Source organism: Aythya fuligula, chromosome 4, assembly GCF_009819795.1.
Source record: "Aythya fuligula isolate bAytFul2 chromosome 4, bAytFul2.pri, whole genome shotgun sequence".
NCBI classification, from domain to species: domain Eukaryota; kingdom Metazoa; phylum Chordata; class Aves; order Anseriformes; family Anatidae; genus Aythya; species Aythya fuligula.
The window spans coordinates 24,084,961-24,373,318 of NC_045562.1; the positions used below are offsets into that span (position 1 = coordinate 24,084,961).

At 36.0% G+C, this 288,358-nt stretch overlaps 2 protein-coding genes across 3 annotated transcripts; both read left to right on the forward strand.

The window, feature by feature from the left end:
• Positions 1-92,229: 92,229 nt before the first annotated feature.
• Positions 92,230-178,457, forward strand: GLRA3 (glycine receptor alpha 3). 2 transcript variants are annotated; one of them, XM_032186703.1, is made up of 9 exons: positions 92,230-92,395; positions 115,708-115,835; positions 120,845-120,912; positions 138,393-138,616; positions 141,168-141,250; positions 154,831-154,968; positions 166,387-166,601; positions 168,230-168,376; positions 177,914-178,457. In XM_032186703.1, the coding sequence occupies exons 1-9, from the start codon at positions 92,301-92,303 to the stop codon at positions 178,184-178,186; spliced, it is 1,371 nt and encodes a 456-aa protein (XP_032042594.1). In that variant the 5' UTR covers positions 92,230-92,300; the 3' UTR covers positions 178,187-178,457. The 2 variants fall into 2 exon arrangements, with proteins under 2 accessions (XP_032042594.1, XP_032042595.1); XM_032186704.1 differs by lacking the exon at positions 92,230-92,395 and adding an exon at positions 109,670-109,724.
• Positions 178,458-247,215: 68,758 nt separating this feature from the next.
• HPGD (15-hydroxyprostaglandin dehydrogenase) lies at positions 247,216-274,464 on the forward strand. The gene is made up of 7 exons (XM_032187296.1): positions 247,216-247,344; positions 247,451-247,574; positions 252,355-252,461; positions 262,637-262,733; positions 270,702-270,778; positions 272,606-272,769; positions 273,848-274,464. Exons 1-7 carry the CDS (start codon positions 247,252-247,254, stop codon positions 273,984-273,986), a joined length of 801 nt encoding a protein of 266 aa, XP_032043187.1. The 5' UTR covers positions 247,216-247,251; the 3' UTR covers positions 273,987-274,464.
• Positions 274,465-288,358: the final 13,894 nt, after the last annotated feature.

Here is a 288,358-nt window from a genome sequence, read left to right on the forward strand (position 1 = left end):
GGGGAAAAAAGAAAAGACTGAGAAGAATACTTTTTTTTACATCAAAAAATGAAACTAATAAAGTTAGGAGATAATCATGTTAGGAGAACCAGAAATTGAAAGAAGATTCCTGGAAGGAGGGAGGAGGAGGAATGAAAATGGGGGGGGGGGTGTGGGGGGGAAGACATAATGGGTGGAAAAAAGTCAAAGATAGGAACAAAAAATAGTAATGATAAAGAATCACTGAAGAAAGCTACAATCTAGGTAATACTGTGGTCTTATTAGGAAGTTCACAATAGCTGAAATACATATATACCCTTTTCTGTAGAAATTTGTAAACTTTGCATCTTCCCCTCAGCACTTTCTAAATCTACTCCCTCCTTAACATGTACCTTTATATACAATAATGTGAAGATGTTGTAAGAGGAGAGCTTGGTAAAGCACAGGTGTTGCAGGTTTCTTACCTACTCTAACCCTGAATGACTGAAATCATAAAGGCAGGGCTGTGCTGATGGCAGAGATGAAGCTTTGCTTATATAAAGCCATCTGCCATACCCCTGTCTGCAGAGCCATCCCAGGTGGTGCACAACCTGGTTAATCCAGGCTCTGTACAGTTGGATACACAGCTGAGATATTTATGCTAGGAGGGCTTTTCAAGCTTCTTTGCAGCCAATGATGTAGCTGGCACTCTGTCTCTGCTGTTGGAGCAGAGATCAGGGCTGCAGCAGAGCCTTTGTCTTCCCAGTGACTGCTCAAGGCTGTATTCAAAGGTTCTTTATCATTGATTCAGTTTCAGCCTGCAAGAAGAATCTACATTTTGTAATTAAGAAGGGCCAAAATGACTGCGTTCATCTTCCCTCAAGAAGTAGAAAAGTTGTAGCACAACCATTCTACAGTTAAAAAATAAAAATAAATAAACAAGAAAGCCCCAAGATATATCGTTGAATATCATTCTAGATATTCAAACAATCAGATTTCTGATTGAAAGGTTAAGTGGGAGAGAGGAATGAAAGAGGGAAATCTTCCACAATAAAGGAGCTGAAACATGGGACATGGCTTTTATGCACTGGACTACTCAGCTACTATAATAAATATTGTTGTCTCAGTGAAAAGTGTAGCTTTCTAACAGGGCATGATTTGTGGTAGCTCCATAAGAGTGTGCTGTACTAGGAGGTCCAGTACAATGAATACATAACGAGGATAAATTTTAGACCACTGTGAATTTTTGTGATTATATTGTACTGGCATAAAAGTTGATGTATTCTTAAAATAATAAATGCAGAATGCTAACCAATAAGTAAAAACAACAAAGGATATGAAATAAACAGGAAAGAAGTCAAAAGAGAAGCCTGTAGAAATCAGAAGGCAGAGGGAAAACAAGAACAAACACACAAAACACTCTTTTCCCCAAGTAACAAGTCTCAGCTTAGATTTTGCCAAATAATCTTTTAGACCAGCACTGCTTATTTTATTGCATACTGTGATAGTACATGTGTGAATAAAATATCAGATAACAGTAGGCACTTAAAAATGCTTACATGAGTAATAATAATAATTCAATAATGGATTAGTTTTGCAAAAAGTGATTAAAGGCTTTGGATTTGATTCTCTGCTTTGAATAACAAGTACTAGCTTAACTTTGAAAGGCAGAACTGTTTATGGTAAATGTCAACTCCTTTTTCAGAAAATAAAACAAATGGGTTGAAAACAGGTTCTAGCCCCTTTGGCCCTTCCCTCCAAAGCAACAGAAACTTTTGTGAGACAAGAAACTGTAGCCCATCTCTTGGATCATTGAGTATTGCTATTGTTATGCATAGTAAGGGAACCATCTATTTTTTTTTAATTTAAGTCAGAATTATAGAATTGTCTACCAAGTTTTTATATTTTTTATATTAAGTATAAAATTTAAATATATTGTTATTCTCTTTCAAGTGATTTATAAGACTTCTGGAGTGAGAATCTGGTGCTAGACTAATTTCCTTTCTCATTCTCATCAAGTCCATGTTAATTGTGAAGACTAACTGTAAGTAAACATAAACTGCAAATAACACAAATCATGAAAATTCTCAGAAAACATGTCACATAAAACAAATTTTGAGATCATTGAAGGCCACAACTTCAAATGGAAGTTTGCCTGCAAGGCAAACCTGTTAAGATTTAGGGTACCAAAATACACTATTAAGCAATTTGTGTTACTTCTAGTATCATTGTAGCATTGCTAACTGCCAAAGAGTCTAAAGAAAACTACAAGTATTATGCAAGAAAAGCTAGGCAAGGATATATATTTTTTTCAGATACCAGAATAAACTTAAATTTTAAGAATGAATTTCTATAACAATTGTTTACTAACTAAAACAGTGCCTTTATGAACTATTTACAAGATCATTGATGTCTTGTTTTTCATGAATTCTTTCATGAATTTCATGAAACACATTGGACGTAACTCTGCCAGATGTATCAAACAGACTGTAATTTAACATGCTTAGGTGTGCAGAAATTCAAAGCATCCAAAATAGCCAGCACCAGTATATATATATATATATTTATATATTTTAATGTAAGAGACTAAGAATAATACCCAAATCTATTTTGATACCTTGACATGTATTCTATATAAAAATTTTACAAAAATTTCAAGAAGCTGTTGTATAACCCATGAAAAGCTGAATACAAGCATTTATGTAAAAATAGAATTCTGAAATTTGTAATAGGTGGAGGCAAGGGTCACAATTTTGCCAGCAAACAACAACCTCCAACAAACAAATGACACAAGTTTGCACTTCAGTATCCCTTACCTGATTTATTTTTATTTATTTATTTATTTTTAATTTTTATCCTCCCCCACACCCTACCACATGGAAACATGCAGGTTCAGGAAATATATAACAAAACTGGACCCATATCCTGAATAAAAAATAATTAAAAAAAACACACCAGTGCCAACATAATAGGTAGGATACCATTTGCTCTGCTGCAATTTTCAGACTGAAGTTGGAGTTTCTGCTGTAGTCATGAGAGAGAACAACTGAACCAACAACTTTGCAATGAGGCATTGATTAGTTTCCTAATGATGGAGACATACAGGAGTATGTCCTGCAAAAAGTCATGAAGTTGATTAAGCAACTGAAATGCCTTTCAAATGAGGAGGGACAGAGAGCTGGTATTGTTCTGTCTAGAGAAGAAATGTTCAGTGAGAATCTCATCAGTGTGTATAAATACTTAGTGGAGGGCGGTAAACAGATGGAGCCAGACTATTCTCAGTGCTGCGCAGTGATAGAACAACTGAAACTCAGGAAATTCCGTGTAAACATCAGATTTTTTTTTTTCTTGCAAGGATGGTCAAACACTAGCACATATTGCCTAGAGAATTTGTGGAGTCTCCAACTTTGGACATACAGAGAAAATATATGGACATATATATGTCCATATATATATTGCCCTCAGCAAACTGTACTACATCCCAGTTTTGGGCACAGGCGTTGAACTGGGCAGTCTCCAGAGGTCCCTTCCTACCATAGCTATTCTGAGATTCTGTGATATTTACATGAGAAAGATAACCACAGAATGAAACTTGAATACTAGTGTTATAAACAATCAGATCTAGGTAAGAATCAGTTTCACCTATTTCTGTGTTGTTCAACATCATCTGTAGTCAGATGTAGTTTGTATATCTGAGTGGATGTAACAGGAAGACATGTCTGTGCTCTTTAAAAAACGCATGAAAGTGTCCTAGTCATGAATGTTATGTCAAGGACTTATAAAATGAAACAAACAAACAAACAAGGCAAAAAAAAAGACATGTTAATACTGTGCTTTTTAGGATCACTAAATGGTTATTGTTTAGGAAAAGTACATGGAATCTGATCTGCAGCAACATAAACCAGTGAGATTACATTTAAAAAAATATTATTACTGTTCTACCTACAGGTAAAATAATTTTAAATTGAAATGAACATACTTCTAAAATCAAACAGTTCTGAATATTTCTTTCCTCTCTGGAGCTCTTACAGTTATTTTAGAAAAAGTTTAGGGAGTTTCTAGATTCAGATGCAATTATGCCTTGATAAGAATAAACACAGCTAAATCAGTGTTCTTTATCTGCTGCTATTTCCTTTTTGCCCCTGCCACATTTTCCTTTCTATCACACAAATACTCATATAGCTATTTATTTTTAACAACATCTTATTATAGGATGCAATACAACAGCTATACTCCACTATCTAATTCTATCTGTGGTAGAGATAAAGTAGTTTCTATTTCAAACTGTGCAGGTCACCCTGTGCACCACTAACTGTCTTATGGCAGGGTGTCTGCAATTATCCAGACTTTCTCTGCAGTTGGAGAGAACAGCAGTTTTCATAGGAAGATTCATTTCTATCTTAAAATGAGTGTCCAGAGTAGGTCAAATTAACCACTTTTCAAAGGTGTTTCTTTTTTGATTGCCTAGGAAAGGAATGTGAAAACTAGTTTGAAATTGACCATTTAAACCTTCTAGTCCAAATGGGGACTAGATAAGGTGAATCTGTCTTTACTGTCCATGGTAATATACATAAATATATATTTATATATATATAAATATAGTTAAATTACTTCAAAAAACAAAGAGTATTTCAAATTAATACTCATTATATTAAATGTTTAACCTTTCAGGTTAAAGTGACATAGGAATCTTTGCAGAAATATGAAAAGGTGTATTTAAGAACTGTCAAGGTCTATAAGTGTATGACTGTATCCAACAAGCTACAAATATCTGGAAAACAACTTCTGGAAAAAAAAAAAAAAAAAGTGAATACAAATACATGGGAACAAGTGTAAGTTGAATGAACTTCAAATGATGACAATTTTATAAGCACAAGATTTTAGCCTCTGTACAGTTGGAACGGTTAAATAATTACATGTCACCATGACAAAGATCGGGTATAGAAACCTGAAAATAACACCAACCTACATTAACCAATATCAAGATGGATTCCATCTGACTCAATTCCCTTTGAAGCCACTAAGCTCTGTTGAAAAAAATGTTACTGTACTAATTCTGAGCTAAGTTTACAATGAAGTAAAACAAACTCAAGAAAGATCAATGAAGATTTCAAAAAAGCATTTGACATTCACACACACCAAAAAAAAAAGTAAATTGGGGCACTGCATAATAACAAAGTATATGTGCTTGCATCATTTTATGAATGTCTTTTATAAACAGCGTAGACATCTACAATTGAACTTTTTGCATAAAGTAAAATTCTTTTCTGAAGTAGGTATACATTCCTTATGAAAACTATTCAGTGAAATATAATATTTATAGACGATGTCAGAATCAAAACAAAGGGTTTTAGTATGATTTATTAGCAAACTATGGTGTCAAAAAAAGGATTTTAATATACCTTAAGAAAGTTATTTATTTTCATGGCATAGTAGATGGATGTTTGTTATAGGAGTTATTAGATTTTGTGGAAGGGATAGTAATTCATGAAAAACAAATTACACTGCCTAGAGAATAAACAAAGATGCATTTATTGACTTAAATATAACAGCATACTAAGAATCTTACATGGCATTTAAAGAGATTTTGAGGCATAACCATAAAAATTAGTACCCTTCTTGTGCAAAATCTGATTAGTAAAATCTTCAAGTCAAATACAGAAGGAGACTATTTATAGATTTAATTTTGGCAATACTGTCAGAAGTTCACTTTGTCCATAAAAACTTTTTTTTCAGGTTTTATTTTTTACTCATGAATCTCAGAACCAAACCAGCCTAAACATTCATTCTGGAACACTAACAAGCTATTAGACATTCTGTTTAAAATAGGCTAGCAGTAAGGAATTGACACAATAAGTCTAAGCCCCTAAAAATTCTATAATTCTATGAAATATTTAACATATTCACACACCAATCTATTTCATGGCTGTATATCCACCAAAGGATGCAACAGTCAGGTAAGATGTTTCACAAAAATAAATAATAAAAATGAACAGAAATAATTACTTTTTCCTAAGCTTAAAATAAGAATTAATAAAAAGATTTTCTTTGCTATTCAGAGGTTAAAAATAGTTAAAAAATATATAAAAATTTAATTCCACGCATAAGTATCTCAGATCGTGTTAGAATATGCCCTTTTCATTGTTTATTATTCCTAAAATAATAATTTTTGCCGAGGCGATCGGCTCCAGGGCAGACGCGTTCTGCAGCGGAGCGGGGGATCGGGCCAGGCAGGGCTAATTTTACCGGCATCGAGCTTACTTGAGGGAGCCGCCAGGACCCGGCAGCCCTCGTGAGGGAGGTGAACGAGGCAAGAACGAGGCGTAGGCGGAGCCAGCAGCGCCCCCTCCCCGGCCGTTCAAAAGCTGCCCCTAGGGAGCGTGAGCGACCAGGACGGGCAAACAGGGCGTGGCGCATCAGAAGGGAGAGGCGCGGCAGTTCGCGCGGCAGTTCGCGCGGCAGTTCGCGCAGGCAGGGCGAGCAGGAAGGGCAGAGCGCTCCCCCCCCCCCGCCCATACGAACACCTCCTTAACGACAGCCGTTAGCTAGGCGATAATGGTCTCCACTAGGCACGGTGTGCTCTCCAGGAAGTCGATACACACCCAGACCGACTACCCGTTAAAAAATGCAGCAGTTCAAGTCACCGGATGCAAGGAGTGTCTGAGCCTGTTGCTGCCATTGGCGGGAGGCAGAGAAACTGCGTGCATGAGGTGCGAGCAGGTGGATGACCTGGTCCGCATGGTGGCGGAGCTCAAGGAGGAGGTGGAGAGGTTGGGGGATATCAGGGAATGTGAGCGGGAGATAGACTGGTGGAGTAACTCCCTGCAGGGCCTCAAGGAGGTATTGAGGTGAGACACCCCAAATGGGTCGCCATCGGGCAGAGGGAGGGGATCTGGGAGTTGAGGAGGAATGGAAACAGGTCCCTGCTCGACATCACAGGCGACGCCCTCCCCTTCCGGCCCCACCTTCCCAGGTGCCCTTACACAACAGGTTTGAGGCCCTGGAGCTCGACAGACCAGCAGCTGAGGAAGAGGTAGCAAATGTTCCCAGGAGGATGCCTAGTGTGAGGAGGTCGACTCCACGCCTCAGGACTGCCTCCATCAAGAATGACAGAAGGGTTATTGTTGTGGGTGACTCCCTTCTCAGGGGAACAGAGGGCCCTATTTGTCGGCTTGACCCTACCCGTAGGGAAGTCTGCTGCCTACCTGGGGCCAGGGTCAGGGACGTTGCCAAGAAGCTTCCCAACCTGGTACGCCCCTCTGATTATTATCCTCTTTTGATAGTCCAGGCAGGTAGTGACAACATTGAAGAGAGAAGCCTGAAGGCTATCAAACGAGACTTTAGGGGGCTGGGACGGTTAGTGGATGGAGAGGGAGTGTAGGTGGTGTTTTCATCCATCCGTACGGTGGCAGGCAGGGGAACAGAGAGAACACGGAAAGCCCACCTGTTAAACATGTGGCTCAGGGGCTGGTGCCAACGCAGAAATCTTGGGTTTTTCGACCATGGGGCACTTTACTCGGCACCTGGACTGATGGCTGCAGACGGGTCCTTATCTTTTAGGGGAAAAAGGATCCTGGGCCAGGAGCTGGCAGGGCTCATTGAGAGGGCTTTAAACTAGGTAAGAAGGGGGATGGGGCTGAAGCAAGGATTGTTGGAGCTGTGCCAGGGGGAACAATAGCAAGGCTGGGGGATAAGGCAATGGCCCAGCTGAAGTGCATCTACACCAATGCACGCAGCATGAGTAACAAACAGGAGGAGCTGGAAGCCATCGTGCAGCAGGCAGGCTACGACTTGGTTGCCATCACGGAGACATGGTGGGACCAGTCTCATGACTGGAGTGCTGCAATGACTGGCTATAAGCTCTTTAGAAGGGACAGGCAGCACAGAAGGGGTGGTGGTGTGGCTCTCTATATTAGAGAGTCTTTCGATGTTATAGAACTCGAGGCTGGGAATGACAAGGTTGAGTCTCTTTGGGTTAGGATCGGCAGGGACAACAAGGCTAGTGTCCTGGTCGACCACCGAACCAGGATGAGGAGATGGATGAGGAGTTCTACAGGCAACTGACAGAAGTTGCGAAATCTTCAGCGCTTGTACTCGTGGGGGACTTCAACTTCCCTGACATATCCTGGAACCACAACGCAGCCAAGAGAAAGCAGTCTAGGAGGTTTCTGGAGAGCGTGGAAGATAGCTTCCTGACGCAGCTGGTTAGTGAACCTACCAGGGGTGGCGCCCCGCTAGACCTTCTCTTCACAAACAGAGAAGGACTGGTGGAGGATGTGATTGTTGGGAGCTGTCTTGGGCAGAGTGACCACGAAATGGTAGAGTTCACTATTCTTGGCGAGGCCAGGAAGGGGACCAGTAAAACCGCTGTATTGGACTTCCGGAGGGCTGACTTTGAACTGTTCAGGACACTGGTTGGTAGAGTCCCTTGAGAGGCGGTTCTGAAGGGCAGAGGGGTCCAGGAAGGCTGGGTGCTCTTCAAGAGGGAAATCTTAATGGCGCAGGAACGGTCTGTCCCCACGTGCTCAAAGACGAGCTGGCGGGGAAGAAGACTGGCCTGGCTGAACAGAGAATTGTGGCTTTAGCTTAGTAGAAAAAAGAGGGTTTATAATCTTTGGAAAAGAGGGCAGGCCACTAGGGAGGACTATAAGGATGTTGCGAGGCTGTACAGGGACAAAATTAAGAAGGCCAAAGCTCATCTGGAGCTCAATCTGGCTACTGCCATTAAAGATAACAAAAAAGGTTTTTATAAATACATCAACACAAAAAAGGGGACTAAGGAGAATCTCCATCCTTTACTGGATGCGAGGGGAAACTTAGTTACAAGAGATGAGGAAAAGGTGGAGGTGCTTAATTCCTTCTTCGCCTCAGTCTTTAGCGGCAATACCAGTTGTTCTCTGGATACCCAGTACCCTGAGCTGGTGGAAGCGGATGGGGAGCAGGATGTGGCCCTCACTATCCATGAAGAACTGGTTGGTGACCTGGTACGGCACTTAGATGTGCACAAGTCGATGGGGCCGGATGGGATCCACCCAAGGGTACTGAGAGAACTGGCAGAGGAGCTGGCCAAGCCACTATCCGTCATTTATCAGCAGTCCTGGCTATCGGGGGAGGTCCCAGTTGACTGACGGCTAGCAAACATGACGCCCATCTACAAGAAGGGCCAGAGGGCAGACCCGGGAAATCACAGGCCTGTCAGTTTGACCTCAGTGCCAGGGAAGCTCATGGAGCATATCCTCTTGAGAGTCATCACGCAGCACTTGCAGGGCAAGCAGGTGATCAGGCCCAGCCAGCATGGGTTTAGGAAAGGCAGATCCTGCTTGATGAACCTGATCTCCTTCTATGACAAAGTGACGCACTGGGTGGATGAGGGAAGGGCTGTGGATGTGGTCTACCTTGACTTCAGCAAGGCTTTTGACACCGTCTCCCACAGCATTCTCCTCAAGAAACTGGCTGCTCTTGACTTGGACTGGCGCACGCTTCATTGGGTTAGAAACTGGCTGGATAGCTGGGCCCAAAGAGTCGTGGTAAATGGAGTCAAGTCCAGTTGGAGGCCGGTCACTAGTGGCGTTCCCCAGGGCTCGGTGCTGGGGCCGGTCCTCTTTAATATCTTCATCAACGATCTGGACAAGGGCATTGAGTGCACCCTCAGTAAGTTTGCAGATGACACCAAGCTATGCGCGTGTGTCGATCTGCTTGAGGGTAGGAAGGCTCTGCCAGAGGATCTGGATAGGCTGCACCGATGGGCTGAGGTCAACTGTATGAAGTTCAACAAGGCCAAGTGGAGATTCCTCCACCTGGGGCGCAATAATCCCAAGCAGAGCTACAGGCTGGGAGATGAGTGGTTGGAGAGCTGCCAGGCAGAGAAGGACCTGGGAGTGATGGTTGATAGTCAGCTGAATATGAGCCAGCAGTGTGCTCAGGTGGCCAAGAAGGCCAACAGCATCCTGGCTTGCATAAGAAACAGTGTGACCAGCAGGGCTAGGGAGGTGATTGTCCCCCTGTACTCGGCTCTGGTGGGGCCGCACCTGGAGTACTGTGTTCAGTTTTGGGCCCCTCACTACAAGAAGGACATCGAGGTGCTTGAGCAGGTCCAGAGAAGGGCGACGAAGCTGGTGAGGGGCCTGGAGAACAAGTCCTACGAGGAGCGGCTGAGGGAGCTGGGCTTGTTCAGCCTGGAGAAAAGGAGGCTCAGGGGTGATCTTATTGCTCTTTACAGATACCTTAAAGGAGGCTGTAGCGAGGTGGGGGTTGGTCAATTCTCCCACATGCCTGGTGACAGGATGAGGGGGAATGGGCTTAAGTTGTGCCAGGGGAGTTTTAGGCTGGATATTAGGAAGAACTTCTTTACCGAAAGGGTTGTTAGGCATTGGAACAGGCTGCCCAGGGAAGTGGTGGAGTCACCATCCCTGGAGGTCTTTAAAAGACGTTTAGATGTAGAGCTTAGGGATATGGTTTAGTGGGAACTGTTAGTGTTAGGTCAGAGGTTGGACTCGATGATCTTGAGGTCTCTTCCAACCTAGAAATTCTGTGATTTTTTGATTCTAAAACAGCAAACTCTGTATGTGTCCAGATTAAGATTTCAATTAGTTATTTGGCTGATTTGTCAGTTGACTAATACCACAGCATATCATCTTCAAATTTCCTCCAGAAAGTGTAGTCCCCTCAGAAATTTAGAATCACACTTTGCTAAAGAATTTAGAAGAAAACATTCTGGGCTCAAACAAAAATTCCTTAGAAATAAATGTACTGAAATAAAATTAAACAACAAAACCCAACAACAAAGCAACAATGACAACAGCAGCAACAATGGAGATTTATTTCATTTAGGTCGAAGAATGCAAACAAACTTGTGTATCTGATTTCCAGAGCAATACTCAAAAATCATCAATAAGGATATATCTCATTGCCTGCATGAGTTTGTACTGATATTCAAACACTTTTTAAATTTCCAAGTGGTTTATACACATGCGTACAGATCGCTTACCTTCTTAATAAAATACAGATAGATAGACATACATTGTCTGTTTAAAGAACTGTCTATGTAAAAATAAGGCTTCCCTTAAAGGCAAATGACCCAGTACTAAAGCTGTATTCACATATTGTGCCTGTATGCACAGCCCTAAATGGTGTGCTGGACCTCCTTTAAAGTCTTGTACTTTGTTCTTTACACACATGGAGACTTTCCACTGCATGCAGGGTGAGTCCATTTCCAGTATGCCACATAAGATACAAACTGAGTTTTCTTTCCAATACATGCAGATAGCTTTGAGATGCAGAATCATCGATAAAATGATGCCATCATAAGTTCCAAAATCTTATAAAAAGAGGGTTTATAAGCTTTGGAAAAGTGGGCAGGCCACTAAGGAGGACTTTAAAGAAGTAGCGAGGCTGTGCAGGGACAAAATTAGGAAGGCCAAAGCTCATCTGGAGCTCAATCTGGCTACTGCCGTTAAAGATAACAAAAAACGTTTCTATAAATACATCAACACAAAAAGGAGGACTAAGGAGAATCTCCATCCTTTACTGGATGCGGGGGGAAACTTAGTTACAAGAGATGAGGAAAAGGCGGAGGTGCTCAATGCCTTCTTTGCCTCAGTCTTTAGCGGCAATACCGGATGTTCTCTGGATACCCAGTACCCTGAGCTGGTGGAAGGGGATGGGGAGCAGGATGTGGCCCTCATTATCCATGAAGAACTGGTTGGTGACCTACTACGGCACTTAGATGTGCACAAGTCGATGGGGCCGGATGGGATCCACCCAAGGGTACTGAGGGAACTGGCAGAGGAGCTGGCCAAGCCACTGTCCATCATTTATCAACAGTCCTGGCTATCGGGGGAGGTCCCAATCGACTGGCGGCTAGCAAACGTGACGCCCATCTACAAGAAGGGCCGGAGGGCTGACCCAGGAAACTACAGGCCTGTCAGTTTGACCTCAGTGCCAGGAAAGCTCATGGAGCAGATCCTCCTGAGAGTCATCATGCAGCACTTGAAGGGGAAGCAGGCGATCAGGCCCAGTCAGCATGGCTTTATGAAAGGCAGGTCATGCCTGACGAACCTGATCTCCTTCTATGACAGAGTGACGCGCTGGGTGGATGAGGGAAAGGCTGTGGATGTGGTCTACCTTGACTTCAGCAAGGCTTTTGACACCGTCTCCCACAGCATTCTCCTCAAGAAACTGGCTGCTCTTGGCTTGGACTGGCGCACGCTTCGTTGGGTTAGAAACTGGCTGGATAGCCGGGCCCAAAGAGTCGTGGTGAATGGAGCCAAGTCCAGTTGGAGGCCAGTCACTAGTGGCGTCCCCCAGGGCTCGGTGCTGGGGCCGGTCCTCTTTAATATCTTCATCGATGATCTGGACGAGGGCATCGAGTGCACCCTCAGTAAGTTCGCAGATGACACCAAGTTAGGTGCGTGTGTCGATCTGCTTGAGGGTAGGAAAGCTCTGCAGGAGGACCTGGATAGGCTGCACCGATGGGCTGAGGTCAACTGCATAAAGTTTAACAAGGCCAAGTGCCGGGTCCTGCACCTGGGGCGCAATAACCCCAAGCAGAGCTACAGGCTGGGAGAGGAATGGTTGGGAAGCTGCCAGGCAGAGAAGGACCTGGGAGTGATGGTGGACAGTCGGCTGAATATGAGCCAGCAGTGTGCTCAGGTGGCCAAGAAGGCCAACGGCATCCTGGCTTGTATTAGGAACAGCGTGACCAGCAGGGCTAGGGAGGTGATCGTCCCCCTGTACTCAGCTCTGGTGAGGCCGCACCTCGAGTACTGTGTTCAGTTTTGGGCCCCTCACTACAAGAAGGACATCGAGGTGCTTGAGCGGGTGCAGAGAAGGGCGACGAAGCTGGTGAGGGGCCTGGAGAACAAGTCCTACGAGGAGCGGCTGAGGGAGCTGGGCTTGTTCAGCCTGGAGAAGAGGAGGCTCAGGGGCGACCTTATCGCTCTTTTTAGGTACCTCAAGGGAGGCTGTAGCGAGGTGGGGGTTGGCCTGTTCTCCCACGTGCCTGGTGACAGGACGAGGGGGAATGGGTTTAAGTTGAGCCAGGGGAGTTTTAGGCTAGATGTTAGGAAGAACTTCTTCACTGAAAGGGTTGTGAGGCATTGGAACAGGCTGCCCAGGGAAGTGGTGGAGTCACCATCCTTGGAAGTCTTCAAAAGACGTTTAGATGTAGAGCTTAGGGATATGGTTTAGTGGAGGGCTGTTAGCGTTAGGTTGGAGGTTGGACTCGATGACCTTGAGGTCTCTTCCAACCTAGAAAATTCTCTGTGAAATTTATTCTATGCCCTCACCTAAGCATGATTCTTTCTGGTGTTCAAGCATTGTCTTCTTCTCAGACATCTTCAAGATGTGATGGAGCAGTCAATTAAATACACAGCACTTCAAAAAATGCATAATAAAAGTTGTTTGTTTAAAAAATAAAAGTAAAAGAGGAAAATCATGTTGAGATCACATGTTTTTACATAGCTTGCAAAAACCATCTTCATCTGACATTTTTTTCATCTTTCATCTGTTCAGTTCTCCGAATTCTATTTACAGTTGCTTGAAACAATTCTATTCTGACAGGCAGCTGAAAGGAAGTGTAAGTTAGCCACCCAAAGATGCACAGCAAATTCATCAGTAATAAAATTGCTAACAGACACCATTGTAGGAAATTACAATTCCATGGAAACTCTCCAGGAGGTGATTTATGAAGTGATTTCTCTCAGCAAGCACCACCTTAACAGTTAACCTGGGTGATTCAGAACTTGAGCTCTGAATATGTCAATGGGTTGGCTGATGTACTTAGATTTGTCTATACCATTACAAGACAAAGTGACTGCAATAATTGCTACTGATTTACACTATGAAGTCTACCTAACAATTGTATAAATACCACGTTTGGCATACCACATCTTCAGTATGTCACACAGACATTTTATAGAAGTAGATACTTTATAGCCTTTGAAATACGAGTCAGCTGCATATGTAAGCTTTGTGATGAAGATAAATCTGGTGAAATACAGATTCCAACAGAATCATGCATTAGAAAATGTTCTATAATGAAAGCAAAAGAGGAGACTGGAAGAGACTACTTTCTCAGTTTCAGGAGTCAGTCTTCATAAAAATAATTCATCTCCTATGTTACAATAACTCTTCCGGCTTATCCTGTTATGAAAATAATTATTCATTTTATACTTTATTAACCCCAAGAAATCTGTCATGCTCAGCAGCTGGGATGTACTGGATGGTTTAATAATGCAATGTGATAAGGAAACTGCATGCTGAAAAGCCAAACAATTCTCTCAGAAGATGCTCCATGCATAAAAGTAAGTTTTCCTTGCCTATAAAAATGCTAGGATATTAGATTGGGAATGTTGCTTTCCTAACAAATAATTTAATGTTTCCCTTAATTATCTACGCATTTTTAATGTTTTCCATGTCTGATAACAATTACCATTATAATCTAAAGAGCACAATTAAATATTCATCTACTTAATTATTGCCACACAAACAATACACTCAAAGTAATTTTCACTCTTATGCTGATATTTGAAGGTGAATCTTCACACAGGTATATTCAGTTCTAATCACATTCTAGGGGGACCAAACAAATTCTTCTTATACCTGCAACAAGTAAAATTACTTAGTCATCTTTCCTATCTAAATTCTATGCAACCTAAGTAAGGTTTAGCCTAATTCAGTACATACAGAGCCTACTAAACAAGAGAAATATCCTGCACTTCCTCATCCTTCTGTACCTTTTTCCTCCCCGTTTCTTTGTACCCTGTATTCAGCACTTACACCCCTCACTTTAACTTCCTCAAGTCCCCTTTTCTTCACCTAGTGCTTTCTTTGCCCATCCATTGTTTTTCCCAGTTTCACATACCACTTCATCCACAGCCCCACCATAATATTTTCCAAAGTTTGTAATTGGCCTTGTAGCCCATCACACCAATCCAGCTCTACAATCCATTTCGCTGAGACTTGCTACTGATTGTCAATGTAATACTGTCCATCACAAGAATATAAGTATGCCTGCCAGCCCAATAATTTGGGCACCCTGCTAGGCAGGAGAAGTGCATATTTTCATAAGCCTGTCTATCCCATGCTGTGAAAAAGTGTAGTGACATTGGCAGAGGAATTTCAGTAGCCCAAAAGCACTGCTAAGCAGTTTGAATATCATTAGTAGTTTCAAGGATAATAGTGTTTTAAAGAGCAGTAAATATTTCTAATAGTCCTGTGCTGTCTCCTACTGTAATCAGTGTCAAAGTTTCCAGAATAAAGCAGCCTATTAAAATCATTGACTAGTACAACTCTGCTTGTTTGTGCGAAGCTAACTTTTTTTATTTTCCTTTTTTTTCCTCCTTATCTCAAAAATATTTATTTGAAGAAAAAAGAATCAGAGATTGCTTTTAAAATAATCTATAAAAATATATTCCACAAAATCGCAAAGATTTTTTCTTTTAAGTGTTAATAATAAAAACTAGTTCTGTGTACATAAGGCATCACGTTGTTTTACATGATATGACATTATCTCCTTGTCCTGACCTATCCTTTCCTTCATTTTTATGTTATAACTTTTAACAAGCTTTAAGAACATTTTCTTTTTTCAAGAAAATTAAATTCCTCTGTGCCCATGTTTAAGAAAAAAAAAAAAGACTACAAGACATCCAAAAGTGCCGTAAATTGGATAAAAATTCTATTTAGCTCAGTATGTTTGCTCTTATAACATAAAAAAAATAGATGTTTAGGATAAATAATGGGATAACCTAACTCTGAGTACATTCATTCTTCATCTTTCTGGTTGACATTATTTGGATGTGCCTAGCATGAGTGAGTGCATTTTCAGAGTAACTATTCAGCCTCCAAGTGAAGCTCATGCAAAATCTTGTCTTCAATAAACATGAACAAGAAAATTTCACAGTTGTGATCTGTTGCATGAAAAATGACTTTATTACTTCTTTTGAACCTGTCTCCTACTACCTATTTTAATTCCTTGAGATCTTCATTTTGAGCAGAAGAGATAATAGTTTTTCCTATCCATCATTCTCCAGACCAGTTTTGGTTTCCTTGACCTTTATTTTCCTTTTTTTTTTTTTTTTTTTTTTTTTCTAATTTTTAAGACTGAAATAATGAAAGTTGTTTTCCGTATGAAGGTGGTTCCAAAGCATTTTGTTCATCCTTGCTGTACCACTTCTCTGAACCTTTTATTACCTAGTACATCTGTTTTGAGAGGAAGGGTGGAAAGTGTACAGAGGTCAAAGTGACTTTTTTTTTTTTTGTGAGGGAACTGTCTGGGTTTCTGCAAGCAGCATATTAACAAACTAAATATACATCACCCACTTGTGAAAACATGTTATGAGATGTTAACAAACAGCCAGAAACAGGAGAAAAAGCACATGATCCCATGACTAAAAAAAATTATTTCTATTCCGATGCACAAAAAGAAGTTATTCATTTGGCAACTGACTATTCTCCCATGGGTTTCAAAGCACTTGAAGCGCCTCCATGACTCTGCAAGAAAGATGTGAATATACAATATAAATCTGCTGAACAAGTTGATACATAGTTTCAGTTGAGATTATGGATCATCCAATGTGCTGAAACAAATGTCTTGTGTGAGTGCATCTGAATGTGAGGACAAAAAAATAAAAAAATAATCCATCAATAGAGTGTATTCAGTAAGACCAGTAAAGTAATTGAAATTATTTTTCTATATTTTTTTTTCTTAGACCTCTGGTTTAAGAACTGGAGAGATCTAATATCTTGGTAAATTGTTCGATGAAGAGTTTGCTTTTGTATGCATTTCATTCAAAAACACATTTTAGCTCTGTGAATATTTAGCCAATCACTAAATGGCCATAAACCTGTCAAACATCTGACACATGTGCATCTCTTCATGCAAATACATGCTATAACTTTCAGTAATAAACACTCACGCAAGAAAAAGAGTGTAAGATTCTAGGACTGTTCTCTGTTCCTGTCTAGGAATCAGAGGAAGGAAAATAAGAGAGAAAAACGTGTCTGAAATCATTACAGTGTCAAAAAGTACATGAAAATCATTAAGCCATACTTCTGAAGATCGTGAAAAGTGATTGGAGGTCTCAAAATTTTTCATTTCTTTATCATTATCTGGCACTTTAAAATTGTGAAAAATTATATGAGTTAGCTCACAGCTTCATTTTTAAGAATAAAATTGCAGTATAACTATTATACACTATATAGTATGCATAATACAAAATTAAAGCCAAAGCTAGTGAAAGCTGGAAATTGACAAGCTCAAACTAATGTCAAATTAAAATATTTTCATGCACAATTTAAACAAGATAGAAAACTTCCCAAAATGGTTGATTTTTTTTTGATTTTTTTTTTTAAGTTTTTGATTTGGACCTCCAGATTCATACAGTTACATTCTGATAAAAATAAAAATATTTCAAGTGTTTTTGAATATTTTAATTAGCAAATTCATCATACTAAGCAATTATGAGAAATCATTCAATTCCTTCTATACAACAGGAGTCCTCATAGACTTGAAGAAACAATATACATTTAGAAAGTATTTTTCATCAGCAAGATAACCTTCAATAACTTTTGAACTATGTTGGCCCTTTTTTTTATACATCATGACAGGGTGAGATATATATATCACAGGATGATATATATATATATATATATATATATATATGTCATGACTGGGTGATATATAGCTATATCTATTATTAAGCACACATTTTAGTTTGAATAGGTCAGGAAAAAAAATTGCTTTCAGGGACTCTTCAAAACCTTGACTTATTTTCTGAAATAGTCTTTTTTTGTATTTTTCTTTTTTCCCCTATATTAAAACAACAACAACAACAAAAAACAACAATTCATGTTATTGAAGGAATAAGTTCTGGACATGATATCAAATACAAGTAATAGATGAAAGTTACCTTTTTTCCAAAAATATTTTACATAAAGTACATACTTTTAAAATATGACAGCATCATGGTTTTAATGTCATAAACTATTAAAAAGATCTGGCACGATTTCAAATTCACAACTCAAATCTTCCTGCTTTATGCTGTAAATATTAACAAGAATATGTATCACCAAAATCTTCAGGTCTGAGTAAGACCATTGACTACTGTCCAGAGATGGTCTATACCACAAGTGGCAAAATAAGGCTGTCAGTGGTAATCAGCTAAGGAAAGCTACAACAAAGTCAAGTTGCCATTGTATTTTCCCTTTGACAACTTTTGCTGAAAAGACATTCAGGACAAAAATGAGATGGAAGAAAAGTGGATGGAGTACTGACCAAGATTAAATTCAGATTCCGATGTCTGAATTAATTCACCTTGCTTTTTTTTAATCATCTTGTCTGCCTTGAGAAAAGTACATACTGTTCTTTCCCACTGAGGTCAGTAGGAGTTTTACATATAATACTTGTCCCTCAGAGATCATTGCTTAATTAAGGTACAAAATAAAAGTTCTACGATGGTGTTCATTAATCCAAGGGCTAGGAGTAGGTCAGTGTTTAAACTAATAAAGTAATAACAATGGATTTTGTATTCATGTCAGTACTGCTTATTTAATCCTCAGGGAAGAACTGTCATGGCCTACTTGTCCAACTGTGAAAGGTGGCCTCCTCGAGCTATGTTTTGAAAAACTGTCATAGAGGAGAAAAAGCTTCTTCTTCAGAGTCTCAAGGTCCCAGACTGTTTAGTCTATCATGATGGTAAAAACTCTGAGGAGGTATTTCAAGTGAAACACGTATTTAAAATGATGCCAATGTGATTTTGCATAAATATAATTCCATTTTTATCTTTGTGTCAGCAAAACTTATTGCTGAATCACATATTTCAAACAACTTCAGCTATATGTAGGGTAAAATTTGCAGGGTGTGACCTGCAAGTCAATAATATTTGCATTTAATATTAATGCTACATGTAACTTAATATATTACATATAAATCATTTATATATAAAATAGTCTTTTTATATCAAACCATCTGTAAAGGATTTATCATCTCCAGTAAAGGAAATAAGAATTAGAATAATATTCCATTATATAACAAGGTTTAGATCAAATATTTGTTTCAAGGCCAGAGTTTTAGTCCACTATGTAAATTGAAATACATATTTTTATGATAGAGTGAAATTTACTTTTCTACATGTAAGAGCCATCCTTCCTCCCCCCCTCCCCCAAACGTATTCTTTTTATGAATACAATAAGATTTTAAACAATAAATCCAGAGGCAAGCTCTGAAACTCTTCCTTAGCCTCTCAGCAGTTTTTCTTGCAAACAGCATCAGAACTGCCTCCTCATGAATCAAGCCAGTGGCTCCTCTTCTGGCTTATCCACATTTCTGTTCTTTAGAAAACAATCTGGCAGAGATAGAAGGACCTGAAAAGGTTCAGATAAAATACCTAGCACACATTCCTTGATGGAACCATATTTTGGTGACTTTTGAAAGCTGAGAATTGAGCTAAACAAATGATAAGTGTCAAATACAGGATATATTACCATAGTATGCACCAATCCCTTTCTATTTCTTGAAGAGTATTTGACTCCTCTTTCCCTTAGTAGGCTGTTGACGCATACTAATGATATAGGTTGAGATTCCCAACTCAGGTAGAGATTTTTCAACCATTCCCACACTGAGCTTGGTCTAATTTAGCTGCTCTGAAAAAAAAAATAAAAATACACCGAGGGTTTACCCTTTACTCCATTTACCCCCTTTCTGTTTATAAGACATGAAAATCTTTCATGTTCATTAAAATACTTCTCAGTTCAGGGTAATATAGTAATGAAATTTTCAAAGACACATAAGCGATCTCAAATGAGATCTGCAGTAAAGCAGAGGGGACAGTTCCCACTCTTAGCACTATGTCTATACCAATAAAAAAAACTGTCTAAGATTCCTTTCTTAACATGCCACATTGCCATAGAAACATCTGGATTGTTTCCATTCAAAGCCATTAATTGCTATCACCTGGAACATTTTTTCTACTGCTTGAAACATAACTCTGCAAAACAAATGTGTTTTTCAGTCTCAAAACATTCCATTGCTGCCACTACAGCTGACTTTTAACCTTAAAGTGTCATCTTGAGCTTGTAAACTAGACTATTTTAAATGGAAGATGTTAATTATCTTTGTCATGAGTACCCACATTTAGCAAGGATATCTATATATAGTTGTGGAGAAAGCTTTTCAAATTAACATTTCAGTTGTTTCAAACACCAAAACACTCGAATGATATTTTGCACAAAAACGTTAATTTAAAGAACAGATTAAGCTGTTGGCAGGCTAGTTATTTTTCTTTTCTGTGACTGATGATTAATAACCACAAATTTATCTCAATAAGTATTTTTTTTCCTTCTTCATAACTGAATATTTTCCGATGATCTGATTTATTCCAGTCTCTGATTGCAGGCCTGTCAAAATGGTAATGCACAGATTAGCCTTATTGAGAGGAATTTATTTTATAGAGGCTCTGTTGCACCTAGCTTTTCATTTATCTTTTCTAGTTTCACACTATTTTGGTGATTCTGTTTCCAATGGCATCTGCCAACATATTGCCTATAAATATCTTCAGGCCTCGAACCATCCTTCAACATTCCATCATATCTAAGCCTAGAGATGCATGTGACCAGCTTGCATGTCTTTTTGAAGAACTATTCTACTTAATATTCTACTTAATTACAAAATTTAATTGCTAAAATAAAAAAAAAAAAAAGAGAGAGAGAGAAAGAGAAATGCACAGAGATAGATTTGTACACGCAAATGAAATTTTACAGTCAATGACTGACACTACATGTAATACATATGCACACATGCTCAGTTGAAAACACAAATTTTATCTAGTTATATATATTTTGCAGAATATAAACATCCTTCCTCTGCACATTATAACAAAATTTGCAAACTGACTTTTCCATCCTATGTCTGCCTCAGCACACGAGGTCTTCTGAGTCTGGAGTTTTAGTCTACCTAAATCCAGTAGTACAGAAACTATTATTATACTCAACATATAGGAGAAAACCACCACTTTGTTCACATTCTCTCCAAGTTTTCAAAGGGAAAGAAAAGGTGTTCATGAAAGTACATGTTACTCACGGATACAGGACTAGTGGTCTACCATGGTAAAATACTTTAATTCTATAAAAATACAGCTAAAAGCTGTAATCTAATCTCAACTGTCATTGAATTTACACAAAAACGTACCCAGAAGCAGAGTAACAACAGTAAAAATGCTAGTCTCACCAGTATGAATTTACATGCACGCACACTTCTTTCACAGTAACAGTGCTACGTCCACTTCCAGGACAGGAAGCCACTGCAATCACCTGCAGCTCACAATTACAACTAAGCATGGATTTGTTGGAAGCTGTAAGCAGCCACAGCTGGAAACAATTGTGAGCAACTATTCACAGTCAGAACCAGCCTTCCTTCCCACTCTGTGTTCAAGTGCAGTCATATAAATAAAACAAGGTAGAAGAAAAACAAACATTTGAATCCTAGTTCCATGCTGCCTGCCTTGAATGTTACTGTACTTCTCAGTGAAAGAAAAGCGGTATTGGGAGCAAAGCCTTCGATATTGAAATAAATGAAATTGCTAAGCATATAGGTTTCAAGACTTCAGTTTCTCTAGACAGCTATTAAGATCTTTCCAGAGACACAGTCATTGACCAAGGTATGAATCGCAACTATTCAAATTGTGCTGGACATGGCTGAGGCTTGTTAGGAAGGACCGAGACTTGTCAGAGGAGTAACAGTTGTGCCACTGTGGATGACCTTACTAAATAGCCAGGTGAAGCTTGAAAATATACTGCATGTAAATAACATGGGTCAGAAAGTATGATAAGCAAATGGAAAATAATTGAAACTAAGAAATAAGTAATCTTTAAATTAATATATATATAAGTCATGAACTAATGAGCAACCATGCAAGTAAACAAAGGACTCTATCAAAGACTAGAGGTCAAAAAAAGATCATTATTTTCCATTTGCATTGTCTAATAGTAATCTGAATTGAATCTGTTCTAAATAACTCACTGAGCATGTGGGATGCTTAGAAAAATGAAAGTGGTAAGTTCTGTGACAGAGAAAAGCTCAATAGCTAACAGTGGTCAGAAACGAAAGCTAAAAAGATGTCAGATGGAAAAAGCAGGCAACTTACTGCACTCCTTGCTAATAACTATGGATCTCTTACGTGGAAAGAGCTCTAGAATTTGCTACTTATATTTGCAATGTAGAATAAGATAGAAGAGTCAGCAAAATTTTAGATTACTGTCATGGTTTTAGCTGAGATAGAGTTAATTTTCTTTATAGAGGTTGGTGTGATGCTGTGGCTTGGACTTTTGATGAAATTGGTGGTGATAACACACTGATATTTTCACATCTTGCAGAGCAGTGCTTGCACAGAGACAAGGCCTTTCCATTTCCTCATGCTGGCCTGCCAGCAAGAGGGCTGGGGGTGCACCAGGAGCTGGGAGGGGACACAGCCAGGGCAGCTGACCCAAAGCGACCGAAGGGCTGTCCCACACCATGTGGTGTAATACTCAGCAATAACAGATGGGGCAAAGAAGAAAGAAGGTGGGTAGGGTGGAGCTTGGAGTAACAGTTTTCCAAGCCATTATGCATGAGGACACCTGCGTTCCTGGAAATGGCTGAACACTTGCCTGCCCATGGGAAGTAGTAAATGCATTCCTTGTTTTGCTTTGCTTGTGTGTGCAATTTCTGCTTTAGTTAGTAAACTGTCTTTATCTCAATCCACAAGCACTCACACTTCTTATCTTTCCAATTCTCTTCCCTATCCCACCTGGGGAGAGTAAGCTAGCAGCTGTATGGTGCTGAGCTGCCCACTGGGATTAAACCACAAGTACACATATGCACATGGAGACTCAGAAAGCTCACTTAACAGTAATTAAGAAAAGTGGAATTTTAAATAAAAACATTGACCTCCTCTTAGTCTAAAATTCAAATCTGTAGACTGTTTCACTCTTACTTTATTAGTTCCTTTCACTGGATGATCTGAAACTATAAGAAATGAAATATTACAGGTAAAATAGACAACACTTTCATCATTTACAAAAGCACTCAGGAAACAAACTGAAACAATCTAAAGACTCGAGAGATCTAGAACTTTGAAATCATCTTATATTCAGAAATGAACTTTTGAAGCAGTTTTCCTTTGGATACTTCCTCAAGTCTATATTTTTTATTCATTGAAGAAAAAAAATAAAGAAAATAAGTAAGCTTTTTTTTTTTTTTTTTTTTTTTTTTTGAGCTTCTTTACTTTAAGCACTTTATATTATGACTAGGTAGAATACTTTACATTGTACTAAGTAAAATAGAACGAGGTGTATGAATTTTACAATTTGTGTTAGGCAGCATATCCAAACAAAAAGTGTTTAGGAATACAAACTCAAGAATATACTAATTGTATAATATATGTATCTAAAATTGTTATCAATTTTAAAAAGGATCCTTCAGAACAAAACTAATCCTGAAACGTGATGATTCAACAATGCCATGGTGCATGGCGTCTACCCTAACCTTCCCCCTCCTTTTAGATGGAAAAGAAGAAAGTCTAGAGAGACAAGAAGAGGAAAAGCCTGGAGACTGTCCCATTGATCTGAGTTTGTTATATGATTTTTTTTTTTTTTTAATAATAATTTTTCAGCTTCAAATGTCTTTTTACTTCACGTTTCTTTTGACAGCTTATCAGTATAACACAAATCTCAAGAAACTGCGGGATACAGCAAGAATTTACCTTATCCCAAAACTAGGAGAAGACTTATTTTAGAACTCAAACTGTGAAATCAAAACCACAGAGAATTACTGACACTTCATTCAGCTAGTCCTATTGTATCCTGGTTGTTAAACTAGTGTCTGTCCAACAGATTTCTGATTATATAAAAAATGTACTTCTATGCCTTTCCCCATGTCAAGCTGCAAACAGACGTGAGGAGCTTCAGGTGGCAGGTACAAAGATTCATTTGTATGGTACCAAGTCACTAAATTTCCTTTGCTGATAGGCAGAATTACCTCCCTGATGTAGTTACATTACCTCCCTGATGTAGTTACATTAGTTTAAACTGGCTTGTGTGTAATTTGGTCAGAGTATCTGCAAAGCTCATCAACACCTGTTTTCAATCTAGTGAATATTATATTAAATTATATTAAATGCTTAATATATTAATATAAATTATTATTATAATTATTATAATAATCCATTATATATATTATATATAATATATATTATTATAAATTATTAATATAAATTAATATTTTAAACATTTATACTGTTTTTCATATTTCTTGCACATGTCCCTAAGGGTGCACGTGAGCCAGATTTTAATCAGGAGTAAAATTTATTTTCCTGTTGTTTAACTGAGGGTTAACAACCGTAACCCTCTACACTGTAAATAATTACAGGGGTGTAATTATTTAAGAGAGACTGTATTGACCTACATTGCATTGACTACTGTATTGACTGCTTTGACCCTGAACTTTTTTGAAAAGAGTAATTTAAAGATCGCAAACATCCATCCTCCGCTCCCTTCCCCTCACCAGCCCTCCAAAAAGTTGTCTTTCAGGGAAACAGCAGTTTTTTTTCCCTCTCTGTTGTTATTATTCTGTCAACATCTATCAACATCTTTTTTAGCATACTTCTAATCCAGTTTGTTCAAAGCTCAGATATGCATACAGATTTTTGTTTTATTTGAAAGCAACATAAATTTGAGTGATACAATGTATAAAGTCAGTTTAATGCAAGACCATAACCTTTTGAAACAAAAGCAGCAGTATGGTGTGTGGTCTACAGATATTTAATATTCACTTACAAGAGTGCAACACCATCAAAGAAGACTTTACACTTTATAATAATTTTTCATTTATTGTTAGTGAAAATGCATTCTGTCATTATGAATTTTGAATGTATAAAGGTAAAAGTAAAAACATTCTAGCAAACAATAAATAAAGTCAGATTTTTGGCAAAAGGAAAGCAGCAGGGTTAGATGGAAATTATTAAGTTTTAATAAACTTCTAAGTAAGTTTTGTAAGGCTAAAATATTACTTAGACTTGTGGAAAACAAATTAAATGATTTCTATACAGCTACAATAAATATTATTCAGTACAAAGAGAACAAATAGTAGAAAATAAAAGGATTCGGAATTCAGTTTCTTACCAGTATTAACCAAGTGCAAGTATGCAAAGAAAAATCAATGTAACAGATTGTAACTGAAGAAAGGTAATCATATATTGCTGAGCCATTTATAAATGATATGTCAACCTATTACTTCAGACAACTAGACCTGCAGAACAACATACCAAAAAACTGAGGAAAAAAAGGAAAGAAAAAAAAATAAATGAATCACAGAAACAACTTATTGTCCAATAATCTTCTCTTCTGCACACATGCATAGATTTTCTGTATACTGCATATCATGCTTAAACAAAATATATGTTTAAACAAACACTTCTGAATTAAAAGATCATAGCGTGATAAATGAATAAGTAGAATAGTGATGTATAGGGGGATTGTTTCCAGCACTCTGGAAAAAATATTTTTATTCTCTTTCTCCTCAAGCACTTCTTAGTGGCCAAAAAGTCTCTTTATCTACCTCATCATAGTAAAGACACTTCAGAAAGAGACAAATAGTAAATGCATCAGAAAAGGTGTTTTTTTTTTGTTTGTTTGTTTTTCTTTCAAGAATCTGTTATGTTTGTTACAAGGAACCTAAATCTATGTCGAACTATTGTCGAGCTATTTACATGCTAGTACTACCCTAGATTTAATCTCAAATAATATATTCTTGCTGCTTTGCAAAGGTGGGAAAATATGCATGATATCCACTGCAGAAAGTTCTTCATCTGAACATTGCTTAAGCTTACTGTGGTGCAGAAGCTTTCTTTGAAAATTTCATTGATCTTGAAAACTAGTGATAAGTGGAGCATGTGAAACACAAACAACAGAAAAAAAAGTTTGTTATTGTTTTTTTTTTTTTTTTCAGTAGTGGTGAAGAAACTGATCTCAAGATGAATCTTTATGATGTATGTGCAAATTTTCTAAGAGAAAAAAAAAGGAAGTTCAGATTGCAGCTGAGTGAAACAGGATTCATTTGCATAACTTCAATCCATGCTGTTCTAACTCATGGACAGTTTATTTTCAGGGCAATTGTGTCAATAATTTAAAATTAAGACATAGCAAAGACAATGGAAATTACAAAAAAAAACATGACGATGTTATCTAGCATACATTTTTTCTCTGTGACATTGACTACTAGAAGATCAAATCCTGATCTCAATTTTGCCTTATTTTTTACCAAGTTCAGAACATACGTTATTTGATTTTGTTCACTAATTTCCAAACTTCTAACCAAGAAAGTAGATAAAAACAATGTGGCCACATCCAGTATAAATTTTGGAAGTATGAACATTAAAGCAAAGCAGGGGGTGGAGATGATGATATCAAGGCAGGATTAGAGTTGGGAGAGAGACTTCAGTGGTGGGATAGTAGAGATCAGGGTCATAAACCCCAAAAAGACACAAAACATTTCTCACTCTCATATGTGTAGGCCTTGGAATTTAAGTACCATTGGCACCACCAGTATTGGGTCATGCAGTTTAGAAATTTTATGTTATTTGAACAACACGTTGTATGACAAATAGTGCAGCCAATCTAGTGCTGTCTACACGGTAGTACAATTGGCACGTAAATAATGCCTTTACCATTTTTTTTCAGAAAGCAAAGTCATAGTGGCATGAGTATATCTAGTAAAGAATATTTTGACTTGATTGTGTTCTTATGACATTCCCACAAAATGTTGCTTGAGGGATGAAAGTGTACTGTCACAGAAGACTATTACTGACATTAAACTGCTTAAGTCAATCATGGAAGTATCAACTAATGGACTCCACAATGAATAACTGTGTTATAACTACACTGAATGTTACAGACACTATGTAGTCCATTTAAACATATAGACAGACAAAAATAGGTTGGTGCCCAAAATGAGAAAAAAAGTAGCTGGAAAGGTCATATTGAATAAAAACATATTTCTGTCATATAGTATCAAAATCATAACAGAACCAGGAAATGTCAAGTCAAATCATGTCACAAGGTGACATCTTTGTGAGATCCTGTGTCCAATTGTACTTGGTGTTGGACATTTCAGAAGGTTTTCAAGGAGTTTTCTACAGACTTGCATGATATACTCACAGAGGGACTTTGTTAATCCCTACACAACCATCCTGTAACCACTTGCTACTTTATATGTCCTATATTCTACATCAATCATTCAAACTTATAGTAAATTCAGCTTCAAGTAATAGCATAGCTTCGTGTCGTATTCTGTGGATCAGGGAAAATTTTGAAAGGACAAAGATTCCTTTCTCTTGAATTGCTTTCAACTATGCCATTCTTTGCTGGAAGACACCCATTTCAATTGAGTCCCCTCAAGTGAGCAGAAAATCACATTAACTATCTGTTGCTACTGAACTTTTATATCATTTAAGTTTAACTATTTAAAAATGGTGTTCCTACTGTAAGTTAGTCAAATAGTGGGAAAATATGAAATCTTTCACAGCCTAATGTTGTTCTTTATGGTAAATTAACCTACTAAGGATGTTCCTCCCTTCCACAATTATAGAAGACCTAAAGCAAAACTTTGATAAAAGGCTTATACACTACTCATAGCAACTTTCCACACCAATATTTTTGAGTGGAAAAAATAGAAAAATCAGATTACATAGATGTTTGGAGCAACAGTGGATGTGTAGAAGTAGTTCTAGGATAATAAACTCATTTAAATTTACTAATTCACTTTTCCTAGTAAACCTCCCTAAATGGAGATATTTGTTAGTAAACTTATTTTCAGTGTTGAATATTGGATGTAGAGTGCATATGTCATTTCCAGCAACTTTGTTTCAAAAGGTGATTATAGGAAATCAGCCCAAAGAAAGACCACATACACAGACGAGAGCACGATATGCACTCCTGAACAGTCTGTACTTATCAGCAAGGTCGTGCTGAATCCAATGCCTCAGGGCAACATGTTTCTGCAAATTTTTGTGATGGGTTACCACAATGTTATGGTATAAAACTGTGTGGCACACATCAAATGCTTTGGAAAATATGTTCACTCCTAAACTAGTATTTAAAGTTGATGTAGTATGTCTTCATATTATTTTCAATGAAAAGATGCAGTCTGCCTTTCAGCAGAATATGCATAGGTTTTGTCATTAACACTGGACTTTTCATTTCAGTGCTAGTACATAGAGTATTTCAGAGCAGTTGCTTGTTGGGTGGCTGGCCTTAACTCCTGCCCATCACTGTTAATAAGCCTGTGTGGGATGAGGTCATGGTCTCAGCATATCTGATACGACATGAAAGTATTTTGTTCCCTTGTGCAATTGGCAGATGCAGCATCTATTCTCATCTTGAGATAACCTAGCAACAGCAGCATGTGCCCACATGACCAAAACATGCAATTAACTCCCACTTCACAAGGTTTACAGCTCAGCAGCTTCACTACCCGCGGCTTATTTCAAATGCCACAGCATGCTTTCCAAGTGATTTGAGCAACTGATTTGCTATGCACAGCTACACAATTTATATATATATATAAATACATATATAGAAAATCACTACAATAATCAGCTACTGCTGTATTGTATGAGTAGTTAGTTTATGTGAATTTTATTTATTTATTTATTTTTAATGAGTAGGCAGATCAATTATTTTAAGAGTCTTACCTATCTCAGGTTTATCAGTATTTTTAGGCCCCATTTTAAGTGCAAAATCACACCCATCCTCACAGGTAAAACTACTGATTATCTACTCTGTTTGCAAGTTTTTGCATTCTCTGAGCGTGACAAAGGCAAATAAGCCACAGAATGGCAAAATTTAAACTGGCCAAGCTTATCTCACAGAAAATATAAATACAGACTTCTTGCATCATCAGCCATACAGAGCCAGGCTTCTCATTCTGCTCCCCAAATTGTATCTGCCAAATGTAATCCCATGTGTCCTTGAAGCAAAGTAGTCTTCAGCTGTGTCCACAGATCTGTGCTATTCCTAGCCAGATTACTCATGTCCCCTACCAGAGGGCAAAGACTACAGTTGAACTCCTCATGACTCATAGCAAAAAAGGAATGACTTTTAGTATGATAAATGCATCCTGGCAGAAGAAAACTATGCAAAGATGAAGTGTTTCTCAATTTCTAGAGCAAAAGGGAAGCTAAAGAACCAGAATAGGTTCAGGTCCCTCAATTGTAACGAAGGGAGGAAGGCTATACTAACAAAATGATTGAGAATTACCAACAGCACACAGGAATGAAACACTTCTTTACCTATTATAATGCAATAAGTGGATAAATATTTTTATGTTTCTGAGCACTTACTGAGATTTTCCAATAGAAATTCTGAAATAATAAAATGGGTGCGAGAGTAAAAGAGCAAAATACTAGATAGTGAACACTAATCATGAGCAAGAGAAAAGCATTTTACATTCAAATTAATATTTAGAAGTAACAAGCCTTATTGAAAAACTATTACTTCTAAACTGATAAAGCACATTACAGTATGCAGATGCTTTCCAGCTGTGCTAAGACAAAGATATGAATGACAAACTCGTAATTCCCATTTCAAATGAAGTGGAAGCCATTTGTCCATAGTGTGAAATAAGTATGCAATATCAATATGTGGAATTTAAGTATACAGGATTTGATTTGGTCTTAGAACTACCAAGACACTGTTTGGTTTTGCTTCTAAGTCTATGTAAAAGCCAGAAAATTATTTTCTTCTTATTTTATAGTTAATAAATGTTTTATGTAAAAGACATGTCCTTTTATTGATTATAATGAGTCATATCTGCAAAACAATGTAGACAGCTTTCTGTATTTTAAGAGCACATGCTGTATCTTTTGTGTGTGTGTGTGTGTGTGTGATTGTTTTGTTGTTGTTTAGTTTTATTCTGCTCATAGAAGTGAGTGTCCATGCCAGAATTCTGTATTTGGTCTTCTATTTTATCCTCTGGAAGAAAAAAAAATAAAAAAAATAATTGTAAAATTGTTGAAACAGGCAAGGGAAATATCCTGAGTTATTTTTTCTTCAGTCTTCCATTACTGACAGAACCATCACTGGTTCCAGAGGAAATAATGACTGATGTTCATACTTGAGAAAACTGCAGTGATACTAAGAATCCATGCATTCCACAATACTCTCCAGAGGATTTTAGCATAGCTATGATGTCTTTATTACATGCAATTGCCTACAATATTAAGTCATCTGGGGACATTTGCCATTTTATTATTTATTAAAGCCTAAAAGCAGATGCACAACTCATCTTTAGTCATTCCTCATTTTTGTCAGCATTTTGATGGGTCTACTCTAGTGCAGTAATAACTTTCATGGCACTATCCTTTTCTCCTTACCTCTTTGTACAAGTCATCAGAATACTGACAGAAACCCCCTCATCTCTAGTGGGACTAATCAGTAACAAGTAGCTGTAACCACTTGTCCACGAAGCCTGTTGTCAACACATGCCCCTTAAATCATGGCCCATCCATCACTGCTGGCTACTTGCAGAGATGAGCAGGTGCTCAGTCTCCTGACTGCCACTGGTATGACCACTTGTGGCTGCTAATATTAGTCTACAACTTTTACTCAAATAAAAGAAATTAAAATAGCAGGTGTTCTTCAAATGGTTATTTTTAGATTTGATCTAAGACTGTCCAAGACATCTTGGGGGGGGGGGGGGGGGGGGGGTGGGAATTGGATCACTGAGGCATGCATTTTGAAAATTTTCTGCATAAAAAAGAATTATTGACACTCTATATGACACATCAAAAATGCCACTAAAGTGGTGGCTGGAAGAGAGAGATTCTGGTAGATTCTGGTCTGGCATAAGCACAGTAGAATTTGCACAAGTGCTGTCATATTTCCCCCAGGTACCCTGCTTTTCAGGCTACTGTCTGTCCCTGATATGGGCATCTAGGATAACAGCTCTTTTCATCCCTTTGCTAGATAAAATAAGTTCTGGAGCGTCAAAACAAACAAACAAACAAACAACAACAACGACAACAAAAAAAGGAAGAAAAATTATTCCAAGTTTTAAACTATCACCCTAATTTTATGAAAATTCAATGATATTTTAATTATGATCTCTTTTAGATTTATAATATTTCAAACAATTTATAGGGTGTTGCACAAATGACTGCTGAATTTCATAGCCAGGGAGCTATAATCCTACCTCAGCTGCATTTAACCTCTCTTCTCTTGTATTTTTTTCCAGATGTATATCATATTCTCATGGGACACTAAATAGTAATTTTCCTCTTCAGTTATTCTCACCCTTTCCCCTTCACACCTGTTGCACAAGGCTACTTTTTTTTTCTCCCGATAATAATAATAATAATAAAAAAAAAGTATACCAAACAAAAGCTTAAACATGAGGTCTGTTTATGGGCCATGGATGTAAGGGGAGAAGTGCAACTAAATGGAACTAATTTGAAAGACAGAATCATTACCCACACCCAGTGAGAAAAAAAAAAAAAAGGCAGTAGAAAGGTTACAGGTAATCAATACTCTGTTTCTGCTGCCTTGGTTCATTGAACTGCATTCCTTTTGGAAATACAGAATTTCACAAGGTAGAAACTTTAAAAAGCTTCTTGGATAGCAAGGACATGCACTAATAGCTGGGCTTCAGCTTAACAGCAGCAGCAACACCCTGTGCACCCTGGGTCCACAGCTGAAATTCACAGGTGAATTCTTATACAGGGTTAAAACCTCATTTGAGCCTTGCACCAAAAAGAGTGCTTCCAGGTTGCAGGAGAACAGGAATTCGAACCAGAAAACAAACCTGGGAATAATAGTGTGGAGCAAAATGAGGAAGCTCAGTTAGGAGCAAAGCAAGTGACTGGAGAAAGAACATAGAAGGGAGAAAAGAGGAAATTGAAACGTGATCTAAAGAAAGATCTAAGGCTTCTGATATTTGCTCAGGTTAGGCTTTTCTTTAGCCAAGGCTTTTCCAATTCTGTCTCTAAAGCAATGAATTTTGTTAGACTTCATCTGCCTACTAGAATCACAAATATTAGGAGCCACTCCAGCCTTCCTGCACATCTAATAAAACCAGGCAGAGATTTAGGAGGCTATGTTTTTGTTTTGCTTTGTTTGTTTTGTTTTGTTTTTGTTTTTCCTCATTTTTACATTTGTTCTCTCTCTAGAAAGAAAGGACATGCACATCAATATGGAGATATAATATTTATCCTTGTTTTTCATACTCTTTATTTTTTCAGTATGATTTTGCCATCATGTCATAATTACATCATTTTAACAAAAGCATGACAGAAAAGGTATCAATGCCTTTCACTTTTAAGCCAGAACTACTTTTTACAGTGCTAGTATTGTATAGACTTCTGTTTACATGAAGTGATATTTCCATATAAACAATAAATTGGATGCTCAATAATGAGCTGCTGCCTGTTTGCTCCTGATCGATGGACCTCATGGTATGGACCCATATCTGGAGCAGTTCTTGAAGACCCCACACTGGAGCAGAAGAGAGTAACCATAAGGAATGTCAGAGGGCAAAGTGCTATGGATTGACTGCAACCCTTGTTCTCCTGTGCCACTCAGGGATAGGAGGGTGGATGGCTAGGGAAGTGATCGCCCCACTGTACTCGGCTCTGGTGAGGCTGCACCTCGAGTACTGTGTTCAGTTTTGGGCCCCTCGCTACAAGAAGGACATCGAGGTGCTTGAGCAAGTCCAGAGAAGGGCGACGAAACTGGTGAGGGGCCTGGAGAACAAGTCCTACGAGGAGCAGCTGAGGGAGCTGGGCTTGTTCAGCCTGGAGAAAAGGAGGCCCAGGGGCGACCTTATCACTCTCTACAGGTACCTTAAAGGAGGCTGTAGCGAGGGGGGTGTTGGTTTGTTCTCCCACGTGCCTGGTGACAGGATGAGGGGGAATGGGCTAAAGTTGCGCCAGGGGAGTTTTAGGTTGGATATTAGGAAGAACTTCTTTACCGAAAGGGTTGTTAGGCATTGGAACAGGCTGCCCAGGGAAGTGGTGGAGTCACCATCCCTGGAGGTCTTTAAAAGACGTTTAGATGTAGAGCTTAGGGATATGGTTTAGTGGGGACTGTTAGTGTTAGGTCAGAGGTTGGACTCGATGATCTTGAGGTCTTTTCCAACCTGTGATTCTGTGATTCTGTGTGATTCTGTGATGGGGGGAAAGTGTTTTTGATTTGTTTCCTTTGTTTCTCACTTCTCTACCTTGTTAGTAATAGGCAATAAATTTCTTTAATCTCCCTAGTTTTTTTTTTTTTTTTGCCTGTGACAATAGTTATTGAGTGATCTCCTTGACTGTATTTCAACCCTTGAGCCCTTTTCATCATATTTTCTTCCCTTTTCTTTGAGGAGGTGGAGTGAAAGAGCAGTTGTGGTGGTCAGGGGGAGCAGCCCACCTGACTAAAACCACTTTATGAGCAAAGATCAATTTATTCTAAAACTTTTTGTTTTAGAAATAGATGTAAGATGTAGCTTAAGAAAATATTTTGGGAATGACAGGAGAATGATATAATTCACATCCATCACTGGAGACTTCTGCACAAAATAAACCCTATTAGTTTAGTTTATAATTACTGTCAAAGCTCATAAACTAACTATAAAACTAAGTTATGGGCTAAAGGGCTAAAGTTTCTGCAAAAGCAGTGTCAAATCACTACAAAGATATTTAAGTTATCCCAAGCACTCTTGCAAGAAACCTGTAAATTTAATAATGACTGAACAGTCAAGTAGCTGAACTGGACAATCCCTGAAATGGGGACTGTAGAGAGCAAAATCAACCAAAACAGAAGTAATCAAACTAGTAAGACAATAAATATAATTCCTACACATTTTTATCTTTTAGCAACTTCTCTATCCTGCTAGCTCTGATAGAAAAGCTCATAAAAACAAAGAAAAAACCACACAATTAATTTAATCCCAAAGTGAATGTGTGTCTATAACCAAAACACCACTAAAAAGGTTTCAGACTTAAAAATTCTGCTACTATGAAAGAAATCTCCCTTCTTGAATCACAATTTTATTCACTAAAGCTGAAAAATCCCAATTCTATTCCTGTCCTCACATCAGTGTTCCTTCAGTGCAATTAATTTGGAATACTAATGCATTTTATACCAGACTTGTCATTGATTTATTTATTTTTAATCAGGAGTGTTTTTATCTAAAAATTCGAAGCTTCTTAAAAAATAGAAAATTGGTAGATACTTAATATTGTTACCTGTGTTTAAAGTGAATTTACAGCAGAGATCTAATGTCTGGTATGATGGTGACACCACTGTGTCCTTGACAACTGCTCATCTTTTATTATTCTTCAACTTTCTCCAGCCATACAAAAAATGTAACCTAGATACTATGATACTAAATATTACAATTCATTTTTAAATAGCTCTATTCCACCATGAACTTATTTTTTATCAGCCACGTTATTAGAGCATAAATTTTACTCTAGTGAAAATGTGTCATTTTAGGTATATGACAACAATTGAAAATGGTAAAAATAACTTCAATCATGCTCTTATCATCAGCCACCTGAAGAGAAAAATGAATATGCAACTGGTATTTAGTTGTCCAAACAAAATATGTTACACTTCACAGCAACAAAAGCTACTGAAGACTGAAAATTACTCTGTGTTAAGACAGGAAGCCTAAACCCAACAATATTTCACTTTCACACATACAGTATGGAGGCATCTTGCATTGACTTCATCAGAATTAATAAAATCACATTAAGTGACTTACAATTTTAGGGCAGTTCTCTTTAAAGTTTTCATAAATGACTTGGATGTAGGATTCAAATATATGCTAAATAACTCTGCAGATGACACTAAATTTGTAGAAGCTGTTGAATCCCTAAAGGGTAGAGAGATCTTGACAAATTAGAGGGCTGAGCTTTATGAATTTAACAAAAGCAAGCACCACATTCTGAACCTGAGAAGGGGCGACCCTTGATATATTTACAATCTGAGTGATGAGAGGCTGGAAAGCAGCCCCTGGAAAGGGATGTGGGGGTTCTGTTTGACAGCAAGATGAATACAAGTCAACAGTATGCCTTGGTGGCCAAAAGGACTGACCATATCCCAGGGAGCGTCAGGCACAGCATTGCTAGTTCGTCACGGGAAGGCATTGTTCCAGTCTGCTCTGTGCTGGTGCAACCTCACTTCAAATACTGTGAGCAGCTGAGGTCACTCAGTTTGTCCAGTCTAGTGAAAAGGAGACTGAGGTAAGAGCTCATGGTCTTACAGCTTTCTCACTAGGGGGAGCAGAGCAGCAGACACAGATTTCCCCTCTCTTGTAACCAGTGATAGGACTAGACATTTTTCCCCCATAAAAGACATTTCAAAGAGATAAAATATGTCAGCAGCCACAAAGAACTCCAGTCAGTAGCAGCTTTTCAATATTGTTCTTGGTAATCAACTATAGGTTTTTTTTGGAATGAAAGAGAATCTGAAATAATGTTTAGAATTTTTGAATACAAATAAATAAAGGCAACTCAACTTGTGTGTTAGTATGTTTTTGGGTGCTGGAAAGTAACCTATAGATTTCCTGATAACTCTTGGCACAAGTGCAGAAATGACAAACATTCATACTATCCCACAATTACTTTTATGATTGTATTTCCTTTGGGCAGTGGAAAACAAGACAATCAGATGTTAGAGTGGAGCCGAACAGACAGTAACTGAGCTGGAAATCAGCAGCATTATTAAACCTGTGCTTCCAAACAATTGCTCCAGAAACACTTCTGATTTTGAAGATAAAGGTTGTAATTTGATCAGGCTATTAATACAGTAAAGAGTGTTCATGCCACTCGAGATTTACATGGATTCTCTTTTGTACAGCACCAGACACTTGTTAGAAGTCAACAGTCTTAATTAGTAGACAAAATATGTTTTAGTTCACATTCAACAGCTTATAAGCTTTACATCTTATGTACATGGTATTCTCTCCCTCTGCCCACCCCAAAAGGAAAATGGAACACCTCCACCACCCAAAAACAAACAAACAAACAAACAAACAAAAACAAACAAACAGAGGCAGCTACATACAGAGAATAAGCAGCTACATACTGAAAAGCAGCTACATACAAAGAGAATAGAATAAGGTAAGGGACTGATTAGGTGTATCACACAAGGTATATCCCAACCTCATTCAATCTGAGAGCAAGCCTTCTGCAACCATGTAACTGTAGGTAAAAAGCCCCAGTATTTGAATAAATATTACAGTGCAGAAGGGACAAAATAGGCCCAGAAAGAATTTCTGTCTGTAAGAAGTTCTTCTGAACTGATGTAGTTGTAGAACACAAACACAGCTCTATATCTGCCCCTTGAGCCAATAATGAATGCCTATGGCCAGAGAAACCCATCCCTTTTCACATTCTTTCTGAATGTCCCTCTTTACCCCCAGGAAGCATACCCAACCAGCAGAAGTCCATAAACATGGAATTAATTGCATGTACACAGAGTGAACAGGCAGTCATCAAGAATGATTTCACTATCATTCTAGAAATGCCTGAGTGTCTGTGGGTCATGTGATCCCAATTTATAACTCTACTGTTACTATTAAAACACATTATATGATTTCTTTGCAGGATTTATCAGGTTCAATTGTGAAATATCACTCTCTAATTTAAAGACAATTCAAAATCTTCATGGCTAGACACCATTTTCTAAGTGCTTTCATGAAGAAACTATTTAATTTTAGATCACTATTTCCTTCAAAAATATTTTTAAAACATTTTAAATTATTTTTTCAAATTATTATCAGAGGGCAAAAAAAAGGAAGAAAACATTGCAAGTGGGTAAAAAAATAATTAAAAAAACCCTCCACATAGCTATTCCTTTTTACTAGTTTAAGATAAACCAAGATTTTAAAATCTCTTCTGACACTCCTTTTCATCCACATCAATGTTTCCATCTTGTCATATTTCTTTATATTACATTTAGTCCAGTGTTGTTTTTTTGTTTTGTTTGTTTGTTTTGTTTGTTTGTTTTTGTCTCTTTTTTTTTTTTTTTTTGGGGGGGGGGGGGTAGTGGTGGTATTGTCTGTTTCTTTTTAACTCTTAATTTTTCCTCAATTATGTTAAAGAGGGGATGAGGAAAACTTGGTTACAGAACAGTCCTAATGAATCAAGAAAGATTATTTCAAACATTCAAGTTTGACCTGTAACCATGGCATTCCTGAAGTAGTCCAATTATTACTATTCACTGTGTACAGCAGTTTTTATAACTGAATAAGGTCAAAGTCAGCCTTCATAAAAGCCTTGCCTGCTACTGAAATATGTAAGATGCCTCACCAGAAATGATTAAAGCTCTCTAAAAAGCTTCAATTTCCATAGAAAACAGTTACAAAACTGGGAACACAATATTATTACAGGAGGAACTTGCATTTGCTTTCCCTCACCTAGAAGCCAACCACAATTGTCTCTCAATTCTATCCACAGAAACAATTGCAGTAAGTTTAAGGAAAAAAATCATCTTATACAGAAACACACTTGCCTTTTAATTTAGTTTTTAATGAATGTGTACCAGTGCCAAATGCAACTGCAGAATAGACACCTAGACAAAGTACAAATGTAGCGTATAGAGAGGTTTTTCTGTTTTTCTCTCCTCGGTGGTAACATGTATAGCTGCCAGTTCAGCATAACTGCATTTGAGGAAAGGTCTATCATCTTCATAGACACCAGATTGCAAAAACATGTTCATTTCAACTCTTATAAATAAAATACAAAGGCTACTACTGACTTTCTTACTGTACACATAGCTGATATATATTATATATTTTGTTGTTGTTTGTTGTTGTTGTTTTTACATTATATTTGAGAAAACAAAAATTGTATTTGACCTGATTGACTTTGTTAACAGGAACTTCAAGTATATTAAGAAGATTGTAGTCACTTCTCTGGGATGAAATTCAAAGGTAGAAATATTAGATAAGTACCTATGGGAAGTTACTGCCACAGATGGAATGAAGGCATAACTCAAAGGCTGGGATGTAAACAGTTTTGTGCTTTTCATATAGAGAAGAGGTATCTTCCCCTTGCTGTTATGGCAGAAAGTTAGGATTCTGATAACATGGGAGAGGACGTACAGCATGCAAGAATTGCACCAAGTATTTTGATAATGTTTGTACTCTTGTAAAATCGATCTTTGTGTTGGTAGATCATCTATGTCCTCTCCATATGACAACATTGTATCTGTACCTTTTTTCCAGCCAACCAGCTAGTCTACAGAAGCAAATGTAAATTTGGGATAGGGGAATAATATCAGTAAAAGGCAACTATGTTAGCGATTTTACTGCAGACATATTCAAAGGATGTCACTGCTACTCATCCTGAACCCCGGCATGGAAGTACAGCTAGCAACCAATATCTACCAATTCTAATCTTTAAAATAATTACCCAAAGAAAATATTAATTCTTAAAACAGTCATCTTTAGCATTTGGCAGTTGCTATAGTTTTAACAGTGAGGAATTTTGTTAAACACATACACTAATATAAATGTAGCTAGTAGCTACAGCAATTATATCTAGCAACAGTACAAAAAAATGTAGATAAAAGTACTTTTAGGTATTCTAACAGCCTTCTCAAACCCAACTGGCTCAAGTTATTCACACTGGCCATCAATGTTAGGGTGAAGATGTGTATTTCTCCTATATTATATTCTATGCATCTGATCATGAGTTATATGATTTAAATATAACATAGAAATTTCATAATTGCCTAAAGCACCTCTTATTTTGCTAATATAGTTAAAAAAAAAAAAAAACAACAAACAAACAAAAAACACTTTTTCAAGCTTAACGGCAAAATTTAAAATACTGGTATAAATGTTTATTACCTACTTAAAGTCAATTTCTAAAATGAAGTATGTAGGTATTTATTCTATTGAAGGAGATCATATGTAATGAAAATTTGAAGGAAAAAAAAAAAAAAAAAAAAAAACATAAATGTTTTAACTGCTACTTCACTTTATATGCTACCCTAGTCTATAAGATATGACCTGTCATTGTTTTTCTGGGGCTACCTGGCAAAAGTAAAGATAACTGTCCAAGGTCATAGAGTATCTAAAGATCCATCTATAATGCCTAGTTTGTTAATGTATTCATTTTCAGAAAAAAAAAAAAAAAAAAAAATCTTCACTCTAGAAGTTTGAGCCAGAGCATGCAAAATGAAAATAGAAGCTTACAGATCTTTATTTGCATGGCTACCTTTAATCCACTTGTGATCTTTAGCATTTTTTTCTCTTGAAGACCAGTTTCTCAACCCAAATAAATGGACCAACAGTACTTATTTTGCTTTAATACACTTCTTGATGTCTATGGAAATCACCTAAAATCTGCTACAGTCCTCAGAAAGTATTGTGACCATTATGTTAATATGTTATCACCAGAGACAAAGCAATGGCTGAAAGCACCCCATGCACAGCTTATGATTTACTATCAGTTAATTATAAATCCTTTTTTACAAATACCTTCTTCCCGAGAAAAAGCAGGGTCATTAGGTCTTCTGTCTCATCTCAACCACTTGCAGTCTATTATCATGTTAAAAATAAATTAGAAAAGATAAAACTACCGAATAAACCATAGAAATTTTTAAGCTTGTGAACTTAAATGGAAATATATTTATTGTAATGGAAATTATTTTTCATATAACAGAGCACTGGAATCAGAATAACTTATCTCAAATGATTAAAAAAAAGAGAGAATAGCCTGTGATACAATACATATTTCTGATTACATTTCCTTTAGCCTATTCTTCATTGTACTATTTATAGTCTGATCACTGATTTTGTGTTAATTCAAAGAACAATATTATTGATTCTTTTTCCCTCTTCAGATTCTCTCAGTATTCTCATGGACTTTTTACTGGTCTAGAAATTCTAATACTTGAATTTGGACAAGGATGATGGCAGTTACGGATTACTTTGTGCAAAGATTATAGCTTTTTATTATCATTCCAAATGATTTTCCATTTCTTACCACTGTTGCTAGTAAACACATGAATATTCTTTTTGTACAAGGCAGTCTAACTTCAGCAAAAAGCTTTTTTTTTTTTTTTTTTTTTTTTTTTTTTTTTTTTTTTAATCAAACCCAGAGACATTTTATATTCAAATTAGGTTTGTATTTAAGACATAACACATTTATAACATAATCTTTTACAGACTTAAGTAGAGTCTGTTTAAACAATCTACAGTCCACAACTAATTCTGATGAAATGTTTTTTAGATCACAGAAAACTGTTATACACATATTTATATATACATGCACACACTTATATATATGAAAAATCAATCTGATTTAAGGTATATAAAATAATCAGTCTTCATACTTTATTTGATAATGCCTGCAACTGCAAAAAGCAAAAGAATTATTTTATTTCTTAAACCCTGTGTGTATAACCTGCAACTAATGTACAGCAATATAGCACAAATAATCTTTCATGTTTGATTTTCACATTTTAAAGTTTGTGTTGAGTTATAGTATCAATAGACATTTACTTCTAAAGAACTTGAAGTGCTTGCTCAAATTAAAGATTTTCAGTAATACCAATGAACTACTATTAAAAGTTTCCTTATGAGAACTTTTGGAATATTCTCCTAAATTACAGAACAAAAGCAGCACAATATAACTGAAAATGCAAAATGTGTCTTAAAAGCTGTAGCATTTTCAGTTTCCATAAGTTCAAGTAATAGGATAAGTAGTAATCATAAAGTTTTGTCACCTTCATGAAACAGAAAGTGGATGCAACAGATTTATCTTTGTTTGCCAAATAAGGTGGGAAGATACAAAGGGTTTATATTTTGGAATCTTGAACTATGAACATTGTTTTCCATAAGAGCCAGTCTGTATATCCTTTATCTGTATTTCTTCTTTCTGGCTTCATTTCCACACACACTGTTGCAATTCTTTATTGCAAACTCTTCTGTGATACCAAACAAGCAAAGTCAAATTCTGAATCCTACCCACCCCCAACATTTTATCTACAACTCTACAACAGAACTATAGGGGATTTAACCAAATAGCTTAAGTTGTTGTTGTTGACGTGACTGTCAAATAAGAGGTTGCTTAATCAGTGAAGGAAGCTGACTTTGCCAAAAGCAAAAGCAAAGAACAGACATCAGAAAGGGGTTCATTATTTATTTAGAAAAATAAAAACAAACAAAAAAAATTACATTGCTGCTTATAAGGATAGATTCTTGATAGCATCATTATTTTATAAAATATTTAATTAAAAGCAAAATATTACCCTATCATACAATATAGAATCCAGTTCAAATACTGCAGGGTCTTCAAAAAAGAGGCAAGGTGGGAAATACATGTTCAGGTTCCAATCCATTTCTTTTTATTTGTTGCATGATATACAAAAGAAGAAGATGGATTAAAAATCATAAGCCATAGAAACTAGTATGTTATACTACGGTATACTAAGTAAGTCTGTGGATAACACTGGTCTAGGGGGAAGCATTGTCTCCCTTAAGGGTAGAGAAGACCTGCAGAGAGATCTTGACAAATTAGAGGGCTGGGCAAATCACCAACTGTATGAATTTAACAAGAGTAAATGCCACATTCTGCATCTGGGAAGGAGCAACCTGAAAAGGGATCTGGGGTTCTGTTTGATAGCAAGATGAATCTGGAGCTGATGCTACTTTTCTAATACAGGCTACTACCAGTGCTTAGAACCTTTGAGAAGATGACAATGGAGAGCTCACACTGCTATGGATTTTATTTATATGTAGAACAAGTTGATTTCTGTAAAGCTATATTCTTTGCCAGTTATGAAGCTTAGCATTGTTTAGTGTCATCTCCAGCTGTAAAGGAAGAAATACAAAGACAACAGTTCTTACTAACCACGTTTTTTCTGAGCAGTAGCCTCCTCCCTTGCAACCCCCCAACTGAATGATGGTTCTAATCTCTTCAACATTGATAGACAAAAAATGAGTATTCTGTTTATGGATCAGTAATACAGAAATAAATGCTTACTAAGAAAATTACATCTATTATGCACACTTTAGTTTTGATATTAAAAAAAATAATCATATTTTACAGAACATTTTAAAGTTTACTTTTTTAGAACGTCATTTTTTTTCTTTAAATACACATAACATTTTTTTAAAAAGTGTTTTAAAGAAGCAAGTTGAATTTCATCTTCAAATGACATCTCCAAAAGCTTTTTCTTGTGTTTTTTTTTTTTTTTTAGGCTGTGAAGGTGACACTTTGCTTTAAAGCCTGCAAAGAAAATTCTCTAATAACAACCCCTAGAGCCTCATTTATAAGTGTTGGTGACAGTAGGTCTAGAAGGAATTATCAGGGTGCATTTCCCAAACAGATTTTAATAGTTTCAGAGACTTAAGCACCAAGAGAAGTGATGAGACAGAGCAAGAGTCAGCTAATTGAAATGAGGGAGAGAAAACAGGGTACTCATGAATTGGGAGATACACTCTTAAAACTAAAAATTGGCTTAGAAGATCAACAATACCTACATTTTCCACAGAGGAACTCCTGAAAATAAAAATAAAAAGCCAACTGCTAAAATCATGTTAATGTTGCATTGAAAATTTAGCTCTTATGCTTGTACTGTGTTACAATCTGTAAAGTTGTTCTTGCAGTCTACTCAGAAAAAGAGTGCCATGGACTCTGATACTAACTTTAAATAATTAAGTACTGTAAGACCAAGTTCCTGAAGAGTAAACAAATTTTCTTTTGTCAGACAGCATTAGATTTTCTTCAAGCACTAAGTACCATTATATGTATTACTGACCTGTCTCCCTGCCCTTTCTCCTTAAGCTGTTGCTGTTCTTTCTCCTCCTCTTCTTCTTCATCCTCTTCCTCTTCATCATCCTCCTCTTCCCCCACATCATCACTCAAAGATACCAGCACAGCTGCCATAAGCCTTTAAGGATCTCCTGCAGTTGCTCACATCCCTCTTCTCCCAGGCAGTTACCATTGAGATCCAACTTCTCCAGCTCTGCCTTATCTTCAATAGCTTCAGCAACAGCCAGAGCAACATCTCATTTGATCTCACAGAAGGACAAATTCATTTCCTTTAATTTATGAATCCCTTCTTTATCTGCAATAGCAACAGCACGCTCCTCATCACTTGTTTTTTAATTGCTAGATATTAAGAACTCTACTCAGCCTACTCAGTCAGTTGCTTGCTTAAATAACTTAGAGAGGAATTTTTTTTTTAATGAAAATTTCTATTCTACAATCATATTTTTCCATATCACAGCAATAAAATACTTTTAATATTTTGAAATTTTCCCTCATGATCCAATATACAAAAGGTAGTAAATAATATTCCAGTGTTTATTTCTAGGATCTAATAATATAATTAAATAGAACTAATGCTTAAGCACCAAAAATCTGTAAATTAAACAAAAGGGTTAACAAATCTTTTTTTTTTTTTTTTTTTTTTTTTTAGGATAAAAGGTCTTTTCACATTGTATGTAAAGTTTAATAGAGCTTTAAAAAAGTCCTTGCAGAAAAAAAAAAAAAAAAAAAAAAAAAAAAGATGTGGAACATAAACCAAAAACAGCTAGCAAAATAGATCCTTTGGACCAAAACTTAGATGAAGAAAGAGGTCTTCAACTGCATAAAAATATACAAAAAGCTGAGTGTTTTGAAAGACCATAAAAACTCAATAAAAACAAAAGCTCTAGAATGTGAACATAAAGATTTCCTGTGCAATAAATTAGCTTCCCATATATCCAGAGTCTTCAAAATAGTTACCTGAATAAGTTAAACTAGATAGCTGGACTAGACAAGATAATGAAACCAGATATGTGATACAGTAATGGAAAATGCAACTTTTCCTAGTGTAACCTAAATAAAAATGCACTAGAAGCAAGACAGCATTAATTTTCACTATCATGGAAATATTTGAAATGCAACCAAGTATTCTCATCTATTGAACTAATCAGTTGACAGAACTATTTGATCACAAAACTGATGTAAGCAAACTAGTGGAGATACTACCAAATAAATAAGTGTTAAACTTATAACAGCAGTAAGGACTGAGTCTGCAGAATGAAAAATGAGTGAAAGAACTAATGCTTTTGCTGCACCAAGCTTACTAAAAGAACATCAGTGGACAATGAAAATTAGGAATTCAACTCACACATAGAGTGGAAGTGCATATTAAAGGCATGGTGTGTTTCTTCCAGTTTTGAATTGCAATCAATTTAAGTTTGCAAAACTGCACCCTTTTAACCCCTTTGATTTTGAAAAGAGTGGTCTAAGGAGAAGAGTCAGTTTAAGCACCCAAGGAAAAAAAAAAAAAAAAACACTTTTGCCATCTGTGTAGGAAGTTCTTGTAACAGCACAAGGTTAATCTGCTTTAGCGTGTTCCCCCACTCCCCAGTCCCCTTCTCTTTCTAGAGAGTATTTCAACTGCAAAGGTATACAAAGTGCTCACTTTGTATAAATCTCACTGTGATTCTTAAACAACTTTATCTTCTTCAGCCACAGTCTGTAAACAACTTGGTTGGACACAGCCATTAATTTCAGGGTTTGTCTCAGGCAACAATTTCCTACTATATTTGTATCCTAATATATACGTATACTACAGCAAACCTGGAATATCAAATGGCAAGACTCAAGTTTTAGCTTGAAGATCAGCTAAATCAGCTAAAAATTTCCTACTTGGAGCTACATAGAAAAGTTCAAAAGATATTGTTTAGTTGCCAATGCAGAAATACCCAAGCCAGCATGAGATTTCCAGTGCTGGAAATTCAAACATTAAGGAGCATACAAGAAAAGAAGTAAACAAAACACTTTTTTTCTTTTCTTAAACATTAGACTATTTTGCATTTTCTGTATTAATTGCCTTCCCCTCTCATACCACATCTAGCATATACTGTGTTGCTAGCTACTAATGAGAAGGTGAGAAAGCAAGCTATTGCAAGAGCTCTCTGGCAGAAAGAAGCTTCTCTAAGAGCTCCACCATGAAACCTGCATTTGTCTCATTAATTACACTAACTTATCATTAGTATCAGATATTAAAAATATTCTTCCATGAGTTCTGTTGCTGTCATTCAACTAGTCACATTACAGGATTTTCTACCCTTTTTCCAATTTTTCCATAAATACTTCCCCACATCAGGAGTTTCAGCTTATTCTACCACCAAGCTTAAAAAAATAGCTAAAAGCTATAGTGATCTTAAGAAACACATTGAAAATCTGAGGTCATAATTTATATAACTTAACTTTATATAACTTAACTATAACTTAAAGTAAATATTTTCTTTGCTGCTAATCTTAACCTGAATCATATTTTACAGGCAATCAGTTTACAGGCAATCAGTTTACAGTGAATCAGTTTTACAGGCAATGTTAATAAAAGTTGTAATATGTGAATATATGATATAATAAGTTTAGGGTAAAAGATGGCACCTATACCATAGCTGTCTCAAACCTAAGCATCTAAGCACAAACTAACAAACCAGCTAATGTAAAGCTTAAATTATTCACCTAAATTTCACTGAATGTAATTGCATCTCATTTGAAGAGACAGATTTCAGATATCAAATGTCCTTAGGTTATCAACTTAATTCTGTAAGTATCTACATTTGTGCCATCGAAAGCATTTCCATGTAGTAATTATTACTTACTCCCCCCACCCATCTTAAGCATTCCACTTTGCAAAGCATAAAAATAGGAACTCAACCCTTGTAATGATGAAATGGATTGATTTGAGCCTCTTTACAAATACACAGAAAAAAATCAACATCTTCATCCAATACGTAAAAATTATACTAACATGTTCTAGACTGTATTGTTGTCCTCAAAATTTTACTTAATACAAAGTAGGAGATAAGTCAAAATGCAATTATGAGCAGTGATATTTAAAATCAATTGTTGTTTCATCATAATTTACATCTTTCCCAAAGTTAGACATGCTTTAGTATTTTGCTAGTTTCACACCTGGCAGTTAGCTGAGTGTTAGTTCACAAGTACAATATCTGATATTGAGAACATATGTTTTAGAACTGTCAGATCTAAAAAGACATACATTTGAGAGATGAGAACAGAAGTGTTTATTATATCCTTAATTTTAAAAAGTTTTAGTTATTGCCCTCACTACTATGGCTGTTTTCACATTTTTTTTCCCTGCTGGAAAATGTTATTAGCTTCACAGGTCAGCCATCAGATTGTGTAGAGTTATGACCTGCATATAAAAACCCATTAAACCTCATTTTACCCTGTGTTGAATACAGTGACTTGTATTTGTCTAATTCTTTCTTTTCGTACATTAACCCTGTTTCCTGAAAACAAGAGATCAAGAATCCACAACTTTGCTTTGTATATTTTACTGTACTAGTGATCTCTATAGAGGCAAGATTTATATCAAATCTACTCACTGATGGTAATAGAAAAGGTATGCCATAAGATTTTTTATTTTTATCTTTTTTTATCTCTTTTTTTTTTTTTTTTTTTTTTTTGAAACAAAGAAACAAAAAACATCAATGAAGTACATAAGTGAAGAGGAAAGTAAAAACCAAAAGCTGTATCATCAGTGAAGCAAAGAGTCATTAAGTACAGGAGTGGATATTTGTTCCACTAAAAAAGCATCTCTAAGTGAATGAAACAATGCTTTTAAAAGAAAAGAGTTTAAGGTAAGGAAAAAAGTTTTAGATGCTACTTTAAAAGGGAAAAGTCTATGAAACTTATGTTAGAGACTTCTTAGTGGAGTAGATTAAGTAACATGATGCAAGAAGCATGAAGGAAGAGGGCATCTGCTGAGGCTTCATCAGGGAAAACATACAGGAAGTTACCTTGATTTAAGAGAAGCCTCTGTGATTTAGCCTTGGTTTAAATATATTCAGTAGCTTTTATTTTAATTTTGGTTTATGTCATCTCTGTATATTGCTAACTGTTCTACTCCAATTCAATGTTTTGCATAACTGGAGTAGTCCCACATACCCTACTGAGCTCTCCTTTTATAAGGTAGGAAGGATACCACCTACTGTGCTCTAAGTATCTTAGCTAGTACAGCTGAAAAGCACACTACCTTCTTCAGTGGAATTTAAGAATTAGTTAAATGTTAATATTATGGAACATAGTAACTATCCTCCTCTTTCTGAGCTCATTCCTTCCCCTTTATAAAAGCTCTATTGATTTATGGGCTAACATCCTGTACAAGGTGCACCTTTTGTCAAAGATGTTAACTGCTTGATGTCAACATAATCTGTACTTTTGAACAGAAGAGCAACTGCTAATTTCTATAGACAATTTATAGGTCAGTTCTCCCCCTCCATCATACATAAACATGCTGAAAACAAAAAAATAGGCCATATTTTCATGAGACTCTTAGATACCCTCGAGCTGGACTTGATGATTCTTGTGGGTCCCTTCCAACTCAGATATTCTAAGATACTGTTTCTAAGATATTGTTTCTTTACAGATTAGAAAATCTATGTCTTAACAGTTTCATAAAAGAAAAATGTTCTATGAATAAAATGAGACTTCCCCAAAGCTAGCTGAAGTATCTGCTGTCTCTTTTACAGAGAATATGATTTAAATGTATTGTAGTTAGATGTTGAAACAACAATGGAGTGAAAATCAACAATGGAGTAAAAATGTCTTTTAGTGCAGACTTCATCCTTATGATTCGTCCAAACTTTTTCTTCACAAAAATGTTTTCACTAGGGCATCTACATACTAAAAAAAAATTAAAAATTAAAAATGAAGTTTCAGAAAAAAAGTCAGTATTTGTCTACAGATGTAGCTAAGCCAACCAGTATATATTCTGAAATAATCACTGAGCCATTAAATTAATAATTGATCCAGTACTTTGGACATTTTATCTTCCTAATTTCAAGGTGTTTTTTGTTTGCTTGTTTGTTTGTTTGTTTGTTTTTTAATAAAGCTTCATCAATGGAACAATCCATATCATCAGAGAAAGGAGATCAAAATTTGACATCTTTCAAAAGTAGTCATTACCAAGAAAAAAATAATGTTAGATTTCTTTTATCTGAGCAGCAATTGGCTCTGTTACAATTTCCATGTGGGAGTTTAAAAAGAGAAACCTTTCTGGTGATGACAGAACTTCTGTTAACAACACAACACCATTTAAACTTCAAGAATTTTTCTGAACTATGTGAAAGGAATAGACGAAAAAATGAAAAAAAAAAAAAAAAAAAAAAAAAAAAAGCTACTCAGCAGTACTTTTGTATGTTTTAAGGAAGAATAAAGTGAGTACAGTTGTTAATTACAACCATGTATCTATTTTGTTTAGACAAACAACATTTTTAGCATGATAGTATGTTCACAGTAGGCACACTATCATAAAAAAAATCTGTTGTTGCAATTCTCCTACACAACTGGAGAGAGATATAAAAAAAATGAATCATTATAGAACTCTGCTTAACTACAGCCTCAAACATAACTAAATCGATGCCTCAAGCTTTGTCCAAATAGTGGGACTGACTTTATAACACAGAGGAGCTGGCAACTAGCTGAAACCTGTCCAGATAGTTGCCAGCACCTCCAGATAAAATTTCAGCTCCTATGTAAAACATGATCTTATCAGTTTTGCACTATGCAAAAGCACACGGCATAGCTGCACTTGTGTTTTAATCATTTTGCTTCCTGTGTCTTATGCATCAGAAGCTTGTGTGTGTGTAGATTCTCTCCTTAAAACACTTGAATATTTATTAGACCTTTTGTGCCTGTAAGGTATCTTTCATCCAGCCACACTAGAAATTACAAGTGTACTGTTTACAACTCACCAGAGCTTGCCCTGACTGGTATTCTGTTAGTCCTGCTTATAGCTACAATTTGTCATTAGTGTGTGTGTGTATTTGGGGGGAAGGAGTGAATGTGTGCACAGAGGTGAACACAAAGATCCTGCCCTTTAACTGCCAATGGTTCTAATGCTGATGTAAGAAAACTCTTCTCTCATCTCATTTTCAAATAAGAAAAACAAAACAAACAAACAAACAAATTTTTTTTCCTCCAGCTGCTGTTGTAATACATCTCCTTTGTTAATGTGTTTGTTAATGACTAAATATCCAACTTTTAATTGTGGTAAGCAGTAAAAACATTGTATTTATTAGCTTACAAAGGCAAACCTACATAAGATGAGCTATTTTAGTCTGACCTCTTCCACACCTAAACAAGAGATCTCATTATCAGAGTTCAGGTTAGGGCTATGTACATCAGGGTAACCTCATTTTCACTAAGAGTTTGTGGGATTGTTAGAGCAGTAGCATGATGGTGCTTGGCAGATCCATTACAACAAAAGGCTCAGTTATATATGTTATATAACAACATTCCTTTAATAGTTGCTGTCATATGATAGGAAACTCTCCCTTTATCACATCAGTCTATTTTAAGACATTGTTTCCACTTGAAATGATATTGAGAAAGACTATACTTGCCTAAGGTAATATGAATATATTATCTCACAGTAGCATGAAATGTATGGCACCTTTGAGAGAAATACTCCTCTGTAACTAGATGGTATAAATAAAGGATGAAAAGCCAATGAGCTGCAGAATTCTAAGAGAACAGTGTGTAAAAATTCAAAGAGCCAAATAGGTTAGGTTTGAAGCGGGGTGGGGGAGAGAGTCAGGAAGACCAAAGGAGGAAGGGTGTACAAGTAGTAAGGTACTTCAAAGAGAGTAGAGCTCAGTAAATCCAGAATAAAAGCAGTCTCCAATAATAAAGTTTTTATTAAAAAAGATATATGGCCTGCAAAATTAATACCAAATAGAGAAAGGAACAAGGATCTTTTGTTTTTCAGAAACTATAACAGAAGATCTCCCTATTTTGCACAGGTATCTTTATTTCATGTGAAGAAAAATGCCACACATTTTAGAAAATAAGGAATAACAGTATGCAGTCATTCTCTCTTCACATTTCTCCAATTTTACAGAATTTACTGAAGATTACAACAGGATTAAGGAGGGGAAAAAAAGACTGGGAGAGGTTAGACTCAGAATAGTTGACAGCTTAATTAGGACATTTCCTTGGGTATTTGAAAAACATAAACCCAAGAGAAAAGAGACAAGAATTTGAAACACATCCTGAGTGCTTAACAACTAGTAAAGAAATTAGTAAAGAAATTAGTAAATTCACAATTAGTAAAATCACAATTAGTAAAGAAAACTGGCCAGTATTTTATGTATTTTATTACTGGCATGTATTTTATTTTTGATCTTCATATGATACATTTTTGGGGAAAGTGTTGCTTCATTTTACTCCCTCAAAATCTGCAGTAAAAGTTTTTGCCAGCTTTGGCTGATGTTTTTGATTCTTTAGATGTTGAACTTAAACAATTATAAAGCCTTCTTCTTTGTCTAAGCTTCCTGAAGTAATTGAATTAACCATGATTTTAGTTCAAAACAAACAAACTACAGCACGGAAAAGGGATATCTAGTCCCCAATTCATATTTTCCCCCCAAAATAGAACACAGATTTTTCTAAAATGAAATTAAAAAATAAAAACCTAGAAAACAAACAAATATTTACTTAGAGTCTCAGTGGAAATTAAACAAGAACAGGCAGTTTGACTCATAAGTCTGAACTTAATTCTAACATGTATATGAGCAATTTTCTACTGCAATGTGATCTTTTCAACTCTAGTCTTTAATCTGTGGTCATCTCTGAAATGCATCCTTTGAGACAATCTAAGGAAATACCTCAGAAAAGGATTGAATAGTATCACCCTGATTTAAATAACAACTAATACCAATTTCACTGCAGGCCAACAATACTAATAATATGTCTATATCATTGATGGGCATATAGAATATATAGTCATAGTATCTTTACAAAGATTTCTTTCTTCATCCATTTTTTTACCTTTTGCAACCTCACAGGTAGTGCTCATAGGTAGACACAAATTAATGTCATTTGAATAATACTAGGGAAAATCCCCACAATCTTCACTTTGCGTTAGTAAAAGCTCATATCAATTATTATTCATAAGATTATCTACAGAAAGGTTCTGCTTTTAATCTGTTTTGCAGATCAGATCAGATCAGCTTGGATCTCCTGCAGGATGGGAACTACTGAATCTCAGCTACAAGTATTTGGGAGTGGTCTCTTCACTTGTAATTGTGGTTAAATCAGAAGTTATGATCTGGGAGGAAAAAAACAAAACAAAACACTTTTTAGGTCATGTCTATTGCTGTGTGAGAGAGAGAGAGAGCGCTTTTGTTTTTATATACAAACTGGAAATGTCTAATTTCAACATATCTGTTTTATCTTCTGATAAAATAAATATGTTTCTGTTATAAACTTTCTAAGGGCTTCCTGAGGAAGCCTGAGTTTAGCGGGCATGCTATGATGAGAACATCACAGTCCAAAAATCCAGGAACAATCCAGTGAATCAACGTGACAATTCGTAACTGCTGACTGATGGAAAGCAGGAAATCATCTTAGCTCATGTATTGCATATTTTAAAATAAGTGAGTTCTCGAGAAGGGTACATGCAGGTTTATGACTTCTGAAGAGTTCTATGCTGTTATAGACAGAGAAGGACTGAAAATTCAAGTTAAAACATACTTCAAACAATCACCTCATCTGTTGGAAGGCAGAAATTCTTGGACACCAATATTAAGATAAGGAAACAAAGGCTGAGGTAACAGCTATCCTACTCAAGCTATTTGCATATAGCATGGATCTGATCTAAGGCCACATTCAAACACTGATTAGAGGAAAAAAATATTGGACTTGAGGTTCATCTACAAATTTCACAGATCATCATGAAGTAACAGCAGTATTTAAATTGACCACACAATGTAAATTTAGTTCTGAACTATTTATGAAAGATGAATGAAAATAGTTAAAGTGTAATGAAGCAATTGTTCCAACTTGAATGTCACTTTCTAAAAAGATATCAGAGAGCTACCACAAAAAATACAAAACAAAGAAAAAAAAATCACACAAAAATGCATAGTAGACTACAACTTTCTTTCATCAATGATGTCAGACATCCACAAACTATTTCATGTGATTCTATGGTCTTCCACTTAAACATCAGAAAAAAGCCACAAGTACAAAAGAATGTTGCTAAGCTCAAGAAATTACATATTCCAAGAAAATATAACAAGGGTTGGTTTTCAGATTTTAAGAACATTCCAACCAGTGCATTCATGATATTTTAAAAATGAACGTTTTGTAAAGATGTCAAACTACTTTCTTTCTAAATGTTATTAAATAAATTAGAATAAAATGTTGTATACTAAGATTTTCATATTTGTCTTTACTACGTCATCTTTTCAGTCACAATCTAGTTAAAAAAGTAGCCTTCTACATTATTAAAGAATTTTATATTCCCTATTCAATATATCCAGATTCTATTCAAGAAGACTCAAATGAAAAAGCAGCTACTGAACTACTGTTACACTACTGTTGTACCATTTTTATTTAGCAGACTCATGTTACAAGTTTTTTTTGTTTGTTTTAAATAAAACCTAGAAAAAAAGAAATCTATGCTTTTTCTGCTTCTGGAAGCTGCATAAACAAGTCACATAATGAGATGGTTTCTGTAGATATTATGTGGATGTTGTAATCCAAAAAGAAAGCTAACAGCACCTTATTATTCTGCCACTGTATTATTCCAGAGTCTGTGGTATTATTTTGTGGGTGTAATTTAGAGTTAAATACTTAAGTCAATAATTTACTGCCTTTTTCTAAAAATTTCTAAGGACACTGACCAAAAAATTAAATATATTGGATTAACTCATCTATGAAGTATTATGAATGTAGATAGTTCTCTAGCCACAGAACTTATGAAGTGTAATTCTCGCATATTAGTACCTATAATGTTTCCAAAAATATAGTGAAACAGGCCAAGACTTACTGAAATTAATTTCTCTCTAATCAATGTGGCATTGCTCACACTGTATTCAGAACACTACAAACCTGAATCAAATCATTTGCAAAGACTTACTGTGTTGGCTGTTTGCCTTAAAAATCATAGGCCTTCCTCGGTAAACAAAAAAGTAAATGTCTTGATGTCTGTATGACAGGTCAAGTTGCTTATAGGAAATACCCATTCACAGTATTATTTGGTTTTCATTCTTCCACTTGTTTGTAGAGCTGTCCCAGACAAGTCACAAATAGCTTGGCTCCTTGTGTTTTCAGTGCCCTTGAGCTTCTCAGGCTTCTGCTGTTACCCCTGCAGCATCTTCTGTCAACATCCTCTGGGTGCTCCAGCTGTCATCTATTGCCAGCAGCCACATATTTCATCATCACTTCTTTCCTTTCTGGTCCCACTCAAGATCCTTCTAGGTTACCCTACCTCCCATAACCTCAGAATCTTTCAGCTCTTTTTGCTGATGTTCTCTAGGTTTAACTTCATAATAACCTGAGGCCTACAGCTGCTCCTCATTAATATCCTCATACTCATTCCCCCTTTCCATTTCCTGTCATCATTCCTACTCATTTTCAGAAAGGGAAAAAATGTGACATTGTTCATTGTTCCAGCAGTTCCTTTGAGAAATGCATAGAGAAATATATCTCAAAATCCCTGAATCAGACTTTGAATTCTGCAGAAACACTGTAAAAAAAAAATTTTGCTAAGAACTTACAGGTTTAACTTGAGTAGAACCCTTTTATCTTTGCTACACTCTTCTAGAGGGCTTACTCCACATCATAGTACCTCTTACATGCAGGATAGAAAGGTACCATATCTAATGATTTGTTCACTAATTTTACTGATGTTTTTCCAAATTCCTTGTATTCTCACACTGAAAAAATAATTTACCATTTTGTATCCACTTGCCGAGGTGATCGGCTCCAGGGCAGACGCATTCTGCAGGGAAGCAGGGGATCGTACAGGCAAGACTAATTTTTCTGGCACCGAGCCCACTAGAGGGAGCCGCCAGGACCCGGCAGCCCTCACGAGGGAGGTGAACGAGGAAAGAACGAGGCGTAGGTGGAGCCAGCAGTGCCCCCTCCCCGGCCGTTCATAAACTGCCCCTAGGGAGCGCGAGCGACCAGGAGCATGGCGACCAGGACTGGCAAACAGGGCGTGGCACGTCAGAAGAAAGAGGTGCGGCAGTTAGCGCGGCAGTTCGCGCAGGCAGGGCGAGCAGGAAGAACAGAGCGCTGCCCCCCCCCGCCCATACGAACACCTCCTCTAACGGCGGTCTACCGCTAGCTCAGCTGCAGTGGTGTACACCAGGCACAGTGTGCTCTCCAGGAAGTCTGTACACACCCAGACCGACTGCCTGCTCAAAACTGTGGCAGTTCAGGTCTCTGGGTGCAGAGAGTGCCTGAGCCTGTTGCTACCACTTGCGGGGGGCAATGAGACTGTGTGCGTGAGGTGCAAGCAGGTGGATGACCTGGTCCGCCTCGTGGCAGAACTCAAGGAGGAAGTTGAGAGGTTGAGGGATATCAGAGAGTGTGAGCATGAGATAGACTTGTGGAGCAACTCCCTGCGCGGCCTGAAGGACAGGCCCCAGGGTGAGACACCCCAAATGGGGGTGGACCCCCTGCCCTGTTGCTGTCAAGCAGAGGCAGGGGACCTAGGAGTTGAGGAGGAATGGAAACAGGTCCCTGCTCGACATCACAGGCGATGTCCTCCCCCACCAGCCCCACCTTCACAGGTGCCCTTACGCAACAGGTTTGAGGCCCTGGAGCTTGAGAAGACCAGTAGCTGAGGAAGAGGTAGAAAATCTTCCCAGGAGGATGTCTAGGGCGAGGAAGTCAACTCCATGCCTCAGGACTGCCTCCACCAGGACAGAAAGAAGCGTGATTGTTGTGGGCAACTCCCTTCTCAGGGGAACAGAGGGACCTATTTGTTGGCCTGATCCTACCCATAGGGAAGTCTGCTGCTTCCCTGGGGCCAGGGGCAGGGACATTGCCAGAAAGCTTCCCAACCTGGTTTGCCCCTCTGACTATTATCCTCTTTTAATAGTCCAGGCTGGCAGTAATGACATTGAAGAGAGAAGCCTGAAGACCATCAAACAGGACTTCAGGGGACTGGGACGGTTAGTGGATGGAGCAGGAGTACAGGTCGTGTTTTCGTCCATCCCTATGGTGGCAGGGAGGGGTACAGAGAGGACACGGAAAGCCCACCTGATAAAGATGTGGCTCAGAGGCTGGTGCCAGCACAGAAATTTTGTTTTATTTATTTATTTATTTATTTTTTACAATGGGATGCTTTACTCAAGAGTCATGGTGAATGGAGTCAAATCCAGCTGGAGGCTGGTCACTAGTGGCGTTCCCCAGGGCTCGGTACTGGGGCCAGTCCTCTTTAATATCTTTATCGATGATCTGGATGAGGGGATCGAGTGCACCCTCAGTAAGTTTGCAGTTGACACCAAGTTAGGTGCGTGTGTCGACCTGCTCGAGGGTAGGAAGGCTCTGCAGGAAGATCTGGGTAGGCTGGACGGATGGGCTGAGGTCAACTGTATGAAGTTCAACAAGGCCAAGTGCTGGGTCCTGCACCTGGGGTGCAATAACCCCAAGCAGAGCTACAGGCTGGGAGATGAGTGGTTGGAAAGCTGCCAGCCGGAGAAGGGCCTGGGAGTATTCGTGGATAGTTGGCTGACTATGAGCCAGCAGTGTGCTCAGGTGGCCAAGAAGGCCAACGGCATCCTAGCTTGCATAAGAAGCAGTGTGGCCAGCAGAGCCAACAGGCTCTGGTGAGGCTGCACCTCAAGTATTGTGTTCAGTTTTGGGCCCCTCGCTACAAGAAGGACACTGAGGTGCTCGAAAGAGTCCATAGAAGGGCAACGAAGCTGGTGAGGGGTCTGGAGAACAAGTCCTACAATGAGCAGCTGAGGGAGCTGGGTTTGTTCAGCCTGGAGGAAAGGAGGCTCAGGGGCAACCTTATTGCTCTTTATAAGTACATTAGAGGCTGGGGGTTGGTCTATAAGTACATAGAGAGGTGGGGGTTGGTCTATTCTCCCACGTGCCTGGTGACAGGATGAGGGGGAATGGGCTAAAGTTGCACCAGGGGTGTTTTAGGTTGGATATTAGGAAGAACTTCTTTACTGAGAGGGTTGTGAGGCATTGGAATGGGCTGCCCAGGGAAGTGGTGGTCACCATCCCTGGAGGTCTTTAAAAGACGTTTAGATGTTGAACTTAGTGATATGGTTTAGTGGAGGATTTTTTAGTGTTAGGTCAGAGGTTGGACACGATGATTTTGAGGTCTCTTCCAACCTAGACAATTCTGTGATTCTCTATCAATAATTTCAAAGAATAAAAAGTATACAAAAAAAAAAGCAGAATTTAACCCACTCAAACTTTCATTCTAGGTTGACATAAAAACAAAATCCAACAGAATTTATGCTTCTAAGTATTTCACAGGAAAAGAAGAGAAAGATTTAGCTTTTCTTTTTTATTGTTAAACTGCAGCCTCCCAACCCAGACTACTTAACAACAAGATAAGACAGGCTTTTCTCTTGGGACATCGTTGTTGCATACATGTTCCAGATAAGGCAAGAGAACAAGTTGTTTGGAAGTCTACTGCTTCCAAAAACACTATAAAACAGCCTAGAAAAAGGGATACTGAAATTTTTACCCTTAAATGTTCTTAGTTTTCATTTAAGATATGCATAGTCAGGATTAATGCAACAAGATTGGTTTCAAAGCCTCAAAAGTATTAAACATTCAAGCATCCAAAAAGTTTTGCATTTCTAAATTACTCATATATATGCTTTTCTGAGCCAGAAGTAAACAGCTTCACTCTGTGTTTTTGAATATAGTATTTTAATCTTCTCCATCATGCATACAAACAAAAATCCCTAAAGCTTTTAGATTGTTGCACTAATGCTTCACACCAATACTTCCCATTAGGTTCTACTGAGAGAGACTATGACAACTGAAGTTTCAAATAAGAAGGCAAATAAAATCTGTTACCATCCAAAGGGAAAAAATAGCTAAGATGAGCAGCCTTAAAGCTCAAGAGAAAGAAGGAATTATTCTCTTCTTAAACTGGCAAACATACATCACTGTAGTGTCTATCTAATCTCCTTCAGAAGTCTATTTAGTTATTTGTTCAGTTACAGCCAGCACATGTAAAATTTATATTACTTAAAAAACTTTTAAGACATTTTTCTATTTCTAAGTTTACAGACCTGATATTCATTATCCAACAAGATTAAGAAGAAGCAGCTCACTAAATCACCACAGAAAAAGAAGAGTAGAAACATTCATTTCAAAAGGTCTGAGAGTTTTAGAAAAATCATAGCTAGTACTCACTGACACTACCCTCGTGAGCTCACCCTCAGCTCATAAGACTCAGATCCTAAGTAAATGGAAATCAGATCAATTTTCCAAATTCAGAGAGATGAACTTCAGAAATAAATGCAAAGACTTCAGTTAAACTTCAAAAAGTTTAACTTGTAACAGTAAACTTCAAAAATACATGTATTTTGTTCCTAGTATTCACCATGAACTAAGGTTAAAATTTTATCTTTGTAAGACTGTGTGCAAGTACCAGAACACCCACTCATTGCATCACCGTGCACATGCTGCCAGGGTATATGCATATAATTTGTAGTATAACCGACTACAGTAAAGTCAAGCCACTTTACTTTTGTGTCCTTGTCCTCCTACTAGCTTCTGAAATTGTAGACAAACGCAGTATTAAATTTTTAAACTAGTCTCATCATTTCAATACTGTATATTAAACTTGGCTCATAATCTACCACATATGTAATAGAACTCATAGTAGTTTTTAATTCTTCTATTTTTAATATAAGGTGTCAAATTTTGGCATCATTCTACAACAAATAACACATTACATTGTTGAAATTTCAACTTTTGCATGTAAGGCTCTGATAACTTACAAAATAGTTCATAATGCAAATTTCTAGTCAGTGAAAAATGCTTTAAGTTAATTGTTTCTGGGTATAGGATCCTTACTTAAATCTCCATGCCTTTACTTTCTAACTACATTTTCCAAAAAAATGTGCTGGCAGCTTTGCAGTTGATTGTGTTTAACTAGCTTGTGAGTAATACATGAACATAACTAAGACATAAGAGCTATGTAATTAGGTTGCATCAATCTTTTTCAGCAGAACTGTAAAATACCTACGGCCAGCTGAAAACAATTTTAATTAGGATGGCACATGCATCACAATGCCATAAAATGACAGAACTGTTGTTTTACTTGAGCAAGTTCAATTAAAAACAAAACAAATACATACATAGCTGTTACCTCTCTCATACACCAAACAGCAGACACTGAAATCTAGCTTGTATTCCCTCAAGGAACTTACTCATTCAACTTGTTTAATGCCACTGAGGCCATAAGCATTTTCAATTTAAGTAACATAGCATATCAGTTCTAGAAGTTACTTGAAGTTTGAGTCATCCCAACTCAAATTCCTGAATTATGCTGTGTCTAATTCAAAGCCAGTAATGTGCTACAAGTGTCTGTCCACAGGTGTTTTTGCCCACAATGATTGTTAAATTACAGTTGGAAATCATAAAAGATATCAGGTTAGAGAGATCTTGTGTTAGATATGTATGCACAGGAGTAAGAAAGTATTAATCTCACAAATGGAAAAGCTGGTCCAAGCATTTCCACAGAACAAAACTTAAGGAATAAAGTTAAAGATGAACACACTTGGTGTGGAGTTGATAGAAGGGTAAAGGGGAGAGAGATCAGATGTTAGTGGCAAATCAAGAGAAACTTACATGACACTGGGGAAGCAGCTCTCCATTGCTTTTCCAGGTGGTCCTGGGCTTGTTTACTGATTGTCTTTTTAAAAAGTTATTCCAACCACTTCTTAGAATAGAAAAAAAAAAAAAAAAAAAAAAAAAAAAAAAAAACTTTTTCTTCTAATAATCCCTACCAGTAGTAATTTAATAAAATTCAAAGCCATGTCAGGGCTGAACAGCCATTAAATGCAAGGAAAATGGCAGATTTCTAGTAGACCTTACATCATATTAGAAAGCAGTGTTAAGGGCAGCAAAAATGCATATACGTGTTCAAAACATAGATCATACTATAAATAAATACAAGAGGAAAGAAAAATATTATAAGAATTCAGGAATGTAGAAAAGAAATATAGGTAAAAATAAAAGCATAAGGATATAATGCCCTTCATCTTACTAAACCATGGAGCAACACAGCGAAAGGAAGTTAAGGTCTTCTCACTTTATCCTTTTTTCCCTTACATTTCTTCTGCCAAAGAGCATTATGTGGCTGTAAGATGTATTCCCCCATTAGATACTTTGCAGAACAGAGGTACAGAAAAAGATTTAGGCCATCACTGCATTTCACTTTCTTGTGTCCTGATGGTTTTTGTTTTTGTTGTTTTAATAAAGAGGAAGCTTGTTTCCCATTACAAATACAAGCCCATCAGAATTTCTCTCTTTGTAACCCAATATGCAACAGATCTACTGTTTTCATATTAATTTATTTATGCAAGTAAAGAGAAATTGGGTGTCAGAAGACTTTTTCTATTTCCCCTGCCTGACAGTAGCCTTCTAGTTCCTACTTGTCTAATAAATCCAATGGGGATTACAAATAGAACTGAGAAAATCTAGGTTCCGCATGTAAATTTGAGCACCTAATATTTACCTTAGTCTTGTCATACTAGCTTCTATTAGTCTTGCACTAGATTAAGCTACTGATAGCAAAAAATAAAGTTGGAAGCAAACAATGAAAAGATAGAACTGAACTAAAACTAGTTTTCCATTTCCCAAGTGACCTTCCTAACTGTGGGGAGGATTGGAGGAAACTTCACTCATTGAAAAAAAAAAAAAAAAGCTCTGGAATGATTGTGCTGAATTTATCTATGCTTGGCAAGATGATTTATGATTTTATATCATTATAAATCATTCAAAATTTGAATACATTTGTGCTGGAGAAAATTAAAACTTCTGAGTTTTAGTAGTGTAAACAAAATTGAATGATGGTTTAGCAGTTTCTAATGTACCAGATAGGATTACCTGAAATATGGGGAAATATTTTTATTTTCAAGTATATCCTAAGAACACAATCAGAGTATCAATTATGAATCAATACATCTGGCCTCCTATAAATTCTTAGTATCAGGATAACTGCTTTCTGAAAACATTCTGGTAAAATACTTCCAGAATGCCTATCTTCTGTGTTCCCTCCTGTCCTTTTCTCACTAGTTCCCCAAGGTTTAGCAGTCTGATAGTGTGTATGCATAATAAAAGATGTCATCCCTTCCTTAAAGGAGACATCTGTGAGCCAGGTATGTAAGTCTGTGTGCCCAATATATTGCTGTCCCAGACATTCCAACCTTCAACTCCCAGAGGTGTCTAGAAAGCTGAATACTCATCTGTCAATTTTATCACAAATTAATATGGTATTAGACTGAATAAAAGTAAATGCAAATACACTGTCGTGGTTTAACCCGGCTGGCAGCTAAACACCACGCAGCCGTTCGCTCACCCTCCCCCCTCCCTCTCTGGGACGGGGGAGAGAAATGGAAAGTGAAGCCCGTGAGTTGAGATAAAGACAGTTTAATAAGACAGGAAAATAATAATAATAATAATAATAATGATGATACAATGGTGATAATACGAAAGTAATAATAGTATGTACAAACAAGTGATGCACAATGCAATTGCTCACCACCCGCTGACCGATGCCCAGCCTAACCCCGAGCAGTCCGGCCCCCTCCCCCCGGCTAGCCACCCCTATATATTGTTTAGCATGACGTCAGATGGTATGGAATACCCCTTTGGCTAGTTTGGGTCACCTGTCCTGGGTCTGTCCCCTCCCAGCTCTTACTGCACCCCCCAGCCTGCCCGTTGGCAGGACAGAGCAAAGGCTGAGATGTCCTTGGCTTAGTATAAGCACTGCTCTGCAACAATTAAAGCATCGGGGTGTTATCAGCACTCTTCTCATTCTAAGCCAAAACACAGCATTCCACCAGCTACTAGGAAGAAAATTAATTCTGTGCTAACTGAAACCAGGACATCTATCCACCCCTTATTCCATACCATTTATGTCATGCTCAGGTTACACTCTTTTCCATACATTCTAATTAGTCACCTATAGTAATCATGGTAGTGATAATATACAGTATAATATACTATTTAACATGGTGCAATTCAGTTCATGGGCTATTCTCACCCAGTATTAAATCTCCTTGAGGTACACACCGGACCTCTCCGTTCTTTTGCATTACCCACCAAGTATATCCAGGTCCCTGAGCGAAAACAATTCCACGAATAGGTTTGCCTTTTCCTGAGGCAGGAGTAGCCCAGACTGTTTTACCCAGCATATTTTTTACATGCACTACAGGAACTTTATCCCCATCTACAGTACGTAACAGGTTTGATTGGGCAGGTCCAGCTCGGTTGGTAGATCCCCTAGTATTGACTAACCAGGTGGCCTTTGCCAAATGCGTATCCCAGTTTTTGAACGTCCCAGCGCCCATTGCTTTCAAGGTAGTCTTTAACAGGCCATTGTATCGTTCAACTTTCCCGGAGGCTGGTGCATGATAGGGGATGTGATACACCCATTCAATACCATGTTCTTTGGCCCAAGTGTCTATAAGGTTGTTTCGGAAGTGAGTCCCATTGTCTGATTCTATTCTTTCTGGGGTGCCATGTCGCCATAGGACTTGCTTTTCAAGGCCCAGGATGGTGTTCCGGGCGGTAGCATGAGGCACAGGATATGTTTCCAGCCATCCGGTGGTTGCTTCCACCATTGTAAGTACGTGGCGCTTGCCATTGCGAGTTTGAGGGAGTGTGATGTAATCAATCTGCCAGGCCTCTCCATATTTATATTTCAGCCATCGTCCTCCATACCAAAGAGGCTTTGACCGTTTGGCTTGCTTGATTGCAGCACATGTTTCACAGTCATGAATAACCTGTGCTATAGCGTCCATAGTCAAGTCCACCCCTCGATCACGAGCCCATCTGTATGTTGCATCTCTACCTTGATGGCCTGAGGTGTCATGGGCCCATCGGGCTATAAATAATTCACCTTTATGCTGCCAATCCAGGTCCACCTGAGCTACTTCAATCTTAGCAGCCTGATCCACCTGCTGGTTGTTTTGATGTTCTTCAGTAGCCCGATTCTTGGGCACATGAGCATCTACGTGGCGTACTTTCACAGCCAGGTTCTCTACCCGAGCAGCAATATCTTGCCACAATGCAGCAGCCCAGATAGGTTTGCCCCTACGCTGCCAGTTGTTTTGCTTCCATTGCTGTAACCATCCCCACAGGGCATTTGCTACCATCCATGAATCGGTGTAGAGATAGAGAACTGGCCATTTTTCTCGTTCAGCAATGTCTAAAGCCAGCTGAATGGCTTTCACTTCTGCAAACTGACTCGATTCACCTTCTCCCTCAGCAGCTTCTGCAACTCGTCGCGTAGGACTCCATACAGCAGCCTTCCATCTCCGATGCTTCCCCACAATACGACAGGACCCATCAGTGAACAGGGCATATTTCTTTTCATTCTCTGGCAACTGGTTGTACAGTGGGGCTTCTTCAGCACGACCCACCTCCTCCTCTGATGATATCCCAAAGTATTTGCCTTCTGGCCAGTCCATGATCACTTCCAATATTCCTGGGCGACTGGGGTTTCCTATTCGAGCCCGCTGAGTAATCAGTGCAACCCACTTGCTCCATGTAGCATCAGTTGCATGATGCGTAGAGGGGACCCTTCCCTTGAACATCCAGCCTAGTACCGGTAATCGGGGTGCTAGGAGGAGCTGCGCTTCAGTACCGACCACCTCCGAAGCAGATCGAACTCCTTCATATGCTGCCAATATCTCCTTTTCAGTTGGAGTATAGCGGGCCTCAGATCCTCTGTATCCCCGACTCCAAAACCCCAGAGGCCGACCTCGAGTTTCCCCAGGTTCTTTCTGCCAGAGGCTCCAGGTGGGGCCGTTCTCCCCGGCTGCAGTGTAGAGCACATTCTTTACATCTGGTCCTGTTCGAACTGGCCCAAGGGCTACTGCATGGACTATTTCCTGCTTGATTTGTTCAAAGGCTTGTCGTTGTTCAGGGCCCCATTCAAACTCATTCTTCTTACGAGTTACTTGGTAGAGTGGGTTTACAATCAGACTGTAATTTGGGATGTGCATTCTCCAAAACCCCACAACACCTAGGAAAGTCTGTGTTTCTTTTTTGTTAGTTGGTGGAGACATAGCTGTTATTTTGTTGATCACATCCATTGGGATTTGACGACGTCCATCTTGCCATTTTATTCCTAAAAACTGGATCTCCCGTGCAGGTCCTTTGACTTTATTTTGTTTTATGGCAAAACCGGCTTTCAGAAGGATTTGGACTATTTTCTTCCCTTTCTCGAAAACTTCCTCTGCTGTGTCACCCCACACAATAATGTCATCGATGTACTGCAGGTGTTCAGGAGCTTCCCCCTGCTCTAGTGCAGACTGGATCAGCCCATGGCAAATGGTAGGGCTGTGTTTCCACCCCTGGGGCAGCCTATTCCAGGTATATTGGACTCCCCTCCAAGTGAAGGCAAATTGTGGCCTGCACTCTGCTGCTAGAGGGATGGAGAAAAATGCATTAGCGATATCAATTGTGGCGTACCACTTGGCTGCCTTCGATTCAAGTTCATACTGAAGTTCCAGCATGTCCGGCACTGCAGCACTCAGTGGTGGCGTGACTTCGTTCAGGCCGCGATAGTCCACTGTTAGTCTCCACTCGCCATTAGACTTTCGCACTGGCCATATGGGACTATTGAAAGGTGAATGAGTCTTGCTGATCACTCCTTGGCTCTCCAATTGACGAATTAGCTTATGGATGGGAATCAGGGAGTCTCGGTTGGTGCGATATTGCCGCCGGTGCACAGTTGTGGTAGCAATTGGCACTTGCTGTTCTTCGACCCTCAGCAACCCCACAACAGAGGGGTCCTCTGAGAGACCAGGCAAGGTAGATAATTGTTTAATGCCCTCTGTCTCTAAGGCAGCAATACCAAAAGCCCACCGGAACCCTTTTGGGTCCTTGCAGTATCCTCTTCTAAGATAGTCTATGCCAAGGATACATGGAGCATCCGGACCAGTCACAATGCGGTGCTTTTCCCACTCATTCCCAGTCAGACTCACTTCAGCCTCCAATACAGTCAACTGCTGAGATCCCCCTGTCACTCCACAAATATAGATGGGCTCTGGTCCTTTATAGCTCGATGGCATTATAGTACATTGTGCACCGGTGTCTACTAAAGCCTTATACTTCTGTGCGCGTGATGTGCCAGGCCATCGAATCCACACAGTCCAATAAACTCGATTGTCCCTTTCCTCCCCCTGGCTGGAGGCAGGGCCCCCCTAATCCTGGTCAGAATCTTCCTCGTTTCTGTGTTTGAAGGACTGTCTGCTGGAAGTTGGAGCAGCAAACTTTTCGGAGAATCCCTTTTTCCTGATTGTTTTCTTTTGCAACTCACGTACCCGTGCCTCTAGGGTCGCGGTAGATTTTCCATCCCACTTTCTCATGTCCTCTCCATGGTCTCGTAAGTAAAACCACAGGGTGGCACGGGGTGAGTACCCACCATATCGTCTTCCTTGTGTGGATGAACGCCTACCCCTGACAGCTGAGACACTGCTTTGTACAGGTGCGAAGGAGAATAATCTCTCTTCAAGTTGGTGAACCTTTTCAGAAAGTTTCTCCCAAGTGTTCTCCTTTGGTCGGTGGGCACTGGTTGGTTCAGGTGGGGAGGACAATAGATTCTCTTCAAGTTGGTGAACCTTTTCAGAAAGTTTCTCCACAGCTGAGACGCAGGCCTGTAAGGAAGAGGAGAGACTTTCTTCGTACTGCCGGAGTTGTTTAGCCGCTTCACCCACTGAGGGTTCCTCATCCTCTTTCCAGGCCATTATTGCCAATGAGCTGGCATATGATGATGGTGCACTCCGTACAAACTTCCGCCACATGGGTCGTGTACACTTGACTTCATCTGGATCTGTGGATGTTTGTTTGAGGTCTGGATCCTCATAAATCACTTCCCGTACGGCTAATTCCCTCAGGTACTGGATTCCCTTCTCCATAGTGGTCCACTTGCCTGGTAGACATAAAATATCTTCCTTGAAGGGATACCTTTCCCTCACAGCTGAGAGGAGACGCCTCCAGAGGCTGGTGGGTCGTGCTCCATCTGCAATTGCTTTGTCAATGCCGGCGTCTCGAGCAAGGGATCCCAGCCGCTTGGCTTCCCTGCCGTCTAATTCCACACAATTGGCTCCAGAGTCCCAGCACCGGAGCAGCCAGGTGACAAGCTGCTCACCTATACAGCGACCAAAATCTTTTCGCACATCTCGTAGCTCGCGCTCGTTTAGGCTTCGGGTAGTTACTGTTGCTCTTTCGGCATCCTCATCTTCCTCCTCCTGAATCCTTGACGGCCCAGCGTCGTCATCATCTTCGTCATCTCTATACTTAGTTTTGGCAGAAGCCTTACCTGGATTGGCAGAAGACTCTCTGCGTTCTAAACGACTTGAATTTCTATACCATATTTTCACCTTCTCTACAGGGGCAGCTTGCACTGCTACTGCTCGTTTCTCTGACTTTGTTACAGGGTCTGCCACAGGGGTTGGAATGCCCTCTGCAGGGTCAACTTGCACTGCTACAGCTCGTTTCTCTGACACGGCCACAGGAGCTGGAGCGGCTACAGGAGCTGGAGCAGTTGCAGGAACCGGAGCTGTAGCGGCTACAGGAGCTGGAGTTGGAGCTGGAGCAGTTGCAGGAGCTGGGACTGGAGCAGCAGTAGGAGCTGGAGCTGGAGCGGCTTCAGGAGCTGGAGCTGGAGCGACTTCAGGAGCTGGGACTGGAGCAGTTGCAGGAACTGGGACTGGAGTAGCGGCCGGAGCTGGAACTGGAGCGACTGCAGGAACTGGGACTGGAGCAGCTGCAGGAGCTGGAGCTGGAGCGGCTTCAGGAGCTGGAGCTGGAGCAGCTTCAGGAGCTGGGACTGGAGCAGTTGCAGGAGCTGGGACTGGAGCAGTTGCAGGAACTGGGACTGGAGTAGCGGCCGGAGCTGGAACTGGAGCGACTGCAGGAACTGGGACTGGGGCGGCTTCAGGAGCTGGGACTGGGGCGGCTTCAGGAACTGGGACTGGAGCGGCTGCAGGAGCTGGGACTGGAGCGGCTGCAGGAGCTGGGACTGGAGCATCTGCAGAAGCTGGGACTGGAGCGGCTGCAGAGTCCACCGTAGGGGTCACAGTGGCCGTTGGATCTGTCACGGGACTTGGAGTGGCCGCAGGGTCTGTCACTAAGTTGATAGCAGTATCCATGGCAGCTCGATAGGCGTAAGCCAGGCCCCAGCATGTTACAATGATTTGTGTTACTTTGGAACTTCCCGAATCGCGACACCTTTTATTCAAGCATTCTGCCAGTTTTTGAGGATTTTGCACTTGTTCAGGGGTGAATTTCCAAAACACTGGGGGTGCCAACTGGTCTAGATGCCTGCCCATATCCTCCCATACTCCCTGCCACCCACAACTATACTGCCTCCGGGCAGATCTCCGGATGAGCTTCCTAAGTAGTTGTTTAACTTTAAGCAGAACCTGAAGTGCATTCAGGAGGCAGAACAACAGGACTATGCTGGTCTGAGTATCCCAAGGATATTCAATATCTTGGAGAGCTATTGTAATAAACTCGGAGGATAAGAGGGTGGTGAAGGAGGAAGGGAGAGTGATCAAGGAGGGTACAGGGGTGGTGAAGGAGAAAGGGAGAGTGATCAAGTAAGAAAAATTATCTTCCCCTTTCCCCTCCACAGATTGACTCCCTAATGAAAAAAGGCAACAGATACAATTGCTAATAGTTTCCAAAATACAGTTTCCAAAGTATAGAATCGAAGATGTTACTGAGTACAAATACCAGGTTAGAGTCATGGCCAGATATTTCATCATCTCATAAGCCACTGATACAACACACAGTACCATAATGGTCTGAAACCAGGGCCCGGAGAGGATAAACAACATGACAGAGAGCACATACGGAAAATAACGTGCTATAATACTCAATTTGGAAAACAGGCGCAGCACAGTTGAGATTAAAGCAATCAGCATTATGACAAGTGACTATTAAGCAGGTCTAATACTTATACCAATTTTAGTTTAACACACTCTGGTCAGATCTGCCGTTATCTCAACCTTTCGTGCCCCACGTTGGGCGCCAAAAAGACTGTCGTGGTTTAACCCGGCTGGCAGCTAAACACCACGCAGCCGTTCGCTCACCCTCCCCCCTCCCTCTCTGGGACGGGGGAGAGAAATGGAAAGTGAAGCCCGTGAGTTGAGATAAAGACAGTTTAATAAGACAGGAAAATAATAATAATAATAATAATAATGATGATACAATGGTGATAATACGAAAGTAATAATAGTATGTACAAACAAGTGATGCACAATGCAATTGCTCACCACCCGCTGACCGATGCCCAGCCTAACCCCGAGCAGTCCGGCCCCCTCCCCCCGGCTAGCCACCCCTATATATTGTTTAGCATGACGTCAGATGGTATGGAATACCCCTTTGGCTAGTTTGGGTCACCTGTCCTGGGTCTGTCCCCTCCCAGCTCTTACTGCACCCCCCAGCCTGCCCGTTGGCAGGACAGAGCAAAGGCTGAGATGTCCTTGGCTTAGTATAAGCACTGCTCTGCAACAATTAAAGCATCGGGGTGTTATCAGCACTCTTCTCATTCTAAGCCAAAACACAGCATTCCACCAGCTACTAGGAAGAAAATTAATTCTGTGCTAACTGAAACCAGGACAGCTTTCCCATTTACTATAGCACAACTTATTGCATCCATAGGAAATATGTATACTAGCCAGAAAGGTCAGGTTGGAGTTGGTAAAAAAACAATTCTCTTGGCTTCACAAGAGTATGGTAGGCACAAGAGTAGAATTTATATGAGCACTGCTATAAGCAATGACAGCATGAAGGGTTACAGCATGAATAAAGTTGCTTGTATAAATCCCATGGCAAAACAAACTTTCCTTTCAGGAATTAGCACCCTGAACTTATTGATTTGTTTAGAATTATGTTCTGTTTAATTCAAAGTAATAGTTCTATTAACCGTACACAAAATAGGTATCATTCTCTTTTCAACTCTTTTCACAGTTTCTTTCTGTGCTCCATTAAAGTAACATGAAATATGAGATATTCCATAAAAATTTATAAACATATCTGTAAGACACTTATGGTTTACTTCTTGTCTGTTTCTAGAATAACTTCTGCTTATGTCTTTAGGTCATCTCATCAATGTCTCAGTAATGCCATGTATATCCTAAACACCATCACACTGCTGAGAACAAGGAACATCCTCTTGCAGATCTCCATCCCTTTTGATGGAGCACACTAATCAGCGCATTACAAACGTAATATAACACAAGTAAAATTCCTATTTAAAATGAGTGTGCTTAAAAAGAAACAATCAAGATAACCATTTATTGTTTTGTGTTTTATTTAAAGGAAAAAAAATAGGTTTTATTTTGTGTGGAAGATAACTGGTATATTAGCAATAATCACTTAATGATTGGTCTGACAATTTCATATCAACTTAACAGTAAAAACAAACATCCCATTCAAACTACAGTATTGATATCGCAATGCTGTTATCCAAGGTACTTAGCAAAAAAATATTCCCCATCAAAATATAACCATCAAGATTAGAAAGCAGAGATCTCATTCCTCATCTTACTGCAGGAAGTGTGCTGCCATTGCTCTAGCTCATTGCTTTTTGCTATTCGCTTCCTTTTCTAGATGCAAAATCAAGAGATTTAATCAAAGGCCATTAGGTCAGATATCTCTTAGAATCATAGAATAATGTGAGTTGGAAGGGACCCACAAGGATCATTGAATCCAACACTTGAGTTCACACAAGACCACACAAAAATCAGACCACAGCTCTGTACTTTGCTTTTTTCCCTCTATCCTTAAGCGCTGTTGGTGGTTTTGTTAGGTTTAAATTACTAGGTCAGTATTCAAAACAGAAGATATTTATAAAGTGGAACAATGTTCTCTCCCAAATTCTAATCTAATGCAGCCAGTGTACACACCATTTTCTCCTGTCCCCCTTCTAAAGGGACATGTGACTACCACTTAGAGCAAGCCATGAATATTTGTTTCTCTTCCGATACAGAAGCCATAACAGAGAAGCATTGCTAAAATTATGACAGAATATCAAATATCCTTTAATATCCTATTGCCAAGGGAGACGTGCACAGGACACAACATAAATAGCACTGACTCCCTTAGGGAAATGGAAAGGCTATCCTATAATTGAAATACCTGTCAATTTCTAATTATGTTTCCCTGCTTATTGGATCTTTTGGGATTTCAGTTTTTGATACCATCTCTCACAGTGTACTTCTGGACAAAGTATACAGCATACAAGTAGACAAGTACATAATAATGATGGGTGAGCAACTGGATGACAGATTGCACTCAAAGGGTTATAGTAAATGAGGTTATATCAGATTCTGCTTTTTTGAAAATAATTAAAAAATAATAATTTCAGCTAGCCTGCATAACAGGGCAGCACTGCCCTGCTTTTTCTGCACAAGTTTCAATTATCAGGGGAAGACTGAGTATCTGAAATGAAGATGCAGTTCAGTTCACCAAGTTTGCTGTTATAGACCTCATTCTACCACTATTTTGTAAAATAGACTAATAGCAACACATCAAAAATGTTTTTGATTTTTTTTTCCAATTATTACATGCAAAGAACAGTTCCAGCAACTAGACTACCTTAACTCTGGCACCTTCTAAAATATTAACATGTTAAGCATTTAAGTAGAGGAAAAACATTTATTAAATTAGCATTTCCACCTGTTTAAGTAAGGATAAAAATCTGTTCTTCTGTGTTGTTCACACATGTAAATGTTAGAACAAGTGGGAGTTTTGGTCATTACAGCTCAAGTCCAAAACTAGCCATGGACTGCATAGTAGTTGGCAGTATAATCTGTAAAGCAGCCTGCGGCTGAAGATCCTTATTTCAGCAAAAAGGCCACCTTAGGTTAAGGTCATTTGCAAAGCTTTATGAAGAGTTGCATATATAAAAAACTGCCTGTGGGTTTAAAAACAAACAAACAAGAAACCATGCAAATAAACGTGTATCATATCAGATTCTGTGTAGTAGAAATACTAAAAAAAATAAATATTTCCCCATTTACTATCCCACAGGCTAAAGCCTGATTTCAGGTTGGCCCTGATTGCATTAATTATTTCCAAAAAATGGCAGTAGTTGAAGGCTAGTACATATTAGCCTGAACAGGGAGCAAGTTCTGTTGTCAAAGCAAATGGGAAACAAATACAGACAGAAGCAAAACCAAACAAAAATTCCATCCACTTCTTTCTTTCTTTACTGTGGGCTTTGAAATTCCCTCTTCTTTCTTCCCTGCTTTCTCTTGGTTTGATCTTTGAGGCTGTGAACAAAGCTTAACCTTAAAATGAAAGTGCAGTTTTCTTCTTTAATTAAATAAGACTTCCTTCAGTTACCAAACAGCATTGCAAACTTCTACAAAGAAAGAATGTTGCAATAAAACCTTTCAGTTGTACTAAAAGCAAACAAAAACCCCACACTAGTAAAACATTCATGCATCTTTCAGTAAGGCTTTAAAATGCTCCTAAACTAATCTCATTAGCAACTTTCCAATGAAAACACTGTTCATTTGTTAGAATATCATCTCCTGGGGGAGAGATAGGAAAAAAGAAAAGCTTTAATGAAAAAAAAAAAAAAAAAAGAAAAGATAACAAAACCATGATCACACGGAGCATTTCCACTGGCTATGAAAGAAGCTCCAAAATGATCTGTCTGATCATGAAATGAAATCTCTTTGAAATTCATTAAGTCAGACACTATCAGCCCAATATGGCAAATCTGACTCAGGCAAAACTGTCACTGACGTCAGTGAAAGCTTTGCCCTCATGAAAAAGTGAGAACGGATTTCACAACTGGAACCTAGTTGTGTTTCATTTCATTACCATCCTATTTCACAAGGAAAAAAAGCCATTAAAATCAAAATGATATTTTGTTCTGAAAGGAAAACTGCACATCCACAGAACAAGCAGGGTATGAACCGCAGAAGAATTTTATTGTGGCCTTTATTTTAACTTTCCGTTAGATGTCAGAATGGTGCAGAAATCAACATATATTTTCTTTATGAGTGTTGGCTTCTCTCAAACTGATTTATGAAAACAAATCTGCTACTAGAAGTGCTGTAGGGTAGACAGAAGGTTTTAGGGAAAACACCAACACACTGAAAAGGCTAAGAAAAATAGGCAAGAACAACAGAGAACAAAGCAGTGTATGTTTTGTGAATGCTCAAGCATTCAAGAATTTCTAAAAATCTTACAAACACAGAAGAAGCTATCCCATTCACACTTGGGGTGGGTGTAGAATAAATAAATGTATATTAGGTATTGAATTCTGGAAAAAAAGTATTTTTGGTTCAACTAATAGTTGGCATTAGAGTCCTTTGTCTGTCTCTTGATTTCCAGGAATTCAGTCTTATATTTTCTCTTAACTAGTAGTTAAGCTTAATTATTTCAAAATTAACAGCTTTACAGGGATGCAATAGCACACTGTATGATAGTTTTTAAGACCTTTTTATTAAGATTTTGCAAACCCATTTTTGGTGAAAAATAGGTATTAATATCTTTATTTTTGGAACTTAAGAGTTTCTGAAAGATTTATCTTAGAATTTGAAACTACTAACTATTTAAGTTGAAACCATTTAATTTTCTCTGTTGTCTTTTACCAAAAACCTGTCTCTTGATAAGAGCTCATAATGCAAGAATATTCACATGAAAGTTCAGAATTAGATCAGATTTGAGTTTAGAATTACAAATTCCTCAAAACATGAGCAAAGAAATCATAGCAACATTAATGAAACCAAGTTTAGAAAAAAGATCTTGAAATTATTTTGATCTGTTTTCCTTGTGGGGCAGGGGGTGGGGGCAAACCTCTAAACCCGGTACCTCAGTAGCATCTACCTCTAATATAATAGCTAGTTGCTCCTTAAAGCAATTTACTGTACTTCTGCTGAAAGAATTGAATTGTTCAGTTGGAAGGGACCTTCAAACATCATCTAATCCAACTGCCTGAGCACTTCAGGGCTAACCAAAAGTTAAAGCATGTTATTGACAGCATTTTCAGTCTCTTCAACTCTGACAGGCATAGGGCATTAACCACTTCTCTAGGAAGCTTGTTGCAGTGTTTGACCACCCTTAAGGTAAAGAAATGTTTCCTTATATGTGGTTTGAACATCAACTGACACAGCTTTGTGCAATTCCCAACTGTCCTGTTATCGCTTCCCAGGGAGAGGAGACCGGCATCTCCCTCTGCTTCTCCTCTTCAAGAAGAGGTAGGGAGCAATGAGGTTACCTCTCAGCCTCCTTTTCTGCAAACTAAACAACTTGAATATCCTCAGCATAGGACATGCTCTCCAGCCCTTTTACCAGCTTTGTTGCCCTTCTTTGGATGCATTTAGGGACCTTAATATTTTTATTTTTTTTTTTTTTTAATTTATTGTTGAGAGCAGAATTGCATGCAAAACATACATACATAAAAGCATATGGGTGTAAATGAAGTTATATTTTCATTATTTTTCTGTTGCTTTTTCACACTATCCAGTCTTTTTCCCATCCCAGATACAGTTTTTCAGGGATTTCAAGGTGGAAGATCCACTCAATCCATCATAAGCTGTAATGCCATCACACCTGTGTGACCAACATATGATCACTAATTCTTGAAGTCACACATTGCTATAAACTAGCTCATTTTTTTCACTGCAGTCACTAAACTGTAATGAGTAGATCCTCTTCCAGTAATCCTGAACACAGCTAAATCGGTTTTATTATGATCCACATCTCTGGGAATTATATGGATTTTACCCGAGACTGTACTTCAGCTCTCCCATTCTGGATACAGGAAAGCAGAGATTTCAGTTATCCAGCTCAGAACTTGTTTCATTTCTGTTACAACTTCAGAGCTGGAAACTGTCATAACACCTGCAATATGTGAAGATCTGTCAGTTTTGTTTATTTTACAAGTCTGATCCCATTTGCCATTATGGTGGGAGGTGGTGTCTTCATGCACACACATTACTACAAAGATAGTTTCTGCTTACCATAGATGATGTTTAGCCACCACCTTTGACCAGACATCCTGCTGAACACATTGGAAAAATCATGTCAGATAACATCCCATCCATGTAAAGAGATTTTACAAATTTGTAGCACATTAACAGTTTTCCCGGTTACAATACTACTTCAAAATTGGCAGTTAGGCAACATGGTGTCAGCAATCTCAAGTGCAACACCATATGTCAGAACTCTGTTAGAATTAACAATAACAACAGATAAATGCTTGCAATCTCTAACATGCACAGGCTCCTGAGTGCACAGGGAGTCACTCTGCATGAATTCTTACAGGCTTTAAAGAATTCTGTCCAAGGCCTTTGTGAAAATTTGCATTAAGAAACATTTACACCATCCTGGAGGAGAAAACAAAACAAAACAAAACAAAACACAGTGAAGGCATTTGGGTGTTTGCTTGCCTTTTTTTCCCCCTCTACATCTCAGTTGAGAAGCTAATGTAATTGTATGGGAATTATCTTCAGAAATATCATAAGCCATTAAAAATTGCAGCAGTTTCTTCTTTGTGTAAGGATGTTTTGTGAAGATGTCTTGGTAATGTCAAGTCTTATCTGATAAAAAGATAAGATCTTATCAAAAACAAACTCAGTCCATCAAAAAGCAGTTTTCATGGTTTAAATATTTTAAAAGTGTATTCAGCAGCTTGACATTGCTCTTTATTTTTTTCATTACATTTTTCCTACTTACCATCCAGCAGACAATAGTGCTAAGAAGAGAATTAGCCTATCACTATGCAAAGTAAATTCATGTCTCTTTCTTCTAAATTTTAATTAGAAACATGTACATATACTTGTAAGTTTCCAACAGGCTGTCTTTATGTTTTACAAAAATAAAAGATATGTTGCCAACACAAAAAGCTGAAAGGAATAGTCATTATTTGGCTGCTTTCTATTAGAGGAAAGGTAACACCTCCAAGGTGGGGAAATATGGAAAAAACTATTATCCTGGTTCACTTTGGCAAAAGCAGGTTCATGTGCTTCATGATAACTTAGTGTCCTCAGTAGTTTCGTGCATAAATCAAGAGTTACAGTATCATCTGGAAATTTATCTGGCATTATTTGTAGGCTGGAGAGAGGTCTAGTTTTAAGCTTAGTGTTAAATATCAGTGTTTAATACAATGCTCATATTAAATATTTCACTATCTTACATTTGTAAAATCAGATATTTTAGAGATCTTACAGACATCCTCTTTATTATATTGTGTTTCTTAAATTCAAGATAGAGAGATACAAAGCAGTTTGGCAGGACTACTGAGTTTGGAGCAACTGCCATCTGTTTCAGGAAAAGATTTTACCCCCAGAACTAACAAATTTTGGTGTTTGAACGGGAAAAAACAAACAAACAAACAAACAAACAAACAAACAAAACAGAAAAAAACAACTAGTTCGTGCTAAGTTTAAAACTTACAATATTTGTTTAAAAAGTTCGTGTTAAGAAAGCTTTTAATATTTTAATTATTATGCAAGAGAAAAATAATCAGAGGAAACGTGTTGGAAGAGAACGAATTCAAGGGTCTCTTCATATTCATTCATGTACAACAAATGAATAATGCTTTAATCTTCAAAAAGTTAATACACCAAAAATGGTTGACAATTTTTTACTAGATTGAGGGACTTTAAAATATGTAAAGCTACCTCTGTGACTGCTCTTATCTGTCCATTGCTGAAAAATCATGTAATTTATACAAATATAAAAAGCCTCACGTAAGATTTTGAGGGTATTGAATTATCAATTCTAATTATTGAATTATCTTATGAGTATTATAGTACATAATTGAGAGACAACTGGCAATTTGTAGTTTGTTTCACTGTCTGGGAAGTGAGTAATCTCATGTGAGGTATTTTAATCACTACCGGTCATAAATTAGAGTTGACTTTTACAAGTAGCCATGAAAACAAAACAAAACAAGAGTTCAAAACTTCTCCTAAGACAAAGTCCATTAGCCTCAGCTGCATTCCAATAAACACAAATCATTCAGAAGTCACTGACAAGAAGTATCATCACCTGAAAATAGTTAGCATGTGTCCTAGCACAACAAAATTATTGCAAAGGCTATATATTTTATGCTAGGATATTCACAATATGCTGAAATTCCTCTTATTTAACTTTTTTTTTTTTTTTTTTTTTTTAACACAATTGCAAAAGAATAATAATTTATAATAAATTAAAATGACATTTACACAGCTTAACACATTTGCATACAATAACTAGATCTTAAAAATTTGAACACTGCTAAAAAAAGGAGGGATGACACAGCCTTGACTGCAGTCTCACTTATCACTGCTCCTGGAGACTAAGTTATTTTTAGATAAATATTTCAAAGATATGACTTTTGCCTGATTTACAGCTGGAAAAATCTGGTTCACTGCAATGAACCCCAAGAAATCTGTTTACAAATTTTGTAAGGATCCACACATCTCATAGAGTTGTTTGACCCCGCCCCAGCTTCACAAGATGTCCACACTGTATTTAACTTCAGTTAAATTCACTTAACTTTAACTTTAACTGTATTTAACTTGTCATTTACTCATGTACCATTTCCATATAAGGATTTTATTGCCAATAGTCATCAAATAGCTTTGTTATCAGTTCTAATAGCCCAATACTTCGAGGAAGGGTAACACCTCCAAGGGGGGTAAATATGGAAAAAAAAAACTATTATCCTGGTCTGTTCACTATGGCAAAAGCAGGTTCATGTGCTTCATGATAATATAATGTCCTCAGTAGTTTGGTGCTAAAACATAAGTTAAATTGACTTCCATAAATCAAAAAAGACCTAAAGGCCTTTGTTTATTCAAAGCAGGCTCCCAGAGGTGTATAGGAATGCATAATAATTAGAAAACATTTTTTTCTGCAGTAATAAGCCAAAATGAATAAGCCTTTAAGAAAGAGCACTGTAAAGCAAAGGTAGCATGCTGGTTATTTTGAATTGAAGTTCTTTTCAAAGCACACTGCATGCACATGCATCCTTTCATCAATTTTAAATACAATAATTTAAATAGTACATAATAGTAAAATCATAAATGCCAGGTTGTCTAAATATATTTCTGAAGTCTTTGTCCTTTCTCTGCACCAGTTACAACATAACAACAGAAAAATCTTTGCATAATGTTTTAACATTGGAAGAAAAATACCCATCATAGTTGAAGACTGTGTTCTTCACAGGTATTTGTTTAGATGCTTTGAACAGTGGAAGTGCTTTGTATCTGATTTTTAAGCACTGTTTGAGGTATACATGCTTTAATAGTAGAGTTTACTCCAGTCACTGCTAATACTTGCCAGATACTGAAATAGACTGCAAAACAAAGAAACAATTTAGTAATGCCTGAGGAAGTATAAAAGTGTGATGTTTTTAAGAAGACATGGTAAGTAGCATTGAATATTATTTTATACATAATATGTATTAACACTTCTTTATTAATACAACACTTATCCTTGTTTTCTCCGATTGTTCAAGCAGTGCTCCTGAACAGTATGAAAAATTTGTCTGTTGTTACTGCTGCAGAGCACTGCTCAAACTTAGCAGAGGTAACAGCTGCCTACTCCTTAAATGAATTTTGTAAACCTTGTTCCAACAAGGTTTTCTTAATGGATTTTGTAATTTATTTATTTTTTCTAAATAATTTTTTTCTAAATGGATTTTGTAACTATTGCTAGAAAATTTCAATACAGCAAAAGTATTTTAGACCTTTCTCTAGCAAAAGGATCTTGATATTTAAGAAAAAATGATTAATATTTCCAGCTTGTCGTGTCCACCAGGGAGTCCTATATATTACAAATGTGATTTCTTCTCTACATCCATCATTAGGGCTCTCAGCAAGCTGGACTGCTGTCACATGTATATTCAGCCATTCAGTAGTGCCAAGAAAGTGTTTAAAATAGAATAAAATCAAATAATAATGCCATATAACAAATTTTGAAAATATAATATACATTTTCCAAAATAGATAGAATTGATATATCCAAAGGATTTGTAAACACTTTCAAGGAATAAAATCCATCTCATTTGCTGACTTTTGTATTCCATCTATTTCCTTAAAAGTGGCAGGCAGCACTGCCAAAGAAAAGAACCATTGACACTATGGGTTGCAATCTGTATTCCTGAAGACTCTATTCTAACCCTACTGAGACCAAGGAAATGCACAGCAGTTTAATTTATTTTTGCTATTACTGCCCCTCTGTTCCCTTGGTAATAGGTCTTATATTGCTAGTAATCCTAATTGGAGAACTGACATGCTACATTTGTAATGCAAGGTTACTGACACTGCAATTTTTCATCCAACTCCTCTTATTCCAAGGAATAGGTCATAGAGACTATTTAGCTCTGTGCATTCACATATCCAAAATATGAATCACTCTTCAATATCACTTCTGCATATAGACAAATTATTAAGAGATTTGAACTTGCTCCATCTGGGTCTCATTGGTTCCAAGACCTTACACCCAGGAGAACTACAGGCATCTTTCTCATTTGTCTCTCATTTGCAGGGCACGGGAGTTTTTGATGAAAACATCAGCAAGAAATAGCTTTACTGAGAAAGAAGAGTAGAAATACCAAAAATGTACTTTTGTCTTCAACCCTAAGTACATTTTTCTTGTTCTAATGCGTACCCACTTGGTCCTTACCATCTTTCAAGTTAGTGTCTTGTGACCTCCTCTCACAGACTGTTAGCATGTGAAGACGGAACAGTAGGATTTGTAGCTACTTGCACCACTTCTTTTGCAAAAACCATAAATAGTTGAAGTAGTGATAATAAGATCTTATTAATTCTGATGCTTGTGGAGTTGTACAAGGTGATTAAGTATTCAAAAGAGCTTCCCCTAAGAATCACCTGGGGAGACAGTTTTCTCACAGAAAAGTAGTGACTGAAGTGATGCTGACTACATAACAGGTAAATAAAATGATAAAATGCACTTTTTAACTTCTTACAGAAAAAAATGTGCAAGGTTTGAACATCCCAGATGGGAAACAATCAAATACAGCTTCATTAGAGTCAAGACTTGAGAATTCTTAAGTGTTGCAATCCTTTGTTTCAAAATTAAATCCCTGAGGTGTGTGGTCATGCAAAATATATCTTTATTGGGGGTAGATATATAGAAAATACATCCTTCCCATTTATAATGAAATCAAATAGTGTTTTACACACCAAAATTTTAGAACTGCTGTACATTAGCCATCTGGAGATTACACATTTAGTTTTCCTTATTGATGCAAATACTCTATTCTATAATCAGCCCTATAGCAGCAAAATATGACAACCAATTTAACTCTTTTTTTGTGCATTTTTTTTTTTAAACCCACAGTAAACTCTGTTTGCAGTAAAATACATTCCTTTCCACAACATAGCTCCTAAATGGAAACAATAACTATTTTGTTCCCCCTTAACTGCAAAGATGGAAGTAATAATAAATTTCCATATTTTTGCAGTGCATCTGTGAAGGTGTAGTGGGTTTACGGGGCAAAGTTTTGGTAGTGGGGTCTGCATGGGGTGGCCTCTGTGGGTACCATGGGAGAGCAGGTGACCTGGTAGGAACTGCTTACAGCGGGGGACCCATGTTGGAGCAGTTTGCTCCTGACAGATGGACCCTGTGGTACAGACACATGTTTGTAGCAGTTCTTGAAGAGCTGCTGCCTGTGGATAGCCCCTGCAAGATCAATTCACAAAGGATGGCATCCCGTGGGAGGAAACCCCTGTTGGAACAGGGGAAGAGAGTGACCGAGAAGGAGTGGCGGAGGCAAAGTGCTATAGACTGATTGCAACCTCCATTCACCTTTGCCACTCAGGGGGAGGAGGTAGAAGAGAGTGTATAGGGGGAACATGGTTTTGGTTTCTTTCCTTTGTTTCTCACTTCTATACCCTGTTAGTAATAGGCAATAAATTTTACTAATCTCCTTACACTGAGTCCATTTTGCCTGTTGAGTGATCTCCCTGCCCTTATCTCAACCCTTGAGCCCTTTGCTTGGTATTTTCACCCCTCTCTTCCTTTGAGGAAGGGGAATGAAAGAATGGTTGTGGTGGGTCTCTGCTGCCCACCTGAGTAAAAGCATCACAGAAGGTCACTGAAAATAATATGTAAGGTAGGTAATGATTTCCCATTTCTCAGGCACCTCAGTGGAAGCTCACATGTATCATTTCCAGACTTAATAATAAAACTATGAGATGGTATGGGTACTTGCCAGAGTGACCTCCTGCCAACAGGAATGGAACTCCCTTTTCCATGTTTTTTGTTTGTTTGTTTGTTTGTTTTTTGTTTTGTAAATGTAGAAGATAGGTTAGATGAATATTTTCACCCTGAAGTAGCATTTTGATGCTATAAGAACTCCAAAACAAACAGGTAAAATTATGGATTTCTAACATTCCCCTTCCCCACTTTTTTTCAATCTCAGATTATTCTCAGGGATGTTATAGTCCACAATCTTACAGAAATTAGGAACTGTAAGAAGATAACTTGTTTATTAGCTGAACTATTTAAGTTACAGGAAAAGACAGCCTGTGCAGTGTCAAGGTTGTAACCATACCACATAAAAACATCTTTTGAAAAATCACTCTGAAGATATAGAGCACAGCACCATTCCCTCACCTCAGGGCAGTACCACAGGATACCTGTGCTTCACAGGTGTCAAATGAACAGTCTGTTTTTTTATGAAAATAATTACCCATGTTAGCTCATATGCTTATTTTGTTAATAAATGTCTCAAGATCTACATCAACTGTGCACAGAATAACTGAAGTAAAATTAATGTTACCATTAATTGTTATCATAATTGAAATGAAGATGCAGACAAAGATGGTAATTTTAATATGCAAAAGATATACCATTCTGGAAGACAATGTATTCTTATGGTTCGTTGTCATTTTCTGGTTCTGAAAAATCTTTGAATTATTATGACTACAACAACAACAAAGCAAATTTGAAATTCTGTCCACTCAGTGATATCACAGAACCGAGATGGTAGAAAATAAACATTTGAAACTATATTATGGATATGATCAACCATTAATTAATTCAGAATCAAGTGTTTTGCGTGTTTTTAACCCATACATGTATTTCAGGAAGCACTTAACACTACATATATGCATGTTTAAATACTATCTGTACTCAAGAAGGTGCCTTCAAAACAAATACACATTTCTGGTTCAGGGCATATAAATGCTAATAAAACAGAAAAGAAACTAAACATTATAGTTAAGTAGCATATGTCTGTTATACCTACAATCCAAAGCAGCACATTCATTCCCAACTCCTACAGATGAGTATCTGGTGGTCACAGTAACCTCCTACTATTGAAGCATCTGGGAGCACAGAGTTCAGAAATTCTATAAGTGGATTATCCAGGAACAAAACAACTGCAGTACAGGGTCAGAGGAGAGGTACTGAAGATAAACCAAAGTGAAAGTCAAATTTTTATTCATGTAAATTCTAAGAGTCAATTCAATGAAGTTCAGCTTCTATACGCTTTAAAGGTGAGGGAGGTACATCCCACACGCAATATATATAAGTAGCAAATACTGACTGTTGATGAGAGGCTTTAAAAAAATACTATACCGTTAGAGAATAAAATTATCTGTTTTGTTTAACAGTGAATGACACTCTGGAAAGGAGATGAGTACCTTAGAGCAAGTCTTCAATTACAGTGCATTTCGAGGGGAAAAACAGTTTCTTTCCTCTTGCACTTGGTATACAAATTATAAAGCATCAGTTAGCCTTTAAGTCTGTGTTTTTTATTATTATTATTACTATTATTTAAAAAGTTATCTTGCTAATGACTTCATCTATAACCCATGACTCCTACCAGAAGGAATATTTATGAAGTTACGTCTAAAAGGATGGAGCAATACACAAAGAACAAGACTTACATTGCAGCTGAAATGTGATAGACTGCCATTTCTGAAAAACAGCAACAACAAAACAAAATCACTTTGGCACTTAATAAATTGTCTTTAAAAAAAAATATATATATATATAGAGAGAGAGAGAGAAAAAAAAATTCAGGTTCATAAACTTTTAGCCCTTCATTGCAAGACAATCATAATGTGCTAAATGAGCAGGTACAAGATTTTTCCTCTGTCTTTCCTGTTTAAAGAATTATATAAAAAATGGTGAGAGCCATGACTGACAGAGCAAAAGATTACTTATTGGATACTTGGAGACAGCATAGCCCAGATATCAGAATCAGTGATAGAAAGATAAGAAAGAAAGGACAGAAATATATCATTACAGCTCTATGAAGACACCTATTGATTTCAAATTATAACCAGCTGTTTTCTTAACAATAGATAAGAGGACTTAGAATTCCATAAATAAACAAAAATGATCACTTGGATACTGCAATGAACTTTAAAACTCCACTTTTGCAAAATATTGTTTTAAAACAAGTGCTCAACAAATTTAAAGAATTATTTGTAATCTAATATTTAATATTCTCAAGACTATGTATTATATGCATTTCTGTTCTTAGTACCAAAGAACTATATCATCACTTTAATGTGCTAGCCCTTAGAGAAGTGAGCATGAACAAACTTGTTCTGTAACACATGTAAAATAAATCATCTGAAGCAGGTGGATCTCATTTGTTCCCATTTTCTAAAATTAAGTACTCCTTGCACAATAAGTCCTTTACGTAGCTTTATTACCTGAAAGCTTAAGCTCCCATAATTCTGTAATATTTTGAAGTTATATACCTTTAAGATATAAGTGCACTTTCATTCACCTTCCTCCAAGAGAGAATGAGGCTAGGGAAAGGCTTATTAGAAGGACTACCAAATAGATGCATCTACAAAATACCTGAACCAGTCCCCTAACACTCAAAATTTGAATGAAGTTTTCTAAGTTTCAAGGCATCCCTGGATTTTTTCAGAGAAGCATATAAGAAAGAAGCAAGAAGTCAACCTTATAAGGCTTCCCACATTAAAAGTCATTGCTATGTATGGCAGGTCCCTGTACTACAACAGTAGTCATAAGACAAAAATAAAAGTTACAGGCATGATATGAGTTTTCAAGAGCGAACTAATTAGAACACTCATTGAGAGGTCTGATATTTTACTCTTTGACTACTCAGAGTTTTCAATCATTTGAAATAAAACATAAAGATCTGTTCATTAATCTTTAAGTAACTAGAACATTAAAGGTGGAAGGTTGTTACATAGCAACCGCCTTCACTGCAATTTGAAAAGTCATTGAAAGAAACAGAATCCATCTTTCTTTGCATACTGACCCCCACTGTCACTCTGCCAACAACTTTATCAAACCATAGCTGCATCGCTACATCTACTCGAACTTGGGCTGTTTTCAGTAGACCAAAACAGCAACTATAGGCTAAAGCAATGTAAGAGTGCATCTGCCAGATCTACATTAAGCATGTTTTTCCTGCTATGATTGCAGGTAGATCAGGGATAGGCAAAAGAGCTTTGGCTGTCTTTTTTTATTTAAGAAGAGCCTGCATTCTAATACTTGGTAGAGGAGTTATATTTGACACTAAAACTGTAATTAAAGTGAATAGGATAGCTACACCACACCAAGAAATCTAGCCCTAGAGTTTTATGCAGAGGCATCATCATTTACTGATCACTACAGAACATAAATTGTTTTAAAAGCCATTGAACCTGGTAGATTTAATGAGCTCTAAAGAACATAAATGAAGGACCAAGACAAGCATGACACATAAAGTAAAATCTAACAATATGGTCCAAAACTTAGGAATGGGGATATTTATGTTTGTTTTATTTTATTTGGTTCCAAATGAATACTGCATGTATCCCAGATATTTTCTTGTCATTTCCCTATATATTGGGATTTTGTTTTATTTTATTTTATTTTATTGAAAAATACTAGAGTCTTTACATAAAGTCCTGAACTGGCCTTATTCAGAATACTTCATTTTGTTCTTATCCTTTAGTACTGAGAAAGAAAAAGTCAAACTGGAAAAAAGGTGTGAAAAGCTACTCAGGAGACTGAAAAAGCTCAGTTGACTTGATAAATGCACTTCCTGGGGTAAACACAAAGTAGAACAATAATTTTGTTAAGAAAGAACAAAAACCAACCAATCAAATAGAAAACTATGTGAATGTCAACTTTCCAAGAATAAATCAGAGTTGGAAACTAGAAAAAAAAAAAAAACACAAAACTTAATGTCAAAGCAATGAGATACTATCCCCTCTTAGAGCAGCAACAGAAAAAGGGTTAGAAAATTTTACAATAGAACTTATATTTGTCTAACTGTGGATCACTTCACATGGTGTGATTGCCCAAAACAGCTGTGGACTAAGCATAATGTTTCAGAAGTGAACTTCCAGACCTACATTCAGGTTCACAGTACACACAGGATCTCATTAAGTAGAGGAATTAGCACTGTGCAAGCAGGTGTATATCCTGCTCCCTTCCCACTACCTTCCCACATGATTAATTAGGTCAGGGCAGAGCACTGCAATGGTATGTTGTTCTTGCCAAATTATTTGAAGCTGGCTCAAGTAACAATGCGTCATGTAGAATCATATCAAAATCTTCTTTTGGCTTATTTCTGCTTGGACCGTTTTGACTGCAGGCTTCATAGGGAAATTCTCCTCTCTGTCCCAGTGGCTTCCCATTCAAAGTCAAGCCTATTCAAATTCAAAAGCCCAATTCCCATTCAAAGAAAGCATTCTGTATGAAAATAGTTGAGTGGAAGCTAGGATAAACATGAAGTAAGATAAAATAGGATAAGATAGCCATGGTTTATCATTGACATTTCAATGCTGTGTTACTTTTCCAGCACTTTGAATGTATTTATCACATTAAGTAATAATAAAATTAATAAATAATAATAATATATAACAACAAATTCCAACAGTGAATTATAAGACTACTAAAACCACAGCTACAAAGAAAGCTGCTAACTGTAAAACATTTATTTCATAATGACAAAATTGTAATCTTTTGTTAATACTGTTACAATCCTTTATCTTCAACACCCAAGGTTTGGTGAGAATGTTTTATGCAAAGTTACTTATTATTACTTTTGTAGTTTTGAAATATCATGCACAATTGGCTTTGATTCTTTAAATCCTTCTCCTTAACAACTGCAGATTCACATCAAGTACAACTGTTGCCTTTCTATAAAAACTAGATTTTGCTGACATGTATTGATTTTGTTCCTTCTGAGTTGCACCTTTTCCTCTGAACATTGTTGAGGTGCACTTTCATCTCTGAATCATTCCATCAGCCAACTGGAACAAGTCCCAACATAAGGAATTATTAATCATTGTTTTAAAAATAGCAGACTATATCTTTTTTGTTTGTTTGTATGTTTTTTTCTGACATTGAGTAACATTGGAAACACAAATCTTTGTACAATAATAGAGATTATGAAGTTTAAAGTCCAGATGATAGTTTACTTTAGAAAAAAAAAAAAAAAAAAAAAATTATTAAGGATCACTAAACTGAAAGTATTTATCTCTGACTTAAAACTTGAACATACTCAAAATCCTGTCAGCTATGATGTATTTTATGGTTTATGACAATCTAATGAATTATGGGATTAAAGGCTAGCTTTACAAAGGTTGAGGAACTTACAAGGTGAAACTGGGTCTTAAGCCCAGTTTTCTTTCAGGTACTTTTTTCCATGTTCATTCTATAGCAATTTTGAGGGACATGCATTGATGAGATGCATGACCTGAAAAAGATCTCAGTGGTACTCCAAAGTTCCTTAGTAAAAAAAAAAAAACAGTAATTTTAATGGAGATACAGTTCACGGTTTACCTCAAAAAGATGAACACATTTTCCAAAGTTCTAAGGTATTAAGGCACTTACTGTAGAAAGTGCCTTAGGATGTGTTGTAGCAATATATATGGCGATGTGTTAGTACATTAGGATGTGTTATAGCAATACATTCTCTGCATAAAGCATCACTTTACATACTAAGACCATTTTTCCAAATTATTATAACTCACATTCTGTCCAAGTGGAAATGGCTAATAGATCAGTTATTGCAGAGTACCATAAGGTACAATTCTATTTTCTTCTGTTATTCTGTTTCTTTAGGTTCAGTAATAATGTTTATTTTTTTGTAATTCTTGAATGATCTTCCAAGTGCAGGATTCTTGGGTAGGTTGGAAAGAGGTATGGTCAGAGAGATGGAAAATTACACTTCAGTACAAATGATCCTGTGGTCCAAGCTGATATAAACAAGTCAAAACATATTGTCAACAACTCATTCCATACAAAAATTAATATAAATACAAACAATATTATATTTAATAATATAACATTACTTATTTCAATAAAAGTGTATTTTCCAGCAAATCAATTAGCGAAAATAGGCCAGTAGGTGTTAAAACGTGTTTGGGACTAGCTACTCGAGAAAAAGTAGACAAAAGTTGTTTTCAGTCAAAACTCTGAAAAAGTTTTGAACAGCAGTGTTTATAAAATAACATCTTATTACCAAACTAAGCTATCTGTGGTCTTATATGTTGGAATCAATTAATATATTGGATCATCATAATTAATTAATCTGCAAATTATTTAAGTCATACAGGAATTCAATGAGTTGTTGACAGCATGTATAATTCATAATTTTCTTAATAGATTTATGAAATGTCTCTGCCCATCTGCTAGATGTTGCAGATACAGTCAGTAGAAAAACTGGAGCTAAGCACATCACAGATCCAAGAGAGAGCAAACAGGTAGTGGAAGATTTTCCACTTTGGACTATGTCTTTAGGATACACTCTCTCCCTAACTGTGTTTGCTAGTTTCCAGAACATGCTGCAAAATCTGCATACTCTCCAAGATGAATGAGAAAACTGTTATAAAGTATGGCAGATGAGAAAATCTGGGGTCCCAGGTTTGATTCCTGTAATTTCACATATGACTTTGCTGTCATATGTGGGCACTGAGGCATGCTTATTTGGAGAGTTTTTTTTCAAACTTCAATTTAAAATACTCCGATAGAGACAAAGATAGTCTAAGACCAGTAGATTTTGAAAATGTCATATCTAATCCATGCTTTTAAGCACAAAAATCAATACAGCCTCAGTTATAAAGCACTAAGGTGTTGTGGTGATAATTTTGCTCATTCTGAGACCCACAGACATTTTCAGCTGTATTATTAAGATGCACCCAAGACACACTCTTGCACATGCGAGCAATCATATATGTAGTATCAAAATTAATTCGAATTAATTTATACAGTGCAATTTGCAAAAAATTTACAGCACTCAAAAATGGAAGAAACTGGGACACAATTCCTTTTTCACTCTGGGAAAATGCCAGGCCCATATCCCTGGATATTTAAGCATCATCCTGCTATGATCACAAGGAGTAAATTACCTAGAAGAAAAGGAGCACTCACTACCTAGCAGGAACTGTCTCCCCTGAGGCTTGAGCCACCAAAATACTCATAAGGCCGCTGATTAAAGCAGAACAGCTCACTTGCTTTGAGCTAAACACTGTGTTTAATGGAATGAAGCCTTAATTAATAAATGGGGCTAATAACAGAGTATGAAATTAGTTTGAAAATCATCCTGATTTTGACAGGACTCTGGGCACAAGGGTTCACAGACATTTCTGCCTCTTGTACAGGTTACTGTTTATTTTATTTTATTTTTTTCTATATATATATATTTTTTTTTAATAAAGAGAAAATACTAAGTTTTGATTGACTCTCATAATCTAACAGAAATTCTGTGTTTATAAGCACATAAGGAAAAGAGCAGATTTTGCTCCAAGGCAGTCAAGACACTATGGCAAATATAAATATATCAGCTGCACCTCAATATTTCTTTTCAGTGGTGCCTACTAATGGAGTACAAATTCACATTCTATTTATATCCTTGCTTAGTTGTCTTCATATACAGCGAGTACCTATGCACACGTTGTAATCATGACTAATATTCAATAATAATGTATTTAGCTATTAGACAATTTCAGAGTAGTATTTTTATATATATACACGCTATTTATAAGACCAGTTTTTGCTTGCAGCTCCCAATCTGTTCTCCCCATGTTAATTTTCCAAATTCTGCTGTATATATACTTGATATATACATGTGATACATTATTACCCTAAAATATACCACTTATTCATAGTGGATGAGCTCTAGCAGTGAGATTAAAATAAAATTGATCTACATTTTGATTTCTGTTACTACTGTAATCCCCCTCGAGATTAGATTCTCTTATCTCATATCTTTCTGTTTATCACAGATCTGAAGAGCATGATGGACAGAAGAACATCAGTTGCTACTGGGACCAGGGAACTCCACCTGCACCAGAGAATTAAGGTTTAGGCAGAAGGTGCTTAAGAAAAAATATCTGAATTTAGCTTTATTTACTTAGTTTATTTAATATAATTATTTAATTAACCATGAGGTAACAAAAATTACTTTGTACATATCCTGAAGTTAAATGCAACAGCCAACAGTTAGTCAAACTAGACTAAAAAAATCTATCTTCTCGTAACTAAAATGTTACCCCAAGACTGGCTTTTGAGCTAATACATTTTGAAGAGTGTTATGTTCCAACCTTGTGGTAAGCACAAGCAAATTTCTTGCAGAGAAAACTGGCAAATGCACCTATTCAGACTCTTTATTTCATTTTCAGATACTAGAATATGTTGCTATGTCTTCTCTTGCTTGTACACCAAACAACTACATTTTTTCTTATTTTTAGTGACTGTTATTCTGAAAGTTTAAAGCTGGCCTTTCTATTTTAGGATTCTGCTAAGCAGAAAACAAACAAATAAATAAATAATTAACAACAACAACAACAACAAACTATTCTATTTGTAGTTTTGTGTTTAATAATAGGTCAAAGCCTCTAGGGTTTCACACTTGAATGAGTTACATCCCAGGGAATCCTGTGTACTGAGAAAACCAGATTAATTAACATAATCAAACATGTCTCAGTAAAACCAGGATCTAAAACTACAGTGATGTCATATCCCATTATAACACCCTCTTAAAATGCTGGAATGTACAAACTGGCAATACAAATGTGGTAAAGGCTACATACATAAGATTTTACTCCTTTTTACATTTCAATGTTGCCAGGTTGGAAGCTGGTACAGTGTTTGTAAAGTCAGTGTATTGCTTTCATAAGAACTTAAATACCTTTAAATTTGTAGTTCAATATATCGTGACAAGACATTTTGATTTTATAAATTCATGTTTTAAAACTTGGACCATCATTTGGGTTGAACTTCTGAATCACAACGCTCATCAAATATTACCCAGTGGCTTCTGGATCAAACCCAGAACTTATGGTTGACCTACATTAAAAGATTTTAAATGGTGACCAGTTCTGCTTCCTTTTTAGTTGTCTCAATCTTTTCATTCCTCCAAGGTAGTATTAAAAAAATAATAATAATCTGAATTTATCTTGTATCAGGTTCCAGCCTTGCTAACTTTTTTCATTTAAAGAATTACCTTCACCTCACAATCTTTTTCCATCATGTAGGTGTAAAAAGATGCTTCTAAATGTGTCTGGCTTTAACAGGGTAAACTGCTTTAATCTTACTTGAGAAATATATTCCAAAATGTAATGTTCTTTTAGCTCTTTTCAGAAAACTTTCAAATTTGTCAGCAGCCTCCTTATAAAATGATTATTTAAATATATCAAATCTTAACATGTTCCAGGAACGGGCACACTAACATAATAATAATAATTTCTGATGACTAGTGCTACTATTATTTTGTCTTAATATTCCACAAGGACTCTGTCACACCAAAAAAAGTACATTCTGTAAAAAATGAAAAAATACTGAAATACTGAACCCCAATGTGCAGTCTATAGCTGCACATTGGCTTCTCTGTATGATTAATGTTGAGTAGCTGCATGATCTTGCATTCAGTTGAATGTTATTAGAGTGAGAGATTCTACAAAGCTCTGTGTTTATGTCTTGCTAACTGCAAATACACAAAGTTTTTCAAGTATTCCCATCTCTGGGGAAAATAAAATAATAATAATAAACAACAACAGCAATACAAGCCTACTGGTACGATCCACATCAGGATCATTTCTATCCAGCAACCTTAAAGCATCTCTGACTTCCAGGGTATCCTTTCTGAATATACCTCAAGTTTATAAATATAAATGGTTTACTTTAAAATGTACCTAAATACAGAGAAAGAATAGTTATATATCTTGCTGTCTGTAAGGAGAATTAGAGGTCATCATAAACTAACACATTTTGGTGAAAACTTTTTATTTTGACATACTAGTGTTTTCCATTTGTAAGGAACGTATTTTGATTAACTTCTAGTACTACCAAACATAAATTACATAATTACATAATACATAAATAATTACATAAATACATAAATAATTACATAGTATATAAACACATACCAGCTATCATGTTGTGAACTAAGAGCAATATCTTAAAATGTTTTTATCCAGGTATATAAGGTATATGATATATACCTAACAGAAGTATCAAGAGATACCTTAAAAGTCTTCTAAATATTGGACATAGCCATTTTTTCAGTTTTACCTACTGTTAGTAAGTAAAGTAGGTAAGTAAGTAGGTAAATTTTTCCAGTAGTAATATGGCAACGATAAAGAGATGGTAATTAAAACAACAGTGAGTTAAAATACTTAAAGCAATTAGAGAATATTTTATCAAAGCTTGTGATTAAATACTAAGTACACTTCTATGCTTCTAATCTCATTAAAGTCAATAGTGCTTTGTTGAACTGGAACTCTCATGGAGAACTGTTTGAATTCATATAGAAGAGTATTTTAGTATTCGTCACTACTTATGTCATAATTTTCAAAAGCTTGAAAACAGTATTTGTATTTATCAGAACAAAATGATTCAACAGAGTAGTTGCTATGTAAAGCACAAGCAAGCGTATGTCTTTTTTCCCACAGAGATTTCAGGAAGTTTGAACTCAGCATATCCAAAGTACAGCGTATATTTATAATTAAAAATAATAAAAAAAAATCTTGTTGGTGAACTGGAGAATCCATGCTAGTGGTACTACTAACATTGTAAGAAAATCTCTCTTGCTTTAATGCAAATGATTGAAATGCAAGACCAAATCACTGTTGAAGTACACAATACACAACAGTGCCTTCAGAAGCAGTCCCATGAAATGCTTATTAAAGGAGAAAGATAAGAATCAACAGTTCTGAACATACAAAGGAAGTACTCTACACTAATTCAGTAGAGCACTTGCTTTGACAGACTGTCCTTGAGCAAATAGAGGCATTCTTAGGTTTGTTCCCTACTGTGTTTTCAGTTAAGGGTGCGAACAGGTTCTTTTCATGCTTATTGTTGTCATCCCAGGTAAGGGTAAGAACAAGAAGAAAAAGATAATTTTTTTTTTTTTGCAAAATGGGCAGAGAAACTTAAGAGTACTGAATGCAAAGAGTATGGAATCGTTACCTAAAAACAAAACAAAACAAAACAAAACTCAGGGAACAGAGGAAATAGATTAGTGATGTTCTAGAATATTCTTTAGCCATACGTTTGGTAGGTATCAACAAAGAAAGCGAAACCGGATCTAAAAGGAGGTAAGAGTTATTTAGTGATGGATGCCTGCTGGAACAACCTTGAAGAAGAGACTTGAAAAATAATGATATAGGGAAAATAGAAAATATAAATTAAGACAGACAAAGAACACAGACAAAAGCTACAGGTGGGATTTTTTTGAAGGGGGAAAAAAAAAAAAAAAAAAAAAAGGCAATATTCCAGGAGGTGGAGCTTGCAATTCCCTATTTCTAGCACACAGTCTTCTTAGAAATAAAGAAAAAAACCTCAACCACCTGTTTCTTATGCTTTATTTCATCTCGTCTACAAGGTGACCTTCTTTTTAGATATATATTCTGTGTTAAATTTTTTTTTCTACACTTCACCCTGTCTTTCTATCTTCTGAAATGAGTTTATTGTACTTCTAGCTTGTACTTCTGTCAAATTTCAGTTTATTTTATTCCGCTTCTTCTTCTTGATGAACTTTAGCTTTTGTTTGTTTGTTTTTCCCCACATTCTCCCTCTTTCTTCAGCCCCTGAGCTTCCTGTGGTTTTTAATAGTTTAAATAAGACTCTGGCCTGAGATAGTAATATGGTCACCTATGAATCTGTGCAAGTAGTGGGGCTGCAGGACATCAGCTGCTGTCTAATACCAATCAGTGACTACAGGAAAAAGCAAGCCAGTATATTATACTTAGGCAAACAGAGAGGAGGATATGCCCAGGCAGATACATTTCACACATGCAGAGAGCCATCCCTAAACTGTTCCGAGATTTCTCCTTCCATTGATTCTCCCAGACATGCTGTTCAAAGGCTCCTCATTAAAAAACATTGTCTTTCAGGCTCAGAGAGAGTGTTCCCATTCCACAGTCTCAGGCATATTTTCCTCATCTGTCCCAGTTCAGATATAACTCTTCTTCACACATCTTTCATCTTCTTTTCTGGACAGATTTTCTCACACAGAAGTTCTCAATACCAGCTCATAAATCCTTACCCTTTTCTAACGCAAGCACCTCCTTACTTCAGTGAACTTTTCTTTTTGGTTTCTCTAACAATAACTGTAACCACTTCACTTTCCACCTGTATTTGTAAACTTACTCATGCTATGGTCCTCCCCCTTTTTCCCTAGGATTAACTTTCCTGTCCCCCTCTTGCAACGTTCTTTCCCCCATTCCCTCCCAGATCCCTTCCACTCTCCTCTCCAGTGGGATGTTCAGACTTTCTCGGTTTGGGTGTGCCTGTTGGTCTGTTTTATGTTACTAGATCATCTCCCTTTTCTAACGTAACAAGTAGAATAGAACAGGATACTCTTCCCGCGTCCATCGGCACCGTACTTGCAAAAAGAGACTGAAACAGAGATCCTTCGTCCCCTCCCTTTCCTCAGAAGACGCACGCCACCACCCAGCCCCGAACCTCCAGAGCCCTCCACCTCTTTGGGTTCCCCCTGGCTCTCTCTCCCGCGGCGGGGCCATCTGCCCCAGCGGGGGCAGCCCCCTGCCCGCCGCCATCCCCCCCTGCTCCCGCTGCGGGGAGCTGCGTCGCTCTGCAGAGAGGGGGCGAGGGCCGCCCCCCGCCCTGCCCTCCGCACCCGCCCCCCCGCCGCCGGCACCACCACCGCCGCCGCCGCCGCAGGATCCGTGGCGCCCCCCGCGCCCGGGATGCGGCCGGCGGCGGGGTGCCGGCTGCTGGCAGGAGCCGGGGGCAGGCGGGTGGGGAGGTGGGCTCCGGCCGCCGCCCGCCGCCGCGGCGGGGATTAGGCTCCGTCCCGCCCGGCTGCCATGAGGGGCGGCGGGGCCCGGCGGGCGGTAGGCGGGCGGCGGGCGCGGAGCCGCCGGAGCTCTCCAGGGTGCTGAGCCGATGCCGAGCGCCTCCTCCGGCAGCATGATCCGGGCGCGGTACCTCCGCGCGGTCGTCTCTGGGTTTTACCTGTGGGAAGCCGCGGTTCTGCTCAGGTGAGGTGGTTTTCCGAGGGCAGGGCGCCGTGCCTGCCCGCCGTCCGTTCTCCTCGCGCGGGGAATGAGCCGCCGCGGTCGCTGCCGTCCCTCGGCAGCAGGGCTCTGGGCACAGACACCACACGCGTGCGGTCCGCGCCTCGCGAATGACTTCGTAACACTGCATCGCCTTGAATCTGGGGTCGCGTCCGGGGAATGGAGGGCTAGATGATACCTGCTCACCTGCTTTTTGATCTGGGAATGTTATCACCTGTGCACCTTACGGGTGCTCACAGGTTCAAAGCAAATCTTTTATTTCTTTTTGAAGTTAGATTAATGATCTGTTTTGTATCTACATGTGTAATGTAAACAGTTTCTAATATGTTTTTATTGTAATTGTGCCAAAAGATAGAGATTTTAAGAATCTAGGTCACATGGTATGAGATTAATCAACTTCGTGTGGAAAGAGTAAATGCATGTACATGACAGTTTAAATTCTCCAATTCCACCAAATATTTTATGTTAAGTGTAGATGACCAAACCCTTGTGTAGTGTATGCAAGATGAGCAATAATGTGATATTATAGCTTTATTTTAATGTACTTATAGCATATATTTCTCTTTGGTATATTATTTAAATCCCATCCATCCCATCCTACTATTGAATGATTAATCTTTAATCCTAAAAATCCTTAATTGTTCGGTTAATAATAAAAGCTTTCTTTTCTTTTCTTTTCTTTTCTTTTCTTTTCTTTTCTTTTCTTTTCTTTTCTTTTCTTTTCTTTTCTTTTCTTTTCTTTTCTTTTCTTTTCTTTTCTTTTCTTTTCTTTTCTTTTCTTTTCTTTTCTTTTCTTCTCTTTTCTTTTCTTTTCTTCTCTTCTCTTCTCTTCTCTTCTCTTCTCTTCTCTTCTCTTCTCTTCTCTTCTCTTTTCTTTTCTTTTCTTTTTTTTTTTTTTTTTTTTTCAAGGGAAAAAAAGTGTTAAAGTTTTAGAAGGTATACAGGTATTTCACCTCAGATAATTCTGGACTAACATTTGTTTCAAAATGTATACAAGCATCTTATTTTGCATAAATTCAAATTTTGTTCAATGTTGATAAAACCTGTTGTACTATGATAACCTGCTGCTCTTCAGTTATCATTTTCTCAAAATGACCATGGTTACTCTGTGCAAAGCTGTAGAACTATCTTGCATATAGTGTCTGAGAAAGACCTCAGAAAGCTGCTTGGAATATATCACAATATAGAGACTGCTGGTGGTCTGAAGGACAACCCAAGAAAGCTGAGTGAGTTCATTGAGACCCATAGGAGTATCTTCCATGCCCAAGACAGCTTGCTTTGAAATGGAAAAAGTGTACAAAAAAAAAAAAAGAAAATCATTAAGCATTAAAAGCTGCAGGATTCCCAAGCTTCTTGGAGCCATTATTTCCAGTTCTCTTCCAACTTAAGCCTTGTGATTTACATCAGAGTAAAGGGGACAGGGAACAGTAGGACACTGATTCCACTCCCTGTAAGACACAAGCTCCCAGCCTTAGCACCTATTTAATATCCTCAGTGAAAAGACGAACATGCCAGCAATTTCTGGAAACAACCTGGTCTTAAGTTTTTAACTTGTTTAAACACTGTAGAAAAAATCAAAACAAAACAATATATCTTCTCTAATACTGTGCAACATTGAAACTTCCCTCCCCTTCATTAACAAGCACTCAAAGCTGTGTAAGAAGACTGATAAAACCTTAGAGGAAAAACTTTCTTGTCCAACAGCCATGAGGCTGACTAAAGTGATTGTCTAAATACTATGCCTGTGAGCATAAACAACTATAGTTGTTTAGTTTTATTTTCAGTATAGGTCAAATGAAAACAAAAAGGTTTCTTATCAATATAGGTTACAAAATTAAGGGCATTCTATTTAGTGAGCAAGGTTTTACATGCTTCACAAGAGAAAACTGCAATTGATTTTCCTTTTTTTTTTTTTTTTTTTTTTTTTTTAAATAATTAATTTCCATCCCATATTTAAAGGTTTTTCAAATTGAAATGACTGAAACAAAATGTATACTGGCCATTGTAAGATCTAGTCATTAATTTGATTTCTGAAAGACATTGAAGAGAAAACATCACTAATAATATTTCATAATATTGTCTTAGATTAATAAAATATTTATTGATAATACAATAATATATTTTGCACAGGAAAAACAAGCATTTAAGGACATAGTAGTCCGTTATGTTTTCAGTGTTGTATTTGAGAACTGGGAGAACTTGTTGTATTGAGAACTGGTCATCAGACCTCAAATTAAAAAATATTATATATTAATGACTGCGACTATAATATATATATATGCTACATATATATACTATACAATATACTACTGTATAAATATACGACATTTATATATAGTGTATATATATACACACTATAATATATATTATATATTAATGACTGCCACTGACTATATTAATGAGTGCTATGTTAAGAAGTGGGGTAAAAACCTGGGGGGGGGGGGGAGTGAGCCTGAAAAATAACTAATTCACTACCAAACAAGAAAAAAAAAAAAAAAAGAAAGAAAAAAAAACATTTCCAAGCTAGAGTTTGATGTCATCATTATCTCAAAGACAGAATATTCCTCTGAGTTTTCTTTAAAGTAATATGCTGGTAACGTAAATTCCTCTCTATTTGCTTGGATTCCAAGAGGTCATGCCAAAAGCAAGATCATGTTTGTAGATTTACAGAAGGATAGTATTTGTGAATCATTTATGATAAAGATCATATCTGTGAGTCAAACAATTTTATGACAGCTCTCAAACTTGCATGGGAACCAATACAGCTCTCTTAGAATTACTTTGTCAGGGATTTGCCAGAGAATTTGTTTTCTACTTAAAGAGAATAGTGTATGCATTTTGTTATATAGACCTATGTTTGGGGAAAGCACATAGGAAAGGTCCATAGCACTATGGAAATGCAGAATAGATTGTCTCTTTAGGATATTTTTAGGTAACAATGTTAACAAAGACCAAGAATCATCCTATGATTAAATTATTGCCTCTTTCCTTGTTCTGTTCGTTGCCCCATTGGCCTTATATTGGAAGAAAGCAGACAGCTAATTGTACTTAGATGCCATATTCTTGTGGGGACAAAAAAAAAAAAAATAAGAAATCTCCATTCTCTAACTCTGGGGTATGTCTGCACTCACAACACAGTTAACTGATTTTGAAATTATTTTTGCATTGCATTACAAATCGATTTCAGATTAGTAGCTTTAAGATCCAAAAGTCAATTTCTGTTAAGCCAGCATCAGTTCCTCCGATACAAGTAATGAAAGAGAAAGAAACAACAGCTAAAAATCATTAAATTTGTGTTGTCATAACAAACATATTTGAAAATAAAGTTTTCCAGGTGTTCTGATGAGACTTCAGCGGCTTATTAAGATGTCAAGGATTATATCTACAATACTATTCAAGAAATAAAAGTCTTTGATAAAAACAGGATGTCAATAAAATAGTGGGTGAACAAAAATGTAGTAATTCAAGCCAAGGGCACTGAGGCACAATATTTTCCTTAGCAGCCCTGAATCAATTTGAAAAGTTTCTGTGGGATGAATCAGTAAACAGACTCCAGATCCTAATGAGAAAGACCTGATGTGTGTCAGGGAGCAGACAGAGAAAGGGAAAGTGATCTGGGAATTCAGACTCACTAGAAGGCAGGCAGGAGTAGAATTCTACTAACAAGGCTTGCAGTCCCACACAACCTAGAACTAGAAGAGAGTAAATCCTGTCCAAAAAAAAGTTCAGATTGCTGAGCCAAGTCCATAATAATGTGGTAGGTTTGAGGTCAAGGCAGAAAGTCAGGTCACTAGATCAGGTTAAGGACCAGAATTAGGAAGGTACAAGGCTGGGTGCAGATGCACCTGCACTGTAGCTCAGGCAGAGACAACAGCTACTCTCCAGCATTCCAGATGGGGAAAAAAGGAAAGGGAAAAAAAAAAAAAAAAAAAAAAATGGGTGTGAGAGAAAGGAAAAGGAAAAGGAAAAGGAAAAGGAAAAGAAGGGGGGAAAGACGAAGGGGAAGGACAAGAAGGAGAAGGAGAAGGAGAAGGAGAAGGAGAAGGAGAAGGAGAAGGAGAAGGAGAAGGAGAAGGAGAAGGAGAAGGAGAAGGAGAAGGAGAAGGAGAAGGAGAAGGAGAAGGAGAAGGAGAAGGAGGAGAGAAATAAACAGCTTCTGAGAGAAGGGGGTGAACCCCTGCTGAGATTTTGCACAGCTTTTGTCAAACAGCTCTGCTTCAAAACTGGGCTGCTGCACTATTAGAGCTGGCACTGAGCCCAGCCAGGCCCCTGGGATCAAGGAAATGTGCTCAGGGCCCTTATAAAATGTCAGGAAGAGAACACTGGGGTTCCCTTGAAAGATGTACCCATAACCAGGCACTGTACTTTCCAAAAAATAGGACAAAAAAAAAAAAGGGGCTTTTTTGAGGGGGAGCAAGACTACAGAAATCAAATTCTCTCATATTTCAAATATACCAGTGAAAACACTGAAATCTCTTTGAACCAAATATGAGTTTTATTACTAGTATGAATTTGATCAGCAGTTTTACTATCTATTCTTTATTTCTATAAGAAAACAATTATTTTCCTAAATGACTACCATGTTAATAACATTGAGAAAGAAATAATGCACAGAGCTTTGAGTTATAATACAATAAGCTATAAGAAAATAAAATTGAATAACAAAGCAGTTTCAATTAAGAACGAGTCTTTCAATTCTTATTGTACTAGTGACATTTTCTTACTTTTCAGCCTCTCCTAGTTCATTGCTAGCCAAATGATGCTAACAACAACTGAAAGACAGAAATATTTTGAGATGACTGTTGTGCTTCTCTGTGATGAAAACTGTAATAGCTCCTCCATCAAATTAGTCTTGTCCAGCTATCCTAGTGTGACAATTAGATAAAATGAAATTTTTTATAAGATTAGAGCTTCTTATTTTAACAGATTTAGAATACAAGCTTCAAATTACCTTACTGACTGTTATGTAATAATACCTATAGGGAATGATTCCAGTAAATCAGCTTTTCTCAAGTAACGAGCAACGAAGAACCCTTCTGTGTGGTATTGCATCTTCTTTTTGCATCTGCTTTTCCTACAGATCTTTATGATGTTTATTGGAAGAATCAGTAAAAACAGACAGAAACTAAAGTCTTTTTACTGTCACTGATATATAGGTATTGTGAACAGATTGAGTAAAAGGCACCTTCTTGAGGACAAGTATCAGCTAACAGCAAAAAGGGATCATCTCAAGAAACATGAAAAGACACAGACAGAAACTGTGTAACAAGAATGCAGTACCAAAGCATGAAAATGAGAAGAACATTAGGAAGAAGAGTCTTCAATAACATGAAGAGAAAAGAAGGCAAAAATATTTGAGACTGTACTTTTTTTTTTTTTTTTTTCCCCAGCAGTGAATATATCCTATTACTCTTTGTGGCTTCAGAAGCATTAGGATCCTTCCTAACTGATGTCTTCAGGTGCTGTGTCAATATAAATGCTAAATAGTGATAGTAGAAAGAAGAAAGGAAAAAAGTACAAAAATAGCACGTGGTTATAAAAGAATAAAAGGATATATTTTGTTGTCACTCTTCCAGTCAGCTCTTTCATAAGTTGCTCCAACATTATTCAAGAGAAATACTTGGTCCACTTCAATGAACTTCCAGTTTTGTTAGCAACATATCTGCTGGCTAAGGGTGTCCTACTAGATGAGTAAAAACAAATGTCACAAAGTGGAAACTTGCCGGCGATAGTAGGTTGTTGTTTTTTAAAAGGTTTTGAGGGCAAAAATAAAAATTATGAAATCATTTGTGACTTACCATGCTTCTTTGAAGCAAAACTATTTTAACTGCCTTTTAGGAAAGAAAAAAACAAACAAACAAACAAACAAAAAAACACTTGTTTTGTGAGCTCTCCTTATCTAGCTATATGAATAGATACTTATACAAAGCAAATCTCTATATAACATATGCTATATACAACATATAAAAAACAAGTAACATATAATATAATACCTCTATAACTTCAGATCCTAGAAAGACTGCCCATAAAAAATCCCATCCTAATCCACCAGTATTACATGAGAATACGCTGGCATCATGTAAAGCCATAGAACCAACATGAAAGCTCTTTGACAACCTTCTAATCACTGAATACTGATTTAAGGAAGGTAGATAGAACACTGTAATAGTGTCCCAAGAGTAGTGCTACCCTCAGTGTATTAGCCCAACAGGGTACTCTTTGGGCTGCATCGCTGTGTTAGCCCGTTGCACAGTTTTTACAAGATCAGGGTGCGCAGTGGTTCACTTCAACAGTAGTCATGTAAAGTAAAGCACAGACTTTGCACAGCTAAATTATTAGTAACTGCAGTATTTTAAGATATATGTTAATTCTGTGTCTAAGTATTTATATAATGCCTCCACGAAGAGACGTGGTTCTGAGCAATGTTTTCCCTGGTGCTATCAGGGCAGATGCATTTAGCAATTTTAGAACTAAAATCAAAGTAAGTAAATTTCAACATCCCATCTCGATTACATCCCATAAAACATAAAAGACTTAAAAGAAAAAGACTTAAAAGACTTTTTTGTTTGTTTGTTTGTTTGTTTTTGTGGGGAGTGGAGAGGAACAGTTAGTGGGGTGAAGTCTATGTTTTTTGGTTTTATTTCATTGCTTCACCTGGAAGAGAGAATGCTTTACGCAAACTCAAACTTTTTTTTTAACTTTTTTTTTTTAAGTGCATATTGATCAGAAGTTCTGTTTATGTTCAGCTCTTACACATTGAAGACAGATTCTCTGTTGTTTTGAAAATGATATTACATATTTTTACTACACAAAATGAATACAAAATGCACCCACTTGAGACAGTAATATATGATTACAAAAGGTACAGTACAACAGAGAAGTGGAATTAAAGGAGCTATTTACACCCAGTTTCTCAATATATGGGTTAAAATTTTACCTTTAAAACTTATCCAAAAAATTCTATCACTGTGCAAATGTATTTTAAAAACTTACCTAGGTTTTCAATTATTTTTGCTGTTCCTGCACAGAGGTGAATGCAAGGGTACTCGAATTCTCATCTATAATCAACATGAACACAAGTGTATTTTAAGTAATGGCCTTTTTCATCCTTTTCAACAGTGGTTATTCTTTCAAGAAATGAAGTGTCTTGCACATAATAAAAACCAAAGCATATCTGGTCATTATTTTATCTTTATCCAGAATATTTCAATTTGTTTAAATGAAGCTAGGAAAATTGACATGACAATAAAGGGGGTGCTGGATACATGGCATAAACAATACTAGTATAGCAAAGACAAATCATGTATGTAAGGGGAATTTAAAACAGCACTTTCTGTGTAAGAAAATGCATGTATCGGCTCCGGGGCAGACGCGTTCTGCAGCGGAGCGGGGTATCGGACAGGCAGCGCTAATTTTTCCGGCTCGAGCCCACTCGAGGGAGCCGCCAGGACCCGGCAACCCTCGTGAGAGGGGTGAACGAGGCGAGAACGAGGCATAGCCAGCAGCGCCCCCTCCCCGGCCGTTCATAAACTGCCCCTAGGGAGCACGAGCGACCAGGACGGGCAACAGGGCGTGGCGCGGCAGAAGGCAGAGGCGCGGCAGTCAGCGCGGCAGTTCGCGCAGGCAGGGCGAGCAGAAAGGGCAGAGCGCTCCCCCCCGCCCATACGAACACCTCCTCTAACGGCGGTCTACCGCTAGCTCAGCTGCAATGGTGTACACCAGGCACAGTGTGCTCTCCAGGAAATCTGTACACACCCAGACCAACTGCCTGCTCAAAACTGTTGCAGTTCAGGTCTCTGGGTACAGGGAGTGCCTGAGCCTGTTGCTACCACCTGCGGGGGGCAAAGAGACTGTGTGCGTGAGGTGTGAGCAGTTGGATGACCTGGTCCGCCTCGTGGCAGAACTCAAGGAGGAAGTTGAGAGGTTGAGGGATATCAGAGAGTGTGAGCACGAGAAAGACTGGTGGAGCAACTACCTGTGCGGCCTGAAGGACAGGCCCCGGGGTGAGACACCCCAAATGGGGGTGGACCCCCTGCCCTGTTGCTGTCGGGCAGAGGCAGGGGACCTAGGAGTTGAGGAGGAATGGAAACAGGTCCCTGCTCGACATCACAGGCAATGTCCTCCCCCACCAGCCCCACCTTCCCAGGCCCTTGAGCTTGAGTGACAGGTAGCTGAGGAAGAGGTAGAAAGTCTTCCCAGGAGGATGCCTAGGGCGAGGAAGTCAACTCCACACCTCAGGACTGCCTCCACCAGGACAGAAAGAAGCGTGATTGTTGTGGGCGACTCCCTTCTCAGGGGAACAGAGGGACCTATTTGTCAGCCTGAGGCTACCCATAGGGAAGTCTGCTGCCTCCCTGGGGCCACGGTCAGGGACATTGCCAGAAAGCTTCCCAACCTGGTTTGCTCCTCTGACTATTATCCTCTTTTAATAGTCCAGGCTGGCAGTAATGACATTGAAGAGAGAAGCCTGAAGACCATCAAATGGGACTTTAGGGGACTGGGACGGTTAGTGGATGGAGCAGGAGCACAGGTGGTGTTTTCATTCATCCCTATGGTGGCAGAGAGGGGTACAGAGAGGACACGGAAAGCCCACCTGATAAAGATGTGGCTCAGAGGCTGGTGCCAGCACAGATTTTTTTTATTACTATTATTATTTTTTTATTTTTATTTTTATTTTTATTTTTTTGACAATGGGGCACTTTACTCGGCACCCAGCCTGATGGCCGCAGACAGGTCCCCATCTCTAAGGGGAAAATGGATCCTGGGCCAGGAGCTGGTGGGGCTCATTGAGAGGGCTTTAAACTAGGTGACAAGGGGGACAGGGCTGAAACAAGGCTTGTTAGAGCTGTGCCGGGGCAGGTAACAATGGCAAGGCTGGGAGAGAAGGCAATGACCCAACTGAAGTGCATCTACACTAATGCACGCAGCATGGGTAACAAACAGGAGGAGCTGGAAGCCATCGTGAGGCAGGCAGGCTACGACTTGGTTGCCCTCATGGAAAATTGGTGGGACCACTCTCATGACTGGAGTGCTGCAATGTCAAGCTATAGGCTCTTCAAAAGGGACAGGCAGCATGGAAGGGGTGGTGGTGTGGTTCTCTATATCAGAGAGAGTTTCAATTTCACGGAACTTGAGGCTGGGAATGATAAGGTTGAGTCCCTATGGGTTAGGATCAGCAGGAAGGCCAACAAGGCAAGCATCCTGGTGGGGGTCTGCCAAACCAGGATGAGGAGACTGATGAGTTCTACAGGCAGCTGACAAAAGTTGTGAAATTGTCAGTGCTTGTTCTCATGGGGGACTTCAACTTCCCAGATATACCCTGGAAGCACAACACAGCCCAGAGAAAGCAGTCTAGGAGGTTTCTGGAGAGCGTGGAAGATCGCTTCCTGACGCAGCTGGTTAGTGAGCCTACCAGGGGAGGTGCTCCTCTAGACTTTCTCTTCACAAACAGAGAAGGACTGGTGGGAGATGTGGTGGCTGGAAACTGTCTTGGGCAGAGTGACCATGAAATGATAGAGTTCCCCATTCTTGGAGAAACCAGGAAGGGGACCAGGAAAACCGGGGTATTGGACTTCCGGAGGGCAGACTGAACTGTTCAGGACACTGGTTGGTAGAGTCCCTTGGGAGGCGGTTCTGAAGGGCAGAGGAGTCCAGGAAGGCTGGGCGCTGTTCAAGAAGGAAATCTTAATGGTGCAGGAGCGGTCTGTCCCCACGTGCCCAAAGACGAGCCGGAGGGGAAGAAGACTGGCCTGTCCGAACAGAGAGTTGTGGCTTGAGCTTAGCAGGAAAAAGAGGGTTTGCAATCTTTGGAAAAGAGGGCGGGCCACTCAGGAGAACAAGGATCTTGTGAGGAAATGCAGGGACAAAATTAGAAAGGCCAAAGCTCATCTGGAGCTCAATCTGGCGACTGCCGTCAAAGACAACAAAAAATGTTTTTACAAATACATTAATGCAAAACGGAGGACTAAGGAGAATCTCCAGACTTTACTGGATGTGGGGGGGAACTTAGATACGAAAGATGAGGAGAAGGTGGAGGTGCTTAATGCCTTCTTTGCCTCAGTCTTTAGCAGCAAAACCAGTTGCTCTCTGGGTACCCATTACCCTGAACTGGTGGAAGGGGATGGGGAGCAGAATGTGGCCCTCACTATCCATGAAGAAATGTTTGGCGACCTGCTATGGCACTTGGATGTACGCAAGTCGATGGGGCCGGATGGGATCCACCCAAGGGTACTGAGAGAACTGGCAGAGGAGCTGGCCAAGCTGCTTACTATCATTTATCAACGGTCCTGGCTGTCAGGGGAGGTCCCAGTTGACTGGAGGCTAGCAAACGTGACGCCCATCTACAAGAAGGTCCGGAGGGCAGACCCGGGAAACTATAGGCCTGTCAATTTGACCTCAGTGCCAGGGAAACTCATGGAGCAGCTTATTTTAAGTGTCATCACATGGCACTTGCAGGGCAACCAGGTGATCAGGCCCAGTCAGAATGGGTTTAGGAAAGGCGGGTCCTGCTTTATGAACCTGATCTCCTTCTATGACAAAGTGATGTGCTTGGTGGGTGAGGGAGAGGCTGTGGATGTGGTCTACCTTGACTTCAGCAAGGTTTTGACACCGTCTCCCACAGCATTCTCCTCAAGAAACTGTGTGCTTGTGGCTTGGACTGGCATATGCTTCGTTGGGTTAAAAACTGGCTGGATAGCTGGGCCCAAAGAGTCATGGTGAATGGAGTCAAATCTAGCTGGAGGCCGGTCACTAGTGGCATTCCCCAGGGCTCGGTACTGGGGCCGGTCCTCTTTAATATCTTCATCGATGATCTGGATAAGGGGATTGATTGCACCCTCAGTAAGTTCTCAGACGACACCAAGTTGGGTGCATGTGTCGACCTGCTTGAGGGTAGGAAGGCTCTGTAGGAGGATATGGATAGGCTGCACCGATGGGCTGAGGTCAACTGTATGAAGTTCAACAAGGCCAAGTGCTGGGTCCTGCACCTGGGGCGCAATAACCCCAAGCAGAGCTACAGGCTGGGAGATGAGTGGTTGGAAAGCTGCCTGGCAGAGAAAGACCTGGGAGTATTGGTGGATAGTCGACTGACTATGAGTCCGGAGTGTGCTCAGGTGGCCAAGAAGGCCAACGGCATCCTAGCTTGCATAAGAAGCAGTGTGACCAGCAGGTCTAGGGAAGTGATTGTCCCCCTCTACTCGGCTCTGGTGAGGCCGCACCTCGAGTACTGTGTTCAGTTTTGGGCTCCTCGCTACAAGAAGGACATCAAGGTGCTCGAAAGAGTTCAGAGAATGGCAACGAAGCTGGTGAGGGGCCTGGAGAACAAGTCCTACGATGAGCAGCTGAGGGAGCTGGGTTTGTTCAGCCTGGAGAAAAGGAGGCTCAGGGGCAACCTTACCGCTCTTTGTAAGTACATTAGAGGCTGTAGAGAGGTGGGGGTTGGTCTATTCTCCCATGTGCCTGGGGACAGGACGAGGGGGAACGGGCTAAAATTGCACCAGGGGTGTTTTAGGTTGGATATTAGGAAGAACTTCTTTACTGAGAGGGTTGTGAGGCATTGGAATGGGCTGCCCAGGGAAGTGGTGGAGTCACCATCCCTGGAGGACTTTAAAAGACATTTAGATGTTGAACTTAGTGATATGGTTTAGTGGAGGACTTGTTAGTGTTATGTCAGAGGTTGGACTCGATGATCTTGAGGTCTCTTCCAACCTAGACAATTCTGTGATTCTGTATGTGTAGTAGACCAGGAAAATTTTGGTGAAAACATGAAAGGTTAGTAGCACTGTTTTTTAACCTTCACATTATTTTCTCTGACTTACTCAGTAAGGAATATGCTTCAGCACATCCTTTAGAAACACTGGGTTCTGTCATTACATGGCATGAATGCTGCCACTCTCAACATCACCCTGAAGCTCAACTCTGTTGTTGCCTTAAAGAAAGTCTTACATTTAGTTGTTATAGTGTTGATCTGGATAGAATTAACAAAAGGGAAAAAATTACTTAATTCATGTATCTCATGTAAATTAATACAGCTGGTTGAATTTTGCCATTCCCTTCTCACAGAAATTTCCAAAATTCTGAAAAGATTTTATTCAGAAAATTATTCAGTTAATATAAAAACTAGTGAGATAGTAATGCAAGTTCAGACTACCATAGATTGGAGACTTACAAGTTCTGTATTCAGATATATTCCATCTCTTCAAAAAAAGAATCAACCAACCAAATAAACACACAAAAAGTACCAGTTAGTTGCATTTTGGAAGGATCTATGTTTAATTCAAAGTTAACACAATCAGAAAATTGACTCATACAATGGGTCTCCAGAAGAGTCAGATATATGTCAGCATCTGCTCCTTGTGCAGATGCTTGAGTGAGGTTTTTTCCCAGAAATGAATGTTGAAATAAATTAAGAAACAGGTAGAAATTAAGACCTGAATTTAAAGCACTGATGAAAATAAGATGTACATAACATATGAGACTACTTAGGAAAAAGGTGTTTCTGGCAAAATTAGGAACAAATATTTAGATTAGAACCAGAATTCATAAAATGTCTTAAGAAAAATCACATGCCTCATGGCTGAAGTTGGCAACAATAAAACAACAAAGCAAACTAAACAACAAAGGAAAATTAGAGAGAATCTGTAGTTTATTGAATCCATTTCACAGAATCACAGAATTACAGAATTTTCTAGGTTGGAAGAGACCTCAAGGTCATCGAGTCCAACCTCCAACCTAACGCTAACAGCCCTCCACTAAACCATATCCCTAAGCTCTACATCTAAGCGTCTTTTGAAGACTTCCAGGGATGGTGACTCCACCACTTCCCTGGGCAGCCTGTTCCAATGCCTCACAACCCTTTCAGTGAAGAAGTTCTTCCTAACATCTAACCTAAAACTCCCCTGGCTCAACTTAAGCCCATTCCCCCTCGTCCTGTCACCAGGCACGTGGGAGAACAGGCCAACCCCCACCTCGCTACAGCCTCCCTTGAGGTACCTATAAAGAGCGATAAGGTCACCCCTGAGCCTCCTCTTCTCCAGGCTGAACAAGCCCAGCTCCCTCAGCCGCTCCTCGTAGGACTTGTTCTCCAGGCCCCTCACCAGCTTTGTCGCCCTTCTCTGCACCCGCTCAAGCACCTCGATGTCCTTCTTGTATCGAGGAGCCCAAAACTGAACACAGTACTTGAGGTGCGGCCTCACCAGAGCTGAGTACAGGGGGACGATCACCTCCCTAGCCCTGCTGGTCACACTGTTCCTGATACAAGCCAGGATGCCGTTGGCCTTCTTGGCCACCTGAGCACACTGCTGGCTCATATTCAGCCGACTATCCACCATCACTCCCAGGTCCTTCTCTGCCTGGCAGCTTTCCAACCATTCCTCTCCCAGCCTGTAGCTCTGCTTGGGGTTATTGCGCCCCAGGTGCAGGACCCGGCACTTGGCCTTGTTAAACTTCATGCAGTTGACCTCAGCCCATCGGTGCAGCCTATCCAGATCCTCCTGCAGAGCTTTCCTACCCTCAAGCAGATCGACACACGCACCTAACTTGGTGTCATCTGCGAACTTACTGAGGGTGCACTCGATGCCCTCGTCCAGATCATCGATGAAGATATTAAAGAGGACCGGCCCCAGCACCGAGCCCTGGGGGACGCCACTAGTGACTGGCCTCCAACTGGACTTGGCTCCATTCACCACGACTCTTTGGGCCCAGCTATCCAGCCAGTTTCTAACCCAATGAAGCGTGCGCCAGTCCAAGCCAAGAGCAGCCAGTTTCTTGAGGAGAATGCTGTGGGAGACGGTGTCAAAAGCCTTGCTGAAGTCAAGGTAGACCACATCCACAGCCTCTCCCTCATCCACCCAGCGCGTCACTCTGTCATAGAAGGAGATCAGGTTCGTCAGGCATGACCTGCCTTTCATAAAGCCATGCTGACTGGGCCTGATCGCCTGCTTCCCCTGCAAGTGCTTCATGATGACTCTCAGGAGGATCTGCTCCATGAGCTTTCCTGGCACTGAGGTCAAACTGACAGGCCTGTAGTTTCCTGGGTCTGCCCTCCGGCCCTTCTTGTAGATGGGCGTCACATTTGCTAGCCGCCAGTCGATTGGGACCTCCCCTGACAGCCAGGACTGTTGATAAATGACGGATAGTGGCTTGGCCAGCTCCTCTGCCAGTTCTCTCAGTACCCTTGGGTGGATCCCATCCGGCTTAATTTCTTAATTAAGCTGGAAAGCCATGTTCATAGGATTATGAAGAATGCTGACAAAACATTTTTTTTTCCTTTACTATAAGAGTAAATGGTTTTCCAAAGAGGGTGAGGTAGAGGAAGAGGGGGAGCAAGATTTGTGTTTTAATATTTGTGTGGAGTCACAAACAAAAACAAACGTACCCAAATTTAGTCTCATCTAGACTGTAAAGATCTTTGACCTGAATGAAAATCACTTCGTGACTAAAAAAAAAAAAAAAAAAAAAATCTCTATTTTTTCTGTCTGTTAGGAAAGGATGAAGCACACTACAGCAATCCAAAGCTTTTTAAAACCATAGCATGTAAAGCAAATAAGCTATAACATTATAGCAATTTACTTCCACGATAAACAGGGCTGGAGGAAGATGGAAGGGCTGGAGGAAGGTGGAAGGGCTGGAGGAATTCTCAGCTGCATTGACAAAGGGGGAAAATAATTACAGTGTAAAGGTATCAGAAACATCATAACAAAATGCTTGTAACTGTTGCCTAGCTCATAAAATGCATTAAAATGCAACATTACTTCAGTCACTGAAACAGAAAAAATAATATTTTCCAATATTTTTAAGACATTTTTGATAGTTGCATTGAAATACAATCCCATATATTTTTATGTAGTTTTCCTTCCTAACCATGGAAATAATAAAGAATGGATAATGTTATTTTCAAATGGATATTAATTCTTTGCTACATGCAAAAATTGTTACTTTGGCTGAAAATATGTTCAATGATCTCTGATGTAACTTTACTTATATCCACACATTATATCTAAAAAATAAGCTGACCTTTAGAATGTATTCAAAGTAAGAGGATAAGACTACAACTAGAAAAATCTAAGTGTGAAAAATCAATAGGAAAATCTAATCTGTCACAGAATATGTTTAAAGTTTTCCTGAGAGTTTGTTTAAGAAATCATCTCTTTAAAATCTTGGTGAGACAATGCTTCTGCTCCTGTTATTGGAACTGACAGTCATTTCTTCATCACACATGAGTTGAGTTCCATGTTCCAATCTGAGCTAATAAAATCACTAAACATTCTGCAATCTAAAACATTGCAGAATATGAAAATCTGCATTTTCATTGCATTAGGAACTAATGATTTCATGAACTACAACCTACAACAAATAAATGAATTTTCATATTCAATTAGCAAGCAATACATTGTTGTCAGTTTTAACAGAACTTGTCGGAAATACAAATGGAATCTCTCTTTTTTGACTCATGTCAAATTTAATTTTCTCCTTCATTTGCAATCTTTGAGTTTAGTACATGTCACTCTCTTCCTTCATATACTTTCACCAGTGGAAACATGCTTTTCATTTTTCTTGGTCCATCAGGATGAAATTCTCTCATTCACCAATAAAGCTCAAGTATTTTAGTGATGGAATAATAAGGAGGAAATGGAAAAAGGTGATTCCCTTGTGTGAACCTTGAACTGTAGAAGAGGATAATGTTACCTAATTCAGGTATCCATATTTCTTTGGGTTCACAGTGTAGGTAATGTAAAGTAAGACTGAGTCTTCCAAAGGATAATTTATAGCAGGAGCCTGATTTTGAGTCTTGTTTCACATCTCAGAAGAAACTTTTTGTGTAAGCTAGAAAGCTAGAAGGGGACAGCAGTGACAGTGGATTCTTTTAGGACTGGATCCATGCATCTGAAATCCTCAGACTCTTCTCTTAGCTTTCCAAAATGGCCCTGACTTTTTGTGAATTAATATTGTTGAAGAATGGCCTCCAATAAGAGAAGTCTATGTATTTTTATTTATTTATTTATTTATTTATTTTCTGTGAGGGGTTTTAATTTCCAGTAGAGTGAAGAGATTGCTTTAAAATTTTATTGCAATTTAAAAAAAATATTTGCTTTAAACATATTTATCCTCCTTCTGAGCTCCTGTTCCACAATATTTGCCTCATCTGCAAAGTTTCTGAAGTTTAAATTGTTTATTGAAATCAAAAACAGTGAAATGTGTTTCTCTTCTGACACAACTATCTTAGGTTTAAACACACTACAACTCAGTAGAACATCTGTGTCATGATACTTGACTGAACAAATTCATTTTAATGAAAAACTAAGCAAAAACTATAAAAAGTTTAGGAAACAGCTTTATCCACAAAAAAAACAAATAAATTAGTATTGTTTAAGCTTTATATTGATTTTTTTTTTTCTCTGAAATTGAACACCATTTTTACCTTTCTGAAATAATAGAATTTCTTATTTTTGTTCAAACAAGGAAACAGTTTTAATTTTGATTGGCTTGATTCCTTCAGAGGTCATTCTCGTTAACATTTGTTGTATTTTTTTGTTTAAAGCTGTCACATGCAGGAGTATTTTCCTGTCAAAAATGCCTTTTTTTCTCAGGTACATGTTGGAATAATGTGCAATTTTTACATACTATAAACTCTGACCTTTTTATTTCTTTACCTACTTCAATGAATAGATCTTTCTATTGTAGATTGTCAGGTGATGAGGTGCAGATACTGTGCAGTACTGACTGAGATTAATTTACTGATATGCTTTTGTTGCTGTTTGTGAGATGCAGCTGAGTGCATAATGGCTGGATGCAGTTTTTGCTTTCCTTTATGAGTGTTTAATTAATTCCTTGAGATTCTCTTAAGAGCTTTTTAATGTAAAGTGCATTAAAAATATTCAAACATCAGCTGGAGAGAATTGACCACAATCACAAGATTGGATTGCTCTAGGGGTTTGGCCACACTTGCTGTCTCAGAGAATTGTTACTGGACCACCATAATGCATTCAAAGCACAGAGCATCATATAACATCTCTGTAGTATGTATTGTAAGATGAAAAAAAAATCTAACATAGTGAATGACTAAGATGTTCTGTATTTCAGATGAAAGAAATAATTTATTATTGGATAAGAAAATCAAAAAAGCAAATATGGCAGTAACTTGGTGTTAAGATAGGATCTTCAAGATAAAATATGGAAGTAGTTTAATTATGGAAGGAAGAAATTGAATGTACCATCTAAGTCAAAGGTAATTTATATCAATTGTATTCAACATGAAGTTAGGAAGAGTCTGGAGACTAACCTCAGAATAACTTGGGTAAGTCAGAGGACTTCTCTAACTTGGATTCGTTAACTCTTCTCTGCTAAGTTTCTAATTGAAGGTATCATTACATCACACAATAGGTTTTATTCATCTTTGTCATCGACATATAACAGTAAATGGATAGCAATAAATGGGAAGAGAATATATACCTCTTAAAATAAAGCATATATATAAGGTATTTTCATTTTTACATTCCTTTCCTTTACCTGTGCTTTAGCAAAAATATCCACAAGTTTGGGGAAGATAGAAAAGAGATGGCTTGTGAATAGGAATACAGTGATTCTTCAAAAAATACCTCCTTCAGAAGCTTTAAAGTAGGAGACATTTTTGGAGATTGTGAACCCTTTGAAGAGTTTTTCTCAGTCATTTTGTTTTGGAAGAAGGGAAGAGATGGTGAGCTTTCCTCTAACAAAAAATACTTTAAATAGAAATGTCAGGAGCACTGATTCATGACCCATGTTGCTCTTGTGTGCTAAATTGTCAGCTGCTAGATGAGGTCTCCTATTTAAATTCTGTAGATGGTGGTGTTCTTGCTGCATAGCTATGCTTTTTTTTTTTTTTTTTAATGAATTCTATAATAGCAATTATTTTGATAATTTAAAAGAATCAATAATAATGCAAACATATCCTTAGCAGGGGAGTTAGAAAAGAACTGAATCCCATCACCTGCAATCACAGTCATATGTGTCATAACAACCTAATACCCTTATCAAGCTCCATCTTAAAACACACAGGGCTTTTGTATCTCTGTTCAAAGTGCTGGACTATTTCTGAACTGAAGTGTTTCATTGGTTGAAAGAGTTTTAATTTACAATCTAAATTTATCCCTGGCCACTTCATATTTATTTGCTTTCATGCCAATGATATTATCTACCTTAAAATTCCTTTTTCTCTGCAGGTGCACATCACAAATAGAACAGTAGCACATTTTTTCCTAGCAGTGGTCAATCTCCGATTTTTAAGGTGGCTGTAGTTTATGAGCAGCTTAAGTTCATTTTCCTTTCTGGGGCTTAATTCTAAACTGAACAGGGAGGTGGTGTCATACAACTGCTGGGTAAGTCAAATCAGCTGTGAAAGGAAATTTAGAAAATGGGCCAGCATTACTCCATGTAACCTACACCCCAGATTACAGGTTACAGTACCAGCACCTGCTAGCCTGCAACCCAGTGCCAGGGTAGAAGGATCCTGAGAAGACGCTATTTTCTACTTTGAACTATTCCCATTGCTTGCTTTCCTTAATCTCTTCAAGTCCATAATGTATCTTTTGGCAATCTAAAGGTTGCCTTTTCTGCATGAGACTTGTAATGTCAACTCTGAATTTAGCCTGCTCTTCTATATATTCCTTTTCATTCATTTTCACTAACCTACCTATATATGAAAAGCAGTAATTTTGCTAAATTGCTTCTTTCAGAAAGTCATACTGTACTGGTATGTTACAGCTTCATCTACTGTTGCCTTTATTATTCAAACTGTGTACCTAAATTCCCATTTGAATTTGCCTGTCTCTCATTGATTATTCTGCCTTTCCTCTTTAGATTAAATGTCCAACATTTTCTGTCCCTTGGAGGTATCTGAACACTTTAGTCATGTTACTTTTCAATCCTCTTTTTGATAAACTAAACAGATTGAACTCCTAACATCTCTTACTGTAAGGAAATTTCCCTAACTCTCAGATCATGGTTTAGTGGCTTTGTTGAGTACCTTTCCTAACGCTTTAATATCCTCTTAAAACTTGGACACTGAATCCAGTGCAATGTCCCAGAACTGGTCTCATTAATATCATATGAAGTAATAATTGACCTTCATGTTCCTACTCATTCTTTCATTTTTTCCACGCTGTTGGATAGCACAGTAGTGCAGTGAGAACTTTACCATGACAGTACTGAATTGTTCAACGTGAATTGTGAATCCTTCAGATGTACTGCTTTGTCCACATTCTGTCCACATTCTAAATTCATATACATGCAAATGTCCTCCTTTTCTATTTTAAACTGCTCTACTTAAATGGTCTGAACTTAAGAAATCATTTTATTTCCTTGCACTCATCATTATTTAACTCCATCATTTTGCATGTGTGTGTGATTCTTAGTTTTAAACTATCAATGATTTTCTGTTTTATTTCTAGATCATTGATGGCAATGCTGAACATAATTCTTACTACAATTCTCTACAGTAGCCATTTGTCTAGTATTTTGGATATGGGTGCTGATACAGAGATGTCTTGGCTGAGCGAGAATATTTTTTACTACCTGAGTAACACTTTTGTCCCAAATGTACACAGCTTGACCTAACAGTTTCTGGCCCAAATATGGCTCGTGTGCTTGTCACAGACCTGTGAAAAGAATACTGGATGTTTTCTTATTTCTGTCTATGAATTTCCAACTTGACAATCTTCAAGGCACAATGCAAAACTCATCTCTCTTCAGATTGGAGATGAACACTGATTTAAGGGGCTCAATAGACCAAAGATGGGAGTAATTATAGTCCTGGTGGTTCCAATTTTCTGTTAATTCCTGGTTTTGTAGAGCAGCTTATCTGGAGCTAATATTCTTACCCTAACATTTGATGGTCTTAATTCAGTTGGTCACAAATTATTTTTCAAATACATTGTTTGACATTTTATATTTTTCTTTATATTTGTTCACTAGTTTAACTATCAATTTTCTTTGTAATTGTTTAGCCCAGTTTAGTTTACAAAGTAAACTAAAACCGCAAGTCTATACGAGCTTAGTTCTGAATGCACCACATGATGAAAGTTTTGCTTACTAAATTCTTATAATTCTGCCTCTTGGAAAACACACGCACAAAATTCTTTTTTATAAAATGCAACAGGTCAGTGTAAATTCCCTCTGGATGTGCCAGTATTTTGACACAAAGGCCTTCCTAAAAATCCACTGCCTTACTCAAGCTTCACTCTATTACCTATATTACATGACTCTTTTTAACTGTGTTAAAAGAGTGTTCCACAATGCATCTCAGATAGATGTATTATATTATCTGAAGATGTAGTATTATCTTTCCAACAGCATTCTTGAAATACAGTTTTTCTATTAAAGGGACTTTGAACAAGGCAGAATTCTGCAGTGCTCAACCAGTTTTTTGTCAATAGCACACTGGGCTGAGAAAAACATAAAATACTTGAAGAAATATTTAATTAAAAATTACAGCTAATTTCTAGACTAAAACTTGCTTCTACAGTATTTATTAATTATGCTGAATATATTGCTTTCAGAAGCAGGCAATAAAATTATTCCAGATACTGTGAGGCTTTTAACTGACTAATTCTAACAAAAATTAGTGATGCTGCCATAAGACACAAAAGTAAATGCTACTTTGAAAAAATCTGTAGTCATAGCAATTACTATTTTTCCTATTCAGCATTAGTTACCTTAATTTACCTTAATTTCAAAGTACTCTATTCCATGGTAGACTTTAAAAGCAACATCAGAATGATTTATAAAAAAAAAAAAAAAAAAAAAAAAAAACAGAGAAGAGGAAAAGAACAAACAAACAGATCTCCAATCAGAGAAAGTGACTAATATTAAAGGTAACAACAGACCTTTCTACATTCATGTTCTGGAGAATATATCTCCAGAATAGAAATATCATGCCCATTCCAAGGTTGGAATTAGATGATCATTAAGGTCCTTTCCAACCCAAGACAATCTATGATTCTATCACTTAAATAGATATATATGTGTGTGCTCATGTATAGAAATACAGCTTTCTTATGCAAGAGCATAAGACACAAATCCAGGTATATCTATATATGATTTATATATATACACACAGTTTCTTGATTCTCCACTGCCTTGTAAAAAGATACAATCCAGCAAAGTAGGTGTAGTTAGGGTTTCATGTTTTATTTGCTTTATAAACACCTACATGTATAAACTTTAAAGAAATATGAATGACTACAAGTTGCCATACTATGATAAACTAGATCCATTCAGAATATTTGTTAGTGAAAATGATGTCAGAGGCCAAGAACAGAACATGAAACAGTAATTTCAAATTACACTAGAATAGGAATAGTTAAGTATTTCCTTGATTAGAAAGGGGATACATTCTTTGGCTACATGAAGAAATAAAGAATGAGGATAGCTACTAAAGGAGACTATAGAAGCATTTTTACTGAAAGATATAACATTTTTACTGAAGAGATAACAAAGTACTCAGAAAAATTTAGAAATGCATAACAAATGAGAAATTTATAAAGTAGAAGTATGCAAATCAATTTACACATAGAGCAGATTCCGCACTAGATTTAGAGTTCACTAGAAGCAGAGAAATTTTTATTTTATTTAAATAATTTTAGTTAAATCACAATTAAAAGACTTAATTGCAATTTTGAATTAAAACATAAGTAAACCACAGAACTCTAGAGGTTTCTATGTACGTGTTCTGTGAGCATCCAAATTTGTCATACTTAATAAGAAAGAATTTTAGATTTATGATATTAAATGCAAATATCTAATTTCAAGACAGATTTTTTGGTAGCCCCTCTAGAAAGAAATTGCCATAAAAATGGTAAATTCCCAAGTCCAAAGTAATGTAATTTTTGGAGATGTTTTTTGGTACTGTTTTTTACCAAAACATTTGGTAATTTTTTATTTATTTTTTTTTTTTTTGAAAAAAAAAAAAAATGGCATTCCCAGTCTGCCCTTACCATGACAACTACATGCACACATAACTGTGTGGGGTTTATACCATTTTGGAACTCCATACATTGTTAACAAGAAAAAATCCACATAATTTTTTCATAACTCTAGAAAATTCGTAAAGGTTTTATATTATTTCCTGTGTCCGTCTCTAAACAAAGGCATATTTAAACACTTCTAGATGAATGAATTGGCATTATTAGAAGACAATGACTGGTTTAAATAGAATAGATTCACATCCTTTTGCAACAGAGTTTTGACTGGAAATCAGCACAATTATCAGAATTTCTTTTTTTTTTTTTTTTTTTTAGACTCCAAACACATTTTCCAAGGAATGATTTTAGTTGCACTGTGTATCACAATGTTAATTACAAATTTATTCGTATGTATATTTACTGACTGTGTTGTTTTTATAATGTGTCGGCCAGCAGTTGAGTAAGAGTTCCACAACAATAAAGACCTTTTTTTCAGGTCCACATGGCTGATCACAGTGCTGATATTCTTCTCTCTTGACACGTGCAGAACACACTTTAGAATGTCAGTGGGAGTTCTGCATACATATGGAGAGGAGGCTATAGGAGATGACATTTTCCATGTGGCCCTAAGATGAACATTTTGCCCTAAGATAGTTCCTTCAGTATTTTTTCAGCAGTCATGTTTGTTTTAATAGAATATGAACCTCTAAGACAATGTTAAAAAATACCATTTGCCAAGGGACTGTTTGATATGTTATTTTATGTACAAATATATGTACATTCTCTGAAGAACAAATGGTGGTGGTAGTACTCTTCTACGAAAGATCTTTACAATATTTTTTTCTCATCTAGGCTCATATTACATTACTCCCAGTTAAACAGACCAATCTTAGGGTAGGCTCCAAACTATGACATTCCACATGCATGCATTTTTTTTTAACTCTGTGATAATGTATCAATAACTATTGACTGTTATTAATTTCCTAATAAATATTAATTTCCTAAATTTTTCCTAATAAAGTGTTATTAATTTCCAGAAGTTCTGAGGAGGGGTATACAGAGTATGCAGTTTATTAAAATAAAATTTGCATATAAAATGACAGATACAAAGAGAACTTACTGTTTCCTTTCTTTGCTACTACTAATTTTGGAGCTTAAACTAGCATGAAAGGCAATCTTAGATTTGCTGTTTTCTTGTTCATACAATAATAAGCAAAGTGATTGGCTCTGCAAAATGAAAATTTTTCTAACAAAATCTCTTACAAAATATTTTGTTGTTTTGTGTGTGTGTGTGTGTTGTCGTTGTTATTTGCTTTGTTTGTCCTTTGTTTTGGTTCTTAGCTTGGTAGCCACAAAAGAAACGGACAGTGCAAGATCTCGTAGCATGCCAATGTCGCCATCTGATTTCCTGGATAAGCTAATGGGCAGGATGTCAGGCTACGATGCAAGGATAAGACCAAATTTCAAAGGTAATTTCAAACCTATACTTCTAAGTAATTCAGTATTTCTTGTCACAAAACCGAAGTTTCTGGAATAAATATGAAGCCAAGAAATATACTCTAATTGGAAAAGAAAAAAAAAAAAAAAAAAAAAAAAAAGCTCATTTCTTTGCTTTTCTTTCCTATGATGGTTTATTTCAGTATTAATATGCTCTATTAGCATGCAAACTGCAGTTTATCCTAACAGTAACACTGTGCAGAGCAAAATAAGACTCCAGGCAAAGTCTACGCACAGCAGTTTTTTATCTCCCTTTAAGTCTCCTGAAGTCCTAAAAACAAATGCTTAAAAATGAGGAATTTACAGCTTAGTAGTAAATGGCGATCAGATTTTGGAGTTTATCATGGTCACAATGCAGTCACAATCTTCTGACGGGGCTACAGTGAAGAACAGGCAGATGGTTTAGGGAACAGTGAATTCTACGCAATATTCTTGAATGTATAATTCAAAAGACTTAGAGCATTGTTTTATAACTACTGAAATTTAAAGAGACAAAACCTAATATGACATTGTTCTTTTTCAAAATGTTAAGATTCTAAATCTTCTAGACAGCTATACAGTTTGAACAAATCTGCCCACAATGATTCAGATCTATCACTAAGAATAAGTATCTCCTTAAGTGACTTTGCCACTTTCTGGTTAGTTTTATTAGTCCTAGAACAAATACTGGAACTTTTTGCTTTGTTGAATTTTTAATTTGGCAACTGTTTTAAAGAAACAGACCTAATAAGAGATTTCAGACAATCATTTGTGCTGTCAATAAAAATTCTATTTAGAGAAGATTTTTAACATCTTTTGTCATGATTAAACTTGGTCAATAACACAAAATTATACCTTTTGTCTGAGTGCCATACTTCTGAATAAGGAATTTTGCAATTCACTTTCATTTAGGTGTGAAATAAAACAGAAATGAAAAGCTCTTGTAAAATGTTTGTTCCAGTTTCAAAGTAGCTTTATTTGTAGTAAATCAAAACTATAGCTAGATGTTTATCCTACATTTTTTTTTTTTTTTAAATAGGATAGTATAAAGTGTTCCTTGCCTTGATATTGCCAAACAGTATTCAGCAATCGTTAATTTAGGAACTACTTAAGTCAGGACATACTTTTGGCCTTTTCCATATTTTATGGCAATAAAATTGTGATGTTTTGCAATTATGCAAATTAACTTTTTTTTTTTTTTCTTTGAATTTGGTGACTATTTTATTTTGTTGCCATGTGACTTATTCAGAAATGGAGGAAATTCACATCTTTTTGATCTTTACAGATTTTTGTACTTATATATCGCTCCCTACTATATTCCTTTTTCAATGCTAGGAGTGCTGTCTTGTTTATGCTGGTTTTGTGTGGCAGCAGCTCATAGAGTTTGACATCCTACATTGCCTTCTTGACACCTTTTTTCTCCCTTTGAGGTGGAAAAATATTTTGAAGTGTTTAAGATGGAAGTTCATTTATATGGCAGTCCATTTTTTTTTGACATATTTATTTGCATTTTCCTATCTTTAATGATATCTGAAGAGAATACTTTCAGAGAACCATCCATAATGAATCTATACTCTCTTTCCTGCATGGAAATCATTAATTTGCATCCCATCAGTACAAATACACAGTAAAGATTGGTTTCCATTTGATTGACACTGAATTTCATCAAACATTTATACCTTGATAGCTCTTTATTGTGACCTTTCTGCAATTCCTTGCATTCAGCTTTACATACAACTACACAAAATACCAGAATTATAGTGCCTTTCTATTCTAGGTCATTAATACTGAAATTAAATGATACAGTTCAGATCTATAGGATAACTCATTAACAATCACCTCATAATTTTAAAAATAGCTTTCTAATCCTACCATTAAAATATTTTAAAACAAAAGATCTATAAGAGGACCTCATTTCTCTCATTTTGCCAAGACTAATATCCTTAAAAAGCCTTTGACAAAAGATCTAGTTAAGAAGTACTTGAAAATCTGAATAAACTATTTCAATTAATTTAAGCTATAACTAAATATTTCATTAATTAGATTGCCTTTGGTCACATGCTTACCAGCTCTTTCAGAGATCTTCAATAGATCTGAGAGATGGTATTTCAGCTAAAATAATATTAATATTTTATTAATTAGTAGAATAATTCGAGTAATAGAATTACTAGAAATAATCCAGTAACCTTTTAATTATAACATTTATCATAATTTCACTTTGGCTGGTATAGAGTTAAGGTTTACAGGGATAATGCTTATTGTTAATGTCATCCACCATCATCCTCAGAAACCTTTTTTCTTCTTTAATTCAAATTATAGACAGAAGTGATACACACTACTTTCTATAACAAAATTTACACAGGTGATAGCTGACTAACAGTAATTACTATTTCAGCTTTCAACTTACAATGTTGCAACAATTTTTACAATGTCTGGTTTAATATCACCACAGGCTGTCAGTTTGTTCCAGTTCTTTTGTTCTCCAATGTTAAAATATAAAAATCATTGAATCATAGAATGGCGTGGATTGGAAGGGACTTTAAAGGCCCTTCCAACCTCCCTACCACAGGCAGGGACACCACCCACTAAATCAGGTTGCTCAGGGCCTCATCTAACCTGGTCTTGAACATCTCCAGGGATGGGGCATCCACAGCCTCTCTGGACAACCTGTTCCACTGCCTCACCACCCTCTATGTATTTCTTCCCAGTGCCTAATCTAAATATCCCCTCTTTTAGTTTAAAACTGTCCTGTCATTATCTGATTGAGCAAAGAGTTGATCTCCATCTTTTTTGTAAGTCCCCTTTAAGTACTGAAAAGCTGCAATGAGGTCAACCTGGAGCCTTCTCCTTAGGCTGAAAAGCCCAGCTCTCTCAAACCATTTTTTGTAGGAAATCCTACAGTCCTCATACAAAATCTTCCATCAGAATGGCTTAGTCTTTGACAAGGCTAGCAACAGAATACAAATGCTACTCCAAAGACTTAATTTAGTTTTTCTGCTCTGATCTTCTCTATTTTCATGGATACCTCTGTATCTTAATCATCTCCTCAACTTCACCTTCCAGTCTTGGCAGTATTCTATTTTTAATGCCTTAAAGAAAGTTATCACTTTTAGCTTTTCTGTCTCTACTAAGATTCAGTTCTACAGCTTCAGGTTTAACAGCTTCATTTATACTTCTATTTGACCATGTTTTAGGAGGTACATTTTTACTCTGAGTGCAGTGTCTTTAAGTAATGTTTAAACCACTTCCAAGCTGCTTATAGCTTCTTTTTATCCCCTTTTTAACTAGCTATTACCTGTCTTTTTGTAAGACTGCTTTTGAAATTAAGCATCAGTGTTGTATCAATTTATTTATTTATTTTTCTTTATAAAAGCAATTATGAATATTGATGAAGCAAATTTACAATTTAATGTGTTAGTAAAGTGCAATATTAGTGTACTAGTAGTTCTATTGTACTACTTTAAACAAGATAATGTCATATCAAATTTGAAAGAAATGACAAGTACTACAACATGGAAGTGTTAGAAAGTAAAGCATTGCAAACAATTAATCTGACACTACCAGGAAATACAATTTTCTCCCTGATAGTTTTTAGTGCCTCTCCCTTAGTTCATCTCTCCTTTTTTATTTTTTTTTTTTATTTTTTTTTTCATTTCTCTCAATCTTTTTCAGGAGTTTTTCCATAGAAAGCTTTCACTGAATTCTAAATATTGGATTTGCCCAACTGTTTTGAATAATTAACCAAGTATCAAAATGACTGTAGTGCCAAAGCGCCAAAGTGACTGCAAATGCAGTACAAGTACATGCAATGATGTTTTATTGTAATTCCCATACAGTACTTCAAAACAGTTATTGCCTTGAAGAAAGACAGCCGGACGTTCAAAGTTTTGTCCTGTTGGCAGAATTTTTAATGAATGTTTTTATTCTTCAAATATTTAATATCAAGTTCATTGGTCACATTAAATTTTTCTAGTTGTAAAGCACAAATGGTGGCAGAGCTGCCTATTACTTCAGTGACTAAAAAATAAATATTACATGAGTGTTTGCAATACCAGTCTTCAAATTCCAGGTATGGATCTTTCATTATTAATGGTTGCTTATAACTAGAAAGCTAAACTAACATCTCCAATGCTGAACTGGATTGTTGATATAAGAATATCAAGGTGCAGAAGGGTGACAGAAGAATGGTATGATGGAAAGACCTTGTTTCCATTGCACATAAACTGATAAGAAATAATGGAGAAATTAGCATGCTATAGTGCAATGCTATTTTCACAGAGACTTGCAGGGAAGTAATTTAAAACCTTTTCCATGAAGAGACTGTTTATTGTTCAGTTATCATAATGACTACTCTGCCACTACTGATGTTTCACAAATGAAAGATAAGGCAGAACAACAGTTGGCTGAAGATCCATGGTAACAGAAAATTCAGCTTAAATGGATTCTTAACCATTCTGTGGATTTCAGAGAAATGAGAATAGAATCTAAGTTATTCTTTCTTATCCACATTTGTTCCTGTCAATAGTAGAGATAAGAGCAGCAATAATGTATTTCTGTTTCCAGTGATGACAGATAATGTTAAAAGTAACAGCTGCCTTGAGTGGAAAAGGTGACTTTTCACTCTAATTTTTGTGAGAAGTAGCATACATTTTTCACTGAAAAAACACATAAAAATACTTCTGGCTATACATCTCAAATTAAATGTTCTTTTAAATATTCTCTCTCTCTATATATATATTTTTTTGGTATAGAATCCTTCATGCAAATTCATAATGAAATGGCTAGTCAAGTAGTATACCTTTGAGAAGAACTGAAAGGGAAAATCTATTACTTACTAGAAACCATTCAAATTTTTGCATTATATTAGTTTTGAATATAGCATTATTTTCTCCTAAGTCAACAAACATTGTTTCATAATCATTTAGTATGTTAATATATTTTACAGTCACTCAAAAAGGATTGATTCTGAAACATTGTCTGGTGTTTTATTTTCCTTCTGCAGGTCCTCCAGTTAATGTCACATGCAACATATTTATAAACAGCTTTGGATCCATTGCAGAGACAACCATGGTAAGACATTTTACCTCAAACAATGTTTAAAGTTTAAGTTAAAGATATTTAATGAAGTTAAAAGCAAGCTAAGACTTCTCTTCAAATGGAAAATAAATAAAGAAGGAAATCCTCTTCTGCAAACAGAAACTGAGAACATTTAACTTAGCCATTGATTTTTTTGTAACAGAAAATCCATTATCATACTATTAAACACACATTAAAAAAAAAAAAAAACAATGTTTTTATTTTTAGTTATCCATAGGTCTTATTTAATAGTTGTAGTGAATTCATTATTTTCAATTAGACAGATATTAGTTTCTATAGTGTTCCACCTTTCTAACCTCAAAAAGATCCATTCATTAAGTTATTTTGTTAATTATATTTTTACAGTTCTTTACATACAGTACATATGGGGATGTATACTTAAAAACAAGTTCTTTTATAGAACTAGTGCACAGAGATAATACAATAACTAAAATGATTAACTGATATATAAAATTTAATTATGAATTCTATGAGTGGGGTAAATATAAGTGGACTGCAGAACTTTTGTAAATATACTTAAAATATTTCTATTAAAGAAAGGCAAATGATAGAGTATAAAAAGACTGGAGATTTGAAGGACATAATGAGACTGAGAAGTCAAAGTCTAAAGACAGCAAAACTAAATATTGAGCTATGAACTGACAAGAACAACTTGGACAATTCTATCTAGCAGGTGAAACATATCTGTTAATAACTTGGATCACAGATTTACCCATTAAAAGTTGGTGAGAGAGAAGTTATATAGGTTCTTTCTCCATACAAGTGCCTCACATATTTTAAGGAAAGGCAAATAAACATATTTGAAAATATTTATAAAGTGATTTGGGGTCAAAACGGGGTCAGACATGATGGAAGAACTGTGGGAGTCTGTAAGATCCAAATACAGCAAATGCTCTGAAATCTCAACAATTTCAATTTCAGGGATCAGGATATATACTTGGAATGACAGAACACAGGCCAAAAAAAGATTGGTCTAGCCAAGAATATTAATAAATAAATAAATAAATAAAAGATAAAATAAAAATATTAACCAAAAGCCATTCTTCTGATTTACCAGTAAGAGCAAAAATGAAAAGTTTAAATGTAACCAAGGAGCCTTATATAGGAATTTAATCCTATATTATATTATATTAATCCTATATTATTATTATATTAATCCTATATTATATATAATTTCAATTCTGATATTGAAATATATAGGTCTTCTCTATCCAAAGTGATACCCAGAGTGATATCTTTACATGCCATACAATATAGTGGTAGATGATACTGAAAGAGGAAGGCAATTTTTTTTCCACGTAGAAAATTACTTTAATTTGTATTTCAGTATTTCAGCTTGGGTCCCTTGCCAGGCTGCAAATCCCAGATTGACATGGTGTCCAAGGAGATTTATTCAGGTTCGATCAGAGGATTAAGCAATGCCCACATGATTAGAATAGCATTCCACAGCTACTTTTTAATGGCTCGAGCATGGGGTCAGCAAAGTACAAAGATCCAGCAAAAAAAATCACTCTAAAAAGGATATTTTGAATATTGAAGTTGTTACCATTAAAAAAATTGTCCTGAATTTAAGATGAAGATATTTCAGGTCACATCTCAAGTGCATTTTCTCTAAATAAATAAATAAATAAACAAACAAACATTTCTTTTCAGTACCACTTAGTATAAAGAAATTAATAAATAGCATAAATAGTTTTAATAAATTAAAACCAACTTGCATTATTTTAAAAATTGGATCTCTGCATTCTTGAACAAATATCAATTCACTGATTTTTTTTTTTTTTTAATGTTATTATTTTTTTTATACAAACTATAAAGAAAAGAGCTTAAATAAGTAAGAAGTGCAAAACATGACCTGGCCAGTAAGTGGTACCTTGAAGTCTCTACGGTATTTAAAACTAGCAGCAGAATAATGGGATATGCATATAGTGTACATGTATTAGTTTTAAAGAACAGAGAGTACATCAGCCCCTGCCCTTCGCTGTTTACATAATTGTTCTTTGCAGTGTAATTTCACTTTGTTTTACTCACTGATGACCAAAATCTCTGAGCTCCCTCTGCTGCCTTAGTTATGCATAACATAGTGTTGGTTGTTTTTTTTTTAAAAAAAAAAAAAGATTGTCAGTGTGCAATGCGATCTTACAGTGTGCAGCATGAACCAGCTTTACTTCGAGAATTCTCTTGAATCCATCCACATCCATTTACTGAAGAAGCTTAATGTGACTTACACCTTTAAATTGGTTATTTCTTTATTTCTTTTTGTTTCACAGCTATTTCAGCTTCTTAAAGTCTAAGTTATGGTTATAACTCTTATAACTATAGAATCATAGCACCATCTAGGTTGGAAAAGATCTTCAAGATCACCAAGTCCAACCATCAACTGAATCCCATCACTAAACCATGTCCCTAAATGCCCCATCCACATCTCTTAAATACTTCCAGGAATGGTGTCTCCACCACTTCGCTGGGCAGCCTGTTCCAATGCTTGACCACTCTCTCAGTGAAGAAATACTTCCTAATGTCCAATCTAAGCCTCCTCTGGCTTAACTTGAGGCCATTTCTTCTCTCCCTATTGCTCCTGCAACCTTTCTTCACAAAGCTGTAGAGAGCAATGAGGTTTCCCCTCAGCCTCCTCTTCTCCAGACTAAACAACCCCAGTGCCTTCAGACACTCCTCATAACACTTGTTTTCTAGTCCCTTCACCAGCTTCATTGCTTTTCTGTTGAGCACACGCTCAACAACTCAATATCATTATAGTGAGCAGCCCAAAACTGAACATAGTATTTGAGGTGTGATCTCACCAGTGCTACATACAAGGGTCCAGCCTTGCCAATTTGTCTATGTTACTGAGCCAAATGATAGTATGTATATTTATATGTCTGTTTCAATGATATTCACAAAGGGAAAATTTTGCACTCATTCTCTAGCCAAATGAATTTTTACTCTTTTGCACATATAAATGAATAGGTCCAGTCCATTTTTCACTTGTTGGTACTATTGTTCTTTTCACCTACAGATTTAGAAATCTTAAAGATTCGCAGAATATTAACAACATGTGGAAACCTAGAATAAGATGACCTTTTTTGCATGATAGCACTAAATTAGTAGCTGAAGTTTTTAATTTAAGATGAATGATGAAATATCTAAGCATACATATAGATGAAATATGTAAGCTTACAACTTTAAAAATCTGAGAAAATCAGATTTTGAAAATCTTTAAAAATCAGTTAGTTTGTTCATGTAAAATTAGATATATATTGGCAATATGGAAACCAAATCCTACAAGAAACCATATAATTCGCTTATTAGTTCACTGGAATTTAAATTTCAGCTTTTATCACAACACCCTCAAAAGTGCCTTACAGAGTTTCTCTTAGCAGCTCAAGCTGTGCTCCATTTCACTTTGCACTGTATAGTCTAATGCAAAGAGATTTCCTAATTGGTAAAAGCAGTGTTAATATATACTGCTGGCAGTTACCAGTGGAAAATAGAAGATATTGTTCAGTCTTATAGGATGAGAATAATTTCAATGGCAATATTTCAATGGCAACATTTTAAGCTACAAATGTTCAGAGACAAAATACTGAATACATGAAGCAATGACTAAAGAACACTTAGTGAGGCTTTGGGACAGATAGTAGCACATAAAAAAAGCCTACTTTGATTCTAGTAAATATGACTGACCAAATTCCTTAAGATTTTCTAAGGTTTAAAGTCAGCAACACATTGATCCTAATGCAGCAGTACAGCAATATTTACTAAGTATGTGTTAATATGCTTAGTACGAGGCATGTTCTAAAATTGAATTGAAAGAGACACACTAAGACACCTAATGGCAAATGACATCAGTGCAGACAATTAGTATGTTAAAAAGCATATGTTTGTTATCTGTTTCTGCCACATTTCTGCTGATGGGTATTCTTGACTCAGCCTGAAAAGACGTGTTATCCTGAATGTTGTCAAGAAGCAGGTGACATATCTTTCTGTTCTCCAAGTAATAATGAGATTATTTTACATCTACAAATAAAGCATACCTTCAACTAAAATTAACCTATTTTTAAGCCATTATGATCACTCCCTTCATGAGTCACAGCTCTTGAATTTCTTAAATCTTTCATCAAGTGAGCATTTCTCTTTATATTCTATTGTACCTGTTCTAGGTCATCTTTAAACAGAATACTTGAAACATGTTCACTTGGATACACTGCAAAGCTTAATGATGATGTTTTACCAAATACTTTTTCTAAAATAAATAACTTAGTTTATTATCTCAAATATGTTGAAATATATGCCTTCCTTTGGTGAAAATACATTGAAAGTTTCTGCGTAATGGATATAGTAATGTGTTAATACTGAAGTGATTGGCAGAAGAATCTACTTTGTACAATTTTTATTGCAGATGAGTGAACATGTAATAAAAATTACCTCACACTTTTGAAAAACAAACACAACAACAAAAACAAAAACTTATTTTTCACCATATTTGATGGTTAACTCCCTTCTATCAAGGCAATGATTGTTGACTTGAATCAAGATTGTTCTTGTATGGACTGAAGGTGAGTTACTTAGCATTCTTCCTTTTATCATGAACTTTCTTCTAGAATTCTGAGCCTAGGTCATGGAGTCAGGAGAACCTGACATCTTTCAAGTTCTGCCAGGTCTGCAGCTTTCCAGTTTATTACATGACCAGACTAATGCATGCAAATCCCCTTGCTGAACCTGCATTCCAACCAGATGGCATCATATCTGCTGTCCCTGGATGCAGCAAACATTTTCCATAATCTATGGAAATTCTATAAAATGTAACTATAGTATTGTGTCGTAAAGAGGGGTTGAATTTGCTACTTATCCCACAGGCTTCTTGGCTACAAAACATTTGAAGTTCCAGGAACTAAATTAAACAAAACAAATAAACAAAAACCAACAACAAGAGCAATAAAAAAGGCATACTTTGCAACCCTGGATGTGCTTCCTAACTCGCAGTGTAGGGCAAAAAGTTGGGTTGAGGCTTATCTATTAGATTATGATATCAAGGGTGCATGGTGACTGAAAATGGAAAAACAGTATGCAGTGGTACAGGACTAGTTTATTAATAACAAGACCAGTTGGAGCTGTGTGTACAAATATGAGGGTCCAGTATCTGATTTACTTATATAAACTGACATAGATGGTGCAGCAGTAGGATGGGTTGGTAACAGCTACACAAAAAGGGCCAGTACAGATGATACAGCACACACATGTTATCAGGTACCAATAGGTGAAATTCCAAATCTGGAAAAATCTGGTTCCTTACAAATACTGAAAATCATCCTTACCCAAACTTTGGGAAATGAGGAGAAATAGTTGTACTGTGTTTTATTTCCTGACCTCTGGGAAGGTTATGAGAATGATTGTTCTATTCCATACCTTTTCCTAATGTTTTCTTGCTCTGTTATGAAATAACTATACTCCTGTATATACTCCTCTACTCCTGGCATCTGTAATTTTTTTCCTCAGAAAATAACTCCAGCCTTTTCAGCTCCTTTTATGACTGAAAAAATAAAGGAAATGTCAATTTTTTACTTTTTTCTTCCTTTGAAGATTTATAAATGATTCAGTAGAAAAATAATAGACAGAATTTGTGTTGGATCATTCCAGAACTAAATTCCAGGAATCTGAGCAGCAGATGGTCTTTTCTCTGAAGAAAATATCATTGATTGTTTGGTTTGGTATATGTTTGGACTAGCAAAAATGGTTGATTAAATTGATTTCTAAAAAGGGCCAGAAGCTTTGTTTTTGCTAGAATTTATGGTCTTTGCAGAAGTTGGTGGCAGACTTCTTTCCCTAAACCCTCAAGCCAATGGCTTTTAAACTGTTTTCAAAAGAAAATTTTCAGGGAGTTATTAGGGAGAAGAAGTGTTCATTCCTTGGCGAGTAGAGTGCAAACATGTTATTTGAAAAACAGGTTAAGTTACAGAGATGATTTCCACATATTTCACATTTTTTGAAAACCAGTCTATTCAACATGGATGTACAGGAAAACAGAAATGTAAACTATGAAGAGACATGTCAGTAAAAAATAAATATATAATCTTGCCTTTATAGAGATCAACTGTCAGTTAAGTTGTTTGTCACCATACAACAGCAGCAAACCAACCCAAGTCCAAGTGATGGGTTTATTTCAGATAGCATCCTGAGGCCACATTCTGCTGAATGCTCTGGAGATAAATTGCAATTGTATCTAACAGCATAGTTCATTTCTCTTAGAAAATAGTGGAAAACAGCAAGGCCTTGTTTTCAGGTCTCAAAACCTGCCCTTTCTCAATAATCTTTCAGTGGTTTATGAGGAAGTGAAATTTCTTTAAGAAACAAAGTAATTTCATGAACTTAGCATCTCTATAGTGACTGTGAATTTACAGTTTAGAATAAATGATACTGTAAAGTAGATTGAAAATGCCATGTACATTTTTGATGGCTTTAGATGAACGTACTACCATAGAGGACCCAATTCAGTTGCTAATGTGCATCTTCAGTACTAATGGAAATTTACAAATGATGCAAGAACTGAAAACAATTATATTCTGTGCATGAATAAGCCATAGCTGTGAAAATATCATAAAAAAGTATCTGCAATGAAGCATAAGTTCAAACAAGTATTTGGACTGACAGCAGTCATGTAATGGGCACAAGGAGAATAAAGGAATGGTACTTCAGTGAAAACAGATACCTTAGAAACAGAATTTAGAAGCATAATATACCAGAAGGTTTCCACAATTAAATATTAAGATTGCCATTTTAGTTGTTTTGATTTGATTAAGCTGTATTCATTTTTATGGTAGTGACCCACATACAATTTGTTTTTACATTATCCTGGAAGAAGATGAATTGGAGTAGGTTTTGTATTTATCCCAAGGATTGGCGGCTGAGACCAGCCAAGTTCTGTAATGTTTTGTGGAACTTGGAATTGAAATTCAATGGGATCTTAATGAAAAATAGAGAATAAATATGAATCAGAAATAAATACTGCTGGTTTCATTTAACTTTCCCTACTGATATAAACAGATCATCTGAATCTTAATACCCATTCATAAGAGTGAATTATAACCAATTTCAGACCTGTGTGGTATGGTCAAGGATTCCAGACAGAACTGTATTAATGTCAACAAAGAGGTAATATTTCATGTTTCCCAACATGCAAGAACTGTGTTTCTACAGACTCTGATATATGTAGAAGACAGGCACTCTGAGCACATGTATTGAAGCTGCAGGTGGAGACTTACAAAAGGTTTTCTCATTTCAAAGCAGACTGCTCTTTGTTGATCCTATTTTTATGGTGCCTGAATTTGTAGTTCCACACACATAAGTGAAATTACTTTAAGAAAACTGCATCATAAAGATTTTTTAAAAAGTAAGCACTGACAAGCAGGTTTTTTTCATTCAGTTTGACATAAGACTAAAACATGATACTTGAACATTGGCATTCTTTGCCGATACATAAATCAAAAAACAAATGTTTACATTAATTAACAACAGCACCAACAGAATGTTGAACACTGAATAAAATCCCCAAGATTCTTCATGAAAAACAACTAGTATTTTATAGTCCTAGTTGTCACACAAAACCTCAAAAATAATCCACTACCTCTAGCTAGTGCTGAAAACCGAGCATTTGTATCCACTCATTTGAGTTCAGCATCCACAAAATTCACATCTCTCATCAGCTACGACCAGATGCACACAATATCTACCGCTTTGACATCTTAGTCCTTGGAGAAATTCAAATTGTGTGTACAACCATCTATACCAACTTCATGCACCAGATCTCTAAATGTGTTAGAATGAGTCAGCCACAGTTTGTTTCACATGTGTAGGGAATTGGCAGCAGTGATAGCCTTACACTTGTACACTGAGCCATGTTTTCTTAAGTCCTTGTTTACAATAAGGAAAACTAGCTTCACCTATTTTTACTTCACTTGCAGAAGAGACTGAACCTAGGCCTGCAGTGGCCTTCGTACTCCAAGCATAGGAAAATCATGTTCCGGGTCTCCAAATCTCTCCTGTAATTGGTCTGTTTTATCTAAAATAAATATTTACCAAGATAGGTATTATAATCAGCTCTTCAGACATACCACAGAAATACATTGCTCATTCTCTCTGATCCATTTGAACAAATGTTCAATTTTACAGAACACTTTGTATAATGCAGAAAGATCAAATTTTCTGTTTCCCTATAGACACGTACTGCAGTTAGTAGGAACAACGGACTGGAAAGGATCACTTGGATCAGCAGTGCAGGCCCTTGCTTCTGCAGACAATTTAGCTTTATAATCCCATTCATCTGTTCAAATGCTGTCTAAAAGCCAAAAGGCTTTTTCATATGCCAACCGTCATGAAAGGTTCCTCCAGAATCTCTATCTCCTCACGTCAAGGGAGACTTAGCCTTTAGCCTGTTTTTGTTTTTTTTTAGATCCCATGTTTACCTGAATCCGTATGATCTTGTTCTAGAAATGCTGGAGAAAAGTTCACACCTCCTGTTACCTCTTAACCTATGCTTGCTTCCTCTTAGTCTCTTTTCTCTGATTGCTCTTTTCACTTAAAGGAAAAACTATGACTTTAGCAGCACTACTGCACTGTGAAAGCATTACTCCATCCCCTCCAATATTTTCTTCCTTACTTTTATATTTCTATAATTGTCATTTCAATCTGTTTGAATAGTAGCTGTTAGGCTAGCTGCTGCAAAAAGTCCATATCCTGCATATAGTAATTACATTATCCAGACAAAGCTGTGAAGACAACTAATCTCAGTCACTGCTGTGGAAAATCTCAGGACCTGTGAAAATAAGATTAAGGCATCCCTACATAGCTCCACTCATGCTGGATGAGGTAAGCTGTTTATAAAGTTTCTTATTTTGTTGCAATAGTACAAGACAATCCATTCAACCAAGGTTATGTTTGTTTAACACTCATGACATTTGTTTGATTTCTAAGGACACATAAAAATGTAAAGACTACTACAAAAAACAAACAAACAAACAAAAAAGGTAGTGAGAGACCAGGCCAAAATAAAACATTTTTCAAGCATCTTGACTATAAATGACTCGATGCCTCACAATGTGTATTTTGGTAATGGAAATCAATCTTATGATATATGGGGATTTCGCCTTTACCTCCCATTAACTCTAATAGGAGTTAAGTCCATAAATCCCTTTTACTATCCTAATAAAATACTAATACTATCCTAATAAAAGCTTCTCCCTCATTTTTTGCATGAGCCTGCAATTTACTAACACTTAGTTTACAGAAACAAAAGCTATATTAACTTTAAAATTACTTTAAAATGAACTTAAAGAAAATAAGGGATTTTCAAATTGCCATATTTTCCTAATTTCTATTCTTAAGTAGTATGTGTGTGCTGGAAAAGCTCTCCAGTGTAAACACTTTACATGAAGCATATCTTTGAAATTCTTTTCCATGAATAAGTTTGAATTATTCTGGCATCATTTAAAAATTCAGTTCCATTCTCACATATTCATTTGATTTTGAATACTTGGCACTTCATTCACTCTGGGTGTGAATTTTGAATTACAATAGCCAAAATAATCACTCAGCATGAAAAAGCTGTGCACTCAGATTTTTTTAAATATATCATACCCACCCTGCAAAAACATAGCCTAAATAATATCCCAAAAAGTTCAAACCGTTTTATAATACTTTACAGTTCAACAGTAAAGTAATACAACATATTCAACAAACTTGTAGGAATGTTTTCTACATAGTCTTTATGACTTTTCTTCTTTTCCAAATAGTGTGCTACCACATGTCGTTGTCATTAACAGTTGGCAGAACAAGAGGTGCTATAAAAATGTGATCCAGACCAATTTTCTCTAAGTGCCAATATGATCACAGCAAGATTTGGGCTGATATGCATATTTTACTGACATGCCCCTCCCTGTGTCGTTATTGGCATTGCAACCATGGTGCTAGATTTTTATTTTTTTTTTTTAATTCTCCTAAATTCTATTGCCAATTTATGCAATACTAAACTCAGCCTCTCTGAGACAGTTTGGTTTACTTAACAGTGTAAAATAATCCTTATGACTTCAGAATCTGTGTCGCTTATCATGTAGTCCTAGCAGTCCCATTCACCTCATACAGCACAGATATTGGGGTTTATATCTTCTCTTGTTCCCAAAATAGTTTCCATTGTCCCTTCATCTAGTTAACTATTTTACACAGGAAGGGCCACCTTCCATCTGGATTCATAAGATGTGTGTCTCTGGATAGGAATCTAGGGATTCCCAGCTTACTCCATCTCTCCAGACTGCAGCTAATCCTACCTCACAGTCTTTGTTCCTCTGCCTCTACTGCTCCAGCTTGCAGACGATTCACTTTTTTCAACTCCTTCATACAATGCTTTCAACACATGGAAGCCAACAGGATTTAGCTCTCCACAGCTGTAGCCTTCTTCACAGTTTATAAAGTTCCTAACTGGCAAGCACCGACAAAATGTTATCAAACCCTAAGGGCAAATTTAATCCCAATCTTCCCCCCAACAACAAAAAAAATAAATAAAAAATAGCTGACTGCCTCCTCAGGGCAATTTCTGTGAGAGACTGTGAGCCGGTGTGAACAGATATTGATCAAATACTTTATCACAATCAAGAAGATATTGAAGGTGAATTAAAAACAAATGTACTGAATACACATCACTTGGAAAAAGTGTGTATTCACCATTATTTCTTTACCTTTTTAAATGACAGAACACTAACGCTCAAAAGCACTTCTAGCAAATCTCAGTTTATTCCCTTGCTTAAGAAAACAAGCATTTACATTGTCTGATCTTCTAGTGAGCAAATTTATTTTTATTAGATTTCCAAAAGTAATCTTATAGAAACATATGAAAGCTAATTTATTGGCATAACAGGCTTAGTTAAAGAAGAAGATTTCTAGAATGCTTTCAATTATAAACATTGCATGCTAAAATATGTGGGATCTCTCACAATCTCCTTTTCAGTTGCTCTATTTCTATTTAGAGATTTAAATTGAATGAGGATTTAGCTACTTGACTTAGTAGGATTGAGGGGATAGAATACCAAAATTTTCAAATTTCTAGGCAGTACAATGTTATGAAGTTCAGCTTCATAAAACTAAACACATAAATTTAGGTTAGCAAAACAGAAGAAAAATGTTTCAGATTTTTGTCGGTGACTGTTCTGGTATGACTGTTTGTATTTGAGGGTATTTGAGATCTATGAAAACATGATTAGGATCGGCTTGTCAATGGTTCTCCTCCACTTCCTTCCCCTTCAATGGGCCTAGTGGAAGCCTGTGAACTTGACATGCCTCATCAGCAATGTGTCTACTCTTTCAATATCATCCTTCTCCCTTGCTACTTATCTAGACCCACACACACTTTTTTTGCAAAGGTAATTTCTTCATTAAAGGAGCAGATTAGTAAATGGATACTGATTGCAGTTCGTGTCTTTTCATGTTCTATTTAGTGGCCTAAGTGCATTTAGTGATTTTTTATATGGCCTTAATAATCCCTGTAAATCCCTAGGACAGGTGGACATGCCATAGGATTACAGAAGACATGCATCTTTCTGAACCAGCAGATAAAAAGGGAAATATCTTAGGGGTTTTCAAATGCTATTAGATGTCTTTGTGTAGACAAACAGATTGTTCCCTTTCTCTTCAGTACTAGTACAACTAGTTCAACTCCACATTAACATTTATGTGTTGCTACAACATCATTGTAGAACCTCTAAAACAACATGATTTTCCTGACAGAATTCTTGGTGCACATCATGCCTATCAATACATTTAAAGATGACACATATCTAACAAATTTTGTTTAAAGTTAGAGATATGTATCTGTAGTTAAACTTCTGGACTTAAGCTAGTTCAGCTTTACCTTTTATTTTGCCCTATTTACCTTACTCTAGACAATGCCATATTTAGCTCCCAACAGTTGGAAGACTGAGGGGAAATTTAGTATGGAATTCCCAAATTACTCTTTGGTCCTTTTTATTTCCCTGGGGAGGTTAAAACCAGGATGATTATAAATACATATTTTCAGTGAAGATTTCTACTTTTATTCATTCAGCCATTGAAACCAGTCATATTCTAAGTGCTAATGTATAATATAAATTAATAATAACACAGAATATGTAGCACCAAAAAGTCATCGGCAAATGAATCAGCTCAGTAAAACTCAACTTTTCACATGGAAATAAAATACCTTCTGGTGATGAAGCAAAAGCATCCTCAGGGACACATCATTTGCAGAAGAAAAAATATATATATATATATTTAATATATATATATTTTAAACCGCGAACATGGCAAAGCTCAACAGAGTTTTAGACCATGATGTTTATTCATGTAATTGGCATGTCCATTTTCATCTAACCCCTTATACAGCTGCTTGAAAATGTAAACATTTTAAAAACCCCTGAGCTGAAGCTTAAAACCCCAGTTACACTGAAAATTTGCAAAATGTGGTTTTAGTGTAATGCATTAGGAGTTGGGAACACACAACTTCCATTAAGAGTTGAAGACACAATAGGAGGTCTGACCAAGATTATTACATAGCAGTTTAGTACTGTATTAGATTTTTTTTTTTTTTAAAGTAAACAACCTAGATGTTTTGACTTTTGATATGACAATTATTTATGAGAATATAAGCTTAAATCTGTCCGTTGCTACTGATAATAAACCAAAACAAACAAACAAACAAACAAAAACAAACAAGCAAACAAAGTTAACTAAAGCTGTCCATTTTGTAATGTTTCCATCCTAAAACCTATGGAAAATAAGTAGATTTTGTGGAACACTGTTGAATTCAATAGATTTTGAATGTTTTATAGTACATAGAAGGAAGTTAAATGCTAACAATCAAGGATTCCTTACAGAAACTACTTCTTTTTAAGCTGTGGATTGAATGACAAAGATTGAAAGCTCTATTAATAATCATGCTGTAAATGACCCATACTTTCAGTAAGGAAAAGACTGAACTAAAGTACTGACAGAACAGTTCTTATACTCCAAACCAAGAGCCATGATGATGAATGAGATATTCAACCCAGCAGAAAAGCAAGCAAGCTACATTCATCTGTCCCATGCATTAGCTGAACGCATATCACTTCAGAATCTAAGACTGTGAAAGCAGGTGACAAACCTAGAAAGAGCATTTGGTACACTAGTAGTGTACATACTTATTCACTGAAGTCTAAACTTTATTTTTGAAGGGGAATCTGAGAGCTCTGATACTATAGGTAGTAATTTCAAAGTCATAGTTTCATTTAGTTCTTTAGCAAATGAGTTTTAGTTCTATTGACTTAATTAGAGTGCTGCTGGGCCATTATTGGAGGCAAATTTTGCAAATAAATTAGACCAAATTAAAAAAACTTTAAGAAAATGATTCACAGGACACCCCCACTTAGTTTTGAGTGTAAGAAAAGAAAACCCAGTAAGAGTATAACACTTCTTTTAAAATAAAATTTTTTAAAGAACATCTTAAAATCTGCTTTTATACACCCATGGATGGAGATAGAGATAGCTCTTCATCCAAAATCCACCAACAATCTTCTTTGAATAGCTCAAATAATTTCCTAAAGCTTCCTGAAATCAGAGGCAAGTTAGCCCTCACCCAAATCCCCAAACCATCTGGCCTGTCCTACTTAATGGAGGGGGTAAGAGCACCCACCATTTTCAAACAACCATAGGATTAGAGAGTTTTTATCCAAGAACAGATAGGCCTTACTGCTCATCCTCAGCCTGCAAGGACTCAAATTGCCAACAAATTGCTTAACCATCATTGGGGGAGGACTAGACAGAAAAGCTCTGCATCTCTTTGCATAAGGAGTTGCATATTTCTCCTTATATAGCAAAATCAGAAGAGTCACAGGCTTAGAAAGAAAAACTGCAAGAGGAAGACTTCCTTCTAAGGCCCATTGATGAAGATATTTCATTCTGAGGGAGAAATCCTACAGTGCTGGAAATTTCACCAAGCTGCTTCTTATTAAGAAAGTGAGGAAGTACCCCAGTACTCCCAGACTGACTCTGGGTTCTCTGTGGTAAAAGCAGTAACATCACGCTTTGTTTTATCCAATCCCAAATTCAATTCTGGAAAAAGAGCTTCTACCATGGAATTATTCCAGGACCAATCATCAAGAAGATTCAGTGAGTCAGACAAACCCTTTATCATAATCAACAGCATATCTACATTGCTTCTTTTAATGAATGCCCTGCAGCTATTCAGTACAGAAAAGCATGTTATCAGGGATGTTTGGCATTAGTCAGATCTTGTTGCTCTGACACAGATTTGACATGTCAATTAAAGTTAAGTACTCAGCGATCAATTTAAATCACAGTTAATTTCTCTTTAGCTGCTATAGTAAATCTCTGACAGATTAATGGGTTACAGTTAGTGGTGAAGCATGGAGTCTGTTGCATTTTTTTTCACTCACTAATTGAACTGCCATACAGCCATAGATTGTTACTAGCCTTGCTGCAGTTCACACCTGTAATAATGGAAAGACCTAAGAAACATAAGGAAGGTTATTTGCAATAATAAATCATGTCAGTGAAAAGATCAACAAGGTTTATTAGCATGATAAAATAAAGTGTGAGCCATTTCAGTCCATGTATTTATTGTAAAGGATGTTCTTGCCCTTATATTCAAACTGATTTCTCCCTCTAGTATTTACTCTTCAATATATTTATGTATGTCAAGTGATTCCTCTGTTTGTCTTTACATTGCCAGGTTAAAGAAATCAAACTTTCCTGTCTCCTCTCAATGAACTGGCTATCCAGTCCAGTCTTATTTCATTATTCTCTTAACATTCTCTTACTTTCTCTTACTTTTTTTTTTTTTTTTTTTTTTAACATGACTACAGATGAGGCTGCACCATAAATAATCTTGTTAGTCACAGAATTTCAACTATTAAGCAGGAGAAAAGACAGGGAGATCCTTCAGATTTAATACATGCTATATTTACATTTCTCAGATGTCAGTGAGAGACATCTTCTCCGATTTTGCAGTGAAAGTGGTAACCTACATGCAAAATAACATACTGATTTGATAGGTTTACTTAAATTTAAATGCTTGAGTTTCTGTACTTGAGAAATTTCATCAAAGACATATTGAAATCATTACCTGAATAGGCTTTTGGTTCAGTCTGAAATTTTCAGGTATGCAAAGGAAAATGAGGAAACTCTAACAATTTACCCAAAGTAATTAGGTAACCTAAGGTGCAGCCACAGTGCTTGTGGCTGGTTAACAAATTTAAAATGGAAAGATGCTATTACCACATAGTCCTAATACACCACAGGGCACCCTGTCTAATTCTACTAATCAAAGCAACAATAAAATGCATGACAAATTGCATGCATTTCAGAAACTAATATAGCAACTTTACAAAATCTCACCAGTAAGAATTAAAACAGCTAACGTATCCTGTAATATACTAGCTTGCCATGTACATTAGTAGGAAGGAGAGAGTAAGCTTAAGAGAGAAAACAAGTATAACAAAAAACCTGTATCCATCAGATCCCCATATTGTACCACCTTCGTATCAGTATAACAAAAAGCAAAATTGTCCTTCAAGCCAGGAGACCATACATTACACAAGAAAAGCTCATATTAGAAACTGCAAAATAAAAAACGTAATATGTTTTCACTCTCGTGAAAAATATTAAAACGTAATATTAAAACATATATAAAACGTGCATATTAAAACGTAATATGTTTTCACTCTCCCATGGTGGCGACAAGTTCAGTACTGTACTGAAGAGAGTAGCACTCCTGTTTCAGAAAATAACCAATTTTCTGCTTTGTTTTGCATTTTATATGCAAGTGGTGGAATTAATCTGGCCTCTCTCTCTCTCTCTTTATTTTTATTTTATTTTATTTTTTTTTTTACCATGATATTACATCAAGAACAGAATCATAGATGGAAAATTTGCTAAGGGCTTGTAATTAGCCTGTTGCAAACACACACACAACCATTTGACCAAACAGTCTCATTCCCTGTGGGGTGATCCACAAATCCAATTAAAAAAAAAAAATAGCATGCTATGGTTACAAAATTATGCTTCCTTTAAGTTTTCTTCAAAACATTTTTAGGCAAAGATTCCCCTGGGTCTTATTTTTCATGATATTGATTCTTCTCCCTTGTAACATCTATTTAAATCATTTAACTCATTCCTGCTCCCCCATGCCTTTAGCAGTTCCTTTGCATTCTGCCCTCCTTTGACTGCAAGTGAACAGCTCTGCCTGTTATATTTGTCATAATTTTGGTATTGAAGATGAAATTCAGCACTTAGTGTAACAAGTAAATTCCAAAGCACTCCATCCTGTGCAAAAATCTCTTCCAGCATTATGTAAAATGGAACTGATAGCAACAGACGTAGAAACCTAGAAAGGGAGAAATCTAACCATTGAGGGCTATCACTCTGCTCATGTGTATAACCTACAAATATGTGTCCTTGTTCATGGTTGATTTTCAAACACATACAATACAAGTTAATAAACTTCCCCTCTGCATCTAACAAGGTCTTAGTTTATATTTTATTTTCATCTATTTTCACTAATGCAGTAGTGCAAAGGAGGAAAATCATAGTATGACCATTAAAGCATAGGCTCTATGATCTTATGCACAGCATCTCAATTCTGTCCATTCTTGACGTAAATTAATTTTATGATAATATTCATTTTCTCCAAAACAAATATTTTCATCTTTTGGAATGGTAAATTTTTAATAATGTGTCCAGACAGAAATACTTCATCTCTGACAGAGAGTGTATACAACTCCCTGTGATTTCCAGAAGTTTAAAGCACTCTGCTCATCTTTTCAATAAAACACCCTTAATTAAAATAGGATTGACTGTGGCAATAGAGGTGACTACTCTTCTACCTAAGCTAAGTATCAGAAGCAGTTACAAAATCTGTACCACATTTGAACAGAGGAGGAACAAGTGTGTCCTTCTCATACAGCTGTATGGCAAAAGAAAGAATTTTTCAATAGGGAACTGAAGCACAAAAAGACTAAGTGGTATGTCTAAAATATGTAAGAATTAGAGAGAGAAGAAATAAGTGAACTGAGGTTCCCTTACAGTAGGACAGACTTTCACTGCCTCAGAGAGGGAAGTAGAGCAGAAAAAGGTAACGCCATAAAACTCTGTATGTTTCTCTAATTTCTATCTCAAGACCATGCTACTGTAGGAATAGAGTTATATGGAGCTATATGTACTGTATGCAGAGGTTGGATTTCCTTATCTTGGGATTTTTTCAATTGCCCTGAAATTATTCTTATACATTGTGTCCTCACTAATACAAATAGGTATCATGCTGACATTCAGCTAAGTAATTCTTTTGTCATACACAGATGGACAGGGGATTACATGGCTAAGAAATGAAATAAAAGCTAAATCCCTATGCTTGATAAAGCTTTGCGTGTTTTCTCTTTCAGGATTACCGAGTGAACATCTTTCTCCGCCAGAACTGGAATGATCCACGACTTGCATACAGTGAATATCCAGATGACTCTTTAGACTTAGATCCATCCATGTTGGATTCAATTTGGAAACCTGATTTGTTCTTTGCTAATGAAAAAGGTGCCAATTTTCATGAAGTTACAACAGATAATAAGTTGCTGAGAATTTTCAAAAATGGAAATGTACTTTATTCTATCAGGTGAGTCTCTATGAGTCTCTAATCAAGTGTTTTGTGTTTTTGTTTTGTTTTGTTTTGTTTTGTTTTTTCAGGTAGAAGCTCAGAAGTGTATCTTAGAATTGTTAACAGATATTTTCAGTTTCTAGGCACACAGAATTATTACTAAAGTAAATGTGAATTTTGAATACTGAATTTCATCATCATTACTAATTATTTTAAATGCCAAGGTGATCCCTCATTAGGTATGTACATAGTAAAATAAGAATAAAATAAGAAAAATTATCATATAAATAAGAAAATTATCGATAAATAAGAAAATTATAATTCCCATTTTAAAGTACACAGATACAGAACTTGGACACTTGCACAGAGCAAATATACCTAGAGTATAATAATTGACCTGGCCTGTGGTTCATATGCTGTACCTTTGAATGTCATAAGAATACAATTCATTTTTCACCTTTTTGGATATTGCAATTGCACACTAACATGGAAACATGACCTGTTTGAGGAAGTATGAGATTTAAATAATAGACCACTTGCTTCTGGAGATAGAAAGGAAAGTGAAAAGTTTTAAGAAGCTGTAAGCAGCAATCACATCTAAGTATTGACACAAAAAAAAAAAACAGTTGTTCTAATCCTTTTCTTTCCACTTTCTTTTTATTAATATAGATATCAGTAGGCTGTAACAGTTTTAACATCATTCTTACAAATAACTTCAAAAATATAATCTAATGAGAGATGCATTCAATATAGGTATACTAATGCCTATAGTCATGATACAGATTTTGCATTAATACAGTGACCAACTTGAACAAAACATTACAATTTTTGAAATAAATATCTCTCTCTTCCACTTAGCATTTTGTTATGATTTATGATACTGCAGCAATGAGTAACTGAACTTTTTTGAAGAGACATCAAGAGTCTGCAAAACAATTTGTACAACAGGACAAAAAAATGTTTGTGACTTGCATAAATTTATCAGTGGCAAGGCTTTTCCTCTTTGTCCTACTCCTTACAGACACAAGCACTCAACTGAAGCAAGTTTGGATAGCAACTTCAATAGAATTCTGATCAAGTTCACAGTCTCATGAAATGGGAACAAAACCATTATAATATTACAATTATAAAAGCAATCATTGACTGTGAGGCTAGCAGATGCCAGATTCTTGTGGAGACAGAATGTTTATATTGCTATGATTTAATTAAGAACTATTGCAGTTCCTGAAGCAGGTGTTATACAAAATTATTCCAGAATTATACAATCCACATCTAGTTGAGTTGTTATACGAATTTGAGCAAATTAAGCTTTTGATTAGGGGAGACATGATAATTCTTAAAGAGCTGATATTGAAAGAAAAGAAAACTAAAGATTCCTATTTATTTATTTATTTATTTATTTATTTATTTTCTTGTACAGAGCCGAGGTTCCTCTTCTCTGAAATGGCTTGCTGTGTCAGTAGCTTACCTGTCTGATTTTATATTTGTAACTTTTTTTAACAGCATGAAAATAAGGTCAGGGTTTGAGTTCCCTCCTCTGACTCTCCCCCTCTAGCTCTGTCACTGGCAGGATGAACAAAAGTTATAGCAATAAAGAAACAGAAAAAGCTTCAGAGAAGGAAAAAATCGCAGTGAGAGAGAAATGTACAGCTATACTTGCCACCTAATGCCCACTTCCATCTAGATCTCAATGCCAAAATCAGGCCATTCAGGTTTAAGAGAAAAGAATTAGAACATTGCCATCAAGTCCCCCAGGGAGTATACTGATAAATGAATGTGGGGCAAAATTTTCCTGCAAGCCATTCTCTGGCTAGAAGAAAGGTACAGTCATGACCCTGAATGGCTACTTAGATGTGCCCAGTGAGGCACATGACTTTACCTCACATGTTCTTCTTTCACATTCCTCTGAGAATTACCACTCTAAAAATAATTTATTTTGTTGATATAATATGTAAAAATACATATTTTTTTCGATAGGTTGTAAAGTATTTCACAGAAAATGTCATGGCTAACATGAAACAGCTATGTTTCAAAATTAAAGGCATATTTCGGTCTACCACCAGTATCATAAAATGTTATCTTAAGCCTTTGTGTTGACAATTTAAGCACCTTATTTTGGGACAATAACATATAAATTATTTACTAGCATGATTTGTAGCTGACATCTGTTATAAAATTCTTGTAAATCTGGGTAAATTTTATGCAAAGGATTTGAAATACTGTAACAATACAATAATTCTATGGTAGCATCAAAAAAGCATGCTGCATGTTGCATTCCTCTAGACCTAAGTTAGGCAACCCTACTAGATAGCGCTTTTCTGAAGGCCTGTAACAAGTTCTGTCTTTCTGTTTTCTTCTGCTTTGTTGTCATGCTAGATTGAGAGAGTAAAATTTGTTCAGCTAATATAAATACCTTTTGAGAGCTTTCTAATGAAAAACTGTTTTCTTCTATTTCTAATGACTTCCCATGTTTTGCTGCACTGATGCAGTCTTCCTGTGCAATTCTATGGCATCTTTGTGGTATATTTTTAATATATTTTTGGTTGTTTTCTTTTTCCTTTTTTTTCAGATTGACTTTAATACTGTCCTGTCCAATGGATCTCAAAAATTTTCCAATGGATGTGCAAACATGTATAATGCAGCTGGAAAGCTGTAAGTTTGAGTAATGTACTGTCCTATAAATACTTTTCTAGAGCTTACTACAACTATGCAGGGGGTAGAAAGACTCCTTGTAGTGGTGAAAGGAGAACAACCTTTCAAAACTGAATCACCTGTTTTAATCTGTGATATATGGATAACTTCCAAGAAAAGAGATCCTTTCATCCTTACTTCTATTAACAATTGTAAGTTTCACGTAAATTTAATGGTACTAATAAAGTACGCAGTGCCAGAATTTACATTTATGCAACATTTATACATATTGTGATTCACCATGAAGTCTCCCTTGTGTTCACACACACACACAGACAGTAATATGGGAAAGCATAAAGAAAACATGAGAGTAATTTAAGGAAGTGTTTCATGTGATTTACGTGAATATCCTGAAATTCATAATAACTTGGTGTAGTTAAAAAGTGTAAACAATAATTTACATTGAGTCCCTGCTCTTTAGATTCCTACCCCACTTCTTCAACATGTCTACATACTATAGCTAGGTAATTTTTACCTGATCAACCTAGAAGGGATTAGGGAATTTACTGCAAGGGAGAACTATAGAACACCATATGTACACTTTTTACAGTTTTATATAAATATACATGCAATGGGTATATATATATGCATATATATATACCCTTATATATATGGGTATACACCTTCATAGGGTATGCCACTTACACAGCCTTCAACCCCTCAATTGGAGCAGCAACTTAGATCAGTGGAAGATCTTGGGAAGGGCTGCAGTGCCCTTGGGATAAGAGGAAGAATAAGTCCATACTTATTCTTATTCCACCTAGGGATCAAAAATGAGCATGGTATCACCACCAGCCATAGAACTGGAAAAAATCCTAGAAGCTTCAGAAGACTTCTGGGACTTAAAGTGGTATATAGTAGCACAGTTAGGTTAACAGTGAAAATACCAAACAAAACACAGAAGTCTTAGTGGTCTTCTAGCACATGGAAGGACTGAACCAGGTGGTACACTAGAATTTCAAGGAAAAAAAAAAAAAAAAGAAATATATATAACTCCATGTGTTTTAAACAATCTCTTCATAAAGCCCTGTTTTGCGTTATATACAAATATCCTGAGGAGACCAAAGGGAAGGTAAAACAAACAGATTAGAGAAGACCGGTTTTGCAGAATTATCTTACAATTGATAATGACACTTTTTATGTGAAACAAAATTAGTATTTGATAATTCAGTCCCTCATATATTTTACTTATAACTTACTTATTTCCCTTAGAAAAGAAAACAGGATGAAAAGTGTACAGCAGCTATGCCATTTCAAGTCACACATGCACAGAAAAAAGACAAAGTCAAATGTTCTGGCTGATGCTAGGATCTGAGCTAAAAGGAAGTATAAGGAGGAAGGTACAGATATGCATTAACTTTTTATTTTCCTTGTGATATGAAATGCTTTTACCCTAAAATGACAGGAGTTTTGAAGAGGTTCCTAGCAGAATGATCCTCCCAATGGTGTAAAGAACAAAAAATAACATAACATAACATAACATAACATAGCATTCTTTGAAATATTCTATCAATCTGGAGTTTGTGAAAATAAATGACAGGAGGAAGAACAGGTAAATATTAAGGACCCATTGTAATGTGAGATCTAGTTTTATAGTTTTAGGGCCAATAAGTAAAGTATTTTGGAAAAGAATTTTCTGCATATGGAAAGAACATACTGGATTATTTGGAATACATTATAACCTTTATTGTTATATAGAGAGAGAACAAAACCACAACATACATAATTTGATTAAAGTATGTCTTGCTTTTTTCTTTTTTTTTTTTTTTTTCTTTTTTTTATTTGGAACACAGTAGTATCTAAATGAAGTGGGAAGTAATTATTTGTCAGTTTATCAGTCAATATGTCAGAACTGTTTGCTGTATGGGTAATAGTATGCTTTTACAAAAAATTGCAGGGTGGGTATGAGAGTCAGCTCTCTCTTTCATTACAATAGACAGATGGTAATATTACAAAGCAGGCTTTCAATATGAGGACAATGGCTGATCTGACTGCAGAAATTTTCTTGACAACAATTGAGCAATGGTTATTTGCTGCAGATGTCTAGGAACTTTGGGCAATATTATATATTCCGCTTTTAAGCAAAACTCTGCAGTCTATCCAAGCTGCTAATTCTGATACTAATAATGTGACTAAATAAGAGGTCAATATGAGGTGGTTGTATCAGAGTACACAGAAATGACAGGTATGTTCACTCCATATAATTATGCTTTAAACAGAAGGTATCACAGTATTTGAAGAAGAAATATATATATATATTTAAAATGTGTTTAAAAAATTGTTACTTTAACAACTTTATAAAACTCAGCTGTACTCCCTTCTTTCAGTCCATGTGAATACAGGTTGTATAACAACTGAGCATTCTTGATCAAACAGGCATTTGTTTTCCTTTATAGAAATGTTGCAAGAGCTCATAATTCCCACAAACTGTAACACAGGGAAGCAATACTGATTAGTTGAATAACACTGTAGATGTTCTATGGTGTTTTCCAGGAGAACATTTTTTACCAAAGTCTTGTTTTTCATCATCTAGTTCAGTGAGAGTAAATTCCCTGCTGCACATTCAGATAGTGCAGAAAGGCAGTGTATGCAAAAGAAAGGCTGAACAAAACATGGATATATGCTTCATTTTGAGATATTCCAAATCTTCCAGTTTCAGAGAAAGCTCAAATATGATATCAAAAGGAAGTTGTAAGTAATAAAATTTCCTTCATATCACCTTGTCCTGTTACCTGTAACTCTAGACATTGAACAATAGGGACTATGACCAAATTAACTAGCCTGTTGCAGAAAAATTTGCAGTATGTGGGAGCTCTGGCTATACCTATGTGTCTGCTAGCAGAATAACCTGTTAGGATTGCAAGAACAAGACAACAGTTCCCTGAAACTGAGAGAAATAGCTCTGGGACAGATCCAAAGAAAGCAGATACAATGACACATCTTCCAAGCTCCAAGACCTTTAAGAGCAGGAAGTCATCTACCCACAGATGGTTTCCCTGTATAGGAAGTACAGGAAGGGAACCAAATACCTTGGAGGAGTTACAAAAAATATCTTCATGCTGGGCAGGAGAGTAGCTAGGTTAAAAAATACTAAACTTGAATCTGAACTCTGACTAATTTCCAAAACTTATAAAAGGACGAAATGAACACCCACATTCCAGAGCACTTGGCTAAGAACAAGCATCCAATCCTCTTTAAAAGAGTAAGAAGAAGTTGGGAAGATGGGTGCGTATAGCAATTTCTCATGCTTCATATCAAATCTCCTGAGGAAAGAACTGAAATAACACTGATTGTGTAAAGCCATCCAAAAATCTCTCATTCTAGATTTCTAGACTTCTCTCCTTTCTAGATTTCACAGTGGCATACTCTCCTGTGGCTCTCTCCTACATTCTTTGGTGCAGAGTGAGACAACTTAAACAGGAAGATGAAACAAATGCCCTGGCTAATGCCCTGTCCAGGGAAGTAGAAGATGTGGGTTTCAAAACCGAGAACACACTTCTCTTGTCTGGAGTGAATGATCTGATCATCAAGCTGTTTTGCAAAAACTAGAATAGTAGCAGGAGCAAAACAGTCATGCTTCCAGATGTTATAAATGGCTCAGGATTCAAATTAGGATTAAATAAAAAAATAGGATTTATTAAAAGAATATAAAGGAATAGAGGTAAGCAAACAGCGCTGGGTGCACCGGGAGTCTCCGCTCCACCAGGACACACACCAGTTACATCAAGCAGCTGATTTTTATGTTCCTAGACTAATACATATTCATTACTACTTCTAAAAAAATTGATTATTATAATTAGCTTCCGGGGTCCAATCCCTCCTACTGGAGCATGCGCATCAGTCTCTTCTGGGGGTCTCTAGGGGTCTTTCATGCTGAAGGCTCGTAGTCTTCCTCTAACCTTTGTACTCACTTGGCACCATACCAAGTTTATAGAACATTTTCTGCAGGTCTTGTCTCCCAGCCGTCCTTCAGCTTCTTTTTCCTTCCTCTTAATCTCTCGGTCTCCTAGCCAGATACCAAAGATCCACATAGTATCCCATAACAGTCACTAGTTGTTATCAGTTGTTCTGAAACTCCCAGACATCAAACACAAACAGCTTTCTTATTTGACACTTCACGAGTAATTAAAACATTCTTCCCCAGCCATTCACAGACACATCTATAGCAGTGTTAAATTAATCTCGAAGAAGACAGGAAAAAAGGCTGTAACTGTTAGAAATAGAAGTCCAGAATAACAAAAGCAAACAGGTTCATAAATTTAAGGAGTGTTTTCTGAAGACGTGATAAATTGACTAGAATGAGGGCGAGACTGGGACACACTGCATCTGTGGTTCAAGAATTAAATTGCCAGTGCAGGGCCCAGAGACAGACAGGATTCAAACAGAATTGTTCTTTATGGACACGAATTGTTAAAACATTCCTCACACAGATGTTTCTTTTGAAAGTGAACATTGTTACTGTATTTTCCAATGTGTGCCACACTGGGCAGGATTTATGAATTTATAATGCCTATTACATGTAATTTCAGAGTTTCTTTAAACTGTCTGGTCTTACAAGTCATGCTCCTGCATGTGACATAAAGCAAATTGGAGTGTTTCTAACAAATCACTTACCTTTACTTTGTCATCTTACCACCATTCAAGGTTGCAAAGAAAGGCTGATCACTACTTGTAAATGACAAATTTTTACTTCTGCTATAGGTTTTACTTCTGCTATAAAATAGTAATTTTGTTCAGTACTAGATACTTTCCATCAATACTGATACTGTTGCTCCAGCACAGAAAGCCCTAAGTGGAAAATTCAAGTATAGCTTTTTTCTACAAATGATATTTTTAATTTTAACTAGCTCTCATAATGGTTTTTCCAAGGTCAATATTTGCAGCTGTATTTGCCCCTTCATTTACATCATGAAGTGGATGAACAGTATTTAAGTGGAAATGTCTTCTATTTCAGTAGGATTTATTTTACCAAATGATTTCTGAGAAACTGGAATGATCTGCTTTTGTATCTTTGAAAAGAAGCAAATGAAAATGCAGATATGAAATAATCCCCTCTACATTTCTGTGGTTTATGCTGGGGCAGCCTATAGGCGTGTGAGATAATTTTAGTTTTATTCTGCTTGAATAAGATACAAAGAAATGTCAACTAGATACATATTTATTTCTGTGACCTATCTCCTAGGAAAGAAATGATTTTCTTTCATGTGCTAGAGCTTGTTCTCTCTCCCTTTTTAGGTTTTGTTTTTATCTTATAGCATTCATTTATTCATTTATTCATATATTACAATTATATATTGTAATATATTACAATTATATATTGTATTACAATTACAACTTTATCTGAAATTCAATATTCCTAAATTTTCAAACAATAGTACTATTAAAAGACTAAATCAATCACAAAGGAAGAAAAATACTATGAAAAGCAGCAGCATACGTAAGGGAAAAAGCTCCTGATTACTTCATCATTTTGTTTGGATGCTTTGTCTCTTTAATACATAACAGAATGGTCTTTCCCCCCCCCCCAAACTCCTGGTGTTTTTTTGTTTGTTTGTTTGTTTGTTTGTTTTTGTTGCTGTTGTTGTTGTTTGTTTGTTTGTTTTTTGTTTGTTTGTTTTTTGTTTGTTTGTTTTTGATTTATGGTGGCTTTTTAGTCTTTCTAAGCAATTATCTCCCAGTCTTTTGGATTTTAGAGGAAATTCACTCTGTACTACATAATGCTATTACCTGAACAGTACAGTTTCTTTTCTCCCAGTCTCTAAATTGGAGGGACAGAGATTGTTGAAATGAAAAGATCTGTAGTCAGGCAACTGGCAGATCTGCATCATGGGAAATGATGCACATATTGTTCTCTTCCCACAAGAGCACAGAAGATGGGTAACAGACCTGGACTGTATTTCTCATCTGCCAGGGAACCTAGGGTGTGTACCTGAGTTAGAGTAATTATGGACACATTAGGTCAATGCTTGCCTATATCTGAGTGTAGAAACCATATCGCTTCTCTCCTTCCCATTTCAGTAGCAATAAAGCTGTCAACAACTCATCCTTTAGTTTCTACTCTACAGAAGGGTGACTCAAGCACTTGACTTAACTGAAGTAAGACCTCACACACAAATACAAAGGAATGTACTCCTCAGTTCCCAACTGACATAGGATGAAAGGGCAGTAACAACTGTACAACTGATGCTGAACCCAGGGAAATTAATATAAAAGTGACACCTGAAAATCTATAGGCACCAGCATATGTTAGATTTGAGGGAGGTAGGAGGGGTCTGGACCCGAAACGCTGCTCTTCTCCAAAAGGCTAAGGATAAACCCGTCACTCTAAAGGGAGAGATCCATCAGAGTGATTTAGAAACACAGAAACAGAAACACAAGGTTGGAAAGGACCTACAAGATTATCTAGCTCAACCGTCCTCCTATTACCAATACTACCCACTAAGCTACTAAATCCTTGTCCAGGTGCTTCTTGAACACCGTGAGGGATGGTGACTCCACCGCCACCTTGGTCAGGCCATTCCAGTGCCTGACCACTCTTTGAGATAAAATGTTTTTCCTGATATATAATCTAAATCTCCCCAGGTGCAACTTGTGGCCATTTCCTTGAGTCCTATCTTTAGTTATCTGAGAGAAGAGACTGAAACCCTCCTCATCACAACCTCCCTTCAGGAAGCTGTAGAATGCAAAGAGGTCTCTCCTGAGCCTCCTCTGCTCCAGACTAAACAGCCCCAGCTCCCTCAGCCGCTCCTCATAAGACGTGTGCTCCAGATCCCTCACTTAGAGGGCAATGCAAGGGGCAGTCCCTTTGGAAAGCAGCTTTATACTGTACTTCTGTACATAGAATAAAATCCTGCTTTCTTGGTGCTTCAGCATAAATTTAGTCAATAAATGTAACACAACTGATTTCTGAAGCTAATATTCTTAGTGGGTAATGTATTTTAGAAGAATTTATTCTAACCCCAAGCTGCAGCCAGACTCATTAGTCCTGTCAAATCCTCCTCATGATATGTTGCTTAGAATTTAGGCCACAATTCTCTGCCATGTTCTTTGCATCCACAGGCAGCCTGTCCTGGAGAGACTCTGCTGGGATGCCTAATAGAAAAGCTTTGAAAGTACTCCAGTCGATGTGATTGTATGTCTTTCCTCAGCTGGATGCCCACATAACTGCTCTGTTTGCTGAATAAATCCAATGTTAGTCTTTGACCTGTACTTACCAAACATTAAAAAACGAGAATGGAATTTAAACAAATCACTCAGATAAGAGAAACATAAAAACGAAACCTTGAGTCAGACCAAACTCTTGTACAAAAATGCTAGATACTAGATACTCAGTTTGGCTGTTTCATACCATTCATGTGTTTGTTTACTGAGCAAGAGGAAAAGAGCTAGGTTTTGATGCAGCTGTAGGTATTTTAAAGAGCAGCAAGAGAAGCAAAGCCTTTCTGGAGTAGAACAGAATGTGTAAGAAAAGCACAAGGTATACTGGTGTTCAGATGGATCAGAGGTTTCCTCAAAAATTATATTCTTCATGGCTTGGAATGGTACTCTAAAGGTGGTTAAAATGAAAGAATTTAGCAAATAAGAATCTGTCAGCAGAATGAAAAAGGAGGTCTCTTGGAATTACCAAGACAGTTCTGGTATAAAGATGTAGAGTACTTGAGTACTCAGAGGACTTACTTGTCTTGAATAACAAGCCTTATTTTTCCATACTGGAACAGTCCTTGAATGGCCTGGAGAATACATGTTAATACTTTCATGACATCTCAATAATTCTTCAAGACAAACTTGTTGGATGTCCACTGTCTTGTTTATGAGACTATAAGCTTTTAATGCCCTGATATTGAATTAGTTAAAATAAAATCTTTGTACTCTCAGCATACATGTATACAGCTGACATAAATAGGTTGATTCTAAAAAGTTCTTTAGAGCTGTATAGTTCTATTGATGAAGGTTGAATTGAACATTAAGGTGGGTTTTGTTCCTATACATTCAATTGGATGGATGCAAAAGTATTTTTAAGATTAATAATAGGGAGGAAGGGAGGGAGGGAGGGAGGGAGGGAGGGAGGACAGATTCAAACTACATTTTCTTCCAAGGAATTCTTTATAGGTGTTGGTAATAACTTGTTAACACTATTTTTGAAAAGATAAGGTTTTCTGGAAAAGATGACCAAGACTAAGAGAACAATTTGTTGTAGGGTTTTTTTGTTGTTGTTGTTGTTGTTGTTGTTTGCTTGTTTGTTTTGTTTTTGTTTTCCCCAGATACTAAAATTGCCATTGATGCATAGAAATATTTCAGTAAGATAATATTTTTTTCCCTTGAAGACTTCCTGAAACATCTAATTGCACATACTAAAAATTTACAAACTAGTTAGACAATTTTTAGTGCTGTCTAAAGCCTAGAGTTAGCATATCTGTCTTGTTGATCTTCTGCTGAAGAGTTTTGTATAGATTAGATAGAAAGATAAATTAAATAGACCGTCACTGTAGTTTCATTTCATTTGATGTCCAGGTATTCAAACACCTGCATCAAATGTTCCAGGCACAAGTCCTGACCACAGTCCTCATTTCCTGCATTCTTTTCCATCTCCTCTCTCCACGAGTGTGACCACACAGAATCTTACCTTTGTTTTTCACACTTCACCAGCTTTGTGTCAGAACATTTTCTAAAGAAAATTTCTGCAAGCCAAATCTAACTTTCCAAATTGTTTCAGACCCTCTACAGTGCCAATTAATTCTAAGTTCTACTTAGTTTGCCAGCTCTTCATATTCATCTCAGGAGGAGGTCTCAGTCTGCCAGCACATGCTTTACTAACTAATTACCTTGAATGACTTCAGGCACCTAAAAATGAATTGCCTCTTTAAGAAGAGCTGTTTGCTGAGAGGCTACAGTGCCATGAATATACGCAGTTCTCAAGTTTTCCTGAAAACTTCTCTTTCTAGTAACTTTCTCCTTCTGCAATGATAGGCTTTTCATATTATTACCAATTGCATTACAGATGTTTCATCTGACTATGTCTTCTCAATACAGAGAATGACTGAATATAGTCATAGCCTTTTTTTTTACATAATCTGCATCATAATCTTTTAACACAGAAACTAGTAATATATTTCTATGGGATTTTTTTGTTCATTCTTTGATTAACTTGCTTTTACAGGCTTTCTTGACTATTATTCTCCTCCTTTCCCTTATATACAAACTGGCACAACTGAAAAGTAAAATCTCACCTTCTCTCACTGCACATGATTCTCTTCCACACTCCCACTCTTCCACACGTTTTCATCCTGTCAAGTCAATGCACTCTACTTATCCAGTCCCTCAGTCAACACTGTGGGTCACTATAGTACTTTCCTATTTTTTTTGAATATGCTCTGTCTTTTAGTTATAAGAGACAACTTTTAAGAGACAATCATTAGAGAGAAAATCCACTGAGACTAGAAAGAGGTTCTAGGCTAGAGAGAAAATTCACTGAGAGATCATGTAACAAGCTGTACACAAGTGCTGCCAAATGTAGAAGCTAGCAGAGAACCTAGCATTCTCACGACAATGTCCTAGTTTTCACTCTTGATGCATACAAGATGTAGACAAAAAGCATTAATTAAGTTAACATGTGCTTTCCTCTGCTAGCAATGGTATCAAAGCAGAACTTGAGATCACACAGAGAATATTTCTGTATTGTTGAATCTTAGTGCTTGGATATGACTGCATTGAGGTCAGTTACTATTAATTGCAGTTGTGTCTCAGAAACACTCAGCTCTAATTACAAGCGTTATCAGTGTAAATGGTGCTGCATAAACCTGGCACAAGGAGAGCACCATTACTCACTTCATTCATCCATCTTTTCTCATCTAAGCAGCTGCTCATCTTATACAAACAGTGAACTAATTTACTCATTTTCTTTTTTATTCTGGTAAAAGTCATTTCATCAGTAGATGGCTGAGTGTATAAGTGTACTTTTTTTTTTTTTTTTTGGCCAAGATGAATGAAGTAAATGCATTCTAAGTGAAGAACTGCTTTATTACAGCACCTAATCAGATTTCCATTTTGCAAATGTAAGCCTGTCTGGCAAATACATATGCATGAATAATACGCATAGCCCCATCAAACTCAGGTGGTAGCCTCAGGGCTTTAAAGTTATTCACATAATTTCAATACTGTGAACATTTATGACAGGCAATTCTGGGATCCTAAACCTAAAATATAACACTCCAAAACTTTCATTATCAAAGCTCCCTACATTTCTGCGACTTGCCATGCATGCAGCCCCTCCACAGTTCAAAAGTCTCTACTTGTCTTGAGACTGAACCTGAAGGTAATTTCAAAATCTGCCATGATATCTTGTCACGGTGCTGGGAGTCCAGCTACTCCAAGAGATATTAATTACATCAATCAGCAGACCCCACAAAATTAAGTTGCTAGAGATCTGTTTTTTGTTTGTTTGTTTGTTTGTTTTGGTTTGTTTTGGTTGTTGTTGGTTCTTTTTTTTGCTTGTTGCTTATATCATTGAATCATAGCATTTTTCAGGTTGTAAAAGACCTCTAAAATCTAGACCAACCTTAATATATGTATTATATATATATCTCATATAATAACATAGAATCAAACTGTAATAGCATATATGCCCCAGTACAGTAAACACTGTTTTTTTTTTAAAAAGCCATTTTACAGATATGCTTTTCCCTTTATGCACAGTGCACACTATACCACCAGCATTCTGAGCACAAACTACTCTGCTATGTAGCAGGTCTTCTTCACAAAAGTAATTAAGAAACAAAAGTATTTTATTTGTCTGAGATATTAAGAATGCTCAGTTAGCTCTGTCAGTTCCCTATTCCCCCTGAAAATTTTGGGCCTAGGACAGTAGATGCAGTTTGGTCTTGCACTTCATTCTTACAAATTCTCTTATTCTGCTATATATCTGTAAGTGACAAGATATTTACGACTGTAGTCTTTCATCCTTTTTGCTGTGACAACACGAAAGAACAATGTGATAGATGTAAAAAAGAAAGAGTTCATCAAATTTGTTGGAATTCAACTAGTAAATCATTTTGTTTTAGAAAATCAAGGATACCTGTCCTGGTTAACACCTCTCACTAAAGAAAATTCAGAGACAAATTAGTGTTATGAAATAGTTCGATATGCTTAAATAATTCATGTTTTCTTATTTTACCAATTAGAAGAGTGTTAGAAAACTTTAGATTTCTCTAATTCAATGGGCACATTTGGTTGGTCCATTTTTTTTCACATTTAATAAAGGGACAAAATTTAATAGAGACTGAGTTGATTAAATTTAACATACCTAATGGAAATCAAATATACATAATACCATTTGAAATTTCTTTGGAATCACATCTCCATTAAGGTCTTCTGTTTTAAGTCACATTTACAGGATCAATATGGTCTTGACTTAAAAAAATGGAATTACACTATTGAATGCTAAAGATATATTTGGGTATTTAAAGTGTAAACACAAAATAGATTACTATTTCAACAGTTTGCATAAACTACTATTTTTAATATATATTGAATTATAGAAGAATTAATGGACAGGGTTGATAAAATTAAAAATACACATTAGAGATGAATTAATCTGATTTGGTGAAATGCATTTTGACACAGCAGTTGTTTCTTGTCAGTTCAATGAATTTTACTCAGGGGATATCACTTCTGGCCATACTCTACATGCTTCAAATGCTTCACTACACACAACTGCTTATTGTGCGAATACATTTAATGTTTGATAAGAGCTACGTTTCTGTTTTTTCCTAGTTTCTGATATTTAATAGTTAATTTTAAAACTGAGTTTATATGATGTCATGTATTCAAGAACAGAAGAAAAAAAGTGCTTCCTTGCACGTTTAATATATGATTGTAATCACTTCCATAATGACTGATCTCCATGAAATACTTCCTTAAAAAAATATGTCTTGTTTTTAGCATATTTATTTAGCCCCAGCAAATATCAAAGAGATGACCAACAGTCATCCTGAGTGCTTGTGAATATCTTGAATAAGGTTAAACTCCAAAAGAAACAGAAAGAATCTAAAGGTATTGGAAACAGTTTTAAATTAATAGTCACTGATTCTTGATTTATGGATACATTCAACATAGATCAGAAAGGATAAAGTGTGTTTCAGATGTGAGGTCAGCATATCAGGGCATTTACACTTAATAACATTTATAAATGTATTCAAAAAGTAATGAAGCCATTGAATACAACAAGGGAAAATTTTATTACTGCACACCAAAGACTTTATTTCCCTCACTGGAACTCAAAATTTCAGTATTTGCAGGCAGACAGCTTTTCTTAGAATGTTCTGAACACTGTATTTAAACAGTGAATTGTTACTGAAAGGTTAAAAAATATTTCCAGTTATCTGTAGGTAATTCTTAACAGCTCATTAGCTTTGGACTAAAGCAGAAAAGAAATGTTACAAAGAAGCAAAATAGATGGATGAAAGCTATATATTTTAGATGTAAAAATGACACTATTCTTTTCCTTATGGTTCAAGCTATTATATGTGTGTCAAGTGTACCCTTGTGGTCCAAGCTATTTCAACAATAGAAGCCATTTAGTTTTAGATTTCAGTCTTGAAATTGCACTTTGTCCAAAGCTGAGATCCTGAGAAAATCTTAGTGAAACCTGAATGAAACCTGAATGAGAATAGGAAGTCTTTTTTTTTTTTTTTTTTTTCCAGCTGTCACAACTAGACAATTTATCCAGAAAAAGTTTGAAATAAAATGCTAGGGATATGCTGGAAAAATAATATATGACATATTCACAAGAAGTAGAGCAGTTTTCCCCAGTGATATCCAAAGCACATGTTAGCTGAGAGATGGAAATAAAAGGAAAAACTACTAGCCCTTCAAAAAGTCTGCCCATTGATTAATACTTCAACTATAGATTTTGATGTTTTATTTAACCACACAAGGATAAGTGCAGGAATCTGAATATTAAAATGAATACTACTTAACAACATACTTCTACACAGTCAGAGAAAAGATACAATCTTCCTTGCAAGCTTTTCCCTGTTTTGTACCAGTTTTAGACTTTTTTTTTTTTTTTTCAATTCAATTAATATCTCACTCCTGGAGAAATTCTCGTTCACTTTCAAGAATATGTATCTACTTTAAGTCAGATTGACATCAATCCATGCATAAAACTGACAAACCACCATTTTGCCCTATATTAGAGGAGAACGTGATCTAAGAGTGATGGGGCAAGGCATGCCTTCATAGGCAAGGGAAAGTATGTTTAGATCATTCTGATACTTTTGTTAACTCCATTAGTAGACTACTTAACTATTAAGATTTCACAAAGGATCCATAAAACTGGCTTTTTTTCTAGTTCAATATGATTTAGAATGGCAGATAATGCTTTTTGGTTAACAGGTATAAGGAGATCTGTTGTATTTTCTCCTTTTATGGCTTTTACTGAAGACATCACTATTTGGTATGTCCCTGCCTTTCAAAGTTTGCAACTGACTTAGAGTTTATGCTCTCTCTTTTTTTTTTTTTTTCCTTTTTCTTTTTTTTTTTAGTTGGATACACAATGAATGATCTCATTTTTGAATGGCAAGAAAAGGGAGCAGTGCAAGTAGCAGAAGGTCTCACTCTGCCACAGTTTCTCTTGAAAGAAGAAAAGGATTTATGTTACTGCACCAAGCATTATAATACAGGTAGGAAAGCATGCTAGTGATTAAAGCTGGAAAGCCATTTAACATTTACTGTTTTTTTGGAGAGGTTATTTATTTTTTTAACATTTTCACTGAACTCACCGGAAGACTGAAACATACAGTTGCATTTTTCAGGACAAGGCAGTCTTAAATAACTGACACAATGATATGGAAGTACCTGAAGGCTGAAAAAACTTTTATTTCAGTAAGCTTAAGAAAATACATATTTGAAGTAATTCAGAAGTAATTCAGTCAGGAGTTTATTTTTTTTCAGTGGGTGCCATGACAGCATCTACACTGAATCTACACTATGTGAAGCACTACCAAGATCCAAAGTCCATACGCTGTGCACTAAGTATGGCCTGGCTCCATCAGAAACAACAACGACAACAACAACAAAACTCTATCTTAGTATTTCTAAGCCCTATCTGTGCCCAAGTTCTTAATGGAAATCCTTAGTGTACAATGGCTAGGTGTCCAAACTAAACATGGCCTTCCTATAGCCAATGAACAAATCTTCCTGAAAGATCCTTGCTGCGGCCAAATCTTCCTATAAAATTTGAAATCTTTATAGTATTGTGATGTCTATCTCATCAGGACTGGGATTATTTGGGGGAAAAACAATAACATTACTAACATAGTCATTTTATTTCTAATTGTAAAGAGAGAGAGAGAGAGAGAGGGAGAGTTGTCGTGAATGGGAAAACCACAGACATAACAATTCTTCAAAAGCATATAGCAAAAACTACAAAAGTATAGCTTCCATCTTCTCAAGGAAAAAGAAATCCACAAAATTAAGATTATTTCAATCATCCTTATGTCTCTCAATTTCTGCTCTCCAATATGATTCTTAATAGGTTAAACATAATGTGAAATCTAACCATTTTAAATAAATGGTTTATTTGGATTCTGCTAAAATGGCAGAGGGGAGAAAATTCAACAGATGGCCTTCATAAAAAAAATTCTTGGTTCAGTCTAAGTAAAGGAAAAGTGCTTTTCAACACTGAGTGTATCACAGATGTCATGATATCCTAAGGGAAGAAAAAGTTTTCTAATGATTTCAATTTAGAATGGGGAGATATTAATACAGATGTTTGAAGTGTTCTCTAAAAGAAATAAGAAATATGTAATGTGCAGCTTTACAATAAAAATACTAGTATCTGTCTAATCCTTAAAGAGCTTTCAGAAATGGAGAAACATATCCTATTGGAGTGTAATTCTTCCACTCAAACATCCTTTTATTCATAATAATATTCAAATTATTATTATTCCTTTCTTCTTGTTAGCATAATTTATAAAACAGACAAGAAAACTTTATTTTTGTGACTTTTCTCTGTCTTCTAGATACATAGGCAAAATCTGCTTCATTTTTAGGTCTCTCTTGCTTTTGTGTTATTTTAGCATGTATTTATAACTGTATTTCTATAAATTGTATAATAATGATGTTTTCAAACAGGAATCTATAGTAGAAAGTATTCTCCTAATTTTTCCAAAGTTCATTTGAACATCTTGTGTGAGGCACCAAAACTACCTGACTAAGGAATTAAAACATTTCTGTGGGATTTAATCTGGTATTGTATAGAAACTTGTTTTAAAATGTTGATCATTAAAATCATCAGAGTTTAAAACTTTAATTTTGACCAAAAATTCCTTTTATATATATATTTGCGAGCTGCTACCTTTTTCTTCAACACCTTTGTTTCATGCTTGTCTATTTAAAATGGGATTAATTTTCTTCCAAGCAGAAGCAGGAAAAGATGCTTGGCCTAGGCAAGCAACACACTAGGTTGCATGGGATAGACTTGCACTTATTTATTTTTTTCACTGTGGCCCTAAACTGAACTGAGAAGTGGAAACAACAGAATTTATTAACTATACGTAAGGTCTCATTGTTCCCAAAATGTACCTGTAGGCAAGTTCATGTACTTATCCCTGTGAACTGCTGTCACATTTAGGTGGGAGAAAGGGTTTACCGACATAACTCTAGAGGAGAACATGGCCAATCATCAGTCTGTTAGATTTCTGTATTGCTTTGGCTAAACTGCATTTCTGCAGCCAAACAGGTGTTCTAAAAAGCACATGCAGCCCACAGCCCGGAAAAGAGGGCTGAAATTCACAGAGTCACAGAATGGCTGAGGTTGGAAGGGACCTCTGAAGATCTTCTAGTCCAAGCCCCCTGCTAAGCAGGATCACCTAGAGTACGTTGCACAGGATGGCATCCAAGAGGGTTTTGAATATCTCCAGAGAGGAAGACTCCACAACCTCTCTGAGCAACCTGTCACAGTGCTCTGCCACCCTCACAGTATAGAAGTGCCCTCTCATATTAACATGGATTTAAAAAATATTTATGTCTCTATTAAAAATAATAAAAATAATTGGGCCATTTCATTTGTCTTTAAAAAGTCAGTCCACTTCCAATAGCTTGGAGGCCTTGGTGCAGATATTTACTATGGACTTCTGGGCACAGATTTTAAAAGAAGACAATTGTATGGCTGTGGGACCTACCTATGTCTGGCACGTGGGGGAAATGCAATGCTGGCTGTAATTTACTGTAGGCAGAAGGGTTTGTCTTCAGCAGAGGAAGCAGCCAACAGACCTGCTCTAGGTTGCAGCACCAAAATTACAGGTTTGAATCTGAAATAACTTTGGCAGAGCAAAATACAACACACTAAATAAACAGCACTCTTAGAAGAATGCTAAACAACTGCTGCTGATATGCAATGTGACAAAATATCAGTTTTCAGTTAAAATTTAGTTACAACATGGGATGGAAGGCTTTTTTGAGACATCCTGTAAAACAGGAAATTAAAAAAAAAGCCTCTGTGAAATGAATTAACATGAAGCTTCAGGACAGTATGTAGAAACTCATCACTGCATGCCTCGTCAGTGTTTCATGCTCAATTTAAAGTGGATTACTGTAACCATTGCTTAAAAAACAAAGTCCTTCCTAATACAGGGATGTAACAGTTTCAGCAACAGCACAGAATAATGGCTCATCAAATCTTCTGTTTTGAGTTGACGCAACAACATTTGTGAAGAGTTTTATCTGCTTTTGCACCCAGTGGCATATCTGCAATGACAAACTTGGGAAATGAAGTAGAAGCATAACAACTAGAAAAGTCACATGTGACTCTTCACATTACAAGGATTGTCTTGCTTTACTATGTCTTCTTTCACTTCCTGTGTCACCTGCATTGCTCCCCTGGGCTTTTATGCAGCACCTAGTTTTAATTTCCTTGAGGGAAGAAGAGACCTGGATTCTCACCCCTTCACTTATCAAAATTTAAACATTCTACCTTAAAGTTTCATTGAATAAAAATTCATCAGCTGCCCTGGAAACAGTGACATTTTAGCAAGATGTCCTTGCTATTTAGGTTGCTATTAGCTTCTCCTTAGTTTCCACTTCCCTTCTCTGCTGTGGTTAATCCAGTGCAGCACACAACTAGTTTTCCACATCACATGAGTGCATCAGTGACCTGTGTTCTACTTGATGCCTGTCAGGCTCCCAGGCCTTTCCTGCAGAGCCCAGCTTGTACCAATGCATGGGATTATTCCATCCTTGTTGCAGGACTGTTCATTTGTCCTTGTTCAATTTCATGAGGTTCCAGACTATGGGAGTCTCTCCGAACAGCAGCTTGGCCCTCCAATTTGAGGGAATCGCAAACGTAGATTCATCAAGATGGGAAAAAAGAAAAAAAAAAAAAAGATTTTTTTTGCAAATTTATTTTCATCTCTCTTTTACTGCACTCATTATCAGTCTTATGCCAAATCCCACCTGCACTGGGATTTGTTTCTAAGCAAGCTATGTGAAGTCCCTTCCTTCCTGAGCAAGAACTGATGCAGGCTTTCTATGACAGGTGACAGCAGCAGCAGTGATATCCCCTGATATCCTGCTGATATCTCCCGACTGTTAGTTGAAAGAAAAACTGAATGGTAGTACATTTCTACTTTTCTTTTGTAAGTCTTGGCTTCATAGATACATAGACACCAGCCATATATTTCAAAACTTGTCTAATTTTACATACCAGACTCAAAAAATCATAATTTACAGAAAGACTGCATGATCAAATATACAGCATAGATGTTGTATGATGAGGAAAAGACAAGTGATTTTAAAAGCAGATTTTATCAGCAAAATATTTTCAAATTGCATGTTCTATTTCACTGCAAATTGCAGAGTGTCTGGATACTGCAGTTACCCACCACTTTTCTGTTACCCTGTTTTCTTCTTAGAGAGGTATAAAAATTATTTTAGATTACCTTATTTAAATGTAATGAATTTTATAGATACAGACTCTTCCAATAACCAGCTTTGCACACATATGTAGTTTATGGAGTGTCTTTTTTATTTAAGAAATTTTATAATGGGAGGGCAAATAGGCAGAAAGTATTTCAGTGATAGGAAAAGCAGAATCCCTCTCAAATGACTGCAACATTCTGGGAAGAATAAAAAGGAAGTCCTTTTACTGAACAACATGAGTTCAGCTAGACTGCTCACCTAATGGTGATTCTGATAATGACTCAAACAGGAGAGAAAGTAAAGGGAGCAGAACTGCCCCATGGGAAGATCAGTTTATGTACTTCATTCTCCTTCATGCTATCTGTGAAAATCATCTGCCATTATGATGGCACTGTGATACACAACACACTGTACTTTGTCTCCAAGAGAGGTTAATTGTTATTTCAGCAGACTTTCATTCACCAGAATGAAAGCACATAAGAAAAGGCAGAAGGAAAATGCTGGTGGTCTATATGTCATTGCCTTTATGGCAGTACAGTTTTATTTCATTCAGAGAATATGTCTGTTCTCAGCCAAACAGCTACTGCAGGTAATACAATATGGACATAAAATTTTCCTCAGAAAAATTATTCTTAAAAAATCAATAACTTTCAAAAAAAAAAAAAAAAGATTTATATCGGGGATTTTCTTTTTTTCATTAATTTTTCATTAATGTCTAAGGACACTCGGAGACAATACCCTCACTCTTACTAGCGGCCTTTGCTGGGGTAATCCATCTTTAAAAGAGTCTTGAATAGTCACAAGATTAATGATTTGTTTTCAGCACAAGACTGATCAAAATTTCATCTGTCTTGGGCTCTCTCACAGACGCTCATAAATATAGATGAGCTTTCTACTACCTAGCACACTGAAGTGTCCTATCACAAGATGTGATGAGTGAAAGAACTGGCATTAAGAAAGAGCTGGAAAAATATTGGAAAGGGAAAGGCCTAGATGTCAGATCATATTAGGTTACAGATGAACAGCAACCCAAATGACTCCCGACCAAGTATTATCACACACAAGTGCATGTTGTACCATGATTAGACATTTGTTTTGAGTACATATTGGTCTTCTTTTTCCTGCATAAGAAGGTACAGTAAATAGATAAGAAAATTCACAGTATTGTGATGGTAATTATTTAGTGAGAACCTGGACTCCAAGGTATTACTAATTACAAAACAGTGAAAGTCGTAATATGCTGTAGCCGCCTTACATCATTCATACAAACTGATTATTCAATCAAACAGATCCTGAGATTTGTAGTTGTTCCAGGTACTATTTGTTCTGATCCTTGCTCTAGGACTACCACCACAGTATATCAGAAATTTCATGTAATTTGCAGTGCTTCTCAATTAAAGATGCAAGTAGAGCCACAGCTAGATCTTGCAGTGTCTGGGTGTCATTCCCGTACACCCCCAGCTTGTTTTTTTTTGTTTGTTTGTTTGTTTGTTTGTTTTTGTTTGTTTGTTTGTTTGTTTTTTACATGAACATGAACTGTACTTCATCCATATGAAGAGCTTTCAGGTTTCCTGTCTATAAAACTGCTCTGTATAACAACCCACATGCAAAGACTGCTGTACCAAAACCGTAGACCCAGAATCTCACACTTAACATCAGATAACTGTATTTATTTAGCTAATATAGATAAAAACTAATTTTATCTACATAGCTAAATAAAACTATTTTTTTAATCTCCCCACTTTAATGCATCTCTTCAGTGACACTTGTGAGATACCACAGATTAATTAGACCACTGTTTTGACTACATTCACAGTCATCTGTACTGCATTTGCTGTTCCTTTCCCCCAACTTGCTGGTTTTTGAGTCCACCCATTATTTTGTCTTGGAAGAGTTTCTAACTTTTGCTTTTGGAAGAAAGGACTGTCTTTATTTTTCTCTCTATAGAGAAAAGTGTGTCATTTGGATTTTGTAACGTATTCTTTTCCAAATAAAATGAGAAAATGTTATTTTTACAAGTCTAAAAATAGAAAACACTGCAGAGGTTCAGAATAGCACCTATAAATACTCTGCCTAACATAATTTTCAAGTAAATTTTTATGTTGAGTGCTTAGAATCTTTTTTGGTGAGTAGAGCCACTTAGGAAAGTGATTTTCAGAAGACAGACAAATGGGAGAAGCTCTGTATTGTATTAAGAGACCTAAATCTAAGTAGGCCATTTAGGCTGAGCGTATTCTAGCCACTAGAGAAGTCCCACTCTCTCTTTCCTATCAGTACTTAATATCATGCTAAACCTGTACCTCTAGCCATTTTTCTGCATTCTGGGAGAAAATGTAGTGCTAGAAGAGAGGTCTATGATAACAGTTCAATTGCCTCAGAACTCCATTAACAAATCTTCACAGCTAGCAAAATTCTGGCCCTTGGACTAGCTGACAGTTGGTCCTCAGTTGTTGGTACAAACAGATTTGTGTTGTCTATATCCATACTGAGAGATGTGTCAGAATCAGAATATAAAATATTCACTTCTCAGACTGTTACTCTGCAGGACCCCATAAAGAATTATTCAGATTTATTTACATTACCTACTCAGGAAATATAAAATCTTGGCTTAAGTAAATAGTTTAATGTAATTTCATTAGGCCACATAGTCTTTTGGGACACAGTCCTCTCCCTTTCCATCAAATACTTCTTGGTAGATCTGATACTAGAATTAACTATAATTCTTAATTCTTATAAGAAAAGTCAGAGTATGACTGACTAGTATACAAAGCAATATCAAGAACCAGCACCTTCAACAGATACCTTTCCATTCTGCATAGATTAACATTTAAATCTCTGCACACTTAGATACCTTTTTGTGTTGTTGTTGTTGTTGTTCATACTTATTGATTTTATATTTATTGTTATATTGTTGATTTTTAATAATTTGATAGTAATTTAGATATAATTAATCCTTATTAATTATTTCTCGGGCATGCTATTTTCTTGTCTGTTTCTTAAACTGATTGTCCATTGTGAAGACTTTCTATGTAGTTACAGATACTGCTACTCAACCTATCAGTTCCAGGAAGGAATTTGTCCATTCCCTTCCAGGAATAGCAATGACCATGACATTGTAAGGGTAAAGTATGAAGAACTTCCCCCAAGGGTTATCTTAAGGATTGCCAAAAGAGGACAAATAAACTTAAGTTTTACCAGCTCCTGCCTCTGAAGCAGTTTGAGGCAGATGAGACTGAAAAAAAAAAAAGAGCCTTAATTTGGTGCTCAGCCTCAGCAAAACCACAATATTACAAAGGTTTCATAACAACTCTCCTTGACATCTACAGTGCATATCAGAATTAACTATTATTCACCTTTTATGTACTGAGAATGAATTATTAGAGCAATGCTCTTAGCTGCTTCTCGTTCCTTCCCCAGCTGAGATGACTGCAACAGTATGTCTCTTCTGATCCATTAAAGCACTCAATCAAATAGATCAGACCACAGCTAACATGACTTTGACTTGGCAATGGACTACAGGAAGAGACTGGAGGCCCACAGCTGAATGATGGCTTGAGCTGGGAGAGAACTGCACAGCCGCTGCTGGCTGCCTTCTAACTGAAGCCCACATCTGCTAGTGCAAATGTTATTTTTCCACACTGCTTCATCAGCCAAGTTTATGCAGGTGGTTCTGATGTCAGACAGGAAGGGCAAAAACTAACATTACCCCTTCCACACTTAAACCAGCAACCACGCTGCCAAGACTGACTTCTGGCTGCTGCTTTTCTTCCACTGATGGGAAAGCCAACAGTTATCAGTGGAAAAATGGAGAGGAAAAGTGTCTACTTGGGCAGCCACCAGTCTCTCTGGGAAGTTGCCACCTACTAAGCTAATTCTTCAGTGTTATGTTGGAACAGAGGGGAGGAGGAACACAGTGATCTTAGCTGGGGAGAAGTGGCTACATTTGAGAGGGAAATCCCCGTGCTGAGACATCAGGTTCCTATATGGACTGGCATGTCTATAAACTTACTTGGCCTAAGACTATGCATGAATCTAAGTCACATATTCAGTGGAGTTAAGCAATTTGGCAATTTGGAAGCTTTTTTTTTTTTTTTTTTTTTTTAGGTTGTTCAATGTTGTTTACAAAAATACAAAAGCCAGCCAAAAAAAAAAAAAAAAACAAAAAAAAAAAAAAAAAAAAAAAATTTCTTCTTTCAGCATAACTCCTCTGACATATCACTCAGTTTTCATTCTGGCCTTTTCATAATCTCCTTTTTTTCTCTTTTCCTGTGGATATTATATTTTCTAGTTATATCCCTTTATTTCAGAATCACTTTTGTTTTGCTAGTATTCTGTTATCCACAGATATTCCTATCTTTCTCCTTAGTTCAGAAGAATCTGAAAAGCTTGCAACTACATAAAAATAATCCATATCAGAATGAATATAGTGTTTATTGCTTCTGGTTTATGAGCATGTTATTTTTGTGCTAAGATCTCTGGATTAGATCAAGCCCACTTGAGTACTCAGCGAAAAGACTTTGATCTCTTATCCAGCATTTTGCTAAGTACAACCAAAGTATAATCCATAGCCAATGATTATTGACATTCCAGTTATGCATATATTATTCATGCTGTTGGTCCTTGTTTTTTCTTCCTAGTTTGTTTTGAAAAAGGAATATGAAGCCTTAGAAGAAGACAGTGTTGCATGCTGAACTGTGTAAATGTTGCTGACATGATGCCATATAAAATGCTTTGAAAGAGACCTAAAGTGGGTTGATACATTCCTGTCACTCCTTAACACCATGATTTACTGTGATTTCTGAGATCTGCCTTAATTTGCTTTCCTATCTTCACTTTTTCAGATATCCTTGTTTGTCTATCTTAGAAATTCTCTTATAACAACTGCAAACATTACAAATGCACATTTTCAAATCAAAGATTATTTTCTGTGTTGTATAAGAAAGCCTAAAAAGTGGGAAGGTGGGGAAAGGAAAGAGAGTTCTAAAGAAGAAAAAGAGCAAATATTTTATAGCCAGCATTTTACAAAATTATTACTATTATTACAATTATTTTACAAAAGCAATTGCCTGTCATGATCTAAATAAGGTATTAAACAAACAGGAAAGATATTTTCAAGTTATGACTGCTAACATGACATAACAATGACATAAAACCAAGTTAGCTTATTTTCTTCATAGCTCATTATTATATGCCAAGCAATGAAGGAGGAGATATAATGGGAGTTTAGGGTATACGATTTTGAGCCTATGGGGTAGACAGTCTTCAGGATGGTTAAAGAATACAGTCATTGAACTGCTGACAGGAAGAAGGGACCACAGCTATCCAAGAGTGCTGAATTAACAGAAAAAAATACCACAAAAATATATATCTCCAGGGTAAGGACCAACCTGAAGTAAGAATATGATTCTGACAATGGTCAGTCAGTAGAGAACTTCAGGTAGTTAGCTGAGGTGCACTGAACTGCTCAAAGAACGTATCTCATAGGCAGCATTTTGAAGAGACTGGAAGAGAAATGTGGGGGAAAATCCCGTCCCTTTCTGAAGTAAACAGCAAAATTACCATTCATTTCTTTAAACCAGTATTCCTTCATTCCTTGACTGAAGCAGAAATCAGGTTTGAAGCTGGAGCAGCAGATGGTTGAGCCAGGATTTGGGACACAGATTTCAGGCATGCACATATTCAGAAAATGCTGGCAATTAGGAGTGGAACTAATAATTGAGCTGGCAGATATAAAACTCCTGTGGTATATCATGTCATTTAAAAATTGAACATTTAATGGGATTTCATAACTGTCTTTTTTAATATGGTGGGGTTTTTGAGTTCCTTGTCAGAATACAAATTTCACAAAATGGTATTTCCTATTGATACCATAGCAAGAATTAGTGGCCTGTTAAAAGAAACATTATGAAAGTAGAAAGTTCAGAATATAATTCCACACACTTCTTATGTCTAGGATAAAAACATTTCATTTGACCTTATCTGATATTCAATTCTGTATCCCTTATGTTATTGTCTCATCATGACATACAATATAATAAATATGAAAACTTATAAATAAATCTGATATATAGATGTTGTTAATATGATAAATATTAAAGCACTATTAATGGAACCCTTTGCTATAAAGCAGCATTTTGGCAGATAAAGATGAATTAGGAAAATACTATCAAAAACTATTGGAAAACATAACCCACCAAAAATCATAACAATTAAGAAACAAATAAATAGATGGTTTTCCAAGTTAAATTTAGAATTAGGAAATGCTTTCCTTCAAACAACTATGAAATATGTCATATATATATTTCTTGCTACAAGAAACTGTTTCACATATACACTATTTATAGTAACAGCATGGCCTTCAGCACCATTCATGTGTGATTAATATAAGCACTGAGCAGAATTAGAAAAATCTAATGATTTAATCTAATCATGTCAAGATCTGTGAAAAAATCTAGAGCTTACAGGGTAAAAAAATTAGATAAGAGAAAACACTGGTCCTGCTTGTTGTGGCACTTCTATGAGCAGTCAACAGATTTTTCTCTTCTCATTCAGTTAAATAAGCGGAAGTTGCTTGATGTTCAGTACTTGGGAAAATGAGGCCACTCAGTTTCCTAAGGTAGCCTAATTGCAAGTTTTCTATTTCTGCTTGAATCTCAGTCATGGTTTTTAGTTGAAACGGTCTGAATGGGGATAAAGGGACATAATTTGCAGAATCTCTTATTGATAACTTAATGACTGCACTGATGTCACTATAGTTTTCCCCAATTCACTAGATTAAAGAAAAAAATAATTTAAGCTTAAAATTGAAACAAAAAATAATGGGAGAGCAAGCCTTTTCTTTGCAGACAGCAATATTTCCAAACAGAAAGTGGGATAACAAATGTGATCGCAGAGCAAAACTTTCCTACATCAAAATGATTTGTGTTTCCATCATCTCTTTGTTTTTACAAGGAAGGAGGAGTTCCAGAGCTTATTCAATCTTAAATTTGCAGGTTTTCAGTCCACTTTTTTTTTCCCAATAAATATTCGTATCATAATGGGGGCTCTATATATTAAAAATCACTGAAGAGAAATCAAAACATTTAATTCATTAGAGAACATATACATGTATATTTCATGAAGTATAAATTCTTTAGAGAACATTCTATTTCTACTGAACATTTCTTCTTTGTTATAAAAAGGAAAGTTCACATGCATTGAAGTCCGATTTCACCTTGAGAGGCAGATGGGTTACTATCTCATCCAGATGTACATACCAAGTCTGTTGATCGTCATTCTCTCTTGGGTGTCATTTTGGATCAATATGGATGCAGCTCCAGCCAGAGTGGCTTTAGGCATAACAACTGTACTGACCATGACAACACAAAGCTCAGGTTCACGAGCATCGCTTCCAAAGGTAGGTAGGATTTCCTTTGTGTGTACAACATTAGTATGAAATCATAATGTTACAGGGCAAATAAACTCCTTAAATCAAACTTATAATATGTGTTTTAATTATTAGCATTTACTATTCTGAAGGAGATAACTTTAAAATATTTAGGGTGTTTTTTGAGCCACCAATCAATTATATTCTATTTCTCTTCAGACTCAACTGTTTAGCCAACCAAATGCTGTATACCATAAACCTCAGCAAATAATGAAAACAATGTTTTTCTGTACTCTGTAAATGTTGCTTGTTAGCAATTGACTAGCTTGTCCTTTTCTGGATCCCAGTATCTGATAAAGTCTTAGCAAATATGAATGAATTTCTAAAGGTCAGAGATTCCAACCTGCTCTCAATGATATTCTTTTCCTGGAAACTGCCTACGTTATGAATTTGCACACAGTATTTATAAACATTATTACATTAAAATGTAGAAAAATGTAAAGCTAAATAACTTACAAAAAGATGTATAAAGAATGGTTCACTACACAGTGTAAATAGCTTTAAGTATATTTCTGTGATTAGCTACTTAAGTTTTCTGACTTGTCCTTTCTTTAAAAATTTTCTTTTTCCTTTTAATTGTTATTCCTTGAATGTCTTCATTGCAGTTACTGGGAAAAAATGTGCACAACACAAACATGTAAAGTCCTCTTTTGTATTAGTTTTACCATGGTATTTTTAGGGTGTCTGTTAATTTTTTTTTCTAAGTAAAATAGATAACCCAAACAGAAGTTCATGTGCTTTGCACCTCAAGTATATGTATCCAAATACATCTGAATGTAGCATAAACAGATAAGAAAATGGAACACTATAAAACCTCAGAAAAAAAAGCAAGAATATAAGAGGTTACTAGAGAAAGCTGTAGATGTTTTTATTGTGTTTGAGGCCTGATACTAGCTATGCTGGTTTAAATGATAAAAATCCTGTAAATGTGGATACAGAGAGCAAACTCATCCTACATTCCCAGTCAAGATTATGGACTGCAGCTGAGCTTGGCAAAGAAGCACTGTAGTGAGTTCATCTATTCTGTAATTCATTTTCAGTAGTTCCAGTGAGTCAAAATTTACAGGGCTAATTTGAACCTATATCTTTAATTTACCATTACTGTATTAGCAGAGAATGAAAATATCAGAGTTTTGCATCTACTTCCCTTCTTTCTCCTAATTTGTACTCCAGGAGCATTAAATCAGCATAACAGACTAATTCTCACTGGTCCCAGTACAAGCTATTCTCCTTAGTATTTTTCACAGATCTCATTGGGAGAAATGGAGGAAAACCATGTGATCCTTGTGGGTTATTTGGTCTATGATCAAATATACAGTACATTGTATGATATATGATAAATTATACAGTATATGAGAAATATTACCTCATTTAGTGAGGTAAATAGTAGATATTTTGTGAAAGACTACACTATAAAAAATAATAATTAAGGTATGAAAATTGCATTGTTGTCCCTCTTACTGTCTAACTTACATGTGAAGATTTTTTTGACAAAAATAATGTTGGGATTTGGAGATATTAATCAACTTCCTCCTGATATTAAATCACATTTTTTATGGTTTTAACATATTTATTTTTCTGCTCTATTTTCTCCATAGGTGTCATATGTCAAAGCAATTGACATCTGGATGGCTGTGTGTCTGCTCTTTGTATTTTCTGCACTTTTAGAATATGCAGCTGTAAACTTTGTGTCAAGGCAACATAAAGAACTCCTGCGATTCCGACGGAAGAGGAAGAAGAACAAGGTAAAGCTAACAGTATTCCCAGCTTTAAAAGAGTCTAAGGGATTGATTTATGTCAGGTTATAAGCTTAATTTGGTAAACATACTGCTGCCTAAATTGGCAATATAGATAAAATGGCAGCACAGAATGAAATTATCTCTAGGCTGAGGGTCACTACAAGGACTATGCAATGCATAAATCCAACTTGAATTCTCAAAAGAGGGATTAAGAGGGATTTAAATGAGGCATGGGCCATGTAGGAGCCATCTGCACAAGCACGAATTTCACTCCGTTAGAAGAGTCAGATTATACTTCAGTGGATGAATATTACTGGTACTTGCAGTAATTTGTACTGCATTGAGATTCAACAAACAATATTCCTTAATTTCATTCTAGTATTCAGTTCAAAGACTTAACAGCTATGTTTCATGCATTTTTTTTTAACATAAAAATTACTTCAATTAATATTATCTGTGGGATATACATTTTTAAAGGTCTAAGAATGTTATTTTTTCCTTATGTCATGTTAATTTAGTCTAAATTCCTCACATAATTAGCAAGGAGCTTTAACAGAGCAACAGTTATTTATACTTATTTTATGGCTGAAGCCATCTAGACTACTGGTAAAATAAGTAACTGATAACGTAAAGTCTAGCAGCTGAGACTACAAATTTAAATTCTGAAATAAGCAAAACATTTTACAATACATAAAACTGATTTTTCAAAGAGAGAATACTTCTGCAACCTACTCATTAAATGAGTACCCACCACTGCTGTTATGCAGTGCCTTTCAGACTTTCAGTCACTACCTAGAATATTATTATAGATGAATGTTTGACTGCAGTGATATGACAACTTCAGGCATCTTTCATTCCTGAAGACTTACCTCAATTGACTCCTTACATCATAAGGAGAAGTTTTTTACAGGTTGTTTCCCCTTTACTTAGAAGATATTGGAAATCTGTAACACTGTAAGCCTATCTAAGCAATCTTGGCAAGCAAGACTCCATGTTAAAAGATGGCTAGACAGACAAATGGAAATGACATTTTCATACATTTGCTTCTTCCTGTGTGTTCAGTCTTGTCCAGGTACATAAAGAAACTCATTTGCCATAATTTAGAGGATGAATCAGACAGTATGTATCTGCTTTCAACATTTGTCCCCATGAAAAATGTGCTTTTTTGTTTTTGCTGACAGCAGCAGAAAACACTTTCTGATACACACAGTAGGAAAGCAGCATTGTTGTGACAGGGTGTTTATTGTAAAATATGGCAGCTCTGAAAGCTGCTTAAAGGTTTGGACTGTGGGGAATGGGATGGGCAGATATGGATTACTTGGCAGGGGGCAGGTGACACAAAAAATGTGTCACGTATCAAATACAAACAGCTGTGTTAAGTGATATATTATGTGACTATACTTTTAGTCCATTTGTTTTTTTCACATTGTATCATAGTGTCCTCTAGATCTCAGACACATTCACCATATTTGACTCAGGTTATGTCTTTTCACTATCTTAAATACCACAGAGTTAAAAACTGGCAAGTGACACTACCTTCCTTCCTCAGAAACAAACCCAATATATTTCCAACCTTCTCCTAGAAAGACTTCAAGCTCACCAAAGGCTTCAGCAATCACAATCAATCAAATTTCAGCTTAGAGGTATTTGAGGAAGAATCCACAGTATACACAGCATTTCCAGAAAAAATGTATGCTCATGGATGGCATTATTGACTTAAATGTTTTGCTGGAGCAGTGTTTGGCATTATGGTAATCATGGTGTTTTTGAATCACACATAACAGTCCTCATTCCAATTTTATACTCCATTAGACAGACTTACAACTTCAGGTGTGTTGTCAAGTAAGTTCCCATAAATTAGGGGATCAGACTTAGAGACTGCAGGGTACCTAGTAAATTATCAGGTACTCCCCATAGATACTGAAGGCATGCATTTCAATGTTTTTCTTCACAACACAAATCCACTGAGCAGCTGTATCTAAGAGATACATAGCAGATATAGAGAAATTAATATTATAATTTCTTTTTAGCTAGCCAAGTATTTTATAATTTTAATATTTCTTTACTGCCTGCAAACACTCTATATTATAATCCCAGATTTTCCTCTGACAAGTGTCTAGATTTTCTTGTTCTTCATATTTAAAACTTATTACCAATTAATTTCTTTAATTACTTTCATGTTCTTAAAGCACATATTGAAAAAGTAAAAGATGTTAGCTTCTTTTACAAAAAGCTAATTTGCCTTTTTTTTATTATTTTTATTTTTACTTTCCATTGCAATATTGAAAGACTTTCTTGGTGCAGATTTCTTTCTCTCTTTTCCATTCAAGAATACTTACTTTGTTATAAAATTGGTGTTCATTTTCAGCAATAAAAACACAAAATAACTTGTTCTTTTTTCTACTTTTTGAGACTTTTTTTTTTTAATCTTTAAATATTTGCATTTTGCATACAGAGAGGACAATAGGCTCTTCTATTTCCATCTATATAGTGATAGCAAAAAATTCAATTTACTGTTAGCTATATTAACTCCAGAAGTCTAGACTGAGAAAGGAAAAAAATATACATTAAAGAATTTGATAGAACATTACTTTTTCAAATTTCTAGATTTTCCATTATATTTACTTTTTCCATTCTATCTAAACAACCAGTTCTATATCAGGATAACATCGATGTCTTGAGAACACTTATTCAAAAAAAAAAAAAAAAAAGGAAGAAATATGAGAGATCAATTCATCCGATAATAACAAATAACCCTGTAGCTTCGACATTACCTGGCATGATACAGAAAGAGCGTGAGTTTTCTACAGCCCATGTAAGAGTATTATATATACTTTTATATATACTTTAGGGGTATGCGGTTTTCCCTTCCTCCATCTCTGTAAATTCTACCATAACACAGGTTTCTCAACTTAAGTTTACCCCAAAATGTTTTGTTCTCATGCAAGTTTATGGTTTCAAACAAAAAGACATTTTTTTGGAAAAGATTAACTGATAGAGTATTAGCTAACTCAAATTCTGTGTAGAGTTAGGGCTCCCGTCCAGAGCTAATGCCTTGACAATACATACTTTCAAGCTCCAGAGACAGCTCAACTAATTGTTTCTCTATTTCTCAAAGTCTTATTTAACCATTTGTTTAATAAGAAATAACAAATATACTAGAACTTGAAACATTAAAGGCATGGAGATTTTATCTCTTCAAAAATTTGGATTGTATCCTAAACCCTCCAGTATACAAACGATAAATGATGTCTTATGGATTAAGCAAGCAGTTAATAACTAGTATTTCTTACCACAGATGATGTTTATTCACCACAATTTCTAACACGAAATGCAGGCCCTAGGATCATAAGTCAAAATAACTTGTGTTTCCTTTCTCTTTTTTTTTTTCAAAGTCAGCTACTATAGCTCATGATTATGTAGTTTTGCATGTGTTTGTCATCCATATGGACTAGGTCAAACAGCCACTGGTTCTCAGGAATTAGATTGCATTGATTTCTAAAACTACAAATAAAGATATATTTATTTGACCACAAAATCAAAAGGCATAAAAAGGAGTTAGGTTGAGCGATTGCATTTAAAAATTCTCTTTCTTTTCAAAGTGAAAACTGCCATTCTATTTCATACTTATGTACAGATAGATTAGAGAAATACAGCAATTAGGGTAACTTAGTAGACTTTTTCATCCTTTACTCTTTCCATCTTGAGACATTTTACTAGGATTATTATTATTTTTTAACTGTTCTGTCAGATTAAAAAAAAAAAAATCAACCCTTATTAGAATGAATTCCCACTTATAAATACAGGGTTTTTTCCTGGCACTGGAATTTTATCTGTAAAAATATGGTAAAATTCCTAGGGATTTGATTGTACTTCAGAAGTCCAAATATAGATGATTTAAAAAATTTTGGATATATTTCATTTCAGATAAGTGTTGACAGAATAGAACATGTATGAATAATTTCTGTTTATGATAGGGCAACTGAAGAATTTCCAAAGCCTATTCTCTTTGTAATTAAAAAGATGTGCTTGTTGCAAGAAATATTTATTTTTACCAGGTAACCTTAACAACAGTCAGATGACTGAATGTCAGTGCTGGAATGCCCCTGGGAGGTCAATTAATCCATTTTCCTGACCTAAATCAGTATCAGTTATACTTAATTAATCCCAGTCATAAAAATCCCACAACCTCCCCTGCATTCTACTCCAATGGTTTAGAAAGTTTTTTGTTGTTGTTGTTTGTTTGTTTTTTTGTTTGTTTTACTCATGTCTTTTTTGGCCTCTCATGGCTTATCTAGAAAGGACACAGAGAACAGACTATCTCATTCCTTCATTTATAATTTTCCATTCAATCTTCCTTTCTTTAAATATTCCCAGCTTGTACAACCTTTTCCTTTGGGGCATATTTCCACACTTTCATCCATTGTCATTCTCCTTCCCTGGAAATTTTCCTAAGAATTCCACATAGTTCTCTAAAACATATTTTCTACATAAAAAGTAGCCAGTAGCAGCTGAGCGCAGCCAAAGGATCATCTTATGCAAGTTATGTATGCACTTGTTTATCCAAACCAGTTTGCTGTTTGCCCTTTCAACAACATTCATCCATAACGAGATTGTGATCTTCCATAACTTCCAGTTCTTTCTCCAGAACTACTGCAGAGCCATTTGCTTTCAATCTTATGTTTGTGAAGTTGATTACTCTGTGCTAAATGCAGTACCTTTTGTTTGTACCTACCGAGTGTATCTCTGTATTTTTTGGACTCTTTGTCCAAATTGTTGGATTAAAATCTAGTTATAAACATATCCTCAAACAGATTGTCTTCTTTTTTTTTTTTTTTTTTTTTCATACTTTGCTATTTTTTCATAAATCTAGTCAAAATAATGAGTTATGCTTTCTCAATGCTGATTAAAAATATAGGAGATACATATACTCTTAAAAAGTGTACTTGGAGAAAAAAAATACAGTAAATGACTGTGGCAAACAAAGTAAGAACAGTTGAGATTTAAGGAAAATTATACAGTTATACATAATGTAATTATGTACTAAATCAAGATATTTTGCCATCCAAAGGTAATTTTTTCTTGCCATTTCCCTTACGCTTTTTTTACCTAAAGTCACTGCCTCTTTCTTGCACTACCTCAGTGCAGTATTTGCAGACTCTCTTCCTAGATAAGAGTAACAGCAACATCAAAGATGATTCTTAGGCGTAACTGCACCCTCTGGCTACTGCTTTTATGGTTGTAATTATGGAACTCACTCAATGATTCCAAATAACTGCAAAGCAAACTTCTTTTTAGAAGCTCAGTGCAATTCCCACAGAAGTAATAAACATTTTTAACCGATTTGAGGAAGTCTGGGACTGTGTTACAAACACACTCATAAATAAAAACAGCTATTACAGTATAATACACAACCCTATATGCATTGCTATTTTCCAACAGGCGTAACAATAGGTATAGAAGATTTTTCCAAAAGTGTCTAATTTCTTTATGATTACAGAAATAGCAAAGTACATCCTGAGAACATGAAAATTTTCAATCACAATTAAAGTCTTCATTTAGTAGTAAGCATATGATCTACAGTGCTGTGACTGTCAGGAAAAGAAATCTGGCCAATGAACACAGTAGTTTAACAAAGATTATTTTCATTAACATTTTCATCCCATCATTACTGATGGGATGGAAATATTCTTTCTGAATGAATAAGTATAAATTGTTAATTTAAATTTACTCTCCTTTAGGTCTTGAGAAACAAGAGAAAAAAAAAAAAAAAAAGTCAGAATTAGAAGTATCATACAGGAATAACAAAACATACATATAATCAGTGCTTTTTCTTAGTTGAATTTACACTGTATGGGGAAAAACAAAAACAAACCCCGCCAAAAAAGTGTACCTATACTGAAAAAAACACAAATTTTAGATTAGCTTTTAATTAAGATATTTAGTTTTCACAAATAGCAAATCTTTTAATTCTATTTTTAAAAATCTAAAGAGCACAGTATCTTTTGTGAGGAAAAAATAGGCATGCAAACTAGATTGTCTTTAATGGTAATCGCACCTCTTTTCTTTTGTTTTCTTTTTGGTCAACCCATCCATTTTGATGAAAGTATTTTGAGGGAATTCTTGATGGAAATGAAATCAATGAATCATTACAGCATAGCAATGGCTTGAGATGTGCAGGACCTATAGACGGGACTTTGCCTCAAATCTACAGTACAAATTTAAGGGTAAACTATGAAGAAGATGTCCCATTTGTCCAAATGTGATATCCAATCAACATATCCACAACAGAGGCCCTGTTCTTTTGTCTGAAATAATGTCTTCCCATGTGGATTCCATGCACCTTCATTGCTACCTGTATGTGATGATGTGAAATGTTAAGAAAGGTACCTGTCTTGTTAATTTTGTAATACATTTTAATCTGTTTAAATCTGGATTTAAATCTGAATAATCTTTATTGATTACGCACTAACCAAATACACAAAAGACCAAAATAATAAAAATTAAAATTATTTTTTTTCCTACTACATTTTAAAATAAAAATTTCAACCAAAAAACAATGGACTTTTTCAGGAAGATTCACTATCCAGATGCTCAACAAGGAAGTATGGGGTTCTTTAATGTTCATCCATTATACGATTTTAACAGTTGTGGCTTCAGACACATGGATTATCAGAAATATTTCTAGTCAAAAAGTGGGATTGTTGTCAAGTCAATTTATAAATACAAATGGGGTATCACTGTAATTTTATATAAATACCTTCAAAAAAGCACTCAAAACTTGTTATCAAGTTTTATAGTAACATCATATTTCCTGCTTTTCAAGGGCACCCTTAGATATGAACCTGAGGCCAAATTAATGCTTTTTCTGCTTTATGAACCAGCTGAACAACTTGCAGAACTACATCCTAGATACACCAGCTGGTACCCCAGAAAAAAAAATAAAATATGGTGGTACCTGGCATGTTACAGTGCCCTGGAAGGTGCCCTTTGCTGTATATCCATTATTGCTCTGCACTTTGGTCTGACTTAGCAGACTCTAACCATCCAATCTGCCCTCATCAAAAATATCACCCAACAGTCACTGGGCAGAAACAGTAGACTCCTAGAAGGACCATCACATCACCTCCTCAACAGCAGACAGTGTTTCCAAGCAGTCTGCTTGCAGACTAAATTTAAGTTGTCTGCAAGCAAATAAATAAGAAGAGACCTGGCTTTAAAAACCATTCTAGGGGAATCACTCAATTCACATAAGCATAGAGCAGAAATGGTAAAGTCAAAGCAGAGCATCTAAAAAAACTCATCCATCAGAGAGCTGATACTCAGCAGAATTATTTTATAATTATTTTGAGTTGATGCAATCATAAGCATTATTTTCTGGAGAAACATAAAGAGATTAAAACCCAGATTATCACAGATTTTTTTTTTATGTTTAAAGGTGCTTAAATGGACAGTTTAGAAAAAATTCTCACTCTATGTATTTGTACTAAATTCTGTTAACTGGAATGACCATTGCAACTCTTCTGGAATACAGATACTATTAAAATGTTATTTCCCGTTCCTTTCTGAGAAGAAAGGAAGTCTGCTGTAGTATTTAGCTATTTGTTTTATTACGTCATCAAAAAATCATCCCATAATTTTGTATTTCTGTTATTCATCTCCATATGGAATTCAGTGATTTTTCCTCGTCCTTTGCTTTCATGTTAATTTTTCTTTATTTTTGTTGTTAGATTTTTTATGTGAGAATTGTGAGAATTACAATACAGATTCAATATACAGTAGTTTCAGTGAACTATAGTAGTCTATAAGTTTATGCAATGTACATATATGAAAAAGTATAGCAGTTTGGTGATAACTACAGCCATGCTGGATGTTTGTGCTGTGTGCCAACCAGCTCACTTCAAACAGTAATTTATCTTTATTCTCTTGTAGATAATTGATTCAGCTAATATTGATAATAAACTTCACTGATTTAAAACAAAAAACAAACAAACAAACAAACAAAAACAACTAATAAATTAGCTATGTTTCTTCTAGCAAGCTCTGCTTAATTAAAACATTAAATATGTTTATAATTAATTCTCCATTCAAAAACATTTTTTGAATTTTCAAAATGCCACAGGCATTTTCAAAATGAAAAGCTTGGAAGTTTGGATTTAAAGTGTTTGCTGAGAAATTACATTTATAGGTGTAAGAGGTTTAAATAAAACAAAAATATTTCAGAATTACTAAAACAAAACACTAATTATTTGACTTGCTTCAGAAAACATTTTCTACTTTTTTATTTTATTTTAAGCTGGGAAGAGATTTGAAATATCAAAAATTCTCTTTCAACAGAAAAATTGACTCTTTTATATTGTTTATGAGAATGAATTTCCAAAATACTTATTTAAGTAGTAACATATCTCTGTCATTCTTTACAAAAGTCTAGAATCTTAAAGCAACTAGGTTGAATTAGACATGAAAACACAAAACCCTGAATTTAAAATTTGTCATTAAAAAGAAAAAAAAGTAAATGTCATCAAAATCATATAACTATTCTTGAGTAGCATACATAGTAGAATATGTTGTAATATATTTCAATCCAAAATTTGGCTCTGTCTTTACAGTCTATGTATCACCCTGCATTTGTACCTCCTTTATTAAAATTATTTGCAACCAGGTAAAGAGAAATATAAAATGTGTCTCCAAACAAAAAACACATTCTAGAAATGCATGCTATGATCTTCAGACTTTGTTTTTGTGATTTAAAATCACTTTCTGTTATAGCTCACCGAATTCAGAATGTCTTTGCCAGATTGCATTTTACTTGTCAAGAGAATGGTTCAGAAGAAAATCTGGCCTTTAGCTTTCATGCATTTTATTTTAAAGCTTATTTAAAATAATTTTAATATATTAATTTTATTTTAAATAGTTTAGTATTATTTCTATTCTATTCTAAAGTAAGACACTTTATATACTATTCTGCTTATCTGAAATACAGGGCACAGTAGAATGAAGGCATATGAGTAAGATTAACTAACATACAAAATCAAACAGGCAGAATTCTCACCAATATTAACTTGAATATTGTTACTACTTGTATCGCTAAAGGCCATCCCATATTGTCAAGCAACATACAGAGCTAATGGCTGTTGCATGAAAGACCGATGTGAAACTTGCCCAGCTGAAGATCGCAGATGTTTACTGTAAGTGGGGAAAATGAAAACCAATCAGAATAAATCAGAAGTTGGGTGTTGATTACCATTAGTTTCCTAAGCTAGTAAACCAGTTTACTAAGCTTTGTCTTTTCTCTAAATAGATTATGGAGTCTATAAACAAGTAGAAAAATTCTGGGCTTTTTAAATCTGATGATGTATTTTCACAGACACTTTGATAAGGCTGACATTTCAACCAGTTAAAATAAAAAGGAGGTTCAAAAAGTCACCGTGCTAAAGGTGCAATACCTCGTTGGTTGCAATACCATGGTTGGTACAATTTCTGTAAAAACATAATCTGTAAAAAAGCTTGCCTTTTTTTTTTTTTTTTTTTTTTTTACAACAGGATGATGACGTACGGGAAAGCCAATTCAGTTTTACAGCAGCATATGGAGTGGGGCCATGTCTGCAAGCAAAAGACGGAGTGACACAGAAGGGGCCTAATAATCCTGCTCAAACTGCACCAAAGAGCCCCGATGAGATGAGAAAGGTATTCATCGACCGAGCCAAGAAGATAGACACAATTTCCAGAGCTTGTTTCCCATTAGCCTTTCTGATTTTCAATATTTTTTACTGGGTAATTTACAAAATCATTAGGCATGAAGACATTCACCAATAACAAGATTAAGGTTTGCAGTCCATACAGATCCTGCCATGACCAACAGGAGGCCTTCTGTTAGAAACGTGTAAGTGAGGAGCAATTGGGAGACCTAAAAACACTGGGTGGGGGGAAAGATCCTGCATGGATTGCAATACCCAGACAGAGTGGAATGGAAGACTGACAGCAGAGAAGATACATCTGCTGCTGCAAACATTCTGTGTCAAATTAAATATTAACAACTCATTGTAAATCACTCTCTACTGAAGCGTGTTTATACTTACTGTTACATAGTGGTATAATTGTACTCTTTGATGTTCCTTACTTTTTTTTTTTTATTTATTTATTTTTTTTTATTTCTGGTGCATAAAAAAAAAAAAAAAGAAAAAGAAAGAAATATCCAGCATACTCTAGGTAAAATCCCACCTTTATTTCAATTTTAAAACATAATGAAACATTACTTATTTTAATTTAGATTTTTAAGGACTTGTCTTAAGGACAGGACCTGAGGTATTACAATGAGCACAGTTGGCACATTTAACTTGTATAATTTATTCAATAAATTTCATATTATCAATCCCCTGGAAAGTGTGTGTTGAAATAATCTCAGCCAGCACAAGGTATTTACAGTTTAATAGTCTGCTTATCACATGGAAAATATACCAACATTTGCAAAGTGTTGATTCCTCTAAAGGACTTTTTCTTTCTTGTAATTACCTAAACTTTAATAATTGAATCTTTTTTAAATCCTTTTTATATATTGTTTTTTTTCTTAATTGATAAAACTCGTACAGCATTAGAGATAGACAAACTACATCAAAATTTTGCAATGCTTTATATTGATGCAGTACAAAGAGATCTTGAACCAAAACTAAAAGCTGTTTCAACTGAAATATTAGGAGAATGGGTACGCCACTGTTTATTGATATAGTGTTACATATGTTATAGGAGGTTGAATTTAAGAGTGCATCAAGTTTTCTGTAGCATTCTTTGAAGTATATTTATATGATTTAGATATTGGTTAAGAAGTACTTAGAAAAATGTGACTCTTCTGAAATATGAAAAAGGATCTGAATGGTCTTTCACATTTATTGCACTTCATATAATAAATAGGATAAAAACTGTTAGAACTCAGAGGCATTTTCCCTCTTTATTATTAAATAAGTCACTTTTTTTTTTTTTTTTTTTGGATTATAACACGATAGATCTCATTTATGACATAGCTTGCAGGCAAGTGTTTACTCTTGCCAATCTTCTCCATTGAAAAACAAAAACATGCTAAGATATAAATCTCATATTTAGAATTACTCATTACTTTAAGTCCAGTAGCTGAGGCTGTTTCTCATTGCAAAATATTTTTGTTTTGAATGTGTTTTAAATTTTTGCTTTTGTTATTGCTTAGAATGTGTATACAAAAGCAAAATACAGCTGGAGGCAAACATCTGGTGCACTGCCAAAGGCACGCTGAATATGAAGTAATAGAAGCAATATAACTCCACACTGAGGATTATAACATAGCAACCTTGGGTTTGGATGTGTTTGTTATTGTTTTCCTCCAAGGATTAGTTAGGGAGATTCTAAAATAGTAGCTCTCAGATTTTGTTCAGCTGTTTCAGAAAGATGTATACTCCTCCAATATTTTTAAAAGAGTATTATTTTTTATAGTTGTGCTTCATTTATGATCTGAAATTAATTCAATTAACTTTAAACAATTATTATTTGGTGAGGTGTTTTGTTTTCTTTTTTATTTCTTTATGTGCATGTTCCAAAAAAATCCTGTTCATTTACAAATATGGGTGCTGATCCATGAATTAATGGCTGACATTTCAGTTGGCTTATATTTCTTTCTTTTAAATTGTCATAAACTATCTGATATGAAAAGGGATGTTAATTTATTTCTGCTACCAGTGAAGTCAGTATTTTTTAAGGGCTGTTTGAAGTACTGGACTCATAATCAAAAGGCAATTAAAAAAAAAAAAAAAAAAAGCATTATTTAGCAGGCTTATCTTTTTTTTTTTTTTTTTTTTTCCCCTCTAGAACAGCTGACTTCTGTTCCATAAAGAATTCTTAATTGGAGAGATAAGTGCATAAGTAATGCTGGCCAGAATAACTCCTAGTTATTCTAGTTTCTAATGCCTGGTTCACATTGTCTCTTTTCCAATCACTCCATAGTCTGCTGCTCTTGCACATGTAGCACTACCTTATTTTGAAAATGTTAACTAATTTGAGTAATGCAGAACTTAACAAATTTAGCCCTGATTTCTTTCTCCCCTTTTTAGGGCTGAAAAAATCTGTGCTTTCATACAGGAAATTTTGAGAGCGATAAAAGAGAGATTGGATTACAACACTGACAAAACATGAGTCAAAAGGAATGTAGAACTGTTTAGCAAGAAGGACAATTTCCTTGCAGTGAGGAGGAATAACCCTTGTGTCATATTTCTCTTTGACTGGAGCACGCTAATCTAAGAAAAAAATAGAGCATATATATACACAATAAAAAAACATAAGACTACATTATAATTTCCTAACCTCCCCAATGGATTGTTACCTATATATTCTATTTTAAAGAAATGAGACCTGTAGATGGCTGACAGTAGATGGCTGACTAGATAGTGCCTAGTGTTGTGTCATCTTTTCAGTCATGAAGTATGAGGAGAGGAAAGAAGAAAATGGCCTTATTTCTTCCCTCTAAAAAGAAAGAATTCTGGACAGTGCAAAGAATAAAAAGAGATGCCTTCCTTTATGTAGCCCTTTCATAGGCCATTACATAGGGAAGCTGAGCATTCCCTACGTCTATAAAGAAGATTTTCATATAATGTTCAGTCTTCTAACAAGGTATATTGAAAATAAAGAGATTTAAATATTTAAACCATTTAAACTCTACAGTATTGGTGAAACTTCTTCTTCTTTTTTTTTTTTTTTTTTAATTATTATTATTATTTAGTAATCAGTTAATACCCAAAGTATTTCAAACAGAGGGGGAAAGTAAAAATGGTTCCATAATGATGTTTTCAAATGTACAGAACATTTGGCATATCATCCTGCTGTTCTAAGGTAAGTAAATGTTTTCCACTTTGATGTAATTGAACCAAGGTCTTTCCTGTGCTGATGGTTTTGAATTATTTTTTTCTGGAATCATAACATTTGCCAAGGTAACAGAAGGCTCTGCAGTCCACTAAATAATGCGTTTATCAAAAGAAATTTAAACTTCATTATGATTATACCTAAATTATTTAGTATAAAGTCACATGGCAAAGAAAGAGAGAAATGTCAGTCGAGATTCTAAGAAAACTCAAGGTGAAAATGTCTACTTATTCACCACTGACTATGGGAAAAGCCTAAAAATGCCAATAGGCATGCCAGCCCTCTATACAAAGCTGGAACCAACAGTTACCGTCATCAGTTAAAATTAGTGTGGGAGCTGATTCTTTTGTAACTGTACAGTAAAATAGCAGGGAATTAGATTACAAAGGGGCAAGAATGGAAAGCGGTATTTATCTGGCTGTAGTCTAATACAATCCTGCAAAAGAAATAGTGGAGAGGCAGAAACAGAATCAAGGAAATAATACTTAAAGGAATATCTAGTAGAGGAGTATCTATCTAGTAGGTCTTCTACGTCTAAAATAGACCACATTCATCAGGCTGAAGTAGATAGCTACCTCATCTCACTATAACTAAACCTAGTCTCTCCAGAGTAAAGGCCCTTAGCAAAGCCATAAAAGAAGGCTTCCTGTACGCACAACCCCTACAGGCAACAGCCAACACAGCTTTGCCCCTGGCAATTATTCACAATAAGTACAGACTCTGCACTGTTCAGGTCATATTTCTGTGGACTCTATAGACTAACTCTATTTTTCAAAAATAAAATAGTGGCTCTAGAATATCCATGCAATGCAATGAAATCAGAGGGAAAAAAAAAAATGAGGATTTGGAGGAATGCCACAGCTAAAGAGCTGGCACTGGTCACCAAAAAGGGGAAAGAAGGAATTATGAAGCCTCCATTACCCATAGGTATACTACTACAGGTGGAAGCAGTAGCTGTATAGGGCAAGGACTTATGCAATGTATTTCTTCTCATGGGATAGTAGTTTCTACCTGTGCAGATGGAGAAGTGATTTCCACACCATATGCTTTCTTAATGGAAAGATGAGCAGAGCAGGAAGGTACATGAGAAAAACCTGGGCTGTACATAGCATAACAGACAGAGAGAAAGCCAGAGTATTTGGAATTTCACGTGACTGTCTTTTCTTCCTGTACAGGAAGAAATGTGGCCAAAACCATCTTCCCCTTAGTAAGGCCAGAAACTTCATGTCCTTGAGAGGGGATAAGAAAGGTCCCACAGAGGTGGAATAGATATACTCAGCTACCACAGGCCTCAACTAGTGACCTACGTTACCAAACTCCTGCTTAAATTCCACATAGAAAAATGTATTTTTTTTTTCTAAAACTATATCCAAATATCAGCAAAATAGATTTACATAGAGCGTTGGCTTTTTTGTCTATAACGGTAATAAAGTAGGGGAGGCTTGAGGGAGAAAGGAAAGAAGGGATAATAGTGTTTTATTATTACAATTTAGCTATTTGAACATCAAAATAAAGCACATTTTTTTCTTTCAATGAGTTTTGACAGCAAGCACTATTATTTAAGCAGGTTAGTGGAATTCAGGAAGAACATGGGATTTAATTATCACTTCAGTTCAATAACATAATGGTTTTCTTTTGATTCTTTTTATTAGAGTTGATTCCACAACTTTTTTATAAACTATTTTATAAAGAATCCTTTGTGATGTGTGAGAGGTGATTCTCCTTAATCACTAGAAAGTCATATATTTAGATGTGCACTTTACATTTAAGGAATGAGGTATTGTTTCCACTTTGTATTATAACCTGTTAGAGAATTGTAGGTTGATACTGTAGATAGAAACAGAATAAGATAAACTGTATAAGACCTTATATTTTTAACAGTAGGGAAAGTCTTCCTTAAACTTAAATAAATAAATAAATAAATGTATTATTTTTAGCAATAATTTTATATTAGAAATGAAATTATTTATACAGTTCCCAGCCCAAGCTGAGATACTTAGTTGCAAAAAGTAAATATATTTTATGTGCAACTTCTGCTCTCCTTTGAGCTATAATAGGAATTAATCCAATCCAACAGAGCAGAATTTGGCCTTATACTGTGAAATTGCTGAATGAGCTATTAATTCTTGCAGTACCCCTGTAAGGTAGTAAAATAACTTTATCCACATCTCACTGTACAATCAAATGGCTATTTAGATAAGAACAATATCAGACCATCATGGCTTTTGTCCTTTTTGAGACAACTAAGAAGTAAAACTATTAATTGCAAACTAAGCCACTTGTTAATAATAAAATAGGTATTCTATTTTTCAGTGGTTATGGAAAAGGTGCCTTCAGGCAACACACGTCACCTATAGAAGTTACTGAAATGTTATCAGTTTGGAAGGCTTGTGGAAGCAGGTTAGATTGCTAGAAGCAGTGGGTTAAATGCCAGGAAAATGTTGGCTCATCCTGTATTCTTGACTTTCTTAAATATTACTGCACTTCTTCACTTTCATCTTTGTGAAATATGCAAGAAACTTTTCTTATGTTTGTATTTTTAGTGTTTGGCAAAGTGATGTTAATGGATGAAATGGACTAATAGCAACTGATGTTCCATGAATGTGTAATTGTGAGCTGTATAAAAAAAGAAATTGTGCCATAAGCTTTTGACCTAAAGTTTTAACATAATATACAGTATTTTGTGTGTTCGTGATCCCAGCTTTTTAAAGGCTAAAAAAAAAAATTTTAAAAAAGTAATGTATTAATAACTTGTCTGTGAGTTTTAAACATATTTTCCTGTGAATTCTGTCTAGATAACATTCACTGGCAATTTCATCTCAAAGTACTTCCTTTTTAGTAAAAATCTGTAAATGTGTTGTGCATGGATTTGATTAAAGTCCTTTTTATTGTATTTCAGTATCATATTGCACTTAAACTGATATTCTCTGCAGATGGGAATCTTAAAACGTGAAATTTATGGTGTCACACATGTTATTATATATATTTTCCTCAAAAATAATAAACAACTTCTTTTCATAAACCATGCAATGTGTTTAAAGTCACAAGAAGGACTATCAATACCACTGGGGAAAAAAATGCAATTCTCACCAGTAGTAAAGGTGAATTACCATTTAAATGTTTTGGTATTAAAAACTTTAGAGAGAAGGTACAGATTAAGTTAGATGCCTTAAATTTAGATTAAGCTCCAAAATACTGAATTAATTAAATACACAAAAAGGTGTTTTCAGGGAGCATGGCAGGCATTGAATTAGGAGTTTGATTTTTCAAGTCTTCCTTTACAGTGAATGGAGAGAAAGTGGTCTCTCCAGAATACAGGCAGAGAATGGGTTCCTGTTCTAAAAAAAAAAAAAAAAAAAAAAAGTGAAAGGGAAAGTTGTCTTGATAAATACCTACTGAAATAGTTACAGCCATTCCAAAATGGCCGTGCTTACCTTATTATCAGAAAGGCTAAGTATTTTGCTTGTAGCAAAATACCCTGAAGGTCCTGATGGGCCCACTGTTAGATCTGTAGCAGATCTTTTTTGATAGAAAAATATTTCAAGAAAACTCAAGTGAGGATGCATCAGAAGTCTTTTGAGAACATCTTCATTTCTGCTAATCTAATTATAGCAGTATTTACAAAGAACGTTAAAAATGTTTGTCTCAGTAACAGCCATACATCAGTGTGATGCTACATAGGCTAGAAGTCTTCAGCAGCCTCAGGGCAGATGTTTTGCCCTGCCCACCCAATATGACAAAGTGCAACATCAGTTCAACATTTTGTTATTAGGATATGTTCACAAGCAACAATATTATAAAACTAATACAGTAGTAACTGTTTTCATGCTGAGGTGTACAGCATATCAGGTGTGCAACAAGCAATTAAACAAGAAAGTAACAGCCAGGTAATACAATGGAGAGTCAAATACAGAAGTAACAGATCTTAAAGAGACCAATATGTGATTGTGTTGTGTAAACTGTTCTGCCCTTTCAACACAGAAATCTGGAAAAATGAGTCTTGAACATCTTCTTTTTCATGTCTGCATATTTATAGCTACCTAATTATGTTAGAAATAAAACAAGAATTTAATTTCATATGGTCCATGTAGTCAATTTTATGTATAGTATTGTATTCTCTGTACAAAGGTGGGATCTGAGAACTATGTTTGCTTAGATACCATTTTCTTCTGAATTCACACAAGCGTGAAGCGTTTAACAAACTGGAAAACAACTCACCGAAGTCATGAAACTAGAATTAGAGGAAAGAATAATTTTGAAAAATAAATCAAACTTTTTCAAAAATTGAATAACATATTTCCAAACCTTTAATAAACATATATGTATACACGTACTGTGTGTACAAATATATATGTATATATCTATTGACAGCAAATAAATGTTTCAACATTTACCTCACAGAAGCAGAAAATCACAGAATGGTTGAAGTTGGAAAGGACCTCTGGAGGTCATCTTGTCTAAACCCCTTGTTCAAGCAGGACCACCTAGAGCAGGTTGCCCAGGACTATGTCCAGGCAGCTTTTGAAGATTTCCAAGTATGGAAACTTCACAGCTTTTCTAGACAACCTGTGCCAGTGCTTGGTGACCTGCACAGTAAAGAAGTGTTTCCTGATGTTCAGAGGGAACTTTCTGTGTTTGCGTTTGTGCACATTGCCTTTTGTCCTGCCACTGGGTTCCACCTGAAAAGAGCTTATACCCTCGCTTCAGATATTTGTACATTTTGTTGAGATAGAATATTGAGATAGAATAGAATCATAGAATATCATAGAATAGAATCATAGAATATCCTGAGTTGGAAGGGACCCTTAAGGATCATCAAGTCCAACTCTTGACACCGCACAGGTCTACTCAAAAGTTCAGACCATGTGACTAAGTGCACAGTCCAGTCTTTTCTTAAATTCAGACAGGCTCGGTGCAGTGACCACTTCCCTGGGGAGCCTGTTCCAGTGTGCAACCACCCTCTCTGTGAAGAACCCCCTCCTGATGTCAAGCCTGAATTTCCCCTGCCTCAGCTTAACCCCGTTCCCGCAGGTCCTGTCACTGGTGTTAATGGAGAAAAGGTCTCCTGCCTCTCGACACCCCCTTACGAGGAAGTTGTAGACTGTGATGAGGTCTCCCCTCAGCCTCCTCTTCTCCAGGCTGAACAGGCCCAGTGACCTCAGCCGTTCTTCGTACGTCTTCCCCACAAGGCCTTTCACCATCTTCGTAGCCCTCCTCTGGACACTTTCCAACGGTTTCATGTCCTTTTTATACTGTGGTGCCCAGAACTGCACACAGTACTCGAGGTGAGGCCGCACCAGCGCAGATCCCCACTTCTCTGTTGAGATCACCACTTCTCTTCTCCAGGGTGAAAAGGCAGAGCTGGCCCAGCCTTTCCTCATAGGAGAGGAGCATCTGTCCCTTATTCAAAGTAGTGGCCTGTTGCTTAGTCCATGTAGTGGCCTGTAGACTTAGTCCAGTGTCTCCACTGGGGTGCTCAAAAAAAACCTGTTGGCATCACTCCTCCTAATGCAGCCCAGGATTTCATTAGTCGTCTTTGCCACAAAGTGGCAAAGTCTTTGCTCATGTTCATTTTGGTGCCCAACAGCACTCCCAGACCCTTTTCTGCAAAGCTGCTTTCTAGCTGCGTGGCTCTCAGCAGATACTAATGTATGGGGTTGGTCTTCCCAGGTGGAGGATTTTGCACTTCCATTTATAATACTGAAAAACATTTTTCCTGTAAACCTAGCCTCTATTTAACCAATATCCATTTAAAATCTCTACTGAAGCAATGAGCTCAGCTTGAAACACATTTATTTCATGTTTTAATTCCTCTATTAATGAGCTAAATAGCACAGATGACCTATTTTGAAAAAGTGTGTTACTTTATGTATATTTAGCCCTCTATAGAGCTGTTCTCATTAGGCATGTTCAGTAGACAGAGAAGACATTCAAAAATATATATATATTTTTAAAAGCACATAAAGAGTATGAAAGCATGAAGAGTAAGATGTCATGGAGCTATATTAGAACAGAGTGAGTCCATATAGTACTAGAATGAGCCTGAACTTACTTATAGTAAGAGAATATTGGAAAATCTTATTTCAATTTCATTTCTTAGGAAACTATAAATTGAACCACAAGATGGCTCCCTTCCATACGAATTGAGAGATGACACAGGTGTTTGCGTTTGTTGTTGTTTTTTTTTTTGTTTGTTTGTTTGTTTTGTTTTTGTTTTTTTTTTTTTTTTCAACAGAATACATTTAGCAGAATGAATGCTTCTGTAGAAACTCCAAACAATGACATTCATTATTAAGAAGGAAAATTATACAGGGTAAGCACTATTCACACTTCATTTAAAAAGCGATGTAAACTTTTTGAGGTGATGCTGTCTCAGAAATAAAAATAACTGTTTTGGTAATTTCTTAGGGCCAGAGCCCAAGGGTTTATGTCTAAATTTACATATGAATATGTAATTATATGTGTAGCTGGACATTTAATTAAATAGAAATGGTATTTTAGAACAGAAGCTAGAGATATACTTTTTTAAAGGATCTGTTGATTTTCAACTACTTATTGCTAAAAATGATTTTGTTACATGAGAAATGAATGGCTACCCAGTTTTTAAAGATGTCTTAAAAATATATATATATATATCAATAATTAACATTCTTCTATCAAATTCATTAAACTTAGAAAGTCTTTGGAGTAGATTCCCCATGTTACAGTGCACAGAGGCCAGTTGCGGCTACAGGTACAAATATATATTGTTGTTCGCTAAACGTATCAGATATTCTACTTCAGGTGCATCACCACCTATCTTACTTTAGCTTCATCCTTTCACATACCTACTGAACAGTAGCAAAAGCACCCTGAACTTTGATCTCAAATGATACTTAAGACACTAGATTAGATAGATACCACAGAATAGCTGTAGGCTTGAAAAGGCACTGTTGTGTACCAGTAACACCCATTTCTTGTTTGTCCTTAATTTCTCAAAAGAGTCCAACATGTACCTTCTTTCATGTTTTAGATCACGATTAGGACCATGATGAAGGTTATTAACTTGGGATCTAATGCTAGTTAATGAATTGTCTGCCAAAAGTAGTATTTAAAAAGAAAGATGCATTTAAAGTTCATAGAAGGATTCATAACTTTCAAATCAATGAATACTGAATTTACTATAGACCTTTTTTTTTCCCCTGGCTTTGCAGGCTCTCCTGAAAAATGACTCAACTGAATTATTTTGATGTAACAGCCAACTACTCCATATTTAACTGTATTGTCATTAAAAGAAGCTCAGTAAAAATGAAACAAGAACAGCATATCTCAGTTCAATGGGAAAACCTGTCAGTTTTATACAAACATGGTCAGACTAATAGAGAAATGTTATATCACCATATAGTTTTGACAAAATCGCTTTGAAAACACTTTCAAAAGTGTTCTAGCCCCTTTTCAGTAGTCTCAGACTTAAGGCTTCTAAATAGCAGAACTTGAATTTTGTTGTTTCAAATATTAAACCAAGTAACTTATTTTGGGAAAAGTTTTGGAGTAATACTAAAACAGGATGTGTACAAGCCTGTAATTAAATTCTATCAGAATTTACAAAATTTACTTATTCCTTTCCTGGTTTCTCCTGAGAAACCAGGCACAGTTGCTTTGAGATGCCCAAAAGGAATGATGGAAAAAATTTGTAAACACTCAGAAAATCCTATATGCTATCTTTTCCTGTCCCCCTTCATAATCTCTCCTGAACTTGTACTAGCTGTCATACAGCTCTACCACATTTTTTAATGCTTAAGAGACAGCTAGCTATAGGGTAAATGCAAGGCAGAGCCAGTATTTTCTCATCTGTGAATTTTTATAAAGTTACTTAACCTTCTTTAATGCCCTTTTGCCACTAGGGTTTACTTGCCATTAGGGTTTATCTTTATATATGGCTGGGTTGTAATAATGCTTCCCGTTGGAGCCGTTCCCCTCTCCCTGCTGCAGAAGGCAGAGGGGGCTCTGTCCTTTCCCCGGGGTGAAGGAGGATGAAAAGAGCAAAAGAGAAAATTTCCACTAATTATGTTACAGGAAACTGACCCTTTGGTGCAGAACTGCAAGGGCAGATTTTTTTTTTTTTTTTTAATTAAAAAAAAATCTAGTGGCCAACAGGTCAAAGGAGGTGATCCTCCCCCTCTACTCTGCCCTGGTCAGGCCTCACCTAGAGTACTGTGTCCAGTTCTGGGCTCCCCAGTACAAGAAAGACAGGAATCTCCTGGAAAGAGTCCAGTGGAGGGCCTCAAAGGTGATATGGGGCCTGGAGCATCTTCCCTATGAAGAAAGGCTGAGAGACCTGGTTCAGCCTAGAGAAGAGAAAACTTAGAAGGGATCTCCTCAGTGTATATAAATATTTGAGGGGTGGGGGACAGAAGGATGTAGCCAACCTCTTCTCAGTGCTTTGCGGGGATAGGACAAGGGGCAATGGCTGCAAGTTAGAGCACAGGAAGTTCCGCACTGACATGCGAAAGAACTTCTTCATGGTGAGGGTGACAGAGCATTGAAACAGGCTGCCTAGGGAGGTTGTGGAGTCTCCTTCTCTGGACATATTCAAAGCCTGTCTGGACACCTACCTGGGCAACCTCCTCTGAGGAACCTGCTTTGGCGGGGAGGTTGGACCTGATGATCTTTCGAGGTCCCTTCCAACCCCTACAGTTCTATGATTCTGTGATTCTGAGATTCTTTAAAATTAAAGTAGAATATTTTACTTGCAGCAATGCAATACATACATATCCTGTGTGTTTCTTTTGGCATGTTCAAAGCCATTCAAAACAAAAATATTTTTTCCATTGTGATAGAAATTGTTAGCGTTTTCCATTACTTGTTCCATGTATAACAGTTTTCTAATTCAGGGTCTAATTTAAGTCCTAGATAGTATCCAACTTGCTGTGTGTTTGTTTGCCCCATGATTTCTACATACATTGGTAACAAGTTACATATGCATCATAGTTTAGCAGCTGCAGATAGAGCAGATCTATTTGTGTTGACAAAAATGAGTGGTGTTTAACTTCACAAGCTCTGTTTACATACTCTTCATGAACAAAAGAGGGTAAAATGTTATTCTGTCATTGATTTTAGGACAAGACTATCTTACCACAGCACAATCTAATTACCATGAAAGCAAGTGGCAAAACTCAGCCAAAGGAAAATGATCCTTCAAACTTTTATTTGCAGCTTTCTTACCTCTGTTGGTGCCTTGCACTTGCCCACCCGCATGTTCCAGATCAAACAGAGCTTGTAGCAGGAATGAGGACAAACTTCAAGAAATGTATTGTAAGACACTGGCATTACTGAAGTGTTGTAAATGGTCTGTTAATTTTTATATTCCCAACAGAGCATTCATTTGGTACTTTGGGTACCAAAGTACCCAAATAGGTGCACTAGGATGCAGAAAGATTTCCACAGGATTCCCACAGGATTGCTCACCCACCAGGATATTTTTACAAAATTATATGAAAAATATGTTACAAATTCATGGTTTTGCCATTTTACTTTTCAAATAGCATCTCAGACGATCTCAAATGTTTTTAAAACAAGCACTACCAGAGGAGCATGCTGATAGGCTTGCTTTTAGCCCCTATATAAAAGTACAGAAAAGTAGCATAGCAAAATAGATCAATTTTTTACCTGTTATTTAACCTAACCGAGGGAAAAAAGGCTAACAAGTAATTACCATGTGAAGTTTGTCACAAATATTTGAGAAGAAAACTTTTAACAAGGTAACAGGCAATTAAATTTGGCTTATTCTTAGAATAAGAGTATCAGTAATGTTTCTGAGCCCTGCTAGTTTCATGACTATTTGAGAACTCTGAACTGGCTTCCTAATACCACCTGAGTGAGAAAATCATGGAGGATATTAAAACTTTACGAATGTTACTAACTATGCATCCAATGGTAACCTATATAAGCCTCCTGTGAAAAAAAAAAAAAAAAAAGATGCAAACAGTTCTCCAAAATGTCTAGTCAATAGTTTAAGGTCAGTGAGTGACAGAGTTCATTCTGATGTTGCAATGCTCCAAACTTATTATCCTTGATACCATTTTAGTGGCTGGAGTTTCTGTGAATCTGGTCTGAACAAGAATTTGCTGTCAAGCCTGCTTGGGTAGTTCCCAATAGCCCTGTTCTATGGGTCTGCAGTCAATGGAAAAATATCTAAGGAAATTGGATCAGGCTGACCTACCTGCTTATAAAAGGCAGCGGTTATATATCTAATTTCAGCTGGAAGTTAATTATTACTTTTCCAAAGGAAATTGAATCACCACCTTTGACATTATCATTCTGAAAATTTTCAGTTTGCATCAGACCTTAAACAAATGTTCTCAACTAAGGGAATTAAGCAAACTATGAGTCTTTTCCACTGTTTAATTGTTGTGTGCCCACAAGTTAGTCAGATATTTTAAAATACTCTCTTCATAAAAATAATGTGCAACAGATTTTAAACCAACATTGAACATCTGAACCCAGCTTGAACATCTGTAAAATATGCTTGCCATCGTAACTCTAAATTATGCTGCAATCCAGCCTTCCTCTGTCTGAAGTGGAAATATGTCTGACTTCAGCAGTGGCTGGGAGAGGCTTCATAAGCCTCATTATTCTCATAATTCTAAGTTCTTATTCGACTCATATGTGTGCAATTTCAATAATTTCAATCATAATACATTTTAAATAGTAAAATAAACTTGTAAAATAGCAACTACGCAACATCCAGAAACATTAAATAATCCTCTTTTTATTGTACAACTCTTCATGCCTTCTTCTATCACCCATTGTTTTTTTTTTTCTGTTTTGTTTTGTTTTGGTAAACATGGAAATGCTCTGTGTGATTTTGTTTGTACTGTTTATATCCAGGCAAAAAATAAACAGCATAGGAGTTGAAACAAGGAAAGCAACACTTAAATCTCTTAGCCTTAGATATCATGTTACAACCTGAGCATTATAGAAAAAGATTTCTAAATTTATTTTTGTTCATCCTATTTTAGAGATCTTCTACAACTATTTCCAATGGTTTATTACTTTTCTTCCATTTCTGCTTGAAAGTCTAGATTGAAATTTTCTCTATCAGCATTTTCAATCTATCAGAGGGCAGCAGGTCATGCCTTTGAGATCCCTGGAGAGTAATTTTTATTAAAAACAGACCTTGTTAAATCCCTTGTGGAAGGAAGAGGACTCTTTCAGAATCTGGATATCTCCTCCAAACAGGCATACCAAGCAGTCTCTATCACTGCACTAAGTCCAAACACATAAACTGTATCCCTGGAGCTTCTGTGTTGATAGGAACATATCTTTGATCAGATTTTACCGGAGCTCATGGAAGAGAGGGAAAAAACTTGTAGAAGAAATTAAACAGATTTTTCTTGTATTTTCCCTGCTGAAGAACCACTTTTGGGTGTTGTTGCACTTTCCCAAGAAAAAAAGGCAAAACCTGGGAGACCTCCTTCTCTATTAGCTCTTCTATAGTCTGCTTCTACTTGACATGTATGAGATTTCTAGCCATTTAATGGCATTATTATAATAACTCTAACATTATCTAGACTGGCAAAAAGATTAATTTGGCAGATTTACCATTCCATAAATGGATTTTGGAAAGGAAGCAGTCTCCTGATGCATTTCTCTTGTGAGATAGTTGATTCAAAATAGAAAATGGGTAAAAGAAAAATGAGTAGATGCATTTCCAGTCTTTTTGTCCATAGAAGTAGAGCCATAGAAATTAATTAGTCTTGAGCAGCTAATTTGAATTCTAATCCGGCTAGCCAGACTTCATGGCTGCATTTACATAGTTCTGAAGGCAGCAGAATCAAAACAAACAGAAGTGTTTATTCAACAAGAACATGTAATTAACTCCATTCTGAGATCATATAATGAAAATCACATCTTACTTGTGGAGAAGAACAATCTAAGATGCAGAGATTAGTGTGATTTACAGAATGATCATAAAGATATGAAATGAATCTCTTCATATTGCACGCATAGTGCTGTGACAGTGCTGCAATAGTTCTGTGAATATTTAGTGTGTTCTTACAGAAAAAAAAAATAATAATAACCACAAAAGATGAAGAAACAAATTATCTATTTTTCGTATTTCTCCAGGATGACTCCCATTAACTAACTGGAATTTTAGAAGAGTAAGAGAGGATAACTTGGGCCCCATTCCAATCTCAAAAATAACAGTACCTGTCAGATTTAGGGCAACATCTCTAGTATGGATACCGAACAAGCACATTAGGTGGCTTTAAGTCTTGTTCCCTGTTGTGTTTCTCTCAATGGCTTCATGATTTTTGCATATTAGCTGCACAGTAGCAGATGGTAGGTACAGACTCAATCTTCACAAGACTCATATTCTCCAAAGCATCATGGAATTATACTCAACTTCCCCTGAAGACGAAACCTTATTTCAAAGGACAAAAGGACAGAGCTATTCTGGGAGACTGAAAGTAGCAATCTTTCTCATGGTAGCCATTGAGCCCTGACCTCTTCAGTCAAGCTAGGTAGGACCTGTCTCTCTGAGAACATTTACAATTTGAATAGTCTTCAGTGCAAGACAGAACTGAGATCTCCTTTGTTTTTTTTCCATCCCACAAGTAATTGCTTTTTCTACTGCAGCTCAGCTCTCTCTATCAAAAGTTTCTTCTGAGAGCCCTTTTGTGTGCTTTGTTAATAAGAGGAAATAACATTTTCATGATGATTGAGGATTCTTCCCACAACTGCTGGAATGGACTGTTCATGCACAAAATATTCCCTGACATCCTGGAAAAAGAATCAGCAGGAGGAAGCAGGAATACAGGGGGATGCCCAGTTAGTAGGGCTACTATGAGCCAGGAGGGTCTGCACAAAAACTACTGCTGCACCATACAAAAATACTACGATAACAGTTATCAGTGAATAATCTTGTTATTTTTCCACTGTACATATGAAATTGGAATACTAATATGATATAATACATTAATAATTACTGCTGCTAAAAGCTTATAATCATTCATTATGCCCAGGATCTAAAACATACATGAATTTATAAGTAGAAACATATGGTCCTTCCATTTCTCCCACCCAAATTCTTCCGACCACTGTCTTGCAATAAAACTGCATAAAGCTCATGCAGCACTTAACATACAACCCCCCACCACACACACAGATGCTCTAGCTGTTTTTTAGTTACCTGCTGAAGTACAAAACATTTGAACAGTTATTATTTTGTGTTAAATAGATGTCTGCATAATTGGCTTTCCCATCATTGCATAATACAAAATTTGAAAAAAAATCACCCTGATGCTTGTTTATTTTAACCACATTAAAATTCATGTCAAATGAACAGTTAAAATTTACTAATATTTTTTTCAATTAAATTGAGTACAACTCTAAATTACAATTCATCTTTGTGCATCTAAAATATTCCTTAACTAAAAGTTTAAGTTTAAAAGGAAAAATGGTGTAATACCATTTATCTGAAGCAAAATCATGTATTCATTTGCTTTGTCTAAAATTTGTGTTGTTGTAAGTGAACAAAAAAAACATAGGGGTAGTAACTTTAAGATAGAATGTATGTCTGGATAGACACTTGATAAAGCTGTTTTTAAAGAACTTGAATAATTTCAGCTCCACAGTTCCCTAAGGGTTTATTCCAGGGCTTCATTATTCTTACTCCTACAAGTTTTTCTCAATATCTAACAGAACTCTTTTTTGCAACTTAAGGCCATTATTTCTCATTCCATCTACAACAAAGAAAATGAATTATTCTCTTTCTCTTTGCTAATAGTTTATTTACCACCTTCCTTCTCCACACCATATTCTTTCAGTCTTCTTAGGACAAAAAAAAAAAAAAAAAAAAAAAAAAAAAAAAATTGAATTTATTTATTCTTTTCTCATGCATCAAGGTTTCCAAACTTCAAATCACTGTTACTGCTCTCCTCTAGTTGTTTTTCAGCCAGTTCTCCGCCTGTCTTAGAGACCGAAACACAGAGCAAAGTATTCTATCTGAAGCCCTACTATTGCTGAGCAAAGTAGAGGGATTATTTCATATGTTTTGGATAGAGAGTTCTGTTTATACATTTTCCTTTTCACAGCAGCATGCCTCTGTTGATTCACGTTCAGCATGTGTGCCACACTAATCCATACTCCCTTTTCTACATAAATACTAGTCAGTCAATTGTTTTGCTTATTTAAGCAAAACGTTTTGCTCACTTCTAGTGTGAAGTGACATGAAAACAATGTAGTTTGAGTCTACTCCAAGAAGAGAGAGGCCCCTTTTAAAATTCCTTCCCCAGCTTCACAAGACTTTTCAAAATGTTTTAAGACTGTGTTGGTAGAATTGTTCCTATCACGCAATAATAATGAAGTATCCTTGTCAAAGCCAAGCTACATACTATTCATATGCTGTAATAACAGTGCTTTTAAGGAAGAAAACACAAAAGTTTTGAGTAAATATTAATTTGATGCCATTTTTTCTTTCAGAAAATAAAGAACAGGTTTTTTCATTCCTTCTCTATTCACTACACTCAGAGGCACAAAATTCATCATGGAAGAGGCAGGATTCTGTCACTGCTAGAAAGCTATCTGAATACTTTCAAAAGGAGAAGAGGACTTTCTATTGTTGAATGGAGATTTTCTGTGATAAAAGTTGAAGTTTAGGTGTAATTCCCCAAAGTATTTCAGCTACACAATTGTTACACTACTCAGGGGAGAAAAAAAGATCTGCAAGAACTGTTTAAAGCACTTACACATTTAGAACCAAGTCTTAAAGCAAGGGACACATGTAAAATTGTTTATTTTAAGTGAGACATAAGGGGTCACAGAGGGTCATCAAACTGTAGGGTCAGAGTCCAATAAAAAAAATAAATAAATAGTTATTTTAAAAGTAATTGGACCATACAAAAATTTCAAATAAATTGAGATTACAGGTTTCTCTCAAATGTACTCTCTTGGTTTATTTTTTAAAACTCATTGTTACAGAGAATTATATGGGAAACCCAGAGTTAGCAGATAACTGAAAAAGTTATTAAGAATGTCTCCTATGGAATAATTGTATGGAGTTTGTGTTCTGTTGCTGCTAAAGCAGCTATGTCATTTCTCTGGAATGACAGTTGAGGTCACAGTAAAACCAAACTTCTGGATTTGTGGAAACAATGCCATCACAACAGACATTACAGGTATATAAAAACTGTGAGTAGCATTGTGTTTCTCAAAGCATGTTCACCTTTCTCTGAATATTTCCATTGACTTTTCTGTGGCTCAACAGCCAAACTTAGAACTTTTTATTCCAGGTTATTAATGTTATAAATAATAAGGAAGAAAAAAAAAATAATAAATAAATCCTGAAGAATGCTATCCAAACATCAGGTGATAGAAGTTACATATAATTAGATTTGTTTAAAAAATCCTTTTAATATCAAGTTGATTTATACTGACAATTCTGAATATATTCACCTATTCAGAATTTAGGATAAATTCTGCTGAAGGCTGTTTCTTGGTAAAAGCTAAGCTGTCATTTTATTAGGGATATCTCCTAAGAATATGCATTTTCAGAAGGACATTTTATGCGTCCCTGAGGCCAGAGTTAGGGAACTCCATGCAATTTGTTTTCTTACAGAGGCTAGCTGGTCAGCATTCATTTAGCATCCTAAGAGCTACTTTGCAAGCGCCAAAGAAAGAACAGAGAGTTTACTGTTGCAATAAAAGACTTCAGTGACTATCTATAATAATGATAATATAAAGGTATTATTTGTGACTAGCAATGATGAGAGAGATGCACGTATTATATATATATATATAAAGATATACATTAGGCTTACAGAAGTCTAGGAAACTTGTCATCACCAGATAAAGGTAATATTGGCATTCACATCTCATTAGGGAAAGAACAGGAATACCTGTTCCTAATGAGAAACTTAGATGCTTTAGCCTACTTTCTTGTGAGTATCTAAACACAGTCTTCAGGAGAATCCACATTAAATGGACCTAATTAATTAATGTGATATGACTTACTGCAACTTGGCAATAAAGGTAACATGGATTTTTGGAATAGCTTTCATTCTTTTAGAGATGTTGACAATCAGTATGTAAATTGGTCTTGCAGCCTACATTGCCCGGCATTTTTCTCTCCACACTTTCATCAATCAAAGTGTTCCTGTCCTCCTAGAGCTCCATGGCAGTTTTACTTAGGGAGAGTGGAGAATACTTAAGCAAAGAATATTTTTTCTAAATGTCATATTTTCATTTGGATAGCACTGTTTTAATACAAAGAAATTTTTGCTTTCCCTATTGCAGATACTTTACATTTGCTGTAAATGACTTTCAGCCATAAGCCAGTAAGGGAAGAAAATACAATACCTTTCTAGGATTCTTTCACCATAGTCCCTACAGTTATACTGATGCTATTCCCACAGCTCAGTGTCATTTATGGAAAGACAGCTGGACCTGGTGAGTAGAAAAGCCTTTGCGAAAGGTGGATTCAAGGAATCTGTAATATTGCAAGGGACCTTTAAAGTTATTTTTCACTAAGCTGACCTTAAAGAAGATGTAGTTGAGGTTTTTGAGCTTTTATGTAATTGCAAATGCATAAAATGTAATAAAGTAAAAAAAAAAAGATCTATATCCTTACAGCTTGGTTTGCAATATTTCTGAGAGCACACCTGCACCCCTTTTTTCCTCATTCCTGTTGCTAAGGAAAATATGGACAGCATCACTACTTAAAGTACATTCTTTTCTGGACTTGCCAAAATATTCAGCATGTCAACAATTACATCTGAGGTTACCAGAACTATTTCAGAGAGCACATGGTGGGGAAGACCTAGATTGTCTTCGAAAATCTTGAAATGTCAGCAGATCCAAATGTCTCCTTGATCTCTATTGATCAAGGAGACATCCTTGAGTATTATTGATCTAATGCTAAGGATTACTCTTATATCATTAAAGACACAGATAATAGACCTGATTCTGATTGTCTTCAATATAGTTATTAGCTGCGTAAAATGTATAAAATTAGTAAAATGAATGTATATATAATACATTATAATATATATATATTATATTATACTATTATTATATTATTATTATATTATTGTATTATATAATATATATAATATATTATATAGTATACAATATATATATTATATATATTATATTACATATAATATATATAATATATATAATATATAATTATATATAATATATATTATATAATATATATAATATATTATATAATACAATAATATAATACATTAATATAATACAATAATATAATGCATACAATAATATAATACATTATATATAATATATATAATATATTATGTATATATAATGTATAAAATTAGTAAAATTAAAATTAGTAAAATTAATTAATGTATAAAATGTGTAAAATTAGCAAAAGGATGCTAATTTTAAAATTGAGAGAGTGCAGTGAAGTATTTCATTTATCAATTGCAAGCTCTTTGGTGTAAGTTGAAGGCTGATTTGATATTAGCTGGCTCAGGTTCACTAGCCCTTCTGTGAGAGGTTTCTTCTGTAAAATATTTTCTAGACAAAAGACATCTATATTAATTGGTGAAGGCAATTTGTTCTTTTGCTTCCTTCTTCCACATTAGTTACACCTCCAATTTCTGAGTGAGAGAGGGAATTCCAGGTTGTGCCCTCTAGGAAGTACAGTAATTAGCAGTGAATAATATACTGAGAATTCAAAGGTGTCAAAAACTCCTTTATTCTCTTCACCTGAATTTATTTTTCTAACAGGGATTTTGTTTTGTACTGTGGTTCATGCCTCATGATATTTATGGTATACTGGAGATATTGAATTACATGACAACATACTATTTCATCAGTGCTATACCTATGGCTAAAAAGAACAAGTCTTTTTCAAAAGTTATGCAGACAGTTTCTTCTGCATAAATTATAAAAATAACATGAAGTCCTACTCCAAGTCAGAGAGTTTCAAACAGTTATCAAAAGCTGCCACAAAAAATTGTATTTGCAATAGTTAAATTTTTAAAAAATATGGAAGGAAGGATGGCCTAGAAAACTGCTGGTTTGCAGTGTTGTCAAAAGCACACATGCATCTAAAGCAGATTCCCTAGAGAGGGAAATTAAAGGCATAAGAATAAGCATAGAGAGTAGGATACATTGAATCATAGAGAAACAAAGATAAATCACATCTAGAGTTCTGATATATTCATTTGATGAGATACTCTTCCAGACAAAGGTGAAGTAGATCTTATCAATCTTGGCTTCATACAGCACTGCCCTACAGATAAGCATTTGTTGAAACAAAAAAAGATATAGCAGGAATACTGTACAGTGAATACCATAGGGCTAGGAAAAAAATGGTGGAGTTTAACAATTTCATCAAAGACCACGGTAAAAATATGTACTGACAAAATTAGCCTTTATCAGAATTACTTGGTAAGTGTTGCCAATATCTATATAACAAGGAACTAAATTATCTTCTGTACCAGAGAAGAAAGGAATAATGGATTTTCATCCAGTAGTATAAAACAAGTTTGCTGTAAACTGGAAGCAGATCAGCTGGAAATGCACAAAAAGAAGGACCTAAGATGATTATAGACTCTAAATTGCCACATGTTGCAGGTGAGAAAAAGGCCAAAAGAATCCTAGGAAACATCAGAAGGTACTCTTTTATAAGGAATAGGTCCCATAGGAACAGTCCTGGAACAGCTCTGAATACGTATATTCAAAAAGCTAAAAGAGGTTCAGAAAAGGAATAGGATTACAAAAATTATATGAAATTTGCCCTTTATATAAGAAGTCTAGGACAGCGTACATCTAGAAAGCAGCAAAGTTTTATGAGTGATCTCTAGAAACTGAGCAAAGCACTATGGCCTTGGTGGGAGATAAACACACACACACACCAAAAAAAAAAAAAAAAAAAAAAAAAAAAAAAAAAAAGACACTTTAATCTAAGACTGTCAGAAAAAGAGAATAAATTTAGTCATTTGTATTTTAGACTACAAAATGGAAGAAAATGTTCTAACCTATAGAACATTCCAGATTTGGAATAGACTCCTGGTGAGAGCAATGAGGGTAAAAGCCTTCAAAAAGAGAACTTCTATTATGGAACTTTATGTGATTGCCTGCAACAGAATGGGATTTCACTCACCAACTAATTTCCTTCCACTCTATTGCTTCCATTACTGTGTGAATATGCACATGTCCATGTACATACACACACATATGTTTGTGCAGATAAAATTTCCAGGATATAGAAACTACCTGTTACTGTATAATGTATCTTATTCATGACAGTATGTCATATTTGATCTGAATATATGCATGTGAACAGTAAATAGAGATATGTTAAACACTGGCTAGAAATGAAGTGTCATAAACCCTTGTCACAGCAATGTAAAATATGTACTTTGGGTGTATAGCACTAAGCATTTTTATTGAAGTTAAATATTGTTTAAAGTATTTTTACTTTATATTAACACAAAAGCAAAACAAGAACAAATATTTTCCAGGAACTAGTTAGGATCTAGTGTACTTCAGTATAACCTGGAAAAAAAAAAATTAAAAGGTATAATTTAGGAGTGACTCATTAGGGCACCAGCTTTGGAGAATATGTTCAATTCCCCTCTGCCATGGGCTTACAATTAGTCAGAAGAAAGCCAAGTGGGGTCTATTTATACTGTTATTAGTTCAGTCATAGTGTTGATGGAGTTACTGAAATCAGTGTTGATTCACAGAACAGTATAACCCTGAGACAGTGTGACAAAAATTAGGTCAGTCCAATAACCCCACCAACTGTGAAAATGGTGATCTCACTTCTTCCACTCCTCCCTGATCCCCAGATATGCAGCCCTGCCCTCTCTCTCATACCAGCTGCCCCTCAGTAAGGTAAGTCAGTTCAACAAGCTATTTCCCTTTTAGAATTTATCATTCCTTCCTGGTTTTAACTGACCAAAGTCAGTTGTGGTAGGCAAAGTTATGTTTCAGTGGTCAGAAACTGAATTCACAACCTCAAAAAAAAATGGAAAATTTTGTTTCTCAAAAGAAATAATATAATTTTCTCAAACCTCTTTTGGGCATTCACTGTGACAAGATTCTGAGGAGCATGAATGAGAGGTAGTGCATCTAGGATTATACCACAAAATGCACTCATTTACATTTAGTATGTTTCTAATAAATTAGAATTCTTTAGATCTAAATTTCTTCCAGATAGGTAAAAAACATGTATTTGTGAGTGTATTACCTGTAAATAAAGACTAGCTGAGTTACCCTTATATTTCAAAATTCATGATCAATACTTATAGCCAAAGATACCTGTGGCACTGGTGAACTGCTATTCTGCATAAGGAAAGGAAGGATGAGTACATACAGACTACTTTGTTTAATTGTTTGGGATTTCTATATCCTTAAAGGATCTCCACAAACAGAGGACCTTACAATAAGTCAGGCAGTTTCTGGCTCCATCCCAAAGTTCTTAAGTAATATAAAAACACAAGAAACTCTGATTTTATTTACAATTTCATTTTACCGCTTTCATCCATCTTTTCTGTTCTTGCTGGTATCAGCAAGAGTGTACTCTCAACCACTCTCATTTGGTAAAAAAACAGTAAGTAGGAAACCGAATTAACCTTTCCTTCTTTTCCTAATGACTCAATTGACAGTTACCATGCATTTGAATAACGTTTTTAAATGCAGCAAGGTATGTTTATGTGGATTCATTTGCATTTTTTTCCTATTTAACCAACAAAACAAATCCTAGAACAACAGACTATGTTATAGCTCTGCAAGACTTTATTCAAAAGCAAGTTCACTGGTTTTCTGCTCTAGCTCTCCTTTTTAGTAATGTTATGTTGCTTGTACTTACGGGTATTTGCCAAAAAATTAAATGCTTTCTTTTTCTGGAAAGCTAAACTGAATAGTTATCCTCAGGCCCATGGGTCTACAGATTACGCTAAGTTTTTGTGCCTCAGCAAACAGACTGAAATCAGATCTTTATGAGCACCATACATTCCCATTTCCTCTAAACTCTGTAGCTTTTAATTCCACAGTTATTTTTGTGGAGTGGCTTCCCATTGTGAAGGGCACACATGAAAAGCACAAGTTCTGGAGGTGTGCTGAGGAAATATTGTTGTGCTTGGTTATGAGTCAGACTGGATGGAGTCAAAACTCATGACTTGTTCTTAAGAAATGCAGGCTGAAAATAATGGAAATCCCAGGAATACATCTGTTTTTATAGAGTTTATAACATCTGGACTGAAATTCTTCCATTATCCAATTACAAGCGATAAATACTTTCTTTCCCTTTCTTCACTGGATGTACTCTAAGGTTTAAATTTATGAATTTTTTATCACAGAATCATGGAGTATCCTGAGTTGGAAGGGACCCACAAGGATCATCAAGTCCAACTCCTGGATCCACACAGGACCACCCAAAAATCAAACCATATGTCTGACAGAGCTGTCCAAACACTACTTGAACTCCAGCAGGCTTGATGCTGTGACCACTGCACTGCTCCACTGCCCAAGAAAAGCACAGAAAACATACAGAAATCAGGCAAATTTCTGTGTAAAATTTATGCCGCCTATAGTCAGAACAGATTCTTCTTTTGGTTCCTCTTTCACATATAGTCAGCAGTAAGCTTATTGACTACATGTGACTTCAAAATGTTTTATATCATGCTACAGTAAACACAAAGTACAAAAAAAAAAAAAAAAAAAAAAAAAGAGTTACAGATACCAGCTTCCCTATCAGGGCAATCAGAGCCAGTGACCTTTGTTCTTCTTTCTCTCCTAGTAACTTTAGCTGCGTTCTGAGACTGATGTTGCCTTATCAGACCACAACACTCAAACGTGAATTTGTTTCATGAATACAGTTATGTCAAAGCCATTCCTGTTTTCAAATTTGCATGAAAGGAGATGTTTTGGAGTGTTTCACAGCAAAAGCAACAACAACAACAACAAATCTTAAAATTCATTTTTCTCAAAATGGCTGCATGTGAGTACTTATGCAATGTTGAAAGTTATTTTTCCAATTTGGCATAGTGATTTAAACCTTTCATTCCTCACACTCATGGCAATTACTCTACAGAATACAGAGTGCCAGAAAGGGGATTGCTGTGATAGGGGAGAAAAATTGGAGACCAAGTTTACTGCTGAAATGCCCTGCAGCATTCAAGGATTTTAAAACTGATATGAATTATTCTCTTTGGGCAATGCAGATTTTTGCCTTGAGCAGGCAGAAATGGTAGGTACACTTACCTACCATTTCACTTTTCTTTGTTTGTTTATTTTTAACTTTTACTCTAGAAAACACTGAATTAGCCATTAATATATAAGAATTTGACTTCATCTTATATTTTGTTTATCTATAAAAACTCTTAAAATTCATATACAAATCAGAGAGAGAGATCACTTCACAGAAATCTTTTTCTTTTTCTTTTTTTTTTTTTCCCCATTTTATCATTTTCTTACCAATTTGATCTGCTTAATTGAAATCATTGTCAGCTTTTTATCAGATGGACTGACTCTTATTTGATCCCGTAGCCTTAAAACCACATTAGAGGCAATCTTCGGTGCCACCAAAGAATCTTCCTACCTGTAATAAATAGTTCATTTCATATTATCTATGAGAAAAGAACGGGGAACTCTATCTCTGAAAATTCCTGTAATGGAGGAGGAAAACGGTATACAAAAGATTTTTCAAATAGACTTGCTTCATGTAGTCTCCTGCTCACTTAAAACAAACGTATCTGTAGCCTAAAGCAATCTCCTAGTTAAATTTAGAATTCCCTTTGCCCTCAGTTTTGTTCATATTCTAATGTACGCTATGGAAACAGGAAGCATAAGATCATCATTATATGTAACTTTTATACTCTATAGACTTGCCAAGAGTATTTCCAGTTTACTTAGGAATAAGTCAAGTTATTGTCTTGGAAAAAGGAATATTAAAATGTTCTCTTATAATTTTTTTTCCTCTAAAAAATAAAAAAAAAAAAGAGAGAGAAAACTTCCCTAAATTATCACATGATAATAGTGACTATATATTTCAAATTGCATTTAGTTCTTGTTAAAGCACACGTGAAATTGATGAATTACTAACATGTATAACTACAAGTGTCTGCTGAGTTCTGCAAATAAAGGATATGCTAATTGCTACAACACATCATCAGCTCCAAGATTTGTTATGCTATGCTCTTGCCATTTGGAGTTCATCATTACAGTTATCTGTAAGTATTTGATATTACTGGATAAATAAATTAATTAGTCTAGTTGAAAATGTTTAAGAATGTGAAAGCTTAGTATGATTTTAATTTGTTTCACAAGACTGACATATACAAGATATTTCATAGTAAACGCTTCTTTGCTTGGGCACTGCATAAGGCAACATTACTTCAGGTTTTACAACCAATTGTAATGAAAAATCTTTCCCCTTCAAACTCTGCTTTTTAAAAATTCAGCACTTTTATTTGGGTATGGTAATTCATAATTCCCCTACCAAAAAGGGTAAACAATATTAATGAAAAGAAAAATTAATACCACAGAAGCGTATTGTCTCTTTGCCAATGTGCATGTAAATATTCCATTTTTACTTTGTGAACTTGTTCAAGTTTCGCTTGAAACATACAAAAATTTTAGTAGAAAATTTAGTAGAGAAACTAAAGAATGGAACTTGGTGGTTTACGTATGCATTGCATGAAAAATTTGGGAGTTATGACTGATATAAGGATTATTTTTTTTTTTAGACATGTAACATTTTCATGGTAAAGCATGTTTGTTTTATTTTATTTTATTTTATTTTATTGTTCAGCATTTATACAAAAAAAACACCTTTCTTTAAGTATCTCAGGTCACTTACTACATAAACATCTGTAAGTACTAAATTGCCTTAAAATAAAATCTCACTTTTAGCACAATTGTCACATTTTTCTGTGTACCTGTAATAGTGCTAGATTGCCTGGGCATAATTGCATCAAACGTATATGGAAAGTTTTTCAGATGGTGCTAGTAATTAAAATATAAGTTATCCCACATAAATATAGTTCAATTATATTACTCAAGCTAAGCACGCACATAGAAAGCTCATATCACCACTTATTATTACTAATATCTACAATACACAGCACTAGAGACATACTATATATATTAAAAAAAAAAAAAAAAAAAAAAAAAAAACACCAATATAGTACCCCATGCTGAAATTACATCTTGATTTTGTGTGTGACCTTTTACCAATTTAAAACAGACAGCATATAGGGGATGCCTTCTCACCTCCAAATGAACTACACAATATCTTCTGTAACTTTGCATTTCTAAATATTCCCTAGACATGAGAGCAACTCTTATTTTGTAAGGCAGATCTAAGTATAATGTTGCATCAGAAGCACACTTGTTTCTCATAGCATTACATTATTTCATGATGGGCTTCTTAATCTACTGTTAGCCTCTCAAACAAACATATACGGTTTATCTCTGTATATTGAGACACAGTATTTAACATAACTGAACAAAAAGTGTCCATTCACTGTGAGACTGTGATCTGACTTTATTAAATACACTGCAGATTCTAGCTTTGTACATATTTTGAAAGTTTTACAGATAAAAAACCTTCAGCGTCACCCTCACCCCCTGGGTTTGTTTCAGCTCCAAGAAGTGATGGAAGTTTCATGGTGTCTTAGATACTGGCTATAAAACACAATATATAAACTTACCGAAGAAAAAAAATGTATGTGTTACTGAGGTATTTAATCATAAACCATACAAGGAAGCCTCGTGAATTCTTTCTGAAGTTCCAAAAATATCATTAAAAATGAGCATTTTCCTCCAAATCTCTCATTAAAAATGAACAAAGGCATACAGAGAACAGTAGGAAAACAAACAAACTAGCTCACAACTGCATCAGGTCCCATATAAATAAATCTCTTGAACGTGCTGAATGAGTAGCACGGATGAGGCTTCACCCTATATGCAAGTTTTTATTTAATTCAGTTCTTTCTCTTTCCAGAGATTACGGTGTTTTAGTCTCATGCTAGAATTTAACCATTACACAGACTAAATTAAATTACTGGGTATCATATGATCTGTATTTTTGAAGCTTCTGTGCACAGGACTTTAATTTATAACATTGGCTCTACCACTTAAGTGATATATAACACTTAGCAAGATAATTACTCTGCATTTTTCAACCCGGAATGACTATGTGACTGTAAACATAGCCTCCTACATAGAAGAGTCCTGTTTACTGGACACTTTGACCCAAGGAAATAATATGTTCAGATTTTTCATTTAAATACTGAGCTTTTCTGTAATTTTTGGTTAAACATGTTTTGTTTTTTGCTTTTTTTTTTTTTTTTTTTTTTTTTTTAATAAACCCTTTCATTTTCACTTCATAAAATAACAGTCTTGTAATTTCAAAGAAATACAGGAGGAATTCAGGGTCAGATTAATTTAAAGCTTTCTTTTACACACAAAAGCAAATCCAAACCAAAAAGTGAGCATCCTTATTTTTATACAAGAATTGATCTATACCTTATCAGCATGATAACGATTCAGCATCCGAAGTAAATTAATAATAAAATGTTTTGGTTCTAAATAAGGACGGACAATTAGTTTTAAAACATTTATCTCCTTTCTGTTTTATCTTAGCCTCATTTTCTCTTAAAGGTCAAATCAATTTACATAACTCTAATTCTGGATGTACCCATCACCCTCCTGCAAAAGACCTCTGTCACCATATTCTGATATATGCTAGTACATTTATCACGGCAAAACTGTATATCTTTGACCTTTACTGTTGGACCTTTCACTCACAAGTTTCTCCTTTGCTTTTGTCTAGGCCTGGTAGGTAGATCACTTAGACATGAAAACATATTAGGAGAATGATTTATTCCTCAGTGACATTAACTGACATTTCAGTACAAGAAAAAAAAAAAAAAAATTACATGGCTGTTGTCAATGTTCACAATGGCATAAACATTACCTACCACATTATATGATTTGACTGTGTTATGTGCAAAGCCAGTGTACGTTTTGAGTGATTATCTCACTTACTCATCTAACAGGAACACCAGTGTGAGCAAAGAGTTGTATTCTATGCATATTACCTTGCTGTACAAGCATTCTCCAAGAACTAACACGGTGGTTGTTGTTACCGATGTTTTACCAACCAAAAAAAAAAAAAAAAAGAGATAACCTAGAGAGTTTCCTAACAACTTGTTGCAGCCTACACAAGTCAAAGCAGGTCAAGCAACTTCTCTTAGACCACATTTCACCATCACCAGAACTAAGTGATCTTGACTTCATAGTCTTAACATAGTTATCCCTTTGTTCAGGGAAATGACTTTAATCGAATACACACAGCAAAGAGCATTTCAGTTTCTATAATATCTTCAGCGATATCAAAAAAATAACTATTGCTCATTTTGTATAAAAGAAAATGTGTGACAACTGCTTTTTGATGAAAAAGTATAATTTCTTGAAGGATTCCATGTATCCTGCACTTGTTGTCTTCTTGTATCAGAGTTAAGGAGCCTCTCTGTCCTCCCAGAGTGATAGAGTCAAAACATTGCTCCAAGATTTTGTAGTCGTGAATGAAGTAAATTAAATTAACTTCAATATATGGAGAATTTTACTTTGCAGATGTAATGTTAACTATGTTATGCATTTGCTACAATTACTGATCTAATAATGTGAGACACTTTTCCAAACACCAGTATAAAAACAGGTAAGGATCCCTCTGTTTTAGAAATAGTCTGTCATACTAAAGGTTATAGTGATAATTAAAATTAAACGTTTCTGTAAGTTGCTTGCTTTTGGTCTTTCATTAAGAGAGAGATAGAGAGAGAAATCATCCACTATACTAAATAGTTATTGCAAAATGTCAAATATCGAAAAAAAAAAAAAAAAGATTAATTACAGTATTTGGAATTCTGCCATTTACGAAATTTGTTTTCAGTTATCATTGAAAATAAAGGGAAAAGCCACTGGCTGGTGTTCAGATACTGGCTTATTTCACTTTTCTTAACAATCTTAGGTGTTCCTTATCTACCCTGTAGCATTATTTATATTTGCTCTTGAAATTTCCACAAACTTTCCAGCACAACATAAACATACTCTTGAGCAAATAAACAAACACACAAAACTGAAACAAACTAAAAGAAGTAAGCCCTTGCTGAAAAGAAAAGGATTAACTACCTAAATTAAACAAAATCCTACGTTGTACAGCTCTTTAAGCAAAAATTTAGCAGGTCTATGTGACACCATCGATCTTCATAAAGATCTTGATATCTGCCTCTGTCAAACCACTGGGGGAGGAGGATGCCTCAAATTCCAAAATGTAGGCTGTGAGCCACAAATTATTTTGCAGCTGCTAATTTGAAGCAGGCAAATAGCCCAAAGGACTGTAAACTCTGAGTACCTGATTTTGCCTGCTTACTTGTCTGCCTGCAGCTAGCAAAACCTTTTCCAACCACAAGAGGCATTTCTATGCAGGATATACCTTCACTGGGCAAGTAGGTGTGTCTTCATCTTTGTTTTTGTTTTTGTTTTTGTTTTTGTTTTTAAATCCTAACGAAGTCAGATGATTTGCAGCTTTCACACATTAGTAATTTGACACAGCGTATTTTGCAGAAGCAAAACTCAATCTCCAAATTCATGTTGAAATTACAAACTGACTTATCTTCATTAGGACTTTACCAGGTACTGGTGATTTTACTTATCACACAGTGGCTAAACTGAGTAATGAATACCTTCATTATTTTGGAGAAAACCTATGTATGAGATAGCTCATCTGTTCACCTGAGGTCTAAATTAGGGCTCATCTGAAAACAAATAAGCCTACTAATGATTACCTTGAGAATAGTCTGGGGATCTTTATCATCTGTGTTACAAAAGAAGGAAACATCTCAAACTGCTGGGATGCAAACCAGTCATAATTGGGGGGTTGGGTCCTTTCTCAAGGATAATTCTTGATTGAATCCTGCAAGATTTTCTCAAATAAAGTGGTATTTCCTGACAAGGAAGCTAGAAGACTACTTTTAAAAATTTAAGTCAGGGTGTTGGTGATATGGTTAATTTTCAAAAAGAAACGTGTAACATTCCCAGAATTCTATTTTGTTTAATTTATTGAGATATTTTGGTTATTTTTGTTTGTTTACTTTTTTTATATATTTGTGTGTGTGTGTTTGTCTGTGTAAACTTTCTTCTTTATTATTTCATAAAAGGATAATTTGGGAATGGTTGTTCTTTGTTATTTTAGTTTTATTTTTACACCTAGTTTTACAGATCTATCCTGAAGTAAAAGCTCATCACAGCAAAGATTATTCAGTTCTGCCTTTAGCTGAAACAGACTAGTCTGCATTATGCCTTTAGCTCTGCTCATTTTTCTTTATATCTATTTACTTGGTAGTAAAAATTGAAGTTCCTTGTCAATGCATGCATTTTGCTTGTAGTAATTACCCTGAGATAAAAGCATACTTTATAATGAAAGCCAGCCTAAGGTTTTTATAATTATGTTTTGTGGAGTGGTGGTTGCATGGAGTTGGTAAGAGTTTAAAGTCTGATACCTGCTCGGGTGGTAGGCTGAAATTACACTGTTTGGTAAATACTAACAACTCCCTTTTCCCTCCCAAGAGAATCTGATGTGGAACCAAATTAACTTCTGTGCTGCTTACAGATAACAAAATTGTTCTCAGATCATGTCTTTAGTACATTCTGACTGAAAGTTTAAAGTAACTCTGTACTTTGCTTTACAGTACCACACACTGTCCATGGCTCTTGAACAGAGCAGTCAAACCTAAAAGAAACAACTGTACACAAAAAAAAAAATAAAATACACTATAACTACTGAATAGACTTATTATGTGTAAGTGTAATTAGCCTGCTTTAATGGTAGTAATCTCCACTGTGTAAGTGAGTGGTTTTTTTTGTTTGTTTTGTTTTGTTTTAGTCCATACTCCTCTGTAGTTACATAATATTCTTTAACACTTTTCTTATTTGAAACATTCATTGGAGAAGCTTGCTAGTTTGTGAGAGAGAATGAATTTTGTAAATTTTTTTAAGAATGTGAGAATGAAACAATTTTGATAAAGTAACTACTGGTGCAATAACTAGTTTTATTTACAAGAATAAACATAAATAAATAATGAGTAGGTAATATGAGTAAATAATGAACCAGAACTGAACTTCACAAAACTTTAAGAATGTGGAAACAGAAATTTTTGTAACCCTATATCCTGACCCTAAGAGATAAAGGAAATGGCTAGGGAAAAGCAAGTATGGGGAAAGCATGGATTGTATTTCATTAATAATACTTTCCTGACCTCAACTATTTTCAGTTTTTGGAAGTTCTTGAACCCGATGTAGTTGACTTAATAATCTCTCACAACAGTTTGCATTACATTTCTAAGAATCTTTATAGTTGTCTGCTTTAGCTTTTACTAAATTTTTGTATATAGAACATCCATTGAAAAATTTTCAAAAGATGTATATCCCCACTACATGATCAATTACTGGATTCATACTAGCTTCATTCATTAATTCCAAAAGAGACGGTGTATAGGTTACCTCTCCAGCCTTTCCAAGATAGTTATGATTCTGGAGAGCTTTACATCTATCTGGTCCTCTCTTTTGGAAGCTAAAAACATTCAATTTAAACATTACTGATGTTGAAGCTGTTCCATATCTTTGATCATCCATGTTGTTCTTTGTATCTTTACTACTGCTACTGTAGATCTATATTCTGCTATCATGAGAAGAGACAAAAATCACAATATTCTAGAATGTGAACCGCTTATTTACAGTTTCATAAACGTTTATTCAGCTTTTGCTCTTTCTTCTTTTTGTAATAATTCTTAACATGCCTTTTTGTCCACTGCTGAATGTTAAGCTGTTGTTTTGACAGAACTGATTATCACAGCACCACTAGATCATTTGTGAGTGGTAATGGCAAAGTAACAGACTGCTGGTTCACGTGTGAAGTTAAGATTGTTTTTCCTCATGTATATCACTTTGTATATATCTATAATATATGTCAACTGCCCCTTCATTACATAGTCACTTAGGCTTCTAAGGTCCTTTAACCATTCTTCAACTACTGTCACAAATATTATAATTTTAAAAAGGGTCTCATCCATGATAATATCCTTTTCTACATCATTTTTAAATATATGAATGAGCACAGCTGCAGTGGAACTACAATGGTAACCTCTCTTATAAAGAAAAAATATATATATCATTTTATTTTTATTATATTTTTAACCAGGTATGTATCAATGGCCCTTGAGACCTTCCCTTTTATTTCATGACTGTTTAGATACCTTACAAGTCTTTGGACTGATACAAGTAAATGATCAGCCAGATCACCCATAACTATGCATTTGTTGATTCCTTTGAACATCTTCAAGAGGCCTTCAGACCATACAGGACTTCCCTTTAATGAAGTATGCCAAATCTTCCCAAAAGATTGCATTTATCCAGGTTTCTACCTCAATTAATTTAATAGTCACTAAGATTCTGATCCCATAAATACTTGAATTTATGTATTTTTCTTACCTGAGTTACCCATGCAACAGCAATGAGTCTCTTCAAATGAGTGAAATGATGTGTGCTACATCTTTTTCAAAAATACATGAACATGTATTTTTTATTTGATATTTGATACTGAATATTTGATACTTTCTCTTTTGTACCAATATGCAGAGGAATAAATACACAACAACAACAACAAAACTCAGTTAACACAAATGTCTTCTACTGTACTGCTGCTTAGTCATTTCACACAACCAAGCTTTTTTTAGAGGAAGAAGTTGGAAGCAGCTCTCATGTGAACCACATACTTAGTCAGGGCTCTGTAGGTACAGTATCTGGTATTTGGTAAGAGTTTTCAACATCCTTTGGTCTCCCTGGTCTCATGCTGAATTCATGATGTATGGGAAGTCAACAGCTGGGAAACAATATTGTGTCAGAAGTGACACCAGTTGGGTTAAAGCAAAAAGAGGTTATTTTGTCTGAGACTACAGATAAATGACAAAATAAAATGAAAAGTAACACAAATAAACTTAAAAGCAGTCATTTTGTTGTTGTTGTTGGTTGGTTGGTTTAAAAAAAAAAAAAAAAAAAAAAACTATAAGCCATTTCCAGTTTAATTTCTCATTGGCAATTTTACAGAGAAGTGGAGGTGACTGGACCAGCTGAAGGCTTCAGGAAACAATAAAGTAGAAAAGTAGGAAGCAGAGTTTCATAAAGCTCATAACAACCTATTGTTACATGTAATGGCTATGAATATGCTTTGATGTTGATAACATCTCCAGTGTAATTACAGATGACCAATTTTTACATATAGGAAAAAAGCAGTAAGACATGTACAGCACAGTTAGGAGGTGAAGAAATTATGCATTTGGAAAAACAAATTATGCAGTCAAGGTGAAGCAGGAGATGGGAGCTGGAGACCTTAGAAAAGACTGTCACAGATACTGATTTGGGTCAGGAAAAAATTAATAGTCATTAGCAGGATTTTACAAGCCATAGATCCAGGAACAGAAATCATGTTCCATCTGTACAATTCTTATCGTCTCAAAGTACCCCAAAGAATATCACAGCTTTTAAGAGGCACAGGTTATATCTGAAGTAGCATTTTATTTCAGACCAAAAATGCCCTTGTAAACCAAGTGTGCCAGCTGTCTCCAATTACTGAACACTGATTTGCATTGCAGGGCAGTCTCAGAATGCATGAACTGATCTTGTTTTGGATGAGACTGGGAGGCAGTGCGGGACTTCACTAATGCATGTCAACTGGCAGCAGACATTCAGTTCATGGGAGCCTGGAGCTAACCTGAATTAGCGTCTTCCCCTGGCAAATGTATATAGTGTGGGTATCCTCAGCAATTTGCTACTTGTTAAGGCAGATATAGCCATGATAAATGAGACATCAGTATATCAGACATACATGTAGGAGCAATGCATGTGTGCTATAGTGTTTAAGTACCAAGATTTGCTCAGCCTTCAGAGTAACATGTTGCAAAATTATAAAATTAAATACGCTTCCATATGCAAAGACTAAGTTGACCTATATGATAATACTTAAAATGTGTGTATGAAGTTGAATTTAATTAATCCTATACTGAGAGTACAGTGACACTGAGTAGGAAAGGGTGTTCAGTATGCCCAGCAAATCTCAGTTTCTCACATTTTAATAATAAAGAGAGGTACTGGGCCTTAAGTTAAGTTTTTAACTTCTGAATGAGATACTAGGTTCCATCTACTTTGGCGTTATAACGGATGGCAATTCCAAGCTAAGTCCCTTTAATACAAGTAAAGGTCAAGTCTTCAGCTCTTGTCTCTCACGTGTTACCAGTATTACTGTTAAACTGAAAAAATACAATGCCTTAAAAACTAATGTATTTAATAAAAGTGTTGGGTATTAAGGCAGCCAGCACACACATACACACACAAAAATCTGATTTTATGATTCAAAATGTGCTTACAGGCCTGTAAGTACACCAGAAGAGTGTATATATCAGTCAGTCACTCTTATCAAGCCTGGCCAGAAAAATGGCCCATTTGCAGGAGACAGTCTCCAAATTGTACCCAAGCATCCAGTAGATGAAGGTCACAGCCAAAATGAACATATCCACAAAGGCTTAGTCATAGCTAAAAAAAAAAATAATTGTGTAATTTATCTTAATTCCAGATATTTTAACAGGTCTATTCTACACATTATTCCACTAGCAGATGTTCAGCACAGGCACAGACTACTTGGTGCAAATGTATTTACTCTTTTAGACAAAAAAAAAAAAAAAAAAGACTGATACTGGCAAGTCTGTTTAAATGAGGAATCATCTAGACTGTGGAGCTCCTGAGGCATCTACAAGACAGATAATATCTAGCTTTTGGAATAAGAGCAATGAGGAAAGTGTTTCAACAAAACAACAGTGGAGCTATTACAGACACCCACATAATAGCTGGGGACATGATAATTACAGTGTCAATCAAGGTGGATAATGATCAGAAACAGAGGGAAACGAAGGCAAAGATACAATTAGAAAATATTAATTTAACTCGAGTGAATGCTAAAAGATGGCAAATAAAACAGGAATCAAGGCAGATGACAGCAAAGATGAAGACTTCAACAGTAGCAAACATGAAGATTTCATAGTACAAAAAACTCACAAAACATCCTGTGGATAATTACTCTAACCACAGAGGGCACCCAAGGGAAGACTGCTCTGTGGAGGCGACAGTGGAATAACAGGATAACTTGGCAATACCCACAGAAACATGATGGAGCTCTGCAGCAACTAGAAGCAGTGCTCTGTTATGTGTGACTGCTCTAGGACTCACTGCAGGGCTTGCTGTTCAGTTAATGGACATAAAGCCATGGCTTTAACTTTCTTATTTTCTGAGTTTCCTATCATCACATTGCTTGTGATATGCAGTATTCTTTTCAAGACTAATCTCCCTGGCCCAGTCATCGTGCAGCTGGACATGCGAGGACAGTTTAGGAACTTGTTTATTACATGACCAAGACATCGTGAGCTCCCAATAAAACAATAAAAAACCTGTTGAAACTGAGAAGAAACCTGGTGGTTCTGTTTATCAGTAGGATTTCAATAGCAGAAAATGAGACATACGCAATAGATACTTTGTTGTTGCATTATGATGAACTATATCTCCTGTACGATATGAACTGTATATCTCCTACTTTACAGGATGCTAAAAACATTGATCTATATTATTACCTTCACCTCCTGTGCTGTGTACAAACTAGGTGAAACTCAGGGAACATGCAGAAAAATTGTGCAGTGCAAATCTTAAAGAAATCTTAAAGAGGCCGGGTTGTAAAGCAGATTACCAGAAATGCTCAAATAACCTTGGTCTGTAGAAAATAATATTTTATTACAAAACAGCTTGTAGGTTGCAAATGACTATATCTTTCATCATTTCCATAGTTATATTAAGGCTTCCAAAGCACAAGAACTTGTACTGGGCAGATGATTTATTATTGACTAAGTAGGTATAACTGAACAAGCAAATCAATGTATTGTTATATCAGAAGTAGAGAGTAATTAATCAAAAGTCTATTATCTCATGATAAAATTTGTAATTAACTACTGTATAAAGCAACATATTTTTTCAACATCAACAACTCCTGTGAGTAGCCTTTGTGAAGCCTGAAAAGCTGTGCCACATTTCCCTAAGTCCATTTTCTGCTACATAAGTGAATACATCCTATTATTGCTGAAAGATGTATTTAAAAGACAAGGGATTCCCATGAATTACAAAATACATGTTACTCAATTTCAAATGAATGATGTGAAGTCATAGGGAATTAAATATTTTGATTCCACATATGGAAAAAGATAATTCCTAAAATACTGTTCAGATGTCAAAGCCAATGCTTTTTGAGGTGTCTGCATAACATAAACTGGAAAGTACTTATTGCTTCCCTGAAAACTTTTTCGCAAGACAGGAAGAATGACTTTTTCTACTTGACACACGCTACTGTAATTCACAAGGTCTTAGTGAATTCACTGGAGTAGAATGTCCAAAGGTATAAAAAGGATAATATGCCAAAAGAAAATAAAGATTATAAATATAAATATAAATATAAATATAAATATAAATATAAATAATATAAATACAGACCTGCATGCCAATTTGAGGCATGGTATTCACACCCGGACTGAGTGATAAAGTCTGAGTTCCGATGGGTTAAGTGTTAACCTAACCTACACAGCTATAATCAACAGGTTGTCAGAAGTATGCCTCAGGCCTAACGATGAGGACATTATTTGTCTGAGATATTTTTAATGGGATATGGCACAGGTAGTGTACTGTGATACTATCTTTTTAAATTAGTCATGTATAATTATCAGAAAACTTCCATTTGGGAGAGGTATCGTATATGAGGCAGAAACTGTCTGAGAGTCTGCAAGACTGGAATATCTGTACCAAAATCTGTACTGTTAACCAAAATCTCATCACAAGAGCTCTGGCTGGAACACTACTTTCTTGGTCTCACTGCATTTCTGGCAGTGCAACAGTTAGGCATAGCAGTTAGAAAGTATGGAAAACAATGGGTCATAATCCATGTCCCATGAAGCTGAGTTACAAAATTCAGTGAATACACTACAGAACAAGCCATGATAGCTAAAGTGGGAGTGGGTGCAAATCAAAATAAATCCACAGTGATACCAATCCTAGGCTAGGATCTAAACTAGCATCACTAGACCTTTTCCTAACCCACTTACTCAGTACCAGAAATCTCTGACAAATTTCTTTTGCTTTCCCTTTACAACTACTTCTGACAAAGAAAGTAAAGTGATGTAAATAAGATAAGCATTATGGTCATATTATGATAGGACTATAATGTGCTTTGCTGTACTTGGCACTGCTTGTGTATACTCTAGTTTGCATTGCTTTTGGTCCTCTTTTCTCAAAACTTTTTTATTATTATTTGATATAACATGAATTTCACGTTTATGATACATTGTATCACTTTGGTCTCATATGTAACTGAACTCATAATAGGCAGAAATCAGAAGATAATATAACTTTATTCCTTTAATGTTTTTCTTTTATATGAAAAGGGGAGAGGGGAGGAGGCATAGCTCCTATTTCACATCTCAGGAAACAAGCTGCTTCCTTGGTCTTACTGAGATCTGGAAATTTTCCATACTAATAGAAAACAGTTCTTTCTAGCACTGAAATAATATTTGTGCAACTGTTTATATTAGCTGATTCAATCTTGCTGAAATAGGTCCAATTTTGCTTTTTCAGATGAAATTGCAACATTAGCTGCGTTTTTCATTTAGACAATATTTCACACAGAAATAACACAGATTTTAAAAGATCTGTGATACTCTTTTCTTAACACACAAATTCCTTTGATTTTCTTTCAGTAAGCTAAAGAGACAAAGAGGAGATTTTGATTAATGATTACATTATGTTTGTGTGTTGTTTTTTTTTCATGTTGTCAATACTGCCTTAAACAAAACAAGCCTGTTCTATTTTAAAGTAAGATTCTTGGTATATTTATTTTAAAGAATTAACAGAGCTTTTAAAATATTTGCTTTTAAGGAGTTATATTAAATGAATATACAAAAGATAAATGCATCTTTTATCTAAATAAAAACATGTTTGAATAATAGTTTTACTATATGTTTATTTAAGCACTCATACATGGCAAAGATGTTAACTATTTAACATAATGTTCCCATTATTTTATTGTCCCTTATATTGTTTTATTTTATTTCCATTTCCACATATTATTCATAAGGAATAAGAGTGTACTATTTATGCATCTATATTTCCTTTCCAGTGACAACAATTTAATAAATCATAACATGAGAGATAAGTACATTTTTAACCACTGAAGTGAATGAAGGTCTACACTTTCCTGAACTCTGTGCTGACTTTAGTGAAGCTCCAAAGAATGGCTTCAGCTAGTATGGACCATGTTGCAAAGTGATTAACAGAAATAGATTAAACAATTATCTCTCATTTAGTTCTATGTTTTTTGTTTTGTTTTGTTTTGTTTGTAGTTTAGCATGATGTGTGTGTATGTGTGTTTTGGAGGAATCCTAAGGTGTATCACAGTACAGGAAATATGACAAGAAAAGTGGTTGAGCTAACCACAATTTGAAAACATTTTTGCATGATGAATTTTCTGTTTTTTCTTTCCCTGAAAAGGCTCATTTCCCCCCTATGCCTGCTGGAAATCAGCTGATATATAAAAGCTGGGGATATCAGGAAATAAAATCAGGAAATATATAAAAGCTGGGGATATCAGTCAGCAGATATACTTAGAAGAAAACTAGTGTGTATCAAAAAAAAAAAAAAAAAAAAAAAAAAAAAGAAAAACCAAGCTTGTCATAAAACCCAAAGTCTGTTTCCACTTTATTTAAAGACATAGCATTTATTGTTCACCCTCTTTTACTGCTATAGTTCCCCTCCACAAGGATGATCAACTTTTTTCTCACTCTGATGGATTTCAAACTCTTCCTCAGCGATGATTTTGCCACCACTTGTTGGGTGGACCATGCTCATTAAAATATCTAGTAAACTACTTCTGATGTATCGAGAGAGTATGTAAAGTAAATCCAACTCTGTCTGTTTATGACACAGAATAGTGACACATATAGCTTTACTCAGGAAAATCAACCTTATAATGAGTGACTGAAAACACAAGGAATTACTTGATATTAATTAACCAAGGATAATTCTTCTACTGTTCAAAGATTTTCTCTCTTCCTTTCACATCTTTTTTACCTCATAACACGAACTAAAACATGGTATAATAAGGCAAGGAGAGAAGTCATCTCTGCTTAAATGACTTCGATTTACAAATAAACAGTAAAGGAGTAGTTCCAGTGAATTGACTAGAAACTGATTAGCTACTTAAATTTAAGCATATATCTAAATGTTTGGAAGGTCTGATCTTTAGAAGGTTTCAAATAGTTTTGTGTATTAAACGTATATTAAGACCCTTTGGTTTTGCTCCTGAGGCTGAAAAGGTTGTGACCTGTTACAATTACTTGACAAACCAGTCACATTTTTCTGGTGTATAAATATGACTAATTTCACTGTTCTTTGAGATCTGAAGATAAGCATAAAATTCTACATTCCCCTAATACTCTCATTGTACTTTGGGCACGTGTGACATGTGTTTTGCAAGAGTTTAAGTTGGAACAGAAATTTTACCTAAGAATTTATTGTACCACATTAATTGTAATAACCTTGTGAGCATTTTTTAACCATAAAGACTTAAATGAAATTCTGCCCAAAAAAAGTGTAAATCTGGAATCTCTTTATTGAAGTCATTGGATATGTTCCAAACTTAAACAACTGCAAATTAAAATAAAGCCTGGCTCCATATCTTCAGCTACAATCAACCATATTGAGAAAGAAGATGCGCTGAAGATTATTTTTATATAATTTTTATTTGGAAGGGGCATATTTATTGTTGTCTCTTGATATGATGTCAGATGAGAAAAGAATGGTCATTTATTCTTACCCGTGCAAAATTAGCCCAATAGCAGCCCAATAGCTTTGCAGTATAAGATGAACACAAGACTGAGTCATGGTTACAGTATGCCGGGTGTGGCTGCAAAAGAAAGAAATATTCTTTACCTTGACGATATCTGTTACTCTTTTTTTTTTTTTTTTTTTTTTTTTTCTGGGGGGGAGCAGGGGGAGGAAGGGCAGGGAATATTCTATCTGTTCTATCTATTATCGCAGATAGTTCTAATGTTTTTGTTCCCAGCAAAATTAGCTAGGTATGCCAGCTGAGTGGCGTTCTCACTGAATATTCGGTATATTTTGCTGAAGCAAAACCAAACAGTCTGCTAAGAAACCACAGGAAATCTTAATGAAGTTTGAGCAAAACCCTTAGAACCTACACTAAGTTTGAAAATCCCTAAAACTTCCCAAAGAGGGGTGCTGTTTCCACAACAAGCATTTCCAGGTTCCTGTGAGTTCTGCCTAGAAAATATATCAGTTTTTAAATAGGAATTTCACTGTTAGGCCAATTCCTTTCTCTTCCCACAACAATCAGTGACTGAGGTGTAACAGCAGTATGGGGCACCCACTTTGGGGAGTCTCACCAAAGTTCTACCAGGAAGAAACCCACGTGGTGGTGACTTCTTAGACTTCTGGGTTGGTTGTTGTGTTGTTTGGTTAGTTGATTGTTTTTGTTTTGTTTGTTGGTTTGTTTAGTGCTACTGATCTGTCTAACCTATCCTAAAATGAAAGAAATTGTTCCCCTTTTTAATGTTTGAAATATTCTGTACCTTTATAATAATACTAAGACCATGATTAAACTAAACATTTATTTATTTAAGATACTAAGAAATGTTTGACAAATCTCATGTATGTATCTGAACATTACATTCTGGATTAATGTCTTTTTACAATATGAAACTGCTAAGCAGTCCTGTAAACATTGTTGCAGGCCTGAAACAGCTTTTTCTCTGCTTCAGTGTTTAACAGATGGGAAATTTGCTGAAATGACACACAGAGCACCAGGCAGGTGTTGGTGTTACAGCTTGTTCTTTCAGATCTCAGAGAACAGGAAGCTCTGAAAAGTTTCTCTTTGTAACATTTCCCGTATTTGCACCTGGTCAATATCTGTTTTGTATTTAGCTCTGCCAGAAAGCACCTTTTAGTATGACTTCTAGTAATAAATTACCTTATGAATCAAGGTGCTTGGGATGCATTTTAAAGTGGAGGCTGCCATTCACTGACTCATCTGAAGATAATTTTCACTATGCATAGTCAGTGTATCCCAGAGCAATATCTACGTGCTAAAATTCAGACCTGATGCTTTTCTGCTTAAATTCTGTAATTTAGTTCCCTTACAAAGCTTCTCACTTCTCATGTGAGGAAGCATAAGGGCATATTTGAGAAGAAACTTGGGCTAATAAGACTTCAAGTCTCTTTCATTTCTGTTAGGTTCTTGTACCCAGTACTGCCAGGTCCTGTGTGAAATCCCTCAGATCTCATCCCAGAGGACTGCAGCCACATATGGCACCAGAATGACAAAATTTCAGTTCTCTTCTTAATTTAATCAATACTTTTTAATCACACACACATACATACACACACACACACACACACACAAAAGACAAAATATCATACCAAAACATTTCAATACAAAGAAAATTTTCTTCTGAAGCCCCAAAAATTATTTCCAGGAACCCAGTTCACACACTGCTTTTGTGACAAGCCAAGAAGGAGGCTTCAAAGAATGTGCTGGCTATTTCACATACTGCCAATGAAGTAAACAGGAGTTATTCTAGAGAAGTTGTTCCTTCTGCTTTAGACTGTGTTTCACTCAAGTTTCACTTGACTTCCTTTTTGCTTTGTATGTCTCTTCATATCCCATTTTAGGAATTATGTTGACATGTCATCATTAAAGTTCTACATTTTCTAACAGCATCTCCATTAATGCCTGTGAGAAAAATTGCTTTCCTTTCCTGATGTCTGATAAATGCTGAATGTACTACAGTTATCTGAAAGAATCCATGGGTAAGCATCTGCATTAATATAATAATAAACTAAAGCACAGCAATAAAGTGACTTTTTCTTTAAAAATCATTAGTGTGTTCAAGGCCATATGCAACCCTGAAATGAACAGTGAAGGGAGTTACATAAATAGCAACATTCCCTTGTTTTATGTCAAATTATGATATCTACTGATAATAAAATAATAAAATCACTGTCAAGATGATTAATGAGTTGTCAGAGAAAGAAGGCCAACATAAAGTAATTTTAATGTATTTAACTTTTAATATGATTTTTCATGGAAACAAGATTTATGTGAATGTGTTGTAAGTGTATTTTTTTTCTGACCGTCTGGTTTCTCCTAAAAACTCTTGAACAGCTTGGCAGATATTAAACAAATTTTGTAGAAGGGTGGATGTGGTTTCTATGAAAATAGATGGCCAAGCAGAAAATACAGACCATTCAGTTTTTGAACTTTAAGAAAATGTGCAGAGTCAGTTTGTACATTACTAACCAATAACAAATCTGCATGGGAGAGGCATCTTATAAATACTCTGCCATAGGGAAAGTTGCTTCATTTCTAGAAACCAAAACAAGTCAAATGTGAGGCACACACTGGTAACAAAATAAACCAGTCCTTGTGATCATTGGGCTACCTGGTTTGAGAAATCACAATATTTTTGAAAGAAAGTAGATATATATACCACTTTTTTTTTTTTTTTTGAAAACTGTTTTGTTTTGTTTTGTTTTGAGAATAGTCTATTCCTTGCTGGGCAAATCAGACATTATTACTTGTTGTCACTCTAAATATTATGTTGATCCTGGCAAGAATCTATATTTATTTTGCTTCTGTAATTATTGTTTTATGTCTAACCTAATGTTTCCTGGATTGATTCACTGGACTGTAAATTATCTAGGTCAAGGAAATAATTTAAATTTTTGAAACTGCTATTCTCCTCTGAGTTACAAAAAACTACTAAAACCAGTAAGTATGCTAGTTTAGAAAAAGATGGGAATTAAATAGGTTCAACTTTTCTTCCAGAAGAATATTTTATTTTATTTTATCTAACTATACTGTTCTTAATAGACATTACCTCTGTGGTTTTATGCCTAGAATTTGCTCCTGTATCACTGTTCCCTACAAATGTGAAGACATCTTAGAAAACCTCTTCAGTAGCTAGATTTATTTTTCCTCAATGTAATGCTGTCAGCAAAGCAGAGGCTTTACCTGCAAGGAAAACATTACAGCACATGACAGTACAACTCTTATTAGCCTGCTAATAAAACAGGTTCTTTTAAGTTCATAACCCCTAATGTTCTTCTGCAAAATAACTTGGGCAGAGCTCTAAATCTTTCATTAGTGACAGCCAAAAGTAAATAATCTATTGTAAATGATGTAATTTTCAAAGCTTATTACTTTGTCCTTGTAAGTGTCATAACAATGCTTGATGGCAGCTTTCATAGCTGACACCTCACAGAATCCCTTTTGGCAAAATTAATCTACTGTTTTTAAAAAGTGCTTATTATCTATACATACCAATGAAACCATTGGAAGATTCCCCTGGGTTCCAGTGAACTCTGAGTCAGGTCACTCACAGATTAATGGGCTTTAAGGCTAGAAGGAATTGGTAAGATCACATGGTAGATCAGTAGCAATTTAGCAAATAAATGCTGCATCAAGCCAGGAACTTGTTCTTGAATGAAGTTATTTTTAACATATCAGTTAAAAATGAACCCCAATGTAAAGGTATCAGTACAGATAATATTCTACCAGCTAAATTGTAGAAGCTTAATGGGAATATGTGCTGGGAATACATGCTGGAAAGAGCTTGGAAGAGAGTCATTAAACATGGATTCCTGCTAATCAAAATGACACAGCACAACTCTGATTTCATAAACCACATTTAAAGGGGAAAAAAAAAGTACTAGACAAGCATAGATACATGGCTAGGCTTTCTGCTGCCTTTGGGGTATCCATCCTTATTCAGAGATGCAAATATACCATTACTTCAGGTATAGGTGTACACTGGTCATCCTTGCAGGATGGCTGTGGCTACTCAAAGAACACTTTATTAATAGTCAACAAATTTCTTTTAATACCCAATCCAAGATTGTTCAGGGTCAGCCTATATCTATTTGTTCTTGTGCCAACATTGTTCTTTTACTTAAACAGTTCTGTTCCCTTGTGGTGTTTATCCCTGAGGAGAGCAATCTTATCCCCTCTCAGCCTTCCTTTTGCAAAGTTAAACAAGTCACACCCTTCCACCTCTCATTAGTCAGGTTCTCCATTCCTTCTGTCACCCCAGTAGCCTTCACTGCACTGAAAAAAAACTAGTTTCTGTTCATTTTATTGCATGTCTTTGACCAGAGTTGTGACTATTCCAGGTGACTCCACACCAAGGCTTAGCACCATCAGCCTGCTCCTTGGCTGTTTTTCTGGAATTGTCCTGGTGGGGACATTTCAAAGGTACATTTGTCTTTTCTCATGGATCTATGGCAATTTATAGCCTTGCTGTATTTCTTCTTAACTATTTCCCACTGAGAAGGTGCAAACCTATGACAAATGTTGTGGTTTTTTTTTGTTACCAGACCCCAAATTGTGTGCTCACAACATGTAATGAAACTCCATTCAGATGACATTCTGGACTAAATCTCTTCAGGACAGATGAAACAGTAGCAAGAGACTTGCATGCATGGGTAAGAGCACTTAAAGATGAAAGCGTGGAGTGAAATTGCTAAATCTTGTCATTTAACCACAATAGGATTAAGAGTAATGCTTGCTCATACAATAATAAGCATTTAGAGAGAGAGAGAAGGAAGGAAAAAAAATAGTAGCATCCAAGTGCAGATAAATAAAAACAAATATTGTAAGTCAATCCACAGTGGCTAGATTCATTTGCTAGTAAAGTCTTTTATATTTGGTAGGTTTTTTTTTATATATATATTATTATTATTATTTATACAGTGAACATTAAAATTCTTAATGCTTTCAAACCTTAAAATAAGGAAAACATGAAAAGAATTTTTTGTTGTTTGTTTTGCCTACGTGCCAGCCTGTGTAGAAAAGGCTGTCTTAGATTAAAGTTGTAGAAAATAACTTCACAACTTGCTGACTGTTTGTATCTCCCACACCTTAAGCGAAAGGCCTTAACAGTGGAAAGTGCTTTCAACCTATCCTTGCAACCCCTAGTAATGAAGCACTGCAGTGAAATAGGAATCAAAGTGTCTCATTTCTATAATGAATGTCCCAATGCCCAAACAGAGTCAGCGTTTTCCTTCCTGCTTAGCGTGTCTCAGTGTTTTCTTTCTGCAGTTTCCACAGGATGGATGGTAACAAGGGTAGTTAAGATAGCCATTCAACACTGAGGTAGTCAGGTTACTCTAAGGTAAAGGGACATTATTTGTCTCAGGTAGAACAGAACACTAAGCCCCTGAGTCTGTGTGTCTAAATAAATACCTTCAATATCCAGTAACAGGAAAGGAAACATGATCTTTCACTGGTTCACTTCTTCCTTTTTTTTTTTTTTTTTAATTTTTATTTAATATTTTCTTATAAAACCTGGAAAGCAGGTTTTTTTTGAACAAGGTGTTTTGCTAAGAGGTGTGGGATGAAAGCAAGGACCAAGCTGTTGTTTGTACAGCAAACAACAAAACATATTTTGATTCAATAGAATTTTGTTTTCTTTGAATTTTCTGGATCAGCAGCCAAAACAGAACTTATTTTCTGCTTCCTATTCCACGTCTTAGTCACTGCAGCTTCTTGCAGCTGCATGTTTTGACACTTTGACAGAAACTTCAAGGTCTGCCCAATGGCTAAGGAGGAATGACTCTCATTCAGAAGTGCTGTCTGAGGCATGGGGACTGCTTTTTAAAGGGGAACTCTGATCTTGAGATTGAACTAAGTTTTCCCTTACCTTTTAGGTCCTCATATGTATGATAGTGAAAGAACCACTCAGCAGTGACTTATTTCTTATACCAAAATGGTATTTGCTACCACCAGAGAATACTGGCCTTTTGATCTGATTGTGCATGAAATGTTGTTATTATGGTATTACCTATTACTGAGGTATACCTCAGGCACTGCCTTTTGCTCTCCCAAAAACTGCATCTGATCAGCTAGAATTTCCTCATCAGCAGTTTATAAACAAGGTCATTGTGTTTCCTTGTGCATTCATGCAAATTTAAGGGCAAAGTACTACCTCACAAGGATAACTGCTTTTGACAGTTTATACTAGATGAAGTTTATTTTAGTCTCCCAGTTCAAGCCCTGAATCTTTCCATCTTTCCGTTAATGTATATATATTAAAGAAATCATGGGGAGAAAAAAAAAAAATTTTTGCATTTACATTGATCACACCTTCTGTGCTCACCATGTCTTTTTGTTCAAAGATATTTATTTTTTTCAGAATTGGCACATCACTGTCTCTGACTTCTTTAATGTGTAATCCTTCACTCCCTTCATTTGTAGTGCAGGAAGTCTTCAGCCCAAAGCATATCTTATGCCATCAGACATCCCTCAGAGATACACATTGGCAACTTCCTCAGAGAGGGACACTGCTTTCTCTTTTGAAATGTTAACTATTAACATTTTGTCAAGCAGTAAGAATTGTGTTTTTAGTGTCAGACTGTTTAGTTCCTGTTATTTTCTGTACAGTTCTGCAAGGTCTCAGAGGTTATCTGTCATTTGTCCTAGCTTAAAGAATATGCTTTTGTAAGCAAGTAGACTTGGCTGGAGGTGTAAAGCTGAAGAACATGTGTTATATATGATTTTCAATTCTTACCCATTGCATATTAAATCTGAATTCTCAACCAAGTAACACCAGCTTGTCAAAATGACTGAATTTGTATTAGCAGAAAGTTTAAATTCCATAAAACAACATTTCACAACATTATTAAATAATAATAATAATAATAATAATAATAATAATAATTGTTTGTATAAGAACAGCATAAGCATGAAGAATAGTTTTCAATTACACCATTCAGCAGTGACTTTGCAATTGTTTTTTTATTACATTTTTGTTTAGTTAAGGTTGCTATTTCCTATAACATTTTTTTTTAATTGTGGCTGTTATTTTTGTTTTCACAATTAGAGAGTAGCACATGAATTTACTTTGACTTAACAGTATGCAATTATATGATGCAGTCTATATTACATGATGGTGTCAACTAGAAAAATAGCAGATATTTTAAAAGAGCTAGAGGAACACATCTATTTAGGCCCTTTTCCTCATTGCCTCTACAGAGTTAAAAAACAGAGACATACATTGCACAAAACACAACCAAAATAAGTTCAAAATCGGTTTGGCAGCAATATTTAAAGACTAATTCTGAAAGATGTTAAAGCTATGAACTGGAGATGTATCAGACTTTTAGAGTACTTATTGAGAAGCCGTGGAAAATATTTGGGTCAGTTCAGTTCAGTAACCAGAACTTTTAACATTTTCGGAAGCCAAAGATGATTAAGAACCATATTTTTGTGATATTTGATAAATGTCAAAGTTTTCCAACCTTGTTGATTTGTATTTCCCTGTATTGGAAAGCAGATAGATTTGAAGACTTTTTATATGTTCAACAACTAACTAACAAAATAAATAAAAATTAAATGGGAAGGATGAGAGTAAAAAAAAAAATTACAAAGAAATGGAAGTATGAAGTATTAGAAGTATCATATTAAAGTATTATCACATAGCCAAAATGAAATTTATCTGCTTTTCCAGATAATTTTCCTGATAATATCTGTAATTTTTTGGAATTAGAGCTGTGGGGTTGAACCACTTCTCCTTCTCAGTGAAAGTTTTGCAATACTTGCTGCTTACAAGATGTTAAATACAACTATTAACGTTTCCATATCACTTGGAATTAAGATGAAAAAGAAGAAATGAATGTATGCTTTCCGTTGATTTTTTCTGAAGTTCTTCAACACTGTCATGGAAACTCTAAGAACCATTACCGCTTCCTTCCTTCCTTCCTTCCTTCCTTCCTTCCTTCCTTCCTTCCTTCCTTCCTTCCTTCCTTCCTTCCTTCCTTCCTTCCTTCCTTCCTTCCTTCCTCCCGCCCTCCCGCCCTCATGATACAGAAGGTCAGTGGTCTTCTCTGCCACATGCAGAGTGCATTCTTCAAGAAGCACCTGAAGTAAAGCCCCAGGTTATTGTCGAGGGTGTCTGAGATTATGGTACTTTCAAGATGCCTTTATGTACCTGTTACATGGCAAACAGAGAGACATGCAACAGTGACCTGATGCAAATGTTCCTTCAGCTACTAATTACTAACAAGCCCTAAATAAGCCCTCTTTCTCTCTGGCTGTGGCAGCACCCCTACAGATGGGAAGAGGCAACTGGTAAATTATACCTTATTCTCTGTGACTGGATGGACTGGATGCTACTGTTAGTAGCAGCAGAACCCATTGTAGTATTTATTTTCCCTATATCCTTCTTCTTTTGCTGTGATTCTGGCAAAAAGCTGATACTGTTTGGGAACAAATAGATTTCAGCGATGTCAGGATTTCTGTATTATTTTTTTCCTTGCACAGCAAATAACACATCAGTACTGTGGCTCATAAATATTCAGGAATGCCAGTGTCCACAAATAATATGATTCACTTTGGGGTTTTAAAGGGACCTGGAAAATACAACCACATACGTTTTAGGAAACCTCTCATTTGTCATGCTAAAAATTATCATTTGACCTTGCCTATTAAAATATATTGTCACATTCCAAAAGCCCACCAGAAGCTTTGCAGACCTGCTTATTTGTGACATTGTACTTTTCCATAGACACTTTCAAGAGTACATTTTTTTCATATGATACCAATGCACAGCCTGGTAGGCTGTTCTTGTAGGACCTGTTCTCCTTACCTTATGTTTTCATTTGATCCAAGAGGCAGTACTATCTTACCGACAGCTGTCAGCATGGAAAGTTGGACTCTGCCAACATCTCTCTGTATGGCAGTGCTTTTTCGTGGGACCACTGAACTTGGTAACTGTCCTTTTTAACAAAACAGATTGTGAGGAACCTGTCACTAGAAACAGAAGTAACTACAAAACATCTAATATTGTTGTCTTTCCCAAGAAGAAAGCATAACTATGGCCAGCATCCACACACATAACATGGCCAAGTTCATGGCTCCAGGGTGTTTGCAATCATATTTGCTGCCTCTGAAAAGACTTGCTAAAGTCTGTTGAGCCATGCTGCTGGAATGAACTGATGAAATCATAAGAAGCAATAGCAAGTGTTATGTTCAGATTGCTAGCAGACACAGACCTCGCCTCCTTTTCTCCTGAAGTAACCTTCTGGGGCATATTTGTTCTATGATTGTTTTCAATGTGTTTTATCATGCTTGATGTCCCCACCCTCTTGGGATCATAGCCAAAACTGTCTCTGCATCTGCAGAATGTTGGCAAATGGCCGTTGTGCCATTCAATAGTATTGGATACTTAAGCTGAAGTAGTTTAGCAATTATAAGCAGAGATGGTCTCTACTGAGTAATATTTGGTCTCCTCGCAGGGACCTTCTCTGGCTAGGTGCTGTGGAAAAAAAAAATCTTGCCAGAATTGAAAGTAGACCACTGTTACAGAAGGAACAGATAATCTCTGGGAAATGGCCAGCAACTCTTGAGACTTTGAAGAAGTTATCTCAAGTGATCCTAGCCTGACTAGTGATTATCTTCCTCTTCCACGTCATTAATGTTCTTAAAGTGATGGGCTGTACCTCAAGGTCAGAGTTTGGCTTAGGCAAATTCATATTCACCAATGCCTGGGATGCATGTTGCAAAACTTCCATATTAGTGGAATAGCTTCCTTTTCTTCCAAAAGTTAACTTTCTTCTATTTCTCCTTCTGCAGTACTGCTCAGAGGAATGCTGCCCATGAACAGCCTGTACTGCTGTTCCTAGAACCATAAACTCAGTTTGTTGATCTGGGAATTGTGAGGCTGCCAGATCAAGCAGCAATATTGCGTTATCAGAGGTATTTTTCTCTCTTCTTTGAGTCAAAGACTATTAATAATTCCCAATACTCTTTTTCAGCATTCAGGAAGTATACTTATGTATGCAATCAGCCTGCTCTCGTGCTGCTACTATTTCTGTTCCTCTCGGCAGTCTCTTCCCAGCACAATTGTAAACAGGCCCCGTTTCAAATGACCAAATTTTCAGCTATGAGGGGCAGACTGCAACTGTGACCAGAGTTTGCTATAGTGAGCCAAGAGCATCATCAGTGTGAACTCAGTCAATGGATACATGCAATAACATGTAACAGAAACAGAACTTTCTGACATCAAACTGAAATGAAATAGTAAAGCCCCAATAGTATAAAATATTTTTTTTCAATTATCTCAAGCATGTTACTGGAAATTTTGTTGAACTCAATACAATTTATGGCTTCAATTTACCAGTATTTTCTCTGGGAAAACACCATTAGTGAAAAAAAAAAAAAAAAAAAAAAAAATGACCAATTTTAAAGAAAACTTAGACACTCATAGATCTGATCTTCAGAATATTCTCTGATTGCCTGAAAAATCCATCCTCTGTTCAAGGGTGCCAGTATTTAGGAGTAAACTGAGGAGCTAAAATCCTACTAAAGACACATGAATGAACAGTCACCTGATTTTACTTGTGCAGTAAAAAGTCTATACAGCAACTATTGGCATATATGCACTACAGCTAAATTAAGTGTTAGTAATGAATCTATTAAGTAAACTGAAATGCATAGCAGACTCACAAGTGCCAGAGGCAACATTTTTTTTTAATCTTCCATCTTCCAAATACAAATGTGATATCTTCCAGGAGTCATCCTGAGTTAATAATTCATTTCATCCTCTGTAGCTGTAAACATCCTGGTATGACAGACAAAATATTTAAATTATTCTTGATTTATGACCTTATTTTATTCCATGGCTAGGATGCCTCTAGCATGAGTTTCTCTAAGGTGAGAGAGCATTAGGCTTAATCTAAAATTACTTCACAATGGGTTGAGAATTAATCATCCATATGATCTCAAACATTTTACACTATCCTGAACTCATTAACTTCTTGTTTCCTATGTGTGTACGACACAGATACAGATATACATCCACAAATGTTCTGTCACCTCAGCATAATTCTTGGACCCCATGATTGTTAAGACTTTCAACAGGATATGACAGTCTTTATGCCACAGAGAAACTCATCTACTAACAGAAAAATCTCCACGTTAAACTTGGGCAGAGTTGTGTCTCAGGGATTTGAATTCACTGTTACATTATTCAACGCTCTTCCAGAAAATCTGGGTTTCTTTTGTGTTCCTTGTCATGTCTGTTAGTGGGTATGTAAGATTCCTTAAAGCATCTAAAATTACTTAGGATGCCTGTGTTTAAGCAAGTGAATCCTTCCCAGTATTGTCTCTGAACTGAAGCAAATTCTGTATTATGAAATAAGGTGTGAGTCAAAGATTTAGTTCAGTATTGGACTTCTGAGCAAAAACTGATACGATAATTTCTATCAAAAATTCTTAAGGAACAGGAGATCTTCCCAGAATAGTTACTGTTCAAAAGTCAGGATATTCACCCTCTTAGTACACATAGACAAAACCCATGACAGGCTTCTTGTCAACTCTGAACTAAAGGAAAAATGTAGTTATAAGGGGTAAATCTACATTTTTGTTAACTAATGTTTATTTTCCAATTACCGTACTAAAGACAATCTATAAATACAATAAAGTTCTTACAATTTCAATGTAAAGTTGACATTTTCTACCTGTATGAATAGTCCAGTTTCTTAAACATATGGGCTTAAGGCCTGAGTTTGTTTTTCTTTGGATATTTGGAAGAAAAAGAAACTTAGTTACAACTCTATGATTTATTTTGCCTTTATGATTTACTAAATTGTGGTTACCACATACTGCAGATTCCCTTTCCTCTGTTTTTTTTTATAGTTCTGGTTTTCTTATTCTGCATTAATTCTGACTCCATGTGCCTTTCAGAATTGCAGCATTGAAAACTCAGCTGGATTCCATAACTAAAAAATGCTATCTGATTCCAGATAAAGAGAGAGAACAGAAGTTGTCTCACAGTAGGCTTATACTCGAGATATTTACCTCATTTTTTTTTTTTCTCAAATAAAATACATTTTTTTAAACAGCAGTCACAACAATTCATTTTCATGATAACTGACATCTCCTGCTAATGCAACTTCTAAGTCAAATGAGCAACAACAAGCCCAAAGAAGAATTCAATAGATTCACACAGATCGTTCTACCTTTCCTTCAGCATCTATCGCTCTTAGTTCATGCTGTTCCTGAAAACTATTTTTGCAATATCTAGATGAAATTATTAATCCTCAGTTATCACAAGACAGATTTGTTAATCACGCTTGATAATTTATGGATTTTTATTTCCCATAGTATTAGAAAGCGACCATTGAAAATAATTAATAAGTTTAGAATTTAAATAAATCTTGTTAGTATATATTTTAACTTTAAAGTTTACAACAAACAAACGAACAAACAAACACCTAACATAAAGATGGCAATTTCTGCAGCTACATAAATTGATCATTAAGTCTAACATAAACAAGCGTACTTCAGGAAGCACTGATTTCAGTGTCATCATCTCAAAACAAGGGCAGTCCCCTGAATCAGAATAGTATCAATATACAGCCTGGCAGCCTCATGGTTAAGACACTTTGTAGAGAGACATTGATTTTGGTTTATTCATAATGTTGAAAGTCTTGAACTGCTTGGTCCTATACTCTACCAAAGTGCACTAATCCTTAAGGTGTTCTGCAAAACAGAGCACACCTCATACCCTTTAAATTTAAAGAAAGTGGCCAAAACAACCATATTTTGTCTGAAGTTAACATGAAATAGGACAGGTAAATACTTGGGCAGATAAATTTCCAGACTACCGGTCGGATTTAGGTTTCAAACGTCCTTCTTAATCCTAACAAGATGGCAGCCACTGAAGGGAAGAATGTAATCTTGTGCATGACTACCAAAAATATAGTCTGTAGAACTGTTCAGCAGAGCTTCCAAGTCTCAGTCTTGGATTTCGATTATTAAAACTCATCTTCAGCCCCACTTTTAGCTTTTTAATATTTTTGTAGATGTTGGCTTGAAAATCCCTGAGTCCCCTGAACCAGAGTAATTGTACTGCTACAAAGAACTGGAGACGTTTACCACAGGAAAGCTGCTACTACCTTTCACCACCTTGTTGTCTGCAGTGAGGCATGCCAAGAGCTACTGGTGCTATAGTACAGTATCAGCTACCGTTAGGACTGCTTCCTTGGCATTACAAGAGCTAGTGCTTGCAGTACTGTATCAGCTAACCATTAGGACTGGTAATAATGGTTGAGAGATGTAGAGCAAAAGTGCAATAAATTAAAAATGTTAAGCAAAGTGTTTTCCCAGTTACTGGTTCTTTCTCCAACTTTGCTGATTTCTGAAGCTCTCTCACCCTTTTGAGTTTGCTACTGTGTTAGTTCTGACTGATTAGTCATACACCTAAGTGAATCAGCATGAAATAATTCAGCTTCATTGGGTTATATTTAGTCATTCAATATTTGATATGTCTTGGTTCCTAGATTCCTAGTGTATGATTTTCAATTTGCACATACTTACTTTCTAAATTTTTGGAACTCTTTGCTGGCTGTTGAGACACCCTGCCTTGAACTTTCTGTGCTCCAGATGTGGTTAGTAACTTTGAGTTAGAGCCCAGACACTTGAAAAAGGCCAAAAGGTTCTGGAAAAAGAACCTGCAGTGATGCCAAAATCCACCCTCACTTTTCGTATGAAGTAGGTACTCTGAAAATTTTAAGCAAACAAATGCTCCATCCACAGGCCCAAAGCTGGAAAAAAAAAGAAGAAAAAAGAAATAAAAAAAAAAAAAAAAGACAAAAAGACCCGGGTGCTCCAGCCTAGCAGTACAATTTGTATTTACTAGCCACTTCTAATTCATCACATACAGATTTTACTTTTGTGTACTGTATCTGGGAATCTCCTATATAATTAACTTCAAGATAACATATTTCAAGTCTACAGAAGCTAGACATTAATTAAATGAAAAGGAAAAAGGAATAACCAGGCTTACTTGTCAAAGCAAAAAGTCCAAAATAAAATAAATATACATATTCAGGAATGAACTACACTATGATAATAAGAGGCATTGTACTATTTTTCCCTATGAAAAACTTCTTTCTTTTATGTAATTCAAGATGGTCAATAGGCATTACAAAGGCAAAGAATACTTTTAGCATATTTTATTATTTTGTAACTTTCTAATTTATGAAAATAACATATTCATAAAATTTTCTTCTAACCACTGCTAATTTTTTCCTTCATCCACTACCAAATACTGATTACCTGTTTTTATTCCTTCATCCCCTACCAAATAATGATTCCCTGTTTTTTTGTTTGTTTGTTTGTTTTTTGTTTGTTTGTTTTTGTTTTGTTTTTTTATGTATTATAAACTCTGCAGTGATATTGTCTTTGGAATGTGGGATCATGATCATACCAGATTCTTAGTTCTTACAAGCATAAGAGGCACAGCTTGTACAAAACTAATTTAGATTCATACAGAAACTGTGACCTTAGTGCTTGACCTTAATCTCACTAATTCCAAGAGGAGAAAGAACAAAAACCTGTACTTTAAAAGTGCTAAATGTATCGCATATCAGAGCTTCTTTCTCATTTGAACAAGAATAATTTTTCTGAGGTATTGAAACAGATAAATTCATTAAAAGGCACTTTGAGATATACATATATGCTTTTCTTGGCAATGAACTATATCAGCTCCACCTAATGTCACCTAAGCCAGGAAGAAAAGTATAAACTCACTCTGTAAATATTATTGCTGTTTTGCCAGGTTGTACCAGTTTGGGGAGTTCATAATGGGATAATTTATCTTTCAAATAGAAATTAGTGACATGGAGAACTGGAATATTTCGTAGGTTTTGAAAGGTATACAGAATAGGTGTATACATATGCACACGCATAAATGTATTTTGAAGACTGAATGTATATTAATATAGAGGGAAAGACAGAATAGAATATACCTAAAGTAGGTAAAAAAAAAAAAAAAAAAAAAAAATCAGACTTGCTTCAAGAATAATCTGTTTTCTCTTGAAAAAAAAAAAATCTGAGAAACATGGAATAGATTTAGTTCACTTAGTGTGCATGATAGTGCTGCTATAATACTGAAAACGAGTGTTCTCATTCTGAATAAAGATCCACATATCTCACAATCCTGTCTTTGACAGTCATCAGAGCAAAACAGAAGATATATATTTTGCAATTCTTTTACAATGTACTATCCCACATTCACTGCTAGTAACTTTGCATTTAATTAAAATAATTTTTCTTAAATATTTCCTTAACCCATGTAAAATTACCACATTGCATGGCAATCAGTTACACAGTCTAGCTGCATTATGTATACTGTAGTAATTCTACAGCCATTAACATGAATATGCAAATATTCCCTTCAAGTTAAACATTGATACTCAGAAGTGGAGCTGGAGCCAAATGAGAAGACACCCAAAGTACAGGGTGCAGATCTGTGCACTGCAAGCATAAGATCTACCCTTGCTTGCAAGCTCAAAGCAACTCAGCAGAAAACTTTCCTCTTTAGATCACCCATCTAACATTCTCCATGAACTGTATAAAAAGCCTAAATGCATCATTTAAGTGATCTGAATCTACCAGCTGGGACAAGGTGCTTCATATTTTGATGTTGCATCACTTACTTGGGGGTGGTTGAATTTATTTTGGTCATTAAATGTAGATTTATACATGATACATATATATGTATAGCAATGCCAACTGGCATCATAAGCCTGAGAAAAAGTTCTGTTGATGTGGACTTCTTTAATTTCAGTGCTGGATTATGAGTATCTTCAGATCACCAGAGCACTTTTTAATTAAACTCTGTTGAAGAAGTCTGCTGCAATACTGTAAATTACCTTACAGATTTTGCTGTCTCAGCTGCTTAGAAATGGATTACGTAGTCCTTTGCACCTAGACTGTGATTCACAAGCCAACCTAAAATTTCCCTCCAAAAGTGGTAGGATGTTTTTACTATACCCTTGTATATCTAATAAAAGTTTATACAGGACATACTTATCTTGTCAGAGCTTCATGATTTGAGGCAAAAGAAAAGGTAATAATTAGAAAACATTAAAAATTATTAATTGAAGGTTTCACTTACAGGCATGCAGTCAAGTAATATTATGAGGCTGAAAATTTTATCTTTGTTTTTCTCCAGGCTGACAATACATCTAAACACATTTGTCTAATAAGCCTTAAAAACCCATGACAAGGCTGGCAGAGAATTTGAAAATCAATTCTATGGAAAATTCTCACATTTCACAGTTGTGTTTATTACTGAAAAGGAATTCACAGCCATGAAATCTCACAACTATTCGTGGTATGGAAATTCTGGGTTTAAAAAAAAAAAAAAAAAAAAAAAAAAAGGCAAGGAAATTGAAACATAACAAGAAATAGTACATATGACAGAAAATATACAATGGCATAATACAACTAATAAGATATAAAATCCTAAATGATGCAAATTCAGAATGAGACATTAATTTGGCCAAAATGAATCATGTGGTTGTTAACGAAATAAGAATATTCTTGTTCTAACATTATTTCTACACTTAGCAAAACAAATGTGGTTCCATAAGAGAGAAGGGATTTCCTAATACTGAAACATCGAATATCCCTGCTCACAGAGAATAGTGACCTGGGACGTTGTGTGGTCCAGGGAGCTAGAATAATGAAGTGATCTAGTCTGATTCCCTTCATATTTACAAAAATGCTCAGTGTGTCACTGAGCATCTGAGTTTCAGAGATTTTTGGTTGAGTATTTCTCTATGTTCCTTCTCATATTCCTATTTTGGATTTTTAACTTCATATTTTTCAGAATTTTTTTTCACTTACCATTTCAAAAGACTAAGAATTGATCCTTAATATATCATACATTATACTGTTATTCAATAATGTTACAGGGCATGAAATAGTTAAAATAGGAATAATATTTAACGGATTGAGAATTTCACAAAATCAACTAATCTTATTTAATAGTGTATCGGTACGATATTGACAATCACATTCCAAGAAATTAAATTCAGTCACATACAGCAGAACTTGTAGATCCATAAAAATACATCTGTATCTCAGTATTTGTATATATGTTTCATTTATATAGACAGACATTTATAAATTAACAGTCTGCCTAGCTCAATACAAATTTGTTCAGCTCATTCACTGGTCATGTTTCGAAATTTAAGGCAATAAGTAGAAAACAATAAAAGGAAGGTAATTATTGTGTCCTCTTCTTTATATTTCACTTTGTGTCTGGCCTAATGAAATTCCAGTGTTGCCCTATATGACAAAAAAGCCAGAAGCACTACTCAAGCACTAAAGCAGCTTAAATTTCAGTGGGTAAACAACACCTCTCAAATGGGAGATGTGTGTATTTGAACCTTTCCCAATCTCTTATAGAAAAAAAAAAAAAAAAAAAAAAAAAAAAGAAGAAGAAAAAAAAAAGGAACCACAGACTAGGCAAATATTCTACTGTAGAATTATTTTGACAAGCAAGAATTGCACCACACTATAAGCTAATGAGCGCTGCCCCAGTATTGTCTACAAAGGCCAGCTCAGTATCTGTGCACATCGCTTTGTCACGTCACAGCACATAGAACCAGTCAGGATTCTGGCAGACTCCACACAAATGGGTTTATGCATGTACTAGACAAAGATTAACACAGTCAGTGAGACAGCTTTCCTGGTAAAAACAAAAACATCCAAAGGGTGCAGTGGCTGAGCACGTGTTTGAAAACTACTGCAGTCCTTTGGCAGACGTAGCTCTGCGTGTCACAGCCAAAGTACACATGAAGCATGCAGCTCAGGGAAAAATAAAATATGAATGTGTGTTTGAATATATGAAAGGTCACAAGAATTAGTCATTCCTTTTAATCATCTTGCCCTCTGCCGCATTGACAGTTTGAATATACCAGATAAAGTATTTAGTTCATATAAACATCGCTAGCAATGTGCTTACCTGTTCTAGTGTGTTCATCTTCTCCGTGGCACCCACTGCTTCATAATCTCAACGTTGATGTACTCCTTCCTTAATCCCACTACCAAATCAAATGTTGTTGTATTTAAATGCAATATCCTTCTGTAAAACTATCTTCCATTTAAATGTCTTAGTTCCATCTTCAACTTATCTGTCTAAATAACTTTTTGAAAAAATAATTTAAATTAAATATTTCTTTTTCAGTCCTATTGTACAGTTTTAGCATGAAATATCATGCTCAAAATGTTAAATTAAGGAAAAGTTTAGGAAATTAAATGCTATTACATCTCACAATTTATTCCCAAAGCAGAGGTTTTTGACTAATTTGTTCAGACACACAGATTTCTCAAAGCTGCTGTGAAATAATAACCAGAACAAAGCAGAACTAGGAAAATAATAATAATCATGAAATCTATTGTTAAATCAACACTATAATTAATATATATCTATAACTATCAAATCTATGTTAAATCTATACTGTAATTAGTAATGGGAAAATATTCAAATGTTGGCTGAGTCAAATTCCATGGAAGCACATACGTATCAGATATATCTGGACAATACTTGCATTCCAAAGCAAGGCAGCTTCCTAAACAAGGAAGTTTCATATGGGTTTTACTGTAAAGCAGCATATTTTGTTATTAGTTTTGTTTCTTCACAGTAGTAACCAATTACTGTTCTAGTTTTAAGTGCATTATTTTGCTGAACATCTTTTAGTTGCTGTAAAAATAAATGTATAATGCACATTTCAAAGATTCTTGGTACAGATGTATTACTCCAGCCATTTTCTGGAAAAGGTGGTAAGGGGATCTCCCTTCTTCTTTGTTTCCACAGCATGAGCCTGGGTTGTTCTGCAAATGTGAACGCATAATGCTATGTTACAGAGTGGCAGGGAGAAATCAGTTGTGCATGTTTATAGCACATTTATATCCATAACTCTGCTGTACACTAAAATAAAAATAAAATAAAAATGAAAATAGTCTAATAACAATTTTATTCCTTCTAAACAATAATATATATATAAATATATTTGCTGGTGAGTTAGCTTGATGAACTTACAAGTGCAATGGAAACTGTCCTTTTGCTATTTATAACACAAATGTTGAGTTCGTAGGAACCTCTGGAGATCATCAAGTCAATCCCTCATTGCTCAAAGCAGGATCATCTAGTGCAGGTTGTCCATTTAAACTCAGTAACAGTTTAAGATCTCTGGGCAACATTTTCCAGTGCTAGACCATGCTCACAGAAAAACAAAGAAACAAACAAACAAAAATTTAAAATTTGTGTTTAAATGAAATTTCACAGTTTTTATTTTGCCTCTTGCCCATTGCCTCTTATCCCATCACTGGACACCACTGAGCCTGAATGCATCTTCTGTAAACCCGCCCATCAGGAATTTATAGATATTCCTGAGATTCCCATTAGCCTTCTCTCCAACACGTTGAACACTCCCAGCCCTCATTGCCTATCCTGGTATGTCAGATGCTCCAGTCCCTTAGTCATTTTAGTAGACCTTCCATGATGGTGACATTACAGAATATCCAAGTATGTTACCATATTTGATGTGGTAATGTGGATTCTAGTTTTATATGATTTCTGAAGCATATTGGAAGACTTATTAAAAGGCTTCACATAAAAAAAAAATAAAATAAAAAAATAAAAAACAAGAAAAGAAAGGAAAAGAAAGGAAAAGAAAAGAAAATGTAGTATAGGTTTACCATCTCCACAAAACTATGTGGGAAATTCTGAGTTTCATTACATAGTCTAAAATATAATTTATCCAGTAGGAAGAAAGCCTTTCCGAAAACTTTAATTCTAGAAAGAGATAAGTGTATTTCTGCATGTGTAAATAGCAGAAATATAAAATGGAAGACATATATAGTTATTTATATAGTCTTACAGGAATGTACTTATTTCCAGATACCCATGGTGAGTCTGAACTTGGCTCAGTACATCAAAGATTTTAGCTTCTTCCTAATGGTCATATTAAGTAAACACTCTTACACAATTGGGAACTAATTCATAGTTCTCTGCAAATGAACTCAGCATATGCAGGTGGAGCCTGACCTCCACATAGACTTGTACTAAATTCTTCTGTTACAGCTTTTAGTATGAACAGAGTGTGGCTGCATTCACAAATAATAAAGGTGCTTATATCAGCATAATACGCTCCTTTTACCAAGCTGCATCGGTAAGTTCTTTAAAAACATGAACTCCTCTGTAAGTCAAGAGAATCTCAGCTGGAAAACACATAATACATTTTTCTTGATCAGCTACCAGTTGCAGTTTATTTTGTAGTTGTAAGCATTTTGAATAATCAGAAACAATATTCAGTAATTGACTACGTAGGGTTATCCATGTCTGGATTGTTTTTTTTTCATTTTCACAAAATAATATCAGTATTTACATTTCCTTAAGAAAATAAGTCTGGTAGTTTTATATAGTTATTTTTGTTTCTTAGTTTCTGATTCATTTTTATGTACAAATGCTATGTACATTATGGTTTTTGTTTTTTTTTTTTTGTTGTTGTTGCTTGTTTGTTTGTTTGTTTTTATGTATGTTTTTTTCTTTTCTTAAAAAACAAAAAAAAAAAAAGATTTTCAACTCATTTACTGGTTTCATCTTACAACTTTGAGCCTGAAATTGACAGCAGTGTATGAAGCAACATGTGCTAAAAATTTTTAATCATTAAGAATGTATTAGACTTCTTAGATTTTAGATATATAGACATACTTAGAAATTTGCTAAAGAATGCTTTAAGTATTATTATAAGTATTCTATCTGGCATTATATAATTATTTACAAAGCTATAGTATTAATTACCATAATTGTATTTCTTATAATCATTTATTTGTGCAATCACGTTTAGAAGAGATTCATCTCAATGAAAATATTGACTTTTTACCATTCAGAACACTATTTATTTATCCCAGCAGACTTTTCACTAAGTATATCAGTAGAGGTTTTTCTTTTATTCTCAGATGTTCCAAACACCTCTTGATAAACAAACAAATAATCATTTATGGTCAAAAAAATATAACTCCCCATGCTACATTAAAATGTCTTACAGTTTGGATAACCAGGATATCTGGTTATTTCCTTTCATATTGCAGCAAGAACCACAGTTTATTTTTAGGGTTATTGTTCCAAACAGAGTTAAATTAAAATAAAAGTAACAGCAACAACAAACCTTTATGATCTAAGAACTACAGATTATTTTCTCACTGCAGTTCTTTTTTCAGAGCTCAAACAAAACGATATTCTGCCCCCATTGGTAAAAAGGAAGGATGACTAACGAGGGTACTTATATTCCACTTTCATTTTGCATTCTGCCAGGATGTTGCTCTTGGCACTCCGGTGGAGAAGCAACATGAGATTATGGTCCAGAACTCTTTCTTACCCACTCTGTGATGCGAGAAAGATCACAGCAAGTGTTATTTCTGGTAAGTACATCTCTCATTAGTTCTTTTTCTTACTTTTTTATATCTTCTGTTTGAGTTTTGGTTCACTTTTCCATATTATTTCTGAATGTCACTGCATATTTCCATATATTTCTGAATGTCACTGCATCATTCCTTTGATGTCAATAATGCACTCTGTAGTTACAAGTAGTTATTGTTGCAGTTACAACAATAGTTACAAGCACCGTGTAGCACTTCCAGGATTTTGCACACAACAATTATGGAAGCTCTCTGACTTCCCTAAAACATATGTGTAACAATCACTTTGCAGCACAAAATGCTCTGCCATCACCTCAAAAAAAGCTCTGTATGTGATACTTTTTCCCAGAACAAACTGCCCAGAAATTGATGTACCCAGACAGTGATTGCGTGTAGAGAAAAATAGGAGAGAGCAAAAGCATTAGATTGTAAGACAACTATCTCTGTCTGACCCTACAGAAATTTGGAAAGCAAAATAAGGAGAACTCATTAGATTCATGGCTCCCTGCTAATTCATTATTTTTCAAAGTTGGAGTGAAAGTTTTCTAGGATTTTTCTTTTTTTTTTTTTCTTTTTTTTTTTTTTTTTCTTTTTAAGTCCCTACTTTTTAACAGTTAAATCATAATCAAAAACATATGCCATCTCTCTTCAACTGCATATTTTTCGAAGAAAGCACATTGGTATTTATCAAATAAGGATTAATATGAATCTAGCATTTCAACAAATGCTGAAGAGAATAAACATTAGCTATGTGGATATAGTCTTTTAAGGAGGCAGACAACTCTCAGTTACACTAGAATTATACAGTTTGAAGAAGCACATTTTCCATTATTGTGGATAGTGTGGTTTTAATTTATCAGGCTAGCTTTTTAGGAAGCCTTGCAGTGTAAGCATACAGTTACTTTCCAAATGTATAGATATTTGCATTGCTCGATGAGTTGATAATCAAATGAATAGTGTAGACAGTCCTTCATATGGTGTGTTGCCAAAGTTGCAAGAGGCATGGGAGGGGTTCACATATTTTTGTTGTGTTTTTATTGCCAGCTGCCATACTGCTGTGGTGTTTAAAGACAGTGCCAAATACAGGGTTTTAAAGGTTCTCCTGTAATTATATCAGATAGAGAGAGGGCAGGGCATGCTTTAACACTGAATCCTGCCTTATTCATTTAGAGCCTGGCTCCAGTCTTGAGAAGTTTAAGGCCTAGCAGAGCTGCCTGCTAGCAAGGAGGCCTGTGCAGCCCTGGCAGTGCACATTCATGCTCACATTCATGTTCTTCTGGTAGCCAGCACCTTTTTAAAACGTGTTGGTTCTCAGGCATGGAATTACCCCCCATATTCTAGATGTCTAGTGACTTCTTAAAAGCATTATAAATCATACTCATGTCATCACTGTGCACTGTGTTAACTTACTTGCTTCATAGCTTACTTGCTTACTTACTTTGTTAACTTGGTTTTATTTCTATAAATATTTCTAATATTTATTACAGTGATAATGCTGAGCATAAAAGCAGGATCTTGAGCTTACAAGAAAAAGCATGCTGGAGAGCTCAAAAACATCTCAGAATAGGAACCAAAACTGGATCCCCAAATCCTCATGTCAGTAGCCTGGGAAGCTATTTCTCTCTTCACCAGATATTTCCCACTAAATAATTTTCTTTACAATAAAACTTTTATTTCCTCCATAGTAGATGTTTTCACCAACTTCTTGTCACTTCAGATAAGTGACAGAAATCTCTCATAATTTTCTCTTCTCTAATGTGAATTAAAGGCAATATAAAAACCAGCCATCACCTCCCTCACTTCTCATTTTCTGTAACATGTTCCTCACAAGCCCTGAAAAATCTTTTCACAAAAACTGCATGCTTTCTAGGCATTTCTAAAAATTAGGAAATTGCACATCACAAGTTTCTCATTCCCGTTTTAAATGTTTCCAGTGACTTTTCTTTTTGACTTTATAAAGTAAAATGATCTAGTCTTCTCTTCATGATCTTCCTTATGGAACTAAACCAAGCCATTTTATTCTCATATTGTGCTAAAGCACTGACTATGAGATTTTTTTTCTGCATGTACTTCTGTTGTTCTGGATGAGCAAAATATTCCAGCCACTGAACTAGCATGGGCTGTGATTTTGTTCTGTAAATATGCCTTTTGGCAAATCGTTGAGCCTGTTGTTCATTCAGTTTCTTGCCCTTTAAGTTAGTTTGACAACTTTGGCAACCAGTCTATCTATCAGATGTCTTGAATTTTTCTGTATATTTCAAGTTATAATATCTGAAATAAAGCATAGCTGCATAACCTCATCTTTTTATGCAGTAATTGCTGCCTTTCTACCCTGGTGCACAACAGAGAGATCATACAGAAATGACATAATGAAAAAAAACTCTGGGACATGAAAAACTGTTACACATGATGAATAAGGTTTCTTGTTAAAGAATGCCTGGTAACACAACACTAAGTCTGTGACCTGATTTGTCTTTTAACTCTCCCACATAATTTTAGGTACTTGGGACATTTCTCTAGCTTTGTTTTCCATCTTTCCTTCCCACAGAAGCTGGATAAAGGGACATACAAAAGTACACACACTGTGGCAACTGTGTTTGAATGCCCTCCTACGTTCATTGCCTGATAATCCATTCAGAGCTGTGATCTTGCTTACCTAGTTTTCATAGCAGCTTGAATAACACCTTGCAGAGTACAGAAATGGTCACAGAAATTAAGCATGGATCTCTTTTCTGCAAAAAATAAAAAATTAAAAAAAAAAAAATGAGTGAACAGGATAATACATCTGAGAGAGATCATATTCCTATCTTCTTTTTAAAAATTGGTTAAAATCACCTGGTATTCTCTTCATGCTTTGATGCCATTGTGTTCTGTGTGGAACACTGGAACATGAGTCACGCGATATTGAAAAGAATAAATATAAGTAAATGGATGGAAATGGAAGAGGAAGGACCATAGCAGCAGAAGGAAACCAAAATTAATGAAATTTTGCTAACCAATACTAGTACTGGAAAGCAGTAAAGTGAAATCACATTCTGTACGTAAATGTCACATGTATTTAGCATTTCAGTCAGTGGGGCTGGGTGGAAGATTTAATCTGAATAACTTCAACATCTAAGGCATTATTTAGTTTTATTGATATTTTTAAAATTTGAACAGAAAGTGCAGATTACCTGTATGGAATTGCTTGTCACTCAAAGCACCCAAACCAAACTTTCATGCAGTCATTTAAAATCTTTTCATGCCTGTGATTTCAGATAATAGTCATTTGTGATTTTTATGAGTCCAGTTAGCATATTGTATGACAAACCCCTAGGGCAAGTGTTACTGTACACTCCAGTTGGGGAAAAAAAAAAAAAAAAAAAAAAAAAAAAAAAAAAAGGACACATGAAGGTGGTGTGATTTGGTTTGACTGTACCATTAAATAATGCAACATCATTATTTAATGGTACAGTCAAACCAAATCACACCCTGTCTGAATTTAAGAAGAGATTGGACTGTGAACTTAGGCACATGGTCTGAACTTTTGGGTAGACCTGTGCGGTGTCGAGAGTTGGACTTGATGATCCTTAAGGGTCCCTTCCAACTCAGGATATTCTATGATTCTATGATCATTTTTTGTGTCATGTTTTCTTAAATAGGCATAATCAGCTTCCCACACACATTAAATAAGATACCCAATGCATTTACTCAGTCTCTATAAACTATTTAGGACAATACATTGTTCATAGTTGCTTGTTGAGACAGTTCTTCCAAGTTTTTATATACAGTCTGATATGGGTTTTTCTTAAGGATAGATTATGTGAAAATGTGGACCAATAAAAAGCAGAAGTCCTCATGCTTCTCTGTTCTTTCATGAATATTGAAGGCAAGGTTTGAAAACTGCCAATTTATGAGTCATGGAAAACAAACCCTTCGTAACTAGCCACCCAAGTTTCAGCAAGAAGTCTATGAAGAGATGCTAACTCTGGATTTCTAACAATGCAAATGTCTATAAAGAGCTTTTTTCTGTGGGCAACATTTAATCTTTTATGCAGTTGATCATATTACAGACCAATGTTGGTAAAGGACGATGCCAGAACAAAATTCTACAGAGTCACTGCAGTGAGTTATCAACAAATTTGGTGCAGTGTGAAGGAGAAAAGCATACATATCCCTTACAGCCAAGCAATCTCTGCTGGCCCTGGTAAATCACAATCATCCTTCTGGTACTTCCTCCTGTATTTGGAGGATTGGCACATTCTGTTCTAGCTGAGAATGCTGTCTTTGATTTCAGATATATTTTTGCCAAGGTTATAGGTATTGATCCGGAACACTTGTGGATTTTTTTGTTTTGTTTTGTTTTTGCCTTCTTGCACAAGTACATATAATGGACCCTTTCCATTACTACATTCAGTGAACAAAATCAGATTTAGAAAGCTTGGGTTAGTATATTACAATACTTCACTTTCTGTAACTTCAATCTACCATGTCCAGGATTATATTCAACCAAGCTGACTGCTAGAACACAGACTCGTAAGATTTGTTTAATGCAGAGTGTGTGCACTCAAATCTTAAAGCATTCCAGTGTCACTGAAGAGTCCAGCTTGTTCTTAAAATTTATGCAGAGTTATCAACAATTTAGAAAAGAGCTGCCAAAGGTCATACTGACTACAATGATTTGACAACACAAAGGCTTTTTTTATTGATCTTTTCCTTTGCGTAGCACTTTAAAAAAATATTGATACACAGTGAAAATAAAGACCATGACGGATGTTGATTGTGACTTGGCCAAAGGTTGAGGAAGGGGAGAAGTTATCGGGGTTGCGTTGAGTATGAAAGACTCTGCTATAATGCTATTGTTTGGTCCCTGTGTGGTAACAGTGTTCTCATGATGTGCCTTTGACCAGGCACTGTGCTTGCCTCTCAGCAGATTAGGGAAGCTGGCTCAGCTGGTTGGGAAAGACTTCATTAGGCATGGCAGTTTAGGTGGCACAAATTTCACAGCTCCAAAGCAATCTGGAGTCCTCCCAGAAATACAGGTATCATAGTCAAACAAATCACTAATCCCAGAGACCAGCTCTGACTGCTTTTCTGAAGTACTGTGAATCATGATCTTTAGGAAAACTAGATGGCTGCTTTCCAATTTTGCAGCTGGATTATATTAGTTCACATTTTTAAGGACAAAGGTTATAATAACAAGTTCTTGTGTTACTCAATTTACTCAATTAGGTAACATAGTTACCTTAATAGTTCTGTAACAGTTTGCTGGTGTTAGGAGTAATATAATTCGGTTCTTCGAGGGAAAAAGAAAAAAAAGGAAAAAAAAAAGAAAGAAAAAAGAAAAAAAAATAAAGAAAAAAAAATTGAATGAAGGGTGTTCCATATATGAAGGCAGCATAGGAGAAAACAGGCAGCTGGGAGGAAAAACCAAATAGGTGTCCTGTTCCTGTCGCTGCGAAGCAAGGAAACACTGCAACAGACAGTAATGATAGTGATGAAGTCTGAGTCAGAGTACCTTTGGGCCTCGAAAGCACAAGCAAAAAGTTTAAACCTGATACACCAGGCAAAAGAGCACCCCAAAGAAAAGCGTGTCATAATACACAGATGCATACCTGACATATGTACGTTTTCTGTGCTTAAGGCTGGAGCGATGGGTTTTCCCATCTGCCCAACACTCCACCGCAGTGGTTTTCCTGTGGGATAACATTTGTGAGCCTCCAGTGAAATACTAATGAACAAGAAACTTGATTTCAGCTTTTTGATCAGTAAGACTGCTCTTATTTCTAACATACAGTGATATATGTTACTTGGTCTTGATACATCCGTTTTTAATCAAACGTAATTTTGTGTAGTGGGATATTCGGCTTGCAAGCTGTAAAAGTGGTTAACCATTTCTGGAAACACAAGCTGCATTACACACAGACCTGAGCGTTTCTCAAAAGCAGTTATCTCCATGGGCCGTTCGCCCCGTTTAATGCCTGCTTCTTCACACAAGGAAGCCCTCACACGGGTTGCCAGCTAGGGAGGGGGCTGCCGGGGTATTCCGGGGTGGGAGGAAAGGACAAGCACCCTGCGCCTGTTTGCTTGTCGGGATCGCGCTTCCTTCCCCCTGCTGCTCTCCGCCTGGCCCACCCGCAGGGCGCTCAGCCTCAGCCGGCTGCCGGGAGCCCTCTCGGAGCCTGCAGCCCCCTCTCAGCCCATCCGCAGTGGGCCGGGGGCTCTGCCCCGGCGGGGGGGGGGGGGTCTTCTGGCCGGCCCTCGCTGCTTCGGTCTTGTCCCGGAGAGCGAGTTAGCAGGGACCGAGCCGCTCCGCCCCCGCTCCCCCCGGCCCCGGGCAGCTCGGGGCTGTACGCGAGGGGAGCGGGGGGGAATGGGCCGCAGCAGCACCGCCGGGAGGAGGAGGAGGAGGGCGAGGAGGAGGAGAAGGAGGAGGGCAGGAGGGAGGGCAGGAGGGAGGGAGCGACGGAGGGAGGAAACTTGGGGCAGGTGACACGGCGCTAGGTTCCTCCGGCGGGGCGGGAGAAGCCTCCTGTGCGCCGGCCGGGCGGGACGGACCGGCAGCGCCATGCACGTCAATGGCAAGGTGGCGCTGGTCACCGGCGGGGCGCAGGGCATCGGCAGGGCGTTCGTCCAGGCGCTGCTGGGCAAGGGAGCCAAGGTAAGCCCCGGGTAGCGCCCCCGCAACGGGCACCGGCAGCCCCCGAGCCTCGGCGGGGCTCCGCTCAGCCCCGCTCTTTCCCTTCCCTCCCTCCGTCCCCGGGCAGGTAGCGCTGCTGGACCGCAACCTCGAGGCCGGGCAGGAGAGCAAGGAGGCCCTGGACGAGCAGTTCGAGGCGCAGAGGACGGTGTTCATCCAGTGTGACGTTACGGACCCCGAACAGCTGAAAGGTAAGGGACCAAGCGTCAACGCTGCGCTCAGGCTCAGCGCGCCAAGGGAGCCCGGGCTGCTGCACCTATAGGTGTGCAATTATGGGTGCTGCAGGACAGCCTACTCCCAATCTCTCCTGACAGTGACTCAAAAAGGATTTGTTTCTGAACCTGCAGATGTGAAATATGACTGCCAGCGCGCGCGTATTTCACTGTGTTACTTGGCACATCGTAAAGAAAAGCCAGAGAAATCATTTCCATTGAGCGCTGTGTGACATTTTTGCATAAAAGCCTCTGCAGAAGATAGTTGTTATTTTATGAGTAATATACATAAACTTTAAAGCACGGACTTGCTTTTTATGAGGCTTCAGTACAGACTCCAAGCTGCATTCTCTCATCACAGGAGTAATAAATCTCCGGGTTGCAGTGCTCTTTCCGTACAGCATGCTTGCCTTCAACATCCTGCTGCTGTGCCGAAAGAAGAGTCGGCAAAAGATGGCACGCTGCTTTAGCATGGGGTTGGATAAGGATCGATAAAGTTTTGCATATGTTTTGCAGATGCAGGGCATGGCAAGAAGCTTCCCTCACATATGATTGCCATTCATGTTAATGAATAAATCCTGCTTCCCACTGAGATCTTGGAATAGTTTGTAATTTTGACATACCCTTCACATCTCACAGTCACCACATCACTTCATTAAAGCTTCATTCTTAGTTAACATTCACAGGTAGTGAGTCACTTTTGGATTTTGACATAACTGTTGTTAGTACCCTTTCCCCAGATTCATTTGTGTCAGGCTAGACGTGAGTGTTGTTAGTTCTACTTTTACGCACTATGCTTCACTCCCTGCTTTCTCAACAGTAGTGGTGAAGCATATCCATTCCTCTTTCACAAAGCATTGCAGATAGTCCAGAACTCAGCAATATTTTTCCTAGCTATGAGTTAGCATGATTATACCTAATTCCAGTGTTTTACGTGGGAGATGCTGGACTTTAAACGTGAGATCTGCTCTGATCAGCAAACTTTTTTGTTTGTTTATCAGCTAGGTTCATTACTGACTTTTTCTTCAAGTGGGAGGAGTAACTCAGGAGCAAGGATAAGCATCTTAAGGGTAGGAATAGCATGCCTGTGGTGGTTTTACCGTGCTGGGCAGCTAAACCCCACAACCACTCTCTCACTCCCCCTCCTTTAGATGAGGAGGGGGAGAAGTAAAGCAAAGAACAACTCACAGGTTGAGATAAGGATAATTTAATTAAAGGAAAATAATTATAATAATTAAATAAAGACTACCATGAACTAAACAATTTAACTAAGGGGAAATAAAAGGGAAAGGGGAAAAAGGGAGGAAAACAAACAAACAAACTAAATGAAAGCTATATGGAAGTGCAGAGGAAAGAAATTACTCTCTACTTCCCACAAATGAGCGATGATTGACCAATTCCTTGAAACAAGGCCTCAACGCACGCAGCCGGTGTTCGAGAGGAGGACCGACATCTTCTCAACGAGAGCCCACCCCTCCCCTCTTCTTCCTGTTTCCACCTTTTATTGCTGAGTGTGACACCACATGGTATGGAATATCCCTTTGATTGGTTTAGGTCAGCTGCCCTAGTGATGTTTCTCTCCTCACTTTTTTGCCCACCCCCTAGGAGGGTTAGAGAAAGGCCCAATGCTGTGCCACTGCTGCTCAGCAGTAGACACGACACTGGTGTGATAACACTGCTGTTCCAGCTACAAGTACAGAGTACGGCACTGTATGGGCTGCTGCCGGGAAAGTTAACATTCCAGCCAGACCCAGTACAGTGCTGCAGCATGGCTGTTACCCCAGCATGTTTTCTCTCTCCCACTTCCCACATTTCCTCCTCATTTTAGTGCCAGGCTACTGTAGGGCCTAAAGGCTGAGCTCTGGGAACTGGAAGAACGATGGGTCAGTGGGGGAGGATTTGGAACCAAGTTAGCAGGAAAAGAATGATTAGAATAAGACTGGAGTGATGGCAAGGAGCAAGAGCAAGAAGCTCCTTATGCTTCTCTGATATTGCATTTTTCCCGTTTCAGGTTGCTTAGCAAAAATTTGCCATCACAACTTCAAATCCTGTAGGACTTCTGTTTGTTACTGCTTTACCTTCTCTTCTCTTTCCTCACTTTTAATTGCAAACTGCTGATTAATAAACCTAGAATTTTATGCATTTAGTGGATGCATTGAGTCCTATACTTGTTTTTTACAGTCAATGTCATTAGTTTTCTTAGTTTAAGTCTTTCAATACAAAACAAGTCACAGCATTAGAGCTTATGGGTAGAAAAGCAGCTGCTTTATCCATATTCAATTCTTGCCTGTGCTTTTTTCTCTGTTGGCACTCTCACACGTTCCCCCACAAAAATCTTCAACCTTGTTCCACTTTTTAAGTTACCATACACTGAATTTTGCTTTCCCTGGAAACTTAGGAAGCTCACTTATGACTGGTATTCCACTTAGGACTTACTTTCCACTGTGTTTCCTCTCCATGTAAATGGATCTTCTTCTTCATCGTAATGATCAATGTTCTGCATGATCGTCTGCTTTTATTTTATATGATTTCATAAGACAACTAGTCTTAACAGTTGTCTTAGCAGTGTAAACAGAATTATTCTCTATTCAGAAAGGGAAGAATGAAAAATCAGTTTAGAAAAATGAGTGGATGATAAGATTAGGGATATGGTTTAGTGGGGACTGTTAGCTTAGGGATATGGTTTTGTGGGGACTGTTAGTGTTAGGTCAGAGGTTGGACTCGATGATCTTGAGGTCTCTTCCAACCTAGAAATTCTGTGATTCTGTGATTCTGTGATTCTTAAGAATTTGTAGTGAGAATCTTCTTTTCTGTGGGAAGGTAACAGATGGACTATTGTAGACAGGTAAACTTCTACCAGAAATATTTTAAATTTCATAATCATTCTTTATTTTAACATAGATATGCAAACAGCTGAAAAACATTTTGCTATTTTCTTAAGGTGCAAGCTAGAAAACTACAATTAGTCAAGTCAATGTGTGAATTTAATAGTTAATGCATATTATTTGGCAGAAGTACTGCTATCTCTGGTGTTTTTGAAAGCAAAAGATTCTCTTAAGAGTGGAGTTGACAAAATAGGCTATTTCAAAAAGGCTTAAAAGTGAATGGGAGAGCCATTTTGCAAAATTTGGAAGCTAACTGAGTACTCAAACTGCATTTATTGTATTAATTGAAACTAAGCTAAAGTAATCAGTTCTGCTCCTAAGCCAAGTTTTTAGTTGCCCTTGCTTGTGCAGGACTGGGAAGATGAGGAAGGATGATTGAAGAGTTAAGGGATCAGAGAATGAGACAGCAATAAACATAACAAATCCCTGAAAGGCAGAAAGCCAAAAAGAGATGCTTTAAAATATTAAAATATTCTGTTACAGAAGAACATTAGAAAGTCTGTACAATAAGGGTAGTTGGACAAATAAAACCTTTCCTAGCTACTGCCCAGCTCTTGTTCTGATTTCAAGATGATGACAGTGATGGACCTGTGTCATTCAGCTTGTAAATATAAACTTGTAACAGTACCAACATCTGGTGCTTTTGTAAACCCCTGCAACTACCAAAAGAAAAAAAAAAAAAAAGCTAGATAGCTAGATCTCTCAGAGCTACTGCTACTATTGACCTAATTGACACACTAATAGCCAAAGAAGAAATACCAGAGAAATACCAGAGAATTCAGAGGATCCTGGGATCACCCTTTGGTGAAGCAGTTTCATTAAGGCCCGCTGAGCATGATTTCACTATACCTGAAATACTCTGGGTTTTCAATCAGTCACCAACTGATGTTTTTTAAAACAATATAGTGGAGGAGGGGTGTTTTGCATAATGAAAAATGTTTAGTGATGAGAAATATCTGGAGGGAAAAACAAAAAAGCTATATATGTATTTCAGATAAGGTCTGCAGTCATGGAAAAACTTAGTCTGGAAAGAACATCTGGAGGTCATCTCATCCAACTGTTCTGTCAGAGCAGGGCCAGAGTAGATGTGTTTGCTCATCACTATGACATCATTGTATTTTTCCATACACATCTTTTATCTTAGTTCAAACACTGTCACCTGGGAGAACACAGTGTCACTGTGGAAGTTTCCCAGTTCTTTATTTTTAAATTCTTTGGAAGACAGGTCATTATTTTCATCAACAGAAGAAGATGTGAATTTGTGAGATGTTATTAAAGTTACCTGACATATAAAAACTTTTTCATAAATGGATACATTTAATCAAGAACTGTGATGAATTGTTTTTACTTGAAAGATTCATATTAGTTATATCACTGGATAAGTACTGCATTCTTAAAATAAGTTAAATTCAGACTCAGACCAGAGTCCATGGTTCTGAACATATGAAGCTTTTATTTTACATTTAAAATAGTTGGAGACAGATCTGGAATTTATTAACTACATCAAACTCAAGATGTAAGTGCTTAATTTATATAATAAGGGTGCCAAACATCCTATCTAATACAAAATGTATGGGTGCTAAGAACTTTCATTTGCTCATGTTGTTAGACATTTTGAAACAGAATGAAAAGCTTAGTGTGGTATCTTAATTCTTTCAGTTTTCCTAAATATGTTTAATATTAGTGAATGGTTAGATAAAACATGTAATTCTGTGTTGCTCATTAGTGATGAAGAAAACAGTTGAAACATTTTGGTGGATTAATAAAGCATGTGTTTGTAAGTATATGCTGTATTTTTATATTTAATGAATACACGTTTTATTTCTGTGTCTTATTTTCTATAAGTACTAGTTTAACTTTGGATTTTACTATAGGTGCTTTCAAAAAAGTAATTGAACATTTTGGAAGGCTGGATATTGTGGTTAATAATGCTGGAGTGAACAACGAGAAGGATTGGGAAAGCACTATACAAATTAATTTGGTAAGTATTATCTCTTTTCACATACTCAGTAATTGATGCTGGAATACACTTAACACTCCTTGGCTTATACAGATCATGCCACGTGACAAAACATGGATTATTAGTCTGGCAAGCACAGCTGTTCAAATAATAACCATCTAACTGCATGTGTACAAAAAACAAATGTCTGTGTGGTGGGTCCTTTATGTTGTCTATCCAAGATGTTAGCCTGAGTAACTATGCCATATACCAGACAACATTCTCCTTCTTATGAAGCCCAATGAAATCCCACATAGGTGTAATTGGTATCCAACGCAATAGAGCTACACCTACATGAGGCCAGTAGGTGTATATGAATGTTTTAGAATATTTTAGTCCCCTGTTAGAGTCAGCTGGACTGCATTAGAGAATAAGTTGCCATCTGTTGGTACTACAAGAAAACTTGTTCAGCCACGAACTCCTACATTTTCTTCACCACTGAGCATACAGCTTGAGTTTTTAATATAGGCTATTTCACTATCACACCACTTAAGAGCATTTGATAAAACCAGATACATTCAATGAATGTGTAAAATTTATTTTCAAGCAGACTGCCACTGGTTCTTTGACGTTATCTGGTATCTGGCTAACCCTATGGTAAAATCTTATTCCTCTCATGAGGGGAGACTTCAGTAACTATCTCAGTTTTTGTTTTGTTTTGTTTGCTTTTAAAATTTAGGCTACACAGTTAGGAGATCTAAGCTCCAAAAGAAAGAACAAATTTCTAGTTTAATAAAATTCTGGCCAGCTTGCGTTCTACCACCTATGAAGTTCTAATTGGATGGTGATTCATCAAGTTACTCCTATGGCCATGCTTAAAAGCAATCTTGATCTGCAAAGGCACTAGCAAAAGAAAGCATGGAAGAGTACTATTTGGAGTTTGAGTCCAATCATTCATGTGGAATTTGTCAGACAAGCAGTATAGCTCAGGATATGAAAACTAAAAGCTTGGTTTTCTCAAAAGTTTTATGGACAAAGGTACCTGAGTCTTTGAATTCTATCTCTCTGAAAACTAACAGACAATCAAAAAAGACCAGGATAAGTAACACAAGATGTATATGAGACAAGCTCTAGAAAAACAATGGAGAAATCCATATTAAAAAAAAAAAAAAGTTATAAATGTAGCAATATTTTTCTTTACCTTTTAAATCTATCCAAGGTCAAATTTGCTTATTCTTGGAAGGCGCTAAACTGAGACCACAGATTAACGTTTCCACAATAAGAGAAATGATTATTTTTATTAAGTTCATTTTCCTTTGTCTTTCCTTTATATCTTCCTTTAGATGTAACTATACATATTTTTTCCTCTCTTTCATTTCTGAAGTATTCTGACAAATTAAACAACAGGATATTTCATATTGTGAACCTACAGAAGTGTGACATCATCAGTTAAATGCAACGTGAATACATATTGTCAAAGATCCTTTGAATTTAAAGGAATTCAAGTTCTAGATTACTTATTTCTTTTTATTTTGTGCCTGAATTAATATGAGATATAATTTACTATAGGCAGCCATCCACGTGTCAAAAGTGCTTGCACATAGTTAGTCACAACACACACACAAAAAAAATGAAGGCCATGTGAGAAACTCATTTGTCTGTGATTCACATATAAATTTAGCTCAAAAAATGAAGGTATCTGTGGTCAACAAATCTTGAAGATATTTAATGCCCAAGTAAATATCTTAACTTACAGACTGATGTCCAAACAAATTTGCAAATGTGGGAGGTAGGGGGAGGATATTGTAATTTATACGTGATTGTTTGGGTTAATTCACTATGTGTGTCCTTCTGATTTAATTCATAGTTGAATGTTGAATAAATGCATCAATTCATGACTAGAACAAATACATTTAAAATGATCAAGCCAAGTATATGCACAACCATGTGGGTTAAATTAAGGACACATTAAGATATAAATATCTTAATTATTCTTTTGATTTAAATATTCTTTAACTACCTAACCTTGAGCCAACTACCTAGCTTATTTCCATAGGACATTTCTATCTAGTTACTGTAATTTCCATGAACCAAGATATAAACATTTTATGCTTCTTACTTATTAACTGTAACACGGAACAATAACATCTGCTGCATGCAATATGCTATGTTGACCAGTTCCATAAAATATGTTTTGCTTCTGGTAGAGAAAGGAAAAATTATGTACAAAAAATGCAATATAAAAATGTCTCTATTTCTCCCGTGTAGGCCATTTAAGTATCCTTTGCATTATCTCTAAGAACATGAATAACCTCAATAGGCACACATTTTGATACACATTATGCAAACATTGGACAGATTTTTTTTAATTTTTTTTTTTAAGGGGGAAAAAAACACTCTACATGCCAATCTTTGTCTTGCTGATATTATTTATATATTTGTACAACAAATATTCCCTGCCCCAGTTTAAAGTACAAAGTACAAAAGTAGAGCAGTACAGAGCAAGATAAATCAGAGCAAACACATACGGGGTGTGTTCTTTATGGCTAAAACAGTTCACAGAACCGGTTGGTCTTCAAGAACTTTTTTAAAGGAGGGCAAGGAAGTTTCCTGAGAGCACTGCTTAAAAAAACATGAGGAACAGAAATGAAGAGCACATTTCTGCTACAATGGGATATGCTACAGAAGGAAAAAGAGGAGATAAAACACAATCCCTGCTTGTATCCAGTACAGATTCCTGTGAAGCAAACAAGACAGCTTGATAAACATGGGAAGGAAAAAAAGAATATCAACCACTAGAAAGATTTTTCTTGCAGTGCTTTCCAGATCTTGCTATATTTTGTACTAAACAATATCCACCTTTTAATTACTTTATTAATATTTTTATTAACACTCTTAGTTCAGCATTCCAGCAATGCCATACATTCCCCACCAGAAAACTCCAAGGCTGGTAGTGTTGACTTGATCAAAATTAGCTTGAGACATTGATTCAACTATGATATCCATATAAATTCCACCATAAGTGGATATTACCAGTGTTGTTTCAACAGTCCATGACATAAACATACCCGTACACAGAAAGGAATGAGACATAAGAACATACATTCTTACCAAGAGTCCTACCTACAGTCATCCAGAATGACAAAAGCAGCATTTCTTCCATTCAGCTTCACAAGAACTTACACCTAAGGAATCCAGATATTTTATAGTTTGACTTCCCCCCTTCTTTTCACCTAAATGAGAAAAAAAAAAAAAAAAAAAAAAAAAAAAAAAAAAAAAAAGTGCCCAAATTTTGATGAGCTTTAAAACACAAGTTGTTCTGAAAGGCTTTATTTTCCTGAGGTTGTATGCTTTCTATAGTGGCTGCTATAATTACAGTATCTTTTCTCTACAAATGTATTTAGTACATTTTATACTAACAGAATTCCCAAATTAACTTGAAGGTCCCTTTTTATGCTCATAGTAGAGGTTTCTGAAGACTGACATAGGTCACACTATACAGTTAAAATGAAACAGTACATGAGTCACATATCCTTACATCATAAATACTACCTGATTTCAAAGTGCAGGAGCATTTTACATAAAGTTTTGACCATGTTATTTTCTTTCTTACACCAAAAAAGAACACACGGGATCCAATTATTAAAGTGTTACCCTGCTCAGCATCATAGCTTCATCTAATTTATTTTGGAACAACTTAATAATTAAATGTCAATGTTTTTTTAAAGAGAAATTTAATGCTGATCTCCAAAGATTATATATATTTCCTGATATACAAATTTGGTCCAGAAAGTATAAGCCTCTAAAAATCTCTAAAGCATTCTGCTAGGAAAGCACTATTAATTAACATGTAGGTGAATACCTGTTTAGTTTTTATGTATCTTATTTATCTAGTTTCACAGGAAAAGAATTGTGAGGTAGCTTTTTTGTTGTTGTGTGGTGTGTTTTTTTCTTTATGCTCTAAAGCAAAAATGACGTAATAATATTGTATTGTAATAAAAAGTTCTGAAAATTGTTTCAGGGACAGTTCATAATTTTAAATGACAGTTAAAACATGTATTATTTCCTCAATCTTAATAAAATAAGAGAAGATGTGGTTTTAGGCAAAAGTAGAAGAAAGTGGGAAAGTTGGCATGCTACCTCAATTCAGGATTCAGAATAAAATAGTGTGAAGTAAACTATGTAGTGGAATTGTTCTTACTTAATCCCTTGTCTGCATTGTAATGGTAACACCAGTAAAATGAAAAGAAAAAGAAAAAAAAAAAAGGAACAAAATAAAAATATACTTACAAAATATGTCAGCATAAATACAAAATGTCCAAAGTCAGTTATCAGAAATTTGTGACTGAAGTGTTCTTAAGGCAAACCAAGCTTTTGTTTCCTGATATACCGTGGAAGTATGCGTAGAGGGGTAAGAACTGCCTGTGAAGAGGTTTATTAACATCTAGAAGGTCTTTGAGGATAGTCACAGGAAGAGATTTAGGGAAATGTTGAAATGCTAGCCAAATTTTAGAATTAATATCCCCAAAGATTTGAGTAGCTAGCTATCATTTGCTCTGATAATTAAATTAAGTAATGAGAGCTGTCTTACTCCCTTGCGTACCCCATTTGCATTGCTCATTTCCTGGGTCGTAAGGAGGTAGTTAAGTTTCATGTGCACATGATGAAGTACACTAGGAGAAGCATGAATGTGAGGCTCAGTTTAATACAGTTCATGGTGAAATAAAATTTCCAGCAACTAGCAAACCTTGCAGAATCAATTGATGTGTTCATCAGTAAGGAACTATTCCTCGAAAGGCCAGTTAGCATCTCAATAACAACCTTAAGGGTAAGTAGGCAAACATCAGAAGTGATTCATTTTATTGATTTTGGGGACAAATACTTGGTGATCATTGCAAGGCCATTCCCTTGTGCAAGCCAGATAAGGAATCTCTTGGGCGTGTGCTACAACCTTCACCTTGCTTTGGAGGGTGTATGCAGCAAGGTTCGTGTACCTTGCTTTCCTTTCCCAGTGTACCAGGAGAAATGACAAGGGCTGAGCTTTCATCCCAAAATAATATGAACAGGACATATGGCTGGATTCAGCAGCTGGGAATTACAACCTGGCCCCACAGTACAGACAAGCAAGTGCTGTTTCTTAATGCTACTAACATAACTGCTCAAAGTGAAACCTTCTGAAACAAAACAAAAACAAAACACAGTGCTGTCTGTAGGTGAGTAAATGGCACCAGTAACTAGTTTGTCAAGCTTGCATTCTAAGGCAACAAGAAATGCACAAACTCTGTTGTTCAATGGCTTAGTCACTTATTTCTTCGGTATAATCTGATGCTAGAAACGGGACTACGTGCCTAGGCAGAGATACGGACACTAAAAAGTGAGAAGTAGCTATCATCTTAAAATTGGTGGAGTGAGGATCAATCCTCTAAGTACATTAAAGAAAACAACTGTAAGCATAATAATTTCTACTGTCCATATTGTCTTAGGAAACACAGATTTACCTTAATTGCACAGTAAGTCAATTAACTTCATAGGTTAATTTTTAATGCTTGTTTACAGTACTCAATGTTGAAACACAATGAAAGACACATTCTTTGAAATAGGGCCTAGCTACTTAAAAAGCAATATTATTCCTCTGTCCCTGAGGAACATTTGGGAAAAAAAAGCAAAGAAAAACTGCATAATAAACAACTTAAATTTAGTATTTCACTCCCATGCTGTAAAACAGCTATTGAATTCTAGAAAAGGAACAAATCCTACTACCCCTTCCTTTTGCCTCTCCCTCCCTAGGACTTCTTGCTTTCCACAGTTTGAGGCAGAAACTCAAACTCAAGACCCTGAAATTTCCTTTCATATAGCAAGCAAACTAATAGGAGTGCCAAGGGACTTGCATGCTTACCCAACTGCCTCCTAGAAGATCTACAAAAAAATCCCACCTCCCTGACCTACAAGAAAACTGCTAACATTTTCCATGGGTTATGAAACTGTGAATCAATGGCTCTTTCATTCATTTTATGTGCAGTATGCCTAGCACAAAGGCCTGGGCTCCATTAGCTCAGAAACCTACATTATATTTTAGGACCGATTACCATTTTGTTTTCTCAAAAGAAGTCATAAGAAACTACTTCAGCATTGAAACACTAAAAAAAAGTGTGTAGTAAATTACTTCCCAAAGAATTGCCATTTGCAAATGATGATGATTAAAGATATTCTGGAAGCCACCACTACAAAAGAAAATACTTTTATTATTATTATTACCTGTAGATCATGCTAAGAGGTAAAATGAAATACAGAGTATGAAAATCGACTTACAGGTGTTAGGTTGGAATACAAGAACATTGTACAACACTGGGTAAGCAGATTCATAGAGCCAGAACAAACTGAATTAGAGGTCAGACTAGCAGTCTGACTAGAATCAGTTTTGATATATACTTTCTTTTAGAGCAAGAATTAAAGCCATACAGCTGTGGGATACATAGACTTGTCAAGAGCCTCAGATTTTTGTTTCTGATTTTGACACTGACACATAAATTGCCAAACAACTTGTTACATAAGTTGCTGATTACTGATAGGATGCTTCCAATAGCAACTGCAAATGTTTCGAGCATTCAAACAATTACTTTTAAAAATTTACCATGTTGTGAGAAACTAAGTTTTAGTTTTATCAGTTTATGCTTCAGAATGTCTGATCTCCTCTAATGCAAATCTGAGTTTTCCAGAAGCTAATATTAGGAGACATTAAGATTTAACTGAAAAGGTTTCTACTGGCAGGAATAGAGCAAAATTGCCTCCCTTGAGAGCACACTCAGACCTGCAGTACACCTTGATAGGTTGTCTTCTTTATTTGCTAGAGTAAAATATTATATTTTGATTTAAAAAAAAAAAAAAAACAAACAGCAGTATCACCGAGATCACAGGGTTTTTTGTTTGTTTGTTTGTTTTTGTTTGTTTTTGTTTTGTTTTGTTTTGTTTTTGTTTTCCCAACAGTTATAAGGACAACCTTATAACATTAGACATTCTACCAGTTATCAGCAGCCAGGAGCAAACAAGCTAGTAAAGAGCCGACTGTCCTAATTTTCACTTTTCCTGCATTTAATTGTAAATTTGGCTAATTCCCTACTCTTTGTTCTTGACATGTTTATGGAGAACATCCATACAGCTGGGTGCAGTTGTAAACTAAGGAACTGTAAAAAAATTCTACCTTAAAATGCAACTCTTTCTTCTAAGAAGTTAATTCTCACAGGATATCTTTGCCATATAAAATGTCAGGCTTTTTTTTTTTTTTTTTTTTTTTTTCCAATTAGGAAATTTTAAGTATGAACTTTCCCAGAATTTCTAATTAAAAAAGACAAACTACAAATTGTTATTGGTTAGGAGCATAGGATTAAGTTACTGTTCTTATATACACAGAGAATTCCACCACCTGAAAACACCTTCAGTTTATTTTAGTTTATTGAAAAGTAGATAGTAGACATTTTTCCATCATATTCCCAAAACCAGGAAAATGTGGTGCACAAAACACATCATTCTTTGTCTTACTTTCTGTTGTGAATTTGATGTTGCAGTAAAGTAATAGTTGATAAACTTTCTTATAGAATTCAGCCATAATATTCTCATTCCAACACATCAGAAACCAAAGGCACATTTCATAAAAAAGGAAGCCTTAGGCTGCAATTTGAACACTTGCAAAGATGGTTTATGTAACAAAACCAAGCTCACCAAGAGATGCCAAGCTAGTGGAGTCTAGAGAGAAAAAAGAGCAGTACTATGATTTTGATAGAAACATCTAGCTACCCACTTTTTGCCTGTCTTCTAATTGTGGTTTGGCCGAGGACTCATCTTGCTTTATTATCTCTTTGAATTAGAAGGCTGGAGGAATAGAAAAACCCTCAAGGAGCCCCAAGCTACTTCCTTCTCCAACTGATTTATTTCCTCTAATCATCCTAAATGGAATTCTCCTTTTTGGTTCAGCAGGCTGAGCCACTGCTGCAGGGCATGATAGGACCTGCACCTGCTCTACAGAGACAGCATTAACCCTTGATTTTCTAAAATGTCTAGTATCATGCATATGTATGTGTATATATGTACATATATATATGTGTATATATATATATATAAACTCACCGTCCATCCTTAATACCAAGTCTAATTCAGTTGAGCTGTCATTGAGTTTACCTTCAGACTAAATATACCACACAGCAGTGGTACTAGACATAAATTATCCTGTTTTTCAATACATCCTTTGAAATTTAGATGTGGCCATCAACATTAAACACTGCAAGACTACTACTAAGCGTTCAATAAATAACATCGTTTTGATAATAAGCAAAATGCTTCTAGTGCCAAAACTTTCCAGAATAAAAACATAAAACAAAAAGCTTTTTATGGGAAGTTTTAATTTAAAAAATATAAAAAATTATTTCAGACCTTTGAAATATTCCAATATTGTGATTTTTATGTTATTGCAGAATATGGTATTGTGAAAACATATTTATATTTAAAATATCACAAAATACTACAACTATAGAAAATTTTAAAAAGCTCATTCAATGTCAATATTAGAAAGCAAACTTGATAATGACATTTCAAGTTATTTTGTCTCTGTAAATGTGCAGTTTATTGATGTTACTCAGACACTGAAAAAGCCATAACACAGGCAGTCTTGCAAATATGATTCTGGTTAAAACGACAAGCATATTTCTTGTAGAAGGCAAAAAGACTTGAATTAAGATTCTTATGTTTTATAACATATCTGTCTAAAAACACCAGCTAGTAAAAATGAGATGCAATACATGCCTTAAAATTTCCTTTTATTTATTTATTTTTTTAAACACACTGTGTTTTATTACTTTGGGACATTTCCTTCTCCATGATTCATAGTTCTGCAAACCTTTCTTGATCCTCTCCCTAACAGAACTCTCAGGGAAGTGACTACATGCAGATGTGGACAGATTTGTAGGGACACTTCATTTGTTGAGCATCTTAATTTGTTTGGGTCAAATAAATGGCATTAGACACAAATAAAATATAAATTGAGTTCTTGTTTAAAAACTTAAATATTTCTGGAAAAATAAAAGAGATTAAATGATTTTTTTAATTTTAGGTAGAAATTGTAAACCAAATATGAAATGTTTTAGCAGAGATCTAAGAAAATTATATAAACAATTAATATTTATGAAACTTGCAGTAACATTTCACTAAAGTAAATGCAGCAATATTTCACTAAATATACTATCTTCTGCTAGAAGCATCACCATAACTTTCTATTAGCAATTTCTTAAAGTCTATGGTAAAGCAACTTACCTTCTGGGAGACAGACTTCCTCTGGGTTAGGAGGCTGATAACTTCAGGCTCGGCATACATTTAGGAATCTGTTTAGATGTCTTAAGTTCGGTGGGATGAATCCCAGCAGTAGGGTTCTAAAACAGATCTTAAGCAATCAAGATTGTACAGGTCTCAACAATGTCTTCTTCCTCAAAGATCTTTCTTAAATAAAATAAAATAAAATACAATAAAATAAAATAAAATAAAATAAAATAAAATAAAATAACATGCTGCAGCAAATATGACAACACCTTCTTTCACATCTCTTAGAATACTTATCTGTATCTGTCTGTTTGGGCTTACCTTCATTTGAGAGGCATTGTAAAAATGATGTAACTTCAGTCAGAAAATACAAATTTTAGGACCAGAAATAGATCTCACAACTTCTTTTAGGATCACATCCTATAAAGTGCAAGTTTCTTTGGCCCTTAAATGGCCAAATGGCGCCATCAGTGTTAGCAACATCTTCAAATTCAGTCTTTACATTTTCTGTAACAAAGAGTTCATCTAAATAAAAATGCTGGGACTTGGATCAGTTCATCCACTCCTTATAGAGAAAGTATGCGTTTCATTTATAAATTAGTCTGGATTCATCTCCTTTACAGTGCTTATTTCAGGCTGCAACTATTTAGTTTTATTATTGATATCTTTATGAGAAAAATAATTAAGAAATAATAATAATTTCTATTCATTGCAATTGTGCTTTTGAAGTTATTGAGCTGCATTACTGTGGAATATCTTCTGTTTATAATCTTCAAAGTATAACTAAAATCTCAAGTAAAGTAATACAGACTCTAAGCATCACAACTAAAGCAAGACCGTTTTTAGGAGCACAAAAGAAACATATTTTAAGAAACATATTTTGAATATAACTATCCTTTTTCCCCTTATGTCAGACATCTGTGATTAGAGGAACCTACCTTGGCCTAGAATATATGAGAAAAGGAAATGGAGGTGATGGAGGAGTAATCATTAATATCTCATCCTTAGCAGGTGAGAATATTTTGTATATAAACACTTTCTCCTCACTGATTTGTTTCTAAAATCAATGAATCATACTGATCGCTCACACTTTTTCTTCTTTTCTATGGCTCTTCCCTGTTTATTCTCATTTGGAGCCCATTTTCATCATAGTAACAGAAGTTACAAAGGAACATAACTTTAATTTGCTTTAAAATATTCAATAATTTTCCTAACATATCAGCCTCATATTTAATAATATTGAGCATGATGTAAATACAGCATGTTTTTTTTTTCAGGTTTCAGTAGTACCACACTGAGCAAAACCTAATTAGCCTTAATTCATTATGTTTATTCCACACTATTTAGTAACATTGCTGAGTTACAACAATATGCGCTCTACAGTGTGAAACATAATCTAATGTGAAGACCTAACCTTAATTCAGGTTACTTTAAATATGATTATTTTTGACATTATAAAACATTTATCAGGCACCAAATATGGAAAATCATATAAGCTTTTTCACAGAAAGCAAGGAAGCAGTAGTAGGCCCTCTGCTCACCTCCATAGGGGCCCAGCTGTGATACTATTTAAGATTAGGCTGCATCTACCTATTAATGAAGACTGTCAAATACCACTATACCTATGCTCCAAGCCCTCTCAGAGGTGAGCCACCTCTGCTTGAGAAGCCATAAAATTAACATTCATATTTCACTGAGAAGTTGACATGTTCTTTGCTCAACTGCTTGTTTATGCTATAACTCTATTCCAATTTATTGGCACAGAAATAGAATTATATGGCTTCTATGTCAGTCAGGATTATTGCTGCTGAGTTGTGAGGCACAATTGTATACCCTTTCCTGCAAGTAGGCTTGATGTTGCCATGCTCACTGCAAAAAAACACTACCAACAGGGAAATGATAAATATAGAACGATACGCCCCCGATACCCTTCCTCAAAAAGCATGTGGGGAAATGCTTGCATTCTTTCTTGCTATTGTCATGACATCTGGGAAATATATGCTGGTTTATCCTTGGATTGTCACTGCTTTCTTTTGTATCCATGTAGAATACCAAATAATAGTACTTTTTTTCCAGGGTACTCCTATGTGCTCTAACAGTGAAAAGCCAGTAAGACAGCAGTGGCCCCAGGTCCTGATTGTGGATGGGGATAAGTGCAGAATAGGTGTGAGTGTCCTGGGTACTGTTAAACTCTATTGTAAGCCTGGGCTTTGTAATGAGAAATCCAGTTCACGCTATTGAGCTAAATCATGAGGATCTCTTAGCATATGAGGATCTGACATAATACATACACATGCCTATTATGGGTGAGGAGTTCTTTAGTAAAAGCCTCCATGTCCCTTTAAGTCAGCACTTGCAGTAATGCCTGACACATTGCCTACTGAAGCCAGTATGTTTATCTCATTGGCTAAAATTGACATTGTACTGGGACCAAATTAGCCTGAAGGAAAATGCTATTGCACTAAAAGAGTTCATCAACACAAGTAAAAGATTAAACGTTTTCACAGAAGTGCTGATGCCCATGGAGTGCTTAAGAAAGGGCAAAGGTAGCAAGCAGCTTGATTCCTGTTCTATCTGTTCTGAACTGAGTAAAAACTGTTTTGCTTTTACGATCTAACAGCTTGTTTTTTCTTCGTTTGGTAACAGCTCATTTTATTGTACTTATTAAAATATGCATTTATTTACTTAATTAATGTTATGCTCTAATGGTTGTGGTTATCTGTCAAAAACAAAGTGTCCTTTGTTTGCTTTTACACGTCTTCTGTGTAGTAATCATTTCCAAAGACATAAGGAAAGCCACATTATAAAAGCTGACATACACCCAGTTTTTATAGTTTTATTTATTTTACTATCTGTGCTAATTTTCCTTTACAGTCTGAAGGTCTAAGTCCCACAGTTCACCCCATATAAAAAAGGCAAACTGCCATGGGCTTGTTTAATATTCCCTGCAAGTGTTTTCTCAGAGCTAGCTTCTGTTGATCATTAAACTCTCAAATGGTTTTGATCCCCCTCCCATATAATTTCTCTATAAGATTATATCAGATATGCTCTACAGACAGCAAGTGTTCTTGTATCTTGTTGAGCAGCATGTAGAGTTATATGTAGTGCTTATGTAATGTTCAGTAAGAATAAGATTTGCTTCACACAGTTCTTAATTTCCAGTTCTTAACAATGGTAAGTTCTCCAATAATTGAACTAGAGGCAGAATCTAGCCTTACTGTTTTATATTTTCAAAGAACACCCCTGAGCCTACTTAAATGCTTCCCATGACAAGGATACTCACAACGGGTGAAAGCCAAAGCACCCACCATTCCTTTCCTGTATTGAATCTTCCTTTCTTTAGTGTCTCAGCAAGTCAGGACTAACTATGAAAGGGAAGGAAATACATAAGCACGTGGAGCACTCAACTCCTAACCCACTGCTCCTCAAAGCTATGAAGCTTTCTTAATTCTCTGGGATTTCAGATTAAGAGGAAGTAGTTCCAGTAAAACTCTAAGATCATAGGAAAATTTGTACTTTACTGCCAAAAGAGAATGCCAACAGCAGCAGGTTTTTGAATACGTTGTGGTAAACTTGATTCCAGATTTAAAAAGTAAACTGTTTTAAAACTCCTTCTGTAGGAAACTACTTACATTAATTTTCATTTTCTTTAACAGAGAAGTTATAAGCAACAGGAAAACCATACAATACTAAATTTAACTCCTGAAATTATTTACTTGACTAACTTTAGTACTGTCTCTTATCTTTTGGTGGCTGGCACCTATACACTTTTAGTAAATGAAGGGAATAGGGAATTCATGTGTGCGTATTTCTTTTGATAGCTTTCATACGTTTAAGAAGGTATTCTGTAAAACTGATTTTGTATCTTTCTGGACTCCACAAAAAATCAACTTATAGAGAGCTTAAAACCTACTAAAATATTTAGCTAATTAACATGCTAACTTTTTATGAGAGGTTGTTCAATATGTAGTGGATCTGCATAGTTCTTTTGTATCATCATATCAGTGATTTGATTCAACTTGAAGCATACAGGTTCCAACAAGCAGAGAGTTTGTCCTCCACCTGTAGAAAGCTTCAGCCAAAGGAAATATATAAAGTCTTTCCTCACAAAGAGGTTTTTTTTGTTTTTTTTTTTTTAAGGATTTGATCCTCTATATATATCTCACAAGAACAAAGCCAAGCATATGGTTCATATCATCTTGAGTAAAGGCAAGACTTTATCATGATGATGCAGTGCAGTGGAGTAAAGGTATAAATGGCAGTACAACTGAATCCTTCAGTTCAGCATCACGACAGAGCTTCTGTTTCCTCTCTTATGTAAATAATGAGAATGCTTAGCAGAATCCACAGGAATGAGATGAGAAAATTTAGAAACTACTCCCTAGAGACTTCAGTTCACTGTTACAAAATTTCCTAGAAATGACACAGCTTACAATTTTTGCTAGGCTTTCTATGTCTCCTTGATTTTGGCACAGATCACAGTAGCACAACTGCCATAGTGAACGTGATCTTGTATCCCACCATACTCTTAAGTATAGGGTATTATATGAACCCTTTTAATCAATTCTCTCATCACTCTGTAGGACTATTGTGCCCTTAGCTCATTTTTCTACTTACATATATTTGCTTCTTCACACATGGCTTTGACCATCAGAGGATGTTGTAAGCGTATTCCATACTGTTTATTCAGACTTTTGCCTCAGGGTAACAAAGGAGATTTCTGTAAAGTGGTTTGGAAAGACATTTAATTTAAATAAATGTGGCTAAATCTTTCTGATGTTATTTGTTTGTAAGTATTCTATGTGTTGCAATAATAGCTATACTTTATAAAAACAAACCCAATATAGTATGGGAAACAAACTACTTTGGCAATATTTTCCAGTATACAAAGAAGCACACTTTTGGTTTGCTTTAAAATGGATTCCATCAGTGACCCAAAACTTACCTTTCAGCATTTTCTCCATTTCCATTAAAATAAATAAAATTTAGAAATTTAGGATGGTACGAGGTATTGATATTATGAAACACTAGTGAGATAATTTGAATATTTTAATAGAATATTTAAATGTTTTAATCATGAACATATTTCCCTAAAGCATCACTGGGAATAGAGCTTAATCATAGTGTAGAAGCACTGCTTTCTGATGAGCTCAAAGTCTCTGTGAGATGAACAGCCTTGTTAGAAAACATACTGTGGTTTCTTATTCTCTATGATATTTTCATCCAAACAGAATGTACACTTTTCAAAGAATTAGTGAAACTTAAAGATACTATCAAACAGAAATCAATTTTGTCCCAAGCTGCTTAACTGTGCACTCATGAAGAAAACAGACTGGAAAAGGCACCTAAATGCTAATATATCTTATCCAAAGATAAGATATTATCCAAAGATTGCTCAAATTTCAGAGTGAAACATATTCAGTGGGTAAGCACACCTGGAAAAAAAAAACCTTAACTCTTTATTCATTAAAATTCCTAAGTGAACTGAAAGAAAATGGTTTCAATAAAGCTTACTAATACAAATCAAGCTTATTGATTCAATTTTCTGTCTCCAATAACAATTTCTCAAGATGTGGACCTTGAAACTCAACTAAACCTATTGACCTTGGTTGTAGTTGACCTTGAGCCGTTGTAGTGAGAAGCCTGCCACCATGTCTGAAATGGTAACGACTGGTCTTGACACCTTACCAGGTATAAATAAGGGCATGAGCTGCTCCCCTCTGTCAGCCTGTGAAGAACTAAGAAGAAAAACAAACAAAAAAACATAGTTACATAGTTGATGCACTGTTTTTGGTAACCCAAAGGGCACCCTCAGTCATCACCCATGTGAACACCCTCTCCCCCCCAGTTATTTTGTGCATAACATTCTCCAGCCTGTTTCAGATGCCGTTCCACTTTGCATAAGATAACTAAATATTTATGGGATCAGCAAATAGAATCCAGATGTTCTAACAAATGAATGCACTAACAAATGTTATGAAATCATTTCATGCACTGGTAGAATAAATACTCAGGCAGAGCAGAATCAATGTCACACAGCAGTCCATCCCAAGACACTTCCTAGCACAGTCCTTAGGACACACCATTAGCAGATACAGGTTCAGCTCTCCCTGGGGCAGGGCAATGGCTCAGAGCTGAAAACTGCATTGTGGTACTGAGTACTGAACTTGGGAACAAAAGTGAGGCAGGACTGTCATTGTAAAGGATGCTAGGACTAGCTCTTCATTGTCACTGCTTTGGCTGAAAGTGAGTTGATTTCTTCTTAGTTCTCCATTTTAGAAAGGAAAATAAATAAATCAGAACTGGTTTAAATGCTTTCATTTAACCAAATGATGATTTATTTGTTCCTCTCTTCCTGTCAAATTATTTCTGCTCTCTTTTGACATTTGTCTTTGAACCTTCTTCCACTTCAGTACAGTGAGCTGTTTCCTTCCTTGCTTTATTTCTCTTCCCTTTCAAGAAAAAAAAAAAAAAAAAAAAAAAAGTAACTTGCCTTACTGTGGTTTAAAAAACAAACAAAATTACCTTCTCAATTCCTCCTTTGTATTTCCCAGTACATTTTATGTATGTCTGTTACCTGCGGCCTTATTGGAATTGATTTCATCTTTAAAATATGTAAAACTACTCAAGGGTTAAATAATAATAATAATAACAACAACAACAACAACAACAACAACAATAATAATAATAATATATTTCCAATGTGTGAGCATCCCAACATTTCTAATTATCATGAAGAATGGTGATGATGGATGACAATCAGAAGTCACCAAACAGAGGAATGAGAAGTCTTGCAATCACAACCCAGAGGAAACACCATGGAAGACATTTTTCAAAACCAGATTCTCAATCAGAAGCAAAATACATTAATCCAAGCTGAGGACATAACCAGTCACTAGATTAAGCTGTTCATTTCCCAGCACTGACAGTGGTACTAACAGTGTTGCTTTCACCAGATCACCAGAGTAGTATTTAAACCAAGATAAAATCTTGAAGCTGTCAGGGTTGTAAATAGAGGTTTCGTAGAAAGTATTTTTCTTTGGGAAAAGTGGATTCCAGAGCAAAGACCTCTGGCATACATATTTTTCTGACAAATCCATACTTTATAGCTGAGTATTATATCCATCATCTTCACTGAGATAAGTCACACTCTTTCTTGATTATATCGCTTAAAAATATGAAATAAGAAACATATCTTAGATATGTTTATCTCCAGCTTATCTCCATTAGAACTAAACATGAAGGCATCAAAATCAGCATCCAGGTTTTATGATACCACATTCAAGAACACAAATGTCATCAGCCTGTCCTAACTATAAGACAGGCTGTGGTTTGTTATTCCTAGGACCCTAGCATTCAGGTGGAACCAGAGCATCCATGTGGTCCAGTTCAGCTTTTATTTTACAGTGGATACTGTTGTCATGATGTTTAGAAATACATATATACACCCATGGTCCATCTCTTCTTGATGAGCCCTTTGCCATCAAACTCAGTCTTACTAGAACTAAGTTCTTATTTTTCCACCAATGCCTCTGCTCTTCTTTCAATACAGTAAATGAAGTTTGTATGCTCTGCCACTCCCATCACAAAGGTTCACAGTATCAGAAGTCACTTTTCATTTTGCTTCTCCTTTTCTTTTTAAAAGATAGCAGTGCTATTACCAAGTATTGTTAACTCTTTTGTTCCCGTCCCCTCCTAAATAGCATCATCCTGGTTTTTCATCTCAGAACAGGGCCCACTGTAGGATGTACCATACAGTGAAACCCTTTTCAGACTACCTAATTCAGTCTAAAAAAATGCTTCAAGAAAATTTCCTGTCCATATCTCTGCTTTCATTTCTTTCTGCTCACTATCTGAGTTCATCTTATCATTCAATTTACAGTGTTTACTGACTTATCTCCATACCCTCTCTTCACTGAGGTCCTGCATTCACTCCTTAGTGTTTTTTTTTTTCCATTACTTATTGCAGAATTACTTCCCTATTTCATATAAATCTCTTCTTATAAAACATCACCTACAAAATATTACTATAGCAGTGCTGTCAGTAAAGTAAATTTTACACTGCATCTGATGGCACATTGTCTGAAATATTTTGTTTATGCTTGCTTCTTTGAACAAAAAACACTATGCAAAGGAGCATGTACTCTTTTGTTATAGTGGTTACTCTTATAGTACTAACTATATGTTAGTTATAGTACTAACTGTGTTATAGTTAGTACTGACTATAGTTATATAGTTATAGTTATAGTACTAACTATGTTGTCAAATAAACAGCAATGATATTTCATGGGCAGATGTAATGCCTGACTGCACATCTGTCAGTACATCTGTCAGTTGAGCAGCATGTGCATTCCTCTCTCCTGCACTAGGGCCAGGGGAAAAGATCTAAAAGGAGAGAGAGAGAGAGAGAAAAAAAAACTGTAATCAAGGGATTTATGACAGATATTTTATTTATTGATTTAGTGATGTATTACAACACTTAATACTAATTCAGTTACAGTAGACAAAATGGACATTGGTGTTTCCCTCACTATTTCCCTCACCTTCCCTCTTCCCTAAAATGAACGCAAGTGTCCTCTTTGTGTATCAGTAGTTAAGGTATCACTTATCAGAGAATCTATTTGCATATATCCAGATTCATTAAACAAGGCTCTAAAATTCTTGGTTTTGAGTGTATTCTTCCAGATCTTGTCCTCTGTTTTGTCTTACACTAGAGAGAGAGAACTTTTATCTTAAACTATACTTTTTTTCTTCAATATTTCTCTTTTGCTTTCCTGTGTTTTTATCTATTTCATTCCTTTTTCCCAGCTTACTTCAGATTACAAAATGGAATTTGAAGATATTTACTAAACTGTCTATTTTGTTGCATCTCTATAAATCCATCACTGATATTTTACATTATTAACTTACATATATGTTTAAGGTAATCATAAGTAGAGGTACCCAACATCCTTACTCACCTACCTTTTTATTTTAAAGGACTCATGCCTGCTGCATTCCAACCTGTGTACTGTGCTACAAAGCATGGTGTAATTGGATTTACGCGCTCAATAGCAGTAAGTATATATTTTTGAAAGCAGAGTCAGCAGCTCCTTGGGACATGCTAAGTTTTTCATGCTCCCTCTTTATTGTCACATAACTGGAACTAATTTTCTTAAAGCAAATAGTGTCTGAAGTGCTGGAGTTTCCCTCCTTCTACAAACAGAATCTAAAGATGGAATAAGTACGGCATGTGCGTGTTTATGAACAATTTGAAGTTTAGGAAGATTTAGGGAACACAGGAGAGACATTGTAAAATAATATAAGGACAGCAGGAGGAGCCCAGAAGTCATGCATTCTTTTCCAAGCTTTAAAAAAATATTTTTCATAACTTCATCCCAGTCATTTAGCATTTTGTTTTCCTTATTTGTAAGCCAGGTTGATTACTCTTTTTATTTTTTTATTATATTTTTTTTTTAATGATAAACAGGTACTAAAGAGTGCAAAAAGTGATTGAACACAAATATGTTGACCATTATTTATTCTTACCAACTTTTAACACACTAACAATGTAAAATGACACAGTTAGGATGGGATGTGTTAGATAGTATATGAGCACATCTTAGTCTGACTCCAAAATTTTCTAGTCAAATCAAACAGTATGAGAAAACAACTTGGAGATACTGAAATATAATTACATTTTTATAGATTAAGCAGTCTACTTATAAAAGAATTCCAAACTCATTTCTAGAATAAAGCACCTGAAAAAAATCATTTCAGTAGCTATCTAGATTTGATTTCCCTACACTCCACACAAATTACTCCTTAAGATTAAGCAGAACAGCACACTGTTGTACATGTGAGATGTTGCACATCTCATATTAGCCACAGAAAGAACTTCATACCCGGTTTTCTAGTTTTACTTTCACATGGTAATGTAATTTAACATCACAGTGTAAGGTCAAAAATAAAAGAGTCCACAGAAAATTAGAGGAAATGCTGTCTTTCTATTGAACCTGATACAGTTGAGAAGAAAAAGAATAATAAACTATACTTCCCAGGAAAGGCAGGCCAGCCTAACATTGTACAGGTGTGATACAAAGTGTCTATGACTTCATTTTCTTTTTTTTCTCAAACTGAAAGGGCAAACTACCATATCATGAAAATGAAATGTGATTTACATGATACCAGAAAGGGTTCCTGTAAAATGTTAACATATATGGAATTTAGTTTTGAACAATTATGGTTATTCTTGGATATATCCTATACAGTTCATAAGGTTTACGCAATTGTTAAGAAAGTTCATCCAGCATTCAACCTGGCTGCTGATCAGACTTCTCCTTTGCTACAAGAATGCACTGGTAGCACCACAAAGGAAGGATCCAGCCAGACATTTTGCTTACTTTCCTCATATTCCTGAGCTGCATCATGAAAAAAACCCTGCCCCTTTCCTGTTCACAGGGATTTTCCAGTGTATATACTTGGTGATAGATTTCTTCCTTGGCAGGGAGAATAAAACAGCTATAAAGGTTTAGCATTACTGCTTTAGCGGTACAGGCCAAATCTTATTTCAGTTGAGTTGAGGTAGGTAAATGACACGTCAAGAGCATTGATACAAAAATTTTGGGGAAAAACAGATATATGGAAAAAAAGTGTTAATTTCTTGTATAATTGTTCTCCCAGCAAAATAGATGTTGGAAAATAAAAATATAATTACTAGAAAAAGCATACTTCAAGCTTAGATGTTGAAACAAAACAAGTTGATTTACGACAAATTTGTAACAAATTTTGCTAACTAGGAAAGTCTGAAATATACTTACTAATAAATCTTCTTCTTTGAAAAATTAGATGCACAATACCATTTAAAAATGTTGATGATGAATACCTAACCTCCTCTTTTCTAGTTAGCTGCTAACATAGAAAACTATGGTGTGAGACTCAACACAATTTGTCCAGGATTTGTCAACACGCCGATTCTACAGTCAATAGATAAAGAAGAGAATATGGGACAATACTTCTCATACAAAGATGAGATCAAAAATATGATGCAGTTCTATGGCGTCATGGAGTAAGTCAAGTCGCATACAATGTTTTTTGACCCTTGTAAATGAAGAACAAGTACACTCATTAACATTTTCAAGTGATTCTCAACAGGCAAAATTAAAGTTAAAAAAGGGAAATGCTGTCTCAAACCAAAGTCAATCAAAATGTGTTATACAAGGGAATAATGGCAGATACTTAGGGCATCACATACTTAAGAGCATCACCTATTTAGTAATAATACCCTTTATGCATTCCCAATTCCAGCAAAATGCAAATCAAATTCCTGAATTAAAGACAGTGTATTAGTTTTTAATAGTCTTTGTTGGATTGTTCCATCAATTTGTTTAATCAAACTTCTTATGAGATTCAGGGTTTGGTTTCCACAACACCTGGAATTGAAACAAGATAGACGTCAAACAACGGACAAAACTGGACTAAGTTCATAAAAGCACAGTACCAACCATGGTGAATCATATCAGTCATCACCTAGACCATTAGGGTATTGCCAAGAAAGGACAAAAGCAGATACCTAGGAAAAAGTACATGAACAAGACAGGCCTAAAGTGATATTTTTAGAATGCTTTCTCAGTCTCTTAACAATTAGCTGCTCGCCTCCTTCCAAACAAAGGAAATCTGTGTTGTTTTGCCTGTCCTTTTTCATATGTCAGATATGTTGCATCTATTGACCACGACAAACCGATGTGACAAAGTTCAACTTATTGTCAGCCCTGCAACAATAACCAAGATAAACAATCAACAAGGAGCTGCAGAGGATTGTGTAAGGGTTACTTCTGCCCACTTCCCCAGAAGAGAAAACTTCAGCAGCACCTCTATATCCACAGGGATGTGGATACTTACAGCAAATAAATGATGATTTGTAAAGCTGCAGCCTTATGTTGTATGTCATGACTAAGGAGAAAATTTCTCTTCTGAAACAATAATACCACTTTTGCTTTTCTGAAAACAAATTTGTTCAAATTTCAGATTAAGTTCCAGGGTGTATAGATTTACCTTCAGTTTCCATACCTGTCCTTTTCACATGTTCTATTACATCAATATTCCAAGATTCTTAAATAACATCCACCTCTCCCTTTTTTTTTAAGCCCATCAATAATTGCCGAAGGACTGATAACAATAATTGAAGACGATACGCTAAATGGAGAAGTTATGAAGATTACAGCATCCCAAGGGATTCATTTTCAACAATACAGCCAAACGCCTTATACATCATCGAAGAGATAAATCTAATTGTTTTGTGCTAATTATCTTTTGCTTTTCTTAAATAGAAAAAATGTTGGAAAAAATAACTTTTGGAAAAAATGTTAATTTTGTACCCAGAGTAGTGACAGTATTCAAAATTATCCTAATAACAGAAATGGAGAAGAAAATCCATCTCTGGGGATGAGGAAGATGTTATCATCCTACTTTGATTCTACATTTATTCAGTAGAACAAGCACACTGCTCTGAAGATTTCTGATTATGTAGTAGTAAGGGCCAGTTTTTTTCCTTCCAGTAGTTCTGTGCAATTATCTGATCTACATATTCCATGTCTATTTTTCTGGACATGACTTAGTATAATTCTTCTCACTGTACTAAGTGCCTACTTATTTACATCCTGAATTCCTCAAACCAGGAATTCAGTTCAGGACTCCAGGAGACAAATATACCTATAAAAAATAAAAATTTACTTTTTCTTATATGAAATATGTAAAATAGAACAAGAAGCGAAATTATCTTTCCTCGTTGATATATGAAACTGAATATGTAGCATATCATACAAGAAAGTACAGATTTTTCTCTTCTTGGATTTTAGCTATTTATAAAATACTTCTGAAATATTTTTTCTTTTATATATAAATATATATATATATGTGAAATTTCTCTCTTTGTATATACAAGGATGAATATTTTGGCATTGATAGAAATGTCTATTTACTCATCAAATCTCATTCTCTGAAACTTTAAATCTAATCTCCTGCCTTGATTGATTAAAACCTGAATTAAATCCTGAGTGATCTGTTTGTTTTATATTTTGTACGTGTCCATTTTGGTGCCATGACTTCTTAGATGGAGCATATCATATAATGGCAATGGAGCTAAACTTCTATTTTCTGAGCTCCTCCGGACCCTCTGATCTAGTTCAATCACTAGTTATACTTATGAAGCAAACCTATAGGCTCCATTCCTGAATAAAAATACAGTTGTGCACGGTAATTTATATGCTCATAGCATGAGATGATGTAATAACCCCTAGCAAAGCTAGGAAAAAATGTGTCACCCTCCTTAGGAGTAGTGACTTTAATTTCAGTGATTTAAGCATTGTTGTTGGTTTCCTTTCTTTTTTTCAGAATTATAACTAAAGAGTGGAAGCACTAATATTTATCTTCTGTGGAAGTCAGGGAGTAACAAGACTGTGGGGAGAAGAAAAGAAGCAGACACACATACCTTGAATTACTCAAAATGAACCCCATGTTCATTTTCGACTATGTTAACACTGATACTTTTAAAGCCTATTTACATATGATCATATCCATACCATCAGCATTCCTTAATGCAGCTACCTGACTTGATAGTATTAATTTCTACTTCTATTTCAATAACATCAGAGCAGGATACAGAAGATCTGAATATTTCCTAATATGTGAATAAACAGCACAAAAAAAAAATGACATAAACCAAACTTTAGCCAGGTCCTAATACTGATAATCGCCTACCGCTGCTTCTCTCCTTGTTAAGTGGTATTTCAGGACAGCTTACTAAGAAGGGAATATATAACAATAATGATAGCATACGCAAAAGCAACTAACTAGCAAAGACCACACTAAGTTAGACAGTATCCCAGCAGTTGCTCTTAATAACATGCTTCAACTAATGCTGGGAATACCGTATAAAGTCAGTATGTGTACTGAACATATATGTACTGAACTGTTGCCTTGACCACTTTTGTTCCTTGGTGCCCCAAAACAAATATCTGTTAAACATGGAGGCGGTCAATGAAAGAACAAATACTAATCAGTTGTAATTAAAGAGTGTAAATAATAGAATAGAAGGTCAGAATTCTGATGTTTTGGAAGAAAAAAGAAAAAAGAAAAAAAAAAGAAAACAAAAAAGAAATACAGAGAGGAAAGAAATTTAAAGTTAATTAGAGCCAATCACTTTAGATATTGCAAAATTAACTTGTGGTGTTTCACTGGTAAAAAATTCTAAATCTATGAATTGGTACGATCCCAAGAATGGATTCAGTTTATGTGGTATATCAAATAGTCACACAAGACAAAATCAGGTTAATAAAATATACAGTTAGACTCCAGAACACCTGGAAAATCAGTGACCATGTTTGGGAAAGAATTAAAGCCATATCTTTCTTATACATATAGGTTTTTTATGCTGGATTATTTTTGTAACTCAAAGACAGAAGTTTTTGAATCAAAACCATATAGCATTCCTTCATGAAGGGTAAAGACTGCATTCAGTTCCATCTGATAAGGAAGTCTCAGAATGTAATACAGGCTTATTTGATCAAATAAACATTTATACTAAAATAAATCTCAAATTATTAGCACATCTGGAACTCACTAAAAGAAACAAGGAAGTAACAATGAACTAAAACTCCTGATGCAAATTCTAAAAGGAAAAAATAGCCATCAAGCCTCTACTTTTTAATTAAAAAAATGCCCCAAACCAAATATTGTATTTTTCTAGTTTCAGTTAGCCTGTATTAAAACACATCTGAGGGTTTCATCTGTGCAGGAAGAACAATTCCTAAATATGTTTTGGAAAGGCTTCCTGTAAGACTTCCCCCCAAACTTTGGAAGTCTTCCAGAAAGCAAGAGAAAGAGCATATGTTTGATTTACAGACAGAAACACCCGGAGTAGCAGTAGGTAGAAAGATGAGCTAAAGGGAGAAAGTAAGCTTCATTTTGCACAAAGATTGTTTTGAAACTTTGTCTTCAGTTAAAAGTCTTGACATAATTCCAAGACTTAATTTATTTTGCCTGGGAGATCATCATTTTAAGACAACTGTTCCAGTTCTTAATGGAAATTTAGCCAAAAGAAAAAATAAATATTTTAAATTAGAAATGCTTATTGCCAAGAACATAAAATGACAAGTAATAATCTAGACTCAAATGGTGATCATTATTTGTAATGAACATTCAATGCTATGGTTCTATAAAATACAAGCTTATTTCTCAGAATGTCCTTAGTCTCAATCTGGAATCTCTTCAGGGGAAAGAATAAATATTACACTTTTTTCACTTATAATTCCACATGAAAGACCAGTTCATAAGACATTTCCACCCTTCTGTGACATTTCAATGTTAATTTATTTATATTATTTACTTCCTTGATTCAAAGAAGTCTTTGGGAAAATGTACATAATCCCAATCACCACAATAATTATGGTTCTGTACAGCTCAGGAACCTGAAATTGACTTTTTTTTTATGCATATCAAAATCGTATGTGTCAATTTTATTATTGAGGGAGCAATCCAAGCAGTAACTAGTCCTCCGACTAGTTTACTTTAATTAAGGGAGGCTTGATGTGTGAGGCTAGGCCTCTTTCTCTTGTTTGGGACATAAGCTTTGCAAACAGAAAACTAAAAAATAAACTTCATTGTAACTAATATCTGATTTCCACTGAAGTCTTCCATACGAGCCTAATCTTTAAGGGAACAGCATTAAGCATGTTCTAATGCCATGGCTTTGGGGCAGGATGGGGTTATTCTGACAAATAATTATTTCCTTCCTCCAGCATTGAACTGTTCTAAACTTTCTACAGGATGATTCTCTAAGCTTGAACTTCCCTTTTAGCCAAGTCTATTTGCTTTGCATCAAGAGATGTTGACAGTTTGTGGCTCTGGCTCCAGAAGTCCAGATGGTTCAATGAAAGTGAAGGATAATATCATATGACTTACTGTTTTGTATTTTTTTTTCCTCCAGTACAAAAAAGGAACAGTTTAATATCAGGTCAGATCTGTAATTTAAACCGATAGGGACAGTAAACACAGAGTTATGCTCTTTCTTTGAAGGGGACAATAAACAGTAAGACAATGGGGCAGGTAAAGAGATATAAGAAGTAAAAGTGCTAAAAGAAAAAACAGGCCAAACCTAAAACACATCTTTAAAATAAGCAGCTTAATCCCACTGTGTATATAGAAAGACATTATTCTGAACTGCGTACCAAATCTAAGCTCGTGTCTTCTGACTTGTGTACAGAGACAGTCTAACATACTATTTTAGGGATTCAGAGGATAAGATGGAGATTTTGAGTGAAAATAAACCTTAATGAAAAAACATAACCACTTTCAAGCAATCATGCTTTAAGCAGTGAAGCATTCATAACTTGTATTGTAAAGGACCTGTATTCAGGTCCTTTAATTATTCATAAACTGTGCTAATTCATCGCTGTCATCTGCTGGGAAAATCTGATGGAGAGTATTATCACTGAAGAGGCAGAATTGATTTCTTAGTACAGAATTGTACTTTCTCAACTTTTACTTTCATCAGAGGTTTTCTAGCCCTCCTAATTTTATCCAAAAGAGAGATCACTCAGGGTAGGATAGTCATCTGGTGATAGGTCTGACACCTGTGCCAGGATTTCTGGATGTCTTCAAGCCATCCAGATTTAGCCTTGTGAAGCAGTGATTTAGCATAGTCATATCCAAGCAGAATGTAAAAGATCCATCAGACACTCTAATCAAACCCTTGCCACTTCCCTTTCTGTATCTTTCCATTGGACAACCATGAATACAAGCATTTCAACAATAAGATAAGCTCCAGATATACCACCACACAACTGCCTCTCTTCAGCAGTCACCAAGAACATACTCACCCATTTCACTGATTTCAGACAAACTGAAAGGTCATTTTTTCAGCTCACATGATGCTCCACAGAAACGGCCCAAGATACTTCAGTAGCACTTTTCTTTGTGATGCATGTTTGTCTGAGCAGCCACAATCTTGAGAAACTAAAGAAAGAAGAATAGGAAATAGGGCTCTCAGTTACGTCTTTGACCCTTCCCTATAGCACATGAGAATAAGCACACTTCTGCCTGGTTTCAGAAAAATTGCAAAACTAACAGTGCACTTTCCCACAGCTGCAAACAAAACCTACAGAAGAGAAGAGGAAATAAAGATATTTTTAGAACACTGGAATTTATAACTCTTCAGAAAAAGCTATATTTTAGCTCATCTAGATATTTCTATTTACATAAACGACTAAGAGTTCAGGATGTTGTACACCATCTGACTTTGAAGAGGTATTGCAGCAATTAACTTTGTATACACATGAATGCTGCAGTTCAAGAGACCCACAGGTGGGCAGAGAACATTGAAATCTCTGCCACTTACTCTGGTATAGCTCTTATAAAAGTGAATCAGCTTCCTTGTATAGAATCCTTCTGGCAATTTCACTTCAAATAGATACAGTGTTCCTTTATGGAGCTCTTTTCTTCTCTGAATTTGTAAGCATGTTTGAATACATTGCCCTCAGCCATGCTTACAAATTAGTTGCACTTATCAAAAATATTCAATTTATTTTGATTTAAGAGAGTTACTTTCCTTGGTATGCGTTAACAAAAGGCTAGAGAAAATGGAGCTATGTTTTCACACATGCTCGGTGCTTGAAATGAATGTTACATCAAGCACTTCATCTTACACTCACATTTTCCTTGAGAAAGAACAGTACATATTGACATTTTACAGGGACTATAATGCTTTCATTTTTACATCTTCAGTACATGAGTGTATATTACATACATCTCACCACAACTATTTGTGTCTGCATAACTACACACTCAATAGGAATTATTTTGGTAGTGGAGCAGCATACATTATCTATGCATGTACCTGAAGCTAGAAACAAAAACAAACCAAAAATAAATAAATAAATAAATAAATAAATAAATAAATAAAAACTTGTAAAGCATTATTTTTCAGTGACATTCATCTGCCAGACATTTGGTGAAGTTACAGAATACACTTAAAAAGCTGCATGAACTGTTTTTTAGTTTTATCTAGCCTAAGTTTAATTTACAATTTCATGTTTCTTCTTAGTTATTGAATTATACCAAGATTAGATTGTCTTTAATTTAAACATTCTCCCATTAACTGACATAAAATCTGAGAGATATATATACTATGTTAAAAAATTCACCTGCTAATATCACCCTATCTGTTAGAATACCTTCTGCATTTTTTGTTTCTTATTTATCAGAAGTGGATCAATTTCACAGTCAGTGAAATTCTTGTGATTCTAAGTACTGAAAACTTCCCAAAAATTTCACAACAGCCTTTGTGGCAGGAGGAATTTACTTTTTTCCTTTTTTTTTTTCCTCCTGTTTTTTTCTTAGCTGTTAGTATTACTTTATGCTCATGGGGAAAGAAATGTTATGTGGGGATATGTAAAAACAACTTCCCTTTGAAAGCTACTCATCCAAAGAATAACGACAAGTAGAAAAGCAGAAGAGAGCCTACATTGCCATCACATTTATTGAACAGAACAGTCCACTGAACACAACAGTATTTTGCTTTTAAAAAGTTAGTGTTACAACATGTCCAAACCCCAATATATAGGTTCTTTTGTGATAAGGAAATCCACCTCAGGGATTGTGTTGTATTTTGTGATTGAAAAAATGATTATCTGAGTAGTCTCATTATTCCTCATCACTCCTTATTTTGCCTAACACATCAATCATTCAAAAACAAATAGAGAAAAAAACATTCCTGTAAATTACAAAATTTGTATAACTAAACAGAACTGAAGAAAAAGAAAGAGCTATTTCTTTCAGGGTAGATATTTGCCTATGGTGCTAACTCTGTAGTTGAAAGAATTAGACTTATCTGTCTGAGCAACAAATAAAACTGTCTGTATACTTACTGGTATGAATAGTAAGGTTGCTTTTGTCTATTAATTTTCCCTCACTTTGACATCATACCATAAACTGCTGGGAAAAAAAAAAAAAAGGTTCAGTAGTCGCTCTGTGCTGGAATATTCAAACTTAATTTCAAAGGACAGTTTTTCAAAACATTTGATCATGAACAGCATAAATGCTAAGATAGCATAAACGGAAATATAGGGTGCAAAAAAGACCTGTGTGGTCTATTTAACAGATATGGGGATTAAACATTTATTAGACTTTTTTAACAGCATTTTTATTTAGTGATAGCTGGAAAATCAGTCTGTTAAATAAACTAAATATATTTAATTTCTGTAAATTGGTGTAGGCACCAGGCCTTGGTGCTAGATTTGCAACAAAATATTTTTGTTTTAAAAATAAAATGGAACTTGGGCATTTAAGCATTTAAAATGCATGCTCAGCTTCAGGCAAATGTTCATATCCCATCAGTTTATGAGATCTTAACAAGTATACTGGTCAACTGAATCTGTCTAGATATGTGCTATAGACAAGAAGTCATGTATTATCATACAGCACCAAGATATTAACTACATAAAGATCCCTGAAGGCACAAAACTTCTTTTTGCCAAATATTCCAGTGAGGACTCTGTGTTTTGGACAGCACTTGTAGTCAGGGAAAGCAAGAGCTATACAAAAATCCCCACAATAAAAAAGAATTTTCTGCCTCACTCTAATGCCTCTTGCACAATATTGCTGTGTCCTGGAGAAAAGCAGATTTTGTTAGCTGTTTTGTTTATCTTTGCCTCCAGCTTCCTACAATTTCTGGATTTTCAGAGAAATGTTCAAAGTGTTGTGTTTTTGGTGTTTTTTTTTTGGACTATCCCAGAAAACTAATGCTCATCTCAAGATTTATTGGGTCACAGCTTCTGAGCTGCACAAATCTGGAGAAAATGCAGATGAAACAGTTGGCTTACATGGATTTAAGCTGTAAATAACAGTACACATCATTCCAGAGCAGAAGTGACAAACTGTCAAGATTTGCTAATCATATTTAAAGACATGTAGAAGCTGAGAACTCGGGCTCAGTTTCTAAACAAAAATACCACTGTCACACCAAACTAACCACAAATACTTAGTTCTCCAGGGACAGGTAGCAACAAACAGTATTCCAGAAGAAATGATTAGAAAACAAAAGAACTGTAAAAATTACTTTTTCACAGTCACAGGTAGATATTAACACAAATCTACCTACAAAGCATTATAGTATGAAATCATTCTAAACTTTTGATATTTATAGAGATTTGCTTGAGAGGGCTTGCTTGCAAAATTTTATGTTAGCAAAGGTATCCTCAACAAATATTATGGCTTAACACTCATTTTAATCAAACTCTAAAATATAAATGCATTTTAAACCAGCAAATATCAGTGTTATATATTAACAAGCATTACCTTTTGGAACACAGCTACCTCTATAGCTTTACATCTTTGTGGAAAGATCTAACCTACAGATTGTTAACTATTAGCTTTTATTTACTTTTTTTTTTTTCTGCATTTTTTTTTATATATAATTTTAAAAATTCAGAATGTGTGAACAGGTCTCTAAACATCCACTAAGCAACCTACACCAACTACTGGATCCTCCAAATTTGTCTGATATTAAAAATCAGTTTTTGTAGTTGATTAAAAATTCTGGCAGTGGTGTTTGGCAGAGGAGCTGGAGACTAAGTCCCAAAGCAGAAATACAAATTACAGTAATGTAGAATGAAAATGCATTTTGATTCACAAATCTTTGTTTTGGATTTAGCATGTACTCATGTCTGATTAAAACCCAGAGACTGAAATACAGCTATTATAATTGGATTTTTAAAGCCTACTCTAATTTTTAACTTATTAGTAATTCATGCATTTTGATCATATTTTCACTCTCTAGTAATTCTTTAAGACATATCTTTGAAAGTGAGCTGCATAAGAAGTTCTATGATGAGACAGATTCAAACCAATTCAGTAGCTTTGTTTATAGGGCAGCTGCCAAGACTGAGTCACTGAGTCAGCCTGTGACATGCCCACTTGTATAACTTGTGTTCTTTGGCAGCCTTTGAGGGTTTTGTATATCTGTCATTGGATACACAACTCTATTCACATAAAAATAAATAAATAAATAAATAAATAAATAAATAAATAAAAGAAGCGATAATTTTTTTATAAAATTAATTTTAAAACTGCACTCATTAAATTCAGTGGACATCAGTGCACTACCTTCTTACCTGGTGGCAGATGAAAAGGGAAAAACTTGAACCTGGTAAGAGCCAAAGCTCTTGCTATACATCACACTTTTGATCAAAAGAAGAGCTTTAAAACCCACTAGGATATGGTATCTTCTCTGATAGCAGAAGATACTTTTGGTATCTTCTCTATACCAAAAGAGCCAACTAAATCAGTTCATTACAAATACCAGCAACTGTAGCCTGCTGCAAATCTGTAGCCACGTGTGCAGAGAGCAAAAGCACATTTGGTCTCTCTCTCTCTCCTTCTACCTAATCAAATTAGGGAAAGGACAGGCAGTAAACTTCAGGCAGATTGTTTTGCTTTTTAAGCAAAAGTTGGATGTAATACCAAATACAATAACATTTGGTCTGCACCATTCAGAGATCTGTCCAACTATTTTCCTGCAAATTTCACACCTCTGGGAGTTGTTTCCTAACTAACAGGCCCAAGAACAACAACAATAACAAAAATGTTTTTGAGGAATGATTGGAAGGACTTTAGAGTTTGCTTTGCATCCTCTAATGTCGAGAAAATGTTTAGGCTTTTTAAACCTTCAGCTTTTAGTCTCAGAGATAGCACTTTGGTTTTGGACCATTAGGGTTTCTAGTCAACAGCTGTTATTTTTTCCTCCTAAAACAGAGGTTTGTTTAGTGGAACAACCAACTCTTATCAGTTTGGTAACTCTGCTATCATCTTTAGGTGGTATAACACAATCCAATTTCATATCTGATTTTAAAGCTTGTCAGAGCTTGTTTTTCTGTTCCTATTTATCTTTCTCTGGAAAAGAAAGGAAATGTTTTGTTTGCTTCCTTGTCTCATTCTGCCTTTGAGGATTCCAATGGGTCAGGTTGAAATCCAGAATATAAATTACCTTGCATACCATTACATCAACACGATCTGGAGGAAACAGATTTTTCTTGGTTTCCTGTTCTAAACTGGTGCGGGTTTGGGTCAGATAGAAAATTTGATAGCTGAGGACTGGGGCCTCTCTAAATGCAGTTCATTCTTCCTTACAATACAATATTGACTTCGTGTTAGTGTCAGGTCTAAGTTATTATTTTTCATGTTTGACCTTTCAACACCTAGAACTTTGTGTTTCTACACTTTGAGAGAGGGTTGTCTGATGGTCAAGGATGAAAATATGAAATAGAGGTAGTCATTAAGAAAGGAAAACTGTAGACGTTGGGGTCACATTGGTGCAAACAGTACCTGAAGGTTCTCCCCATATTTAGAATCAGACGGGTATTGAGTTAGTTTCAACGCATTCCGGAGAAACATGTTTACCAGATGACTAAATAAAGAACAATTTGAAGACCAGTATTTTGAGACCAGTCCAAAGCCTGAAATGAAGCGTCAAAATTCTTATGGAGAAAGAATATGAACCAGTCCCAATGAAGAGTATAGCAGGAAAGGGGAGATACAAGATTCCACCCAAGCTACAGGAAAGCCTCATTAGAGACATCTTGTCTGGGTCAGAGTACTCTATGATTTTCTACACATTTCTTACTCTTTTAACATCCTCTGAATCGGCATCATGCTTCTGAAATTATTCATTGCACAAGACTGTTGCATAACACAACTACCCTGAACTCTAATCTGTTGACAAATTGCTCATGACAGATGGTGGCAAGCAATGGTATCAAGACCCACTGTACAGTGGACAGCTAGGAATTTGCTTGCTAAAGGAAAAAACAGTTCTAGGCTTTGGGTCAGAAGGAAAAGAAAGGCAAAATCCATTTTTGGATGTGAAGTTCTTGGTTTATCTTGCAATCACTGAGTGTGGCTGCTAAGTTCCACTTCCTATGTAAGATGCAGAGGTTTAGAAATTATACATGGACGAATAGACTTCATGTTTTTATCTCATACCAAGCAATTGATAACAACAGTGCTAATTGCAAAGTAAGAGGGGAAAAAAAATAAAAGCAGAAACAACGGATACCAACTATAATGCTGGCCACTGACTGAAAAGTTCTGCTTCCATATGCACATCCTGCTGTGCTGGGGAAGGAAGGAAAAATACTAATTATGGGAGGGAAAATAAAATAAATAAAATAAAACAAAACAAAACAAAATAAAATAAAATAAAATAAAATAAAATAAAAAACTGCTTTGCTAATAGATATCAGAATGTCAGAAGCAATGATGACATTGTGCATGAGTTACCTTCTGAAGTGGTACCCTTGACAAAGAGAAAGCGCATCTAAATCAGGCTGAGAAAGAGAAAGGCTTTTCTTCTAAGCTGGGGGCAGCTGTGTAAAAGGCAGGATCAAAGGGCTTTGTAGATCCTTGTACTGCAATAAGGAAACTCCAGATTTGACAGACAGGAGTGGAGTAGAAAAATCTGAATGTCTGTATATCCCTCTAAGGGGTCTGCCCAGAAGGAGATCTGGGGACATTACCGTATCTGCCTCCCTCCCATTTCCTTGGCCTATGCACTGGCAGGAACTGATCAGCTGACCTACAACAAGCGCATCCCTTGGCTGACACCTCTGGTCCTGATTCTGCAACTTGAAAATTACAGACAAAGCATCACTGCAAGCTTACAATGAAAGCTGGCAAGAAGGACTGAAAGACACTTGCACTCATATGTCCCTGCTGCAGCACAGACTGAGACAGAGTCATATTTGGCTTTGCAATGGCAGACAGTTTTCAAGACGGTAAGCAAATTAAGTGGGATTACTTTTAGTAAGGAAGGCTTCCACACATAAAAAAATCAAATTGTTAATTAATAAAATATTTTCATACTTCTAATTTCCCTGTAATCTTAGTTCTCTGAAGACATTGTTGGCTGTGCTAGTATCACATTTAAAAGGCTTAATATTTTACTAAGATAAAAAGTGAAAGTTTCATTTTATCCAAATGATAAAAAATGTTTTACATAAAAATGTTATTGTCAATGATAAACATAATCCTTATATATATATATACATATATATATATTTGGTCTATTTTTGAGTAGGAGTATTAGATGGACTTCTATTGTTTTTCTTGACAGGTAGGAAAGCTCAGGCAAAATACTTCCTTTTTCAAAGATAATATAGAATCATAAAATCATTTAGGTTGGAAAAGACCCAAAAGATCATCAAGGCCTGTTATATCACAGAAAATATCTCCAGTATTACCAACCTTTACTCTCAAAAATCTCATGATTAGTTTGAAAGTAAAACTCACTTTGACCCTGTGACTAGCCTATTGTGTATGAGTAGCAATTTTGTTTCTAAACTAGTAAGTGATTTTAAATATGACTTTTCTCATGAACACTGGCTGTCATACATTTATCATAATACATTGCTGAGAGATTAGGCTTCAATGTGCAATATATTTAAAAGCAAAGAAACTGATTGAGGAAAGAGATGAAATATAATTAATATTTAGATAATTAATATTTATAAAATATAAATATATAATATTTATAAAAGATAATTAATATTTATTAATATTTAAAAACATCTACATAACACAACTTATTCTCTGTAAACACTTAAGATAGCCAGAAAGATTTTTGAAGGTCACTTTGCAGCTTTGGTGGTCATGTTTATATATGCAAATAGGGCTGAAATTTAGGATGACAGGTTAAAAGAAAAAGTAGCATCAAGAAACCACACTGCCCCTGTTCTGTCACTGCCAGACATTCATCCCATTTGGTCACGCTACACATTTTCTCAATGAGCTGTTCTGTAAATAAGCCAGTTGCTGATAAAGTCACATAAGTAATCCAAGAGATTCTCCATGGTATTTTGTACCTCGCAATACATCACTGACTCAGCTTTGAGAAGGCTGAGCAAGTTCACACTACTAGGTAGCAACACCATCAGCCTTGGTATGGGACCATAGAGGCATGAGGATGACTTGCAAGACCATATCCTGACCATGCAGGAAGATGTTTATATGTAAGTGACCAGGTTTACATGTTCTACTTTTTCAACTCAGCCTGAGGAGGAAAGCCTACTGGATTAACTTTTAATAATACTTAATTTCCAAACTACAGAGAGTAGCCACCACTGCAGAGCTGCTGAAATTTTTCAGGAATTAAATTGTACTTTTATAATTTTTCTCTCTTTTTACTTCTTGATTTTGACTTGCCCTGTGAAATTCTTACTTCCTGGGGCATTTCCACATGAGAGTCATCTTCAGCAGAAATAATTCAACATAAAATCAGTAGACCAAACTTAAATAAAAGCATCTGCAACAGTAAAAAATTAAGACTCGTATGTGTAACCTGACTTCCTGCTACAAGAAGCCTTGCTGACCTTGATCTTGAAATTCTTTCTCAATCCAGCCATAGTAAAGACGAGGAAACTTCAAATGATAACAATACCCGGCAGGTTCTGTCTGGCATTGGCAAAGGGATTTGAAGATCAAACTAGAAGACACAGAGTGAATAATGAAGATTATAATAAATAAAACTGAAGTTCCAAGTAACACAAAAAGTTACAGTAGAAACACTACACAACGTTTTCTCTCACTCACCACTTGTATTGACATAGACCCTAAATATTTACATGATTAATACCACAACAAAACCAAAAATCTTTCTCAAAACACTTACCAAGAAAACCTAGTGTTCTCAGAAATATGATTTCTGCTGAAAATAGGTTATGTAGTTGAGACCTTTTTAGGAAAAGTAGCCTAGAAGGAGGAAAATAATTAATTTAATAAATAAAAACATCTTTTTATGGGAACCATGACAAAATTTTGAGGAGAGTTCACAGTCCTGTGGAAAGTTTTCCAAAGGCTAGTATCTTGGTCTAATTTTCAGAGGACTCGCCACAGCTTCCACAAGACCTTTAATATCTTAAAATTTACATTGGTATAGTTAGCAATAGTTAGCAAGTTAATCTTGACTGAAAGCTATTTTGTAAACTTATCTTTTTGTTTGTTTGTTTTGTTTTAACATTGAGACCTAAATGAAATCTTTCACACCAAGCTTGCTAGGGGTAAAATGCCAGTATGCTGTCACTAAAATGTTTGGAAAATTATTTGCATGATTTTTGCTTGGAAAATTTGTTATAAGTTATGAAAAAAAAAAATGTTGAAATGAAATGTTATAAATGTCATTTTAAAAACATTTCCTTTCAACAAATCATCTTTTCTTTTTAATTTAAATGTTTCATCTTAGAATAAAACATTTTTTCCTTTGACACAAAAATTGTCAACTGTCAACTTCCATTTACATTCTGAGCAACATAATTTCTACCCACTAATGAAATGAAGTATTCATTACTCAGTTTGCTTGCATCCTGTCCTCCAGAGTCCACTGTATTTACTTGAATACTGATTACTTCATAATTTTTCTCTATACTATCCATAACCCTGTTTGTGATCCAAACAGAGAGTCATTAAATAAACTATAGAAAGCCCAGGCTTGGCAATCACATTTTGTACTATCATACACATAACTACAGTTCCCATTTTCACAGCAATGAAGCAGATTTTCTATTTTGTATGCTTGATTGTGCAGTAACGCAATACTACAATCTACAGGTGAG

What these genes read in the sequence shown, in the direction of transcription:
- GLRA3 (XM_032186703.1), top strand. Translation starts at nt 92,301, where the DNA reads ATGCCGAGCGCCTCCTCCGGCAGCATGATCCGGGCGCGGTACCTCCGC. An exon ending in AATGTACTTTATTCTATCAG is followed by an intron (nt 138,617 to 141,167) that starts GTGAGTCTCTAT and finishes CTTTTTTTTCAG; the next exon opens with ATTGACTTTAATACTGTCCT. An exon ending in CACCAAGCATTATAATACAG is followed by an intron (nt 154,969 to 166,386) that starts GTAGGAAAGCAT and finishes TGTTATAAAAAG; the next exon opens with GAAAGTTCACATGCATTGAA.
- HPGD (XM_032187296.1), top strand. Translation starts at nt 247,252, where the DNA reads ATGCACGTCAATGGCAAGGTGGCGCTGGTCACCGGCGGGGCGCAGGGC. An exon ending in GGACCCCGAACAGCTGAAAG is followed by an intron (nt 247,575 to 252,354) that starts GTAAGGGACCAA and finishes ATTTTACTATAG; the next exon opens with GTGCTTTCAAAAAAGTAATT. An exon ending in CAGTTCTATGGCGTCATGGA is followed by an intron (nt 272,770 to 273,847) that starts GTAAGTCAAGTC and finishes TTTTTTTTTAAG; the next exon opens with CCCATCAATAATTGCCGAAG.